This window comes from Ctenopharyngodon idella, chromosome 3, assembly GCF_019924925.1.
Source record: "Ctenopharyngodon idella isolate HZGC_01 chromosome 3, HZGC01, whole genome shotgun sequence".
Classification (NCBI taxonomy): Eukaryota; Metazoa; Chordata; class Actinopteri; order Cypriniformes; family Xenocyprididae; genus Ctenopharyngodon; species Ctenopharyngodon idella.
The window spans coordinates 23,227,941-23,516,298 of NC_067222.1; the positions used below are offsets into that span (position 1 = coordinate 23,227,941).

General features: G+C 36.7%; 1 protein-coding gene across 1 annotated transcript; it reads right to left on the reverse strand.

The window, feature by feature from the left end:
* Nucleotides 1–73,015: 73,015 nt before the first annotated feature.
* Nucleotides 73,016–204,309, reverse strand: crhr1 (corticotropin releasing hormone receptor 1). The gene is made up of 14 exons (XM_051888462.1): nucleotides 203,406–204,309; nucleotides 166,309–166,396; nucleotides 153,506–153,556; nucleotides 151,697–151,816; nucleotides 136,288–136,373; nucleotides 120,610–120,716; nucleotides 99,574–99,694; nucleotides 95,578–95,731; nucleotides 94,524–94,584; nucleotides 92,107–92,179; nucleotides 91,792–91,877; nucleotides 88,050–88,185; nucleotides 86,079–86,120; nucleotides 73,016–81,321 (listed from the first exon to the last, which is right to left on the reverse strand). The coding sequence occupies exons 1-14, from the start codon at nucleotides 203,427–203,429 to the stop codon at nucleotides 81,181–81,183; spliced, it is 1,290 nt and encodes a 429-aa protein (XP_051744422.1). The 5' UTR covers nucleotides 203,430–204,309; the 3' UTR covers nucleotides 73,016–81,180.
* Between the last annotated feature and the right edge of the window lie 84,049 nt (nucleotides 204,310–288,358).

The window sequence follows — 288,358 nt, forward strand, 5'->3', positions numbered from 1 at the left end:
ACATGTGGTTTAATGACCTAGGCATGAAAAAAGAAAGAGTTCATAAAAAAGAAACATTATAAATAGAATGAAAGTCTATTCTAAAGCTGATCATGGCAATAGAGAGTTGGACTTAGAGATTCGACCAGATCACCACAATCAATGTGACAAAGTTGTCAACTTTGTCAAGAACAATAAGATCCCCCTAATTAGAAAATCTTCACATGTACACTATATTGCCAAAAGTTTTGGGACGTCTGCCTTTACATGCACATGAACTTTAATGACATCCCATTCTTAATCTGTAGGGTTTAATATGGAGTTGGCCCGCCCTTTGCAGCTATAACAGCCTCATAAAGCCTCTTCTGGGAAACCTTTCCACAAGGTTTAGGAGTGTGTTTATGGGAATTTTTTATCATTCTTCTAGAAGCACATTTGTGAGGTCAGGCACTGATGTTGGCGAGAAGGCCTGGCTCGCAGTCTCTGCTCTAATTCATCCCAAAGGTGTTTTATCGGGTTGAGGTCAGGACTCTGTGCAGGCCAGTCAAGTTCCTCCACACCAAACTTACTCATCCATGTCTTTATGGGCCTTGCTTTGTGCACTGGTGCACAGTCATGTTGGAACAGGAAGGGGCCATCCCCAAACTGTTCTCACAAAGTTGGGAGCATGAAAATGTCCAAAATGTCTTGGTATGCTGAAGCATTAAGAGTTCCTTTCACTGGAACTTAGGGGCCAAGCCCAACCCCTGAAAAACAACCCCACACCATAATCCCCCCTCCACCAAACTTTACACTTGGCACAATGCAGTCAGGCAAGTACCATTCTCCTGGAAACCGCCAAACCCGGACTCGTCCATCGGATTGCCAGACAGAGAAGCGTGATTCGTCACTCCAGAGAACACGTCTCCACTGCTCCAGAGTCCAGTGGCGGCGTGCTTTACACCACTGCATCCGACGCTTTGCATTGCACTTGGTGATGTAAGGCTTGGATGCAGCTGCTCGGCCATGGAAACCCATTCCATGAAGCTCTCTACACACTGTTCTTGAGCTAATCTGAAGGCCACACGAAGTTTGGAGGTCTGTTTGGAGGTCTGTAGCATGCACTGACCCCGCTCTGTGATTTTACGTGGAGTTGATGTTGTTCCCAATTGCTTCCACTTTGTTATGATACCACTAACAGTTGACCATGGAATATTTAGTAGTGAGGAAATTTTACAACTGGACTTATTGCACAGGTGGCAACCTATCACGGTACCACGTATGAATTCACAGAGCTCCTGAGAGCGACCAATTTTTTCACAAATGTTTGTAGAAGCAGTTTGTATGCCTAGGTGCTTGATTCTATACACCTGTGACTATGGAAGTGACTGGAACACCATTCAATGATTTGGAGGGGTGTCCCAATACTGTTGGCAATATAGGCTGCGTTCCACTCCACTTTTAGACACGCTCTCACAAACGTCCCTAAGCACTTCCCCTCGGGGGAATCCCTGCCGCCATTTTGAAGTGCGTTCCACTTTGTGAAGTGGACGAGGGAAGTTTGTATGGACAGACCCTCGCTCCCTCGATTCTGACAGAGTGAGCGAGTCTACTTCATAGACTTCAGGCAGCTCCATATCCCACAATTCAACACGATTGTGATGTCACTGCATATCATGTTTAATTTACCCCACCAAAAACAACTCTATGATATATAATTTTTTTTGAATATTTAAAACGACCCAAACACACCTATATGCATATAGAATGCTGCATTAAACAATTTCTTAAGGGAAAAAAAAAAAAATCAACTCTATAGTGGATTCCAAGTGATCAAGGGCTTAGGATGTTCCAATTCAGCCCATTGCAAAGGTTCCGCCAGTAGTGGGCACTCGTGCATCGTAAGCAATGACATACATCCAAATCAACAAGACTGAGGGAAGTTAGCGAGGGAAGGGATTAAAAAAAAGAACTGGAACGCAGCCCTAGTGTATGCGAAACAGGTGTCTTCTCAGTTGTCTTTTCCCCAAGGGGACATTTAGTGAATATGTTATTGGCCAGAATCTGCATTTTCCACCAGTCATGTATGACATATCATCTTACCATGCAATGAGGAGGGTTTTGAAAGCAAATGCATTTATTTCACATAGTCTCTTAGTGACATATAGTGTTCATATAGTGACAGTAGAAATTTAATGAAGTTTTTTTTCTTTTTTCTTTTTGACCTAACCTAGTTGTTTATGTGCATACAGTAAATGCACTGTACATATAATGATTTATAATATTGGACTTTAAGGAAGTATTATAACTTGCCTGATCCCCTCTAGATTAAACAATGACTATATACAGCATTGATTTTAACTCATTCTAATTTGACAATTAACTGTGGTTTGATATCAATGCTTGGTGAATTAATGGAAAAAAATAATGTTGAATTTGCAATCTAACCAACTAAATATTATGCTGTATTATATATTATATGAACAGTTAGATGGCTAGTTCACTTAGCCCCAACAAACACCAAATTACAACGATTGTGGCAGAGTAAAAATTACAGTTGTTCCCCAACATACAATCCAACAGATAAATATTAAACGGATGGATGCAGATCTGCTCCATTAGATGGCACTAGTGTTATTCATAATGCATCTCCTTTTCTGCACAGTACTGAAATGTATGTGTTTGTAAAGCTAATTCTATGCAATATCACTTTTGCTGAAAATATTGACTTGTACAACATGACAACTACAGACATTTTGTATTTTGCACTTGTGCATGTGAGTATAGTGTTTTATTTTATTTATTTATGCAGTGTATGTTTTTATTTTTATTTATTTATTTTTTGGCCAGACATCACACAATGATTTTGCACAAAATACACTTACATTTAGATTTTTGCATTTGCCGATGTATTGGAATACAGTGGCCCCAAAAAGAGTTTGGTATAACTGTTAAAATGTCATGCATTTGATTACAAATTATCATGACAAGCATGTTCCACAAAAGACTGACAAACTGAAAATGTCCAAAAACATTTGTCTTAATTTGAATATATTGATTTATAATATAAAATCCAACAAATACACAGTAAAACAAGTAGTAATTAGTAAAATACCTGACACATGGTTTGTTATTTAATGCAGTGAAATTCATACATTGACATTATATAATGCAAAGACATTTACAAGTACCTTAAGTGTCCAAATATTTTGGGTGCACTATATACTGGCAAATCTCCTCAAAATGTTGCTTAATGCATTCCGCTACTCCAGGATTTTTTAAGAGCTGGACATGTCCTCTAGGGTCTAATAAAAGCTTAATGAAAGTTCCTTGTAGGTTGAATGAGTATCTCAGATTCTGAGCTCTAAATTTACTATCCTCAGATAAAGTGACACACTTAATTGATTGGGAGTTGGGATGAACTCCAGCATGCAATTGAGGATCCTGGGATACGAACATGGGGCACACCAGCACTGATGATGTGACATGCTCAGCTGGGATGATGTGACACTGGGTCGATAAGTAATTTAGCTGTGGTATGTTCAGCTGGGTGCTGCATTTACAACATTTAGATAGCACAAGACTACTAGATCTGCTCTGTTAATTCACACTGTGAACATGAGGCAGAACCGATGCAATTCTGTGCCGTGTCTGAGTCAGAATCAAGTTGGCCTTCAAAGTGTATTGCAGTTTACTGCATTTTTCGTGAATATGGTAAAAGGTTTTTTTTTTATAGTGACATAATTCCCACATTTTTTCTTGAGAACTATTAAACATACTATAAAAACATAAAATTAACTTAGAATAAATAACTAGCTTCACACACATCAAATATCTGTATCACTTATCCCCCTAAACTTTTAAACCCTTGACTTTCTTGACTGTATCAATTGCAAAAGTTGTAAATAATGTATTAAAAATATATATATACACTGTCCACTTTATTAGGTACATGTTTATCTGCACGTTAATGCAAAACCCTAATCAGCAAATCACATGGCAGCAAATCAATGCATTTAGGAATGTAAACATGGTCAAGACAATCTGCTGAAGTTCAAACTGAGCATCAGAATGAGGAAGAAAGGTGATTTAAGCGACGTGCTGAGCTACTGGGATTTTCACGCACAACCATCTTTAATGTTTACAGAGAATGGTCCGAAAAAGAGAAAATATCCAGTTCAATATCAGCAGTTCTGTGGGTGAAAATGCCTTGTTGATGCCAGAGGTCAGAGGAGAATGGCCAGACTAGTTCAAGCTGATAGAAATGCAACAGTAACTCAAATAACCACTCATTACAGCTGAGGTACAGAAGAGCATCTTTGAACTCAAAACATGTCGAATCTTGAAGCAGATGGGCTACAGCAGCAGAAGACCACACCAGGTGCCACTCCTGTCAGAAACTGAGGCTATATTTGCACAGGCTCACCAGACAGAAGACCGGAAAAACTTTGCCTGGTCTGATGTGTCTCGATTTCTGCTGCAACATTCAGGGTCAGAATTTGGCATAAACAAAATTAAACAAAATGGCGTAAACGGTTCAGATGATATTTTCTTGGTACACTTTGGGCCCCTTAGTACCAACTGAGCATCTTTAAATGCCACAGCCTACCTGAGTATTGTTGCTGACCATGTCCATCCCTTTATGACCACAGTGTACCCATCTTCTGATGGCTACTTCTAGCAGGATAACGCTCAATGTCACAAAGCTCAAATCATCTCAAACTGTTTTTTTTTTAACATGACAATGAGTTCACTGTACTCAAATGTCCAATAGAGCACCTTTGGGATGTGATGGAACAAGAGATTCACAGAGATTCAAGAGATTCAGCAACTGTGTGATGCCTCATGTCAATATGGACCAAAATCTCTGAGGAATTAAGGCAGTTCTGAAGGCAAAAGCGGGTCCAACCTGGTACTTGCAAGGTGCTTACCTTATATATACAGTATTTAATAATAAAATAAAATGGCAGTTATTAATCTGATGATCCAGAATTTGTTTCCTCTCTCCAGTCTTAGGTATAGTGGCAGTTCTTGAGGATCTATTTACGTGCTACTCTACATTTCACTTGGTGGCACTGCAGAACCATGTTCTGCTCAGTCTGATGAGTCATTGATTCTGAAATTCGACTTGTAAGTGTAATGGAACATGTTAGTGATTACAGCTTTATGTCTTAAATATAGTTCTTGAGAATAGCCTTGAGGGCATGTGGACTTTTGGGAGAGAGGGAGAATGGCTCACTGATTTTCATTAAGGTTTGGGATAAGTTCATCGGAGCACTTTGTTTTTGATTTGAATCTGCTTTCTCTTAAAACTAATGACATTTTCTTAACTGAATTTGTAATGATATGGTGGTTGACAGTGGTTCAATGAGGGTATATAAGATTCCTAACCAACAAGTCCATTTCACAAAATCAACAGGGCACTGATTCACAGTCTCATTTTTTTTTTTGTAGAAAGCAAAATTGTAGTTGCTGACACAAAGCCATTTAACCTGCCGATTTTTTGTGGGCTTATGTAAGCTATATAAGTGCAGGCTTTATATCCCTCTGATCTTTATTGTTCATTTATTAGATATTTTGGCTAATTTGATAACACTTTCAGATGCCAAAATGTGTGCAGTACTTTTAGCTCCATTAAACCCATTTTACCAGGTTTAAATCCATTCTGCAGAGCTCCAAAATGAGTGTACAAAAAACTCTGCAGATTCTGTTTGGGTCTGCGTATGGGCTGAGAGAATCATATAAAAACATTGTTATTGTTCAAAGATGTTTGATGTTGCATTACCATCGACTTATGCTTCCCATGAGAAGCTTTTTTTTTATCAGATGTTGCAGATGATATTTTCATTTTTAGATGTAGAGAATAATGGCCTAAATTTGGTCCCACTGGCATTTGTTTATGCTCCAAGACATCAAACAAAAGAAAATCAATTAACGAACAAAACCAGCAGTAAGAAAAGACACATTTGGCATCAGATATAATCATACTGAGATACTGCAGACCTCAATTACTGTCACAAAACACCCCACCGAATGTACAAGGCGTTGTTATGTGGTAAATTCTGTAAATGTGGTTTTACTTTTTTTTTGCTTTCTTTGGTTTTCTTTGAGCTTGTCATCCATTCATGGGAAAGAGATACTAATCTCAAATCCATATGCTGTGAGTGTGGGCTATTTCAGAGCATAATAAAACCAGCAGGTCCATTTCTTCCCACGCCAGGCTAGCTCGTTCAGCTGCCCTGTATGATCGAGGCCCAAGCTGTCAGGTTTGCTCCATGCTGCCCCCTGTGACATATATCTGCAATAGCTTCTGTTGACAAAGTGAGTGGATTTCAATATTGCTCATGAGCTAATCATATGCAGTATACATCATTTTAATAAACTGATAATGCAGAATGCATAGCTAATGTTTGGCGAATAGTGGGTCAAAATATAATTAGATGCATAACACAAGTTGTTTTAATGATCATTTAGATTGTGTATGTAATAATGTTTGTCTTTGGTTTACTTATACAATTCTCCTCATAAGTTTTCATATCTCTTGCAGAGTATGCTTTAAGAGCCAGTGAATGTAAACCTTGTGAATTGGTTGATCGGGTTAAATTGTACTTATTTTGTCTTTGGGAAAACATGTAAATATCTATAGCTCCTAAAGGGCAGTGCAAAAAAATAAAAATAAAGAAAGAAAAAAAATAAAGAAAAAGGATAAAATTTACAACCTGGGTTTAGGATTTGGTTTTGAGTAAGTCCGTAGTACAATTTATTATATAAAACATAAGTAGGATTATAATCAAAGGATTAAAGCATCTATAACATCTTTTTTTTTTTCTTTTCTTTTTTTTTTTTTAACTAAAAATAGCATTGAGCAAGGACATTATATTATTCTTTTTTCTTTTAGAATGGTTGAAAAATTTGAAAAACTTTTAACAACTTAAGGCTTAATTAATATGGACTATTCATTATGTAAGGGAACTTAGCAGTGTTATTTAGCCAGCCAACCATGACCTGTGGAGGTGGGACCACGAGTGGCTCTTATTCAGTGGCACTTTGGAATCGTATCAACCTAAGAGAACTTGTTCCATTTTACAATTCATGATTACAACTGGGAAATCATTGCCAAATTCTAATACAGAGAATAAAATAATCTGTTCTAGTACATCTGCTTGCTCTGAATCCATTAGTTAGCACATCTCTGTTTGAAAACAGTCAGCAGATGCAATTGATCTAATAGACATCTTATCATTTATTGTAATTTATTAAGTTGCCAGGCAAGTTACTAGCAGTGAAGATGCTCAAATAATACTTAGAAACCTTTGGGTGTCAAAACAATTCATTTCTTTATCTATCAATACTATTTGTGTTTTATTCATTTAGCAAGTCCTCTGATTCCAACTATTCAGAGTAGTTGATTAAGCTGTCAGAGGACCATTAAAATTCTGTCCTTAAACTGAGGATAATTCATATATTTTTGATTCTTTTTTTCCTTCTGTTTATTTAAATATTTAAAAAGAGTGTATTGTTTGAACCCAGGCGTTAAAGGGTTAGTTCACCCAAAAATAAAATTTCTGTCATTTATTACTCACCCTCATGTCGTTTCACACCCGTAAGACCTTCGTTCATCTTCAGAACACAAATTAAGATATTTTTGATGAAATCCAATGGCTCAGTGAGGCCTCCATTGCCAGCAAGTTAATTTAAACTTTCAGTGCCCAGAAGGCTACTAAAAACATATTTAAAACAGTTCATGTGACTACAGTGGTTCGACCTTAATGTTATGAAGTGACGAGAATACTCTTTGTGCGCCAAAAAACAAAACAAAAAACAACAACACTTTTTTAACAATATTTAGCGATGGCCGATTTCAAAACACTGCTTTGAATCTTTTGATTCGAATCAGCGGTTCGGATCGTGTGTCAAACTTCCAAACTTCTGAAACCACGTGACTTTGGTGCTCCGAATCACTTAATCGAAACAAAAGATTTAAAGCAGTGTTTTGAAATTGCCCATCACTAGATATTGTTGAAAAGTCATTATTTTGTTTTTTTGGCGCACAAAAGTATTCTCGTCGCTTCATAATATTAAGGTTGAACCACTGTAGTCACATGAACTGTTTTAAATATATTTTTAGTAGCTTTCTGGGCATTTGAAAGTGTAAATTAACTTGCTGGTAATGCAGGCCTCACTGAGCCATCGGATTTCATCAAAAATATCTTCATTTGTGTTCTGAAGATGAATGAAGGTCTTACGGGTGTGGAACGACATGAGGGTGAGTAATTAATGACATTGTTTTCATTTTTGGGTGAACTAACCCTTTAAGGCCGATTAGCACTGGTAGAGTTTTTTTCCTTCTTTTCTTTCTTTCTTTTTTTTATTATATATATATATATATATAAAAAAATGAGCAATTTGTTTGTGAATCGAGCTGCAGAGGTCACGCTGTGTTTTTGATCCACTTAAAAGAACCAGTTTATAATAGTCATTGGGTCAAGTTTCTGGTCACACTATATGCTTTTGATTCTCTAAAAAGAATTGTCTCATAACAGTAATTTGTTTGTGAATCAGACCACACTGGTCGCACTGCATGTCTTTGATTCACTGAAAACAACAGGCTGATAAAAGTTATTTATTTGTGAATCGGACATGAGCACGGGAGCATCGTTGATGAAAAGTGGTGTGGGAAAATACCCTATTATAGTAGATGTTTGGCCTAATTTCTTTTTTTTAAAAGGGTTTGATGATGTGTTTTCTGGCGCGAGACGGGACAACCTGTCACTGACATCAAAGCAATAGCAAACCACAACCATCCAAGAATCCAGTAAATTATTAATGGACAAAAACAAGTCGCCCTACGTGTTTTCTTTTAATATCATGTTTAACTCTACCGAATTACAAAAGTGGTTAACAAACATTTGCTTCCACTGTGTTGATCTTTGACCTTATGATTATGTTTTTAAAAAGTGATGTGATGTTTACTCATTAGCACCATGTTCTATCTGAAATTGCTTGTCATGACATTGAAGCTCCAGGGTCAATTTTCAGGCTGTTTCTTTGTTTGAAGGGGCTGGCTTTGTTGAACTCATGGTGGGAGCTCAACAAATCCAGAGAAAAACACTGAGAAGCATATAAGCTGTTTTGACACCTTGTTGTTCATTAAGGCAATGTGCTATTGGCATGAGACGTCCCTTTAAATAGAACGCAAGCCATCTTGTTTTCTCTCTGTTTTATCTCACTTAAACATCCTGTCTTTGTTTTTCCCCTCCTTGCATAGCATTAAGAAAGAAATCATCTTCTTTTTTGTTTTACAGATGCAAAATAATAAATGAGGGAACAGTCACTGTAATCCACCTGTTCACACACACACAAGTATGTACTGTACCTCCACATGTGGTTATTGGATATACTCAATTAATTCTGATATTTCAGTTCCTGCAGTTCAGTTTATCTTTTTTTTTTTTTTTTTTTGATACTTGAAGGATTCTTATAGAATTTATATCTAAAATTAGGATTGAAATTATTATATAAAATTAGGATCATATCCACAGGGAAATCACATGGAAACAGGGAGCATTTTAAAACAATGTGTCAAATACTCTGGTTAAAATGTATGATAATTACATTAATTGGAAGATTTCATTGCCCTAGTGAGATAAGATTGGTGCAAATTTGTAGAGCCTGTTTAGTTGTAGTTGCTTGAGGGCGCATTCATGATTTAATATCTTTTCTGAGTGAAGCTTGAAATACTTAAGAGGAAGAGACTGAGGATGCATTTAGTTGGACAGTTTAGTTTTCTTGCTCTAAAAGGTCTTTGAGGCTTTTCCCCATGAATGCATGCAAATGCACACTTATTCTCAAAGGTCAAACAATGTCTGTGTCCACATGATGGGATTGGGGTCACAACCTTTTACTCCGGAAACACAATTGCCTGGGAGACAGCAGGTCAAAAACTCATGGGCACTATTTGCACAGACTGGATGAATTCGATCCCAGAGGTCGAAACAGAGAGAATGTGATCACTCTGCCTATTTATTTGTCCCCTGGGGGCATATAAGAGGCAACATCATACTGTATCTGAACTTTAATTTCACAAGGAAACCAAAAATATAATTAAAATAAAAGGTTCAATTTGCCCAGTTCAACGAAACATGAGTATAGTCACAGTAAATTGACTTAAGCCCCAATCCACCAGATCTGAGAGCATGTATCTGCATCTAATTGTGTCAATCAGTATCTGTTTGTGTCATCCAGTGATGTGTGTGTATTTGTTCTAATGCTGTTTGCTTAGATGTGGTTATATAGATGTATGCTCATGGACTGGAATTGATTTTATCCTGACCAATATCATTGTCATTTGTTTGCATGTTGACAGATAGTGATGTACAACATGATATGCCATGTCACTTCAGATATGTTTTATTGAAGTATAAAATTCAAAAGAAAATTGTGTTTTTTAGCTTTTTAATTAAGTTATATTTTTTTATAATAATAATTTGAATATCTTTAAGTAATTTTGTGCCCCCTTTTGGAAATATTCTGAGGACCCTTGAGTGGGTCCACTTAGTGACAATTGTTGACATACAGTAAGAGTATAGAACTATTAAATGGATGTGAATAGCCAGCCTGGTCTCATTGTTAATACGTAGGTATTAATACGTAACTTTCAAAGACACAAAACGTACATTTTTGTACGTTTAGAAAGGTGCTAAAACGTACAATATTGACGTAATTATGACACTAAAACGTAAAAATACTTACGTTTTTTACAGCGAAAAAACGTAAAATATTTACGAATCTTATCATGTCTTAAAGATATATGTATAATTTCCCTTTAATCGTTTTGTAGATAAATGTAAGATCCCTAAACCCCATCCCGAACCTAAACCTACCCATTTTATACAGAATGTTTAAATAAAACATAATGGGTAGAAATGTATAGGAAAATGACAATTTTAGTAAAAATATAACATTAAAACGATATTTTGAGCCACTAATCCTACACCTACCCCTAAACCTACCCATAACCATTTCTTTAAACTACCTACTAATAGAAATAAAAGAATGACAGACAAACAAGCGTAATCACAATCTTTTTTTTTTTTTTTTTTTTTGCGAAAATGTCAAAAGTGGTACCGAAAGTTGTTCAAATGATGATGAGTTCCAGTCACAGTCCTCTCTGGTGGTAAGTTTTTTATAGGGTACAGAGCAGAATTTAACTTATTAATCCATGAAAATATGATAAATCCGGCTTCTCTCCGTGAAGGCGCGCACTCATTTCAAATGTCAATCCACTGAAACACGGCATGTCGCAATCTGTGACGAAGGTGAGAACCAATGAGCGTTTGATATCAGTGCCGTAAACCATGTCGTAACGCTTCTCGAGGGTGGCGCTACTTTCAAATTTGAATCATAACGAGCGCGAGCTTTGACTATGACTGTCGATGTTGCTGAGAATCAAAATGAAGATCGATGGATAAAGGGCTGAATTTGGATCTGTTCCTTACAAACATATGGATTCTAAAGATTGGGAGTACAGCGAACAAATAAAATTGATGTGATTTGTGAATTTATGTTGTGTTTTGGTGTATCTTATGGTTGTATTGTCAGTCGCTGCATTGGAGAAAATGCCTTCTGTGTCGCACAGCAAACAAACTAAATATTACAAAATGATTAAACAATTACAGAAAATTTATTCATAAGGTTTTAAATTGTAGTCTTGTTTAGCATTATGCAATCCTCCGAAACGAGCAGCACAAGTCACGAACAGAAATGTTATTTCATATTAAGTAGATGAGTAAACTGCTTTCAATAAATTCGACTAAAAACAACATTAAATCATTAAAGCCACGATTTTAATATTAATACATGGGAATTCATATACATTCACACTTTACGTTACATGATTTACGTTTTTATTGCTGTTAATACGTAAGTATTTTTACGTTTTAGTCCTTTAAATACGTCAGTGTTGTACGTTTTTGTGTGTATGAAAACGTAAGTAAATGTACGTGTGGTAGAACCACAATTTACGTAAAAATACACACGTTTTCTCATGAGATCACGTTGGAATAGCATAGCTCAGATAAGATGATTTTGGAAGAATTTAATGAGAAATATTTGAGTTCTATTTCCGAGTATTGAAAAAGCAAAAGACTTAAGCAGAAGCCTCCATTTGATCTCCATTTAATCTCAGGACTGTCTAGGAAAAACTACTGAGTTATAAGAAATCTAATTTGTGATTTTCTTCCCAGGAACCTGCTTTAAAATGACAGACAGGAAGTGACTAAAACATTTCACATTTACATATTGATTTGAAATTATGATTTCTGCAGTAGATGAAAGATATATGTTTATGATGTATTTGATGTTGACTTCTGTTTTTCCTCTTTCCCTCTGTTTTCAAGTTTTCAAATATCACGTAGGCTATTATTCAGTTCAAAACGGCCGAAAATGCAAACTGTCTTTCTTATGCATCAAAAAAATTATTCACATCACATTTAAGTAAACAAACATACAAGAAGATAAAAAAACGCAATCACATACACAAAATCTTACACATAATGCACAATTTTTTTCATTTTTTTCATTTCCCAAAAATCACCCTCAAGCCATCCTAATTGTATGACTTTCTTTTTTCATCCAAACACAATCGGAGTTATATTCAAAAATATTCTGGCTCTTCCAAGCTTTATAATGGGAGTGAATGGTACCTGAGATTATAATCACTAGCTTCCAGGCCATCCGCGTGCTCACGAGAGAGTCGAGTTCCGATGGAAGGGTGACCTCTGACCCAACGTATGACATATGACATAACTCCTCTTCTCTTATATCAAAATCCTCTGACATTTTTCTTTAAAACTTCTTGTTTTGTAACTGGCATTTTGTTTTGCTCTATCTTCTGTGCTTCTGTGTTCATCAACTCTCACCTGAACTTACACTATGCCTTTGTCATACTTCGGGTCAGAGGTCACCCTTCCGCTGGAGGTCAACCCTCTTGTGAATGCGTGGACTGCCATTCCCGGAAGCCAGTGATTACAATTTATAAAATTATAAATATGGATATTTTTCTTACAAAAATTCATCGCTTTTCTTCAGAAGGCCTTTATTAACCCCCTGGAGCTGTATGGATTACTTTTATGATGGATGGATGCGCTTAGGACATAGTTAGGCCTCCTCTCGCTTTATAGAGTCATTATGAGCTCAGAGCTGAGCTGGGCAGTATCTCTGTTGAAAAAAACAGCATATGCTGGTTAGGTATGTTTTGAAGCATGAGCTGTTTCATGGTCATGAGCTGTTTCAAGCTGGTCCTTAGTTGGTCTTCAGTTGGTCATGAGCTTGTTTAAGCTGGTCAAGTGCTGGTCCTAAGCAACTAGCTCCAGCTCAGGACCAGCTTAAACCAGCCCATGACCAACTAAGAACCAGCATAGACCAGCTGCCATGCTTCAAAACATACCTAACCAACATATGCTGTTTTTTTCAACAGGGATGTCAGGTTGCTAGGCTCTTGGTGAGCCTCCTTGGCTGCTGCCTTTACAGTATTGGAGCGTTGTTAGGCCTCCTCTTGTTATAAAGAGTCATTCTTCTGAGGCCTCTTCTCCCTAGAGCTCCACCTGAATAGTGGGTCTGAGTTGTTAGGCTTTAGAAGCCTCCATGGTAAGCTGTTCTGAACATAGGACGTAGTGCTGAGGCTTCTGTCTCATGAGCTCAGCCATAGGCTAAGTGGTTAGGCTCTCTGAGAGCTTTCTTGGCTACCGTGAGAGTTGCTAGTTCCCTCTCCCTAGAGAGTTATCTTGCTGAGGCCTCCACTCCCCAGAACTCCGCCAGGATAGCAATTCCCAGTTGTAGGCTCTCTGTGAGCCTCCTTGGAAGCTGTCCTGAGCGTGGAACGTAGTTAAGTCTCCTCTCAATTTAAAGAGTTGACATGCTGAGGCCTCTGCTCCTAGAGCTCGGCTAGGCAGTAGGACAAACCTTATCTAGATTCAGTGACTTGCCCATTGATCTATATTTATATTAATATAGATCAGTGGAGTCGCCAGTATGACGTCATCTAGCGACATTTAGCGACCAGTTTTAGCTACTTTCAACTGGAAGCAATTGGCAACACTGGCTGGTGTGCACTTTAGGATGGGGACTCCTATGAGTCTTTGACTTATGTCAGCCGGCGGCATGAGTATTTCATTCCTTTCAAAAGGGAACGTCTCAGGTTACTCATATAACCATGGTTCCCTGAGAAGGGGAATGAGACACTGCGTCCCTTGGCTTGAGGGTGAGTAAATTATGGGATAATTTTCATTTTTGTGTGAACTAACCCTTTAAGAAATAAACTTCTGTGCAATGCACTGTCATACTGCTAACATTACTGCAGCTCACGATGCTTATTTCCTCATAGCTATAGCTCATCAGCTCACCTGTAGGGTGAGCACCTAATCATTTGCATCTCTGCAGGAGAGGGTGAAGTGACTCAAGCTCTTGGGGTGGCCCATGCATTTTCAACCCTAATGAAATGAAAATTCATTTTCTAAATGCATTTATAGATCTTATTGTGAACAATCCATCGATGCACATGTTTCACCTTTTTTTGACCTCATAAGGTTTAATCAAAATGTCATAACTGGACCTTCTGTTATTGCATTTTTCCAATTCTATACTTTACTTTTCTTATCTCCTCCCACCATTCCTGTTGTTGTGTCTATGCACTCTAAAGAAAAATGGTCCTAAACAGTACCAAATTAGTGTTCTTCAGTTAGTAACAATTGCAGAACCCTTGTGGTGCTAAATGGATATATATATATATATATATATATATATGGTGCTAAATATATATATATATATATATATATATAAAAATGACAGTACTAAAACTGACAGCACTGTAATTGACATTGAATATGAATAAAGACAAAGAAATAAAACACACGCGCACACACACACACACACACACACACACACACACACACACACACACACACACACACACACACACACACACACAATCTTCAATCATGTCTTTATATCATTATTTTGAAGTTTGTCTATGCAGGTGATGAGGTTTTGGGGTGTTGCAGCGTCTGTCTGGGTAGAAATAAACAAATGAATTTAGAGTTGTAGTGCGTCTCTTACGTTTGTTTAATTACATTTTCTTTTCTTTCTTTTTTTTTAGTTTATGGAAGCCAAAAGTAGTCATTGTGAATGGACAGTATGTGAGCCCTTCACAATGTTAAAAGGAAAAAGTGATTAAAAAGTCATGGGGTGGCTTTAATGTTTTTGTGACTGAGCATGATTATGCATAAACCCAAGTAATAATTTAAAACTCAATATGGATCATAAATTCAATACTTGTTGAGTGGAGAAGAGGAGAGAAGTATCCTCAACTGAACAAACTTGATCACACTTGCATGTTCTAAAAAAAAAAAAAACATGATTGAGCAAACCAGTTATATTTTACATTTTCACATTTAAGAAGGATATCAAGTACCTGTTGAGAGTTGACAGTCTTAGTATGGCTCCAGAAAACCAATAATGAGTTATCTTTGAAAGGATTTTTTTGACAGTAACAGATTAAAAAAAAAAAAAAAAAAAAAAAATACAACTCTTACTATGTGTAAAAAGCCTTTTATAAGAATGTACTTTCTGAGTATTCAGACCTGAAAAGAGCTGATCTATGTTAGCCTTTGGTGCTCTACATCTAATAATATGGAAGCAATTTGCTCTGTCCCTGTGGGGATGTTGCAGGACTATATATGTGTGTGAGCATGAGTGTGTATTTGATTGGATGTGATATTTCTGTCATCATTTACTCACAAATTCCATATGACCTGTGCACTACATTTCAATTTTGAATATGTAAATGAACAAATAACATGAATCTGTTCTCATCTATTGTACAGCTTCAGAGTACTCGTAATGTTGCACTCAAGTCATGTGCACCACCACGATTCATGCTAAACTTTGTTTATCAGATCAGTAGATTATCAGATCATCAGCCATTGGTAAACACACTGCAACTCTCTATATTTATACATACAAAACTGCATCTTTTATTCACAATTGGTTTTACAGCAATCTGAAACTATTTATGTCAGCTGTGATGTGTTTCTCTATTTTTTTTTATTTTTTTTTTTGCTTCAAAATGGATTTGTATTGATTTGAACTTTGCCATTCTTATCGACATTTGTTTGTTTGTCTGCATGCATGTGCTGAGAGGTAGTGATATACACACCTCTTAAGAATAACATTTAACCGCTGCATGGCCACTGGCCTTGCAATTCATATAAAGGTACGACGAGTCAGCAAGGGGGTTGTGATGTTAACGACCTAGTTCTGAATAAAAGGAGCTTCTGTTCAAGGAATTGGTATTCCATCACAATTGTCTTTGAGAAAATCAATTTCCTACTCCTTGTTCAAGCACTAAATATAAAAATCTACAGGAATAAGGGGGTTGTGGTTACCTGCTAGTATATTCTCAATAGGTCACTGCAAGAACAAAATCTGTAGAAAACAACAAAAACAAACAAACAAACAAACAAACAAACAAACAAACAAACAAACAGATAATGTCCTGGCAGAAAATGACCAGTCCCTTTTCCATCAAGTTTATACAGACATTTGCTTCAAGCTTAAGACACATCACAAATAAATGAGTAATTCAAAATATGCATAAAATACCAGTGAAAAATCAATGCAGAAAATTCCTTCAAATTAAAGGGTTAGTTCACCCAAAAATAAAATTTCTGTCATTAAGTACTCACCCTCATGTCCCAAACCCGTAAGACCTTCGTTTGGGTATCTGATCCACACATAGGCAGCAACGTCATTACACCTTTTGACGTCCAGAAAGGTACTAAAGACATTGTTAAAACCCTCGATGTGACTACAGTGGTTCAACCTTAATATTATGAAGCGAGGAGAATACTTTTTGTGCGCAAAAACAAAACAAAAATAACGACTTTATTCAACAACTTTGTCTGTCCCGTCATACTGCTACGCTATTTTCGTTGCAGAGCTTTAGTGTTTACATCCAAGCAGCGGCTCAGTATTGGCCAGCTCTGGTCACGTAATAAGTCGGTGTTCAGACATAAACACTGAAGCTCTGCAACAAAAATAGCGCAGCAGTATGATGGGACAGACAAAGTTGTTGAATAAAGTAGTTATTTTTGTTTTGTTTTTGCGCACAAAAAGTATTCTCATCGCTTCATAATATTAAGGTTGAACCACTGTAGTCACGTTGACTATTTTAACGACTGCCTTAGTACCTTTCTGGCCCGCAAAATGTGCAATGTCGTTGCTGCCTACATGTGGATCAGATACCCTCGGATTTCATAAAAAATATCTTAATTTGTGTTCCGAAGACAAACGAAGGTCTTATGGGTTTGGGACGACATGAGGCTGAGTAATTAATGACAGAAATTTCATTTTTGGGTGAATTAACCCTTTAACACAGTACATTGCACCATACTGACTTTCATGTGAAACCAGACTTTTGCAGAAAGCTTGCATTCAGATAACACAGAATTTTCATACAGGTTAACTTTGTAAATGAAAATGAAAAACTAAACTTTAATTTATAATGTCACCATTTATTGTGTTCCCATAAAAAAACTTTAGCATTTCCTTTGTTATGTTCATTTTCCTGTTCACTTTAATATCTGCAGTTTTGCCTTGATTGTAGTGAAAATGAAAATAAATAACATATATAAATAATATTAAAAAAATATAGTAACATATATTACAAATATATTCATAGTATAAACTATTTGTAAAGATTATGAAGTTTCTAAGGCTGTATACATACATGGATACTTTTAAGTTTTTATGCTGTCAATACATCCTTAGTGTAGGCCAATGTTTTAGTATATAAACAAACAGCCATGTTGATTCAGACAACGAGCAGCACGATTGTGAGTGGGATACTGCTTTTACACAATAAACAAGAAGTTAATATTGAGTAGTGTTTTAGATACAATATTGCCAGTTACTTTATATGTTTTACCTCGCCATCGAAAATATTTCAAAACAAAGGCAAAGCAGAAATAATTGTTCTGCGTCTGTAATTGGTTGAGTGAACGATTCAGTTGTTACTGAATGAATCGATGTGTATGAACGAATCAGGTGTAAAACATTAAGTGACATTTGTTGCCACCTACTGGCATAATGTTATCTGTAGGGTTTAATGCCACTAACCAGGAAAAGTGTTGGTTATTAGGAGATCTATATAGGCTAAATTGTGCCTACAATAACTGAATTATTAACATGTAGAATTAGAAACATTGAACATAAATTAGAAACATTTGACCATGTTGCAATGATGCAGTAACAGCTGAGGGAGTTGTGGTGGCCTAATGGTTAAATACCTGAGTTGCCACTCCAAAACAGGTAGCAGGTTTATTTTTGGACATGGGCAAAAATATGGCCCGCGTCAACATTTTCGCAGCTTTTAGCTGTTCAACGCATCTTGCTGACAGCTTTTCCATTCACACCTCACAGATGGGCTCATAACCGTACATCCTGAGAAATGGATAGAAAATTTTAACGAGAAGACTAACTGTGGTGAAACAAAAGAGAAATTGACCAGAACCAATGTGTTGACATTTTAAGCACATAAGCAGGCAGGATAAATGAAGTGAGAAATAATGTATTGAGAGCCAGAGCTGGACCAAGTTAGCCTCTCTGGCACTACTCCAGATCATCATTAGACATGGAGAGCTGAGTTTCTGTCGCACAGTAAACTGTGGTATTCACTCAAGGTTTAAGGGTATTTGCAAGTTATACTTTCATTTACTCTTCAGGGAAGGTTCTTTTTCATACTACAGTTCTTTGTGCAGTTATTTGGATTATGGCATCACTATATACACCAGTGCTCTAAATCAACTAGAAATAGTGTTAATAGTTTATCTTTTAATCCAGCTCACCTAAATTTTTCTCTTTCTGTATTTTTGTATGGTCTTTAATATTATCCTAGCCCAGATGAAAAAAGTACACTTCCATAATGTACTTAAAGTGCTCTGTTTTCACACACTAATTTTGTACTTAATATACTAAAAATTATTCTTTAGTACTTCTTAAGATAATCTTAAGAACATCTAAGTGTCCTCAACTGTGCTATTTTGAGACACCAGGAATATGAACTAAAATGTGTTTTTAACATATTAAAAATGTATTTAGTTACCACTTGTAGTACACTTGAACCCATCTTTCATACACTTTCTTTTCATACACAGGTTCAAGAGTACTACAAGTGATAACTAAATAGCCTACTTTTCTTTAATTTTTTTTTTTTAAGCAAATTTTAGTTCATATTCATGGTGTCTCAAAATAGCACAGTTGAGCACACTTATATATTCTTAAGATTATCTTAAGAAGTACTAAAGAGGAATTTTTTAGTATATTAAGTACAAAATTAGTGCACGAAAATAGAACACTTTAAGTACATTACCTACATTTTTTTCACTTGGGAGGGATTGTTATACTGCAGTAACAGTAATAAGCCATGCTGGATATATTAGACTACATGTAGTCTAATATATCCAGCATGGCTTATTACTACTCCTGGGTACACATTTCAGAGGTTAGATTTTCGAGCTTTTGATTCGATTATGATTTGTTGATGTTTATTCAGTAACTGCTCTGGGGTGCGTTTCCCAAAAGCATTGTTAGCCAACTGACATTGCAGTTTCCGTCATTAGTTACTAACATAGTTCAACGATTTGGTGTTTCCTGAAACCATATTTCAAACAAACATTCGCAAACTGCATTGCAAACTTGTGTGGTTGGAACATAATAAAGTTGGAACGACAGCCCTCGAGCTGTTTCTTGTTTTTAGGACAAGCCCTCAAGTTTCTTGTTTTTAGGACATGTGGATCCTTATCTTGATCTTGAGCAAAATAAGCAAGTTGACGTTAAATACAATTTATATATTTTATTTCGAATATATACAAATGTAATTTACATATTTCAGTTTGTCCAGAGATTTTAAGCACCGTTTTTGAAGTATGCTTGTGCGTACGTGCTCTGATAGCCTATGTAAGAACGAGCCTATGATTGATTCTGGAAATAAAGCAAAATAACTGAGAAAAATGAAGTCCTCGGATGTTATGTCCGTAATTAAGTCCTCAGATGCCATGTCCGTAATTTATAGCAAAAAATCTAGCATTAATTCGATCTCAAACTGATTAATTTAAAGAAGTTATTGCTCCACCTGCGTGATCATTTACCATCGTGGTTGAACGACAGGTTTGCGACAATACGGTTTCGGGAAACAGTCGTGACTAGTTGATTTGTTCAACGATGCATCGTACTATGGTAGTGAAGCAGCGAGTTATATGGGAAACGCACCCCAGGTAGGCTAGGTTTGAGATTAGTTTGAGCAAACTCTGTGGCCTGTTGCATGAAGCTAGTTGAACAAACTCTGAGTTTCAGAGTAGGTTTGGAGTTGACAAGTCCAGTTAATCCAACCTGGTTTAGATCAGGATCAACTGTTGCACAACACTCGGTATAAACTTTCTCTGTCAACTCAGGTTTAATCCAGAGTTTGCAAAGCGCGTGCACCTGAAAGTGTGACACGTGAGGCAAACAGCCAATCACAGGGAACATGGAGAGCGTCCGTTTAATTCACTTCTCGCGAGAGAGCCGTGCAATTCATGTCTCTTCCGAAGATTAAGAGATCGTTATGAAAAATATGAAATTAAACGCATTTACAAAGCAGGAATAAACACTGCTGCAGTGAAAGTTTGAGAAGGCAGATGAAAGAAAATACCTGACTATATCAATGCATGTGAATCAAACAAATAGACCAAATAATTAATATAGTTTCACAAAGAGCTCAAAAGAATACATGTAAGCTTAATCTGTTTAAAAGCTTTATATTATGCATGTATTATATTTATTTTAATTTAAAAGCAAAGTTTAATACTGTCAATTAATATAATAGGCCTAATTATGTGAATATTTTATATATGAATAAAATCTTGAACTTACCTGGGTAGAAACTGAAACCGGCTTTGTGCAACAGGCCACTGGTTTTTCGGGCTCAAGGAGGTGGATTGGTTTTGAACGGTGTTCATCGCCATGGTCACTTATGCTACATGGCAAACCTGAGATGTGTTTTCCAAAGCAAACTATGGTCGCAAGTTCCGTCATTACCAGTAGAGTTCAATGGGACTTGAACTGTGAGTAAAGTGACATCTGATGCAATAAAGCCACTCCCCCTGTATCTCTCTCTCTCCAAATTACAGCAGTTTAGAGCGAAAGAAATTTAAAGGTGGGGTATCCATTTTTTCAACTATGCTGTTGGACATTGTTGATATTTGAAATCAACCCAAACAAACCCACCCCTCTCTTCATTGCTCCGCCTCCAAAACTCACCCTCCAATCCTAACCACCCGGCTCCGAGTCGGTCTCAAACCCCGGCCTGATTGCCGCTGGAATGTGAGGCGAATTCGCTACCAATGGCGCTAAACACCTCATTCTCTAATGGGCGTCAGTGTGCAGTGCTTCACCTGCACAACTCTCACTATCTGGCCACTGTTACACACGCAATGCAAAAGCGAATGTCTGTTTATCACAGCTGACGCGCAACAAAACGCTTCACGAAAAATAAAGCGCATTTGATGAACGAACGACAAGGAAGCACAAAAAATTAATGTACAGTACACAAGAGTCTAAATACAAACAAGAGTTTGTTGTTAGTCGCCAACAGCACAGCAGCTCCAGACAATCATGACACTCAAACCCAGTTTTATTCACATGAAAAGCGGGTTCAAAGCAGCCTCAGGGTCTGTTTTCAGGTTCTCTCCAGCACTGGAAAGCTTTTCTAATATTAACACGGGTCCTAAAGCACTTGCCCAGTCATAATCCTTTATTCCAGTGATATTCTTTTGAGCTGTTTTGTATTGTGTCTCATCATTTCTCTTTCTGCGTTTTTTTTTTCCAAATCTCTGTCTTGCTCGTTCTGTCTCCACGACCGTCATTCGCCCCCTAATGCTAATACGCTGATTACACGTTTGTTGTTGGTATCGGCCCGACTAACTTCCAAAAAGTGTTGAAAAAATGTGTACCCCACCTTTAATGATAAAATTGCTCATCTTTTGCTGCTAATTCTTTATTAGGCTATATTTATATTATTTTAATTACAATTGTGTATAATTCATATAACATATTCATATACATAATTGTATTAATTGACAATTAATATTACACTTTGCTTTTAAATAAAAATAATACATGCATTAATATATAAAGCTTTTAAAAAAATTAAACTTATGTGTGTATTCATTTGAGCTCTTTGTGAACCAAATAAATTAATTTCACAGTACACAATGTTTTTTTATCTTCTCACTTTCAATTCCAGTGTAAAACTGTGCTGTGGGGAAAAACAGCTATAAAAAGCGGTGCAGGAGCTGATTTGTTTATGACAACGCTTCTGTGCCTGACATTCCTTACTCATTAACTTATTCACTATTCCCTATGGAAGGAATTATATAAAGAGGAAGCAATTATGGACAAAGCAAGTACTGTATCATCGGACTGGTTCAGTGCAGCACACCTCAACAAAACTATCATAATCAATATAACACAACATCACAGTAAAATTATTATAGTTATTTACAAAATAATGATTGAAGACACTCGAAAAGCTTATGGAACATTTATTCATAAGTCTTGTCCTTCCATCAAGGGCAAGGCAAACTTTCAAAAGGGGTACAGGTTAGTCAGGAATCTGCTCCTTAAAACTTTTCCAATTTGGCATCCAAGCAGCTGCCGTTAAAAATCTGATCTTATAAGCAACCTGGGGTGCCTGTAATGTAATACTGGTCCCCTGCCAGCATTGTGTTTATACTGTAACAGTTAAAGTAAATCCCAAATTGCCACTCTAGAAGCTCTTAAGCTGGTCTTGGGCAAACCACTTAGCAGTTGCCATGGGGACTAAAAGTAATAGGATTGTTCTGTTAAAAACATGGATACCACATAATTATGGTAATTATGTTGAGCATGAGATAGCAGAGCGCTTCTTTACTAAATCACCGGGAACAACGAACAAACATCTAAAGAGCAAATACTGCACACTTGGATGGTTTAGTACAATGACGTGTCCCAGTTCTGAATGCAGAATTGCCGGTTTATTAATTCACCACTCATCCAGCATTGTGTTAACATGCACAATATAATACCTTGCACATCAATACACTCCTCCCTGACAATAAAAGCTGATAACAATAATGAACACAAAGTCTAATTTATATGTCAAACTTTGTATCTGTGCAGGGAACTGTGCAGCTTATAAATACCAAGTATATTATGCTCTTTAATGTTCCATATCCGCAACCGACCACTTTAAAAGAATGTGTCTTTTCAAGTGCTTTGTTTTTACAACATATCTATCTATCTATCTATCTATCTATCTATCTATCTATCTATCTATCTGTCTGTCTGTCTGTCTGTCTGTCTGTCTGTCTGTCATATTTTTTGTGGATTTATATGTAAATTTATATAGAATAAATTAAAAATTAAAGTGATTTCATTAGTATTCATCAGTATATGTATAGGAATTACTCTTAATTTTTCTGTAATTTAATTACAGTTACTTCTAATGTAATTGAAATACTATATAGACTATATCGATTTCTGTATAAAAAAATTGTGGATTTAACATCAAAATTTAATGTCTAATGTTAAAATGTATGTTTTTAATGTAACCTTTTCCCTTTAAATACTTTAGTCAGTTCAAGAATAATTTATGCAATTTTATATTATTTATTTTAAGGAATTAAAAGGGAAGTTTTATGTCTATCCTTTCCAACTGGTCGAGGTTTATATGGGATTAAGAAAGTAATTAGTATAAGTAATGCAATACTTTGTAGAGAGAATAATGAGCACAGTAATCTAATTACACTGTTGAAGGTTTAATAAGTAGCTAATTAGTTACTTTTTTAGAGTATCCCAACACTGATATATAATTCATACAATTTATTGGCTAGTTTTATTAAATTTCAGATTAATGAGATTCATTACATTGGTTTAATGCCATTAGAGTATTTTTTTTATAGAGATTTGTAAATAATAAAAAAAATAATTTGTTTTAATTTCTATCCAAATGTACATGTGGGTCAAAGACATCTAGATGTCCGCATCAATAGAAATTTACGAAAGTGATTTTATATACATAGAAAGCACATTAAATGCAAGTAAAACTTCTACTTTTAAGGTTTCAAAAAAGTTTTGGGAGAATAAAATGTCAAAATGTGGGTGAAATAATATTCCATTGTCATTGAGTGCAACACTTATATTTATGTAAAAATTGAAACAACATACTTATTCATTACCTTGTTATCTGCACTAAAGTTCCTGCTTTTCTGTTGCTTTTGGTTCGGTCTTGTTTCAGTTATGTGTGTATCCTTACCTGTTTGGATTGTATTATTAAACTTAGTATTGGAACGTTACTCGTCTTCGTCTTCATCTGCCTGCCCACACACCATACATTACAGATAGTATATATATATATATATATATATATATATATATATATATATATATATATATATATATATAAATTAAATTGATTTTACAATCTGCAAGTGTTTTGTACAGCACTAAGCATTAAACAATTGCTGGGACTGAGTGTTACAACAGTCCGTTCTCTAACTTGAGCATCATCTACCTACACACCCACGACGCACTTATGTCACTTCAATTTGGACGTCAAGCCAGCAGAATGAACATAAAGTGCATGAATCACATTTAAACATCTGAGTTCACATTTAAAGATCATAAAGAAAGCTCTTGAACCACACAGGGAGAAAAAATAGCATGCAGATTTCAGCTGTCAAAAATCTTGCTGATCTGTGTGAACACACCACCGTAACCACATGGAAAAACAGTGTCAGTATATGAAAATAGCACTGCATCCTGCTGTCAATTATTTGTCATTTTCTGTAGAAATCTTTTTCACATGTGACATTGTCTCAAGAGCAGACATCATTCTGAAAATTCAGAGTGCAGCGCTCTGTTTTCTATTTTCCTTATAAACTGGGACTGCGACCAAAAATCCATATAATATTTAACATCTCTGACACTTGTGGGCAAAATCTCTAAGGAGGGAAATATCCATTTTAGTGGTTCCAGAAACTGGTGGTAAACCACGACTAAAGAAACCCCTGCTTGTGATATGATAAATTGAATGTACCGCCTTCTGTGGGTCCTTTTGTTCTCCTGTGGTTCAGCCCTCATACAGTAAAACTGCTGGACAGGATGCTTTCTGTAGTGCAATAACGTAAACACATCTCAATATCTGGAGGCCTTTAAGTAAATTTCTGATTGGTCAATCACCGACATCTAGCAGTCTGATATTTGTGAATATTTGCCATCGTCCAATAACAGTTCACTCATCTGATTAATATACTTGTAAAATGTATACATTTGCAAATGGTATATTTGAAGTGCCTCTATTATGCTATTTTAAAGGTTCCTAATGTTGTTTTGCAGGTCTCCTACAATAAGTTTACATGCATCCAAGATCAAAAACACAATCTCTCTAAACCTTTCTCTCTAATAACTCCTTTTGTCATACACTTTGACTTTGCAGACCTTTTACATTCACAAGCAGCTAAAAACACACTACATAAAAGGTAATATCTGAAAAAGCATAATAGGGGACTTATTTCCATTTAACATGTACAAAGCACTTGATACAAAAATCAATTCTACAGTGTGCAGTCATTATATAAACCCTTGGCTGATACAAGTTTGTGTGTGAAATGTTTACGTTTGGTAATTTAATCCCTCGTTTATCACATAAATGAAGCGTGAATCTCGAACCTTGAGAGAGCGATTACTAAAGCTCAAATGAATATCGACAAACTTTACTATATCACAAGTGGCATCTTCCTTTTAGGTTAAAATCAAATTGCATCAGTGCATGTTAGCACTGGTGCACACATGAAAGCCAGTAAATGAGTCTCTGTGGTGGCAGATGCTAATCTTGGCCTTCTTTACCACAGAAATTTAGTAAAACTGGCAGCATTGAGCATACAAAACTTCCATTAAAAATAAGTGAAGATTGGAAATGCTTGGTCTGGTTGTAATCTACTGCAAAAGCTGATAACAATAATGTTATCAGCTTCTTTATCTATGGTTAAATGGGATCATTTAACCATAGATAAAGAATGAATTGCTCATTGATTTATATAATGCATATTTTTTCCACTGTAGTGGTATAAAATGACTCATGGTCCAGTTCTGGAAACTATATACACAGACTAAACAACTGCGGCACTATTGCATACAGTTTTTTTGATCATTTTTGTTTAAAGGGGTCATATAATGCCACTTTTACAAGATGTAAAATATGTCTCTGATGTCCCCAGAGTGTGTATGTGAAGTTTTAGCTCAAAAATACCCCACAGATCATTTTTTATAGCATGTTAAATTTGTCACTTTTTGAGGGTGAGCAAAAACGCTCCGTTTGTGTGTGTGTCCCTTTAAATGCAAATGAGCTGCTGCTTCCAAGAAGAGGGCGGAGTTTCAAGAGCTCGTGTTAGCACTAGCAGTACTGATTACCTCACGCAGACTCACTGAAAATGTCAGAAAATGTTCAGCCTTTTATGTTCAACAATGGCGAACAATGATGGAGAGACTGAAGAAGACGTGACAACATGTAGAATGCAACAGGACATTTCTGAACGGTTAGTTGCTTAATTTATGTTGCTGATGTGAAGTTAACTATCTTAAAGTCATTGATTAGCATAATCTGTCATGATAATCTTTAAATCGTTCGTGTGGGAACTGTTGTAAGATCCTACAGAGCCAGAGAATATATGCTGCATGAAGACAAAACAGGTATAGTTTAGTTTAATTATGGTTATAACTCATGTTGTCATCTTGCTTTTATGACATGCTATTGCATTTATGTCACGTACTGTATTGCAATAACATGGCCTCAGCCCTTTGTTGCGTGTTCTCGGGGGCAGAGTTTATGTAAATTTTAGGGTTAGTGATGTCACCAACCCGGAAAGAAGCTCGTTGTAGTCCCTACCAGCCGTTTATTGTAGTCCTTAAACAGAGAATTCTTTAAAAGAAAAGATCTCCCTTTGCTTTGAACTTTGAGCATCGTAACTTTGCAGATGTTGTTTGTGCTTTAACAGCAACATTACACACTAACTAAAGTTAAAAAATTGAAATCATAATCAACCACCCCTTTAAACAGTGCTGCATATTTAAATTAAATCATTGTCATTCTTTTCATCATAAAATCATCCTCTTTTCCATGCAAATTAGACTCATTATAAAATGCACTTTATTCAAAATATTCAGTGTTACACATATTTTGTGGCCACATTTGTGTCTTTACATGTTTTACACAATTCTCTTATTGAATCTGGGGCTAAAACAATCTAAACAGTGAATTTCCCCCATGTTATTTCATTATTGTGCTGAAGTTACTATGACAGTTTTTAGAAAAGTAAAAGTGTCTCTTCTTTTTTGTTCTCCTTCATGAATAAGTAGGACACGAGAGAATCTCTTACTTGTTTCAGATCAGCTTTGACATTTTTGTGGTATGATAAAGGTTAAAATGTGGATACAAGACAATGAATCCTCATGGGATCCTCAGTTTGCTGAAAAAAGTACCATAAAAAGTTAATGATAAAGAATGCAGTGACATATACACCCTCTTTTCTGTCAAACAGCACCCAATTTCACATATTATGTTGGTAAAATTATGACAAAGAAGGTCAGGTCTACTTATAGGCTGATTTTTAATACAAGGAAACAGGGAGTTTCAGTGAAAGACTAATCATGTACATTATACTGTTTTTGGTTAAAGTCATGTATAGAGAACCTATAGGTGACCCAGTTAGAGGAAAAAATAGGTCAAAGAGTGTGCAGGAATCATTCGATTTTATATTCAAGTTAGAGGTGAAAGTGGTGAAACCTCAAACACGTGGTTATCTGTTGCCCTTCAGGCCTGAACTGAAAATGTGTTTAGCTTTTAAAATAGGTTATCAGTTCAAGGGTGTTGAGGTGGGTATAATAAATACTGGACATGAGACAGAAGTAGGTTAGGTAGGTAGGTGAATAGCAGGAGCAGCAGTGCTAGCTCAATGTTTTTACCATGTTTTTCAGTTCAGTTAAGTCAGGAGATTTTCTGAGAAGATAATTGCTTTTTAGCCTCATCTTAGAGTTCACATTATAATGCATCATTAAATTAATTGAATTCATCATTCCAATTGGGTGCACTTAAATGGAATTTCAACACCGCACTGATCCTCAGAGAAAGAGTGATCCTTCTTCAATTTGATTAATTCACTCAAAAAGGATTTTTTTTCATTATTTTACCCTTGTGTCATTCCAAACTGAAGTCATTTTCTTTACTATGTGAAACACATGTTAGGAAGAATTTTTGAGCTGCTTTCTTTCATATAATGTAAGTGGATAGAGACCAGCGGTTGTCAAGCTCCAAAAAAAGAGCAAAAATCACCATAAAACATCATAAACGTACACTTAAAAAATACGCTGAAAAGAATCGGTCCCACATGAATCAATTAAGTTACACAAATATAATTTGTTCATGTAACTTCAACATGATGATATTAAGTCATTTTCAAGTGACCCAATAAAGTAGTCTCAAAGTGAATTTTTGTGAGGTTCCCTGACATGATTCATTCATCCAAATCATTCATTCATCCATCAATCCCATATGTACATTTATTCAAATCAACTTTATATATGTGTTATGTGACTGAATCATTGGACTGTACTAGGTAGTCAACAGCCTATTAACTAACAATAGCGCACACACTAGCATGTTAAATGCTAACTTTCAGTGCAAAGCAGCAATTAAAGGGGTTGTATAATGCCACTTTTACAAGATGTAAATAAGTCTCTGATGTCCACAGAGTGTGTATGTGAAGTTGTCACTTTTTGAGGGTGAACAAAAATGCTCCGTTGTGTGTCCCTTTAAATGCAAATGAGCTGCTGCTCTCAAAAGGGGGCGGAGTTTCAGGAGCTCATGTTAGCACTTAGCAGAGCCTCACATTACCTCACACAGACTTACTGAAAATGTCAGAAACTGTTCAGCCTTTTATGTTCAAAACAGAGTCAGAAAATGATGGAGAGACTCAAGAAGAAGTGACAACATTTTGAATGCAACAGGACGCTTCTGAACGGTTAGTTGATTAATTTATGTAGCTGATGTGGAGTTAACTATCTTAAAGTCATTGATTAGCATATTCTGTCATGATAATCTATAAATCGCTCCTGTGGGAACTGTTGTAAGATGCTTACAGAGCCAGAGAATATATGCTGCATGAAGATAGAAAAGGTATAGTTAAGTTTAATTATGGTTATAACTTGTCATTTTGTCATCTTGCTTTTATGACATGCTATTGGATTTATGTCACGTACTGTATTGCAATAACATGGCCTCAGCCCTTTGTTGCGTGTTCTCAGGGGCAGAGTTTATGTAAATTTTAGGGTTAGTGATGTCACCAACCCAGGAAGAAGATCGTTGTAGTCCCTACCAGCCGTTTGTTGTAGTCCTTAAACAGAGAATTCTTTAAAAGAAAAGATCTCCCTTTGCTTTTAACTTTTTTTTAAAAACAAACAAACAAACAAAAAACATCTTCTCTCTTGATCCAGCCATATGCAATGCATGCTGGGAACTAACAAGCACCACCCAGTTTCAGTTAATGCAACAAAATTCATTCATGTAATACCAACACAAACAGATTAAGTACACTTCAATATTAGATATATTTAAGTGGATTGAACACAATGAAATTAAGTTAGGACAAGGAATTGTGTTGCTTTAGCTCATTTTAATTAAGTAATTTGAACAAGCAGCAAAAATATTTTTTTTTTCAGTGTACATGGATGCAATAAATTGATCAAAAATGACAGTTTATAAAGTTAAAGACATTTATAAAGTTACAAAAGATTTCTATTCCACAGGAGCATTTAATTCATAAAAGGATCCTAATTTATGAATTTTGGAAGAAGTCTCTTATACCGAGGCTGCATGTTTCTGTATTTTTAATATTATAAAATATTATTACAATTTAAAATAATTGTTTTATAATAACTAAATTTTCAGCACCATTACTCGTCTTCAGTGTCACATGATCCTTCAGAAATCATTCTAATATGATGATTTGCTGCTCAAGAAACATTTCTTATTATTAACAATGTTGAAAACAGTCGTGCTGCTTAATATTTTTGTGGAAATATTAGGATTCTTTGATGAATAGAACAGCATATATTTGAAATAGAAATCTGTTGTAACCTTAATAATGTCTTTACTGTCACTTTTGATCAATTTATTGTGCCCTAGCTGAATAGAAATATTAGTATTTTACTGAAAAAAAAATTGAGTCTAACCCCAAACTTTTTAACAGTAGTGTATGAAGTGGCAGTTTTTACCTGTTCACTGTTGTTAATCTAAGCAATCTTCTCTGGATATGATCCCAATCGGACTTATGATAGCTGCCTGAATCATAATAAATCACTGTTTGCTGTTGGCCAGAGGAGAACTGGACCCCCGACTGAGCCTGTTTTCTCTCAAGGTTTTTTCTCCATTTTAACACCTGTTTGCCACCTGATGTCACCTGTTGGAGTTTGATAACTATTAACTGTTAACTACTAAATTAATTAACTATTAACTACTAAATTAATAACTATTGATTCTTACATCGGAATGAATAAATACTGAATTTACTTAAGATGGACAATGACACCATTTTCTTTAAGAGCTGCTGTGCAGCCAAAATTATATACCAATAATTATCACTGTAAAGCTGCTTTGACACAATCTGCATTGTAAAAAGCGCTATATAAATAAAGGTGACTTCACTTGACTTGACTATTTGTATTTATTGAAAGACAAAAAATAAAGAAAATAGCATTTGTTTTCTTCCAAAATGTTACTGTTGCTTGTGTCAGAGCCATTTGTCATTTAAGGGGCTTTTGCGGAGCCAATTTTTCCTGCACAGAATCATCTTTCCTTCAGTGGAGAGGTGTGGAACGGCGCCAGATTGAACACCAGTTACTCAGTGGAAAATGGGTAAGAGTGCCTCTTTATCTCTGCTGGTTATGTCCCCACATCCAGCTTATGCTGTTCTCCATTTGAAAGCTTCTGGCACTTTCACAAGAGCCTTGAATCGACTTTATTCAGTAGTGTCCCTTGGTTGACACACCATGCTGGCCTTGTACATTTGTCATTCAGGGAGTAGACCTGCATGTGAGCGTTTGGAGGCAGTAAGCTTTTAGATGTCCGGCAAAATGAAGCAGAAAGCCAAGAAAATATGACTAAAACTCTGTCTGAAAAGACATTTGAGCAGATTGCATATTGGCAGTTAGAAACACTAGGCACTGAAATGAGCCTCAGTTCCATTTGTAATACGTTTCTTTGCAGGAGCCTGAAGATTAGACAAATAGAGAGCACTGTGCTATGCACATGCTGTGACAAATGTCATTTCCACAGAAACTGTCCTGAATGTGCAGTTACAGTTAGTGAAATGCATTTGCTGCACTGTTGTAGACTACACAAAAGACACAAACACACATATAAAAATACAAAACACCCACATGTCGAGGCCAAGTCAGGCAAACTGTACAGAGCACAATGTATTTTTGGTTATATACAGTTTTTTAGCTAGGTTGTAGAGCACAACAGTGAAAGCATATAGTTTTTCATTGGCCTTGATTTTAGAGGTATGCTTTTCATTCATTTTCTCCATAGAGATTTCAAAAACTTCTTCAATAGAGAGTTCTAAGCCATGAATCCAACCAGCTCTAAGGTGAATTACGCCTTTTAAAAAAATACAATAATGGCGACTTGCAGTCTATAGTATTGCAATATATTTCAAGAGAGTGTGGGCCATTTGGCTTTGCAATCTCCACAGACTATTTTTATGAAAAAACATTTTAATATACAACATCTGCTGCTTGCAATATGCTTGCCAACAAGAATATTCTTTCAAAAAGTCATTATGAGAATATAAGTTAACATATGTAAAGGTATATTTTTTTGCTTTATATATTTTATTCTATTTCGCAATTGTTATGGGTTGTTTGTTGTTTTAGTTACTTTTCCTTTTAATGTTTCCCATGTTTTCAAATGTAATTCATAATGTTCACTATGAACGAAGTGTGGAAATAGTATTTTTTTTTTTTTTTGGTGATGTTAAACATCTTCATCCTTATTTTTTGTTACAATATAAATTATTTTTATCTTAATAGATTTTTTAATAGAAATACTAATGATCACTTTGTGTAAAATAATGGGGATCCGAAAACAGTTCTGAAGAAACTTATGTTTAACTTAAGTTTACTGCAAAGTGTTAAATTACAACAGTCGGACCAATCTTATGCTCTGCTATTGGCATAAAAGAAAAAAAGATCATATAAGAATAATTCATAAGAAAAAAAAAAACACTGGAGAGAAAAAAAAAACCCAAAACAAAACAATTATGTAACCAGATCAACTGACCATTCATCCATTCAGGGTGTTGCCCTGCCTGAAATGCTGGCATTGGCTCCAGCATCCTTGCAAACCTACAGTACATAAGACAGACAGTTTGGAGAATGGATGGATTCATGGAAACATGACGCTTCAAATGTTCACAATATAACGCTGTTAACTTAACCGCATGGCTGTGCTATATCTCAGCGGTTTGGCAAATTTAACTGTGATTGACAGTTTAAATTGTGACTGGTAATGTAATGACAGCAGAAAATCCTCCCTTGTTGATTTAACACATACTGAGTTGACAAGATGTGGCTGGACTCAGTTATGCTCACATCTTGCTTAACTCCCTTTACACAGTTTTCGTGGAACTCGACACATCTTTACATCTTTAAAAAGTACTTTAGCAGTGGCTACATTAGCTATTCTGGGCAAGTACTAGGAAACTTGAAGGAGTTCTAAGCATGAGTAATGTATCTCAGTGCAGCTTTTCTACTACAATATACTCTGATTTTTTTAATTTGAACCAACAATAGCAATAGGTTCAATTAAATATGCTTTTTTTCAATAGTTTAAATATACCTATACTGAAAAAACAAAATAGTGGTTCACTCCCAATCACCCTCTTCCCAGCATGCACTAATAATACTTGACATGGTTAGTGTTTGCTGGTTTGTATTTTATTAGATTTCTGTTAATTATTTTGTTGCCATGTTTAGTAAATTGTTGTCTTCTGATGACAGAATGACTTTTCTCCTCTAATCAAAATGATCAGTTATTTTTCCCTTGTTTCTTTTCATGTGTTTTGAGGTCAAGTCAAATTTATTTGTATAGCACTTTTCACAATTCAAAGCAGCTTTACATAAAATTATGATTTTAATGTTTATAATATCTTTGTTACATCGGGTGAATAAAGATGACAGGAGAGGCGAGGATCCAAATGCAAATCCATTTAATGAACAAACAAAATGAAAGGACGGAGAACAGAGAACAATAAGAAACCAGAGAGCTGAGAACCACAAGGGAAATCCAAACCATACAGCAACAGGCCAAAACAATGACTGACTAAAGGACAGGGGAAACACAAGGGCTAAATACACGTGAGGTTAACAAGGGGAACATGAAACACCTGTGGAACTAGTCAAGGAGCAAATCAAGGTGAAAAACTACACTTATGGCACACGAGGAAGTAAAACAGAGATCAAGACAGTCTTCATGCCTTAAGTCGAATTTAGAAAATTGGAGCTGGATGACAGTATAGTTTACATTTGTGACAATATAAAGTAGTTGAGATACGCCGTATGATATAGTAAATGTCGCCCTATGCAAGTATACTGTATGTATGCTAATAATGTTGGACATACTTAGATATCTAACTTTAAATAAAGAGCTGGCTGGGCAATAATATAGTTACATTTTGCGATGAAATAATAATTATAAAAAAAGGCAGTTCTGATTTTCTATATAGTATCACTTTATGTGAATGTAATATTTATGTAGATAAGATTAGATACAAGGGCTGTGTGTGATGTTTAATGTATGAGCATTTATCTCACTAGTGTTAATGTTATGAGATGCCAGAAATCACTTTCCATACTGTACATTTCTCAGAAAACATGATGCCATCAAACCATTTACAACCATGTAAATGAAGGCAGCACTTTGCATCGAACTTTGTTGATAAAAGACTTAAGATAAAACTTATAAACTCAAAATTGCTAGAAAAAGTCAGAATTACCTTTTTAATTGCAAGTTTATATCTCACAATTCTGACTTTTTTTTTCTTGCAATTTTGAGTTTATATCTCACAATTTTGACTTTTTCTTGCAATTATGAGTTTATATCTCACAATTCACACTCCATAACTCACAATTCTGAGAAAAGAAGTCAGAATTGCGAGGTAAAATGTCAATTACAGTAAACTGAAAGTTTATCTTACAATTTGAAATTTCGAGTTTATATCACAATTCTGAGGCCCTGTTTACACTAGTGCGTTTTAAAACGAAAACACATGAGTTTTGCTACGATTATGCCTGTCGTTTACACTACGCCGGCATTTTCGAACTTCGAAAACAGAGACTTTAGAAAACGCTGCAAAATGTGAGTTTATATCTTACAATTTTGACTTTTTCTCGCAATTGTGAGTTTATATCTCACAATTCAGACTTTATAACTCACAATTCAGAATTGTGAGATATAAGCTCACATTTGTAAGAAAATGTCAGAATAATGAGATATAAATTTTAAATTGCGAGAAAAAATTCAGAATTGTGAGATAAAAAGTTGCAATTACCTTTTTAATTTTTTATTCCATGGCAGAAACAAGCTTCCATACCAAACATTTTTTAAAGTAATTGGATAAATGAATTCCAAAACAACAAACAAACAAACAAACAAACAAGCAAACTGTTTAAGTTACCTACAAATACTTCATTTTGTCATCATCAGTTGTGTTAATAATACTACACTGCTACACTTCAATATGCCCTTGACGTGTGACCTGTGAGTTGCAGTACAAAAAGTTCACTAAGAAGCAACTCAGAAACTGTCACAGAGAAGCAAATTAGAGACACAAATGTGAACAACAAGTTGATTTCATGGTTGGTCTGTCGATTGAAAGCCTGGTCACAGTAACATAGCCCCCATCAGTTGTTGGTACGGACACTAATTAAATCTGAGAAGTCTATCCAGGATCTCTACATTGGACCTCAGCTCCCGTCACATTCTGTCGTGAAAGCCCCTTTTTCAACATATTTGGCATCTTTCTTCCACCCTCCACATCTCACAGCTGTCTCCCTGGGTCTTATTTTCTCCAGAAGTCTCTCACCCCTGTCGACAGCAGCTCCGCTTAATTGGAACGGACAGCATCTCTCCCAGCACCCAATAATCGCCCTTGACGGCCTCAGAGCCTGGCATCCCAAACTGCCCCTCCTCCTCTAGATTTCACAGAACTCACATTTAACATATGCCAGCCATAATTACCCATAATTTAGCCTGTATTTGCATTTCAACCCTTATTATCGGTGGAAATGGGGAATGAGATAGTGTTTTACAGGGGTGAGTGTAACAAATTGTATATATATTGCAGTGTGTGTGTGTATAAAAAAAACATTTTAATCCAAAGGTTTGACATAAATTCTCAAAATCAGTTTCTTTTCTATTTCTAAATCAAAACAAAATGTCAGCAACATTTTGGCTAATAGAATGTCTAAAGGTGAAATCTACACAAAAGGTTAGTGAAGAAGCTAATGATTAAATATCCATTTGTGTTTTATAATATTTTATTGACTTTACTATTATTATACATTTTCATAATACTATTACTACTAATAATTATTATAATAATGATGATGACAATAAGTAGGCAAACGGAATGATTTTATATCCTCCTCCAGCTCCGAATACATTGTGTTGTCTTGTTGAGCATCAGTGAATGTTTGAAGCTTTTGTAGTTGTTGGTTCCTCAATTGTCCTCAGTGTGAAAAGATGGATTACAAAATCATATGGTCACTGCTGGAAAGGCTTCAAATATGCTAACAATACTGGAAAAGCAAAGAATGTGCAGGACCTGGAGGATTTTCCAGAAGAGCAGTGCTCAGATCAAACAAGTGAACAACCATCACAAAACATAAAAACAGTTGTAGATCATCCAGGTATCAACACACTTATTAAGAATCAAGCGGATGTAAAATTTAGAATGGGGTAATTTTTATAAATTCAGGTATCATTTTGTTATGTGAAATAGCTTATTCAGGGCAGTACTTAATAAAAATAAGCAATTTTTATGATCCATTTTATTTTGTAAAAATGATTAACACTGCAGATTCTGCAACTGTAATCTCTGCTGCTGCACCGGGAACAAATAATTGCACGGGCAGAGATAAAATAATAAAATAAAAGTCTCTGAAATGCATTGAACCTTTTTCTAAACGTCACCCACCCAAACTGGACTCACAAACAGTGGGAGTTAGTCCTTGTCACTTAGCAGATGCTTTTCATTTTAAGTGACTTATGGTACGTTAATTGCAGGGACAGTCTTCCCCTTGAGCCGCCTGGTGTTAAGCGCCTTACTCAAGGGCAAAAGACAGAACTGCACAAAGTGATGTAATGTTTATTTCAGTCAAGAAGGAAGATTGTGACCCTATTCACTAAATCAATAGATATCTACAGCAACAAATATTTTTCTGTCAATGGTTGGCATAATGTGTAATCTCTGGGCCTGTGCCAAATGGCACACTTCATGTGCACTTGTGGTCTTGAGGACTTACAATGCCCACCGTGTGCGTGTGTCCGTTAAGTCCACAAGACCATATAAGGTGTCCCATTTGTCATTTTAGGTTTCAGAAGGGTGCTCGCGAGTGCCCCCTTTGCAGCCTTTATGCGGCCTTGATGCACACTTTTGCTGAGCCTGTGAGCTCTGCAGCAGACTTCTACCCAACAGTCAAAGGCCCTGTCCCAAATGGCATACCTCATGTGCACTTTCGGTCTTGTGGACTTACAATGGCCGCTGCGTGCATGTGTCCGTTAAGTCCACAAGACCGTAGGGTGTCCCATTCGTCATTTAAGCTTAAAGAAGGGTGCTCGTGAGCCCTTCAGCTGAGCCCGCAAGACTGCGAGCTACGCAGAGGACTTTACCCGGCAGTCAAAGCGGCATTACGTCGTGAAAGTGCGGACTCAGAGGAAGACTGTGAGAGTTTAGTGTGCCATTTGGGACAGGGTCGAAGTAGTATTACGTCATGAAAGTGTGGACTCAGATAGATCGCGAGGGCTTAGGGTTCCATTTGGGACAGGGCCTAACAAGACAAATAATTGAGCTGAGGGGGTTTTATTTATTTATTTATTGCCAGTTATTTTTTTTACGCCAATTAAAACAGTTGAATTACACAACAGAACTAACTATTGCGCGTCTCCGAGTAGCACACAGTAGGAGCTTTTTGAATGAATCAGTGTTTTGAATGAACTGAATTCAGTGACTCACTCAAGTGTAAATAGACTTGTTTTACTCAAATGAATAAATGAATCAGTGTTTGAACAAATAGTTTGAGTGAATTATTCAATGACTCACCCAAAAATATAGTAGTGATAGTAATTGTTTTGTTCCTTAAAAAATATTTTTTTGAACGAATCGATTGAGTAAATGACTGAAGCAACTCACTCATAAAACGAACCTCTCGTCGCCACCTACTGGTGTAACGATATAACCTACAGAAAAGAGTGAAAACCACCTCCACTGATGCACAGACTGTCAGCCTGTCTGGAACGAAATGCTATAATATATTTGTCATTCTTTGTGAAATACTCAAGCTGAGTTGGAGAGATGCCACGGAGTGACGTTAACCAGAACTCTGGGAAAAAATGTCCCAGATAGTTCAAACAATGACTTTGTAGTGTTTGATGTTTGACATATTTCATAACATTTCATAATATTCTTTTCTAGGCCTATCCTGTGGGTTTAATATTGGTGTAGTGCAGACACTGTAGTGACCTTTAGCTGTCAGATATCTGTATTCAATGTCTTAGAGGCAAGTGTTGTTGAATGTGTAGCTAAACCCTGAAGCAGTGATAACATAAATACAAACTGTGACAGTAGCTGTATAATCTAACATGGACCAGTTATAGGCCAATTATTCAAAATGTATTCTAGCTATGCATGTCACGATCTTGAATTTAGAGCTGACAATTAATTGTCATACAAATAATTGCAATTAATGATTGAATTCTGTTATGTTCATATTACTTAGTGTGTAATGGTATTTTTAAAAAAATATAAAATGATATAATATAATATAATATAATGCAGTCTGATTACACCCACAAACCTTCATTTCGTATGAGGGAAGATCTTTAAAGGATTAGTTCACTTTCATATTAAAATTTCCTGATAATTTACTCACCCCCATGTCATCCAAGATGTCCATGTCCTTCTTTCTTCAGTCAAAAAGAAATTAAGGTTTTTGATGAAAACATTCCAGGATTATTCTCCTTATAGTGAACTTCAATTGGCCCCAAACAGTTGAAGGTCAAAATTAAAGTTTCAGTGCAGCTTCAAAGGGCTTTAAATGATACCAGACGAGGAATAAGGGTCTTAAAAAGGGTATTCTGGCAGTGTAGACACTGCTAAGTGTATTACTGCCCTCCACAGGTCAAAGTTTGAACTAATTGTTATATACTTGCACTAGCATATTGTATATGACAATTTAGTTCAAACTTTGACCTGTGGAGGGCAGTAATACACTTAGCAGCGTCTACACTGCCAGATTTCTAATAGAGAAGAAGAAGAAGAGAGCTAGTTCAAGACGAGCATCTATGGTTAAAACGTATATAATTTTTTATTTTTTTTTAGAAAATGACCTATCGTTTTGCACGTCTGGTATCGTTTAAAGCCCTTTGAAGCTGCACTGAAACTGTGATTTTGACCTTCAACCGTTTGGGGCCAATTGAAGTCCACTATAAGGAGGATAATCCTGGAATGTTTTCATCAAAAACCTACATTTCTTTTCGACTGAAGAAAGAGGGACATGGACATCTTGGATGACATGGGGATGAGTAAATTATCAGGAAATTTTTATTTGAAAGTGAACTTGATCCTTTAACTACCTTTGTGTACTTTATAAGTGTTTTACTGAACTGAATCAAATGGTTCAGTTAATTCAACTGAATCAGTGCTAAGAATTTGAAGAATTATGGCTGTTAATTCTAAAATCAACATCAAATACAGAAGTATATATGGCACAAGACATAATAACTCAATAAACACTGCCTGTAATTATGTCTGTCATGATTATTGATTAATAGTCTAATCATGGTTATTTAATCTAATCACAATTATTTGAGGCAAATTGTGATAAGCGTCAATTTCAGAAGGCAAAATAGATTTTTGATCTTAGATGCTAGGTTTAATTTTTTTTCCCCCCCAGATGCAAGAACATATTCAGCTTATATATTTTTGGGTACTGCTAAAATAATAGCTTCAACAAATGAGCAATAATGGTGAATTTCGACAAAGTGGCAATGACATGTCTATACTTCACTAATAAAAACCGTTCAAAACAGCTGCCAAGCAAAATCTGGGGTCCAAATAAGAAACTGAATTCCACATGTAATGCTTGCCGGAGCTAAGCTTTCCAACTTGATCCTGCAGCAATAGGTTAATTATAGTTTCATACAGCTAAGCTATCAGCCTCCTGACACAAGAAAATTGTTTTTTTGGGGGGGACAATAGAGCTGGAATTGAAGTTACATTTTCTGTTATATTCATGTCATTGTAACTTTATGAGTTTTAACCAGTGTTGAAGATTTTTTTTGATTAACATCTTCAAGTAAAGCTGTTGAACTCACTTAAGGAACAATGTAGCATGAAACAACTGCTGCTGTGAATACCTGCAGTATCCTTGACCTGTATGACATACAGGAGTGAGTCAGTCATTAAAAATACATTTTCTCCCCTCTGTGAATAGACCCAGGTGGAAACAAGAAAAAAGGACACAGCTGCATGCTTTAATCGCTTAAAGGAGGCGACAGTGTAAATTGTCTTGTTTTGTCACAAGCCTGTAATACAAATTTCTCCTTTTTAGAGATGAGTGAAAGGGTTTATGCTATCAGAGCCCTCTGTTGAGTGCAGGTCAACTTACAAGGAAAAAGAGACTGACTTAAACAAAAACATCTACACTCTAAGAAAAGTAAAAATAGGGCCCGATGTACTGTTAATATGAAGGATTCCCTTTCAAAGTAGAACTTTAACGCTGCGTCGACAATGATGCTATGGGAAATGCCCTCAGCATGACCAGTGTCTTGAGTACGTGTTACAAACATGACAAATTTATTGGCTGATGGCAGTCCATGACATCACAAGCGGAGCTCCCGTGAGTATAAGAGGGCACCTGCAAGACACATCATCAGTTTTTTTGTCTACAGGAGCCACTTTGTTTGTATGCATGTGTAAGACGAAAATCTGTTGGAGTGCGTTCGACTCTCAAGGGAGCTGAATGCGCTCATTGTGATGCATTCACGGTAAGAGCTTTTGTTCTTGCTTGATTCTTTCTCGAGGGATAGAATTTTTTTTTTAAGTCAATAGCTACTGTCAACTGTCTGGTTACCAACATTCTTCAAAATATCTTTTTAGTTCAACAGAAGAAAAAAACTCATACAGGTTTGGAACAACTTGAGGGTGAGTAAATGGTGACAGAATTTTCATTTTTGGGTGAACTATCCCTTTAAACACCCTCTGTTTCATTTACCCCCAATCACAACTATTGTTGGGTCTTGAATCAGGGATATCGCTTCGCTTTGGATGGATACTCGTCTATGGCCATGGTTCGACAGTACTAATAAGTAGAGGAAGTTTGCCTGTGGGCATCCCCATCTTGTTATCTGTCATGTAATATCATATGAAGCGCTAGCTTTAATGGGTCTTAATCAAAGCAGGGTTCAGCTGTTCTCCCCCAGTTGTATTGAGGTCTTGAAGTAGAACCTAAGCTCCCCTGTGGTTCCTTGGGGTTGAGAGTCTGGATGATAAGACTGGTAGGCACCCTGCTCTCATTCTCCCCCCTTTCCTGAGTAGGAGCAAGAATTTAGGCTCCCCCTTGGATGGGCAGCAATAGTTAAGGTAAGAATTGGCAAGAATTGGCATTTACCCTTTGCCACTCTCGTATTTGCATCCCTTCTGATAAGCTGAAGGGTTTATTCTCCCCCTTGGAAGTAGTGGTAGATGGAAGGTTGTAGTTAAAATGCTCACTTTGGTAAGCTTCTCCCTAAGGGTTTTGTCCAATGTATGGACATAGCTAGCACTTTTATCAGAGCTTTTGCTCTTGAGGCCTTTAAGGTTCTTGCCTGCCCTGCGAGGGCAGGAGGGCATAGAAGCCTGGTTACCTTCTCTTGCTATTAGAGATATATCGGGCTTATGGAGTGGCTCCACTAAGCAGTCTATGAGTCGTATTTGAGCTCTAGGGGTTGACATGCTCTGACTCTGGCTAAATAATCTGTAGAGTCAATTTATGCTATACCAGGGGTGTCCAATCCTTCTCCTGGAGGGCCACTGTCCTGCAGAGTTTAGATCCAACCCCAATTAAACACACCTGAACCAGCTAATCAAGGTCTACTAGGCATACTAGGCAGGTGTGTTGAAGCAAGTTGGAGCTAAACTCTGCAGGACAGTGCAGAGTTTAGGACACCCCTGTGCTATACCCACTATGTTTGTGCATACTCACAGATTAGCGAGGCAGGCATCCCCTCAGCATGGCATAGCATGTATTTGTTTCCCATAAAGTCATTGTCGATGCGTTGTTGAAGTACCACTTCAAAAGGGGATGTCTCAGGCTACATATGTAACCCTGGATTCCTGAGAAGGGGAACAAGATGCTGTGTTTTGTTGCCATGCATTGGGTTTGCCTGCACACCTCCTTCAGACAAAACGAGTTGATGTTGTGTCTTGCAGGCACCCTCTTATACTCATGGGCACTCCGCTACGTCATGGACAGTTACATAGTATTTTTTTCCATACTATGGAAGTGGGGCCCATCTACTGTTTGTTTACTGACATTTTTTTTTTTTATTGAAGAAGAAAGAAATTCATACAGGTTTGGAACATCTTGAGTGTGAGTAAACGATGACATAATTTTCATTTTTGGGTGAACTATCCCTTTAAGTCTTTTAAATTTAATACTAAATTTTAATCTTGCACAAAGCTTTCATGTGGCTTCAAAGCATTTTACATATAACACATGAGTCATATGTGTCATGTATTGCTCCGAGACACGAAAGCTGAGGATCTAAATAATATTTATTGAAAGGGTAATCCACAATCAAAGTCCAAAAACAGGCAAAGGTCATACACAAATTAACCACCCAAACAATAGAATTCAGTGCTGAGGCAAACAAAGAATCCAAACAAACATGCAGAAAAACACACAAAAAAAAAAAAAAAAAAAAAAACCAGGATACAAATGCTCAGAACTGCAGTAAAGACACAAACAAGACTTAGCAATGAGTGATTGAGTAACCAGGCTTTATATAGGCAGAGGTAATGAGGTAAATGAGACTCAGCTGAAAACCATCATGGAAGATGAACTCAGGCAATGGACTATGAGAGATGAAGTCTGTAACAGAATTACACCCCCTGGTGGCTCTCAAGGGCAACTGGTGATCGTGACAATATGGGCTACTTTTATACAGTTTTTTTCAACTGCTTACCCACAAAATCCTTACTTGTCACACGATTTCTGAAACCTGACACTCAAACAGTTTGGTTTCAATCTTGCTTTCGTGTGTACCGTGAATTTTTCAACATCTCTCTGCCAATTACTTTCAATCTTGTACAGAAATGTACATCGGAGCTCATGACAGAAGAGCTTTAGGTTTTGAATAACTGTGTATATGATATATCCAAAAATAGAATATAATGGAAAAGGTGTTTGCAACGTATGTGTTTGTGATATTTTGAATGCAGTGCTTCGTTTTGCAAGAGATGTGAGGCATTTTGCATTTTGTGTGTGCAATTCTTGGATTTGTGTGTAAAGTTTTGGGGGAAAAAAAGAGGCAAAGTTTTGAAAATGTAAGCAGTTGAAAGAAACTGTATAATATGATGGAGCAAAGAAAATGTTAATATGGCATCAGAATGACAATAGGGTGGTGAATGAGTAAATGATAACTATACCTTTAAAACATTTCACACATTGAAAGCACTTTTTACACCAAGAGAGCACATTTCGAATGGTGCAGAAATCCCAGAAAATTCAAAAGGACTGACTTTTCAATAAGGAACATCTGAGAAAAGAAGGAGCAGAAGCAATTACACAGTAGGTACTGAGATGGACATGTAATATAAACACAAAACAATATGTTCAGTCACGTAGAAGATATGCTGTTGTGTCCATTGAGTCGATCTTCGGTGGTCTTCCTTCACGTCCCAGGGCACAGTTCAGAGGGAACATGTGAGTATAGGCTTTGCAGGGGGCATGTCTCTGATAGATAAAGGCTAAAAGGGCCAGATGGAACAGAACATGGTCTTCATTCATGTAGACGTAGTAGGCACACATGAATACACAGACAGAATGGAGGGAACAGAACACTATTACAGTGATGTTTTGTGTTTTGAGAAGAAATGTGTGTTTGTGTTGGAATAAGGCGTGTTTGAAGGGAATTTAGGTTTCATGCTCCAAGAGTTTAATCCATGCTGATGACCAGTCTCTCTTCGCAGAATGTGAAATTTAGAGGTGGCAATTATCCAGAAAGCACAGATGTGGAAAATTTTTAAATTATACGTTTGATCTGTGAATGTCAGGTTTGGGCAAAATTCATAATGTAAGAAATGGCTTCTTTTCAATTCATCAGTTTAAACTGAATTGGTCACACAGGATTTTAAATTGGAAACTGAATGAAAAGACATAAAGGATTCAATGAATTGCAAATGAAATAAATTCAAAACCGTCACACAACAGAGTAATTGTACTAGTCTCAATAAAAATGGGCTAAAATAGATAATTTTAAGTGTTCTGTTTACATTTCCAAATAGTAAGACCGCTTCATGTTGTATATATCCATTTTAGTTAAATAAGAGCATTCTGGGAAATGTGTTCTTCCAAAAAAAAAAAAATTAAATGATTTTGATCAATAAAGGGTTTATATATATATATATATATATATATATATATATATATATATATAAACCCTTAAGATATGGTCTTTGTTTCTGAAAAATTTTTTTTGCAGTGCACAGAAGATATAAAGCCATACATATAGTGGAACAAGGTTAGTAAATGATGACAAAAGGTTCATGATATTTTTTCAGAATTGAAATGAAATTTAAGAGGAATTTCTTTTCTTTTTTTTAAATCCTGAATGGTGCATGACCCTTGTGGAAATCCATGATTACAGTACAGTCTGTAATGAAAATATGTAGCACAACTCTAGCTATTGATTTTGTTTCAGGTTAATATTCAAACATTTTACATTGAATAAGAAGTTCAACACAACATGTTCACCTTCACAGATGTCTGTGTAATCTAGCCTGGGGTTTGGAAACCCTCCTTTGCTTTCTCCTCTGACATATGAATTAATCTCCTCCTGCACATATTTAAAAGGTCATCTGTGTTGGCTCATTGCTGGATAATGATGACTGCTTCACTTCCCTTTGCTGTTGTACTGTGCGTATCTCTCTAAAGCATCCATAAAACCACTGCTTTTGTGGAAGAAACAGAACAAGCTCAGCCTAGAAGCTTATGGGTTACTGAACATTTATACTATTTTATAGTGACCACTTCCGTTCGGTAATGAAGTAAATCTATTAGATTTGATCTCTTTTGCTTTAGTGTGCCAGTAGTGTAGCAGAATAGATGGTTTTGTACACTTGAACTTGGCACAGTAAAAATGGTAATCAAATTTTTATTGAATTGGCCAATACTGACATAATGGCCAATATATTATGCATCTCCAATATTTAGATACATATAAAAAATTTTTTTTGTCTCCCTTAGTCTCACTGAATTTGGTGTGAACAGGCATTTAAAGTCTTCATCAAGGTCATTCAAGGATATAGATGTTTTTTGTTTTAGGCCAACAGTCTTGGAGACGGAGGAGAAGAAGACAGTGAACTTGAATCATCCTTTTCATCACTTGCTATATCCTCCTCTAATTTTCATTAGGTGGTTTATTCAGAGCTCCAAGCTCAGTTTGTTCAGCCAACTGTGTTTTCCCAAGATGAGACCAAGTGAAAAAATAAGAGACAGGAGAGAGTGTCAATAAAGAATGCTGATCAAACGGTGTGAGAGCAGATGGAGTCCCATATTGCTTGCAAAGGTGCAATCAATTTTACAAATAGCCTTTTAGAAATGTAGTGAGGGTGAGCTAAACAGAGCTCAATTCTCATATGTCTTTTTTTTTTTGGTCTCTGTAAAGGGATAGTTCAATCAAAAATGAAAATTCTGTCATCATTTACTCACCCCCAATGTTGTTCCAAACCTGTATGAATTTCTTTATTCTGCTGAACACAAAAGAAGATTTTAAAGAATGTTGGCAACCAAATATTTCCAGTTCTGACTTCCAATTTTTCCCATACAATGGAAGTTAATGGGAACCAAAGCAGTTTGGTTTCTAGAAACGTAATTTAGCATTTTTCTTAGTAATGCTTAACACACACAACTACAATTTCAGAATGAATTTGCTCAAATCACTCAGGCTGGGGTGGTTCATTTGTGACATTCATAAAACTATATATATATACTATATATTTATATATTAGGGCTGCACGATTTATCGCACAATATGAAAAATAACATTGACCTTAAACGCGATTCTTAGTGCGATTATACGGAGCCCCGCACATTACATGCAAGAAAAAAAATTTAATTGTGCGCACGATTTACTAATTTGTTCCCTCGATTTACTATTTCGTTCCCTCGATTTATAAGTCATGCGCATGATTTATAAATCGAGGGAACGAAATAGTAAATCGTGCGCACGATTTAGCCTACAATTTTTTTCCTGCATGTCATGTCCGGGGCTCTGTACGATTATGAAATTGCAAAGGCTGCGATTATTTTTTTTATGCGCAGCTTGTCAATAAAGTATGGCTCCAAATGCTAATCCATCTGAAAGCATTGTTAGTTTGAATCGCTTATAATGTACATTTGAAAAAGCAACATGCGTCAAACATCTTTCCAGACATGAGAAGCATTTATTAACATCTTGTCCATCAAAAGACAACATTTAATAACATGTTTTTACTCCAAACCAAATCACGTGCGGTTTAATCGCGATAAATCGTGCAGCCCTAAGGAACAATTTGACCCATTGTCCTCGTCTTTAATCAACCAAAAGGGCCTCAACATGTTGTGTTGCACAGCTCTGAACAGTTTAAAATTGTTAAATTATTCATTTGTAAAGCATCAGATTACCTAAATGTTTCGAGGTCTATCAACAAGCAGAAAAATGAATGTTGATTTGTTGATTTCAACAAATGAATAACCTCTAAAGTGTACTTAAAGGAATACTTTTTGCTGACCTCAAAAATGGTATTGTAATATATTCATAGAACAGATTGCTTTTCACACCTATGACCATGTAAATAACCTTTTAGATAAGTGCAGATCTAGAGGTCATGAACAATTATGTAATTCTACCAAGCATGTCTTTGTTTTCATCTGATTTTAAGCATTGGATATACCTGTCTCTTAGCAAAATATTTCATCCAGAGCAGCTTACTTAAGTAAAACTTTTAAGTTTGCCAGCATTTGTCTGCCTCTTTCAGTTTGTCATAGCTTGTACAGATTCACCTGTGGTTTTTCATGTTAAAAGCAAAATTACAGGGTTTAATCTTAAAGCCAGACTGAATAAAAGCATCAAATATATATTTCGGCATACATACAGGCTTTGATGAAGGCCTGTCTGCTTGCTGCCTCCATCTGTCAGATGTGTGTAACACAAAGTTCATAGCTATTTTTTTTTTAAATGTTATTGTACTAACAGAATATTTTTCTCGTTTGGCCATTGATGTAAATGAAAGGGTGGAGGGGGAGTAAATCACCTTTACTCTCTCAAATGCTGGCTTTCAAATGCAAATTATGTTGGTGGTTGTTTTCACTAAATGCATTTCATTCTACAGTTTTTTTTTTATCCTCAGAGAGATTGCTGTCTATGAAAAGTCTTAAAAAGCTATACGATGAAGGGACTGACCTTTCTTTTAAAAAGAAGAAATAGTCTAAACAACAATTTCCTCACTTTTTCCATTTTGTATTTTTTTTTAAATCATTGTTGGTGGTCTGGGACCTTACAAAGCCATCAGTAGCAGCGTGTGAGCGTGTGAGTACACACGTGTGGGCATGTGAGAAATGATCAGATTCGACATGCAGGAAGCTGTCATTCAGGTACAATAGGTGGCTGCATTGAGTGTCAAGAGGGTGTCAGCCAGCTGAGGATTATGCTTTGAAGTGTTGATCTCTTGGAGATAAAATATCTCCAGGCAACAGCTGCAAAGGTGATTGTAGAATGCTGTGGAGAGTCAGGCAGAAAAATGACAATTATTATACAACAGCAAGAATGAAAGAAATCATAAAAGCATAGTCATGCTTTTGAAAGTCCTTTTAAGAAATTTTCAGAGCTTTAACATTTATGTTCTGTTTGGGATGCCAGACCACAAGGCCATTTTAAAAGCTTGAAAAGTATCATTATATAACGTTTAATGAGATTTTTGATCCTCTTCATTTTAGAACTGATTATATTTAAATATAAAACTTGCTTTCAAAATGGTCTACATGCTACTTTTTTTTATGGAAGCTTGTTTCTGCCATGGAATAAAAAGGGAAACTTTTTATTTCAAAATTCTGACTTTGTTCTCACAGTTGCGAGTTTAGGGGTCTCATTCATAAAATGTTGTGTATAAACAGTCCTACATTTGATCTAAAGCCGGTTGCACACTTGGCCATAATTTGCCCGTCTGAGTCAAATTTTGTCAATCCTAAAAGATTCCTCTCATCCTAGGCCAAAATCTGAAGACTTTGATTGACGTTCGCTGACAGCCAATTAATGACCATTGCGATCAAATTTGACCTCTGATGAAATTCTGCCAGTCTCAGAAGTTTCGAATCCTGTAGTTTGGCTTCTCCTACGACAATCATCAAATCAAAAACCAATAGGAGCGCAGAACCTGATGCAATTAGTGTGACAACAACAAACCACCACTTGCTCCACACACACGTCTTTCAAGAAAAGCTATGGTCAAAAGTAATGCTATAGATTGTTTTTGTTTGCTAGCCTCTATTTCTATCCCGTATGTAATGTAGCTCACAGTCACTGAATGTGTCATGGATTGATGATGTAAATCTCTGGATGACTCTTCTTGTGTGTGTCTGTTTTTAACACGTCTTGCCGTACAGTCTGGCACTTTTTATAAATAAGAACATTTGCGTGGATTTTAGTGAACTGTAAACCCAAACAGAATAACTAACTTATAATGGAAAGTACCTTTTACTCAAAATCTGCCAAAAAGTTTAGCTAACTATTATTTTTGAGTTCATTCAATATCTATCAGAGATTTAAGTTAACACTAAATATTTTTTTGAGTTTTTACAAGTTTAGAGTTCAGGGAACTTGAAAAAAATAGATTCAACCATAATCTTTTTTTTTACCAAAATGTGACGTCATCGCTGAATGTGCACTCGGACGCTTTCCCTCCACACAGATACTCAGATGTTCGCAGGGCAGTTGGATTCGACAGCAGGTCAATTCATGTCCAAATACATTTTTATTTCGATAGCTACAAAAATATGCAAGTATTCAGCTGTTTATAATAATGTTGCAGACTGGTCTAACTGGTGTCGGCTACACTCACATCACTCGCCCACAGGTTAGGTTGTATACTCTAAGATCAAATCTGTGTATATGCACGTTTACGCTGATAAAAATGATTCTGAGGTGAAGTAAATACTACAGAAATAAACAAAAACTTTCTACATTCTAAAAAAAAAAATCTACATTAAATAAGTTAAAAAAATAAAAAAGTAAATTCTATATTAGTACTCAATTCAAGCTTGTAAATTAAAGGTTGAAATTATAAGTATATTTTACTAAGAATTGTATATGTTTACAAAGATTCATTGAGTAAGTATCAAAGTTATAAAATGAAGTAAAGCCTACTAAACTTTCTGATACTGGTGTTCCCATCATGCACTGGGGCACAAATAATTAATAAGGTTTTTCACTGTTTTCTAGTTGTATTTACAATGTTTTATTGTTGCTTTTTTTGTTAGGTTTAGTAACTTGCTGTTTTGCGGCATCTGGAGTTTTTCTACTCAAAAACTATCCAATGATTACTGTTATTTTGTTTTGTGTACCAGGTATTAACCTGTTAGCGTTCCACTGTACCACCTGCGGTACACATACCTTTCAAAAGAGACCAAAACCATGCATATACTCTGACTGGTTCAAGAACAGCATGCAGTTTACTTTTGGTATGCCTTTTTCAGGTGTTGTAGCCAAATTTTACAGGAATGCTAAGGGGTTAAGGTCTCTGTGTTCGTTTGGGTACCTATACCTATATTGCAGACATGTTGTCTTACAAAGTGTAACAAGAAATCTGTTGGGTTGTTTACTTGAAAGTTTTCTAATTAAAAACCATAGCTTAATTCAGTACACTGTTTGAGTAAAATTTACACACAAAGAGTAAGCAGAATGTATTTAAAAAAAAAAAAAAATGTAAGTAGAAATTACTCAACAAACTCTAACTGGCCAAGTTAACACGGACAAGACAGGATTCAGTAAAACTAATATTTTCTTCAGTGAAGTCCAGTCCTCATGGGACTGAACAAGTACATAAGGTCAGAACAAAAAAGCTTTGTAGTCTTATTTGACCTTGTCAACATAAATATGAGATTCTACAGTGTGGAACACAAATTTCAAGTCCTCTAAACTGAATTCTTGAAACTCACTGTAAACCCGAATAAGTTGGCAAAACACACACAAAAAATTTAGGCAGTCAGTTGCCTCAAAATTTTTAAGTTAAGAAATTCTAAGTAAGCAGTTTAAGTAAGCAGAACTGGCAGATTTTTATTTTGTACTACTCATACATTTTAATTGTTCTAAACTTGAAATGTTTGAGTCATGCATTTACTTAAAATTATTATGTAACCCCGATGTAAACATTTTTATTAATGTAAAATTAGCTAGCTATAACAAGCTAATTAAAAAAATGCTAACTTGCTAATTTGTTAACATGAGAATGGTATAGTACATGGTACAATGGTACAGTAATCACTACTAAATCTCCCACTTAACATTAATCTTGCACAAAAAACATTATATAACACTTAATTTTAGCATTTACTCTCCCTTTCGAGTGCCATGGGCAAAGCATGCTGGGAAATAGAAATCCCAGCCCAGTTTCAGTTAAACTTAAGTTGTTCAAAATTAAAAGAAATAAGTTCATAAAACTCAAAACAATGAAACAGTTCAGTTTAATTAAAATATATCAGTTCTGTGAACTTGAAAGTAAAAGAAAGTTCTAAATACTCATAAAATTTAATTTGACTGAACTAATTTGTTTAATTTAAGTTTGTCCTACTCAAACCAATTAATTATTTTGAGCGTTAGGGTTTACAGTGCTTTCAAAATTACAGCAATCTGGTCAGTTTAGGGCTAATTGTAATTACATTTACCCTTATGTTCAAACTACTCACTCTCTCACCAAAGTGCACAATAATGTGCACATATCACGATATTGGCAATTACCAAGAAAGTCGGCTGAGCTGAATGAGTCACATAGAGACATTAATATTTGTTTATGCATGCAGGCTCAGAATGTAGGTTTAAGTACAATACAATAGTGTATGACTAAAGGTGGTGGGTATATTTCTGTACATGAACATTGTTATTAGAATTATTTATTCTTGTTTTAAAAAAGTTTTTCTTTTTTAAGCACTACTGGCCTTTTTTTCTTCCGGCAATCCAGTTGACTTCTGGAAGACAGTAAATTCGATTTGAGGTAAGGTGATATTAATCTACTAGTAATAATTTTGTCAGTTATATGTCAGTTATAATGTAGCCACACATCTGTGCAGAATGTTAAGTGGCTTGGGGTATCAAACCTGCCTGCAGGTGCTAAAACAGTCACATCTCTGACTCGTTACAGTATTGATCTGTGCAATGTGAAACATGATTACAGTGTCTGAAAGCTGTCTTCATGGACCTTTTAAGATACAGTTAAGAGCTGAATCAGACAGTTTTGTCCATAAAATCATCAGGTTGAGGAATGGACAGAAAGACCCTTGTGATTATCACCGCAGTGGTTTTGTGGATCCATATGCCAATTTCTACGGGCTTCAAATGCTGCCTTTCCAAGAAAACGTGAAGCAAGTCAAAGCTCAGATAGCCTATAGCTCTCTGTGATTGACAAGCATAATGCTAGGAACCACAAAATGACCTTGGCAGCCTATGCAGGCCTCACAGATCAAAGGACAGTTTGCCATTACATGCTAAAAAAAACCTATAGGTTTAGTGTCTCTGTTGAGAAGGAAATTAATGCTTTTATCTTTCTTTTTCATAATGGCTGAGGGTCACTGAGATACTGAAATCGTTTATTTATTTATTTTTTTTCTCTGTTCCATTCCCTCTACATAGTTCTTTGTTTCACATGAGCTCCTCTTCTTTGTACTAAGGGGAGTAGTTACAAATATAAATAGTTTTGGCAAGAAGATCGAGGCCTGGACAAATTGGCCCAGAATTACCCCATAGGGCCTTTAAATTCTGCACAAAAATAATGGGATCGTGAATGAATAAGGAGGCTGGCAAAAATTCAGAAGAGCAGTCATCCATGTCCTTTATTCCTTGGTTAACACTCTGGAAAGCATGTGAGGCTCTGAGATCAGAACATTTCTTTGTGATCTTTATTTGGATAGGTAAAAGCTTAAGCTGACAATGATGTAAATACACAGTTCTCATTATATCATGAATCAGTTGAGTGAATGTTTCAATGACTCACTCATGACGACATTCACCTGTTTTGTTTCTGAATGAATCCGTGTTTTTGAAGAAATTGTTTAAATTGATGAATTCAAGAGACTCACTCATGAAGTCGCCACTTACTGGCCAAAACTATGACATCACAATAATTATCTTTCATAAAAAAAATTGTAATTTAAACTATAAAAAATAAAAAGAAACAGTACTATTTTAATTTCATTAATACTATGCTACAGTATTTTGATGTCAGTAAATGAATCTGATTCCACAAGTTTATGAGAGATGACATTGTTGAATTGAATGTAAATTAGGTACATTCATTTGGATTTGTAGTAATAGAGGCCTTGATCTGACTTTGTACTGACACAAAGTCAAGTCCAATAATCTCATTGAAACACAGACACAGTGCATATATAAACATTCAAACGTCTAGCACAATGAGGTTTGTAAATTAGTGAATGCACTTCAATGACTTTGATCTCCTCTGAGTCACTTTTAATCTTCTTCAACAGTTCACACATTGACAATTTAAAACCTAAACTCTGATAAATATACAAACCGCATGGTCTCAGGAACCATGTGTTTACCTTGCGCCATTCTTTGTTATACAAGAAAAGCATGAACAATATTCCATCTCTTTTAAAACTTTCTTAACACCTTTCTCCTATTTCCTCTATTGATACATAGAGCCTTGACTATGTAAGGTTTTAAAACACAGCATATGTCTAATGGTTTATGGTTATTTAACATATGAATATAGTCGCTTATAAAGTGATTATTGACCAAATTCTCTTTTAAGCATGAAATCACAATGCATTTTTAATAGTTATATTTCGGAGCAGCATTATTATCTCTATCAGCCACCAATGCATGCCGTTTAGATTTCTCTCCCCTTCAAATTCCTGCATCAGTGTGTGAGTGGCCAATTGCACAGACACAAACAGAAAGGACCCCTCAGCTTTCACGCCACACAGCATCATCCAGATGGCTTTTAGTCACAGTCACTTCCTTTCATCCAAGAAAACTGCCTGATTCTGCTCTTCTGTGAAGCTGCCGTCCATGCATAAACATTCTTTGACTCTGGAAAAGACATCATAACTTGGTGACAACGGGGTCTTTGATGGAAAATATGGATTTAAGCCTCAAACAGCTTTGTGGCTAAACTAGCACTGACAGATTTGGGAACTCAGCTTTCAGTCTCTGACAGACTCTTTAAAGCCAAGCTGTTAGATTTCTTTAAATGCTAAATTAATAATGATAGCTTTGACTCTACTAAATGACAGGCCTAATTTTCATGCCGACTATCTATTTCAGGGCATATTGTGCTTGGATCAGAAAAATGAACACATGCATTTAGTATAACAACTCAAATAAGTGAAGGAGTATTGATTTATTTGTAAATGACAAGTGAATACAATTAAAGGGTTAGTTCACCCAAAAATGAAAATAATATCATTTATTACTCACCCTCATGCCGTTCCACACCTGTAAGACCTTCGCTAATCTTCAGAACGCAAATTAAGATATTTTTGTTGAAGTCCGATGGCTCAGTGAGGCCGGCACAGCCAGCAAAGACATTTCCTCTCTCAAGATCCATTAATGTACTAAAAACATATTTAAATCAGTTCATGTGAGTTCAGTGGTTCAATATTAATATTATAAAGTGACGAGAATATTTTTGGTGCGCCAAAAAAACCAAAATAACGACTTATATATAGTGATGGCCGATTTCAAAACACTGCTTCATGAAGCTTTGGAGTGTTATGAATCAGCGTGTCGAATCAGTGATTCGGATTGCGTGTCAAACCGCCAAACTGCTGAAATCACGTGACTTTGGTGCTCCGAACCGCTGATTCGACACGCTGATTCGACACGCTCCGAAGCTTCATGAAGCAGTGTTTTGAAATCGCCCATCACTATATAAGTCGTTATTTTGTTTTTTTGGCGCACCAAAAATATTCTCGTTGCTTTATAATATTAATATTGAACCACTGTACTCACATGAACTGATTTAAATATGTTTTTAGTACATTAATGGATCTTGAGAGGAAATGTCATTGCTGGCTATGTAGGCCTCACTGAGCCATCGGATTTCCACAAAAATATCTTAATTTGCGTTCCGAAGATTAACGAAGGTCTTATGGCTGTGGAACGGCATGAGGGTGAGTAATAAATGACATTATTTTCATTTTTGGGTGACCTAACCCTTTAAGTACATTTTGCAGCATTTCTGGTAGAAATATTCTGTTAATCTCCCTTGAGCCTCTGCATTTACTATACTATACTATACTATACTATACTATACTATACTATACTATACCGATCAGGCATAACATTATGACCACCTTCCTAATAATGCGAAGGTGTGCTATGGTATCTGGCACCAAGATGTTAGCAGCAGATCCTTTAAGTCCTGTAAGTTGCGAGATGGGACCTCCATTGATCGGACTTCTTTGTTCAGCACATCCCACAGATGCTTGATTGGATTGAGATCTGGGGAATTCAGAGGCCAAGTCAACACCTCAAACTCGTTGTTGTGCTCCTCACACCATTTCTGAACTCTTTGTTTTCTTTGTGCCAGTGCAAATTATCCTGCTAAAAGAGGCCACAGCCACCAGGGAATATGTTTCTATGAAAGGGTGTACATGGTCTGCAACAATGCTTAGGTTGGAGGTACATTTCAAAGTAACATCCACATGGATAGCAGGACCCAAGATTTCCCAGCAGAACATTGTCCAAAGCATCACACTGCCTCCGCCGGCTTGCCTTCTTCCCATAGTGCATCCTGGTGCCATGTGTTCCCCAGGTAAGCGACGCACAGGCACCCGGCCATCCCTTGAGTATATCACACTCTCCCCCACAAAATAAGATGTCGTCCAGACATCGGTGCACTCAAAGTCATAAACCAGCCCACCCATATAGTTTCACTTCACACTCATAAAAGTAACACGTCACATGATAATTTTGCAATGCATAAACCTTCTGAAACAAGCACATATTTTCAATGATCACACTTAGCATCTTAGCATTTCTGTTATACAGACTGTCCCTGTTGGTTGATTAACAGCATTCCTTGGCTCACGTACAATGAGCTAGTGCCACAAATAAGAGTCCCACGTTTATAGACACTAAGTCCATGAGCAAACAGTCCATTTAGGAAATTGTCCATTTAGGAAACAGTCCATTCCATTGCAAAAATATTCTTAAATCATGGCTGATGTCTCAAAAGTGCTCCAAGGAATGTTTCATAGTGTTCAGTTCATTTAGTTTGTCTAGGCCTTTTAACAGCCCACATTCTCTTGGCCTAACAACAGTTCAACAGTTGATTCTGTGTGAGTGTAGCAGTTCCTTGTTTGACAGCAGTTAATTGCAGTTAATTAAGGCAATAAGTGTAGGTATGATGGCAGTTTGTGTCATTACAGTCCTGCAATGCCATCTGAGACCTGGTCAAGTGAAAGTTCATTGGGTTTCTTTAACTGGCTGGATAACAGATAAATGAGGGCTGAGGGTAGTTATCAGTCATTAGTACCCCATAATTTATATTTGGTGTCTATATGTATATAGGGTGTGGGCTAACTCATAACTCATTTCTTGTAATTTCTGTAGCATGCAGTTCTAAAGTTATCATATGTGAACCTCTTTGGTGGTTGTTATTGTTAAGTTCCAGATGGTTCCTCTACAGGATTTCTCTGCACAGGGAACTGTTGATCAGGTAAGTCTTGTTCTTTAGCAGGAAAGTGAGGTTATGCCGTTGACTGAAGCATTCATTTCGAGTCTCTGACTGATCTGACGATTTCTCACAAGTAGGTAAGAGTTGTGGCGTGGTTTCCACTTCTATCTCTTTATGACTATTTTGTTGTGTCCTAAACTGGTAGGGCTCTACTTGGACAAAGTACTTGTCATCACTTTCACTGTCATTCTCATGTTTCTCCTATCTCTCAGCAGGTGAAGCTATGTGTTTTTGTTGGTGTTTTCGCTTTGGTGTGGCGTTTTGAGTCAGTGTGGTAACCAGAGGTAAGTGATCACAGGGGAGAAGATGATTACGATCCAACACTCTTGCTCTGCCTTTGCCCTGCCCTGGTTTCACATCATAGATTGGAGTATCCTCAGCAGCCTGGCGGATGACAAGGTGGACTTCATCCTCCCAGTAATTTCGACGTTTCCCTGGACCCCCTCTTGGAGTCAAATTTCTCACAAGAACTCTGCCAGGAGTTCTGCCATGTTAGTACACCTTACTTTTTGGTCATAAAGTCTTTTGTTTCTCTCAGTACTCTTTTTCGCATGCTCTATGGCAATCTCATAGGCCTCACACATACCCTCTGTCTACCTCTCCACTTTTGCCAATGGAACTGTTGAGTTTATTCACTGCATTTCTCCAAGCTCAGTTTTTAGAGTTAGTAGGGTTTCCAGGGGTTTAAGACCTCCTGGACACTGTGGGTTTACATGTGGTTCGAACAGGAGAACTCTGTCCTGCTTCACATATGACACTTTAACTTGACACTGTATCTGCATAATTGTGCATTTTGGTATGTTAAGGGTCTTTCGTCGTTTTTACCAAGTATTCATTCTGATTCTCAGCAATCACAAGATTAATGAAGGTTTAATCTTGTGCAAACCCAGATAGCAACTTTGTGCCGGCCCAAATCCGACCCACATCTGCCATGCGTGGTATGATGATCTGGGCCACATGTAGTGTTGAATGATAGCACAACTGCTCCTGTTTGCCAGATCTGAGCCACAAGCAGGCCATAGCAGTGCCACATGTCAACCAAGAACAAAGAAATAAACCAGAACTGAGCCACAAAATCTTTATATATTATTTATACAGTCATCTTAGCATTAACAAGACTGTTAACAAGCAGAATCACGAAAGGAAAGAAGAGAACAGAAAGAAAAGAGACAAACAGAAACACAAGAGCTACAACTGACTTCAGCCACAGCCTCAGATGAAATCAACTGAAGATAAAAAAAAGAGACATTAAATCTCTCCAGATCTCAGCAGAGAAGGATTAAACAACTCCAGAATCAACATTACAGCTTCACATATTACTTACCAGATTTACTTTATTTCTGTCATTCATCTACAGAAGTTTAACGCTCATGTTTGTTTCATTTGAAGTCACCATAATGGTGATTGGTGTTTTCATTAGTTGGGCTCTTAACTCTTATAATATGTTTGTCTTCTCTGGCTGCTGTGACAGTGTGTTTGTCAAACACCTTTGCAGTAGCAAAAAAAGCTGAAACAAGATCAGATGATAATCTTTTTTTAGCTATTGATAGTTTTAAAGTCATTGTGAAATAGCCTGGATCACTGATGTCATTTGAATGGAATAATTGTGTTGTGCCATTAACACATTTAAATTACAAATCCTGTTTTACTACAACATAAGATCACACTGTATAGCAGGAACCAGTTAAGCCTGTCTGAGATCAAGAACACGTATGAAAAAGCTTTGTGGTGTTTCTTGAGCATGCTGGGTCTCAGGAGTGAGCTGTTTGTATTGTTCTGTGTAGTGTTGTCAAAAGTACCATCTTCGGTACCAAGTTGGTACGGAAATTTAAAAAATGTGATGATACCTGCATTTCCCCCTTGCATTTTGAGCGCTGTTGAGTGGATTCTTAAACACCTCTGATTGGCCATTGTGTTCACGCGCTCAACAGATATGTCTGTGACTGGCTACAATGTTTAACAAAAACATGTTGTAAATAGACATCTGTGACGCTCTTCACTGAGATGCAACGTGAATGTGTCCTTATTTCAGCCATTTAACCAAAGTCCCATTTAAAAACCCCATTGACTTCGGGACCCATTGACTTGGAACTGGAAGTGCTAAAATGCTAACTTGTTTCCGTGTTTGGCCTACAAATTGATGTCATACCTGTACCACTCTATTTTGCTTAATCAAAAAGTGTTTCCAAACCGTATTTTAAGGTTCCTTTACAGATGTTTTTACATTATTGAAATGGTGAGGTCACCAAAGTTATAAAAACACTTCTGACAGATGCCATATAAAGAAGCGAGATAATATGACAGGCATTAGTGAGGTTCTGTGTGAGACATTCAGACATTCTGCACTTACCTAATCATGACCAATGGACATGATTTAATTAAATGTGTTGTAAAGCTTTAGTGCCTTAACTGTGTTTTAGTTGAAAGCTAAAATTACTCACAGCCTTTATTTTTAATTAGGAAAATACAGAAATGGTGGATGAACTCTGTTTTACTCTCTCTGTCAGTGTTACTGCCTGGAATAAGAAATGTACTGCTTTAAAAAAAAAAAAACAAAAAAAACAACTACTACTACTTTTTAAATAATAAATATAAATTTAAAAAAATAACAATTGCAGCATAATTAGTGGCATTTAATATGAAGCATAAAAGATTCAGTTTATTTATTTATTTTTATGGATATAATTTGTATTCCTTTTATTTGCGACTTGACTTACAATACAGGTGAAACCTAAAATCAGTCAACCGATCTCACGCAGTGCCTCCAGTCAAATGTTTCCACCCTGTCTGAATCCATTTTGATATTATGTTGTCATCAGACATGTCCGCTGATCTCATAATGCCTGAAACTAAGGCGAGTAAAGTAACTGCCTTTGTCAATTCTACTTGTGCTCATGTCTGGGTTTTTTTTTTACCCTGAGGACGAGCATTGGTGGAAGTTTCTCATGTGCACGAGAGCTCAACAGATGGCCTTGTGTTTGTCATTGAGACTGTTGGCTCTACTCCCACCCTGGACACAATCCAGAGACACAGTCCTGGAGTCCCTTCTAACCTTCATCCAGCCATCACTAACAGATTCACCAGAGAAACTCTGGAACGACATTCATACCCATCAGAGAGCTCTGCTTCATGAAACATTAGGAAATGATTCTCTCATTTGAAGACACTTTCAGTTAAAATTGTAAACATCTTTTGTTTTCATACTTTTACTGGAGAGAATGAAAAGATGCTCAGACAGAGAAACAAAAATCACTTTCTAAATCAGTATTTTATATCTGATATTAGTATGTTGAATTGGTATTAAACAAATCTTAATATTGTAGCATCCCAGCATAACTCTGTAAATAGTTCTGATTGGCTGATCATGTTGCAAAGCATCATGGGCATGTGCTGTTTTGCAATTGATCGAGTGCTGTTGTGAAACGTGTTGAGTTTAAACTTAATGGATGTCTCAGTATAAGAGTGCTGTTTTCTGTGTAAGGCCTCGATATACTTCAAGCAAAATCGAAGAATAAAACTGTTTAATATCAGATTGATCACAACATCAGGCCAAAATGAAGTTCTTTTTACGTTCGTTTCGGGAGTTCGAAACCGCTTGCCAAAGCGAACTTTCCAGAAAAGTTCACTCTTGCTGGTAAACACCGTTGAACTACCATTGGTCTGTGTCGATGATGTAGTAGGTAGGTGTGGCTCTGAGGCTCCGCCTTCTTTGTTGTGGAAATCTTCTCCGGTTCATTTCTTTTGTTCAGTCCCTCAAAGTCGGACGTCCACGAGTAAAAACATTAACACACCAAAGAGCCGCTTTACAGTAGAAAATTAAGTTGTAATTCTAATTTAAAGAGACACTGACACTGTTTTTTCATGTTTAATACTGTAAAGCTGCTTGCTTTTAAACAATCTGTTGTATAAAAGTGCTATATACAGTGCCTTCCACAATTATTGGCACCCTTAGTAATTATGAACAAAGACGGCTGTGAAAATAAATCTGCATTGTTTATCCTTTTGATCTTTCATTTAAAAAATTCACAAAATTATAACCTTTCATTGAAGGAAAAGAATTGAAAGTGGAGGGAAACTCACATTATGAAATAAATGTTTTTCTCCAAAACACGTTGGCCACAATTATTGGCACCCTTTTATTCAATACTTTTTGCAACCTCCTTTTGCCAAGATAACAGCTCTGAGTCTTCACCTATAATGCCTGATGAGTTTGGAGAACACTTGACAAGAGATCAGAGATCAATCATTCATGCAGAATCTCTCCAGATCATTCAGATTCCCAGCTCCATGTTGGTGCATCTTCTCTTCAGTTCACTCCACTCATTTTCTTTAGGGTTCAGGTCAGGGGACTGGGATGGCCATGGCAGAAGCTTCATTTTGTGCTCAGTGACACATTTTTGTGTTTTGATGTTTGTTTTGGATCATTGTCCTGATGGAAGATCCAACCACGGCCCATTATTGGATTTCTAGCAGAAGCCGTCAGGTTTTGATTTTTTATCTGTTGGTATTTGCTAGAATCCATGATACCATGTATCTGAACAAGATGTCCAGGACCTCCAGCAAAAAAATAGGCCCACAACATTAAAGATCTAGCAGTATATTTAACCGTGGGCATGGGGTACTTCTTATCCATGTGTGCACCAAACCCATCTGGTGGGTTTGCTGCCAAAAAGCTCTTTTTTTAGTTTTATCTGAACCATAGAAGCCGGTCCCGTTTGAAGTTCCAGTCGTGTCTGACAACTGAATATGCTGGAGGTTGTTTCTGGATGAGAGCAGAGGATTTTTCTTGAAACCCTCCCAAACAACTTGTGGGGATATAGGTGCTGTTTGATAATTTTTTTTAGGCTTTCTGAGACTTAAGACTCGAATAATCTCTGCAATTCTCCAGCGGTGATCCTTGGAGAGTCTTTGGCCACTCAAACTTTCCTCCTCACTTCACATTAAGACGATTTAGACACACGTCCTCTTCCAGGCAGATTTGTAACATCTTTAGTTGATTGGAACTTCTTAATTATTGCCCTGATGGTGGAAATGGGGATTTTCAATGCTTTCTATTTTGTGAAGTTCAACAATCTTTTGCTGCACATCAGAACTATATTCTTTGGTTTTACTCATTGTGATGAATGATTAAGGGAATCTGGCCTTTGTGTTTCCTCATGTTTGTACTCCTGTAGAACAGGAAGTCGTGGCTGGACAATTTCATGCTCCTAGTCACCCTGGTGTGCTAAAAAATGTAAATATGAATGGGAATATACTTCAGAGATATTTTAATCATAAGAATTTCTAGGGGTGCCAATAATTGTGGCCAACATGTTTTGGAGAAAAACATTTATTTCATAATGTGAGTTTCCCCCCACTTTCAATTGTTTTACTTCAATGAAAGGTTATAATTTTGTGAATTTTTTGAATGAAAGATCAAAAGGATAAACAGTGCAGATTTATTTTCACAGCCACCTTTGCTCATATTTACTAAGGGTGCCAATAGTTGTGGAGGACACTGTAAATAAACATGATGTGACTTTACTGGAGTGCCGAATTGCAGAGCTTGTGCAAACATCCACATCGCTATGAACAGATGCTTTCTTAACTACTGTTTTCTTACCGCTGTCATTTTTGTTGTGTTTATTTTGTTATTGAAAAGAAAGTGTGCAGCATATATTAATATTTTCATCTAAGTGACACTCTCAGCAGCATGGGCAGTGTCAGGGTGTTTGCTAACAGTATACCACTGGTCTTGTATTTCTTTTTAACCCAAACTTCTTTTTACCCCAAACAGAAGAATGAAAAAGAACTTTGATGGATATCAGGGCCTTAAGTTTTTCTTTGGTCATAATATATCTTACACAGCTTTGCTTCTCAAGTAAATTGAGCTTTTTTATGAAACTGCTGAAGAGGCCAAAAAAAGTGAAGCAAAAACATTACGAATTAAAAATCAGATCTGATGTGCCCTTTAAGAAAGCACTTAACCTTTAGACAATCTTTACAGTCTTAACCCCTTTTAATCTCAGTGATTTTATTAAATCACAGAAAACAAAGCCCTAAAACCTGACTAGAGTGATGAAATTTTAATCATTTCAAGGTGGAGGGGAAATTAAGCTTCTATTCTGAGTCAGTTGTTTTTTCACTTTACAGCTCTTAACTACCAATTTTTATCCTGCTGGATTGAATGTATGCCATGTCACTAATGATGCTACAGCTGATGACACCATAGGAACACACGCAGTCCCAAACTCTTCGTTGGTGACTATTCTGAGCTGTTAGATCAGGGAAAATTAAAAATATGTCCATTTCACACATTTAAGAACCCTCCAAATTCCAAATGTTTGCACTATTGATGAATGAATAATTATAATGCATGTACAGTATATTTTCGAATGGTCACACGACAGGTAGTCTCTTGGTATTGCAAGATTGGTAGAACTCTGTTCATGGGAGGAAATTACATATATGTACATTCACATTGGACAACACACACATATATACATATAAACACACAAAATCAAGTCCCATCCTACATTTTCAGCCGTTTTACTCGTTTAAACATCACAGTAGGGAAAAAAAGACTATCGCAACTTCCGTTTCATACTAACTTGAATATGTAGAATCACCTGTGAATAACAATATAAACATCATCAAAATTAGCACGAGTACAATTAAATATTAGCAGACAGTTGGATATTTCCCTACAACATTTCATCATCGTTTCGAGATATCACATTCACTTTTGTCTATTTGTTTGGGGGATGTAACAATTCCTACACATTTACTCCCAATGAGTCAAGGCATTTTAGGGAACGATAATAAAATTAAACTATAAAACTATTTACTGTATTCTGGAAGTCAGTGAGTACTACTCACAATAACAACACAGGCTCATTGGAAAAATGTACCTGTGTCAACATTTTTGCAAAACGCAAAATACGTACTATGTATATATCGCTGCAGTTTCTAACAGAAATGAACACTAGAGGCAGTAAAACAGCAAGCACTTTTAATCGTTTTCACACACACACACAATTATGATTACAGGGGCAGATTATGGATTAATAAAGACTTGTTTTCACGCGGCTCCTTGCACAAAACACTTTTTACTATAGTGCATGATTTTATAAACAAATATATTTCGGAGTTTGCATCACTTACCCAACTCCGTATGTTCAGTTTTACTAACGTGATAAACTTGCTCGGTAGCTCAACAGGATTTTACTTGCGATGTAAAGAGCACGGTACGAATCCCGTGGCGTGAAAGACAAGTCACGGTAAAGAGCTCAGAAACAAGCTAAAATGCCAAGGTTACGATTGCATTTTTATGTCACATTTGCTTTTGTTAACACTATCGGGTAGGTTTAGGATTTAGCGTAGTTATTAAACATGATTAAACACCGGACATTTCAATTTAGAACTGCGGTGATACGTACAAACTCCAACATAAAAAAACTTCGCCATATTCACGTTCATCTTTTCCAGAAAAAATAAAAAGAAAGAAGCTTTTAGCGCCACTCACTGCACATTACTTTTTTGCAACTGTCTTGAAATGTGCACGACGCAACATATTTTGACACGTACTTTTTTAATAATTTTTTTTTTTTTTTTGTGACAGACTTCTATTTAACTTGATTTCATTTAGTGTAACATACTTAATGACTTGAGGCAATGAGTTTATCGGTGTCTCTACAAACAAACAAACAAACAAACAAAAAACTTTATTTACAAATACCAACACGTGGTTTGAGATCATGTTGGATGTAAAGATACAGTTTTGTGTTTGAAAGAAATGTAAGAGAAGAGAAAGCCTTAGGGTGATGGACAATAATGCAGGAAGACACTTGAAACATTTTAATTCTGTAAAGCTTTGACACGTGTGCCCAACCCCATTAAAAAAGCTTTTACTTACTTTGCCATCCAGGGCCTGGAGCGTTATTACAAAACAAAAAAAGTTTTGTTTAAGTTTAAAAGGTTTTATGGAAATGTGTTCTGTGGGTGTAATTGCACTAACTGCATTGCACTTTAGGTGTTATTGTCTAATTCTCAGAGGGTTGATCCAGAATTGCCCTTGTATTGATTAATTTAAAACTAGTCAGTTCCGGTCCTCAAATTTCAATGGCCAGGCACCTTTCCAAGAGTGCTGATATACAGTCTAACAGCATTAGGACTTTCACTGTTTTCACACTGCGCATGTCCATGCTTGCTGAATTCCAGAGTATGTGAGTGACAACACAGATTGGAAGCGCAGCAGAAGGTTTGTCTAAGGCCTCGTTTACACTAGTGCGTTTTTGTTTTAAAGCGGTGTTTTAAAATGACAACGATCCTCTTCTACACTGGCGTTTCAGAAACGATCTCCGTCTACACTACACGGCCATTAGGACATTTAAGTAGCTTTTATAAACGTTCACTAGAAAAAAAAGAAAAAAAAAAACATTACTAGTGTGCATCCTGAGACAAAACAATGGCACTGACATATTTTAAGTTATGTTATTGCAAGTTGGTTTCAGTTAGGACAGCTCAAATATGCATTTTAGTCTGGGACTTGGCTTAAACCTTGTCTGTGAAAATGGGCAATAAACTCACAATTGCTAGTTATAAAGTTAGAATCTCAATTTCTAGAATTTCTCAATTCTGAGAAAAAATCATCTCACAATTCTAAAAAAAACAAAAAAACAAAGTCAAAGTCAGAATTCTGAGAAAAAAGTCTTCCATAGATTTTAGTGCTTGTAGCATGTGAGCAATATATATTTAAAGGAAGTACCATTAGAATCATAATCACTAAATAATTTTGTTCTTCAAAGGAAGATATCTTACCCATCTCTAGCTGTCAGTCAGTGTTCAGCTCAGTCATGACTGATATGTGTCAGTATTTGTCTTGACATATCAAGTAGAGCTAAGACAGAGCAGGTTAGGCAATGAAATTTGATAACTTATTTGGCATTTGAATGAGATTAGAATCCCGCTGTGTGTTTAGTATTTAATGTGTGCCGTCCCTAAAATGCACAGCAATGTTTCTTTTGCAGACAGTTTCATTAATATAACTTGGCATGCTCCGTTCTAACATCTGACCCATTAGGCTTTGCATTTGGGTAAATAAATCCAAATCGGTTGCAACACCGCCTGACCTGTCCAAACAGTTCCAGTGCAGTCATGTTTCATATTCAACTGTGGCTATTATCTTAATTTACTGTGAAATCTCCTTTTATTTTCTCTCCAAGTCTTTGGGGCTTCGTATCAAATAGTCATGCAGACCTGTTCTTTCACAAAGGCCCGTAGAGAAAGGCAGCTGTGTTACGAAATACACCCTTTTTGGGTATTTCAAACGCCAGCATCCTTTTAAATGACTCATGTTGTGTAATGATTTTCAGGAGTCCATAATCTTTCTAAAGGATGTGAAATGCTTAAATACTGACAGCAAAAACAGTTTATTGATAATGAGGCTATTAAGATAGCTTAAGTAGAATCTCCATAATAATTATATGAAATATTTAGTCCTCTTGATGTTAAGCAACTTTAAAAAAAAAAGAGAACATAATAGAATGAATTTTAATGTATTTATTTTTTTAAGTGAAGCTGTATCAAGTGTTTTTCCAGCACTGTAACAATCTATTGTAGGCGGATTTTTCACTCTGAAAGCTTTGATGGGTCACTTATGGAAATTTATGAATGCGTGTGATAGAGTGTGACACCGTAAAAATGATTAGATACTTGAGGCACCATTTTGGGTGAAGCAATAAGTTCCTACAAGAACTAAAAAGATTAGTGGTTCCTCCAGTAACTCAATCATAATTGATCTTTTGGAGCGGATTTGATTTGATGTTTTTTTTTTCTTTTCTTTTAAGATTTAATTATTATTATTATTATTATTATTATTTACAATTTTCTCTCTCTAATATATCAAAAGAAAATATCAATTGTCATTTTATTAGATTTTTTATTTACTTGTTTCTTGTTCTTTAAATTTTAGTTGAACACTGCGAGCCTTTTAAGACTATAAAATGGAATCTTAATCAAACAGTGACTCTGATCAGGCAAAATGGGCCTATTTCCTTTGTTCCTTTAAAGAAAATTGGCCTTGTTGATAATTTAATTAGCTGGGTGAAGGTCCTATATTACAGTCCCCAGGCAGTCATTTCAACTAATGGACCAGACTGTTTTCAGATGCTTTGGGGTATAAGGCGAGGTTGCCCCTTGTCCGCCCTCTTGGTTACCACCACAACTGAACCCTTGACCCTCTGTGCATGGCATGCAAGTTTGATGGCATAGCTCGAAAGATAAGCCTGTTATCTAGATAAAGATTAACTCTATTCTTTGTGTACTGCTGTCTGCTACGGTTGACTACAGACAATATTAGCATTAACAAGGCCCAGGATGAAATTAATGCTCAGGTATATTGCTATTAGTAATTCTCTTTCTTGTGTGATGTATTACCTAATGGGTCAAATGCAATAATTACTTCTCACTTTGCCACAAAGTAGATGTATAGGGCATGACTCAATCTGAAGAATAATGCAATAAGTGCACAAAGTCTAACCGCCAGTGCACAACTATATTCACATAACAAATGACCTCTAATATTTCAGATGCATCTGCGGGTTGTAAATAAAATAACTACAGTAAAAATCTTTCTGTGGTTTGTCAACAGTGTCTATTTATTGTCATTTGATTGCAGTGTTTTAAATAGTCTGTACTCTGACAGTTATTCATGCTGCTGTCCGAGGTAAAACAGTGCTTTGTTGGTCATTTAGACTCTGATATCGAGGGATCCTGTGCTTCCAGACACAATTAAGTGGATGCATGAGGAATGTAATTCCGAGTGACATTCTTCCAGATTTGTACATTTAATTTTTCATACAGAGGAATCCATGAGGTTCAGAAATAGCTCCAACACGTTTAATGCATTCCACTGATGTTAGAAATATTACCATCTCAGCCTGGATCTTGTCTATTTTTCCTCTTTAAAAACGTTCCCTCGTGAGGTATCTGGTGATGGAATGTCAGTGTAAGTCTGTGTGGTAGTAAAAGCTGTCTGTCAAAGCATAGCAACACACATGTTAAGATTTTTCAATCATGAATAAGCTCTGAAAGCATTGGTTTGTAGTGTTGAAGTATTTAATTACACATTAAAATATAAGAACATATTTACAAATTATTTCATATATATTATTTTATAATAATTTGTTTATTTTGAGCATTTTACTATATAATTTTATATAATATTTTTATTTTATACAAAATTATAATATATTATAATATAATATAAGCAATAAGCTTATACCTACCATGGTAAAATCACTGTAATGTATGGCTTTACATGGCAATATGATAAAGGAATATGTTATAATATGTTATAATAAATATATTTATTAATTAATTATAAGAATCACAATAAACTGTAGGTCGTTGCAATTGCCAAGCTACAGATAGAATTTATTAGATTCCTAACAAAGGTGTATCACTACTTTTTCAGTGCTGTTACCTTTTTTTCTTGACCAGACCTGACTTCCCGTGAGATTCCAGCTCCTCTCTCAACAGCTCACAGCATTATCTGACATTCTCCATCTGTAGCTATCAGCCAACCACAGCAATTTAATCTATGAAGCAGTGTGCCTCCTAAAACACAACCACGGTGTTTGGGGTGGTCAGGCAGATAAGAGGTGGTTTCAGAGCAAGGCCTGCACCATGAGCACTTAACCTTATCTTCACCCGAGCTCTGCGCAGTTTTGGAGCTGATGCGCATGTGTGTGGCATCGCTATGAACCTAAAAGTTGAGCTGCATTGGATGATGCATGAAAAACTGCAATAAAACATCTTTAAATGTTTCGATGCTATGCTAACATTTGTATACTTACAGCATAACACAATTAACACAGAACACATCAGTAGCAGCCAGATGTTCACAATGGGCAGATTTATCGGCCAATATGAAATCCAATATGAATCCCAGAATGCACCTGGAATTTAATATAAAAATAGTTGCGGGGCTTTTAATAAACTTTTAGTTCGTAGCATCCGTAAGGTCACAAACTGGTTTCAAAATTAATGTACCTTCTCAGGTCCTCTTCTGGGCTAAAGTTTAAATATAGGTGTGGAGGAGCAGTAGCAGAGCTGGCTATTTTTAAATATAGCAGAGGAGAAGTCTGAAATAGCTCAGCTAAAGGTGGCCCTACTGAGCAAAAAAATATAGTTTAAGTTGTTCAGTGAGGAAATTGTAAGCTTTATGTCATCCTGTACCACACCACAACATTACAGTAGATGCAATATATGCCCATTGTTAAAAAACAACATTGTGTGCATTCATTAAGCAAATATGCACCAATCAGGCATAACATTATGACCACCTTACTAATATTGCGTTGGTCCCCCTTTTGCTGCCAAAACAGCCCTGACCCGTCGAGGCATGGACTCCACTAGACCCCTGAAGGTGTGCTGTGGTATCTGGCACCAAGATGTTAGCAGCAGATCCTTTAAGTCCTGTAAGTTGCGAGGTGGAGCCTCCATGAATCGGACTTGTTTGTTCAGCACATCCCACAGATGCTCGATTGGATTGAGATCTGGGGAATCTGGAGGCCAAGTCAACACCTCAAACTCGTTGTTGTGCTCCTCAAACCATTCCTGAACCATTTTTGCTTTGTGGCAGGGTCATCATCCTGCTGAAAGAGGCCAGAGCCACCAGGAAATACCGTTTCCATGAAAGGGTGTACATGGTCTGCATCAATGCTTAGGTAGGTGGTACGTGTCAAAAGTAACATCCACATGGATGGCAGGACCCAAGGTTTCCCAGCAGAACATTGTCCAAAGCATCACACTGCCTCCGCCGGCTTGCCTTCTTCCCATAGTGCATCCTGGTGCCATGTGTTCCCCAGGTAAGCGACGCACACGCACCCGGCCATCCATGTGATGTAAAAGAAAACGTGATTCATCAGACCAGGCCTCCTTCTTCCATTGCTCTGTGGTCCAGTTCAGCATGGGCACCCTGACTGGTCTGTGGCTATGCAGCCCCATACGCAACAAACTCCGATGCACCTTTCTATCAGAACCGGCATTAACTTCTTGAGCAATTTGAGCTACAGTAGCTCTCCTGTTGGATCGGACCACATGGGCCAGCCTTCGCTCCCCACGTGCTTCAATGAGCCTTGGCCGCCCATGACCCTGTCGCCGGTTCACCACTGCTCCTTCCTTGGACCACTTTTGATAGATACTGACCACTGCAGACCGGGAACACCCCACAAGAGCTGCAGTTTTGGAGATGCTCTGACCCAGTCGTCTAGCCATCACAATTTGGCGCTTGTCAAACTCACTCAAATCCTTACGCTTGCTCATATTTCCTGCTTCTAACACACCAACTTTAAGGACAAAATGTTCACTTGCTGCCTAATATATCCCACCAACAGGTGCCGTGATGAAGAGATAATCAGTGTTATTCACTTCATCGGTCAGTGCTCATAATATTATGCCTGATCGGTGTGTATATATATATATAATCACACTAGTAGCCTGTGGCCTTGTGCACAGCTGTGCTGATATAGAGCCATATCTCATGGCCATGAGTGTGTTATTGTGTTTGTATCACCAGTTTAATGGCACACGTGTTTAAATAAATAAGAAACAACAACAGGGTCTTTAAACTCCTCTTTTGTAAGGAACTACTTTCTTCCGCCACAGTTGACAGTTTATTTCAAAAACGTCACTTTAGAACTAGTAACGAAGGAACATTGAGTCGCTTCATTGAAGCTTGTTGTATTATGTAGAGTAGATTATTATGAGAGAGAGAGAGAGAGAGATCGACTAAGTGAATGTATTAATTGCATCTAGCTCATATTCTTCAGGTCAATCTTATATTCATAATCACAAAATCAGTTTGAATGTCTGCTGAGAAAAGCAATATTGTCTTTGTCCTTTTAACAATTAAGGGGATTTCCCATGACAGCACTAGTCAATGCATGTCAGTTGCTGAAAGCGTCTAAACAAGTTTTCAAATAGGCGCTATGTTTATAAATCACAAATTTTAGGTCTAAACAACTACATTCTCACCTAAAAACTCTTAAAACTACATTCGGTGAAACAATAATAGTAGTATCTGTAAATATATATTGAGCTTGCTTGTCCTCCATGACACTTGTTGTGAGGCTGCTGAAAGCGGAGTGATTCAAAAGGTGAAACAGTTCCCATGGTGATACTAGAAGAATATCGCATGGCTGGAAAAACCTCTCAGCTAATCAGATTCATGAACCAGAACAAACTGTTGTATAAATATATATACACACCTAAAAACATTTAACTCACATTCCTTCTAGATGCATGTGTTCATAGACAAAAAGAGCCAGAATAAAATAATTGCCCTTAAAATGGCATTAAAATAAAGAAAATGAGATGTTTTTAAACACCTTTATTTGAAATGAAGTCATTTGTTGAAAAATGGAGATCAGAGCATTGCTTTAAATTATAATTGAGGTATTTACATCTGGATAACATGAATGTTTGTTTATTGGCTTCTGACCCTCTAATTTCTGCCAGCTTTTTTTACAACAATCTGATAAAGATGAATAACGATGAAGTAAACAGGAAGTGAGCATCTTCATATCTGGCAGTCTTAGAGGGCAATTTGCCCTTGGGCAAAGTCATGACGCTGTTTCTAACTTCAAGCAGGGACCGAGGGACTGTTAAAAGCATTGCTGCCGCATTAGAGCACATAAATGTGTCACAAATGCGAGCTGTGATCTCCCAAAGCTGCCATCATCTTGTGCTATTAAGTGAATTTATGTGAAAAATGCCACATCTTTTAATTGTTTGTGCATACTTAATAGGTGACAGTAAACTGCAAATATGCAATTTTCCTCAGCATTAAGTTGACGGATATATGTGGTCTTGTAACGTGGGTCAAATCGCATTACTGTAACTCAATGTCAAGTTCACTCCATCTGTCATAAATATCCAGCTCATTGACTCAATCACAAATGACATTTGAAGTGAAACAAAGAAAGCTTTTATGGCTCCAATTTAGTTTGATGACTACAATTTGCACAATAAACTCATATTGAGTTTGATGTACAGTTTGAGGTTACTTAATTTAGGTTAAGAGATAACATCAATTACTGTTTTGATGTGATTTTCAAAATACATTACTCTCCCTTTTTATTTGCTGAAAAATCAATTTAAAGTTAAAATAGAAATGCGCACTGAAATAAAAGCACTTGTAATAGATAACAAAAGTGACCTTGCTGTCAGTTTTCATAAAGTACATTCATGAAGTACTTATATGTCCTTATATGCACTTTTAAAGGGTTAGTTCACCCAAAAATTAAAGTTCTATCATTAATTACTCACCCTCACGTCGTTCCACACCCATAAGACCTTCGTTCATCTTCGGAACACAAATTAAGATATTTTTGATAAAATTCGATGGCTCAGTGAGCCTCCGTTGACAGCAAGATGATTTACACTTTCAGATGACCAAAAAGCTACTATAGACATATTTAAAACAGTTCATGTGACTACAGTGGTTCAACCTTAATGTTATGAAGCGACGAGAATACTTTTAGTGCACCCAAAAAAAAAAAAAAAAACTTTATTAAACAAAATCTAGTGATGTGTGATTTCAAAACACTGCTTCATGAAGCTTCGAAGCTTTATGAATCTTTTGTTTCGAACCAGTGGTTTGGAGCGAGTATCAAACTGCCAAAGTCACGTGATTTCAGTAAACGAGGCTTCATTACATCATAAGTGTTTCGAAACGTTTCGAAATTTCAATGGTTCACGTGACTTTGGCAGTTTGATACGCGCTCCGAACCACTGATTCGAAACAAAAGATTCGTAAAGCTTCGAAGCTTCATGAAACAGTGTTTCAAAAAGTATTCTCGTCGCTTCATAACATTATGGTTGAACCACTATAGTCACATGAACTGTTTTAAATATGTCTTTAGTTGCTTTCTGGGCATTTGAAAGTGTTAATTATGTTGCTGTCAATGGAGGCCATTGACAGAAATTTCATTTTTGGGTGAACTAACCCTTTAATGTCCTCTTGTGTCTATGGACATTATTCTGAAGATTTCTGCAGGATTTCAGTGGTCTTGAGCTGGGCAAGCTCTACATGTTCAAAACCAATTTCTTCTGCGATCTTTCAAGACTTATTGAGGTCATTGTAATGTGACCTTCTGTTTTGACCTCTTTTTTTTTTTTTGGCCTATGTGGGAATCTGAAGTTATTTAAAGGAATAGTTCACCTAAGTTTTACCCTTATTTACTCACCCTCATGTCATTCCATGCGGTATAAGCTGCTTTCATTCTGTGTATTTGGTGTTTTTTTCCCGTTGGGAGCTTGACAGCTGTGAACACTATGAACTGTCATTATATGCCAAGAGCCATGTGCTTTCATGCACAGAAAAAATAACAGCTTATGGGTTTGGATTGACACGAGGGCAAGTAAATGGTGTGCAGATATCAGTAAAAAGCAATATAGGCAGAAAATCCTGCTGAATATTTTTGCATCCATTTGTTATTTTTTTTTCATTTATTATGTTGATGACGTTCCAACAATTTCCAAGACCATTATGGTTATTGCTATGAAGCAGATTGTTTTCAAAAGCATCACTGTAGCTGTAATCATGCAAAATACATCCACCCAAACATCCATCTCACATTAGGTTAATCAAACAAATAAAACTGTCCATATCTATTTATGCATTTTATACTAATGCATCCTGATCCCGTAGGCATTTATCTTGTTTAAAATGGAAACCAACCTTACATGATACATTATTTATTATTATTCTCTTTGATTTATGCAATGCTGATGTTTGCAGGTTTCTTTTTGTCTTTAAACTATATGCACACGCACACAGTGTATCAGTCAATTAATTTCATTGTAATGAACACGGTCATTTTCACTGTACGTCATTGCAAAAGCATTAAAGAAATGGAAGGTGAAAGTCTACAGGATGATTCTATGAAAGGGGTGTCAAGGTAATCGAATGCTTTTCATTGTAATGAGAAACAACAAGGGAACTTGAGCAGGAAACACCACATTTTGAAGAAATGCTATTTTGAGCTTTTCAAGCCAAATGAACCAGATAAAAATAGCCTTTTTCTATGAAACACGAAAACAACTATTTCTCTTGTAAGACGGATCGACTTTCTCCAAAACTCACATTGTTCTGGCTCAGATTGCATGTTATTTCAGAGCTTTAGAGCATATCCTGTAGAAAATATATCAGCATTTGATTACAGATAGCTCATATGTCATGTTAACCTAAAGAAGGCTTTCAAACATTTCTGTAGAATTACAAAAACATGATGTAATGACACCTTAAGAGGATTAAAGTCATTGACATGCCCTTTCAACGAACTCAATATCTTTAAAGTGACGCGATGTTATGTTCAGCATGATTTGAATGAAGTATGGCAACTTTTAATACTGACCCGTGAACGTAAACACACCACAAAAGAAACGGATTTAGAAAAGAAAAACAATTTAATGCACATCTTGATCAGCACAGTACTATATGCCTTCAACATATGACTTTACTCTTTGTGTAGTTGATTTAATATAAATTTCTGTACAGTTCCTAGATTCTCTCAAACATGAAATCAGTCATAAAACAAACAGAGGAACAAATGAGCAAAAGTAATAAATAGAATGTTCTTGAAGCACTGCAGGAAATGACAGAAATGATGGCAAAGATTGTCTCACAGAATCACAAAAGCAAGACATACAAGATTACATTGTCTTCACACATTCTGGACAATAATGTTATGAATATATTGATATGAGTCACATGTGGGCTCGTGTTTTCTGACCTATTTAAATAGTGAGATAAATATATAGATATATATATATATGTTTTTTTCTTTTTTCTGTGCCATACATGTATAAATAAATATTTTTTTCTTTGTACACTTTCACATCAGTGACTAAACACAACAGAAATACCCGAAAAAAGATCACATATTGACATCTTTGTCACAAATACAGCTACACAGCTTGTACTTGTTCGGACCTTCTGTACATTTCACAACTTTGGAAGAACTTCTTCACAACCTCTAAATAAAAAATAAAAAAAGGGGGGGGAAAAAAACTTTGCAAAAATATTTTTCTTAATCAGTATTTTTGTGTTGTTTTCCAGTTAAGAACTTAAACACCTTTAAAACAAGATACATTTACCTACCAAAAACCTAAGAACATTTTGTTACATTTATGCTTAAAACAAACAAACAAACAAACAAAAGATTACATATGATAACTTTCAAGTAAATTTATGCTTTAAATGTATTCAATCTTAACTGGAAAACAAGACAAAAATAGTGATAAATGTGAGTAAAAGAAACAAAAGAACACAGTCTTTTTCTTCTCCAGATATAGAAAATCAAGCTCACCAACACAAAAAAGACAACACTAATAGAAATGATTGAACTAATACTGAAAACGTACAATTCCGGCTGGAGGATGGCGGCCAACAAATCTGATACAGACACTGACCTTACCAAGAATGGTGAGTCTAAACATTTTTATCTTTGAGCAGTAGAAGGTAATTGAGTTATGTAGAGATGAAATGATAAGTCATAAGCAGAGACTGTGTTTTAGGCCTTCTTTGAGGCACGTTGGAGGAGCACACCATGTGTGCCTTACTTTGGAATATCACATATGTTCAAGGGTATGGAGAATGGTGGTTTGCTTTGGAATGGTGACTGTCACATGACTTACAAACAAAAGCCAAAGAGAAAGAGAGATACAAATTAGAACTGAACAGGTGGTACTACTACACACAGGCCACACAATCTCACAAATCACAATTGGTTTAAAGCTGAAGTGTGTCATTTATGTGTCTCTAGTGCTTGCTAAGGTATTCAGAATGAGTTAAGCACTGGGTGGTTGCTTGGCCAAAGCCGAGAGAGATATGGCTTGGGTGCCTCCTATAAAGGATTCTCCACTCGTTTTATGACCTGCCAAGAGAAAATCAAGAATCTGATCATCTAGAAAACTAACAGCACACCAGGCAGTCTCACCTGAAATTCAATGGCTGAATCAAATCGGCTTAAGCAAACAGAACAATGTTCACAGCGCCAATTTTTCAAACTATGATCGGCTTACATATAGTTGTCTGCATAATAAAATGGCATACATTTACACACTTCACCTTTAAAGAAAAGATTGATGTTCTGAGAAAAGAGCATATTAGTGAAACCATCAATTCGCATCAAGAAGAATGGTGGCACTACGTCCAAAAGTCATTGATTAATGATTTGTAAACAATATACATGACACTGGATTATGTTTTATGAAGGGTTTAGACGTTGCAGGTACTACTGGGCACAAGAATATGGCTCCAACTAACACCTAATTCACTAGACTTGTCGCTAATTTAGCTCTTTAAGAGGATAAAATGCTATAATATTATTTTATGTTGTATAGATTGTATGTGTCTCTAAAGGGCCTTTCTACAAGTAGCCCCTTAGGTTTGATACTAAGTGAACATTTGAGCTGTTTACTGTCAAACTGCTATAAATAGTCAGGCAAAGGCTGATGGAGTGTGTCTGAGCAATGCTGTGATAGTCTTCATTCTTACGATGCTAAATCAGATCCCTCAGGTGACACGATTCCACATGCACCAGCAAACAGATCTGTTAGACATAAATAGTAACCTAAGCTTCTCTCATTTCTGTCCACATCATATCCATCACTGTCTGTGGAATTTTGCTATTCAGCACCCAGCTATTCTTGGTTTCTTGCTTTCTCTGTTTTCGTTACATGGTTTTTTTTTTGGAATACTTGATTCTGACTGGTCAGTTGCAGTCAGATATTTTTGACCACTTAACTGCACAATTGTCTCGCAAAACTAATTTCTTATGCTGTGCTAGTTTAATAGCACTCCACAGACTCTTTCTCCTGACATAATCAAATAATTTCAACTTAAATCAATATTTTATGTCCATTTATGTATTTAAATGAAAAGCATACATCTAATAAGTGGGATAATGTACAGTCATGATCTCAAAATAAACCTCTAATGACTGTCTGGCCATATCTCCTGATATTTTTGTCCAGCATATATTGTGCTGTAAGAGAGTCCTGTCTGAATATTTACTGGCAAGCCAGCAAATCGATGGGACGATTCATTTAGTTTTTGATTAATTTGATCTTCCTTTGTTTTTGCAATTTGAAATAAACTAAGGCCATTTTACACCAGAATTTAAAAAATAAGTAACCACAGACGGAAGGACAATATCCATATGTGGTGTCATTTTAAATCTGCATTTCAGTCTAAATGGTCAAAGTTTTTTTTTTTTTTTTTTTTTTTTTTTTTTTATAAATCATCTTTCGGGGGCGACATCACACACACAACAGTTCAAAAGTTTGGTGTCTGCAAGATGTTTTTGAAAGAATCCTTGTATTCTCACCAAGGCTAAATTAATTTGATCAAATATACAGTAAAAACAGTAATATTGTGAAATATTATTACATTTCCAATAATATATTTGAATATATTTTAAAAATGTAATATATTCCTGTGATGGCAAAGCAGAATTTTCTTGTCATTATTAATGTTAAAAACATTGCTTAATATTTTTGTGGAAACCAAATGGATTCTTCCATGAATAAAAAGTTTAATAGAATTTATTTATTTTTTGTAATAATGTAAAAGCATTTATTGCAATTTATATCAATTTAAAGGGTTAGTTCACACAAAAATGAAAATTCTGTCATTAATTACTCACCCTCATGTCGTTCCACACCCGTAAGACCTTCGTTCATCTTCGGGACACAAATGAAGACATTTTTGATAAAATCCGATGGCTCAGTAAGGCCTGCATCGCCAGCAATAACACTCCCTTTTTCAATGTCCAGAAAGGCACTAAAGACATATTTAAAACAGTTCATGTGACTACAGTGGTTCAACCTTAATGTTATGAAGCGACGAGAATACTTTTTGGGCGTCAAAAATAACAAAATAGCGACTTTATTCAACAATATCTAGTGATGGGCGATTTCAAAACACTGCTTCATGAAGCTTCGAAGCTTTACGAATCTTTTGTTTCGAATCAGTGGAGCGTGAATCAAACTGCCAAAGTCACGTGAACTATTGAAATTTCAAAACACGAAGTCTCGTTTACTGAAATCATGTGATTTTGGTGCTCTGAACCACTGATTCGAAACAAATGATTCGTAAAGCTTCATGAAGCAGTATTTTGAAATTGCCCATCACTAGATATTGTTGAATAAAGTCGCTATTTTGTTATTTTGGTGCACAAAAAGTATTCTCGTCGCTTCATAACATTAAGGTTGAACCACTGTAGTCACATGAGCTGTTTTAAATATGTCTTTAGTAGCTTTATGGTCATCTGAAAGTGTTAATTATCTTGCTGTCAATAGAGGCCTCACTGAGCCATCGAATTTCATCAAAAATATCTTAATTTATGTTCTGAAGATGAACGAAGGTCTTACGGGTGTGGAACGACATGAGAGTGAGTAATTAATGACAGAATTTTCATATTGGGGTGAACTAACCCTTTAATGCATCCTTGCCAAATAAAAGTATTAATTTAAAAAAGAAAAAAGAAAAAGAAATCTTGCTGACCCAAAACCTTTGTATAATATCATCCAAAATTCTCAATATTGTCTCTGCAAAATGACAGTGTGCACCATCTAAAAACAAAACAGATTTAACCGAACAAGCCTTAGTCCTAAATGTAGTAGCAACACTAAAATGAAACTTGTGTTTCTGTTTACTAGCCGAGCAGTGACATGAGATTGGTCCTCAGTTTGTCAGGTATACACACTGCTATATGGTAATAAGCAAACTCCACAATGCTAGTCATCCTATATATATATATATATATATATATATATATATATATATACACAACTAGATGTCTAATGGACATGTACACAACAAGCATGGCTGAATGTGGAATCTGCTGAAGCCTTTACAAATGATTCTTGCACAAGAGCTTCAGGAAGGCCTGAATAGCACAGAGGCATAGATGGAGGTCCTGAGTCAGTTTTTTTTGAACAACCTTGCTCTCCCTATCAGATGTGATTGATTGGATGTATAGCACAAAAGCTAAATCTGCTTTACTGTGCTGAGTCAGCAGTGAGCGGTCACAGGACTCGGTCATTGGCGGCTCAGCTTAGCGAGGGTTTTAACACATGGATAGACGTTAAATGGCCCTATGAGAGGCATGCAGATCTCTCTTGACTCTCTAATGATAAAGATTTTGCTGAGGTGATTCTTTTGCCTGATTCTGTTGGGATTTGAATTGGAGAAGCTGGTCCTAGATCAACACAAAAGCACACTACTCATCTATATTTCAAATGTAGAGATTTCCTTGCACACAAAACAGCTGTCCAGAGAAGCTAGAAAAAATATGGTCCACCAATAGCAATGTAATTGTTGAAATGCACCTTGTTTCATATAAACCACTAACATTTTTAAAGGAAAAGTTTACCCAAAAATGAAAGCTGTCATCATTTAGTCAGACTCATGTTGTTCTGAACCCATTTGACTTTCCATCTTGAAGCACAAATCCCTTGTGAACAGATCATTTTTGAGTCAAATCTTTTTGAATCATGAAATGTAATTATTCCAGGTTCGCAAAACCAGTCTGAAAGATTCATTCACAAATTAAACTGATTGAGTTTAACTCACTAGCCGCGTTTCCATTACCATTTTAATTGCGCAAATTGAAATTGCGAATTGAAAATACGCCCAATGGAAACACATCAATTTTGCAAAAACTCCCATACTGTATATCGCCAAAAAGTCTTTAGGCTCACATGAGGTGGTTTTTCAGGCAATCCGAAAAAGGAATATTTCGCAAAACGGCAATGGATTTACAGATCACCTGCCGTATGTAAAAGTCAGTCATTCTTTAAAGAGGGCACGGTATGTTTGGACAGAAGACGAGAGTTCTTCATTAAACACACAAAAGACAAAAGTATTACTGGAATACTGGATTCTAAACAACAAAGAAATGCCACAATTTGAATCAAGATCTTGAAGCAGATAGGAGGGAGAAACACCCAGAAACACCTCATACGTGGCCGATCCCAAGTATAAAGGGCTTTCCTTGCCATAAATGCTTGGATAACCGATGCTTGGATGCCTATGTCTCCTTTTATTAAAAATAACCTAGTGCAGTGGCTGGGATATACGTACACCTACCAACATCCGTTGCCATGATTTTTGGAATGACTTTAGTCACATAACATCGGTTAATGGAAATGCCGTCATTTCGCAATAGTTTTTTATCAATATTTAGAAAATATCACAAAAGTTTTGCGCAAATCTGTAATAGAAACGCGGCTACTGACACTGATTTGTTGAAGTGAATAACATATCGGAGTGGAAGATTTTTAAATTAAAATAAGTGCTTTCTAATTTCTTAAAAAAAAATCTTATTGACCCCAAACTTTTAAATGGTAATGTACATTCTTCAAAATTTCTCATTTTGTGTTTGTTGGAAGAAAGTCATACAGTTTTGGAACAACATGAGGGTGAGTAAAATGTTAATTTATCCCTATAAGGCTCTTGTGCAATAACAATAACAACCTTCAGTCATGTGTGATTAGAATTAGTCTTTTTTGAAAGAGTCAACTTCCCAAGTGTTTAGTACTATGATCATCTCGTAAACCTGCTTGATAACTGGGAATTTATAAGAAACTGTGCATGGAAAGGAGAGCTGGAGTGATTAATTGAAATACATTCAATCGCCCGCTTGGCTGAGGCTCCAAATGCAGGATAAAATCAAAATCCTTTCTTTGTTTGAGATAAACCCCTTATTTAAAAGATTGTGTTAAGTGTTTAGCACTGGAGCGTGCAGTCTTCTACTTTAGCTGGCATCAGAGTCTTTCACGATGTTGTTCCCTTTCCTGTGAGCTTCCTTCCTCTTTCTCCCCGGGGTTTAGATATATCCTTGAGTCCCAGGATGCAAACTGGCTTAGAGAGCATTAACATGTACCTTTCGTCTTTGTAAGAACTGTTTACAATTTTTGCACTTGTGACTGCACATTATAAGCAGCAATAGATGTACTCATCGTTTCAAATCAAAAAGCATCCAATTTGAATGAGATAGCTCACAGAAATTTATGAGAATCAGAGGAAACTATTACTTGCTGCAGTAACGTGTAGAGCAGCGAGTGAAAAGTAAGAAAAAGAATAGGGGTCACAATCTGAACAACTTGGAGAAAACACCATACATTTATCCCCAAAGTAAAAGATTCAATAACGATAATCAAAGCTCACACTGAGATCTGTCAAAGATATTCAGTTTGTTTTCCAATTGGAAAACTGCTGATTTTTTCCTCTGATTACATTGTTTTCTTTTAAAACTCCTAAAACCTAAAACTAATACACTTTATGGCCAAAAGTTTGTGGACACCTGAACATCGAACTCAAACTCTTAGAAGAAAAGCTTCTATAGAACCTTAAAGGGTTCTGTCAGGTGCTTCATATATAGAACCTAGGGGTTCCCATCATGGGATCATTTTACGGATTTAGCTATAATTAGTTTTGTTTTAATCTTAATAAAACTATGCTTGTAAACATACTTTATCACTAGACAAAAAAAAATGAAATAACCCATCAAACATGAAAGCATTATGGAATCGTTTAAGACATTTCTCCTTATATAGAACCATTTTGGCATAAAGGGTTCTTTAAATTTGAGTCAAGAACCCTAGGGTTCTATATAGAACCCTGTTTAACCTTTTTTAATAAGAGTGCATATGTGCTTGCTTGCTTTAAAGGTGCAGTAAGCGATTTCTGAGAAACGCTGTTGATATTTGAAATCACCAAAACAAACACGCCCCTGCCTTGATCACAAGATAGGGATCACACCCCTATATTGATAGCTCTGCCCCCAAATTCATGAATATGCTATGCAACACAGGCACCTCATGAGGCACCTCACCCCCCTCATGAGTGTACATGACCCTTACTGCTGATTGGCTACAAGTGTGTCATGGCGCTCGGTCCGATCCACTTTCAACAGCGTTTCTCAGAAATCGCTTACTGCACCTTTAATTCCAAAACTATTGGCATTAATAAGTTTATCCTCCCTAACAGCTTTGACTCTTCTGGAAGGTTTTCCAATAGATGTTGGACTATGGATGGAGGGATTTGCTCCCATTCAAATACATGTCTGGCTCACAATCACACTACTTTTGGCCATGTAGAGTACATTCAAGATTATCCTACTCTGATAGTTCTGGAAACAAGTTAAGAATAAACTGAGGTCTCCAATCAGAGAAGACTCAAGATAGGAAAACAGATCAGGAGGAGATAATGCGACTTATAACTTTATCTATTGAATAAATACACTCTGTCTGTATTTATTGACCTTTTTTGTGTGCGTCAGATTCCTCCCACAGTCTCCCATCATTGTCTGAGACCACCGATGCTCTAATCTGTTTCTGAAACAGATTCTTCTTCACTGTGTTCGGCAGGTGGACCTCATTGTTTGTGTATTTTCCACCCTTCATCTATGTTTCAGCTGAGGATCATACCCTGTTTGGCCCATAGCTGTTATCCCTGGGTTTTGCAGAGGACATGGATGATTTGCTGAGGACAGAAAGAGCAGAAGCAGAAGAAACGGGGACGGGCGCTTCGCTTCTATTAAGGTCAGACGGCCGACGACTGCTTGATGCTGTGGAAACTGACCCGCGTTGGAGAGGTGGGTATAGACATGGCCCGCGCCACCCGTGCCCGAATGGAGTGCTTATCCTGCCAGCGATGCCATCGTTTACGAACGGCTGAGCGAACCTGTGGACAAAAAAAGGCACTTTACTAAAAATATTAATGTAGCTCAACTAGAGATAAAAAAAAAAAAAAAGTTTCACTGCAAGTTAGTTCCAAAATGTAGCTAACATATGAGGGAAATAACATATAATTAAATTAAATTAATAACACACAAAATTAGGGCAAGTTATTTATTTATTTATTTATTTTTTTAAAGAAAGTCAATACCAAGTCAAATTAAATGACAAATGACATAAAAATTTACAGACAAGTTATAAATATGTGATGTAACAAAACAATGAAGTGACTTTAAAGTCATTCGGCCACATTTATTTATTACACTTATATATAGTTCTGTCATTCATTTGTCAAACATGCAACAAAAAGCAGCATGTATTTTCTGTCAAACCTGTCACTTTTCATGCTACTGCTTCTCATAACAGAGCTAGAATTTTCATTACATTAACCTTGTCAGACATCCTACTATGCTGTAAAATAACAGGAGAGAGAAGTGACAATTGTTTTTTTTTGGTTTTTTTGTACATAGACAGATCTGTGTTCTTATATAATCATATTTAAATATAATAAATACACCCATTCCGAAGAGTAATATTAACAAGACTAATAATTACTTATATTCTGCCTTTCCCACGTTTGAGTGAGAAAGAACGAGAACAGGTGTGTGTGTGCTTACGTGGGCGGGTGGATGTGTGTGTGTGTGTGACAGGGAAATAAATGTGTGAACCTGCGTATCTGTGTGGGTACATGTGTGAGCGACTGTGTGTGTGTGAGAAGCATATACGTCAGAGAAAAGAGGTTTCATTTACAGATAGAGAGAAAAATATGGAGTGGGTGAATGAGAAAAATAATTAATAATTAATAATTGTCATTCTTGAAAGCTGTTTACGTTCGGTGCTTCAAGGTTCTACGTCAGAAGGCTGACTCATTATTGGTCGGCTCCTGCGTTGTGCTGCTCATGTGAACAGTGTCGGCCAATACTGATCCGCCGTTCAGATGCAGAACCTGGAAGCGCTGAACATTGTATCTAATTTATATCCTAATTTATGTTCTGAAGATGAACAAAGGTCTTATGGGTGTGGAACGACATGAGGGTGAGTAATTAATGGCAGAATTGTCATTTTTTGGGTGAACTAACCCTTTAAGTAAGGAAACACATGGGGTTGTGAACCAGGTAATGAGAATCTGGACTGACTCCAGTTTTTGTTGCTCCGTTACTATCTCTAGTATGTGGTTCTCAATATTTCCAGGCTGTGACCATAAGGGTGGTAGTCTTAAGCCCTAATGAGGCAGGCATTCTCTCAGCATAGCGGAGTGGGTATTTGCTCCCCATAGTGTCAATCCAAAACTTTGAAAAGGTACGTCTCAGGTTATGACTGTAACCATGGTTCCCTAAGAAGAGGAATGAGACACTGCGTTGCACTGCCATGCTTCGGGCCTGCCTGCACGTCTCCTTAGGACAAAAAAGTTGATGATATACATTGCAGGCACCCTCTCTTATACTCACCGGTGCTTCAGTAATAAATTCATGGACTGTCACCGGCCAATAAAATTGTTGTGTTTAGACACATGCTTCAGACACCGGTCACACTGATGATGTTCCCCGTAGCGTCAATCCAAGACGCAGTGTCTCATTCCCCTTCTCAGGGAACTATGGTTATAGTCATAACCTGAGATGATTTTCAGTTTGGCCTATGCTGCATATACTATGTGAAAGTGGGTTTATATTCTATATATATAAAGAGAAAACAGATTTCATGGAGCTCATATATATTTTACACTGATCTTAGATTAGTTTAGCTGTTCTGTAATGGACTGGTAAAAAGGTTAGCAGTAAAGCTTTGGTTCCAGCCAAAAAAACCCTCTGAACTTCAAATAATTAACATTTAAATCACACCAGTGTGATATATGCCACCAATGAAACCCTGCATCGTTTTCATACTCAGCGTTGTATCATAGCAACCAGAAGCCCTCTCCCTAGCAACCAAACCTATGACATTTCCTTCAGCTGTGCTGTCAGAAAAGGTTGAAATTGTTACAATCCTTTGACAACTAAAATGCCAAATACAGTTTCAATACAGGGGAAGTAACCAGAAGCAGGGGGGCGAAAAATCAGAACACTTTAGACAGTAATTTGGAGGGGGGCATTTTATTGAATCAATATGTTGGCTTTCAGAAAGACAAGTCTGAGCACCGTAAAAGGCCTCACTCTTCACAAATCAATGAGATGGATGTCAGAGTAAACATTTAAACCTCCTCTCTGTCTCCATCTCATTCAATACACTTCGTAGGGGGCCTGTCTTCAAAACGGTCGATGGTCAAATATCTGTTGGCGCCCCAATGCGCTATAGATAGTGTACAGCTTCCACGCCTGTTGCTCTCTCAATAGATTGAGTTTTTGATTCGTAGTCACAAAAGCCTGTGTCAACAATGCTGCCTGCACTGGAATTTAGACCAGTAAACACTCCACCACAAGCCGCTGAAGAAGAAAAACATGTAAAACTTCCAAGTACGTTTATAATTCAAGTCACTGTGATTCATGCTCAGGACCTGAAGGATTTTAGATTGAGTAGACTTGTGTACACACACACACACACACACACACACACACACTCCATTAAGGTTTATACAAAATGTTTTATTAAGCTGTATTTTTTTTTACTCATTTAGAATTCTTAATTCATAATATGAATATGTGATAATTATTTATTTAAATTTGATTATTAATTTTACTATACAATTGAAATTCATAAACCAAAAAAAAAAAAGGCTTTAAGGCTTAAGGCTTTAAAGGCTTTTTTTGAGTGTACCTACAATAATTATGCAACTTAATTATCAAAGATAAAAAGATTTATTATTCATTCAAGTTGCATTCAAAATATATTTGGCTCAAAAATTCGAGGGCATTTTAAATGGGCATGAAATAGTTGCAGGCAGCCCGTGGCACAGCATGAACAGTTGCCCATGCCCGTGATGGTTAAAGGTCAGTCTCCACAGTAGATCAGAAGTGAACAGTAAAGCTCTGGTGCTGTATGTAATTAACCTCTGTGGTGGGTGTCAAGTGGGGGGTTCAGAAGATCAAGGAGGTCAAACTCATGCCAAGCGATCAAAAATCCATGTAGAGAAGAAACTTCTGACTTTGCTCTAAGAGCTTGACTCTCTCTTTCTCAGTATTTCTGTAAAAAAGCGTAAACCCCTTGGGTCAGTGACTGCTGACACTTAAAGCAAGGTCTGAAGTACAGCTTTTAAAGCGTTTGCTGAAAATAATCCCTGACATAATTTTTTTCTTTCAGCTCACACAAGCACTAGGCTAACTTTGCTTTCCCAAGTACATAATTCTATCTGAGGTAGTATATGTTGATTATTTTATAGCTGTTTACCTATATATTAAGTCATAAACAATTTTCATATTTAACATCATAGTATCAAGGTCTAAACCTGCTCCTGGAGGGCCACTGTTTAGTTCAAACCGAGTTTAGTTCAAACCTCAATACACCTGTCTGGAAATTTCTAATATGACTGGTAAGATATTGATTAGCTGGTTCAGGTGTGTTTAATTGGGGTTGGAGCTGAACTCTGCAGGACAGTGGCCCTCCAGGAGCAGGACTGGACACCCCTGATCTATACTCTTTTCAACCATTCCTTCTAAATTAGCATTAGCTGTAGAACCGGTCAAAGCCAAGCTCAGTAAACTCAAACTTCACTGATTCTCATGTGTATTTGTATACTTTATGTTCTTATTGCATGCGTTCTTATTGCATCGATAAGAAGAACAATAAATTTTTGGATTAAACATTTTTGGTTAAACTATCATTTTAAATAGTTTCAACCTTAATAAACTATGATGCACCACATTGAGAGAAAGTGAACAAATTATCATGTGACTGAAAGAAAGTGCTTTGTTGCACTTCCAAGCCAGATCATTTCTCTGTTGTCTTTTGACTTTCAGAAACTTATGGCAAGTGTTTGTTATAGCTGTAATTTAGTACCACAGGCCTTTTAGTTCTGAACATGTTTTCATAGCCACAATGGAGCCAAAGGCACCTTCTGAAGGTTCATAACGCCAATGAAGGTATTTTTTTTGGAGGTCTTGCATCTGACATTGCGGTGTCCCTTTCATATGTACCGGGAACAGATCAATGTTATCGCTTTGACTTTAAGCAACACTGTACGCTCTGCTTTGCTCGTGTATTCTGATATCTATCTGTGATTCAGGGTGACCTCAGATCAAGCCCCACACTTTTCTGCTTCCTCTGAACTTGTTCACTGGCTAAAATGACAAACAAAACAGCCCAGACGGATCCGATCCTGGATCCCTTTACACCACCTGTAAGCGTGTTCACTTAGGGGGTCAACATGATGCGTAAGATGTGCTTACATTTGCGATCTGGGCACAACGCTAAAGAGGAACATTTTGGCTGGAAATTCCCAAAGGTTTACTGTCCTTTTCAAAGGGCATGTAATACAAGCCAGATTTAGACCTCGCAGGAATGAATATTTTATGAGCAGAGTAGGTTTTTATAGTTATTGACTGCCAAAAGGGTGGTTTTGGGTTAATGGAGAGGGTCTCGATTTGATTCTTTCTTGGCCAGATATCATTGGGCAGCCATGGCTGAGGAAATCTGAATTACCCAAATTACTCAGACTGTTTGCATTGCACTTCAAAGAGACCCATCGCTGTTGTAGAACTACGAGTCAAAAACAGAGGGCATATTTGTGCAAAAAAGGGTGGAAACAGAAGACCAGGAAAAGAGCTTTCTTACCTCACTGTTCAAAAAGCAGTAGAACACTGACACAAAGAATCCCTGTAAAGAGAACAAGAGACAATTTATAAGAAAAAAATAAGAAATATAAACATTTATACACTCAAATTTCACTTAAAAACTACTTTAAAGTCACCATTTACAACCCATTTTATCTCACACGTTATCTCAAGTGAAATAGGTTATTCAATGTGAAAAATGGAACAAATAAGAATGATTTCAACCTTGCCTAAATTATTAGCTGTCAATCCTAAGTCAATCAATTCAATTCTAAATCAATTCTAAAATCATTTTAATGCTGCAGGTGTCTGGGTTACATTAACAAAAGATGAGTTTGTGAAACTGCTGATGTTGAAAACAACAAAAAAAAATTCATGCGAAATTGCAAATGTCAAGATGGAAATTGAAAATCTCTGTCAAATACATCAATGCAGAAAATGTTCCACAACTCCCCAGCTCATCACTCACACAGCTCAAAAAAAAAAAAAAAAAAAAAAAAAAAATTCATATGGATATGACTTTGTAAAGAAGGGAACCAACTGTCAACCTCTCCCTTCTAAATCTCTTTCATCATGATGGAAAATGCATAGACTTATCTGAGATGGATAATCTTAACCCCCTATGGGACGATTCTTAATAAAAGTCTTTGAATAAACCAATAAAGAGTTTTATTGTCAATATAGTCACATTACATCCTGGTGGTCATTTGAAACTTTTCTGGCATGGTACATTTTGTGGAGGACACTGGAAATGCTATAATAATGCACCCAGTAAGCATTTTTTCACCTATAGAAAAATATCTAATTAAAAAATTTATATAAATAGTTAGTTTCCTTTAAAAAAAAAAAAAAAAAAAGACATTTACAGCTAAATTAATTATTTGTATGTTATGAGGAACTGTTAAATTTGTTTGTTGCCTAAAATTGTGCGACAGTGGAATGGATACGGATAGAGACACTATGGACAATATTGCAGTTGTCATATGTTTATATTCAGATTTATTTGTATTGTCCATTATTAAATTATTTGCCTTTTTAGTATTTTATGAACATTTGCTGTTTTAAACATTTAGTATGCTTTGAGTCACTTTCAGACTTCACAAAATGTAGTAATATAAACATCTGTTTTTGATTAATTTCTTTCCATTGTCAAAGTGTTGCCAAGCAAATACCTAAAAAGGACCTCCTCAAATCATATTTTTCTAAATATTTTTAATTTTATTAATAAGATAACTTTTTTCTGGATTCAGCCTTTAAACCGTTCAGCATGTTTGTCTAACGTTAATACCCTAAGATTCAATTTTCCCCACAGATGAATTGTCATTCCCATGAGGAGTTGGACAGATGTGGGGACAGATGAATCTGTGGAAAACATGGCTTCAACATTCACGAGAGACCCCCGGGTCACACCAGGAAGCAAATGGTGCAAAACAGGGGATAAAGTTGACCTTGTGTGCTTCGGGTGACATGGTCAACTTGGGATTGATGTGAGAAATGCACCACGAGGAAATGGAATGAGGATTTCCGAACATGTGGGTGAGACTTCATAGAAAACAAAACATTAAAAAAACATATTGTGCAACTGGTTTAAACTGATGCGTTTAGTGATTAGAAGCAACTATACACTAAAGAGCTGCACTACTTTAGTATGTGATGTTTCAACACAAAACCAGCATCTTATACATTAAGCACCTGCAATCCAGTTTAACCAAGAGCTAAATGCACTTAAATAGCACTGAGCCATATTCCGATTCAGTCACTGGCATTATGTTCAATGCAAATTAGGCTTATTATACAGCGTGACTTATTCACAAAACTCAGCACTTTTTTTTGTAAAAGACAGCATGTGCAAATAAACAGCTCTATTAGCAGGTGCAATTAATTCTTAGAGAATTTCCACCTCTGAGTTTTAAATATCAGATTCAGATCTGTTTTATCACAATTAATAAGGGTCAAAACTGTGCTTGTTTACCTGAAAGGACTCTAGGAAAGAGTTGAAGTATATGAAGACAATCTGTGAGATCTCATCCTCGCCAGGGTTGACGAAGAACAGCATGTATGTGATGCCTAGCAGGGGCAGAAGAACCAGTGTGGCCTTTACTGCTTTCCTGTGAGATTCAGAGAAGTAGAGATTATAATACAGAAACCAGACTCATAAATAAAAAAAGTCATGTCTTGTTTTCTGTTTTTTGTTTTGATGTTTTCTGTTTTTTGACCGCAGTAAAGATTTGCAGTTTAATATTCAGATTTCTTTTGGCTGTAAATCCCCTGTGTGCTAATCATAGACATGCAAATAATATTGCATGTCATTATTCATGATTTGTGAATTCAGGTGATGTGTTCCTCCGGTCCGAAATCTTTGTTTTTTCACAGCGACTCTTAATTTTATAATCTCTATAATGCCAAAAATTCAAAGACTGAAACCAGTGACATCTTGACCTGATTGAGTTGTGAATTTTTTTCACAGCAAAGCACTTGTCTATCAACCCCTTAGTAAGTCTGCTAGTCATGAATGTGAAAAATAGGCATTCTTCATGTTTAACACCCATTCCCAAAAAACATGCTGACCATGATATTACAAAATCATTTGATTTATGAAAACTTTCACAATCGCATTTCAGTGTTTCTTACTGCTCAGTCCTCTTTTTTGTGTAATTATGACAAACAGTAACTTCACTATTCTGATTTGTGAAAACTTTCACTGTACAGTTTTAGCCAGTTAACCCTTCCCAGAGTGCTTAACTTCACTATTTTGATTTGTGAAATCTTTCAAAGTACAATTTTGATCAGTTAATCCTCCCTCAAGTCATTAACTTCACTCTTATGATTTGTGAAAGGTTTCAAAGTATAGTTTTAGCCAGTTAACCTTTCCCAGAGTGCTTAACTTCACTATTTTGATTTGTGAAATCTCACACAGTACAATTTTGGTCAGTTAATCCTTCCCTGAGTTCTTAAAGTCAGAATTTTGATTTGATTGACAAATATTATTAAATTTAACACAAATTTAGCATTACATTCTAAGTCAAGTATTATTAATATAATATTTTTTAGCCAAGAAGTGTCTGAATAATGATACACAGATTAACGCCACAGTTGCTAATATACAAAGAGTTCAACGAGATGACATTGAGATGAATTTGGTTTAAGCAGTATGTATTGCATTTGTTATGGGCCACTGACTATGACCATCAAAGACATTAGTCATAGCTGGAGGGAATATGAGCAACACACACACACACACACACACACACACACACACACACACACACACACACACACACACACACACACACGAGAGAGAGAGAGAGAAACACATACTCTCTTCCCTCCTATAACTCTCAGCCCTCAACACATCAAACATCCAAACATTTGTCCATCAATCCCTACCTCTCTTTTTCACACCACAGTTTTGACACAGCAACTAACAGCTTATTATAAATTTCCAGAACTCAGAACAGACATAAAACATGACTAAATTCAACATCTCCGTCTGCTCATTCTCCTCCATCTTCATGGTATCCCACAGGAAAAGCAAATCACAGATGAGATAAAGGTGAAGTGTGTAATGTTTTGGATAAAAAAAGATCACTTTTTAATATGCAGAGGCAACAACAAGAAAGCAATTTATAGGATGGTTTGCCCATGTAGTGTAAACACTCTGTCCCTATTAAAACTGCTCTGTGAGTCTGAGCCTCCGAGCAGCCCAACACTGCAACATTTGCTTACACAATAGCGTAATGCTTTCCAGATTAATATTCTAGCTCTAAATTCTTACTGTATGTCAGCAGTTGTCTACTATCTTATCCTTTTGTATTTGTGATTATTTCTCATAAGGAATTTCAGGATTAGCATCTGAGATAAAGTAGCAATTTCTACAGTCATTTTGAGGGAATCCAGAATTCTGGCTTTAAACTTCGTGAAATACAATACCATGTGTGGTGTTGTATTGTCTCATAAATTAAAACCTATGTGGGACATTTTATTTTTCTACATGAAGTCTCCTAGGTCAACAACAGTGATGGGAATAACAGCGTTATAAGTAAACGGCGTTACTTTTTTCAGTAACGAGTAATCAAACGAATTACTTTACCCCCGTTACAATGCCGTTACCATTACTGACATTAAAATGCGGCGTTACTATAATTGAGCTCACTGAATTGGTTTTCATCCGAGGAGGCTCTCTCAGCCATAGGACCTGCAAAGTTTTTTCTCTGGTGTGTGTGTTGGGGTGGGACACATGCAAACTGATGATGATTGGTGTGTGACTAGAGATGACAGACCTGCAAAGCGTTTTGTTGTAAAGAAATAGTACAGGTTAGTCATACACAAATACAATTTTAAACTGATAATAATGTACGATGCTCTGTGTGTGTGTGTGTGTGTGTGTGTGTGTGTGTGTGTGTGTGTGTGTGTGTCAGAGCATGCGAGTGGAGCGCGAGCTCAAACCAGAATACCATTTGTGACATGCTGGATCAAAAATATGTGAAATAAGATTTTTCTAGTCGACTAGTAGTTGTTCATTTAAACCATTAGTTGACTAATCACATTTAATTTCTTAAATAGGCCTACTGGAGAGAATAAACCATAATAATGAGCATTTACGTAATAGCTATCACTCAAACGCACGCATAAAGCTTGCCATAAAGAACCGGCAAAAGTAATGATTATGAATGTGACAAAAAACAGCAAGGAGACATTTTAATTGTTTATTTATAAACTAATGTTTCTGAATCAGTGTCAGCTGCAAAGATGAAGTTGACATAACTAACACTCATCATCTCCGCATGTGGACGCGCTTAAAGAGAGAATGCACAATTAATTCGCATTACATAATCAGAGAGTAGCCTATTTCTTTTCATTTTGAATTATTTCATTTAAAAGTAGACATTTCAAGCTTTCTGTAGATATATTTATCATGTCTGCGAGGCAAGCAGACTATACGCTGAGTTTCTGTTCATTTAGCCTATAAGACGCGCTCCAGTTCACATGCAAGTGATCGCGCCGGTGCCTCCATGTCATGATTATATTGACTGCTATATTTGCTTCTTATTTATTTATTAATCCAGGCAATTGGTTGATTAAACAATGATTAAAATTAAGATACAATTTGTAAAAAATGAAGTTCACTTAAAAGAAAGGCTTTCTACAAATCAAAACTTCTTTAATGGCTACCATGTATAGTGCAGTACAGAGAAATTTCATGTCGTGAGCAAGAGCGGATCATGTCACGAGTCGGATCAAGCATCATTTATTTTTAGACTTATTTGTTGGCCAGTTATGGTCTGTGCAATAAATATTAAAAGTTCTAAACCATCTATTGTGTTTTGTTGTTCCATGTATAGTAATGATAATATTGCAATAATATATTGAATTTGATAGGTGTCTCTCACATTGTCCCACATTGTTTTATAATATTTTTTTCTATTTAGGGTCCATTTCACTCATTTAACATATTTAATATTGGGGGCATCCAAGTTATTTGACATATTTGGAAAAAAAAAAAAAATGTAACGCAATAGTTACTTTCCCTGGTAATTAGTTACTTTTATAATGATGTAACTCAGTTACTAACTCAGTTACTATTTGTGAGAAGTAACTAGTAACTATAACTAATTACTTTTTTAAAGTAACGTGCCCGAAACTGGTCAACAGTGAGCAACATCTGAGCAAAAACTTTCTTTTGAGATCTGTCTGTGCTGAATAGTCTGCCTCACCTGTACTGAATGGTCTCTGAGGTAGTGGAGGCCCTCAGTTTAGTCATCAGGATCCTCACAATGTTGAAGAGAAAAATGAAGTTAATCTAAAGATGGAGAGAGAGATAGCGAGAAAAGGACTCGATTTTGCACACTATAATGCCAAATATGAATTATCATCAATATGAAATTACACACATAAATCATGGAAGACATAATAAGACTCATGCGAAAGAGGAAGTGCCAAACAAATAAAAAATGCTAAATTACTCGTACACACCAAATCTCATGAAACATTTGTGTAATCTGATATGAATCAAAACTGTGCTGACTCACCAGTAGGACCAGGATCATGGGACCTTGGTAAATATAATCAGTGTAAATGCCGGCCCGCTTCCCAAACCAGCACCTGCGCACAAAGAGTAAGATTCCTTACTTAATGATGAAGCACCTAAAATTATTATAAAGTATAGACCAAATTTTTTCAGACACGGCGTAACTGTTCATCCGTGTAACAATATAAAGGGATTTGGAAATAATTATTTATTATTCTAGCACAATGATTAAACAAGCCAAGTAAAATGATTAAAGAAGATCCACTGGAAAAATATCTAAAAATAAGCTTTTCTATAAAAAAATAAACAAAGCAAGGAAGAGAAGGAAAGTGTGTCCCTTGGGCAGATATGCACCAGATTTGTTAATCTTACAGTTTCAGTCGGGTACACGGCATAATCAAGACTGTCTCGGCTGAGTGTGTCAGTTTTACAGGAAGGGAGAAACATCTGGCTTTTGGGGATACGTCTGAATGGCAAACTGCTGTCATTTGTGGAGCTCAACCAAAGAGACGTACAAATTCATCCAGGTAAAACAAGCCTCATGTTTTTTTAAATGTGCATGCTTTAAAAATGCTTTTCCAGGGTCATCTACAACAGTACTTAAATGGTTACTGCATATTTAATGTGGTTTGGGATCTATTTGCTTTGACCTTGTATATATTTTTTTAATGTTTAATGCAACTCGTCCATCTTCATTTGTCATATGGTAGGCTAATCCGGCTAGAAATGAAATTTCAAAGCAGAACACCAGAACATACAAAGTTGGATTTGCTGTAGAGCCTTTGATTTTAACAACATAATCTGTGTACACTTATATGGTTAGCTGCATTTTATTATTAGCATCTAGCATTTGTTTTTTCCTTTCTGTGCAGAGCTGTGACCTATTTTTTTGGTCACAACGCACCAGTGGAGAAGCACTGCTCCACAGTGTACAGCAGTGAGAAGTGAGAAGGAGAATTAAAGAGGTGTTAAGGACTGTTAAGAGAGACACTTTAATTATGCTTGTGAAGGAAATGAGTTTGTTTAGTTTGGTAGCACTCCAGAGTCTCTGTTTAACAACAATTCACACTTAAGAGTAAAGTTTAAATTGGGCAATGTTTCTTCTTTTCTATACACAGTCTAAACAGAACAAAAAATCCCTTTCCATCCATCCATCCATCCATCCATCCATCCATCCATCCATCCATCCATCCATCCATCCATCCGCACCCACCCATCCATCCATCCATCCATCAACACAACCACCCACCCACCAAACCATCCATTCATCTGTCCATCCATCCGCACACCCACCCAACCATCTATTCATCTGTCCATCCATCCACACACCCACCCATCCATCCATCCTTCCATCCATCCATCCATCCATCCATCCGCACACCCACCCACCCATCCATCCATCCATCCATCCAACCAACCATCCATCCATCCATCCATCCATCCATCCAACCAACCAACCACCCATCCATCCATCCTTCCATCCACCCATCCATCCATCCATCCATCTGCACACCCATCCATTTGTTCGCCCATCCATCCATCCGCACAACCACCCACCCACCCCACCATCCATCCATTCATCCATCCATCCATCCATCCATCCATCCATCCATCCATCCACAAATTACACACTCCCTACTTACTTGTGACATAATGACAAAATAAATGTAAATAAAAAAGATCAATTAAGCTATTAAACATGCATTATTACATATTATTTTATTAATATTATACATGGTAAAACTATTAGTTGAACATTTCACATGCAGAACACACACTAAATGTGCTGTTCTTGTTTTATCTTTTATCTGCAACAATGGTGAAAACATGATCATATATTACAATAATGCCATATTTTATGCACCTAACCCCAAATGTAAAGCATGGACAATAGATATGATATACCCCTCTACCCCTGTTTAATATGAATAAATTAACATTTTTCATGAAAAGAAATTTTTTATTTGTAAAGTGTCCCATCTTGAGACTAAAGAAGTTAATGTGGGCTTTAGCAGAATATCCGCCCTAATCCATTCTTTTAAGTTTTTATTATTATTATTATTATTATTATTATTAAGAGTTTTATTTTTTATTTATTTATTTAGGAGATCTTTTAACTGTATATATCACGTCTTGACTATTGAACTCTGGGATGTTTACATCAGTGTCACTCATCAATTTCCTGAGTAGCAGGCGTTAATTAGCATTACTCAGAGAACATTTCTCTAGCTTTATTGTGAATCGATTGTTTAATGACCAGAGTGAGGGTAGATGATGAAGATAATTGGGGTTAATCTGACCTTTAATTGCCTTTATTGTAAACGACGTGAGAGAGTTTGTGTGTGTATAGAGTAAAGTGCAGGTATTATACAGAGATAAAAAAAGGAAGAAATAGAAAGAAAGCCTCAGCAAACTCACTTTTCATTGTCATAGTACAGCTTGCCAATGGCCCACGCGACGATAATGGGGAATGGAATACCTTTGGAAAAAGAGCAGAGCAAATTTCCATTCACCCTCATTACTTTGACAATCAAAGACATTGTACAAACAGTATAATTGATACTATTAAGGGACTGTGTGATAAATCCTCAGCAATGACTCATTTGCAATGCATTTTTAATGAGGAAAATCCAAGGCTTGTTTATTCGCATAATAATTCGCCCATGGTTCAGAAGAGAACCTGATCAAATTGCAGTCCTCATTAGTGTAATTATCTACTACCGTAACTGAGTGTCTTTTTCAAGTTATTAATCGACAGTAATTTAATCACTGATGTACTTTAAAGGCAACATAAATTCAGAACTGACCTTATTTGCTTTCTTAGTTCATTTAATTCACAATTCTGATCTTTCTGTGTTTGTCTCATTAATCTTTAATCGAAACTACTTTACTCTTTCACTGATGTCTTAAATCCAACCATACATATGTGACAGCAATACTTTAGTTTGTTGAAGTAATATGGGTTGTGTACTGTGTGTCACTATGAAACAGGTGCCTTTCCCAGTTGATTTCTTATATTATTATTAATTAATTAATTAATTAATTTATTGGCATATTTTAAACATTAAATCAGGTATATAATATGTTTAAGTGTTAATAAATTTTATTCCACCAATCTCAAGCTAAATTAACATTTTAATATGTTGGGATTTAATAGCTGTATTTCTATGTACTTTGTTTCCATTAAAAACGGCAGCAAAATAATAAAATAAAAAATAAAAATAAAAGTAAAATGTGTTGTTAATATGTTTAGAAAAATATTAACATATATTAAACATTACCATAAGCCTTTCATGGCTTTTTCTACATGTATATGAGGGACAAAAAAGGCACCCGATGTGGAATAACCCTACATCAGTATTACAAGTGACATGTTAATTTCTAAATATATGTGACTACACATGCCATAAGTAATTTATTTAAATATGTATTATTCAAAAACTGGATCATTTGTGCATCATGGGATACTTACACCAGCCTATACAGATGAACATCCATTTCCTCAGTTTGTCTGTGGAGTATGTCAGTACTATGGCTGTGTGCAGATAGCAGCCCTCTCCAAACATCCAGAAGAAGTTGGTCACATGGAAATAATTATACGCTGCTGTGACCAGCCTGCACCAGATCTGAAAGCGATGAGAGAAAGAGAAATCAAGTTAGATGTTTAGAAACTGTCCTAAATTGTGCCCTAGGAGATCACCATGCCACTTCTTGTAAGCATTCTCTGTTTTAAAATGCTTTTATTTTAATAGCTTAAGGGAAATGAAAGCTTGTGCGTGCATACGTGTGTGTGGAATGTCTACGCTTTATGACTGAAACTGAGTTCAAACACCAAGCAGGGGATAAAACCTTTCTACTCCAGAAGAAGGGACAATACAGATGAGTAGAATGGAATGAGGGGTCTGAAACGAGGCCTCGGGATGGAACAGATTTAGATGAAAGTATGATAAAAGCCAGTGGGTTATCGCTTCTCATGACAGGGCTATCAGAAGTACAATACCTCTAAAGATGTATTACAGATGGTCAATATCAAAATTAAAGTCCTATCTGAATATGAAATCTTTGAGGTTTTTGGCAGATCAAAAGTAGTTTCAAAACATTTCAAAAGCATTTTTTTTAAGTTGGGATTTTTTTTAAGCAAAAAGAAAAAAAGAGTGCAAACACTGAACAATGCAACAGTTTAATTTATCAACATTTGATTTTGCAATGTGTCTTATTGTTTTGAATTGTACCTCTAGCATTAATTTACATAGAAAAACAATTAAATCAATGCAGAAGGTTTACTGCTTCCAACATCATAAGGTTTCATATATAAAAAAGGGTTTTAGGTGATTTTTTTGTTATTAAATATTATGGGTATATTAATTAAATAGTTTATATGAATACATAATTTATGAAATATATAATACTGAAGTAATAATACACATATTTTCACACACACACTACAGTTCAAAAAGCTTGGGTACAAAGAAATAATACTTTTATTCAGCATTAAATTGTTCAAAACTTCACTTAAATTGTTCAAAAGTGACAGTAAATACATTTATAATGTTACAAAATATTTCAATTTCAAATAAATGTCATTTTCTTTTAATCAAGGAAACCTGAAAAAAAGGTATCACAGTTTTCACAAAAATATTAAGTACAAACAACAATGAGAAAATGTCTCAAAGCAACAAATCAGCATATCAGAATGATTTCTGAAGGATCATGTGACATTGAAGACTGGAGTAATGATGCTAAAAATTCAGCTTTAAAGGTGCACTATTCACTTTTTTTTTTTTGTTCAAAAGTACTAAAATTTAAATAATGAGTCAATACACCATCAATTCTTCTTCCAAAAAATGTTTTTGTCTTACCCAAATGCACTATGGTAAGGCCATTATAAGTGTTTATATTTTAGACCCGAGTGGGATGCTTTTCATGTGAAATTGTGTACTCATGTCACTCGCCCGTGCGTGTCTCGTCATATCCGTAAATAGAGAAAAGTTGCTGTGCCTACTCTGACGCATGTGGGAGTGGCTTAGGTTTGAAATGCTGTAAAAGCTATGTGGAGATTGTGTTTTTATTACTCAAAGGGAGAGTAAGGTATTAATTGTAGCGCTGTGCTGGAATTTTGTTTTTAAGAAAGTACCGTATCTATTAATGGGTAAAGCTACAGTAACTTCTTCAGGTAGTCAGCTTGAAATCCTTTCCATCTAAACTGGTTATATCTCTTAAGCCTAGTAGTGAATGTTTTATGAGCAGTAGGATAATCATATTCATTCGCACAGTCACACAGAGCGAAGCACAACCAAAACAATCCGCAAAATTCATGCAGTTTTGTATATTAACTGCTAGAGGACCAAACGTTACATAGTGTACCTTTAACACTGATCAAATAAACACAGCCTTGTTGAGCAAGAGAGACTTTTAAAAAAAAATCCCACCACCCCGAAACTTCAGTAGGGTATATACTTTGTATGTACACATACATGTATAAATATAAACAAAGTTGATTAAGAAACCAACTGACTGAGAAAAAATTCAAAAACATGTGAATGACAGACAACATGACAGTATTGCAGCTGGATGAAAAAGCTGAGATGCTCCTGACATTTGCAAGAGACATACTGGCACAACAGAGGGGCTTCTGTGTGTGTGTCAAGCCCCTGTTTAATCCTGTTTAATCCTAGCCGCCGCTCCTTTGTTTTGGCTATATTTCATCACTGAGCTCTGTCAAGTTGTTGTCTCGCGAGAAGACAAAAAATCTGTCACTCTCGGCTCAAGATTGAAGATTACAGCTGTGAGTTATGACTAAAGTGGGAATTCAAGTGTCACTGAAAGATTATAAACTTTCAGACCTGCGGTTTCTCTGTAAAAGTGGTGACTTTTCTTACAATCTGCAGAAGAAAGCGAAATCTCAGGCTAACACTTATATCAGCCTTATGGGCTTGAGAAACTATTGTAGACTCATTTATTCCAGGCATTAATCAGCGAGCTAATAGTCCATAGACTATTACATGTATTCTGTGGGAACGATTTTACTTCAACATGTGAAATAGTGGGAAAAAAATGAAAAGCTCCTTCAGTCATAAAGCCTTTTGGCTCTCAGAAGTACTTCTGAAGAATTTTACAACCCTCTTTCATAATAGGCCCCCTGGTGTGACAGGAATTTAGGACCTTGTAGAGATTATAAGCTTCTGTAGGATCTTTATTGCTAATTTTGCAGTTATTTACTGAACAATGTCTTTCATTAACTGGCATTGCATAAATTCTCTACAAACTGACACATTTCACAATAAATGTGTCATTTTGTGCTATAAAACTCAATGAAAAAGCAGTTGGCTCTGACTTATGAGCCTTTTCTAAACGGATGCATCTTGTACATACAGCAAAAAAGACAATGCAAAGCTCAACCTCTTTAAGCGAAGCGGATCGAATGAGTCAAGATGTTCTTTGTATAAACCACAAGGCAACTGGGATCACTTGCTTAAACCGTAATTGAAATGATTCAAAACAAGTGCATCAATGGCATTGCGTATTTACACAATTTTATTCACAGTTAAACAGCCACCAGCTCTCCATTCTCTCCAAGAAGGCTATTTTTTTTCATCTAGTCAGGTCAATGGTTAGCAATTGTCCACAAATCATTTCTTATCACTTTTAAACATCTCAAAGGAGCTTTACTTGAACGGAAACTAGGAGAATTAGGCCACTGCTGTCTGTATACAGACCTGGAGGAATGTGTAATAACCACTTAAGTCTGAAAACACCTTGCAAGTTTTTGCCTTCTTTTTTAAGTTTCTCTCTAGGGGGGTTCAGAGGTAGAACTAATGCACTGCCGTGCAAAATCTTAGCATGAAGAGGCAATTAAGTCAGCCCTTGCATAATAAATAGGTACAAATTATGCTTTGGCAACAGCAAAAGATAAGTATCAAGGACAAACATGGTGGAATCGAACTCTGATACCTTCTGAAAAGCCATGTGCACCATAGCGTATGAGGCTGAATTTGAATGTAAGATGGAAGAGCCCTTTGGGACTGATATTGGCATGGCGGTAGATGAATTAATTGCTCGACTCAGATGAGTTGATTAAGGAAGCAAAGTAATTAATTCTCGGCGAAGCATAGTGGACCATGAGCTGTTTGCATTCTCACCCAAAACACCCACCGATACACCTCTAGTGCCAATCTAGTTAGATTTCAACGCCTGTTATGAGTGCAGAAACGAAGACCCAGGTGTCAGGGACAGTTTTTGAATGCAGTTAATAAACTTGTGTTTCTCGGCATGTGTGCCAAGAGAATGAGGGGATAACAGTGGGTTGAAGTGAGACAAATAGTGAGAACGAACAATGGATTGAACAGAAGAGCGGGTGTGCACGTATTGTGAGAAAGAACAACGGATTGTGTGTGCACTGATTGTGTATTTTGAAAGGAAAAGTAATAGGAGAAGGAGAGAATATTTGTCTTCGTATGTGTTTACTCACCACATTGCTCTCATGCACCTCTGGATTCATGGTGAGCTGCACCACAAACCAGGTGGCATTTCGCAGGATAAATGCCGTAATCAGGTTCCAGTGGATGATATTTCTCAGACACCGGATACTCCTGAGAATGGAGGAGAAGGAAAGATGGAGGAGGCAAAAAGATAGAAAGAAAGAGTTAAGATGTTAGATGAAAAACATTCTTCTTATCAGGGTTTTTAGTTGTCTTTTTCACAGGGTGTGAATATATTCGCAGCATGACTTCATGTTATTGTATTGATAGATCCATTGTGTTGTTGAGTTTTCTCAGCATGTAGTCCCATCAGAGCACATTATGTTTATCTTTAAATGGCACACCGACTGTGTAAAGCGATTGCATCTTCAAGTATGCATAGTTCATATTCAGAACCCGTATGATATATACAAAAGGTGTCAACTGATTAAAAACTGACTGACTTAAAGGGTTAGTTCACCCAAAAATTTAAATTCTGTCATTAATTACTCACGCTCATGTCGTTTCACACCCATAAGACCTTCGTTCATCTTCAGAACACAAATTAAGATATTTTTGATAAAATCCGATGGCTCAGTGAGGCCTCCATCTCCAGCAATAACACTCCCTTTTTCAATGCCCAGAAAGCTACTAAAGACATATTTAAAACAGTTCATGTGACTACAGTGGTTCGACCATAATATTATAAAGCGACGAGAATACTTTTTGTGCGCCAAAAATAACAAAATAGTGACTTTATTCAACAATATCTAGTGATGGGCGATTTCAAAACACTGCTTCATGAAGCTTCGAAGCTTTACGAATCTTTTGTTTCGAATCAGTGGTTCAGAGCGTGTATCAAACTGCCAAAGTCATGTGAACTATTGAAGTTTCAAAACACTTATGATGTAACGAAGCCTCGTTTACTGAAATTGTGATTTTGGCGCTCTGAACCACTGATTCGAAACAAAAGATTCGTAAAGCTTCAAATCTTCATGAAGCAGTGTTTTAAAATCGCCCATCACTAGATATTGTTGAATAAAGTCGTTATTTTGCTATTTTTGCCGCACAAAAAGTATTCTCGTCGCTATATAATATTAAGGTTGAACCACTGTAGTCACATGAACTGTTTTAAATATGTCTTTAGTAGCTTTATGGGCATTGAAAAAGGGAGTGTTATTGCTGGCGATGCAGGCCTCACTGAGCCATCAGATTTTATCAAAAATATCTTAATTTGTGTTCTGAAGATGAACGAAGGTCTTACGGGTTTGGAACGACATGAGGGTGAGTAATTAATGACAGAATTTTCATTTTTGGGTAAACTAAGCCTTTAATGACTGACTCTGTGTAGCACAAAAGACATATTTTGAAGACTGTTGCTAACCAAACAGTTTTGGTGCCCATTGACTTCCATTGTATGGACAAAAAAACACATTACATTTCTCAAAATACCTTCTTTTATGTTTCACAGAATACAAATCATACAGATTTGGTAAATAATGACTGAACTTTCATTTTTTGGAAGGGTAAACTATCCCTTTAACAATCACCTCTTCACAGTGAAAATGTGCTGTTTTTTCCATCGTCATTCTTTTTGTTTGATCCATATCCATTAGAATTTTGGTGTCAAGGTGGTAAAAGCAACGAAAAATGGTTTGGTACTGAAAACGAAATTAAACATGGTGCCTAACAGTGCTTCTTTGTGTTTTATACTGCAGAAAATGTCACCAGCGCCTCAAGAGAAACATTTGGATCAGGCTGCTGCTTTGAAAAGCTACACTCCAACATTTCAGCATTTTACAACAGGTTTCCTGGTTCTGGAAGGCTTCAGGACACAGAAGAAGCTGCTCTAATAAGCAACACACTAAACTGCCAGTCAGGATAGTGTCAATTTGGAGCAGGTCAAGAAGTTGAGGGCAAACTTGATGCACTTTGTGTGAACTTGGCTTTCAGACTGACTGCCCGGATTTGTGTCATCAAGCGTTGAAAGGTTTTGGCCTAATGGAAATCACAGCATAAAAACAGTCAGAAAGGCTAAAGAATATTTTCTGCACCATATTCCTCGTTTAATGTTGTATATTCTCATGTGTGCTGGTATGGAACGCATCAAGATGCATTTCTCTGCAAGCTTCTATTTTTACCAACACATCTGCTTAAAAATTTTATCAGCTGTTTTGTTTTACTTTTGCCTTGCAATAGAACATCTGAAAGAGAATTTGTTATTGAATGACCTTTATTTGGCTTCAGGACTGTTTATGTGATATGCGACATCTATTGGGGTGTCATGCTGCTATTTTTTATGAAGGAATTTCAGTGCCAGTTCTGGTTCAACTTTGTGCCATGGCAAGATAAATCATGATAAAACAAAGAAGAAAAAAATCAACAACAACTTTTTAATAGTTAAGAGTCAGAGGTGTTAGTCGAGTTTCGATTAGAATGCAAGTAGACTAGGGTTCAAAACCCGACCAAACATTTTCTGAAATAAATCAAAATCATGAATCTGAAGTGATCCTCATGCATTTTCATCCTTTCACATTGTGTGTTGTAAATGACCCTCTTTTTCTGCTTCTTTCTCTTATTCTTTTTAAGTTATTACATAAATAACAGAAGTGCGATTCAAAGGTCAACTTGCCTGTAATATCAGCTTCAGGCTGGAGCCGGTATTTACGACTGACCAAAGACCAACAGTGACCTCCAAATCAAAGCCATCATCATTTTTAGATAAGCAGCAAAACTTCCCAGATCAGAAGAATAAAAGAATAACTTACAGAAGCATGAGAATTTAATAAGTAAACTCTTAGGGCAGTTTCTCACTGCCACAAGCAAACCCCAAGAGGAAAAAAAATCAATAGAAAAACATCAAGAACTGTTTTAATCATCTAAGAATCACGTAACAGCCAAAAATGAGAAAGCGCCATTAAAGAACCTTTTTTTTTTTTTTTTTAATTTTAAAGTGTAACTCTCACTGCAAAGGACAGACGGGTTGGCGCAGTCATCTTCATAATGATCCCATGAGACATATTACCAATTCACATGGAAAATGGGCTGATGTTCTCCATGCATGTTGAAAGAGTTAGGCCAGATGAAATGTACCCTGAAACATGGAGGTTTATTTCTCATCCTCTTCCCTGGAAATGTTAACCTGTTAGGGGGTATTCAGCGATGATAACATCACTCATTTAGCCCAGTTCATCATATTTTATTGATTACTTTAAGTTCCATTGGCTGCTGGACAGGAACATGATGTTGTCATGAATGTTTATGCCCATAAAAGCTGATTAACATCAATCTTTCACTTTCTCTATGATCCTCTGACCTCTTTTCCAATTAACTCTGACAGCTCAAAGGAAACAAATGTAAAACAGAGAGAGAGAGAGAGAGAGAGAGAGAGAGAGAGAGAGAGAGAGAGAAAGAAAGTTGTTGTCTCCAACCAGTAACATTTCCTGCCAATCGACAAAGAAATGAGAGTTTCAATCACCATGTGATACACTGTGAGATTTCTATAAATGAAATAATAATAAAAATCTAACATTCTGGAATGCACGTTTATTGCATTTCACATTCACTACAGATCCATAAACACATTTGCACTTGCACACTCAAACAAACAAATCCCATAAACACAGTTAGCAGTTGCCTCAGTTGTGCATTTGTGCCTCATCTCAGCAGGAAGATGCTAGTCATGGGGAAATTCATTTATTGCAAGGGATGCAAGGAAACAAATGATGACATTGCTCAACACCAAAGCCTTTGTCTCTCTGCCTGTGCATCTCATTAGCAGATCAAACTTAAAAAGAAAACAACATCAGCATGAGAGGCTCATGAGAGGCAAAACCTTTTTAAAATGTTTCCTAACAAAAAAAAAAAAAAAGAACATAAGTTTTTAATTAAATATGCTATAGTCTGCAATTCTAAGCTTGAATTATAGGTGGGCCCAGATGGCGGGCAGTTTTTCACCTTTTCCAATAGGGCAAAATCTAAAGAATGCATTTAAAGCATCTTAGCTTAAAGGGTTAGTTCACCCAAAAATTAAAATTCTGTCATTAATTACTCACCCTCATGTCGTCCCAAACCCGTAAGACCTTCGTTTGTTTTCGGAACACAATTTAAGATATTTTTGATGAAATCCGAGGGTTTCTGATCCACACGTAGGCATACTGTCATACTGCTACGCTATTTTCGTTGCAGAGCTTTAGTGTTTACGTCCGAATGGTGGCTTAGTATTTGCCGGCTCCTGCGTCAGCATCACATTCATGCGTCATGCTGCTCATGCGACCAATACTGAGCCGCCGTTCGGACGTAAACACTCAAGCTCTGCAACGGAAATAGCGTAGCAGTATGACGGGACAGATGAATTTGTTTTTTTTTTGCACAAAAAGTATTCTCATCGCTTCATAATATTAAGGTTGAACCACTGTAGTCACGTTGATGGTTTTAATGATGTCTTTAGTACCTTTCTGGACCTCAAAAGGTGCAATGACGTTGCTGCCTATGTGCGGATCAGATACCCTTGGATATCTTAACTTGTGTTCCGAAGTTGAACAAAGGTCTTACAGGTTTGGAACGACATGATTAATGACAGAAATTAAATTTTTGGGTGAACTAACCCTTTAAAGCACCAAGAAATAGACAGACAGACAATTTTTTAAAATATTTTTTACAATATTACTGTTTCTACTGTTTTATTTTTTCAAATAAATGCAGCCTTGGTGAGCATAAGAGACTCCTTTCAAAAACATTTAAAAAAAAATGTTACAAACCTCAAACTTTTAAACGGAAGTGCACACCAGAATTGTTTAAAATATTTTTCTTTTAATATTTTATATATAGCCCAACTATTTCCCAACCGTCACTGACGAATATAATGGATGGACATCTTTCTTCAGGTATTACAGCCCTTCTTGAGACATAAACACCCATTCAGCTGTAATGGTAACATATCAAAGAAATGCGACGTCTTGAAAATGACACCGGAGAGTGGCTCCATTAGAGGTCTTCAATATAGATAAAAAAGTGTCTGTGAATGTTCCTTGTAAAAGCCTCTCACACACAGACACGGAGTCACTATTCTTTAAGCAGATCCTTTACCCAAACATATGAGACGAAACAACATTTCCCAGCTGGAATCTCTACCTCAGCTAATTATTTTGACTGTTTGTCAGATTGTACAGCAAGATCAAGGTACTGAAACGACATTTTGTTTGAGAAGGGATATAAATAAACTCCCGTCTATCAAGACTATCTGTGATAAACACGGTGGGGAGAAAGCCATCTGACATCTGGAGGATGGATGGATGGATTGTGAAAATGATGATGCAATTTTCCTTGTGACAGATGGGAAGGCGCGCTGTCTTCTGAATGGTAATCGCCAGCTTCAGAGATTTATGAAGAAGAGATGAGATGAGACTTGACGTCTAAACTCAAGTCATCACTGACGTTTTTGAATAGTGCCTCTGGTTTATAATTGCTTATTAAAGGTTATCTGACTGAGCGCCAAATGTGCTGTCAAGCTTTCTCATTTCATATCTTTTTCATCCAATTTGATTATTAATATTGCAATTAGAGCTGTCAATTTAACACATTCATTTAGTACAATTAATTATAAAAAAACAAAAGAAGATACAAAGACAAATCCATTGTACCACCCTTCCCCTTGCATGCCATTCAAAAACAGCCGTAGCTACTGAATACGCTGCATTTCATAGGTTTTCGCCACAAGTTTTTATTTGATTTCATTTTCTCCTCGGTTAATTGATGAAAGCTTGGCTGAGCTGCAATTGCTGGTGTGATGGATGAATGTAGACAAACAATGGTGGAGGGTGATGATGACTTTTATCTTGAGGAAGGACGGCTGTGAGGCCAATGTTGTCCTTGTGGAAACACAAGCTCTGGGCATTTAGCAGCAGAGTATCTGCTGCTTATGCAGTTCCCTGACCTCGTTCACACAACACTCTGAGCAGCTGCCTCTGACATTACTTTCTCATTAGTTACGGATGGTACACCCACAAATGTGCGCACACAAACTGTACACACACACACACACACACACACACACACACACACACACACACACACACACACACACACACACACACACACACACACACACACAATCAAACTGTCAGTGTAAACACACTATGCTGGCAAGTGTTTGTGGATAATTGTGGCTACTTGCAGATGTGGCTCTACTTTTCTGTTAATTAAGTTCTGTTAACGTGGTATATTGTTAGAGATGTTTCTTGTAGGATGTGTTTTCCCACACAACGCTAACTAGCAGATCTGACTCTTACTGCATAACTCTAATTAATTTTACCCCCTGCAGTTTTCAGTTGTTTTATGCCACTTCAAAAGGAGAAATGATTAATGTTTTTCGCGTTTACAACATAAATATCTGTGTAAAAATATTGTTAATAAAAGAAAATTATGTGTATATCATTAAAATGTGTTGTTACTTTGTATTTGTTAAAAAACCTGTAGGTATTTTGGTAACACTTTAGTATAGGGAACACATATTCACTATTAACTACGACTTTTCCCTCAATAAACTCCTAATTTATCGCTTATTAATAATTAGTAAGCTAGTTGTTAAGTTTAGGTATTAGGTAGGATTAATAATGTAGAATCAGGTCATGCAGAATAAGGCATTAATATGTGCTTAATAAGTACTAATAAACAGCCAATATTCTAGTAATATGCATGCTAATAAGTAACTAGTTAAAAGACCCTAAAATAAAGTGTTAGGTATTTTTAACAAATCCATATGCTGTTGCTTTTCTGTGAAACAGAAAACGTACATACAGTATATATACATATATGTTTGTATGTATGTATGTATATATAGGTATGTGTTCTTTGCTTCACAAAAAAACAAAAAAAAAAAAAAACAGCGTGTGGATCTGTTAAAACACCTACACAGGTACTTTACCTATATTCTTATATATATTTAAAACTGCTTTTTTCCCCCATACAATGACAGTTCATGCTCACATCTGTCAAAAAAAAAATCTATATCGCAACCCAGGTTCATTGGAAAACCAGGTTTCACTTCACTAATGTGTAGTGACTAGTGAGTGGCGAGAAATAGTTGAAAGGGAATCTGGCAATGTTTTATTACATTGGTTGTTGCACATATTGTGGCAGTTCGGGAATAATATGTCCGATGAGTGGCGCTAAAAGGTTATATGCTGTCATGTTTAATGTACCACTTACACTAAACCCTACCCTAAACATAACCGATAGTGTTAAAAGCAAATGTGAGATAAAAACACACAGAGCACATTTACTACCTTAGAAAAGCTGGTTACGTGATTCAAACGTCAAAATGTACAAATCATGCACTATGATAAAAGTGTTTTAAGGTCACAACATAGTACTGTGCAAGGAACTGTGTGAAAATAAGTTCAATTATCTGCTCCATTAGATGGAAACTGCATAAATTATAGGTAAGTATATGTAAGTAAGTTATATCTTTTAACTATTTGCTTATTAGCATGCATATTACTAGAATATTGGCTGTTTATTAGTACTTATTAAGCACATATTAATGCCTTATTCTGCATGACCTGATTCTATTAATAAACAGTAAATTAGGAGTTTATTGAGGGAAAAGTCTTAGTTAATAGTTTATATGCGTTCCCTATACTAAAGTGTTACCAAATATATTTATACAATTATAAAATATAGGTAGATGCATGTTTTTCCAGTGAGCCCAGGTTGTTATGGCTAGTGAGCAATCATTTTCTGAAGCCATACAATAGATTTGTTTGATTAAATCCTAATTATGATTTACAAAAAAAAAAAAAACAACAACAAAAAAAAACAAAAAAACAATTCTTCCCTGAAATTGATATTTATCCCTGAAATCGTATTTGCATTCAATTACAGATGCCGTATCAATGCATCGCACCATTTTTGACGATACTGGCAACAAAACGGCTTTGGTTCATGCATGTGTCAGAATCGAATGTGGCGTGCCAGTTTGAATATGTGAATTGGAGAATGAAAAGACTATCATGTTGTATGTCAAAGAGTTGTGTGTAAAGACTCACCATTTGCAATACATGTAAAAGAAAAAATAACAGCACAAAGGTCTTAATCAACATTGTGGTGCGTAAACGATGACAGAATTGTCCTTTTTGTGTGAACTATTTATTACCAGACCAACTCCCTGAAGCTCAGTGACGTCTTCTGCAAGTGACTCTTACCTCCCAATGACCTCCTCCAGTAGACGTGCACATGGATGTCCACTGTGGCTCTACTGGAGTGTGACTGACCCTTGTTCCCATCCCCCTGTGCCACAAACAAGCCTCTAAATTCTTGTGAGCCACGCAGGAAAAGGCCACAGACGCAATACCAATCCAGCCAACATCATCTGGACACAAACCTCTATGTGATCGTGTTTTTGTGTGCGCGACACATTTAGCTTAGTGTGGGAGGTTGTGTGAAAGACCTAAATTATTCATCATTAAAAATCAAGCACCGGAAAATCCATTCCTGATCTACGAGGAAAAAACAGTGTTATAATAGATAAAGGACGCAGTTCCTTCTGGATCAATGAGCACAAACAAGAAAAGATGATGAGGTTTGGGATGTAAGATTAGGAAAAAGAAACTATGTTTTTCATAAACACTTTTTGTTATAATGTTTGAAACTCTCTTCGCATCCTGATAGCAATCAATTATAGAGGTTGTCTAAATAAATAAATATAATGTACATATATCTTCTGTGGAAGCCTCAGAACCAAAAATTGCCAACCCATACATTTAATTTTGTTATGTGACTGGATGGTCAAGAAAAATTATCAAGCAAGATAATTAATAAGATAATTAGTATTCATGAGCTCATTATTCACCACGTCACTATTCTTTGTTATTCTTAGTAAATCCACCTAACACCGTGTCCTAACCAGACGCGATAAGATTCCAGCGACGAGCAATTTGACTGTCCACACTAGACGCGACGCGAAAATGAGAAGCGATAAAATCAATCAAAGACCACAGCCAATCAGAAGAGAGTGTGGGCGGGCTCTCTCGACAAGAGCACAGCGGACACAATGAAATGGGCAAGTACTTAGTAAAATTAATAAATATTACACAATTTAAACATTGTTTAAAGTACATATGGAGTGACTGAACCAATCTTTGTCATAGAATACACTTGTTTGTTCGCATTGAGTTGACAGTTTGAACGTTCTTGTGCCCATTTATTTATTTTCAAGATCTGAGGTGAATTAGCCCGTGTTGTTTTCATAACAGCTAAAAACCTGGGAACACAGAACGATATTCAAACACACATTAGACGCTTTTAACATTAAATAAAGCACATAAACAGTACCTGATTTTATCATTGCCATACTTTGTGTTGCTGTTCCAGCCGCGACGTCGCGGAGAAATAGAAACCGTTTCTAAAATAGAATATTCACGTGTCGTCGTCGCGGCTGGTTAGGACAAAAACTCCGATTAACATGGAAAATATACCCTTTATCGCGTTGCATCTGGTTAGAACACGGTGTAAGTTTAAAATTGTACTTTCTATTGATACGAAGAAGCTACTGTACAATGACAATGGTCAGAAATAACATGGCTTACTGGGTGTATGATAGGTGTATGACTATTCTTTATATAAATAAACAGCCAGTGGTGTAAACACCAAGAGTTCCATATGTGAGGACATGGATCAGGGGCCAGGAACACAAGCCTTCTCCACTTACCACCCAAGCAGTTAATCAGAGCACTATTTTTGCCATGACAGCTTAAAGATTTCACCTTGACAAAGTGCAGACTAATTACACATTTTTCCCCCTAGAGTGTCTTAATAACATGTGTCAAGGCCTTCTCATTGTTAGTACTATTCCTATTATTGGTTGTCAAAAGTAAAGTTTAACTGACTGTGCAAAAGAGAATAAGGAAATTGTGATGGATTCATATATCAAACAGGAATGTAGAATTCTTTTAATCAGTTAATGATTAGAGCAAGTGCCTTAATCTTTTCTTATTCTAATTGGCTGGTATTTCACTTATTAGAGCAAAAATCCACTTAAGCGGTCCATTATGACACACACACACACACACACACACACACACACACACACACACACACACACACACACACACACACACACACACACACACACAGGTTTGTTTTGCTATGTTAGTGGGGACATTCCATAGACGTAATGGTTTTTATACAGTACAAACTGTACATTCTATCGCCCTACACTACCCCTACCTCTAAACCTACCCATCACAGAAAACTATCTGCATTTTTACATTTTTAATAAAAATGTTTTTAAAGCTATTTTAAATATGAGGACTCATGAAATTTACGTCGTAATACCAGTGTATGTCAATATACAAATTTGTGTCCTCATAAATCACAAAAACGCACGCACACACACACAAATGAAGCAGATTTTAATCTTGGTATATTAAAGGAATGTTCACATCGTATGAACGAAACATTTTCACAGGCTAACCTGATCAGATTTGAGGAAAAAATGTAATAATTAGCATTAGCTCCTTTCATACCAGCACAACCCCTAAGGAATAAAATTGTGTCATTTATAATTGCCTGCAATACCTCAAAGCGGGAGGTCAGCAAATCCAACTGCTCAATCCACACTCAGATCACATACAGGGCACGAGTGCTCATGTTGCCAACCATCACCATGGCAGCTGAGGGTGGGGGTCAGGGGGGCACTCGTGGTGGTGACAAGCTGGCAGCGCTGGTGACAAGTGGCCATAAGTTCTCCCCAGTGGAAACCTGGGAGTGTGCCTGCTGCAACACTCATGAAACAAACTATTACCACAGAACAAATCCTATTCATGCCACATACTAATGACTGAAACTGAATTTCTACCTCAAAGGCTGTAGATATCTGAACTTCAATATGACGTTTCCTGCAGTTTAATAATGTTAATATTCAATATACAAAGAATATATATATATATATATATATATATATATATATACACATATATACACATACATATTATATACAGTTTCATATATAATATGCAAATTCATGAATTGAAACGGCATGAATTCATGAATTGAAACGGCACATTCCATGATCGATTATTAGCCAATAGTGATAAACTGATCACCACTTCACTACCGAACGTGTAAAGAGTACCTGAAAGCCATATTTAAGTAAAAGTAGAGTTCGAGGCTTTTGATTTTACATTGCAAAAGAGGCTATGCGATGTAAAATCAAACAGGCTGTAAAGAATGAAAACATTTCAGCTTTGCTGGATTTCCAAGGAGCTTGGCAACTGTCTCGCTGCAATGGGAATGCTGGTGACGGGACAGGAACAAGTCGGTGCCCACAGGCCTGTGTTTCAGATGTCAGAGCAGCCAGATCCAGGTTGGCAGGATTGTCTGCTCTGAAAACTACACCACCCAAGGTGTCTGTCATGGTCTGGTTGCAGCAGAGATGAAACTGGATTCAAGTGCAGCAGTCTTTATTGCAAACAAAATCAAACTAACAGAAATACTCAGGTTTCTCAGGAAGACGAAAACAGGAACAGAACAATCAGTCCAAATTAATGCGTACACAGTAATGGGTACACATAGACGACGACGGACACCGAACAGGACTAAACACAGGGGCTTAAATACACAGTCATAGACTGTAAAAAAAATATGAACGATGCACCTTCACTCTCTTCCATTGTAGATAAGTGAAGCCGCCAATGTCCAAATATGGCACTGACAGCTGTCAATCAAACAGTGACTCGTGCCATAACTCCAGTTTTATTCAACGAATCTCTTAGTTACACCAAGTTTGTACTGTTAGTTATGATGAACTCATTCGTTAGTGTGCAGAAATTGAGTTGCAATGATGAAATCACTGCTTTCATGTGCTCAACATCATGTCTGTGATCGCTGTTCATCGCTGCAACCTTTCATGCCACGATCTAAATATAATGCCATAGATTTAAGTGAAATGCTATAATCAACACTTTTCACGATTAGTTAACCTTGAGAGCTGTAATAGTAAAAACATGCTAAAAGTTTTCAAAAGTACTTAGCTATTTCATATTGCAAAGATGTTAGCCAATCACAGCAGTGGGCGTTTACACTGAAGTCTCACAGCAGACACGCCCCTAAAACAGAGCGTTCAAATAAGAGGGCTAAAATCAGGGTAGGAAAACTGCCTTTTATTTCTAAATTATGACAATTTTTGATGTAAAAAGCATACTAACATTATAAGTACACCCCAGGAAACATAAAACAATAGGTAACACTTTACAATAAGGTTCAGTAGTTAACATTAGTTAACTACATTAGTTAACATGAACTAATAATGAACTGCACTTATACAGCATTTATTAATCTTTGTTAATGTTAATTTTAACATTAGTTAATGCACTGTGAACTAACACGAACAAACAATGAACAACTGTATTTTCATTAACAAACGTTAACGAAGATTAGTAAATACAGTAACAAATGTATTGTTCATGGTTAGTTCATGTTAGTTAATACATTAACTAATGTTTAACTAATGAACCTTATTGCAAAGTGTTACCAAACAATAAAACAACACAGTTCATGACCTCTTTAACACAGAGACAGCAAAACACATGAACATGTGACAGTGTCTTTCAAAGCTTTCAAACATGGCTTTGTCTAGTTACAAAATACCGTTCTATACATTTCTGCATCTTGTTTGCTACCTCGATTCAAATTGAGTAATTGAATTTACATTCTAAATTCAATTTTGAATGGTGCACTACAACTGAGCTTCACTTAAGATGGCATTATGAGAGGTCCTTGTTTTCATAAATTAAATTTCCAAAGCTTTTCATTGCAGTATTGTGAATTTGTTAATTGCATCCTCAAATCAACGCCTAAGTCTGGTCAAGTTAAGTCAAGTCACCTTTACTTATATAGCACTGCCGCTTCATACAATACAGATTGTTTTAAAGGAACTTTACAGTAATAAACATGAAAATAACAGAATCAATGATGCAAACTTTGTCAAATTTGAGACACATTTAAATTCTGCTGTAAAGCAGTTCTTCAAAGACAATGGTGTCATTATTCAGCTGAAGTTCAATGTTGATTCATTTCAATTCATTTCAGTTTGCCTAAGTGCAATCCTTTAAACATCTGAGTCCCCACTCATACAATCTCCTTGCTTTTTGAGCATCTCTTCCTTTCACATGCCTCTTATTTCTGAGTCTCTGCATGAGTCTCGCAGGCTTCCGGCGCCTGCTCACAACTGCATGTGTTTTGGTTATTAGCATTCCCACTGGCTGCACTAATAGGAGTGCGTTATCACAGCTGTCTATTCAAGTCATCCCCCTCATCACTCGCTTCCCATTGATCCACTGCACCAGGCCTTTTCCGGTTAAGATGTGTCCTTTCAAGAATAATCGCCCGCTCAGAGTGTTTGCTATGAGTCGGGCTCCACAATCAGATCCTCTGCGGCTAATATTGAGATGGGTTACAGGCAAAAGCACTGAGTTGTGCAATTTTAGGCCGTAAACAAAAATCATAAACTTCAGGGAGCTAAAGCGGTACGTTTCAGGCCACTCTCTCTCTGCAGGGGGTCGGCGCTAACAAGCCGTGGCTGCTTTGCGCAGGGCCTGCGGCACAAGAGGAATGAGCCTCCTAGAGCGTCCTTGAGCCCAAATGGTGTGCAGATGTACTGGTAATATCCCGTGCTGGGGCCCAGTAAGAGCGACCTGTCTGTCCACTCGCACAGTACAGTGGGGGTGCTGGCAAAGCGCCATCGCCTCATACAGTGGCCATGTGCTCTGAGGTCTGCTGACTCTATCACCCCGCTGACCCTCATTGCGTAAGCACAGACAGAAATAGAAGAGCAGAGGTCCTCCTCATCTAGTGCTGCTTAAAGAAAGAATAAGTTTTCTTCTGAAAGTTTTTAGGAGTGACTAAGTATAGAAAAATCACATTAAAGAGGTTAATGGGAGGTTATCACATCGCTAAAGCACTATTCAGATGGGAGTAGAATATGTGTTCAAAAGTTTGAGGTCGGTAACATTTTATAATGTTTTTGTAATAAGTCTCCAAGACTGCATTTGCTTATTCAAAAATACAGTAAACACTGATATATTGTGAAATATTATTACAATTTAAAATAACCGTTTTCTATTTTATTATATTTTAAAATGTAATTTATACCTAAAATGTAATTTATGCATCCTTGCTTACAGATGTGTGTGTGTGTGTGTGTGTGTTAAAGTTCAGATTATGCAATTATGTACTGTATGTAATATTCAGATGGGAAGACAAAAGTACTACCAAGTATTATTTAACCCCGAAAGTTGGCAAAAAGGTCCATATTGAAGAAGCACCAGGCAGTATAACAACAAATTCAACTCACGGTATTCAACAAAGGTCAAAGCAAATGAGGAAAAGCTTTGTGAAATAATAATATACCCCAATCACATACATTCCTATCCAGACAGGATTACAGTTCTCAGAGGACCATAATTATTCCATGATTTTAACCGAGGATGTTTGAAGCAAAACACCATCACGTTCAATTCTGACAGAATTAAAACCACAAAATGCATTTATGAAACACAAATTTACATGACCACCTTAGGGAAAACTAGTCCTGTCCAAACAGAATTCATCTACATGAACATTTACAACAGAAAACTGTTAAAAGGCTTATACTATTAATGGGGCAGTTTTAACAAAGTGCTATGTCTTAATTTTTTATTATTAATACATTTGTTTTTGCCAGAGGACATCTAATGGACAATTCTTTAGCAAATTAAACAGGACACATGCTATTCTAGTTAGAGTCATGCAAAAAGCACAATTGCTCTTTTCATGGATTTGTTTTGTTTTTGTTTTAAATGAAAGCTTTGATTGTTTGAAATAATGAAGCATTATTCAATTTAGTTAGACGCACATAATCAAAGCCACTATGGAGTATTCAAAGAAAAACCATATGCACTTCTTTCCCAAAAAAAGTACTTTTTATATGTAACACTTTCCCTTGTGGGGTAAAGGTTATGAGAGCAGCCTCGATTTTCAACTTGCATTTATTTTGGTTTATTTTAAGGGCATTATATGCAGAGAAATGCTATGGTGTGTTTACTGTCAAACTGCTTCTCTGAATGCCTTCCCGTCTCTGCCCTCAGGGCACATGTAAGAAGGTTTTTGTGTCATACAGGACAGGAAGGCACTCCCAGTCTAGCCTTTTGTCAAGAAACAGAATGAGGACAGCTAGCTGCCAACAGTGGCTTGTCACTGTGCCACAGCAGCTTTGCTCTCCTTTCATACTTTGATGCCCCCTGCTTTTTACCCAGCACCACTCATTCTTGTGAATGACGGAGGAGCCGGGTTAAAGTTGGCTGACAGGTGAGCACTGGTGTGGAATACACAGGCCATTCCTGATATTACCTTTGGAGGTTACTGTTTTTGTCATCTTAGTGACAGTGTAGTCAATTCATTCTTGCTACTAAGTATTGGCCTGTTAACATTTAGACACAATGACTTTATCTAATATGCAGCTTATGAGTATTTTCAATGCATCAATGTACCAAACATTACAACTATTTACCTAATACAGTAAGTTCTTTATATATAGTTCTTAAATACCCCCTTTGCTGAAAATCATGTTTTTAATGTTGTTTATATGTCTATGTGGTGTTTTTAATATGTGTTAAGACAAACCATGTGCAAATTCATAAATCAACATAATTGCTGAGTATTTTCCCCTTAAAAAACTGCAGTGAAAAAAAAGATCTCACAAACACGTTTTGAAATCACAAAGTGGACCGAGTGGATCTCTAAGCTGGTGTGAATGAGTGGAGGTGGGGCTCATTTGCCTATTCATAGATCTGGGTAGCCTAAATTAAGCAATGGTGTAGAGCAGGGGTACTCAAGTTCGGGGGGCCAAGAGGGCCACATTTAAACCACATAAACTAAAAAGGGCCACAAATTACAACTTGGATCATAAGACTTTTATTTAGGCTTACTTAAGACAATATTTGTAGTATTTATAAGTGCAGTTTATTATCTAGGTAAGTCTTATTAGTCCTTTAATGGTTATCCTATTTAAAGTGTAGGGCTGTGTATTGCCAAGAATCTGGCGATACAATACGTATCACAATACAGGGGTTACAATACGATATATTGTGATATATTGCAATACTGTAAGAAAAGGCGATATATTGCGATATTTCTTGTATTTTTTATAACGAGGATAATTTTTTTTTTTTTTACAATTTTATTTAATACTGTAAAGCTGCTTGCTTTAAAGCAGTCTATTGTATAAAGTGCTATTTAAATAAATGTGCCTTCACTGAAGTGCTGAACTGCAGAGCTGGTGCAAACATATCCACATTGCTATGAGCAGATGCTTTTCTTGCTGCTGCCACCACTGTCATTTTTGTTGTGTATTTATTTTGTTATTGAGAGGAAAGCGTGCAGTACATATTACATATTCTTTCGAAACGCCTCTCTCAGCAGTGTGGATGGTGTCGGGATGTTAAGCGAGCTCTCAGATTCAATGCGTTTCCCGAGTACTGGATTTTAACATGGCCTATTTTGCAAACAACATGACTCTTGTCGATCTCCTTAGTGGTTTCTTTATAGTTGAAGCCAAAATGACTCCACACTTCAGCTCTGTACACTGCGACGGGAGCGTATTGTGAGCTGGGTTTGCTAATGCTAACGCTAGCAATGCACGCACCTGACATCTAGCGGTTGGGTTTTATACAGTATGTGGTTTAAACTGAACACAAAGCCACGAATCTTGGATGTAAATAAATAAATAAATATTGATACAGTGTTTTTGAGAATCGCTACAGTATCGCCAAACATAATATCGCGATATTCACGTGTATCGATATTTTCTTACACCCCTATTAAAGTGTCACTGAACATGAAAAAATGGCATTAAAAAAAGGATTAATAGTTTTTCTTGCTGTATTCTTAATGCAAAAATACATTAAAGCATAAAATGCATAAAGAAAAACATTATTGAGCAAATACACTTAACAAGAACTTATGAAAAGAAGTCCTTATTCCTAGTGAAAAGTCTGCATTGTTTGCACAAATAATTCCAGGTATGAATGATGCTCAACTTTTTATACTCCATTGCACCTTTTTAATACTAAGTGCCTATTTATACTCAGGCTCACTTTACAAAGGTTTCATTATTATTATTATTATTATTATTAGCATATTAATTATTACCTCTACCTTTTAATTTGCTCAGAATCCAAAATCTTATTATTATTATTATTTTTTTTTTTTTTGTTCAGTCACAGTCTCGCGAATCCTCTAATTATAACCAACATTGTAAACACGATAAATAAGATATTCTCCGTGAGCTCAATTAAGTGACAACAGCTCTGTAATGGAAGCGCTCTCTGCTCGCTTTCTGTTTAAAACACACTGACATTAAAAATAAAAGTTTTGTTTTTCAAGCTGCTAAGAGGACCATCGGCAACTTACACACTGCAAAGTTTCAGGAGTGTCAACTGCATTTAATGATGCAGAAATGTAGTTATTTCATTTTTAACGTACGCGTCTTACGTATTCGATAGTGTGCGTGAACACAGGTGCTCGACACATGCGCACTAGAAAGATTAATTCGTGTCCAGTCTCTGTGCTTTTTTGCTCCAAAAGTTACAATAAAAATGTCTTTGTACTCATTTAAAATAGAGTTTCTGGTATCTTTATCTCGTCAACACGGGTGGCTATTGTGTTTGTTGTTGTTGTTCCGTCTTCTCCGTTTCTTTTCAGACTGTGAAACAACGGCCCGTTTCAGTGTTGACACCTTGTGGATAAACTAAATTTGCAAAAACTATTCAAAGCGCATGTGCAAAGTGCCGTACATTGTTCGTTGTGGTTAGAAAAACCCTGCAGTGCGCGTACACTGTGCGCGTTCTGTGCTAATGACTAAATGTGCAGCATGCGCAGTGTAAGCCTACCCTAGTGTACACGTAAGAAGTGAAGTAATATTCACTGTAATTTTGAATGCAAATTATAATAAAAATACATTCATATTTAGCATGACGTGGGCCACAAATTGAATGCTGATGGGCCAGCTATGAATAATTTATTTATTTAGTTATTTTCACAGGAAAAAATGTTTAAATATGTCATTTTGGAGATCAAAGATGAGTATTAAGGAATACATGATTTGGTTAAATTTTGATTATTTTACTAATATTGCAATCACAGTATGATATACATTTAACATCTCATATTGCTGTTGCTGTATAGATATTAATGCTACAAGAATAAGATAATCATATAACACAGTTAATCTTTCAGGGTCTCCACATTTGAGACCTCTTTAAATAAATCAAACGCAAAGCTCATGAGTCAAGTTGAGCCAAAAGTGAACTGAATGAAAAATAACCCAGATCGCTTTTCATTGACATTGTATCTGGGCTTGAAATTGGTTGAATTAAACTGACATTTTGACTTTTTGTAACCCAGCCCACTTGAATATTATTTCAAGTTGAATAACCATTATTATATGTATGTGGGTCAATGACGTGACGGGTCATTTTTTTGTCCAAAGGCCTTAATAATAATAAAACACCAAGATATGGTAGTACAACTAAATCTCTTTTATTGAATCCAAAAGGTTTTAATTATATTTTACTACATGTAAAGGTATTTTAAAGATTTTGAAGTGTCAAAAAGTCATTCGGTTTAACCGTCCAAAGGCCAATACAGCCATTTCATCTGTGATTAAAATATCTTAAAATGTATTAAATGGATACGTTTTTTATTCTGCCATGATTTTATAACATCATGTATATCAACATAGTGCAAAATGGTATTAAACTTATGTGTAGAAGTTGTTGCTTTGTTATGAGAAAGAATGCCCGGAAAAATGAATTTCATTGATGTCATGCGGAGTAACCAATATAAAGGGACCATTTTGGATCAAGTCATGCGGTCAATATCATGTGACATCATTCAGACACCTGCAAAGGACCACATGGTTGTGAAGCAAACTAACTCTCTTTAAACAATTTGAAAAATTCATGTTTTCACTTGCTCATACGCATGTCCCTAAACATCAGGTCATTCAGTATAACTGCTATAAAACATGGAAATGTTGTAATATTTTAAAAACTTGCACGAAATATAAAATGTTTGATTGTCCTTTTGTTAGCTAGCTAGCTATCAGCCTGTTAGCATTGTATGAAAATATCATCATTCGGTATAACCGAAATTTTGGTTAAATTGAATTACTTTTTTGGTGACAAATTTTGTCCATCTTGTAAAAAATTATAAAAGCAGTGTCAATTGATTATAAAAACCACATAATCTCATTTTTAACACTTAATAAAACTTCAAAATGAATTACATCTCCATTATGTTTATGTTTCAATGATTTTTTACACATTTTTATAAAAAAAAAAAAAAAAAATCATTATATGAACATTTAGTAATATGTATTATTCATGGAGGGTGTCCTAGAAACACTTCCAAATCCTGGGACCCTTACTGTGCAAATGCTGTCTGCTAAAACATTAATAAGCCAATTTAATACTCCTGTCCTTCTGTCCTTGTGGGCAGACACAAAATGGCTGGAGGGTCTGAGCACAAGAACACTTGGTGTTTACCCTGAACATCTGTTCGCTCTGTATTTCATTACACAGTTTCCCCTGCTAGAGGACCCAGTTCAGCCTAACTGCGACTTCACAACCTCTGTATACTCGCACCCAGCCTCAATCCACTCATGACACACTGACATTAGCTAGACAGACAGAGGATAATCAGTAGGGCACATTGTTGTGAAAAGCAGCATCCAGTAAAACTACGTATAAGCTGACTCCTAGTGCGATTTTGATTAGAAATCCAGGGAAAGATGCCAGAATATCTTCCCCGGATTAATCAAGGCAGATTAGGTCAGAGATAATCTAGTCTAAATAATCCTAAACAGCATGGATATTTCATCTGCCCACTCAGCCCAATCTGTGCCACTAACACCAAAGAGTGTGTGGGAATGCTGAAATATGTAACGACCCTCCTCCTCACATCCAGTTTGCCACATTGATCCAGGCTAATTAAGCCTTGGACATGATCCCACAGAAAACAAGTCTCTCATTTTGACTGAGCATAATATAATGAGAGCCAGCTCGATGAAGACCTTCAGTTATCATCCCTAAACCATGATACTTCTGGACTGGAATAACCAAAGATGAAGAGGAGTGTGAGTGCCCTTGATGTGCCGATAAGGTGTCTTCATTTCTGCACCATCAGTCTGAAATCTCATTGCCGTGGAGCACTCCGCTGACCCATGGCATATCGATTTCTCAGGTGCCTTGACAAGTGAGAGATAACCTATACAGGTTGTCCTTGGACCTTAGAAACCTGAGCCCAAGAAGGGCTTGTTGCCTGTGATCTCACCAAGCATATATAATTCTCCATTCCCTGCCATTCAGTTGGCCACCTGATGTATAGTTTCTGTCAGCAGCTGGAAAATCAATTGATGTACTGATGAGATGTGACAAGAAGACAGCCTATATTTGTGTTTGGGGCTGGGCCCATGTCCCTCTCAGTTAAACTGATTTCAAGTTGATCCAAGCAAAGGACACTGGACATGTTAGTAGAGCTGTCCAGAAAAGGGATCATTCGTAGGGATATTGGGATTATTTTTTGCACAGGCAAAAGCGATTTACAGAATCTAAGATTTAAATCTGAAGCTTCCATTGAAGGAGAATGCTGTGATTTACTGTATATATGATTATCCAACCAATAGCAGATGGGGAAGCCATCGTTATTTCTACAATTCCATTTAGAAAGTGGCACAGAAATTACACAGTTCATTTTTTAACATAACCAAGGACTCTATTAAGACTCCTGAGCAATGAAGGATCCACCTCTGTGCAATGAAATTCCCCCCTGAGGTAAGAAACTAAATTCTTTACCATCCTGGGAATCCTTTGTCCACTCACTTTACAATGCAGTAGCGGCAGCTTGTAATGATTTTATCTCATGCAAGTCCACCGGAGTGACTAAACACAGAAGTTCAATTCCACTCACTCGGCTCTTGAAAACCCCTCACAGAAGAGGCACTCACCCACCTGAGTCTCATAAAGAGGATGAAGGCGACCAGCAGGGCTCCCAGAGAGATACAGTGTCCCAGGTAGTTTATGATGACTGCAATGTGGTAATGCAGCTTGCTTTTCTTCTGAAAGATCACAAAGGGAGAGACACACACAGAAACACATTAGGAAGATGAGAGACTGATGTCCTGCAGATATCTGACATCTAAATCCCAACATGGAATTACTCCTAAAAGCTTTTTAGGGCATTACAGGGACAGGAAATAAAAAAAAAAACTTTGCGGAATCAAAAATATTAAAAATATAAAACTCGTAGAAACTCTGACAGTGTCAAGACCATTGAGAAATAACATTTTATAATTCAATTGAAAGGTAGTGAAAATGATCCTTCGTCAATAATTAAAGCAGCATTAGTTTTCTTGTTTGAACTATTCACATAAAATGGATTAATATGTAGTCATATTTTGAATAAAAAAATAATACATTTGTTATATTAAGAAAGTACACTCCCATCAGTCCCTTATCATATTGGATTGGCTACCTTTAAAATCCTTTAACCTTTCAATTTTCTGGATTATTATGCTTATCTGGTGCTGCCATATTAGATTTGTGTTCCTCAGTGGCATTTATGATAAAATAAGCATTAAATAAATAGCTTAACATCACATAGACTGACCCCTAACCTAATCGCATACTAAAAAAGAAAAAAGTCTCAACCGCAATCATTAGCCTTGCACATGAGGATCACATTACACCGCTCTGCCTGACACTAATGCTAACAGCATCCAACCAGCAACTGTTTCCAACTCTTATGAATATTTTGCTCTGTGATGAGTGAGGCAGATGTTCATGGTTTCCACTATCATGACGATTGCCAACCTGACATAATTAAGCGATTAGCTTTGGCTCAGTCAAATGGATGCTTGCTTATAGCTCAACTGCTCGTGAAGTTTATGTGTGTTTATATGCCTATGTTTGACCTAACATGTTATGTTTTTGGAAAAAAATCATATTAATAGCCTGGGCAAATGATTTCAGGAAGCATATGTTGATCACGTAACACTCAGGTTAGTGTGTGTGAGCATACTGTATAGGCATTATGTGCTTTTCCATCATGGGCCCAGCACTTTTCATTTCTCTTGCCCCTGACTGCGTCCTCCTGGTGCAAAAATCTGTTGCTGAATTCCTGTGGTCGTCACAGGACAGGCCTGTGATGCAAACCCCCACTGGTCACTGCAGACCCGGCGGACCACTGAGACCAGAGGACCAGACTGTCCAAGCAGGGGGAGGAAAGGCAATTCTGGAATCCAGTGACTATGAAATCTATAAGACTCATGAACTAGCCAGCTAGCACAATTTAACCTAGAAGAAATTGCTCAGACGGCAAATCAATCAGAAACAGCTAGGCCGGATGTGCTTATTGCTTTAGGGATGAGGTAATGCTTTAGGAGAGAATTTGGAGAAAAATGAATATATTTTTTGCTCAACATAACATAGCAGTCCCCCTAAGAGGCATTACAAAAAGAGGTTGACTTTTAAAGATTGATCTCTGCTTTTCATGCATAAATACGTTGTGAAGATGTCTGCCAAAGCGTGCATCAATTTTAAATGGCTTGTGTGTGTAAAAAACATGTGATAACAACTTAAAGGGTTAGCTCACCCCAAAATGAAAATTCTGTCATCATTCACTCACCCTCATGTTGTTCCAAACCTATAAGACTTTTGTTCATCTTTGGAACACAAATGAAGATATTTTTAATAAAATCTGAGCGATTTCTGTCCCTCCATAGACAGCTACACAACTACCACTTTGACGCTTCAAAATGTTCATAAAGAGATTGTAAAACTAATCAATATGAATTGAGTGGATAGGCCAAATTTTCTGAAAAGACTTGATTTCTTGATGAACAGATTGAATTTAGGCTTTTATTCACATATAAACTTTGATCAGCGAACATAAACAGCAGCTCAAATGTGCTGCGTAACACAAAAATTAACCTCATTGGTTCTCACATGTCAAGCAAGCATGCTGATTAATGTTTATATGTGATTAAAAGACTAAATTCAATCTGTTCAGCGTACGAAGCGATCGAGTCTCTTCAGAAAATTTGGACTAAACCGCTCGATTCATATAGATTAGTTTTATGATTTCTTTGTGAACTTTTTGAAGCGTCAAAGTGGTAGTTGCATAAACTGTCAATGGAGGAACAGAAATCACTCAGATTTCATTAAAAATATCTTAATTTGTGTTCCGAGGATGAAAGAAAGTCTTACGGGTGTGGAACGACTTGAGGGTGAGTATTTAATGACAGAATTTTCACTTTTGGGTGAACTAACCCTTTAAAAGGATAGTTTACACAAAAAATGAAAATTCATTCTCATTTTCAATTTACTTATCCTCATGTTCCAACACCTTCATATGAAAACAAAATGTAAGTCAACAACAGTGGACACCCATCCCACCCCCACCACAAAATAAATAAAGAAATAAATACATTCAAAATGTACTCTTTTCTGTTCTAAAACTGTATTCTTTTCTGTTCTAAAAAGAGGACAGGTTTGGAATGTCATAAGGTTGAGTAAATGATGACAACATTTTCATTTTGGTGTGGACTAACAGTTTAAAAATAGGGGATTCACATTTCTACCAATACCATTCAAAAGTTTGGGGTTGGGTTTTTTAAAACATTTCTGATATATTTAAGAAATAATTTTAATATGTTGATTAGGCACTCAAAAAAATATTTCTTATTATCAATATTTAAAATGTGCGTTATATATGGTTTTAAAGTCACGGTTTGGTACAGGCTCGGTACAGCAGAGGGAAAAAACTAAACATAAAAATGTGCCTCTGTGTTTAAATTAATTAAATTATAATTAACAACAGAGCTCAAATTATTAAATTCAGTTGCTATTTATTTTTAGATATAATAATCAACACTCAAAAAAACAACAACAACAAAAAACATGTAAATTGCACATAAAGCATGTTTTGTATTAACTTCTAAATCTAATTATAATATTAATTTTCTACTCCAATTATTTTTTGAAATATAATCATTTACTTTACCTGTTAGTAATGTATTGATTATTTAACATATGTTTAAATGAATTTGTCATGAAAACAAGTTATGACAGAAACTGTGTAAATGATTATATTTCAAAAATGAATTGGAGTAGAAAATTAACTTTATAATTAGATTTAGAAGTTAATACAAAGCCTGCCTTATGTGCAATTTACATGTTTTTTTTTTTTGTTTTTTTTTTGAGTGTTGATTATTATATCTAAAAATAAATAGCAACTGAATTTAATAATTTGATCTTGCACCTCCACCTTTAAAGACATTTGTTTCGTTGTGCACTGATAACATAAGACAGACAAGAGCCTCGTTAAGAGGTGACTGTGAAGCGCATTTTAGAAAAACAGATTTTGGTCGATCAGCTTTTTCTGTTAAAGTTGTTAACAATTGGAATAATTTACCAACTGATATTAGACAGTGTACTACCTTTGTGCAGTTTAAATCGCCTTTGAAAAGATGGTTAAAGGCAAGCCAGGTTTGTGATCATTGATTATACAATGCAATGATTTTTGAATATGTTATACATTTTGTATTCTACTGTGTTTATATTGTATGGTATTTTTATTGATAATTTGGTTTACTCCTGCCCAGGGTAAGCAGATGAAATTTAGCTCTGTAGCTAATTCTGGGGTAGTACTCTTTTATTGTCCATTGTCCCTGTCAAATAAAGAATTAAATAAATAAATAATTTGGGCTTAAATACAAAATTAATAGTAGTTATTAAGATTGATGTGGTTTGGAATTGGTAAAATGTGCTTGAAAAAAAAATATGATTAGAAAATCAACTTGCCTAATAATTCTGCAGATGACATGTAAACATACCGATCGATCATCTCTTCTTCTTCTTCTGTGCTTTTTACTGGTAGCAAACAGTGTTGCATTACCACGCGTGCCCATTCTAGATTGGAGTGTGGATTGCATGTGACCGACTTTATTCGTCGTGGCACCAATGGCATTACCTTCGGCCCATTCGGGCTGTTTAAATAAAACCATTACAATTCTGTTCGGTGCTGTTCTGAAATTACACACCTTTCAACTGACAGACTAAAGGACTGTAAGAACCCTCCACATTTTCAATGATTTTGGCATTAGTAGGGGTTCACACTCTCCCCCTCTGATGCCACTTCTTTTAACTAAATCCTGAGAGAAGGGCTCTTCAAAGCAGCCTCTCCTGATCCCTGCATTGTATCACGCTTGCCCTATTTTAAGAGGAGGCTCGGCTCACCAACACATCCGCGGCATGCTCACCAATACAGAGCAAAATGTTCCCCCTCGGGATGCTGCTGTCTCCTGGCTAGACTACGAGTCGTCTATAGCCAGATGGATTCGCAGCCTATGAGCCTGTGGGAGCGCTTGCATTCGCATTCCAAATTTTACTGTCATTTTGTGTTTTTACAATGCAAAGTCTCTTGTGGGCTTTTGGAAATTTCTACTTCACTAAATACAGAAATGCTACCTAAAAGTGGGCCATTCTCTGTGGATGCTAGCTGTGGAAGGGGCAGACTACATTCTTGCATTAGCACCCTATCTCTTACGGACCCCGCAGGGAGCTTGTAGGCAATGGAAGACGCATTGTCGATGCCCTCTTGTTGCACTTTCCTCTGTAGAGTGCTTTCTTGTGTTGAGAGACCATGAGGGTTCAGCATTCTTAGCACCTATGTAGCCTGCAAAATACTTTAGGCAGTTGAAAAGAGGAAACAGTCTTTTAGAGATGTCTTAGCTTTTGAACTTCTGTCCATAAATGACTACAAAGCAGACGGAAACTTCATAAGTAATATTTTACAACAGTGTAAAATTTCATGAGGTAATTTTGCTTTTGAAAAGATTTCCGGTACAAAGTCCACAGGAAATTCTACTACTAACAGGATAAATCAACATTTCCTCTTGGAAAAAGCAAATACGATGAGACTAAAAAGGATTTTAGGACACTTAGGCATGAATGAAGCTTCTTTGTTAGCATTTATGGTTCCATGAAGAACTTTTAACATCCATGGAACCTTTCCACTGCAGAAAAGGTTCATTATAGTGGAAAAAAGATTATTAAAGGGTTAGTTCTAAGACCTTCGTTCATCTTCAGAACACAAATTAAGATATTTTTCATAAAATCCGATGGCTCAGTGAGACCTACATCTCCAGCAAGACAATTAACACTTACATAGCCCAGAAAGGCACTAAAGACATATTTAAAACAGTTCATGTGACTACAGTGGTTCAACCTTAATGTTATGAAGTGACGAGAATACTTTTTGTGCACCAAAAAAACAAAATAACGACTTTTCAACAATATCTAGTGATGGGCGATTTCAAAACACTGCTTCATGAAGCTTTGAAGCTTTACAAATCTTTTGTTTCGAATCAGTGGTTCAGAGCGGTAAAGTCACGTGATTTCAGTAAACGAGGCTTTGTTATGTCATAAGTGTTTCGAAATTTCAATGGTTCATTGAATTTTCAGTTTGACATTGGCAGTTTGATTCACACTCCGAACCACTGATTCAAAACAAAAGATTCGTAAAGCTTCGAAGCTTCATGAAGCAGTGTTTTGAGATCGCCCATCACTAGATATTGTTGAATAAAGTCGTTATTTTGTTTTTTTGGCGCACAAAAAGTATTCTCGTCGCTTTATAATATTAAGGTTGAACCACCGTAGTCACATGAACTGTTTTAAATACGTCTTTAGCTTTCTGGGCTATGTAAGTGTTAATTATCTTGCTGTCAATAAAGCCCTCACTGAGCCATCAGATTTTATGAAAAATATCTTAATTTGTGTTCCAAAGATGAACGAAGGTGAACGACATGAGGATGAATAATAAATGACATTATTTTCTTTTTTGGGTGAACTAACCCTTTAAAATGCCCCTATTATGCTATTTTAAAGGTTCCTAATTTTGTTTGGATTTTGGAGGTCTCCTACATGCAAGGTCAAAAAACAGCACCTTCTCAATGTGTCGAACCAAACTTTTCCAGGCCTCAACTACAACTACATTATTTGAGGGTGGGTCAAAGCAGACATTATTTGTGGGCAGCCAATGAAAACCATGAGTTGGCATAATGCATATTTGATACAAACCTACGCAGTTTTGTGCAGGAAGTGAGACTGGAATTACTGATGACTCGAGGCAGTTCAGAATATGTTCTTTCTTTTGTGAGACAATATCTCCATTTATTATGCACTTTGATCTTTGAAATTTTCCAAATCTTTTACATTCACAAACAGCTAAAAAACAGTACATGAAAGGTACACTCTAAAAAATGCTGGGTTGTTTCAGCCCATGTTTGGGTCAAGTATGGTCAAACCCAACCGTTGGTTTAAATTTTTAAATTAAAAACATTTTGTCCATATTTGACCCAAACATGGGTTGAAACAACCCCATTTTTTAGAGTGTAATGTATCCGAAAAAGCATAACAGGGTCACTTTAAAATTATTAAAATGTACTTCACACTAAGAAAAAAAAATGCTTCTTTTAACAACTGTTCGCTAAAACATTTTTTGGGGAAAGCAAAATGATCCTTTTATGGGAATATATTTTTTTCAATAATATCTTATTGGAATATCTATTTTTAAGAGTGTAACTTCTCAAAGCAGCAGGTATAACTTACAGAGTCCACAGGAAACAAATCTGCTAATGCTCCACTTCACTGATCTTCTGCATGTTTCTCTCATAACCAGGTGGTTTGAGGGCAATTGCTCATTGAGGTTAAGCACCATCAAATCTAATGTCGTCCCCTATGATCTCCTTTCCTGCTACAAGGAACACTTTCATTCAGAACACACAACATTTGTTCTGTTTTTTTATCAATAAAGAGGCTGGGAGAGGTGGGGGAATGGAAATTTGATTTTAATATGGAAAATATGACAATTTCTTCAGTAATACTGGCAAATGCTAAACTTTAGAAAAAGAAAAAAATGGTTATATGAAAGACCTCAAAATTTTGTGGCTCATTAAACATCTGAAGGTAATGATTAAATTGTGCAATTGGATTAAGAGCGTCTTTAGACATGAGTGCCTCAGAGGGCCTGAACCGGTCACTGGCCTTCATTAACTTGTTGCACTCTGCCTGTGGTGATTCCTTTAATGTTTCAAATTGAAATCGTATTATTTCTGAGACACTGGACTGCTGTATGCTACTTCTGTGATTCAGTTTGTATGTTTTTGGCTCATAGGTAAGTGGCTTTTTACTGCTTAAATCAATCCCCAGACTACCTCTGGCTCTTCCAAACTTAGTTTTCAAAAATATGTTTTGAGTCTTTTGGAGGTGAACACACAAGCGTTTGCATTCAGAGAGTCTCAGAAAGGTTACACAAGAAAGTTCAAAGTTATGTATTTCCCAAGAGAGAGAAAAGGAGAGAGAAAAAGATCTTGGCCATCTTCAGTGTTTTGATACTTGAAAAACAGTTGAGCAATAAACTATTCTGGTAATAAATTCCTTAACATTTTAAATGGTTGTCAATAGTAGCAGAAGGGTTGGTTCCCTAAATATTAAAATCAAAATGTTCCATATTATAAAAGACTGACAGTTACTGGATGTTTCTTCAACTATGGGCACTTTAGTCCAATGGAAAAAAAAAAACACTAACATTTATATTAACATTTCAAACCCACTTATTTATATAATCAGCTTACATATTCTGTCATTTTTTTCCACCTGAACAATCATGAACAAATGCCATTTCTACCATTCATTTTGTGGTGGAAATTATTTTTTAAATATTTTTGGAATGAAATGTCTTGGTCCTTTGTTTTGAAAATTGTTCAGTGTGGTGAAAACTTAGGTAAAGGAATATGTAATTCATTTTTATAAAATAAATATTGAAAATCTGTATTTAAAATGTAAAAAAGAACATTTTATGATGGATTTTTGTATTTTAAGATTAAGGGCCCTATCATACATTCGGCGCAATGCGGCGCCAGGCGCGACGCAGGTGTTTTTTGCTAGTTTCAGCCCAACTCAGTCATCATTTCATGTCCTGCGCCATGTTGTTTAAATAGCAAATGCATTTGCGCCCATTTGTGCGAACCTGAGCGTGCTGGTCTGAAAACGAGGTGTGTTCAGGCGCATTGTTGGTGCGTTACTATTTTGAGGCAACTGACTGTGCCATTGATCAACTGAAACCTGGTCTAAAGTCAATGGCGCAATATTTGATTTGTTATTTAAAGAGCGTTATTTAGTAAAATGCGCCTATAGGCAGGTGCACAACGCACGTACACTCTGCTTATTACACATGCAGCAGCACGCAAACATGCCAAATATTAAAAATAAAAGGATTACAATGTAAAAGATTATTATTGTGTGCATAAAGATAAAAAAATGCTTTGCTGGAATCCGGCTTTTCCCGTAGATGGTCGACTAGTGCTTTAACTTCGCGCACGAGCAGATTCGTTTCCTCACTAGAGAAGCGTTCAGTTTTTCCACTTGCAAATTCCACCATGTAAATAGCGAATCCGTCATGACGCGAGCGCAGCTGGCTTTTAAAAGGAATGGGAGATGAGACTCTGATTGGTTTATTGCACGTTACGCCCAAAACACACCCATTACCAGTTAAGAGATTAGGGACAACCTTTTCAGACCATGCGTAGGGCACATTTTTCCCATCCTTAAACTAGCAAAAGTGGATTCGGACACGGCCTAAGTGCACTTTAGACCATGTGCTTTGATCGTTAAAATTGGGCCCTAAAAGTATGGGTCTAGAGGGCATATGAAAAGAGAAAATAAATGATGAAAAGTTTCCAAGAACTTAATGTAGCTTGCTTATTAAAAAACAACAACAACAACAACAACAACAAAAAAACAGTGTCTAATAGTGTCTATTTACACTTAGTGTAAATAGCCTGTCTTGTTGGGTTAAGGCTATTTACACTAACTCCGCCTACCAATGTCTAGTTGGGTCACACAAGATTAAAAAAGACGCATGCCAATTAACGTCTGCAGTGACACAGGCCGTAGGGACTATAGTGCATGGAAGTAGCTTTGGACGCGATCGACACGAGTTTGAATCTGCCTTTTGCCCAACTCGCTTTTCTCCCTTTTCCCATCACAAATCAAATCAGAAAGGCATTTATTTTTATATTAAAATATTTGAAAAGTGGACATAAAGTGCCTAATGAGTGTTTAATAATAAAGTATTTATCGGGTAGGTAGGGTTAGTTTCACTTAGTGTAAGTAGCAGATGCCTTAAACAAAATAGTTAAAATCTGTTAAATAAAAATCAACCCCTTGTACACAAAAGTGCCTGTAGCTGCAGAAACATTCATCTACTGTCAAAAGTAAAGATTAAGGACATCATTATATATAAAAAAAATGTTTATGAAAGCCAGTCCATTCTGCTTGAATTCCATGACAGCTGCCACACTGCAGTGTCTCTCAGTCTTTTTTTTTTTTTCAGCCTTGAGTGCAGCGATTGTAAATTTATTCAACCTGCCCGGCCGAGTACATCCCCCAGGACGAAACCCACGCAAGTGCAGCCTCCCCTGCTGGCTCCATTTCCACATTTGCCTAAGCTGTGAGCACCACGGAGTCACCACATGTTCTCCTATGTGAGCGAACTTATTAATTATTAAATCAACAATCCCGCAGGAAACAGATGGCACAGATAGCGGGCAGCTAACGCACGTCTGCCTGGCATTTTGTGTGTGTGTGATATTGTAGGTAAGTGGGTGGTTTTAGACTACCTAGGATCTGTCACATGTCCCAGCGGCACCTTGTGCCAGTTGGCATGCATGCAGAATTGTGTGTATCACATAAATATCACTATAGAGGATAATTGCAACTGCTTTTTATTTGTTTTAATTGTTTTCAAATCCAAACAAAATTGATTTTTTTTTGTTGTTGTTTCTCTCAAAAGCTGAAGTGCTAAAAAGCAATCATCACCTCGGGTTTAGCTAACGTTTGTTATCGCTAAATACTACTGTGACATGAATGAATACATCATGCTGTGATTTGCTTCTAAAGCACACAGCTCACGGATCGACACTAAATTATAATGAATGGCATTGCTAAGAGCATACTTTAACACAAACAAGCCCCATTCAGTAAAACTCTACATCACAGAGAATCTGTCAAGCCAGATTCTTTCAGAATGTTTCTGAAAATATGTTACAGCTGTTTTTAAAGGGTTAGTTTACCCAAAAATGAAAATTCTGTCATTAATTACTCACCCTCATGTCATTCCACAGCTGTAAGACCTTCGTTCATCTTTGGAACACAAATCAAGATATTTTTGATAAAATCCGATGGCTCAGTGAGGCCTGCATTGAAAACAAGTTAATTTACACTTTCACATGCCCAGAAAAGTACTAAAGTTCTATTTAAAACAGTTCATGTGACTACAGTTGTTCAACCTTAATGTTATGAAGCAATGAGAATACTTTTTGTGCACCAAAAAAACAAAATAACGACTTTATTCAACAATATCTAGTGATGGGTGATTTCAAAACACTGCTTCATGAAGCTTCGAAGCTTTACAAATCTTTTGTTTCGAATCAGTGGTTCGGAGCTTGAATCAAATGATCTCAAACTGCCAAAGTCACATGATTTCAGTAAACAAGGCTTCATTACGTCATAAGTGTTTCGAAATTTCAATATAGTTCACGTGACTTTGGCAGTTTGATACACGCTCCAAACCACTGATTTGAAACAAAAGATTCGTAAAGCTTTGAAGCTTAATGAAGCAGTGTTTTGAAATCGCCCATCATTAGATATTGTTGAATAAAGTCGTTATTTTGTTTTTTGGCACACAAACAGTACTCTCGTCACTTCATAACATTAAGGTTGAACCACTGTAGTCACATGAACTGTTTTAAATATAACTTTAGTACCTTTCTCGGCATTTGAAAGTGTAAATTAACTTGCTTTCAATACAGGTCCCACTGAGCCATCAGATTTCATCAAAAATATCTTAATTTGTGTTCTGAAGATGAATAAAGGTCTTACAGGTGTAGAACGACAAGAGGGTGAGTAATTAATGACAGAATTTTCATTTTTGGGTAAACTAACCCTTTAATATGTCAATTGATTAAAAGATTTAATTATATAATATGCTGATTAACTACATTAATTGCAATTAATCACATATATCAATATTTGCTGAAAAAACCCTGCAAAGTATGCATTATTTTGGCAGAAAAGTAACTCACAGTACAGAAATTTCAAAAAGTAGCTTTAGAAGTTTTTAATAATTGTTTGTATTAAATTAATAGCATAATTCGACACTCCTGGTACACAGTTTCACTGTATTTCACAAAGTAATTTTAACGTCACACTTTGCACCCACAATGCATGGTAATGTACTTGGCTTTATGGTGCAGCTAATGTTGAACAACTGACTTAATACATTTTCTCATGGTAAAGAGAGATTTGTTAATTGTCAAGGAGATGCGGTCTGGGAAATTCGTTTTCCAAATCATATGTTGATTTTGTGAACAAATCTGGCTTGATAAACTCTGCTGCTTGGCTGAGAGCAGACGGTCTCTCTCTATGAGCTTCATTGCCTTCTGTTTCTGATTCTAATTTAATTTGAATTTGAATGGCATCGTCATCAGTGTTCATTCTGTATTGAATCGTTTTTTCATCCTGCTAAAACATGGTTCTCAACTGGTTGTCAAGTGATGCCAAAGACTTTACAACAACAGTTTGCTGAGGGTGACCAGGCAACAGCATGTGTCTTCAAAGCAGGGACGTGAACAGGGGAGTGGCTACGGGCCACTGCCCCCTTGGCCTCATGGGCTGAAATGCCCCTCTAGCAGGCAGAGTACTGTATATGAGCAGGGTGGATTTCAATCCGCACTAAATGCATTCTGTAATAACTCAGCTGCTGTAGATCCACTCCGGGGGTTCCATTTCTCGCTCGCACCCCAGCCGCGCTCTGAGTTCCCTTCGCTGGTCCATTGTGTCGACATTCATTTTACAACGACACAATCTGCAGAAACTCCTTGACAAAGTTCATTTTTGTTGGTAGTGTTTTGCTCCTTGGTTATTGAACTTGTCTGTGTAAGTGGACAAGAGGAGAACAGTGCTTCATTATTAATATATTAACGCGATCATGACTTCTGCATTTCATGGTTAAATAAAAGTCAGTGGTATTGGTGTGCTAGCAAGCAAAAACATATTGATTAATCTATTAGCGCTCATTTTAGTTTTGGGCTGTGAATGACAGATCGACACAAGCTTTTTAAAGTCTTGTTAACTCGGCTTATCCTCACTATGCCGAGGGTGATTTTTGCCGCGTGGCTCACACTGAACGGAACTCAGCAAACAACACATTGCGACACAAAAATGAATTATAAACACGCAGAAACAAGCATAAAATTTATTGAATGAATAAATCTTTAAAAACGGTAGGCCATATTATGTTTCAGTAGTCTTTTAATTTAGTAGTGTATTCCTAAGCGAAAAGATAATTAAAACGCAGGTCAGAAATTAACAGGAGCATGGGGCAAAAATGACACCAAAATTATTAAAAATGACTCAAAACATGCCCATTTGCCCTTTTACTTGGTTTGGGCCACTGCCCCTCAAAATGTCTGTGCACATCCCTGTCTTTAAGTACTCTTCACAGACCACAATAGTCAGACTATAGTCAATTATAGAAGAGCAGGGGGAGCAATAATCCAAATGACAGTTGAAGTACAAGCATTTATTTAGCTCTTCTGATTTAAAATATTCTTCAGCAAGGACTTATCAAATGCCAGGCGGGCCACTGGGGACTCTTAGTGCAGGGTCTTAGTGCAGAAAGGCTTAAAGACTGCCGTTCCTCTGAGTACCACTGTTGTGCTTTTAAGCTAAGACACCAAAGCCCTGGTAACCCCGTTTTACTTGATTCTGACATTTTTTGCACTCTTTTCCTCTTACAGTCAATGTGCAAAAAGTTATGACTTAAAGGGTTAGTTCACCCAAAAATGAAAAATCTGTCATTAATTACTAGTGTTAATTTCAGTTAGAAACTGCAGTGATATGTACGTATTGGTATGTATTTTGTTTTGCAAAAATGTTGACACGGGAACGTTTTTCCAATGACCACCTTCCTAATATAGTGTTGGTCCCACTTTTGCTGCCAAAACAGCCCTGACCGGTTGAGGCATGGACTCCACTAGACCCCTGAAGGTGTGCTGTGGTATCTGGCACCAAGATGTTAGCAGCAGATCCTTTAAGTCCTGTAAATTGTGGGTATGTTCCATGGATCGGACTTGTTTGTTCAGCACATCCCACAGATGCTCGATTGGATTGAGATCTGGGGAATTTAGAGGCCAAGTCAACACCTCAAACTCGTTGTTGTGCTCCTCAAACCATTCCTGAACCATTTTTGCTTTGTGGCAGGGCGCATTATCCTGCTGAAAGAGGCCACAGTCACCAGAGAATACAGTTTCCATGAAAGGGTGTACATGGTATGCAACAATGCTTAGGTAGGTCGTGTCAAAGTAACATCCACATGGATGACAGGACCCAAGGTTTCCCAGCAGAACATTGTCCAAAGCATCACACTGCCTCCACCGGCTTGCCTTTGTCCCATAGTGCATCTTGGTGCCACCCGGCCATCCATGTGATGTAGAGGAAAACGTGATTCATCAGACCAGGCCACCTTCTTCCATTGCTCCGTGGTCCAGTTCTGATGCTCACGTGCCCACTGTTGGTGCTTTCACCGGTGGACAGGGGTCAGCATGGTCACCCTGACTGGTCTGCGGCTGTACAGCCCCATACACAACAAACTGTGATGCACTGTGTATTCTGACACCTATCTATCAGAACCAGCATTAACTTCTTGAGCAATTTGAGCTACAGTAGCTCGTCTGTTGGATCGGACCACATGGGCCAGCCTTCCCACATGCTTCAAAGGGCCTTGGCCGCCCATGACCCTGTCGCCGGTTCACCTCTGTTCCTTCCTTGGACAACTTTTGATAGATACTGACCACTGCAGACCGGGAACACCCCACAAGAGCTGCATTTTTGGAGATGCTCTGACCCAGTCGTCTAGCCATCACAATTTGGCCTTTGTCAAACTCGCACAAATCCTTATGCTTGCCCATTTTTCCTGCTTTGAGGAGCAAATGTTCACTTATCCCACCCACTAACAGATGAAGAGAGAATCAGTGTTATTCACTTCACCTGTCAGTGGTCATAATGTTATGCCTAATCGGTGTAAATTGCTTGACTATGTGTGACAAATAGCCTCAGTCTCTTCTATTTTGTAAGAAAATATATTATACGTACATTTATATTTTTATAAAATATAATATATACATATATTATAAAAAAAAAAAAAAAAAAAACACCAGACAGAATTGAACCTACTCTGCATCTCCTGCATGACCACCACAATACCCAACTTGCCTGGATCAAGCTACTAACTACGGTACTAAACAATGCCTTCAGCAGATCACATGTTAACAGCATGACATGATTAAGGGGCTCTTTTCTAGTTTAAAATACAATACATATGAATTCCAGCAGTGCTTTCAGTAGTGAGGCTAAAAATCTCTAGCTAAAAAACAGCATCTAGTGGTAATCACATGCTCCAGTAAGCCACTAGCTGTGGTGGAAGCCCTCCCTGCTGTCTAAATATAAATCTGAGCATTATCCTTGCTAGCCCACTCCTCCGTCCGACTTGGGACGATTGGATGAGCGATTTCCTTTTGCGCCAACCCTGTGTGAACAAAGGCTTAGCATGCCTGGTTAAATTGCTTCCTTTGAGGGAAGATAAAAGTCCATACATTATTAATCCTCCCATGTTACTTCTGTTACACCACAGGACAGCTAATGAATCTTGTAGACGTGCAGCATTAATGTCTCTGTCTAACAGTGATGCCTGTGTTTCAGAGAGAGATTCACTTGCAAAGACATTCAAGTAAACTACAATTGGTTTGGATGCTGTATACTAAAAGTCAAAATAATACAATTAATCAAGATTTAAGAGGATGGCATATATATACATGGCAATGTTTTTTTTTTTTTTTTTTTTTTACTGAATTATGTTTCATTTTTAATAAAATGTATGTAAATTCTTAAAAATGCACTTTTAAAGCATTAAAGACTTTTTAAAAAAGGAATCAATTTAATGTAGTACATATAGTATACACACTACATTAAAAAAAGATGATATAACAAAATAGCCCGTTATGAGTGCATTTGCTATTTATATCCAAGAATCTAACTAACTTTGCCAACCAGCATCCAGCTGGAACATTTGAAACACATAAAACAGCATAAAGATAAGCTGCAAATAAAAAGCAAACCATGTCTGTCTATGAAAGTCGAATGACAGTCTTGCTAAAGATTTCAAGTGACAACTCTCAACAAGAACGCATGGACTGTGTATGTATGGAGTCTAAATGTCTAAGGCCACAAGTGAAAATGCTTCTATTTAGCATTATTTCATTATTGAATCTTATTTAATACAATAATTTTTATTATAATTATATTATGAACAGTATGTGCTTTTTGTTCAGTGGGGTCAATGGGGTTTTACCGAGATTGTGAATGTGGTCTTAGACTTTTTTGACCCCACTGTATAAATGAATGTTATTCAAATTGAACAATGATTATTAGAAAAAAAAGATTCATGTATCATTGTGAAATAATGGTATGAATGTATTTTTATTAATTTAATAAAGTGCAACCACATACCTCCTCGTTGAGGATTTCCTGACATTGGGAGTAGTTTCCCTTCTTTGCCCAGGTGCCATTAGCAAGACATTCTCTGTACACATTATCTGGGGGGAAAAATACATATATCACATTAGTTATTGACTGATCCCCACCATATTTAATTTCTAAGGCAAATACTGTAACTAGTTTATATAATGTTTAATCTGAACATCTGCGGACAGATCTGTCACTTCTGTCCTTCTTCATGCATGGTATGTAATTCATTACATAATTCAAGTTATGCAATATGATCCAAAACACTAAGAATATCAATAGGGCATCAATCAATATCTGATCTCATAGTGCACGTAGGTTTGACCTTAGCATGGATATCTGTTTAACCTTAACTTTGTGGTAAAATCTAGTCTCACATAAAACTGATTTACAAACCCCCCTCAACCCCCCATACTGTGCAGTGACATGAAGTATAACATAACATTGAAAAACATCAAACATCTTTCGCTCAATTTTGGTTTACCAACATCTTCTGAAACATAAAACGTCTTTGGTAAAAAATCAGTCATGGGTGCAGGTATGTATGAATGAAAAAGTGATTTTAGGTTTCATTTCCCATTTCCATTTCAGTGGTTTCCCATTTCACTGTGGTACATTTCCTCTACAAGGCTTATATTGTGCTTTGAACAGCTTTTGTTAGATCTGGTGAAAGTTTTCAAAATCCCATAAAATAGTTTGAAATCCAACAACATGAGAATCTGGGGCACAGCTATTTTCACTGAGCACTCCAGAACTCTGCTGACAGAAATGTTGAAATACAGAAGAGCCATGAGCATTTTATCCAAAGACACTTATATTACACTCCTGCAGAAACAATCCAAGCGTCTCACACCACAGTAGGTTGGAAATGGGGTTAGTATTGCATTATGCTTCTAGGATCTCTCCACTTCAAGGCTAACAGATACTTAAACCAGATTTACTTTCTCAATAACTTGAAAACCACACATTAATAACAGTTTGTTACGTCTTAAGCCAACTCAGTATTGGCCGAAGCTGAACAAGTGAGTGGCACGACCGGGTGTGCCTCATACGTCCTGAAAAGTGAAGCTGCGGGTTCTTTGATTGCCCTCTGGAGCTGGATGCAGTACAGGTCATAAACCCCGCCCTCTCCATGTAAAGGAAAGGCACTTGAGTCAAAAAAAAAAAAAAAAAACTACAATAACATTTCGCGAAAGATGGTTTTGGTCATTTAAGGTAGTTGTTATCACGCTGATATATATTCAATTGTTCTTTTTTGTGATAAGTTTGTTTTTAGCTAGCAATTTTATGCTATAGAAACGGTGTGTGTCGTTATGATTGACAGTTGTGATTGACAGCTGTGATTGACAGCTTCTCTGAGGACTGTCGGAGCTTCGAGGGGAGATTGAAGATATATAACTAACTATTAATTTTCGATTTCTATGTTATTTCACACCAACAAAATGAGTTGTTCAGCAGTAAACTGTACTAACCGACCTACAGGATCTGAAGGATCACTGAACTTTTTCGATAATGTTAAATGTGGGCTTTAGAAGCTAATTAATAAATGTTATCTAAGATAACACGCCTAACGTTAGCCATGTCGGGAAAAAGCAGGTGATCGTTATCTGGCAGTTACTAATTATTTTTATGGGTATAAAATAATAATTATCAGGACAAAACTAATGATAGCCTACTCTAATTAATTGTAGAGCACTGTCTACAGCAATCAATCTCCTGTAATGTTAGTTCAACTTTACTTAAAATGGCAGGACCATTTCTGACATTTTAGAGTTGTTTCTTGTGGCATATTATATTGAGTTTATCTACTGAATTTGCTGTTTCAAAAATATTATTGCTCTAGAAACAGAATAGCCTATTATTTTAAAGGTAGAATTTTAAATTGTGTATAATTTATAAAGCCTATTTAAAATACATCAATGATGACGCAGATGATGCAGACGTCTGGGCGGAAGTTTGATACCGAGACTCCGCCTCTGGGCTCCACTGACGATTCCTTCTGCGCATGCCCAGGCTCCAAACGCCCATGTCAACGCCTATCGTCATACGTTTTACATTCAGTTCATTACAATGGTAGGAAGCGGTGTCGCGTCGTCCATCTTTTTTTACAGTCTATGGGCACTACGCTTGCATGTGATGCTGACACAGCAATTGTTGAATAAAGTCGTTATTTTTGTTTTGTTTTTGTGCACAAAAAGTATTCTCATCGCTTCATAACATTGAGGTTGAACCACTGTAGTCATGTTGACTATATTAACCATGTTTTTAACTACCTTTCTGGGCTGGATTTCCCGATAATGCTGTCTCTTAGCTTGCTACGAAGACAAAGGTATACCTTAACTGAAGATATACCTTTCCCCGAACTATACCTTAGAATCAACCTTTCTTAAGTGTGACGATACCTGGTGCTGTCCATGGCGGTGGTGCTGAATTGGTTGATATCGATGGATCGATAATTCACTCTATGCAGGGCTGCTTCACTGTGTTATGTAAGAAAGCGGTGGTCTTTATAAAAGAATCACTTCAGAAGTAGAAATTGCATTTATCAGGACTCATGGGATCTTATAAAAATAATCCAAATTGCAAACTAAATCTATATTGTAATTTATCTATATTCTGGGGGCTCTATATTCTAGCTGAGCCCCCAGCGTGAGTTTAAGGCAACCATTATTTTAGAACGTATTAATTCTTTGGAGATGCGTCATGAAGCGGACAGATATGTAGGTATATCACGTATTATTTTTCCTTATTTATTCAAAATATTCACAAACTTGTTAACTATATCATGAATTTTGTAAAATATGTGGAAGTGAATGTGTTTTGTCATGCAATGAGTTGGCACCACAATTCAGAGCTGTCGGATTTATGAAATTTTCCCCAAAATACATAGAAGTATGTGGCCGGTGAACTGGGAGAAGAATAGAGTAAACTTTGCTTCATACACAATGTGTATCTGATATGAATAAAACACTTCGTCAAATTATATATTTGAAAGGGTTATTATTGCAGTTTTCGTAGACATCGGTGTATGGAATTTGATTTTTAACAAACTATAAATGTCTTTTTTATATAGCCTAGTACTTCATTCGAATGTGTATTTAAATGTCTGAAACCTAAAATAAACCTGATGTGGTTGAAAACACTGAATAGCTGTGATATATGACGAGCACTGAGCGCGTCTGTCTCTGGTTCAGCGCCAAAGCACATTTGAATTTAACAGAGTGTATCACAACTTCAGAATTATATTCGTATAGACAGTCAATAGTGATAAGGAATAGCTAAGAGTGGTCCAGACCAACCTTACGAACGAATGACTTACATAAGGTATACTTAACTAAGAACGTGTCGGGAAACACATATTAACGTTAAGGTACAGCTTAAGGTATAATTTAAGAACAACATAGAGTTAAGAAGGTTTCGGGAAATCCAGCCCTGGACGTTAAAAGGTGCAATGGCGTTGCTGCCTATGTGTGGATCAGATACCCTCAGACTTCATCAAAAATATCTTAATTTGTGTTCTGAAGATGAACGAAGGTCTTGCAGGTGTAGAACGACATGAGGGTGAGTAATTAATGGCAGATTTTTTATTTTTGGGTGAACTAACCCTTTAATACTAATGCATTAAATTGATCAAATCAATCAAAATTAATCAAAGTTTTCTATTTCAAATAAATTCTGTCATTTTGAACTTTATATTCTGAATGACTTTTCACAAAAACATTAAGCAGCAAAAACATATGTTTTTACATCAAATCAGCATAATAGAATGATTTCTGAGGGATCATGTGCGCATAAAAAAGACTTGCCGACCCAAACATTCAAATGGTAGTGTTTAACAAACTTTTGCTTCTCAAGTAAATTTAAAGGATGCATACATATTTTTACTGAATAACCGGACACAAATACTGATTTAGAAAATGATTTTTGCAGTGCACAGACATATTTTTGAACATTCAGACCTTGTAGCTTCCCTTGGAATACTTTAACGATGCATCTAAATATTCCTTTCTTTTGAACTATATCTGAGAGTGCACAAAGGTTTTAGCTATTACGAGAGTCATCCACCATTTTGAAAAAGAAAAAACCTTTGTCACAGAATCTTCTGTCTCATACTTTATTTTAGTTTCCATGGGAACTGCTGCAACTGTTGCAACTTTGGCAATTTGTGCGGGTATGTAGAGCAAAGATTCAAGTTGAGGTGATGCTACAAGATGATTAGAGCCCTGATTGCCCTATATGGGCCCGGCATCAGCTCCCATCATAACAAGATGCAATTATGGGAGTGATATCAGCAAGAGCTTACCGTCCATCATGGAGCTGTGACAGTAGAGGGCAATGGAAATTAAAGGACATGGCTATTTTCTCTTAAACCAGGCCTGAGACACACTTTGCATTGAGGGAATTCTCTGGTCAGCCGCAAACTATTTAGTCAACATCTGTCAAACATCATCCTAAACCAGTCAGACATCTTTGTCTCTTGAGTTGACTGGCAATGAAATTGACCACATGTGCAGAGTCACTATAGCATCTGTGATCAAATTATATCCTGCTTCTCAAGTGTCTGATATAAAAAGTGCTCTATCGCTCACAGACATGGAGCTGATTCAGCTTGATTGTGTCCCTTGTCAAATTAACAACAATTTCGCTTATCCCTGATGTTCACGGTTTATAAATTACATCTTTTGTTACCTTCACACCAGGATATCACCACCAGATACTAGACTATTCCTGTTAGCACATTTTTTTGGAGTTCGTTCTGTAACTGTTTTGTCTCCTGGGAAAGACTTTAATACTAAAATAGACAAGTAGTAAATAAACCAAGAATGAACGGTAATTAGGAAGCTCCTTATGAAACTTCCGATACAACTCAAAACTTTAACTTGTCTGGTAAAAATAGCTGAAGAGCACAGAGAGAGCCTTGAAATAGTGACTCAAACTCACAAGCTAAAAAAAAAAAAAAAAACGTGAACTCAGCCCACTGACTGCAGGGAAGGAAACGCTCTTTCCATTACTCTCTCACTAACTTCCTCTCGTCTTTGCCTTTTGCTCATGGCAATATTGATTGAGCATCTGAAGGTGAATGGCAGCTCCATAGATCACACAAGCCAACAAGGCACAGAGGAACTGTTACATGGTGAGTCATCTGCCTCCTGTAAACCTCCACATCCAGCCTGTCTGATCAACCACACAATTGCCTGAAGCAGATCTGATGGTGTGACGAGACAAATAGACGGTTGTCAATGCTTTCTCAGCCGGCAGAGCCATTTTTGTCATGATGAGTACAGTGAATGTCACTGGAAAACAATTCTGTATTGTGACATTCTTTAAAGTGTGCCAAAATATTTGTTAAACAGTTGCTGTACGATTGGAGGAAGAGTATGATGAAGAGCAAAGAGGAGTGAAAATTCTCTTGTACTGCTTTTGAACGTGGCATGGCATCTTTTCTGACATGCAGCACTCTAAAAAGGTAATGTTTTTATTAGCATGGTAAATTATATTAAACATGAATTCATCAAAGGTGCATCAAACTGACCTAAAGTGACAGTAAAAACATGTTACAAAAGATTTTAATTTCTTTTGCTGTTAATATATACAGTTATTTTGAACTTTCTATTCTTCAAAGAATGAAACAAAATGTGTCATGGTTTCTACAAAAATATTAAGCAGCACAACTGTTTTATTAACACTGATAATAATAATAAATGTTTCTTGAGCATCAAATCATCATATTAGAATGATTTCTGAAGGATCATGTGACACCTAACCCTTTCAAGCGTGAGTTTAAAATATTATAACTGACACCCCCAGAGTGAGTTTTTTTTTTTTAAGGCAACCGTTATTTTACAACGTTTGCCCTTACTGTGCGTTCAAACCGCCACCGGCGGGAGGGTCAAAGTAAATGACAAGTTGTGGCAACCAGTCGGAGTTCTCTCAAGCAAGGACCTCTACATTCCGATTGGTTGCCGCTGAACCGCGTCATAGCTCATTACCATAAAGTTGACGTGACTTCAACTCTCCTTGACGCTCTCACCGGCCAAGACGCGCCGTGCCGCTCTCGGCGGAGCTCGCTGTCGGCTCACATTGAAAATGAATGACTTCCTGTCACTTTGACGCTCTCGCCGGCGGCGGTGTGAACGCACGGTTATTGTTTCCATGGCGACGCGTCATGCGTGTCACGTAACACACCGCAGCCACAATAACACTGTATGACAGATGTATCGCTATTATTTTGTTTTTCCTTTTTTATTTAAAATATTCACAAACTTGCTTACCATGTCATCAACTATCTGATATTGCGATTCTCAAATATGTGTAAGTTAGTGTGTTTTGTCATTTTAAAACCTGTATAAATTTTTATCTTGATCTATAACGCGATATGGGCGCCGCCATCTTAGTTTGCGCCGCAGTTCACAGAGTCCTGTCAGTCGGATTTACAGGCAGCACGTGAATTCATCAGTGTCTCCCGAAATTAGGGCTGCACGATTAATCGGACGATTAGAAAAAAACATTGAAATCACGCTTAAACGATTTGGCTTAGTGCGATTATGAAATCGCAAAGCTGCAATTATTTTTTATGCGCGGCTTGTCAATGAAGTATGGCTCCAAATGCTAATCCATCTGAAAGCACTGCGAGTTTGAATCATTTATAATGTACATTCGAAAAAGCAACACGCGTCAAACATCTTTCCAGACATGAGAAGCATTTATTAACATCTTGTTCAACAAAAGACAACATTTAATAACATGTTTTTACTCCAAACTCACTTCATAATGACAGTTGAGCATCCTTCTGTGAGATGATGTGGCTTCTTACACAGAATAAGGCGGTTGTGTGTTTATTAGTCATGTTTAATCAATAAAAGCATTTCAATCTTGTTTCAGCTACATCGAAAGTATGGGATTTCCTGGAATGACGCGTGTTCTACTTCGGCAGCAGGGAATATTAGCAGTTTCTGCAAAGAGCGCCCTCTGGCGTTCAGATGGAGAAGCATTTACTACTGATCACAGAGCCGTACAGCTCTGACAAGCTGCGCATAAAATAATCGCAGCCTTAAAATTGCGATAAGTCATGCAGCCCTACCCGAAATACATGTAAGTAAGTGGCTGGTGAACTGGAAGAATAATAGAGTAAACTTTATAGTTACTTAGGCCCACTATGTGTGTCTGATATGAATAAACGTCGGCAAATTATATTTGAATGGATTGTTATTGTTGCTTCCACTGATGTCTGAAATCACTCTAAATGTGTTGTTTTACTGGTGCTTGTGTGTCTTTAAATGAACCTTAAAAAAAAAAAAAAACATTATGTGGCTGAAAACACTGCATAGTTGTGATATATGACAAGGGCTGAGCGCGTCCGTCTCGCAGCCAAAGCGCGAAAGCACAGTTTGAATCTGGCAGGCATGTGACGTCGGTGAACCTTCTAAATCCCATATGTGGGACCGTACTCTCAGGGGCACAGAAATAAAAATCCCATATGTGGGACCGTACCACTCAAAAAGACTAGAGTAATGATGCTGAAAATTCAGCTTTGTCATCAAAAAATAAATTACATATATTCAAATAGTCATAATATTTCACAATATTATTGTTTTGTGTATTTACGATCAAATAAATGCAGCCTTGGTGATCATGTAATGGTCTGGGGGTATGTTCCTTTAAGATTCATGTTTGGGGTTTCCCCCGGGAACCCTGCTTTTCACACAGAGTTGGATATAGGCTAATATATGCTGCGCCGTTCTGCATTCTTTTATGCGTTTCCCTCTAAATATATTTGTTCAAGGTAACCTGTGTCGAGTGTTTCCTTACAACATAAAGTAGGTTACAAGCAGAAGAGACTTCTTTCAAAAACATATAAATCTTATCAACCCCAAACTTTTGAAACGTATAGTGTATACAGTATTTAATAATATTCAAATGAAAATATGAAGATACTCATACTTGAAAACCAAAAAAAAAAAAAAAAAGTTAAATCAAACCAAACTGAGTGAATTTTATGTTTGGACCATGGAGTCAGTAATCTCCACGGTTCCAAAAGCTGGTAATGCTTTAGGAAACCTCAAAAGCTTACAATGACTTCAGTCATAGGGAGTTATCATGCTTTTCACTTTAAATACTGATCCAAATAATTAGTAATTGCCTGGGTTTGGATAATACGTGAGTCATTACTCGTAAGGATTACTCATAAGGATTTGGTAATACTTGAGTCATTACTAAGTATTACCATGATAATCACTTTAGAATTAATTATACATTATGCATTATTCTCATTAATTATGAACCTGAATATAGTAGTTCTTAGTAGTCCTCTGAGAGGTATGAAAAAATAGTAATTATTGATTAGCTAATAGTGAATTACCCATTTTTCAACTAAACACTATTACTTACTAATTCGTTAATCAAAATTTCTTGTTAGTTAATAGAGTGTTAATAATGCGTTACTCATTTGTTCTTGTGCTGTTATTCATTAATGACAGAACAGTATTCTAATCTAAAGTGTAACCCAAAAGTTTACTGTGAAATAACATTTGCGTTTACTTGCGCCCTCATAATACGATTATAATGGGATTTTGACAATTAAAATGGGCCACATAGTACGCCACATAGTTTAATGCGAGTATGTTTACTATGATTATGAGCTCAATCGTATTAGTTTGATCCAAGTATTGCGTTTACATGAGGTAAAATTCAATCGCAATATTGCCAAAATCCCATTATAATAGCATTATGAGGGTGCGTGTAAACACACTCAAAGTAGGAACGATGACAGAAAATGTGCACCGCTATGTACAGAATGTTGTCACGGCTCTGTTTCCCTCGCATGCTCCGCTGGTGACCCATGGAGAGCAAATGTCACTTAGCATAATGAAAAAAGACCCTGCTCAGCTGCCACTGAACTGGCTTTCTCTACCTGTCATAAGAGCTCGCTGAAACGGCGCTGAATTGCAACCTTTGCAAAAAAAAAAAGCCCAGGCAATAAAAGAGTCTGTCAAGGTCAGAGAGAGACTGACAATGCTTGAAGGAAAACAGGAAAAGTGAGACAGGTAGAGGCAGAGAGATAGACAGGAAGAGAGAGAGAGAGAGAGAGAGAGAGAGAGAGAGAGAGAGAGGAGGGATGAGGAGTTATGTCATGTCATGTAAAACCCTCCTCCCACAGTGGGAGTATAATTAACTTTCACACACTTGCCCTGAGGTGGCAACTCAAAAGTTGAAGCTTTTCCCTTCACGTTTCTCCCAAGGGCCGCTGTGTGCTAAAACAAGCCTTTTATCCAATAATCTATTTTTAAACTATAGTTTAAACATGAGTGCACTACATAGGGAAGTAGCAAATGAAAATTATTGTTTGAATTCCATATTCGATCTAAATACTGTACACAAAAGAAAGCTTAATTGAAGCTAAAGACTTTTGTTCTGTTCAAATTCACTCACATGTTCACTTATGCAATAGTGCACATTCAGACTTTTATATCAATACTATGTGCTATAAATACATATTGTGTCTCGTTTATTTTTTTGGATAATGATCATAATTTATAGGAGAATTAAAAACAAGAATCAACATCATACAAAATTTTGGGCTATTTTTATCCCCAATCAAACATTTCCGCATCCAAAGAACAGAGACTCCATGATCAGATCCACTTATACTAGGGAGCAATTTTGGGCTGAGAGCTTGATTAAACAGTTCAGGTGCATTCGATTAGAGTTCATTTTAAAGGAAGATGGATCTCCAGGAGCATAATTTAGCAACGCTGATCAAAAATGACTAGAAAATGCACTCTACTATTCTGATTTCGTGTGGAAGGTCACGCCTCAAACAAGTATTCCATTGTCTATAATAAAATGCAATCAGTGCCTACTTCATGTATTCAAATAAATAAATAAAATCAGAAATAAATGTGTTGAGTGGCAAAAACTAATAGTAAACAGTAATTGTGTGTGTTGATTTGAAATGAATAAATCAAAAACATAAAAGGAATACACACACTTAGTCAAACTGCAAATTCAAAGAAATGTGAGGCTGAGATTAGAAGTCTTTTACCAAGGATTTGAACAATACAATCTATTGGTTTTAATCAATGTTTTCCAATACACAAATATACAGTGCATGCTTGTTTCTAGACCATATTCATTTGAATAACTAAAGATAGTATATCTTGTAGAAGTTTTTGTTTATCACGTTCATTAGGGTTACAATCGAGATTGTCTCTAGTTAATTTATAGCAGTATACTTGCTACAGGTTTGAAACTGATATTGATTCATGTTTTTATCAGCAGATGTGTAGCATCAAGCAGGCTGTGTAGTTTCTGACTCATTAATTGAACTCTACGTACTACACAAGACAACATCTGTCGCTAGATATAAATAATTAGAATTAAAAGTTAAAAACATCCAACGTACATGTGTGTAATTGCTAAAATGCTGGAATTTTTCTCCCTTCGAATACAAAATGGCATTTTACTGTCTGCCATCTGACAAAGTCATTTCAACAATATAAAAGTTTATATAAAAAAATCTGACTAACCATTTCCACAGCCTGTTTTTTTTTTTTTTCACTTTACTGAGACTTTGTGTATTTTCCCCCACAAATGTTCTCCAACAAACCACTGCTAGAGTGCTGTACCTTAAATGTAGTCAAGTGCAGTTGCTGTGCTCAAAATTCTTTTGAGTTTGGTAATTCAATGTGAAAGTCAATTGTAATGAATGCACATTCCTGTGAGATTGTTAAACAAAGCTGTGTCCCGCTGCATGATCTTTAGAAAAGAAGACTCATATAATTATGTTCCATTAAACAAAACGCTTCAATGTCATTTCATTCTATCCAATAAGCTACACCGAAAACACCTCTGCGTTGTTAAAATTAATTAGTAGCACACTTTTCAAATCTCTCAGTACAAAATGTCTCACTTTTCACACTTGTAACACAACTAGGCATTCATTCAAAAACTACTTTTGTCACGATAGTTTCAAAACACAAGACAAGAATACAGTGACATGTAATGAGAACATTTGCTGTTATCTTTCAAATGACTTTACTGGCTTTATATATATTTTTTATTTTAATATTTTCAATTTGTACAATACTTAAACCAATACACTTTCATAATGTAGTTAACATTAAACTTTTCATTTGCATCCGTCCTTATTTATTTTAATGTTTACAAGTATCATTTTTCCAACTGATCTTCATGGTTTGTCAACAAATCCATTGGTATACCTATAGATAAACATATATTCTCTTTTGAGGGAACTCAACGCTGTGTCACTTGCTGATATTATGAGGATGCGTCCTCATAGAACCCGATGTCTCGTGTAAAATCACGCTAATCATTGGTGGACGCAGTGCGATGCTGTCACAAGGTGCGCCCCAGCGTATAAGAAGGCGTCATCGGATTTGTATTGCCTGAAGGAAGAGGGCAGGCATTGGTGAACACTTCCAGGTTCAACACCAACTCATTATTGGCCGGCTCCTGCGTCAGCATCACACACATGCGTCATGCTGCTCACGTGAACAGTGTCGCCCGATACTGAGTCGGCGTTCTGACGTAGAACCAGGAAGCGCTGAATGTAAACATGCATTTTACATGCATTTGTATATGAGAATGACAGAAGAGAAGATATTGTTGAATAAAGTCATTATTTTTGTTTTGTTTTTGAGCATAAAAAAAAGTATTCTCGTCGCTTCATAAAATTAAGGTTGAACCACTGTAGTCACGTCTGACTATTTTAACAATGTCTTTAGAACCTTTCTGGATCTTGAAAATGGTGCTTAAATTGCTGTCTATGGAGGAGTCATATACCTCTCAGATTTCATCAAAAATATCTTAATTTGTGTTTCGAAGGTGAACGAAGGTCTTACGGGTGTGGAACGACATGAGGATGAGTAATTAATGACAGAATTTTCATTTTTGCATGAACTAACCCTTTAAAGTAGGGATGCACTGATAGGATTTTTTGGGGTCGATACTGATACCAATTTTAACAAATAATTATTGGCCGATACCGATATTCATCATTTCCTGTGTTTTGAAATTTTGTCATCAAAATAGGTAGAATTTTGATCATGTTTTAAATCAGCAAAGTTCAAAAACACCTGCATTAAATTATACTAGCTAGTTTATTGCTTCATATTCAAATAATTTCTAATGAACATGGATTGGATCCATTTAACATTTAGCAGGCCTACATAAATACAACAGAACAAAGATACATATGAAATAAACAGTGCCTTTTAGATAGGTTTAACAGTTTTCAGGTACAGAAATAAAGTAAACAATTATAAAATAGCACTGCATATTCTTCTATCTGTATAAATTACATATATAATCCTTTATTGTAACAGACTTTATTATGATTAATCTTTTAATGTGTTTTTGTATACATTTTAATATTTTTTGTAAGTTTAAATATGTATGAGATCTGCACTATCTCCTTTAATAAGGCGGGACTCTTATTTTGACGGGTGTTCTAGTCTACGGACTGACAAGGAGAGCACACAGTTCTTCAGAGATATTTTGCAGATTTAAAGTTTGTCAGTTTATTAAGCACCCCCCGAAAAGGCATAAGATCTGTATGTATTTGTTAACTGTTAGTTGTAATAAGTGTTTTGAGTAATTCGCTGTATGGTGATGATAATGCAATGGAGAGAGATTTTAATGTGCACTTCTTGTTTAGCTCTTATGGTGATGTTATTGGAGTGAAAACAGCCGCAAAAAAACTTAATAAAAGATCAGTAAAGTTTTGGTCATTATTCGGATGGGGTCCGCTACAGTTACAGAAGTTGCTTAGTCAAGAATAGTGTGCGATCTTTTGTTATTTGATTAACATTAAAGCGCAGACAGCAGCGCTAGGATTATCAACAGTCATTATACAGCTCAGTGCCTTCACGCAGTTAATTTATAAACCATCGGTTTGTTATATCGGCCTTTTTCCTGCTACAGCCGATATGCCGATGGTTGTAAATTGAGCAAAAATCGGCCGATACATCGGTGCATCCCTACTTTAAAGAGCATAATAGTAAGAACTAATGAATGACTTTGTGGGCAAGAAGCCCATTAGAGAGGTCAGAAAGATGGGCAAGTACATGTTTGACAATTCTAACAGTATAATTTACAGTACTGACAGTATACTATAATCTACTGGCAGAATGGACACAAAACCTCATAATGGTGCCATTAGATATTACAAACATTATGGATTTTATGTCAGTTTGTTTGGGTAATGCAAGAGGATTTTGTAATGTGATGACATTGATTTGAAATATGTATCTTGCATTATTTGCTATTGATTTAACTAGTGTCCACCTCTTTAACCTCTCTGCCAGGCCTCATTTCCACAAGCTAATTGACTGGTTCATCTGCCATGCAGTCTGTCCTGTTCTGTGTTGACAAAATGCAAATGTTGAAAAGAGTAACACACTCTGTACATGGTGATCAGTGGTGGCAATTCAAATAAATTGGCATCACTGTAATGAAAATTCATGTGCTTGATACTTTACAAACAGACATAGTTAAAAAAAAAAAAATCTAAAGGTTCATTGATTAACCAATAAGATTACCTGGATCTATATGAATGAGAACAAGAACAAATATCACACTTTATTTATATTATACTGTGATAGTCTAATTTTTAATGAAAAGTTTTTCTATATACAACACCATTTAAGTGTTGAAACATCTTAGTAATTTTGTTTATGAAGTCAACTGAAAATCATTAAACATTTAATTTAAAAAAACTTAACTTTTGATGACCTTTTAGAATTTAGTGAATACATTAATTTAATAATATTCATTTATTTATTCATGTATTCACTAAATTCACTAACCTCCTTTTTTTTTTTTTTTTTTTTTAATGTTTAATGATTTATGAATCATGAATATAAATAAATAAATTCCAACAAAAAGCAATCTTCTTCCCATCTTTTTTCTTTCTCTCATTTAAGTACACACAGATTTCGTTCTACTGGGGAATAAAAACCAGAGAAAAGCCAATATATGAGCAGACTTTGTGCAGAGACCTGCGGATATTGTATATGTTCCTGATTTGTGCTGCACACTGCCTGAAGCTCTACAATATGCTGCTGCCACAGGACTAAAAAAAAAAAACAAAAAAAACAAAACAACAACAACAAAAAAAACACATACAAACAAGAAAAATCAATTGTGCTATCAGCTCCAGTGAATCTTAATACACTAATCAACTAAACCAGCATGTATGGGCGTAAGGCCATTTGTTAATGTGTATGAGAGAGTTTATCAACCACAAAAATAAATGATAAATATGCAATCCAGTGGCAGCAAAAATGTTCCAAGCTTTTCTAAGCTTTGTTCCAGGTGCAGGAGAAAAAGGAATTATTATTAAGGATAAAACAGTCCAAATATATCATTCATCACTGAGTACACTCTGTCCCTTGGCCCCACATCCATATTCTCATATATTTCATAATTAATATTTCATTTTTATCAAGAAGCCCTGCAATTAACATTGCTAAAGTAAACAAAAATCATTATGATAATTGTTAGATGTGAAGGAGAATGATGTAAAAGGTAGGAACAAATTTGGAAGGTAGGAAAGCGGAAAGACAGACAAAAAGGAAAGCAGGCTGACAGGAAAGAAAGAAAACGGAAAGAAGGTTAATATAATGAAAATGAAAAGAAAGAAAGAAAGAAAGAAAGAAAGAAAGAAGAAAGAAAGAAAGAAAAACTACACCTCCGTCTACAGGGAGCATTTAGAACTTGGTATTTGTCTCTGAGTAATACTGTAACACTTTTGTCTCTCTCATTACAGCTAGCACAAACAAACAAACACACACACACACACACACACACACACACACACACACACACACACACACTCCTTCACGAAAGAAGATATGGTCGGTACACTAACATTGGCAGAACAATTAGTGAGCTTGTTAGCAATGGTGAAACATAACTTGGTAGCCTGCAAGAGTTCAAAAACTGACCAACATGCAGCACAACACACAGGCCAATTTGGCAGACGCCCACACACTCCCTCCCTCTTTCCCACACACATGAAGACATGAATTTAAAAGCTTGTTATGTACTGTAGCTCTCAGCTGTCGGCTCGGTTATGATGCTCAGACTGCTGCTGTTCCTATCAAGTAGTGCCAGATGTATGCATTCATCCAAAACATTATTTCCACATGTCACAGGCCCGGAAATATCCTGAAAAGTCCAACAACATCGGCTTGACAAGAGATACAAGAATATATGAGTCGAACAACTAGTTCTTCTATACAACAGATATATATATATATATATATATATATATATACAAAACAGCTTGTGCTGTCGTAAACAAGAGCAGACAGAACCGTCCAGACGGGACAAGCATGAAAGAGTAATTCAGTGTGAGATGCTTGACACTTACTGGTGGTGTTGTATCGGACCCCGAGGAAAGTTTCCGGACAGGGGCGGGACACCACTTCTCCAGCACTGCTCCTGGGCCAGCATGTCCCAATGCCATCAATCGAAGTATTACAAAACAAACCTGAAAGACATGAGGAGGAAAAGAAAGAAGGAAGGCTTTGAGATTGAAACATTAGGTGTTATATTAAGCAACATATAAACATACATATTTGAGCTTGTTTTTTAGTCAGGGTAGGGCCTTAACCACCACAGACATTGAGGAGGACAACTCCATTACACAGCATTCTGTATGTTGTTAGGATGACATAAAGGTTTAAAAGTTCCATTTTTAGTCTGGTCTGCCTTAGCAGTCAATGCTTTAAGTGGTCTGCCAGTGCTCGTCAATGTCAAAATGATTGAGATGACCAATCAAATCAAAGTTGCTGGGGTTTACTGTTTCACAGAAACAGAGTTTGAATTCTAGCATGAAGCGTCAATTTAACGCTTCAACACAAAATACAACTGTTTTACGATAGAAACATTAAAACGACCGACAGTAACATCCAATGATGCAAACTATACTTTTTTCTCAAATATGGCCATTTTGAATTTAAAATGTACTTGATTCATGTAACTTAGTGTGACGATAAGACAAAAAAAAAAAAAAAAATACGTGAAAGTATAACTAAATGTAGTCTCAGCCTCAGACGTCATGTCCACAGACTGTTGGCTGGACGTCTGATGCATATGGCACACTTAACTGGAAACACTTCAGGATATGCAATATTGAAATATAATCTTAAATATTTTAAACGCAGCTGAGAGTATCTCATTGGTAGCATAAAGCATAAAAATATTTTTTGAACAAACATGGAAGATAATGTGTAGCACTTTGTGAATGACTGGTGTTACAATATTTGCTGAAATAGCTTTCCGCTATGCACACACACACACAGTCAATACCTACCATTTTAAATGGAGTCAATCAGCTCCAAATATTTCCTATTACATGCGCAGGAGATCATTTAACACTGGTTATTTTCAATGTGGTATCTTGGCAACGATCGAATCTCACAATTGCTAAAGAAACATTATTCTTTAGAAACTGGAGAGTAAACATAGGGCTCTGGCATAAGCACTTAAGTCTATTAGCAGTGATGGCTGCATGGGAGACACGTGGGATTCTTGAGGATGGTTTAAATTGAATATCTTTTTATCCATCTTTATCTCTGTGGCTTTTTTCTATGTGTTTGTGTTAGCTGCAGGGCACACTTGTATCATCAAAAGTCTTTCTTTTTTACTTTCAGGCCTCTTTTCCAGAATTTACAGTTTTTCTACACATTGTTCTTTTAATCAAAACGGATCTCTGGGACCCAGCGGAGATTAAAAAGTGTTTTTTAAGAGTCCTTAATCCTCCCTGAAGACTTTCGCATATATGTCTTAATCCACTGCATTCGGGATAATTTTTTTGCAGACAGAAAATACATTTGGCCAATAGAGGATCTAAAAATCATCTGTTTGACCAACCAATGGCAGACATACATAAGTTGTGTTTGGGAAACCTGTTTTAAAGCAGGCTAATTTATTTTTCCAGTTCTATCTGGTTCACCTTTCAAATTCTGAATTCACTATTTGTTATTTATTATTAAAAACAGAATCCCTATAGTGCATGATATCATGGCCAAATTTATTGCAGCATCTGAAGTAATTTCACATGCTCAAAGCCTACAGTAAATGTTTTTTTTGGGAATATCACAGTCACGACCACTGACTGTAACACAGTGTTTCTGTTTCCGTTCATAGATTGTAAAGACCCGAGGTGTAAACTGACCTGTAGAGTTGGTGGGACTAGACGTCTGGTTCCATAGGATGAAAGTGCGAGCTAGGGAAAGAAAAGAGAAGAAAAAAACAACAACAATTAATTTCATAGATGTATAGTATGGGGTCATGTCCTTTTCTGAAATATGACTTTTAAATGTGTATTTTAAATTCAAATTAAATGTATTTTTAAACATTCAAATAAATACAGTACATACACACATACACCTATTTTTTTTAAATAAAAATACATTTTAAAATAAAATAGAAATAGTGGCATGAAAAAGTAAAATAAATGTTAAATGTCACTTATCAATATTTCCTGTGCAGAAATACAAGTTTAGTGCAGAGCTTCTTATACACAATATCTTATAGGTTTAATGACTTGCAACACCTTATATTGCTCGATAACTGATGGATGATGATGATCCTTGCTAAAAGGATGACATTTACAAACACTCCCACATTCTCTTGTTCTTTCATCTCAACACAAACTGCCTTCATATTTAATTTACAGCATATATTTCTTGGTTTCTCACTGACAAAGGATCACAGCCTGCAGATGTAAAACAGGGTATACAAAAGTTGATCTTGCAGGTAGGGCTTTTTGTAATCTAATCTAATCTAATCTAATTATAATATAATATGGTGAGTATTATTTTTTCCGTTATTCTTTTGTGCTGGTTACATCATTAAACCAATAGGTGGCAACAAGTGAGTATTTACGAGTGAGTCATTTTCATTTACAGTCGATTCATTCTAAAACACTAATGCTGAATTCAGAACTGCATACTAGTATACTCCTCGTACTACTTTTATCATATCTGTCTATGGCAGAAATAATAAGAGTAGTATGTTAGTATGTGGTTCCAAATTCATCATAATTGTATCAGGAATGACTCTCTTTATAAGTGAGTCATTGTCTCGTTCACTCAACTGATTCATTCAAAAACACAGATTTACATATTTGGATCACTGGCACTATTTCTTGTGTGATATTGCTTATTTAATCATGCCCCATCTAAACTCAGGTAAGTTCAAGAAAATTTCTACCAGATAGGGGTGTGCGATACATCGTCTACAATAATATTGCTGTTTTAACAATGTGCAATCTGACATTATCGAGTATGTCCCTCACTTTGCAAAAACCAAACAAAGACACGCCTAGAGAAGGCATACATACACTGCGGGTTGTAGCCTTTTTGATTTAGGTTAGAGTTAGACTACTGCAAATGCGAATTTAGAGTACACGCTCTCACTGGGTGATTTACTCTATTAAAATGCTGTAAAAATTAGTATTTGTCATTCAGGCTTTATTTATATCATATGATATAGTTAAGCAATCACAAAAAGAGTGCTGTTTTTTTTTTTTTTTCAAAATACGACTGCAAATGCGATATTAATTTTATACAACAGTTACGTGTAAAACAATTAAGTGACTGACATTTTAGACACAATATTGCCTGTTTTTCTCTATTTCACGAAAATAGTTTCAAACAAAGCCACATCAGAACTGTTTTGAGTCTCTGAGCAACACACAGCGGTGCTTTGTTACTGAATGAATCAGTCCATTTGAACATTTCAGCTGAATTAATGTTTCGTTTATTGACATGCCGCCACCTACAGGCGGTTTTAGTTTCATATTTAAAACATCTTTTCAATTTTAAAATCATTCATGTTTTATTTTTAAAACATCAGAACATTATTTATGCATTTGTAACTGCAGGTTATGTCATCTCTGAGCTGCATTAAACAGTCACATGCCACTTTAGATGCAGTTTCTATGTTTCCTCTGCATTGCAAAGACGGATTCTGTTGATACTGATTTCATTTGATTGGTAACAGCCCTATAGTGTCTTCTAATTGAATTTATTGATTAAATGTAATCATAGGTATCGACAAACTCAACCAAAAATATCAAGATATTATTTTTTGTCAATATCACATACCCCTAACCACAGAGCAATTCAAGCTTGAAGTACAACATATACAGTAGGCAATGCTTTATTTGTGCATCTTGAGATGTGTTTGAATTATACTGTTCATTTGATGCTTTTGAGCCTGAACTAGAAATTCATTGATGGTCTTTTCAGCAGAGATGTGAATGAAGGCAATGAGAAACAATAAAATCCATTCATTGTTGTTTTCATCAGATCTTTTGTGCATCTCCAATCAATATGTTGTTTACAAGCTCTCATAAATTGTAAAAATTGAACAAGCATTTTTGGATGTTCAAAGTAATTACAAATACACAACGTGAACAAATAAGAAGTAAAACAAACTCAAATATAACTCAAAAGTAACTTTTAACTATACAATATTACCACTGTTTGTCAAGCATTTGAACCTTTACTGTGATATTAGCGCTCCTTAGTACTGCAGATTTTTTTGCTGCCTATAAATTCATGGTTGAATTTGTTTCTCTATTCACCCTCCTGTCTGCTGTTCAGTAAGATAAAACAAGCACACATCTATTAATCTTCTACCCCACAAAAACAATGGACAGTTCAGCTGGAGCAGAACACACACACTGGCGCTAATAACCCAAGCTAGCATGTCACCGTGTCTGCTCATCCTCTGGCCTGGAAATAACAGGTGAGCGGACAGGGATATCTATGCTGAATATTTCATAATGGATATGAGCAGATCTGCTCTCAATGTCTTTTCAAATCACAGAAGCGGATCTGCAAAACAATGTATTCTCAGTATCGTGCTGTAAACATATTGATTTGAAAATGAGGTTCCACCCTACGGAATGAAGTTTGTTTGTTTGGCAGCACAAAGAGGGACACCGCTGTTTCTGCAAATGTAATTTATCCTGACATCCATGTTTGTGTTTATGTCAGAGATTTTATGGGAACAATACGCCTCTCAGGAAATAAACGCATATGATCTCAATGTGCTTTATACAAGCTACTGCACATCTCTCAGAGAACAAATAAATCTATTCTTGGATGTAATCTACTTGGAAAAACTGCGCTGATAGTGTGAGATTTACTTTCATACATTTCTCAAAACATCTGCTGAAAAAAAACCATGATAATGGCCACACACCAAATAAATTTACAATCCTAATTACAATATATGGCTGGACGATATAGCTAAAACAATAGTATCAAATGTTTTACGCACAATTTAAAAAGAAAATGTTTTAAAAGTAAAATACAATTTAAAAAAAAAAAAAAAAAAAAATTCCATAGCGTTTTCCACTAAATGAACAAGAATTGTGAATATAATTACTGTAAAATTATTATTAAAGATTATTATTAAATAATATTACATTGTTATTTTACAACAAATTGTAATAAACAGCAATATTTACATAGATTTATTTTACTCCAAACGCAAACAAACAAGTTTTGAATCAGTTCATTTAAACACAACTCAAACTGATTCTCAGCTTTTAAAAATGCTGAAACACTTCATCAGAGCTTGAAAAGGAGTGTTACCGAATGCACTTCCTTCAGAATTTGTTTTGTACTAGAAACCCGAAAACAAGATGTTCAGCCCCCACTATGTTGTTTATGTTTGAGGTCAAACTACATGTGATATCGGTGCCAGAATGATGCTGAGGACACCCACGGCTCACAGTGTGAACAGACAGAAATGTTTGCTTGCAGATGTATTTGTCTATTTGTGTGCATATGAAAGAATGAAATATGAGTGTTCACAGAACAGGCTAAACATATTTGCGGTCAGCATTTGATTTACTTTAAAACAAGCCTACATAATTTATTATGCATAAAGCTAACTGCACTTGCTATAAGACTAAGTAATGTGTAATAAAATACATAAATGTAAAGGGTTAGTTGAGATGCATAAAATTAACTCACAAGAATTTTGCAAAACAGTGTCACCCTGATCACAAAAATCATAAAATATGTTCACAATAAAATAAACAAATAACAAACAATATTTTTTTTAACTTACTTTTAAATATTGCATTCAATGTTTTTATCTGCCTCAATAGTGTAATGTTTTAAATTACAGGACTGAACATTTAACTGCTCAAATTAAAAAAAATTAAAATGAATTGCAATTAATTTCATTAATTAATCAACATCAATGCAATATTTAATATGATTTTAAATCTATCTATCTATCTATCTATCTATTTTTTTCTGGTGAAAGAAAAACATAAATGAAGAAGAAAGCCAAAATATTAAATGTCATGGATGAATATTTATTGAGTAATCCACTATTTTGTAGAGTGGGGTCAAAATGACAATTTTCACCTGAGATTTAGAGCCAAATTACAGGAGAGTAAAAATGACTTTATAAAGCATCATTTTATTTTTACACAGAGATTGGCAGGTCTGTTAGTTAAATCCGCTGACTTTAGCAATGTTTGTTGCATGATATGCCAACAGTGACAGCACTTCTTGAATTGTTTGCTTCAAGTTTGCATGCCTGTATCCCAAGAAGTATTACAGATATCTTAATATCCTTTTAGATTCTGGTTCTTAAACTTTTCTTTTGGTATCTTTATTTTAAAGGCCCTATATCAGGGGTGCCCACACTTTTGTTTGCATGATGATCCACTCAATGAGATCTACAAAAAAAAAACACAGTTTAATTTAAAAAAAAAAATAAAAAAAAAAATTTCAAATGCTTGTTGCTACTACTGCAAGTATCTCTACATGGAATTCAGGAGAAAAATAATAAATGTTCATTGTTGATATTCAATTTTAACACTAAACTCAAAACACCTACAGCACAACAGATTACAGCAGGGCATTTAACTTATTCTAATGACTTGCACTGAATAGAATCAGACAGTTTTGCATAATCTTTGTCAACAAAACACAGCTGTCTAAACTGGTGTCAATCACAATTCACAACTGACGGAGCACCTGCGATGGTTGGCCATTCAAACGGATTCATTGCCAAGTACAAGGAGGAGGATACGTTTCCCAACTTCTTTAATTATCATTGTATTATACACCAACAAGCTCTATGTGCGAAAATGCTGAACATGAAAGAGATCATGGATACGTCCATGAAAATCGTCTGCTCAATACGTGCACGCTCACTTTCATGCGTATTTGGAGGAAGCTGACTTCACGCTCTGTTTTCCGAACTCTGAAGCTCTTGGAAGGCGCGAAGCAGACTAGTTGTCATGGCAACTGAATAAACAAAAACCTCATCAAAATTTATTAGTCAAATGCAAGTCAGATAGAAACTAAAAAGAGAAGGAAGAACATTGTTATATTTCTTTTTATTAAAATTTAACAAAAGCATTTATTAAAATTGTGTGCGATCTACCAGCAATGTCTTTGCGATCGACCTATTGGGCACCCCTGCCCTATATGGTTCATTCCCAGAGATATGAAGATCTTAATGTGGCTCCATTAATAAATTGGTAAATTGTACACAATTTTAGTGGTTGAAAACCACTTTGCATAGAGCTGATATTTTTTTCTTTTAAAGAGAAATGTCTGAAGAACAAATAATGTTGAAACTAATAACTCTCAGTTGAATGAGGTAGTTCACTATTAGCTAATCAATAACTGCTATTTTTTCATACCTCCCAGAGGACTACTAAGAATTACTATATACTGGTTCATAATTAATGTGAATAATGCATAGTGTATAATTAATTTTAAAGTGAAGGTAATGGTAACCCACTAGTAATGACTCAAGTATTACCAAATCCTTCAGAAAGAATTACTAGTTATTTGGATCAGTATTCTAAATGAAAACTCCCTAGTAATTGAAAGAGTATGAGGTTTTTATCATTTAATTTATGTATTTTCATTAAATTAATTTCAACTGTCAAAATTAAAGAATTGTGCTTTCTATCCAACAATCTTCTGGAGATCAGCAATAAATGACAAAGCTCTTGACCCATCCTGATACAAACACAAACAGCCCCTTGTAAAACAACAGGCAATGTTCAAAGGTCAGCTTGTTAAATGACTCTTAAACTTCTCTTCGTCAAGACTCTCAATTAGTATCACTAAGGTTACCACAGACACATAAAGCAGATAAATCCAGTTAGTCAGAAACACTTGATTAGCCCATTTCACCTTAAAACACAGTCCTTTTTAAACACTCTTTTTCTCAAAGTGCTGATGCTGCCAGTGAGGGACCATCAACATGGGTGTTGTTTTCTGCTAGCTACTGTGAAGTGTTTACAGCTAATTAAAGAACTAGACGGTACAAAACTCTACGTTTACAAACTTTTACTGAATAACCTCAAAGACATAGACGCAACAAGAAATCAAAGCCAATTATATGTTTTCTGGTACAGAATACAGATGACACATCCATCTCTCATCTGTCCCTAAAAAGGGCATCATTTGAAAATCAATTTTCTTTGAGAGTGAAGGTCCACGTTTTTTGGACTTTATGACACTCATTCAAGACCTAGATATTCAAGAGACATTTCTATCTTGTTCGGAAAGCAACTAGGAAGCAACATTCAACATTATCTGTCTCTTTTTGTCAATACTGAGCGTGACAGATGGGTTGAAGGTATTACTCGGCATTTCATAATCGTCCCCACAGGGACCAGCAATCCCTAGACAGCCACATCCCTGGCCTGTTTTCCTTCCTTGCAATGCAGAACATGCAATATTGAATCTAAGTGTGGCAGACATAGCACATCCATAAAAAACATTTCATTATTCAGCTCAGATAGCCAATGTGAGTTTTTTTTTTAATCCAGTAAAACTACACAACATTGACTACTTGTGAGTTCGCAATTGTTGCGCTGGCACCAACAGGCTTTGTTGCCGCAGCTGTGCTGGAGATTAGTGGTTGAATTCTTCAAGACTTGTGTAATTATATCATCACTTGGTCGAGCTAGCCAGTGTAAGGTTCTGGTTTTACAGGCGTTCAGGACAGATTAATTATGCGTTAAATGGTGAGCATTTAAAAATACGATGTTTGGATTCATCCAGGAAAATCTTAGCTGAAATTGCTCACAATTTTATTGCAGTGTTAATGATGCACAAAGAAATACGATTGTAAGATGAATAAGATATTTGACAACAACTGCAAAAAAATGTACCAGTGCACTATTGACTCACCGAATGGTTGTACGACCCTGTACACATATTTCAGTCAGTGGTGTAAATGTGATCCATTAATTAATCTGTCTGTATTGTCTGTATTTAAGAGGAAAGCACACTAACAGCAGTATGTGAGAGATTTACTCTTTGAAGTTTTAAGGATGGAGTGCTTGCCAGATTTCACACCAGATTGATTACACCTGACCTGTTATAAATATCAGAACATAGGATCAACTTTTCAGCAAAGTATCCATTACTGCAAGAAGTCAAGATCTATAATAATTCTGGTAAAGAGTGCCTAAATAGGTCTGCAAGTGACCGTTACTGCCCATAGTGAAGAGAAAAACAAAAAAACAAGAGATTTTTCTCAATTGATTCTCCAAGACAGCATCAAGAACGAACAGAGACTGTTGCTAAGGTTTCCTGCTTCTCAAGATTTTTTGTTTCTCTGAGAAAAAGACCCTAGTAATCTTACAAGCTTTAGACAAGATCACAAAAGTCACTCTTCTTTTAAGTGCTTAATCCTGTTCTATACACAGTGCGACCATTGACATAACTGACAACCATGTTCTGAAGTTGAATTCACTCTCAAAATCTACAGTGGTTTACAAGATAAACATTATATATATTTATATATATATATATATATATATATATATATATATATATACACTGTATATATTAATTCTGTTTTTAAGAATTAAACATTTCAATTGTATGACAACTTTCTATTAAGGTGAGATGAATAAAACTGATAAACATGAACTTTTCAATAAAATTCTTATTTTTAAAATAAGAAATAAAACCTTTTTTTTAATTTGGTGTCATTTGATAAATCACACAAAATTTGCTTTTGTCACGGCTGGGTTGCAAAAACTATCAAGAAGGCGCTGTCTCACACCTTAATAATAACATCAACAAAAGTCCAACAGAGGAGGACAGTAGGGGGTTTAGGAGGTTGGTGAAGGGCAAGCAACCAGGACAGGGCAGAGACAAAGACAGAAGTAGCCAAGAACCACCAGCAGGATAGTCAGGACGAAGGTCCACAGCAGAGATGATGTAGGGGGGAGCCATGGGGGAGGCTTGGCAGCAGGATCCAGGGAGACCACTGACTGAGATGGAGCTGTCAGTGGAGAACCAGGTGGAGCCGCGGGACTGTAGGAACAGGGCGATGCCAAGGGTCCTGGTCGTGGAGCCAGGGTACCGGAGGACTGAGGCGAAGGCAGAGTGACCGAGGACCAAGGCAGGGTCAGAGCGGAGCCCGACAAAGCTTAAGGGGTGAAGGGACGAAGCGCAGCTGAAAGCTCGGATATCCATGGAGCAGGCAAAGCAACGATTGACCAAGTCAGAGCCAAAGGGATGAGGAAGCCTGGTGGAACAGAAGGGACGGCAGTCCCTGGTGGAGCCGAGGGGGCAATGACAGGTCTAGGAGGAGTGACGGGCATTGAGGTCCAAGGTGGTGCTAATGCGTCGTGTGACGAGATATCGCTTGCTCCCCACTCATCATCCCTGGCAACGCTAATTATGGGGAACACCTGGCAATCCCAGGTGACGGAGATAAGACAATCACCCAGAGGGAGATATAAACACCACCAAGGAAGATGAGGGGAGAGCCGTATGGATTCTCACTGGGTGTGTTACAAACCTCTGTGTCTTTTCTTTACCTAGAGAGTGACTGACTTCCCCAAGTGAGTGTGGATAACCCAGCTAGTTGGCTAAACTACCCTCTCTTCGCTGGGCAAGGAGGAACTGCACTTCTCCCCACAGAACACTTCACCTGCACGAAACACAGAGACTGAGTTTGATTGCACCTAAAGACGCCTTCCGGGGCGACACTTCACTGCATTCTGTGTCTGTTCTCCTCTTTACCCATAGTGGAGCGCTACATTGGTGGATAATGCGGGCAGGAGACCCCAGACACGAGGATCCCAGTGAGGCAGCCTCTCTCCCTAGTGTGGGGGATGTAATCCGTCATCTTGCCGTAGTGTCGGTGTGCCAACAACAGTTATCAGAACGGCTTGTAGTGGGACAAACCCAGGTGGCTGAGGACCTGGTGTGTCTTCGTGCAGACTACACCAGGACCCTCTTGGCAGATGTCAGGCCCCTGGCGCAACCCACAGCACTTCCAAGGATGACTGAGCAGGATGACCCAGAAGCTTTTTTGCACACGTTTGAAGTTGTTGCAAGGAGAGGAGGCTGGGAAAAATCGGAGTGGGTCCAGAAGTTAGCACCCCTTCTCACTGGGGAACCACAACAAGTTTACTTCTCCCTCCCACCACCCCACCTGGATGACTATGATTTTCTGAAGAAAGAGATCCTGGCTCAGGTAGGACTCTCCCCTGTCTGTGCTGCCCAGAAGGCCAATGATTGGGTGTATGATGCGCAGGTACCCATCCGCATGCAAGCGGCCCAACTGACTCGACCCGTCAAGCTTTGGTTATTGTCAGATGATGTCACCCTGACTGAGGTTATAGAGAAGGTCCCTGTGGACAGACTGTTATGTGCTCTACCCTGCCCACACAGATGCACTGCCGGACTACAAAGTCCACAAACTCTAGCGGAGCTGGTGGAGGCAGTAGAGCTGTCCGAGGCTGCAGTGGCAAGGGAATCAGGAGAGAGAGCTGCCTCATTCCCCCGGAGGGTTACTGGGGAGCGGCGAGAGATGATCAGCACCCACAAGTTGGTGAGCGCTACAGTCGACTGTCCAAGGCTGGGCTGGCGAAGACTCAGACCGAGGTGAATCACTAGTGGGCAGAGCAGGAGCCGAAGGGCTGAGGAGAGGCAGTGCAGGCAGGACTAGAGGACTGGACAATATAGGCAGAGATGAACAGACAGGTTTCACAGGAGAACACAAGACGGGTAAAAAATCCATGAACGGCACTTTTGGCCTACAGGGAACAGGAAGGGAACTCAGTGTGCAGAAACAGGCTCGGTGCAGGAAACAGAAACGGGCTCGGTGGAAGAAATAGAAACGATTGTGGCAGACTCCGGCTCTGCATCTGCAGTGTGCACAGGCTTTGCCATTGCTGGGCTGGTGGCTGGCACTCTGCTTTCCTCCTCACTCTTGCGGATTGTAAATGGCAAAGCGTTGTGGAGGGGTACCTACTCCATGTACTCCTTAAAGCTCCCCAGAGGTTCATCTCCAGGCAGACACACCCTGGTCTTTTCATTTAGGCCCGCCTGAAAAAAAAACCAGGAAGGCTGGTGTCGTCATAGTTGACTAGATGTTGTAAATCCAGGAAAGCCTGCATGTGTGCCTCTAGGGACTGGTTCCCCTGCAAGAGCAGGATGATTCTGACTGCTGCTATATTCATAATTAGGGTCTATTAATCTGTCACGGCTGGATTGCAAAAACGAGGAGAAATGGATCTAAACACAGCAGTTTTATTTAACTGAACTGAACTGAACACAACACAGAGCTTAAATAGACCAAACTAATCAATTAACGAAATGAACAGGTGTGACAGACAATAAAGCAATGAAAAACCATGGAAACTAACAGACACACAGAAAACTGAACTAAACGTGCCAAACCCACCCATAAACAGAAACAAAACCAGAAGATCCCTAACAGCTTTAGCAATAATTGAACCAAATTTTATGAATTCTGAATTTTATACTTATAGCAAGTTAAGCATATTTAAATAAATCTACAGCAAAATGCTGCTGGTTGTTATTCAGGAGTGACACCTGAGTTCCAAGAACAGGAACAATAATTTAAGCAATTTACAACATATTTACATGCGACTGTCAATCACAAAATGTTGCAGTGTGGGCCAAAGCAATAGTTAATTTCAGTTTCCTCTTCTCTGAAACATGCATCCTCTGTGCCAAATAAAAGCAGATTTTTAAAATAACCAGTTGCTCCAATGCCAATTCAATGAAAAATTAAATTACCAAATGACACATGGTTTTTGTTACTGTCAATTACCGTTGGTATGTTCTGCAATCAAAAGTTTAAGAGAAATCAAATTATGTGGGGCATGCTATCTGCATTAGTTTTTTATCGCTCTTCACTCTGGCTCATTGTCATCTATTGTCTTATTTTTTGCCTATTTTTTTTTTTCTTTTTTCTAAAGAGTTGATCCTTAAATGAGAAAGCAGCTGTGAAAGAGCAACCGTGGAACAATTTTCTCAGTTCAAAATACAAAACACAACACATAAACTGTTTATGCAGTATATTACTGTTTAAATTTATTTGCAGAAAATCTGTTACTTCATCCCCTGAGAGTTTCACACCAATTCACACTCACAAAGCCCTGAACGCAAACAGATCTGTGGTGTATACCAGCATTCCAGCATTAGTGCTCGATTTACCCCATGCTTCAACTGCAAACCAAAATAAACTCCAGTAAGTCTTGGGCTTGAAAAGCAGCGTGAAAAACAACAAACTGAATCCAGCCACCACAACTTTCATCTCCTTATATTGCCTTTTCTGAGCAATAACAGTTATGTTTGTTGCGCATGACGTTTTGTCTGCACTGAAAAGTAAATGTCACGTATCCATGAAAGACCATAACCATCAATAAATCTTGCTTCACGCTATATGTCCCCTTTCGTTAGATGAAAAATGAGTTCAGAGTTCAGAATATAAAACCATTATAAAACCAGGGCTACTCAACTTTAGAGAGCTCAGGAGCCACAAAACTGGATCCGTTTAGCCACAAGGGCCTCACTTGTAAGATTTATATCTAGTTCAGTGATGAAAGTCTAGAGGGCGCAGGTCCTTTACATGCAGTCTGCAAGCAATCACATCATTACTGCATTGCACAAGCTGATTGGCCTGAGAATATGTGTGTGTGTGTATATATATATATATATATATATATATATCTTACTATAATTTGTATAATTTGCTCTCGTGCAGACACTAGAAATTGAGAGCAATAAAATTCTATGCTTTAAATCCACTGTAGTTGTAGGCCTATACTGTATATTAAAGGCCCACTGAAGTGTCTTGAAACGCACAGCGTTTTTTAATGTGTTGACGTACTTTTTAAAATAGCCAATAGTGTTTCGTTTATATCACAGCTCGGCCAGTGCTGTTGAGCTTGGCAAAGCCTCATTTCACAGCTTATGACAGCCACAGTCTAATACTGAAGATTCCCCTTTAGATTTAGATTAAATATGATACTGTTGCTAAAGCAAAACAGTGATGATAATCATGATGAGGATGTGTAGTTTGTGTAGATGTGTCATTTTGAAATATATGTTGATGCGTGCATGGCACCGGTGTTATCTCTTCCACTCGTCAGTGCTGTTTCTAATGTCGAGTCTGTCTAACCATTTCTCCTCATAATCTCCTGTTATAATTTATTCACCCTCATCATAAACCTGTATGACCTCCATGAAAAACAAAAAAAAAGATATTTTGTAGAATATTTCAACTGCTTATGTACATACAAAGCAACACTGTACCCCATTGATTTTCATTACATAGACAAAAATAAATAAATAAATAAACACAGAGAAATTTTTCAAAAATATATTCTTTTGTGTTCCATAGGGGGAAAAAAAGAAAGCCAGGTTTGGAACGATTCGAGTAAGGACCGAAATGTCCTGGAAATGTGTTCCCAGGGTCAACAGAATCCGTTTTCAGATGTACTGGTGATATGCAGCTTAACCACAAATCCCATCAGCTGCCATGACACTTTATCAATACCTCAAACGGAAGACCATTAACACCAGAGGCCATTAACTTGACTTGCGGAACTGATCTATGACCACGCTTTCCAAACCAAACCCTAGCCCTTACATACCACCAAGCAAAATTGGTTTCAGATCAGTTACGGAGACTTACCTGTAAGATTTGTGGAGAGTAGGAGCAGAGCGTCGCAGGTCAGGTCAGCTGTTGCCCTGGAGATTAGTGTAATCCAGATGGTCAACACCTGCAACGGTGGTACAAAAAAAAGGAAATTTGTGGGGGGAAAACAAAAGTGCGGCCTTAGCATCCATCTGGACAACTACAGTAACAATAGACAGCATGAACAATGAAATAGTAAAGCAGGTCAACATCTGTCTCGGGCACACAGTTGTGCTTCTGAAGTCATCTGGTAGATACTGTATGTGTGAGGAACAGACTGATATTAAGGACGTGAAACTTTACTTTCTTACCGCAAAATTGGTTACCCGTAAATCCTTTTTATTTTTACACATTGTATGTAGAGCTGGGCGATATGGACAAAATATTATCACAATATTTTTTTCATATCATATGATATTGATATTGATATTTATCACGAAAGTCATTTCATACAGTATCATTAAAGGGGAAGGAAATACATTTCACATGTTTGTCAGACCTCAAGTACTTGTTTACAAGTAAACTTTACAGAATTTTTAAGATTTAATACAAATGTATCAATAAAATTGCATAATTAATTCATTAAACCTTAACAATTTAATATTTAAAAAAAAAGAAAAAAAAGAAATCAAATGAAAATATAACAATTTGCATTTCTGTTTTTGTCAAATAAGTTGCTGCGCAATAGTACTGTACAAAACATGGATAAAAATATCTTGGTTGTATGTTGTTCCTCAAAAATAAATTATTATTATTATATTGATATTGATTTATTGCCCTTCCCTAACTGTATGTTTACATGCACTATAAAAGATCAAATTTCAGTCAGACTTGAACAGTAATTCATATTATAAAACTGTCATGTGAATCCTTCATTCCAACTGATTTCAGACCAGTTTTTTTTTTTTTTAAAGTCAGACTAACTGTAGCAAATATCTACTACAATGTTGAGTCTGATGTTTAATATATTTGTACACTCAGTTACTTATTTTATGTGTATTTTGTTTAAAGGCATAGTTCTCATTCTTATAAACAACGTAGCACTCATTTGCTTCATGCTTCATTTTCCTGTTATTTCATTTATCTCATACAAAATTCTTTACAACACTGATTTAAAAGATTTAAGCTCCAAGATTTAATGCGCAGGAGAACAGGGCTTTCATTTCCACATTACGTTCAGGAAATGAGAGGGAAAATCACAGATGTGACCCTTGTGCTCCAACATCACGCCGGCTAAATGATTCCCTGAAACTGAACTAAATGCGATTTATATATATATTTTTTTTTTCAAGCAGAATCCATTAGATATATTTTACTTAACCGCAGCTTTAAGACTAATGGCTCTTTGAACGGCAAGAGGGATGGAGAGTTTCTGCTCATGTTTGATTTGCTGTTATGTGACGGCATAAGCAGGCTGTCTCTAATTCATAGCCCTGGATATAGAGGTGTCCGGTAAAGCAAATACCCTTACAGCATAAAAAACTAAAACAAACACACATAGAATAGGGATGAATGAAGTGATATCACCTTCTTAAAATAGAAAGGGACAGCAGCCTATGACTGAATCCAACACACTGCGTTTCCATTCTCAGAGGGCTTGAGTCATAAAGTTTGCAAAGGCCACATGACCTCAAAAAGCTTTCAGGCCCAGCTAGATGATCCTTCCACACCCCATAATGAAACCATGAAAATTTATACCATCAGCACAAACGCATTATGTCAACGGAAAGCAGCATTGTCTTGCAGAGTGAGGTCTTTCAGCTTAGCGTTAAAATTTTTACAAGCTGTACAAAAATGACTGCAAGTTCCCAATGGCATGAGGTGAACAGCCTGCCTTCTGCTGTCTACTGGTCCCTGACCTCAGTCACACAAGGACAGGTTTACAGAGTTCAGTGTTGACAGCTCTAAAGACCGTCTGCAGCACATACTCAAGCTAGCGAAAGACAAACGGAGGGATTGAGGAGGGAAAACAGAAGAAATAGCTGGCAGACTAACACTCATCTCACTGGTCGGCTGCTGGCTCACTCGGCAGTAATCTTCTTGAAGCCTTGAACTGCCTTTTCCTCAGGTCTTTCCAGAAACATCCCAAACGCTCATGTTATTTTTTTTTCTGGCTCTCCCAATCCATTTACTGTCTCTTTCACAGACTGCTTGTTCCGCAAGGGTGCTGAAGGCTGGTTTTGTGTCGAGGGACGGTTGTGCCTTCAGACTTTCCTGTCACTTGGAACAGTTTCACTTCATCACCCTCTGCCACCACCACTGTAGGGCTATTGTATAACCCATGTGCTGGACAGGATCACCCATGAGGGCTTTAACCCATACTGTACACACACAATAGTTTGACAAACAGATAGAGAGCTTCATGCTGACATGACCAGCAGGGCAGTAACTAACTAAAAGTAGTGACACTACTAATTTAACTACATCTTTAAGTAGCTTGAAGATACTTCAGCTGTTCATAATAGTGTATCTTGTCCACTAACAATCCTTCACTTCTATGAAGCATTTAGAATGATTCATTTTAGCAATTCAGTCATTTAAGTGAATCAGTTAAATGAACTGATTCAAACAAATGCCTCACTGACTTCCTGCAAAGATGCCAGCCTAAATAAAGAAAAAAAATTATTATTTATTTTTTTTTTTTTACAAAATATATCTAGTTAAATGCTGCTGTTTATCAATGTTTTCTTTATTTATTAAAAAAAAATGTTTTTAGTCATTTGTAATAAATGTTTGTAACATATGAATAAATGAAATGGACAAATAAATAAATAGTGTGTATGACAGGGATAAAAATAAATCGAATAAATAAAAGTTTAAAATGTTATAGCGTCATATTAAAATGCATAAAATATAACAAATTTTGTGTTTTATAAAGTTTTCTGCTTCAGTTGTTGTGGTATTGAATCACATTGTTTTTAGATTAATGTACAGAGTGATCAGATGAATTTTAAATAATTGCAAAAATTGTCATTGGCCAAAAAAAAAAAAAAAAAAAAAAAAAGAACTGTATTACAAAAAAACAAATTTCACTGTTTTGGGCCTTGGCACTAAATGAACAGCTAACATAATTTCATTAGCAAATGGGAAAGTGTGAACAAGTACTAGTCAGGTCAAATCGCTATATCATTCTGACTGGATTATAAGAGCAGACTGATCGCTATAAAAGGAGGGAAGATGTGCTTCCAATCATTATGTTCTTGTGATAGCAAAGGTTCCCTCCAAAGAAAGATATGCAGCCATCATTGCTTTGCATCAATAGGCTCTGCATGTGATTAAATTGCAGCAAATGATTGCACCTGAAGGAACCATTTACCGGATCAGAGAACTTCAAGGAGAGAGGTTCAACTGCAGTAAAGAAGGAGTCTCCAGCAAGCGCTAGGACCATCTCCTAAGATAAGCTGCTGAATCGTATCACCACTAGCGCAGAGCTTGCTTAATATTGGCAGCAGGTGGGTGCGAGTGCATCTGCACACACAGTGAGGCCAACACTTTTGGACAATGGCCTGGTGTCAAGAAGGGCACCAAAGAAGCCACTTCTCTCAGAAAAACGTCAAAGACAGACTGAAATTCTGCAGGAAGCACAAGGATTGGACAACAGAAGACCGGTGCTAAATTATTTCCTCTGAAGAAGCGATTCCGACTGATCATAAAATCGATTGTCTGTAGAAGAAAAGGTGAACGCTATCATGAGTCCTGTGACATGCCAAAAGTGAAACATCCTGAGACTATCCATCTGTGGGGTTCCTTTTCATTCAAGGCAATAGGTTCTCAAAATATCCTGCCCAAAAACGCAACCCAGTCTCATTAGAAAAACGTACCCGTGGGAACATTTTCGCGAGTCGCAAAATACATACCAATACGTACACATCACATCAATGTGAAATGTCCACTGAGTGGCGCTAAAAGTGTGTTCATTTTTTTTTGCCGGAACAGATAAACATGAATATGGTATGTTTTTATGACGTTGATTTTTATACAAGTCACCGCAGTTCTGATTTGACATTTGCACTCCATTGCGTTTTAAAATAATGTACCACCAACACTACACCTAAACCTACCCAATAGTGTTAAACAAACACAAATGTGACATAAAAAGCATCTGTAATCGTGCCGTTTTAGCTTGTTTTGATCTCTCATCTTTGAGCTCTTTTACCGTGACTCGCTTTTCACAGGATTCATACCCAGGGCTTCCTTGTCTTAAGAACAACTCCGTATCAGCTGAGCTACTGAGCAAGCTTGTTATGTCTGAAAAGCGAAATATATGGAGCTAAGCGATGCAAAGTCCAAAATATATTTGTTTACAAATCATGCACTCTGGTAAAAAAAAAAAACGTTTTGAAGTCATAATATTGTGCAAGGAGACGTAAAAATGAGTCTTTATTAATCCATAATCTGACCCCGTAATCGTAACTGTGCATGAAAACGATTAAAAGCGCTTGCCGTTTTACTGCCTGTAGCATTCATTTCTGTTGGAAACTGCAGTGATATGTACGCATTGGTACATATTTTGGCGACTCACGAAAACGTTCCAACAGGTACGTCTTTCCTATGAGACCAGGTTGCAACAACAATTCCATGAATAAAGAATGGTATCAAAATGTCCTGCAAGAGCAATTTCTCTCAGTGATCCAGGAGCAATTTGGTGATGATCAGTGCTTTTTCCATCATGATAGACGACCATGTCATAAAGCAAGAGTGATAATGAAGTGGCTCAAGATCATTGCATTTAAATTTTTAGATCTGTGGCCAATTTGTGGATCTTAATCCAATAGAGAACCTGTGGTCAATCCACAAAAGGCAAGTGGACAAGCTATAGTTGACAAATTGTGATCAACTCCAAGCACCAATAAGGCAACAGTGGATCACCATCAGTCAGGATTTAGCCCAGAAGCTGATATCCAGCATGCCAGAGTAAATTGCAGAGGTTATAAAGAAGGGTCTACACTGTAAATATTGACTCTTTGCCTATACTGAATGTCTTTGCCAATAAAAGCCTTTAAAACATACAAAATCCTTATCATTGTTTCCCAGTATACCATAGAAACATGCAAAAAATATTCTACAAAATGAAGCAGCAAACTTTGTAAAGCACAAAATTGATGTCATTGCCAATACTTTGGCCACAGCTGTAAGGTATAAAGCAATAGAAACCAATACGAACTATATAATCAAAATTATCCAAAATATCAATTCTAAATATCTTAAACCCGTCTGCACTTTACTTAATATTTTCTTTAACAAATCTTGGTCAGCCAATTTCACCACACTGACCATATTGGTTTGGCTGGTGAACTGCATGAGCTAGCCAGCATAAACAAGCCATAACAAGTATACATTCATGCAGGCATAAAATTATCTTTTTAGCAAGGAGAACAGCAGTGTATTTTGATCTCGCTCTCTAAGCCAAGAGTACTTTAAACATCCTTGATCTCCTTCAAAAGTAAGAACAGTGCAAAACACACATTACTGTTCATTATCAAAACACCACAGTCTCCACAGGGAAGTTCTTAAACACCTCTCTGATGCTTTTCTTAAGAGACAAGATAGAACAGAACTAATGAAAAGGCTTGAAGCCCAGAAATGAACTAGCCTATTGTTGTTCCAGTATACCTTCTCTACATGCTGTTGTGTGTGTGACTACTAAATCCCACCTCACATTTCAAAACGAAGAACACTCTCTCACACCTTACGGCCTTTGCCTCTTTCTATCTCTCTTAAGGAACTCTTCAGACTGGCCTCGAAGGAACACCCTGCTGCAAATCATGAGCCGAGAACTCCCCTATCACACATCTACTGGGCTGGTCCCTAAAGAATGGCGGACAAGGAAAGACTACTAACTGCACGAGAAGAGCAAGAAAGCTTTAGCAGAAACCCAGGACATTTAACAAAGCAAGGATGAAAAAGCTCTGCAGCTATCTGAAATAAGCTGATAAGCTTGAGGGAAGATAGAAATTAGATGAAACTAAATGGCCATTACTTGAGGAGCCACAGGCCTCATTCTCCTGAAAAGTACTGGGTTCAGAGATTTATAATTATAAGACCACCTAAACAGATTAAATGCACGCTGCACCAAAATCCCTATGAGTAAGGTTCAAGTACCCCTTCATTGACCAGAAACATGTTCATTTTAATTCATACTGGATATCATTTAGCACTTTCATTAATATTACTCAAGTGGCCATTATGATGATGATTCACTTTTAAACCTTATGTTTGCTTATCATTGTTTCAAAAAAACAAAATAATACAATAAATGTTTAAATAATAATAATAATACAATAAAAGAAATGGACAAGTACATAATAAAATAAAATAAAATAAAATAAAATAAAATAAAATAAAATAAAATAAAATAAAATAAAATAAAATAAAATAAAATAAAATAAACACAGACTCGCCAAGTAGCTCAGATGCTCGTGCTTGTTTATCACAAGTTTGGACAGTTCTGAGAACAATAATCTTTCCCAGAAAAAGACCTAACGGCAAATCATTCATAAAAATCTAGATAACAGAGTTCAGAGTCAATTGCGAGCTTTGTGTGATGAAATTTAATTACTAGGCATGAAATATCATCCACAGGTCATATGACAAAATGACCTATTCACTTTCTTTCCTTAAACACACACACAAAATATTTAAACCTATTGATACCATATCTCATCATTTTTAGGTGTAACACAGCAAAAGTGAAACCCCTGGAACATCCTAAAATACAGCACTCTCTTGGGTATATGTTGGGAATAAGCTGTTAGATGCTTGGTTAAACCAGGAATGAGATGTGACAGAATTCCCCATGCTCTGGCACAGTATATAAACTATTTATGAGTGAATGATATATGAAAGATGGCATCTTAGTAAATTTACCTAATGGCTCTTAACCGTTGCTTTCCATCTCCCACATTGTGACTTGCAAATAGGATGTAAAGGAAATGCAATTTCAACTCCCACCCCAAGAACTGATCTGTATTCTAGCAGAACTTTATAAAGCTGGCTCTTTAGAAGCCATTGTTGAGCAGCTTAGAGAAGATCAAATTCTATCCAGCATTGCCTGCATGTTTCTCAGAGGCAGGTCTATTTTGGGCAGAGAATCAAACATCTAATCCTCCTTACAGTCTGAGAGGATAAAGAAGCCACATTTTAACTAGCTATGTCCAAACTACACTGAACGATATGCACCTTTTTCCTTCTGATTCTGTCTTGCCATCTATCCCTGCTCTTGATACTGACATTTTTCAGAGTCAGTCCGACAGACTGAAGGTGCAGTTGGAAAGGAAGAGTCCAGTACTGTTCTGTTGTGTGTATTACGACAAAGCATTTCTAGGAAATAATAACCAGACTTAGTCACAAGTCTTTTATCGCTGCCACACAGAGTTCAATAGCTCAATCCATGTTTGCAAAAGCCAGGTCAGTATGCTAGATATTTTATTTATAAAAATGGATTAAATTTACACTAAACAGTGAAACTTAGCAGAGGCTCTGAAATGCAATGAAAACATTGTTTGAAAGTTACAGTAAAAACATTTATAATGTTACAAAAGTCTTTCATCAAAGAATCCTGAAAAATTATTGTGGTTTCAACATTGATAATAAGAAAGGTTTCCAAACCAAATGATTTCTGAAGGATCACGTGACACTGAAAACTGGAGTAATGATGCTGAAAATTCAACATCGTCATCACTGGAATAAATTACATTTTAAAATATATTCAAATAATAATTTCAAAATATTACTGTTTTGCTCTATTTTAATCAAATAAATGCGGCCTTGGTGAGCAGAAGAGACTTCGTTCAAAAACATTAAAAAATCTCACCCTAAATGTATAAGTTTGCTCTGTGGCTGCAAATGATTAGAATGTTGCAAACAATAGAATTGGAATGGTGATATAAACAGTGAAATGTTCCAGTGCAGTTACATCATCACTTTAGGAACTCTTGGAACACCTCTTGTCCAATAAAATTAGTGGACTGAAACTAACCGTTGTACAAAATCTTAAGGACAAACCCTGCCACTAAGATAGTTAGTGATAGCTACTTCCGGTAGCATGCAAACACCTATGGCTTTGGGTCTTAAAATACCCTAATTATTCAAATATTCAATAAATTTCGACATAGAACATCGCAATGAATCAAGGGGCAGGGATGGAAACCAGGGTGTGACAAAAGAAAATCCCAGGTCGCCAAGATAAGATTGAAAGTGGAGAAGAAATGGGAGAAATGGAGCCGACCACTCTCTGGCATGCTATTGCTGCGGGGGAAATTAGCCTGGGGAAAATACTCGAAGAGCTGAGAGAATTCAGGAAGAAAAATAATGAAAAAATAGCAGACATTAAGCAGGATTTGAACAGTACAAACAAGAGGATTGAGGAAGCTGAGGGTCGTATCGTGGAGGCCAAGGAACAAATACAACAGTTGGGAGAGGCACTGCTAAAACTTCTGGCTCAGCTCGAGGCTAAGCTGACAGATCAAGAGGACAGGATTATATACATGTGAATATATAGAGTTCCAGAGGGCAGCGAAAATGGCTCATTGACCATCAAGTTAATTAAAAAATTACTTAAGGATGGGACTTGACTCATCGATGGACACACATATTCAGAGGGGTCATAGAGCTTTGGCACCAAAACCTACGAAAAAAGAGATTTTGGGACAGGTGTGGAGAAAAGGTGGCCAGAAATGGAACAATGGTCGTAATACATGTAATCATGACTACCCCCCTGCTAGGACCCTCCTAAAGGAATATGCGCAGGCAAAAACAGCACTGAAGGAAAAGAAGATCAGGTTCTAGACTCCATGTCCGGCAAATGTCTGGATATTCTGTGAAGGTGAAACAGTGCTCTACAATCAATTCTGTGGAGGAGGCAACAAATGATATGAAGGACAGGGGACTTCAGGTAGATGTCATCTGACCACAACAGACTCCACTAGAATGCCTTCAACGCCAAGCTTGGACAACGAAAATGGGGGTGAGGCAGTCCAGTTGAAACTAACACAACACCGGAATTTATAGAGCAACTGAAAAGTTTCAGACGAAAATAAAAGGCAACTGAACTTGCGTACTGATCGGTTGAACTGATGCATATGACAGCAGTGTAATCCCTTTTTTGAATTCCAAATTTTTGAATTTTATATCTATTTCAGACACTTCCAGTTCTCAGAAGAACAATTTAAAGATTGGGACAAATGGATTATAAGGTTTATCTAGCAAGGCAAAAAAAATTCAGAATTCATTTTAAACCACTCCAGATACTTAAAGAAATGGGTGTTATGGCCCTCCCTCTCTTAAAGGCTATTATATAGTTGCCCAATTAAGACCCATAGTTTGCTGGTGCAATCCAAGTTATACAGCTACAGTACATGGAAATAAATTGAACTTTCACTTTTCTCTGAAGTACTGATTCAAGCAGTAGTTGCTGATGATAACCTAATAATTCAAATAAGTAAAGAATACTCATAGATTACTACTACTTTAGAAATATGAGCCACAGTAATTAAAAAATTGTGAATAAAAAGGCACTCTAAAATAGTAAGGTTGTGTGCATGATACAGACTTTACCCCTAAACTTTTAAGAAAAGGATTAAGAAAGGAGTTACATCATAGTATTCAGACACAGACAACAATATTTTTGACCTTTCAAGAATTTAAGAAGTGTTTTGGGTCAGGAAATCACAACTTGTATCACCACTTCCACTCAACAGTGAACAAGAAGGGGAATTGGGTAAAAAATGACTGTGTGAAGATTTTCTTGTCTCCATATAAGGCTACTACAGTTAGCAAGGTAATTTCTAAACTTTATCACTGTCCTCAAAATCATAAATCAGAATCGACCTCCAATGTCAGAATTAAATGGAAGAAGGAAGGAAACATGATCATATCAGAAGAGGCTTGTTAAAAACATGTAAATCTGAATGGGAAACTAAAGGCTCCCACCAGTGGAGGTTATTAGCTTGAAAAAATAGAATTAGATTTTTTATTTCCCTGGCTCAAATGTGCCATAGAGAAATAGGGTCAGGGTGTTGGAGACACTGTCATTCAAAAGTAGCAAATCCTCATAAAATATTCTGAGCATGTCCAGTTATTCTCCTATTTTGGAAAGATGTACATAGGACAATAGAGGCTATATTTCATTTGCATGAAACCAATTTTACATACTGTACCTATGGAGAATATTCCTGGTTGCAGCTAAAAAGGCTGTTACTTGTATAATGGCCTCAACCTACTTCACCCACACTTTAGAAGACTGGAAAGCAATTGTCACTGAAATATACAAAATGGAAATCCTAACCTTTTCTTCAAAATTCAAAAAAGCAAAAGGGGGCTTTTTTATGGGGAAAAAATGGAAGGAATTTGTGGACTTGGAGAAATAATAATTATATAATAGACTTCAGAGATTATTGTTGTCAATTAAACATTGTAACCTTGCAAAATTGCTATTACACTGTACTGTATCTTGTTTGTTTGCTTTTTTGTAATTCATTTAGTTTCTGTAAGCATTACACATTTATAGTGAAATTTGTAGGAAGTCATTTAGAATAAGTGTATCCTTTCTACACATACTGTACATTTTTGTACATTTGGATAGACTCTGAAACATACAATAAATATCATCATATTGACAGCATCTAAACACAAAACTTTTTCAAATGAACAACTCTGGAGACAAGATTATTACATTTTTGGAATTAATGTGCTGATTTTATTGCATTTGCAAAAAAAAGAAGTTTTTTTTTTTTTTTTTTAAATTCACCATTATTTTCTGATAAATGAGAGTCCTGCTATACAATTATTAAACTCACCGGTTTCTGTAATTTCTGTCTCGGCTAGTCGTTAGGCCCGGAGCACGGTATGACGGAAGGACTAGATCAATTTCCATCCCAATGCAATATTAAAATTACTTATGATAAAGCATTTCATTTGTGAATGAAAAGATATTTCAGTGCTGAGTTTTAAGAGAACACACATATTATGCAAAACCATCTCAGTCTGACTCAGTTCATCTGAATTTCTGGCCCTGGAGATTCTGTTCTCATAACAGTAAGGACAACAACCGTAAGCAGTGTGTTGACCCTGTTTTGCCATTGTCTGAAATTAGATATTATAGTTTGCGCTGTAAGAAATGACAATAACTGCCTCGACCCAGATTCCACTCCAAGATAGGTGTTAGAACAAGCTCATTCCCCAAAATGGGGAAAGTCAATAGTTTTGTTGTTCTGCACCACTTGGGGTGATCACATTGTAAGCAAATGGTCATCAATTGTAGAATGGGAGCAGGTGAGGGACTTCATTAACATACAGACCACAGATGTTACAACAGGAGCAACTTCATTTACATTAGGGGTGGTAAACTGTCAAGGGATCAAATGTTTTGGATGCTAGGGTTCATTCAGACTCTATTGAACCCAAGGTGCTTGTGTACTTTGTCAACTTCTTCATTGAGATCTTCAACTTCCTCATCATTTTTTCTTACAGTGGTCAGTTCTCTGAGGTCGTCTGAGGAGACTGGCAGCGGTTCTCTGGCAGCAGCAGTGGTAATGTGTAATCCTGTTCTAACAATAGCCTTTAACACACAAGAACACCGTGCACACGCACATGTAGTGGTGTGTTCCACACGCTTCTCCTCTGTCCACTGGCCTAGCCTGCGCTGGGACTTGGCTTGATTGGCTGGAGCCAGCCGCTGTGTTGTCTAAAGCAGTGTGCTGTTCGAGCATAAACCCCAAATCCCTTCCATAAAAAAACTCTATAACGGGCTGCCGAGCCACAGGCGCTGGAGATCGCCGGCCAGCAAAGGAAGGATGATCTTGGGATACAAAGGCTAGAAATCGTGGGGATTGATGCCAGCCTGCTGGTTGAAAGCGTAAAGCTAGTGTGATCCCACAGCTCCATCTGACAATTTCAGTCTTTGGGGATTTAAATCTGAAAGCCAGAGGTACTATAAAGTCAGTTTATTAAATGTTCTGTGGGTTAATAGAACTGCGTGTAGCTTTTGTCACTGATCACTGATTTCACTGCACTCTTACATCTTACTTTCAAACAACAGTAAAGAATAAAATGTTGTGTGTATGAAAGGGATAAAAAAATAAAATAAAACTAACATTGAAATAATAAATGGCTGAACTTGACATATGCAGTCAACTTTATGCTGTGATAAATTATAAATTAATGAATAAATAAATATACAAACAATATAATAAATATAAACATTTATAATAAATAAACAAACAGAATGAACAATCTAAATAAATAAACTGACTGAATGAAATTAGTCCAAAGATTCCGACAAAATAAAAAATAAAAAATATTTATAAACAACCAAATCTAAATAAAACTAAACTTAAATTGAAAATAAAAATGCAAAATAAATGCAAAAAAAAAAAAAAAAATAATAATAATAACCCTTAAACCCTTATTATAAAATATTACAAAGATTTACTAAATTCACTTTTAAGTTAACTGATCGATTAATTAATTAAAGGTTAAACTTTTTACTATGGACAGAATTTGGATAAAAGAGTTGAACAGCTGCCAGATATATTAAACAGACATCACCTTTCACAACGTGCATCACAGTTGCTGTGATATACTGTTTTCTGTACAGATAAATGCAGTCACAGCCTGACAAACAAGTCTTAAAGGGCTAGTTCACCCAAAAATGAAATTTCTGTCATTACTCATCCTCATGTTGTTCCACACCCGTAAGACCTTCGTTCATCTTCTGAACACAAATTAAGATATTTTTGATTTTTTTTTTTTTTTTTATCCTCCATTGAAAGCAACGAAATTACCACATTCAGTGTCCAGAAAAGTAGTAAAGACATCATTAAAATAGTCAACGTGACTACAGAGGTCGAACCTTAATGTTATGAAGTGACAAGAATACTGTTTGTGCACAAAAACAAAACAAAAATAATGACTTTATTCAACAAATTCGTCTCTCCCCTGTCATTCTGCTATGCTATTTTCATTGCAAATTCCTTATGACTCTTCCAGGTCCGAACGGCGGCTCAGTATTGGCCTGTTCACGTGAGCAGCACAAGGCATGCATGTGATGCTGACGCAGGAGCCGGCCAATAATGAGCTGGCGTTCGGATGTAAACACGAAAACGAGGCACTGTGGCACTGTGTAACAGACTGACAGGGAAGAGGAAAAATTGTTGTTCCGAAGATGAACGAAGGTCTTACGGGTGTGGAACGACATGAGGGTGAGTAATTAATGACAGAATTTTCATTTTTTGGTGAATTAACCCTTTAAAATACAATCTAGCATTTACCAACAGTAACATTCTACAGAATAAAGTGGGTTTATGTGGCAATTTAAACTAATAGGTGAATTGTGGTCCATTTCTCTTGTATCCAATTTCAGCAATAAACCAAACTGAGAAGACTGACTCTACTCACTACAAAATAAACTCAAAAGCAATTGACTTGTATGGTTCCACTGCACAAATTACTTTTTTTTTTTTTCTGGATTTGATCAGCTTTCAGCTTCTCCTCCATCTAAACCTAAAGAGGCTGGCAGAAGAGATGTCTGTCAATGCATTGTCTCTCTGTGACTTTAGACTTCTAAATCCAACACAGTGCTATTCACCTGTTCCTGACTTAGTGCCAAGCCACAGACCACCACGACCATATGGCTTGGTATGTGATGCCAAAGCAGGAGAAAGAGAATGAAAGAAAAGAAAATAAAGGGAAAAAAAACTCAAACCAAATAATTTTAATGATATTTGTTTACATTAACGCGTTTTAAGTGTCTGCATTCATCTGCCAAGGCGGGTGGAACACTGTACTACAATATCAGTCTCAGACTCAGACTGCATGCCTACAGACAGCCCACAGTTCATTCAATGCCATACATGGTGCACAAAAAACAAAGTACTTTCTCAATCTGGCAAACTCTAATCTGCTTGGATGACTTTACACAACTTTGATAAAGTTTTAAGAATAAAATAAGAAAAAAAATTAACTAAATATCCATAAACAGAACTGTCAAAAAGAAGAAACAAGCAGCATAAAAGTATCATAAAAATATGCATTTTATTCATATAGTCATGCAATAGTGTTGTGCAACGGACAGACTAAAACTGAAGTGTTTATTCGCTGATAATCACAATTAAAGTCCTTAATCACTTGAGTCAATGAGTTGAACTTGAGAACTGAATCAATCCATGAAGTGATTTATTGAAAAAGTCTGAATCAAAAGAATGATTTGTTCACAAATCATATCCGTTCAAAAGTTTGGGGTCGGCAGAATTTTTAAAAAGATCAGTCTCTTATGCTCACCATTTATTTGATTAAAAACATTAAAACAGTAATATTGTGAAACATTATTGCAATTTAAAATAACTGTTTTCTATGTTAATGTATTTTAAAATGTAAATTATTCATGATGGCAAAGATCCTACAGAAATCATTCTAATATGATTTGGTGCTTAAGAAGCATTTGTATTATTATTAATGTTCAAAACAGTTAAGCAGCTTGCTTAATATTTGTGTAGAGAGTGTGATATGTTTTTCAGGATTCTTTGATGTATAGAATATTCAAAAGAATAGCATTTATTTGAAATAGGAATTTCAGTAATTCTTTGTGTAAAATAATGTAAAAGTCTTTTAATTTAAGGGATTCTTGCTAAAAACAAAAAGTATTAATGTCTTTTGAGCGGTAGAGTATATCACTACTTTTTTTTTTTTTTACCTTAACAAGAGCAAAGGTTGATGTCAATATAGTAAATAACTTCAAAAATGTAGTCTGTTCCTCACTCAAAGCTATCATATGACTTCATATGAGTGTACACGTCATATGAAACATTTCCATGACACTTTTATGGTGCCTTGTGTGTCATTTTGGAGCTTGACAGGAGAACGAATCGAGTATAAACACCTCTCAGAGCAGGTGTGTGTTCGCCTGCGGTGATTCACAAAGTGATTCGCCAGAGAGCATGAGTCAAAGATGGCTTAACTCACACACAGTCACATGAGACAGCTTCCTACAAACTGCTAATTCAAAAGGGATTTTTTAAAATTATTTTTAATTCCTATTACAAATATACATGACATAGAAACAACAGAAATATTAAATTCAATAAAAACTCTGGGTTACACTTTATTTTATGGTGGCATTGTATTTACTCAAATAAGTACTGAGTATTATTATTAACTACATGTACTTACTATAGAGTTAGGGTTTGGTTAAGGGTTAGTTACTTGTAATTATACATAATTTACCGTTATTTCTACAGTACGTACATGTAGTAACACGTACATACGTCACTTTAAAATAAAGTGTTACCAAACTTTGATCATTAGAATCACTGGTAGGGATTCACTAGTAACTTTAGCATCTATACCCAGATAGAAACACCTTATTAGAGCAATTCCTCTCAACCAAAAAGTTAACACAGAATGATTGTTCCTTACAGCCATACGCGCTTTTAGCCGGGATCAGTGCTGTTCCTCACGAGGACATCCTGTGACGATATTCTGCTCGCCTAGTTAAAGAAGTGCGTCATCACTACTTAGAGACATGCAATCCCCTACACTTAAAAAGCTCAACCCATCCTTCCAATCTACTGTTCTGAAACCAGCGGGTGACTCATGGGTGCTAATTTGGAAAGGGTGCAAGAAAACAGCTCTCCCCATCTATCTTGGGCTGGCTTAAATGGCCAGGAAGATGGACGGGGGAGGGTGTCACTTTTTTTTTCACACAGTGATGATGATGCATCTTTATCTGCCCACAGAAAGCACGCTCCTGTCTCTTCATCTGCTTTAATGACTGGTCTGCCTGCCGAGGATGGCTCATATGCACATGCCGTCGTGTATATGCGATTAGCTCGAATGTGTGCGAGTATGTGTTTGATTAGTTGCGTGCATAATTAGCATGCAGAAGCTTTGTCGTGGGCGATAATAAATAGTGCAAATATGCGCGTGTGTGAGCATGCAATTTAGTTTTTAACCTCGGCTGCGTGTCTATTGATTGGCTGCCTGATTGAACGTCTTCCTCTGCGACGTGATTGGTGGAAGGAGAGAGTGTTTCTCAGTTTAATTAAATTGACATTAATTAATGAGCTCTGTGACCCAAAACTATGAAGATCATAAATTACTTGCTAGGCAAAAATGAGCACTGTGAAGATGACCTCAATGACTACCAGTCAGCGCCAATAATCATTAGTGTTTTGGGATTGCTTTATTAAAATGTATTGTTTGAAACTCTCTGAGGAGCCTTAAAGTGTCCGTCTCTCTTGTCTAGTGTTCTTCCTGGTGGTTTTTAAATGCTAATAGACATTGCATGCATTGCCTTTTCAACATATATCTGTTGAAACCTTCAAGCACTTTTATTTTTTTTAATTACACGCTCATGTTGATTACAAGCGATAAGTAGAACTTTGAAATATGCTCTTTGGGGAGCATAAAAATCTGTTCAGGTTACAAGAACAATAACCACCATTAACACCAGGAACAATCATTAAAGCTGTTTATAAAATAAAAAGAGATTGTGATAATTAGCCCTGATTATATGAAGTATTAATAATCTAGCACTACATGAAAGAGTCATTTTGATTCTGTGAATGAGTGCTTGAAGCTCAGCTTGTCAGGTGGATTTACAGCTAATTCATGCCCAGCTGGTAATGGATATAGCAAATTATGAATCTTGCATCAAGGCCATCATCATGGGACCGGACTGATGGCAGATGAAAGAGAACTTCATTATACCCAGCTAACACCAGAGGAACTCTGGAACTCTGTTGGTGTTCGTATTGGAAACTATTTGTGGAATAACATGGCAGTGATCACTGTTTCCTACAGGATTTAGTCTTGGCATTATCAATGCCCTTGGGGTGTCAGTGCCCTTCCAATTGAGCCAAACAAACTAAGAAACAATACTACTTTTAATCAACAATAATTTATTTCCTCATAAAGACTGTCAGATTGTGCATTAATTAGGGCCCTGTCTGTTTTATTTTTTCCTAAAAAATACATTTTAATGTTTCTGGATTCTGTTTTAATGGTTTAATTAAATTTGAATAATCAAAAAGGATGTCTAATCAACAGAATTCATAACACTTCAACAATTTTATAATTTATTACAAATTTAACAATATTGTGGTCTATTAAATAAATGGGCCAAGCCCAAAATGGCCAGACATTAAGCTTTTAATTGTCTTAACCACAAATTATTGGTCAGAAAATTAGCTAAATTTAAGCAAATGCATTATTTAAAAGCCATTGTTGTCTCAGAAAAACATCAAAGACAGAATGAAGTTTTTGGCAGAACATGGGAAGTTGTGTGTGGAGTGATGAATCACAATGAAACACGAGTTGAATGGTGATGCTCCAGAGCGGTGTCTTTGAAAATCTGTTGACAAATATAATAATAAACGCATCTCTACCACAGTGAAGCATGGAGGAAGAGCTGTCATTGTGTGGGGAATCTTTTTAGCTGCTGGTGTTGGTGAGTTACAGTACTTCATTGTGAAAAGTCATTTAATGCTTTGGAGTAGAGGAGAATATTGCAGAATGGCTTGCTGCCCACAAATGAAAAGTTGTTATGTAAAGAGGAATGATCAGAGGTTATTTTTCAACACGGCAATGCTCCTGCCCAAATTGCAATGACAACCAAAAAGTGGCTTGACAACAAGTCCATTAGGCTCATGTTTTGGCCTGGTTATAGTCCAGATTTGAACCCTATAGTGAATATTTGGTCTCACATTAGAGAATTAAACATGCAAATTGCAATTTAATATTCACAGAATCTAGTCCATATCACAATTTGATTAAGTGATTAAGTGTAGAGACCCACTTTTGATTTATTCAGCCAAAATTCGCCAAATTCTGTGACATTCCATGTTTTACTGTAAATTCCATTTTTATGACTAGATTCTGCAATTCCATCCGCATTTTTTGAATTGTGGAAATCATAGGGCCCTGTTACATTGTTACACCAGTAGGTGGCGACAAATCATTTAAAAAAAAAAAAAACTGATTCATTCAGGAACTAAATAAGTGGACGAATGCATCCTGATATGCATACTTCCCTTCTAAACAGAAAATAAAAACAGTATGTGAAAGAGTGCTATGTCTGAATGGTACCTACTCAGAGAGTATGCAATTTTGGATGCAGCCATACAGTAGGTTTTATGAGGGAATCATTGAATCATTTAGTCTTCTGATTCATTCAAAAACGTTTATGAATTAGTCACTGAATCATTCACTCAATTCATTCAATAACACTGACTCTCTCAGAAACGCCATTTCCGTGTGTTGCTGGAGACAAAAAATTTTATGACCCGAAGGTAAATAACAAAATGACAGAATTTTCTTTTTACTGCAAAGTCCCATACAAATAATTAGTCAGAAATTACACTAATGTAGGTTTCACTTACCAAAAAATTAGCATTTTTAATATTTATTCTCAATTAAAAAAAAAAATTTCACAGCACCCTGCTCATCAGTTACAATTTATAAGCTCACGACTTATTTTGTTATGGCACGGCAGATCCGGTAGCTTCGCAAGATGAAGTAAACAGATTTGCATTGCAGAATACTTTTGGGCTATATTTGGACATCAAATGTCTGTGTAAGATTTCTCAGTTCTGCTCGCATGAGGTCTAGATGATGGTGGGCTTGATTTGAGTCATCATGCACTGTGGCATATTCTCCGCAACATCACACCCAAACTCATCCAGCTTAATGAATGATCACTGAATGATAAGAAATTAAGCAGCTGGAACATTAAGTAGATTAAAGGATCAAAGACATTGCGCTCTAGAAACATAGCTCGCTTCTACACAGACACCAATGCATGTTGGGAATCCACACGATCATAAATATGACCATAAATTTTAATAGGCTGTCAGAAGCTAAAGTAAGGCAAAAAGTACCAATTTGGCTCCAAATCCAAATGTGTTTTGTATCAGTCTCAGTGCTGAAATTCTACTTTCGGACTTCAAAGACGAGTCTATCAAGAACTGAATGGGAATATATTGATGCTTATGAAAGCAGGATAAAAATAGCCATTCATCCCCTGTGTGTCTGGGTGTCTACTCACTGGCATCAATAAAGGATAAGAAGGATAAATGTGTGCACATGTGTTTGTGTGAGCTAGTGCACATGCATTCAAGCACAAATACTAAAACATCCATTATTACTAGTATTAATTACTTCCCAATAGGGATGTGCTTGAAGCCAAATACCATGTTCGGAAAGGAAATGACACATAATATGGAGCCCATAAAAGGAACATGGTGATGGAAAAAAAGATAGGAGGAATCACCTGTACTCTGTGTATAGGTAGCAGTGGTACAGACCACACATTAAGATATTTGTCAGTGATGCTCAGGATCTGTTGTGCACAAAATCCTCCGCCATCATCCTGTCAGTCATCTCTCCTTACTCTCTTCACATGATAAGTGAAATGTACTGTAATGTAACCGACTACCACAACAAGCCTAGGCATGTCCCTTTAGGGGCTCCGTAGAGTGCGTTATTTCTTTTCCATGCCTTTCCGAATTCAGAATTAGGCTTCAGACACATAAATATATAACACAAATCAGTGTTGGTTAATAAAGTGATGTAGCCTTTGTCTCATATTGTCTCTTCGTCTTTTTCAATTGGAATAATTCATACTCTTAATAAATAATAATCAAAACTCTTATATATTAATAATAACAACAATAATGTTGGCACATCCTGTAAACATCAAGCTAAGATTACATAAAATTGGGAAATGTACATGCAAAAACAAACTTTTACATTCTTTTGAATGTGTTAACCATAGACAACAAGAAAACCCCAGTCTTAAGTCTGTAGAAAAGCCAATTTCTTCTTCATCTACTTTCTTCTCTTCAGATGAGGTCCATTACACTTGAAAACTAAGGCTGCCAAAAATCCACTCTATTCTAAATTAAAATGGTTTAAAGGTAAGATCTGGAATTTGGAACAACTCTATTTGCACCTGAGGTAGTTTTGCATTATGTTTGGACATGTTACTGAAGCTGCCATTGAATATGGAGACACATAACATTAGAGTTAAGCCTGCTGTAGGCCATATTTTTTTGGACTGCCACACATAAAGGCCGGAACACACCAAGCCGACGCTGACGAACTAGTGGCGATGAAAGCAGGCTGCGGGGTTGGCTCACGTCGGCAGCGTCTGGGTTCAAAGTTGCCCTGACACACCAACCCGACGCTCGACACCCGACGGCCAAGTAGCATGTCCGTTCTGCGCCTGCGTAAGAAGAAATGCCTTTCCGTACCAGCAGGTGGCAGTAGCTGAAAAGCCAATCAGAATCATCAGATGGCCCGACTGACCGACGCCGATTCAACATGTCGAATCAGCTGAAAAAAAGCCTGACAGATATTACTGAAATCTGTGTTCTCAGACATCACACAACTCTGTGACAGCCCTGGGCTCTGTAAACAGCAAATAAATGAATTAATAAAAAAAAAAAGGTCTGGGGAGTGGCCAACATTGTTTTAGCCTATCAGAAAATGAATAATTTTGCCTTGTTTCAGGGTGGTTGACATTGGATTGGACGACATGTCTTTGGAGAAAGAGTGTGATGTTGAAGTAATAAATAAATAATTCACAGCACCTTTAAAGAAAAATGCTCTCATTTGTCACCCTCAATCAATTCTCTCTGAATGGTGACCATGAGCTGTAAAACTGCAAGAAAGACAAATAAATCATCATTAAAATATCTCATGCTTTATATTCTGAGTCCTCTGAACCCACCTAATAGCTCTGATATTAATGATGCAAACATCTGCTTCTTGTGTTTCGCAATCGATGCACAGCCAGGTTAAATATGTGCATATTCAAATCATTGTAATGTAATTCGAGAGCTACAGCACAGGGAAAGCTTTTCAGTAAATAATGACTGTGGAATATTATTCTGTTCCTCAAGGAAGAGTGGATTAGTCACTTTAATTTTTGCTTTTATGCTTTTTTAAATTTTATTTATTTATTCTTTGATAGCACGTGATTTGCAATTCATCGTCAGTCCTACCTACAATTTTCTTTAGTGGTCGAAATAAAGAAAGTAGAGGTTTGGAACGCTATGAGAGTGAGCAAATGGTGACAATTTTCATTGTGTGGTGAACCTTCCCTTTAATATAAGAATGATTGCTTTTATAGTGTCATAGCCTAGCAGAAGCAATAATTTCAGGATAAGAGCTCTCTGTTCATCCTCTGGCTCGCAATTTCTCTTTTCTCTGTGTATTATGTTGGTCCATTACACTGAGAATATGGCAACAACAAGAGAATGCTTTCAATTGTCACATGTCTTTCTGGCAGGGGTGGACAGCTTCAGGCACAGTCTCTGAGGGCTATTTATCTGTGAATGCAGGAGGACAACTGAAGGATGCTTGGAGACTGTGAGCCACTAACCTCTCCTAAAATCAGTTCAGTAAGGTCCCACGGTATTCCTGCCTGGATTCAGATGGTTTGTTTCATGTAATTCCACTTGTTAAAACATCTGGCTTTGAACAAAGATGATAAACAAGACATCTGAGCAAGAGATTTCTATTATTATGTACTTACAGAACATTTCAATAAATGATAATCCCTGTTGTCTGGACCGTCTTACTCAGAATTTCTTTCATTCAGATAATACGTTCTTGTAATAAGAAGTCAAAAGTACCGGTAAATTGGTTTATACTAAAAAAAATACAGGCCTTTATTCATTTATATGATTTATATGATTGTTGCTTGTCAGACTGTATATATCCCAGCTAAGCCATGTCACACTGTCGGATCTCAGTTGTCATTAATGTGAGACTGTAAGACAGTCAAGACTCATTGAAAATGGATGTACACAAGAAGGACTCATCCGAGTTTTACATCATCCATCCGTGACCTTTCGGTGACTGTGAAATGCATTACATGCGGGATTGAAATGGTGGCTAACAAACAAAAACCATCTCTAGTGTTCATTTTGATCATGGCTTGTCTTGAAAAGAAAAAGGTGGGAAAAAAACAGAAGATGATGTGTGTGGAGCAAGTGGTGATTGTTGTCGCACTAATTGCATCAGGTTCTGAGCTCCTATTGGTTTTTATTTGACGGTTGTCGTAGAAGTCACACTCCAGTGCCCGGTTGCATGAAGCACCTTAAGTGTAATTTTCCCTTAAGATCGCCCTTATGTTTCCCTTAAGGGTGTTGCAGAAAATAACCGTTAAGTGTTACTTAAGGGTTTCTTTAGGTGAAACGTCATACACCCTAAGAATTTCCCTAAAATATATACATTTTTTACTTAAGTAATCCCTTAAAAAACGGTAAGTGTTGTATAAAGCCCCTTAACTGTCATTTCCCTAAGAATAACATAAGGTTCAGAAAACTTCACCTTAAGTGTTACACAGAGTGAGCAGGTTCAATCCGAGTCTTCTAACGAGACACGATCGACCGCTTTATATTATAAACAAATTGTAATTCAGGCGTTTATTCACATAAACATTGATGAAATTACATATGTAGCACATGTCTTATATAGTCAACGGAAGCGCAAATGTGCGAGCATCACGCGCAAGAACAAACCTCATTGGTTCTTGTGCTTGCGCGCACGTTTGAACTTCCGAAACAGCCTTATTCATATGGATGTCTTTCAATGAATGGACATAAATGATAAGAGAATATTAAAAATATCTTTATATGTTATCCAAAGATGAATGAAAGTCTAATGGGTTTGGAACGACATGAAGGTGAGTGAATGACGGCTATCAATTTGAGTTTCTCGTCTGGCCTTTTTCTTTCATATTTGGTTTTCTTTTTTGTTTTCCTTATCCATCTTATGTTGTTTTCTGTGAAAATTTACCGCGATCTGTATTAACAAATAACGTGTCCATGGCAACAGTAGAATTTTATAACGGCAAAACCTGGGTTGCTGTCGTGAAACACTTAACGGTTTCCCTTACCTAAGAGAACAGTTTAAGGAATTATATGCAACACCCTTAAGTCATTCCCTTAGTTAAGGGGAAATCACGCCTTAAGTGTCATACTTAAGGGAAAAACTTAAGGTGCTTTATGCAACCAGGCACAGGACTGTGCGTCAAATCTTCTGACACTGGCAGAATTTTATCGGAGGTAAAATTTGATTGCAATAATCATTAATCGGTTGTCAGCGAACTGTCAAACTAGCAATCAAAGAGTACAGATTTTAGCCTAGGATCAGAGGAATTTTTTAGGAATCGCAAAATTATGAATATTTTAGGAATCGCAAATCATGGCCAAAATCCAAGAGTGCACCTGGCTTAATATGCTGATTTGCTGCTCAAGTAACATTTTTTTTTTTTTTTTTACTATTATCAATGCGGAAAATCCATCCATCCATCCATCCATCAAAAAGTTTACTTAATTGAAAAGTATTTGCAGGCAAAACACCATTGTTTGAATTTATTTTAACAATATTAGTATTAGTACTTAACTTTTTAAATAAAGGAGTGCTTTCAAAAACATTCATTATTTTAATTACCAGTGTTGGCATTTCATCAGCACAGCGGAAAAAAAAATAAAAATGAGTATGGGAAAAAAAACTAAACTCTACAGCCAGCTGTGTAAACAGTTTTGAACATATCTTAGCAGAAATAATTTAATGGCCTAAAAGAGGTGAAGGAATTAGCGATTAAAATTTACAGCTTAACTCCATCTTGGGTTATAATTCTGAGAAGGCCAACAAGGAGACAAAATTATAACTGCTATTAAATTGTCACAGTGGAGGTCAAAGAGGGTGTTGAAAGTGTTAAACACATCTGTGGTTTAAGCACCATTCTTATGAAAACCAAACTACTAACCTCAGGGGTTAAAACACATGCCACTCTGCCAGAAAGCAACTTCATGCTTGCAAACCACAAGAAGTTTAGGGGGAGCTCAAAAGTCTGACATTCCTCTGAGAGTCTTTGCCATGAAACAAAGTTTTAAAAAATAAAACAGTTCTCATAATTCAAGAACAAACTAAAATGATGAGGATATGGCTGCTGTGGCCATAAAGTTCAGGACAGCTCAGTGAACTGTGATTAAAATTGACTCTGAGAGTCCAAGGTCTGTGGAGTGAGGGATGAGATTCTATATTAGTTTTGCCTTTTCTTCTCCTGGCATGACACAAACAATATATTAAGAGCTGAAGAGAAAGACCAAACTAGTTTAGCAGAGAAAGAAACAGAAATGCACGAGTATAGGTATTTGTGATGACATTGATGAATTGCTGAGGTAGTACCTTCACAACAACACATAAGTTCTGGGGCCTTCAAACACTTCAAACGCCTGCGCCCTCCCGAAAGCTCAGAGGTACAAGGGAGGGAACTGCAAAGAACAGTGAGCGACTCCGAGAGTTTCAGAGAGCGTGCTGTGAATCCATCTGGTTCGTGTGAGCGCTCCTGCTGATTGCTTTTGCAGGCGGAATGCAATAGGAACCGAATCTTTCAATATGTAGGTCAGCTTGTTGCAAAGCCCTAAAACTGATCCATGGAATCACCACCGCCTCTTACTTGTGGGAGAACCTGATAGTGAGCGATGAAAATTGAATCCTACCCCTTTTTTTGCACTCAACACAGGTCCATGGGGGTTCAGCGGAGAGGAAGAAGCGATCCTCACAGGTGGTCAGGGTTAGATTAGCTCTTCTCCGATCACACGGCTCAGTCACTCTCTGAGAAAATGATCCTCCCCCTTAAATCTGCAGTTAAGACACACTCCACCAGTGATGCTGTTGAACAGTTGCCCAGTCACTAGGCATCATGGATGCCATGGAAACTGAGATGACAGGGGGAGGGGTTTGGCTCGGACGCTCAATGAAACTACAGCCATTAATTAAACAGAGAAAAATGGCAAGCGTGGGGAAGAATCGCGTTCAATTTTTTTTTTCTTTTTTTTTTTTCCTTTCCATGGATCAGTTATAGGGCTTTGCAACAAGCTTCCTATACAATGTTCTGTCTGCTACTGTATGTTTTTTTTTTTTTATCTCTCCTTTCTTTTATGTCATGTTTTTATGTCTTATGATGTACTGTAAAGCACATTAGTTAGCTGCTTCTGAATAAATGGTGTTATAAATAAACTTTGACTTTTCACAAAGAGGGTGCAAAATTGGGTTTGAAACCTTTTTTTTTTTTTGTCCAACAAATGGTCGCTGCTTAACATTCATAAAATGTTAACTGACAAATTAACAAGATCAAACTAAATATTACATGAACTGTTTTAGTTCCTATTAATTTATTATGAGGCCATTTTTGCAACCCTGTTAACAAGATTTCGGACATATACTTGGTTTTAAAGGCACAATATATAAGATTTTTGGATTAAAATATCCAAGAACCACTGAAACAATGTTATATATTATGTTGACTTGTGCACTTTATCCCAAATGTTTCCAATAATGTTTAAATTCAGGGAAATAAGCAATTTTAACCACCGTCATTGTGTTACCTGTCAGTGACGTCATATCCGTGTTACCCTCAATTTGCAGTTTTACTTCTAAAGAAACCATGGAAACACCAAAGACGCTCTAATATATTATGTGTTTTATTAGACAGGCGAGCAACTGTTTGGATAACTTTATTGGCTTAGTATTATTGTTTGAATTGTGTTTTCTTCATTTATCATGCGTAACATGTTTGTACCATTCCTCAGCGACAACACTATTTTGTCAAGTAGCTAACATGGCATAATCAGAAAGAGCTTTATTTGTAGTAACAGTAATACAGCATTTTCTCCACCATACAATATATTTTAAAATTAACTGCATTCCATTTAGCAACACAAGGTATCCAGCTTTTATTAAAGGTGCCCCAGAATTGACATTTTACAAGATGTATTATAAGTCTAAGGTGTCCCCAGAATGTGTCTGTGAAGTTTCAGCTCAAAATACCCCATAGATTTTTTATTATTTTAACTGCCTATCTTGGGGTGGAATTAAAAATGCTCTGATTTGGGGTGTGTACACCTTTAAATGCTCATGCTCCCCGCCCCCAAGCTCGCGACTCCATTAAACATTGCATAAACAATACTGAAGTTCACAATATAAAATTCTGTATTCTCGTCGCTTTATAACATTAAGGTTGAACCACTGCAGTCACATTGACTATTTTAACAATATTTTTAGTACTTTTCTGGACATTGAATGTGGTAATTTCATTGCTTTCAATGGAGGATAGAAAAACCTCCCAGATTTCATCAAAATATCTTAATTTGTGTTTCAAAGATAAACGAAGGTATTACAGCTGTGGAACGGCATGAGGGTAAATAATAAACGACAGAAATTTCATTTTTGGGTGAACTAACCCTTTAACGACACTTAACATAAATTTGTTCTAAATACAGTTTACATTTTCTTATATTTTTATATTAAAAATATTGTTTTTATTTATTTGTATTTATTTATTATTTTTAATAAATAAAATTGCAAATTTAGCCTAAATAAAGCTGCCACATAGTAGGTTTGAACTAATTGGACCAAATGTTGGTTTATAATTACTTGATAAACTTATATTTCAAATAAATAAGTAAAAAAAAAATTCTCTGAAAATAACTGAAAATAAATGGCAGAGCTTGAAAAATGCAGTCAATAATATGCTATGATAAACTTCCTTTAATGCCTTAGGAGGGAAAAGTAAAAAAAAAAGTGAATAAATAAAAATTCTACAAATAAATAAACAAATGAACAAACACATAACTAAACAAATAAATTAAGTCATGGGCAACCCCATATTCATTGAAAGTGTGTTCTATTCCTGCATTTGCTTGTGTCCAGTTTGTTTGTTTAAAATGTGTCTGCTGTTCTCTGTCTGTATGAAGGAGCCTGTTTATGACTATAATAGTATTTACACAGGCTGCCCTCTATTACCCTATTGCTTATTTACCCCCATAATAATCTGAGTCCTGTGTGTGTGCGTATGTTTACTCAGGAGGCAGCCCTTTCAGAGGACATGGGTGCTATGCAAGTTCATGTGTATGCGTGTGTGTGTGTGTGCTGTGAATCTATGCTAGAGTACATGGACAAAAGTGACGTAACTATCTGTGTGTGTGTGTGTGTGTGTGTGTGTGTGTGTGTGTGTGTGTGTGTGTCTGTGTGTCTGCTGGCAGACTTAGGATGCTTCGCGCTCATGTGGGACGCAGATGAATGACTAACCATGTGTGGCATTTGGACTGAGTGTACGGAGTGTGTTATAGTTCATATTTGTGTATGTGTGTATGCATGGATGTCTACAGATACAAGTTGGAGACTAATCGTGACAGAAGCGTAAAATCATTTGTGGACTGCTCTAACATGACAGCTGGTCTGAGCATGACAAGCAACTAATAGTACAAAAATGCCTTTCACATCAACTTAGCAAGCTTCCATTGGGCAAATCTTGCTTGTTTTTGACCAAAACTAGTCTCAAATTACAGACTTCTAACTTCAGTCCTGAATGCAACACAATGACTCTGTATGAAAACACTCAAGATCTATATTATACATATATATTTCTCCTTCACTAAATTTAGAACAACTAGAACAAGGTTTTTTATGGCTGGAATGTGTGTATTCTAGATCCTAACCTCATCCTAACCTGACCTCGACCCTGTTCCAAAAATAAACCCAACCAAATCCTAAACTTACCCCCAGTCTAACCCAGTGCCTCAAAGTTCAACTTAGTTAGCAAAGGCTTCAGCTCAGCTTTGAAGCTGTCGCTTTATGCAGCCAGCTATATTTTCTTAGCGTTGTGGAAAAGCAAAAATCTTAAATATCCCGTTAAATCAAAATTCAGTTAATTTCTATGAGCTTTAAAGCCATCTATTTGCTAATATACTGCTTAAAGCTTACAAAATTATATACATTAGATATACATAATTTCAAATGTTCATGCTTTCTCTTCTCTAAAAACACTAGATTGTGTTTTGGACCGCAGGAGACAAAGTTATAGTACTTGATATTTTGATCCTTTTTAAAAATAAATCTGCCCATTGATAATATAAATATGTGATACCAGAAATGAAATAAAATTAAATCAAATTTTATGCTCGAGGTCCTTTCCTGGTCCAATTCCTGGTCTTTCCTCCTACTGTCCTATTTAAATAAAGGAAAAAAGCCCAAAAATATAACTTTAATAATAATAATAATAATAATAACTTACACTAAAAATAAAATAAAATAAAATAAAATAAAATAAAAAATCTAAAGCTTGTTTGCATGCTCCTACACAGAGATAATGTTATATACTGTACCCCTGACCTTGAGGCTGCACTGCTTGGCTGTACTTGCTGTGGGGCTGTTAATTGTGATAAATGGAGATGACACAGGCTGCAGTGTTAGCGCAAGGAGTCAATATCTTTTATGCCAGTGTTCCACACAAGCATAGCAGGGTAATTAATGAAAGATGCTTGGATGCAGTGCCCCTCCACCTGCCTGCACACTTCATTCAATAATACCGTGATAGTGAGAGAGAGATGGTATATACAGTAAGTGGGTTACATTTGTCAATTTGTGCAGGCATAAATATGGGTGTTTTCTATTTCCCCAACACAATGCGCAAAGTCTATGTGAATGCATGTGAATACGACCGTTACTAACACGCAAGCGTTTTTAAACACAGGAAACATGCTCACACAAATAAACACACTGCTCAAGTATGCTTGGAAGAGAGGATGTTGTCATAGACTGTATTCCATTGGGACACACAGTGGAGCCCAAAAGACCACATTGAAAATTTTGGGATTCAAAATCCATTTTAAACCAGCAAACAAACACAAGGTTTAAGGATCTTGAGAAGTTTAAAACAAAGAAAAGCTATGGCATAAACTGAAGACTTGATAAAGATTCCACACTTCCTAGTTACTGGTGTTTTTTTGGACCACAAACCACTGTTATATATATATTTTTTCTGCTTAATTCTGAAGGGTCTGAAACATCATGTTCATTTTTATGATAACAGATGTTATCATGATTTTGAAGGTCGCCTATGAATTCCATAAACACTGGTCCATATTTGTAAAGTACATTTCTGTTTGTGTCAGTGTCAACCATGCATAGGGGATGTGGTGCATCATCAGCATAAACGTTTTTTAAAAGGCTGTGTAAAAACTTATATGAAAATGCACTACCTTGCTTGTTCAAAATGCACAAAGACACAAATGGAGAAAGTTGATACCTAAAATACCCGTCTATTAGACAAACACAAGGAGCATTAGATACTCGGCACACTTAGTCTTCGCCTGCTTCGATGCATTATTGCTTACTTTACTTTTAATTAAGGCTGTCAATTTAACATGTTAATTTAGTGCAATTAATATAACAAAAAATAACATGCTAAAATGAACTAATTAATCATAGCAACAACAAAAAAAAAAAAAACTCAAAGGAAAGAAATCAAAACACGAAGCACAAGATGCTAAAACAACATGACAAAACTACTTTTAAATAAAGCAATAAGCCCCAAGAAGCTGTGGTTTACAGTGAATTTATAACAGCTAAGGGGCGTTGTTTAAAACCCCCTTAGCTGTTATAAATTCACTGTAAACCACGGCTTCACGGAGCTTATTGCTTTTATAAAACGGTTACCACACAATACAAATATTAAAGCCAAAAAATATGTATCACTGCAACTTTCTTGAAGTAAAAGCATTAAAAGCCTTCCTTCCGATGGAAAAATAGTCCCTGACCGTGAACAACAACAGAAGTTACATTTATTATGCCACTAGATGGCGGCATGGAGTCACTCAGTCGCAAAGACTTTTATATTGAAACTTGTTGTGAACACGGAACAACAAATGCTTTGACTAGCGCTGTCAGTGTCAGCAGGTCACGGGAAACCCATTAAATGAGGACAAGATCGCAGCGGACATTCAAACGGATTTTTTATTATGAACATAGGACTGACCTGAAGGAAAATGCTAAATCTGAATGCAGGTAATACACTCAGTCACTCGATATCTCTCTCACAATACTCTTCCACATAATGCAGTAAGCTTAAACAAAGACTCTTTGGCTTCAATGAACAAAATCAATTGAGAACAAACATGTTTACGTCGCTAAGAGCAGTTGCTAAGACAGACGCAGCAACATACACACTCAGTGGCGCATTGATGCTTATGTAATGCGGTATGCGGTAAGCTGTATGTTTTCGGGAATTTTACAATGGCTTCGAACACGGCTCAACCAATCAGAATCAAGGGCCGGAACTATCCATTTTATAAGAATCTTTTTGTAACTCTATTAAGTGTTTAACGCACCTGACACAATAATTTGCTTTTCTCAGCAAATACTGATATATGCGATAAATAGTGATTCAGCCAATTAATCCGTATATCATATAATTCATTTGAATTTTATAATTTATATTTTTTTCTATAAATTAATAAATAATTATATAACTTAGTTATAATAATATTAATTCAATATTTAAAATTGATTGACAGCATGACTGTTAATCATTCTTATTTTATTATTTCAACATTATTTCATGTTATTTTTCACTGTTCTTTGTTGCGCATTGCTAAACCGATGTGCGTTACGTGTCATTAGCTTCATTCTTACCAATAAAACTGAAAATTGAAAACGGAATGAGAGGAAATAGATGCAGCAATAAACACAGGGGAAGAGGGGGAAAGTTTTGATGAAAGGCTTTGCTAATATTGTACTTTTTCATGATCAAATCTTGGATTTGACACAGTTAAACAGATCATATTTATATCTCTTCAAACAGAAATTATATTCACAGAATAGGAAGAACAAAAGAATGCAAAAGCCAAATATGCTTTCAACAGAGATCTAATTTAGTCTTCTCAAAACAACGGCTTTTGCTAATTTGCATGTCTAATCTGCTGTGAGAATACATTTCCCACCAAAAAAGCAAAAAATAGAAGCAAACAAGAACATCAGTCCCTTTCCTAATGGTACAGCATTGCGATCAACCAAGGAAGAAATGCCTTTTGGGAACCCGTTGCAAGCCCCTCTGATGTAAATGTGTTCCGTTTTAAGTGGGACGCAAGTTGTGAAAAATGCTGGATGGAAAAGGAAAATCAATTGGAAAGGGATGAATGAGGTTTTGTCTCTACTTTTGCAACAGCTGTCAGGTACCAGCTGCATGTAAAGAGCCACTGACAGACTAATTGAGCTAATTCACTCATTTAATTTAAAAAGGATGAGGATCTAGGACAAAGCAGGCATATAGTAATCACTGACTCAGCGAACGGAATATCTTTCTTACTCAAGCTGTGAGAGAATCCCACCATACTCTGTTCCACAAAACAACATGTGTTGCATGACCACACAGAACGGCAAGCCCATCAAAAATGAGGAGGCATGTGTGGCAGAAAACGGCCATTCTAATTTAAGGCTGCGGTCTGAAAGTATTGCCTCTTTGTCGCCATCTCTGTTTGAAACCTGCAATTTCAGTTATTTGCGGAATTATCATCTTTACGTGGGTTGTGCATCAGCACGACTTCTCAGCGCGGATGAATCTAATGCTTTAAGGAGAATGTGTGGCTGTCAGTCACCGCACTGGTGAATACTGTACAGGTACGTCTTGGAAGTATGACCAAAATAAGAATTTTCACCAGAGAATGTCATCTGAACAAGTAAGTAACATATCTGCCACTTTTGTTCTGACGAAACCGAGAAAAAAAAAGCATTACAATAAATCGTGCTACCAATGGTGATTAAATCTAACGATCGCTTAGCTCATATAACGTCAAACCATGCAAATTATTATTATTGTTATACTTTGTTCTCAAATTGTTAATGTTAACAACATCAGCATTGCGTGACTATGTGTATTTAGTGTGTATTAGCGTTACCTGTAGATCTCTGTACAGTCTAATCTCTAATTGTCCATTTGTCATATCATACAATCCGCCATCCAAATGATAAGTGTAATTATTGCAGCTGCTGTGAGAAAAGGCTATAAATTATCCGCCCCCTGCAGCATCCTCCACATGCCATTTGCCTACTAGCTGGGACTCGTTCTTTATGTAAACAGACTTGACGCAATGACGCAAAGACGAACGGCTGCATGCTCGAATTTCCCGCAGAAACCTACCAGTACCACCCGAATTAGAAAACATTATTACAAGCTTACCGTTGTGAATCGGGCTAAGGTAAGGAGATAGTTTTGAACACTGGCTGGTTATGTACTTGATAAAAAATTGATTTTGGATCATTTTTAACCAAAAAAAGATACGGACAGCAGCTTTAAACATGTCACTGAAACCAAGTCCCAATGAAAATGCATGTCAAGTTCAGATGCAATTTTAATGGTTAATATTATAAACAGTCATTTTTCACTTCATACCAATGTTTCATTTTTTTGCTTTGAATGGCTAAAACTAATTAAATTAAGTGTTTCATAATTACTAATGGGAAATCAAGGATGAAACAATGCATTCAAGTCATGAAATCCTCCAGACTTGGCAATAATACCTTGCACCTTATCATATTTCTGAACGATCACCTTCATACATCAGCTAATATTTAATTTTAAATTGTCCAACATTTCTCCAAAATGTTTCTGCATTCCAGACTATGTCACTCAAGAAGGTTTGGACTTGGATCTCTTTTTTAGTCACAATGCGACAGGTGAAAAATCTCTTACAAAATCTGAATAACTTAATGATTATATACATAATGAAATATGCTCGAATTCTTCTTTTTTTGTCATTTTGCACAGTACTGCATTTGGTTAAGAACATGGTAAGGAAAGAATGCTACATTTAGTGTATTTGAGATCTGATGTATTTCTGTCAGTTTCTGGTCAATTGTTTTTAAGGACTCCCAGGTGGCCGGCTCCATCTTAAAATTAAACATACTCCTTATTTGCTTTAAACAGAAACATTTTAAGTGATTTATCCAAAATCTATACTGCACCTTCAGCCCTTGCCATTCAGCCTTTAACAAAAGTGTTCCCTCATCAAAAGCCCATCTCTGTAATCACGCACCGACCCCTCCATTGTAGAAGTATGTTCACAATCGCGTATTTCTGCATTTGCACAAGCCTTGGCACTCTTTAGACATACTTTCATTCTCACTTTTTCCTTTGCCAGCTATCTCTACTTCAAACAGACCAACTGTTCTCCATGCCTAGACTAATTAAGGGAGTTTAAAGAACAAATGCATTTTGTGCAAGCCGTCCAGCTTTTAAAATGTCCAGAAGCTTCCAAAGCTTTCCTAATTACCTTATTAGTTAAAGCACAATATTAATATAAGTGATTTATGATAACCGTCAATATGCTTTTAAAATTGACTACGACAGTCTAGGGGTGATAAAACCAAGTCTTTAAGTGAGGTTTAATATGCCAGGGCTCAACGATTTCGGTGGAAAAAAAAATTAAAAATACAATGAAGTCATTGCTCTCCCAATGTTAAACTGTTTAAACCATTTGGTAACACTTTAGTATCTGGAACACATTTTCACTATTAACCATGACTTTTGCATCAATAAACTCCCAATTTACTGCTTATTAATAGTAAGGTATAGATGTTGTAGCATTTAAGTTTATGTATTGGGTAGGAATAATGTATGTAGAATATCCAGAATAAAGCTTTAATATGTGCTTTATAAGTACTAATAAACAGCCAATTTTATAGTAATATGCAAGCTTCTTCAAAAATATGCAATTTCTTCAAAAGTGATTAAAAGTAAGTTTCATCCTGACTTATTCCATTTTTCTTCTGTTTTATAGATTCAAAAGCAGCAGAATCAAAATCTTTCCAAGTACCCCCTGGAAACTGTTTAAATACACCATGGGATTGGGAATTTCTGACTTAAACTGTGGCCTGTTCTGGTAATGAGAAAATGACAAAATACAATTAATGCAGTTTGCACTGATGAAAGCTATGTGAACAATTGCTTCTAATCTCTGTTTTCATAACATTAATTTCATCCTTTCTCCAAATCTCTCCCAAGACACCCAGAGCAGAGAACCAAGAAAAATTTAAACAGCCAATTCAAGACCAATATGATCTGAAGCGGTTCAATTCTAAATGACAGAGGAGCATAAGGTCACATATAAAAACTATCCCTTTAATGGCAACGATCTGGAAGGCTTGAGATCCTGCAATTCTCGGCAGTAAGCTCATTTTCAGAGTCTGAGAATTGCACAGGGGATTTGAAAGGACACGTTCAAAAAAGGAACTCCCAAACAGCTTAACGTCATTATTATGAGCTACATTTCCAGGAGATGCGGCAGAGGAGCAATCACTAAAAAGAGCTCGCAAAAGAGACACAGCACTGCTACAAAATACCTAGCAGCAGGGTTTCAGCACTAAATAAGCTACCATTTACATTGCACTACTAAAAAACAACAACAACAACAACAAAGCATCGACTGGACTGGTTAATAGAAAGTGAGACTGTCGTCAAAAAGAACAACGCAAAGTTCACTTCTGGGTCTCACTAAGAAGAAAATATGCTTTGGGAATCATCATCTGTGTTTATACTCAGTACATGTTAGATTAGTCACACAAATACACTGTGGTGCATGGAGCATGTAAATCATACGATATTGACCTCTGGGATATTGAAACTAAAAAATAATGGGCACTACCTGCCGTTGCTAAGACACAGTGAGTGTTGAATGCATTTGCAAGAGCTTGAAACCCCTAAACCTCGACTCTTCCCTCAAAACGGCTGTCTATGTTTCTCAAAAGACAACAATCACGTATGATAAAGTCTTTCTTCTTCAAAACAGAACACTGTTCTGATTGTAATAAAATATGTACACTATTCAAATCCACTGTGTAGAGAAGCCACCACATCTACAACAAATCAAGACGACAAATAGCTCAAAAAAGATTGTGGATCTTCTGCTTCTTCTGACATTTAAATTCTTGAGGAGAAACTGATAAGCCCCCTGCATGCTAAAACCTTTAGCTCGAAGCTGTTGGGTCTGTGGAGAGCGAGAAGCCTTTCTGCTGCTTACATCTGATGAGTTAATTAGACCTGTGTGCTTATTGAACTGCACTGGGTTGACTGTAATTTGACAAAAGCTTCCTGTGCGTAACCTGGCCGAAGGAGTCGTGTGTACAGGTGAAATTATTCTTCCTGTGGAGCGATATAAAAACACAAACAAACACGTCTCGCGGGGCAAATGACCTTAAAGACTCTTGTTTTCTTTTAGGAAGTCTGATCTAAACTCACAGAAGAGTCGAAAAGGATGCCTTCTGAGCTCCTGTCAGGTGTAACAAGGTGTAAAAGAAGCGCAAACAAATGACTTTTAAACAACCAGCAGCATTGTGATGGAAATATGCTATCAAAAAAAGCTACGTAGAGGAAGAAAAACTTAGTGATAACAATTTCATTAGTATCTGAAGAGGGCAAGATTACACATTCATAAGCTTTTCTTCCACACAGATGGCTCTGTTTTCTTCTGGCCTCAATTTTATCATAATCGTCAGCACAAGTAGACAATCACCTCAGATCTGACTTTCCAACCTCTCTAGCTGCATGCAAAAAGTTAGTCGGTCTTTAAATGCTATAGGAATGAATGTGCATGGGTATTGGATTATTTGAATACCCTGCAAGATCACAGCAATGACACTGATTTGCTGAGGCAATGAAAAGAGTCAAATAAGTCGATTAGCAGTTGTACTGAATTGCTTTTTTTGCACCTTTGCTAGCCACATGGGACATTTCATAACATTGGCAAAAGCTGCACAGCGAAAATCACAGTACCATGTCTTCGCTCAGTAAGTATTTCACAACACACATACGATCAGTCATCGCTCACATCATTTTCAGAGCAAAATACTCTCCGCAGATCTAGCTGTCCACAGCACTGGAAGTGATACAACGCATATTAATGGTAGCTGAAAGCCTGTATGTTTTGACTGTCAGAGTTTCAGCCCATTACTTCGTAATAGTGCCAAACTGGGCCGCGGTCCAGAGCGGAGACTGATAAACTTGCTGCATCCTTTTTAAGGCTAAAAATAAAGTCTCTTTTCTTCTTTACCTTTCAGTGATGTCTTTTTATATCATTTAGAATCTATGATATGCTTGTGAGGCAGTGCCAAGCGTCTATTATAAGCTAGAATTGACATTCTTTTCAAATGTCTTGCGGCTCAGCTGAGGACTGGCAGGGGATTGTGTCCTGTCCCTGCTTGTATTTACTGTCTACAGAATTCAATAGCACACCCACACACTGCTGAGTCACATTGGCAATGATCCCCTCCATCGAAGGATAGTCATTAATTACCTCCACGGTTTCCCTTAAAATCTCAGTGTCAAATGATAGTTTAATGACACTCTTTAAGTGTTATTCTATGTAGACATTTAAAACTAAACAAAACAGAACAAAAAATAGAACAAAAAAAAAATGTCTTTTTAAATCCTGTAACAAGCAACATCAATTTAAGAAAGCAATTACAATAAGCTTCTGGTGATACAAACCAATGCAACTAGTTTTGAAATGGCTAAAATGTGCAATATAAAATATATTTTGTTACGGGGTACTGGCAGCTCTGGTATCCGGAAGTTTACAGTAAAAATGTGATGGCATTTTCTATAACTATATATGTAAATTATGTAAGTATTATGTAAATATACTGATCTACTTGAGCCATGACAATCTATTTTTTTACTCTACAAGGTACTGACACTAATACAAGTGATACAATGGAAAGCAACCTGTATAGTAACTGTTACCATTTCCAACAAACTGACACAATCAGGTTAATACACACACTACTAAAATAATGCTACTAATATGAACGAAGCAACATAAAGTGCAAAATAAAATAATCTAATCTAATATAATGCACATTACTATTAACACAAATAAGAAGCATTTAATTTTCTAAATGACATCTAAACAAACGTGATTGTTTGTGAGGGGGTTCTGGGAATCCCCAATAAAGATTATTTTAACAATATTTTACCATACACATACGTATTGCCATTTTTTTTTTTTTTTTTAGCAAATTAGGAGGTAATATATACGCTGTCCTTATAAAAACCTTTTTCTTTTTTGCATTTACAATACGATTGCATGTGTACTATTTTCTTCTACATTTTATTCAACGTATAAGAAGGTAACTTACATTTAACCATTTAAAAGGTATTTACTGCATTGTAGCATTTTTACATTCTTTTCTCTGTTAAATTGACTAACATTTAGCTACTATACGCTTTCATGGGGTAATAGTCGTACCTGTGTGTGGAGGATGCGACTCATTGCTCCAGTGTTTGTCTGCAGAAACCTTCAAACAGCACAGCGCTCCTTTGCTCCAGATGCAGCTGTCCGGATGCTCCGCTCCGGGGTGACAGACCTCTGTTTGAAAAACAATGGATATTCACCCCTAGATTGGTCGGTGTTGCACTTACAACTGGAAATAAACTGGTGAATTTTGCACGCGTTTGAATCGCTGCCTCATTTTCACCCAGTTGCAGATTAGTTATTATTATAGGCAATATATCCGTATAATTTGGGGGTTCCGATGGACACTTAATCCTCAGTAAATAATCTTCTGTCGAGTTTGAGATTTTAAGGTCCTCGGAGTCAGGTGTAAATGGTTTATTCAGACGCGATACCAGTCACGCGCAACACTCAGTCAGTGTTCCCTGTTAGATATGATAAGCGTTTCGACCTGCTCCCCTGCGGCTGGAACTGAACTTTTTCAAGAGTACTGCCACAATTCGCTCTCTTTTCCAAAATTATTCGATCCTTGTAAACACGGTGGACACTCTGCACGTTGCCTCCTCACATCGAGTGACCCTCTGTTTGTGTCCCATCGGTCAACAGTAATGCGTTCACATGAAGCCCTACATGACAGCAAGGAGGCGTCACTGCGCGCGGATAAAAGGAATGGACGTTTAGATTTTGCGCGCGTGCGGCTAAATGTTGTCCAGCGAGCAATATGTGACGACAATTGTAAGAAGTCTTGTTGTGCGCGAGCGGAGTTGGCTGTTGCAAACTAATCCGTGCAGTTCCCACGCGGGCTATGCGTCTTCATCCTAACCGGTCTCTCGCGTGCGCTCAGCAGCAGACTTAGCGCTGAACAGCCTTCATAATGAGTGAATTCCATCCGAAAGTGAGCATCACTATACCATGTTCACTCCGAAGGGGGAGAGCGCTTGAAGTGAGTACTCTGAAGGGAACAGAGGGCATTTACTGTCTAATTTGGAACACCCTACACGCAAATATACATACGTCAGTATAGCACTTGGTTTTCCATCAGAAAGTTATGCTGAATTGACACGTTGAAAATAGCATCGCGATACCGCCGATTGATTAAAAAAATATTTGCGTCGAATACAGATAGCTATTTGTCCTTCTTTTAAATATAGCTATTTCAAATCGTGTAGGCTACTGTCATGTGCCCCTAAAAACATTAAAAACAAACAAGTGATTATAAATAGCCTAGCCTATATGTAGGCTTCAGCAATATAATGGATGTTTCTCATGATAATCCCAATCCCGCTTTATATTCTCAAATAATTTATTTTGTCTTAAAAAGGAATCGCAGGGACCCGCCAACAACGATAACATGAAACGGCAAAATTACGTAAAAACGAAAAATATTTATCTTTATTCGCTTTTCACACTGCTCATACTATAACCGGGATTAACAGTTATTGGGTATTCATAACCTACCGTTTCACACTGCACATTCCTCAGTATCACTGATTGGACAAATGCAGCACGTGACCTGTTTATATAAAGGCTCTAGCATTGCGCATCCTCATATTACACATTGCTGACTGTAATATCTAGTTTTTGTTGTTGTTTTGTTTTGTTTTTCGAACTATAAAGGTAAGAATGACGGTCTCTTCTTCACTCCAATTGTCGCGTTTTCCATCACAGTTTGACATTTTTTCCTATCATACACAGAAACGACTGTTTATACATCGCACAGTGATTCCGTAACTGCCCAAAGCAGATGCTTAGCAACCGACAACCGACCGCGTGCCTTATATTCACACGATTGGTTGTCGGTTGCTAAGCATCTATTTGTAACATTCTAACACTGCATCGTTTCACACTCTACAAGTTTGGCGCCGTATTGAGGAGTTAACACCGCAAAGGCGGTGCTAACCCTGCTCCAGAGCAGGGTTTCATAACCCCGGGTAAAAAGCAGTGCTAACCCCGCATCTAAATTACAAGTGTGAAACGCTCCTTTTTAAAAGCGGTGTTTAGGATGACGATAACCCGGGGTTAAGCGCAGTGTGAAAAGCCCTAATTAGATTTAGTGTTTTGTTTAATATATTTTGAGTTTGTCTTATTGTGCTGATCAGGCCAAGGAACAATTTGGGTTGTGTGAGACGCAGATTAAGACCTGAAAAAAAGTCTTTATAAAAATGCCTTTATGCCACACAAAGTCAGTTTACATAATTAGAGGAGTTACATAATACCTCATTCTGTGCACCTTGATCGAATGAATAGTGTTTTGATGAAAATTAATAGCAAATCTTTGATATGCAGTCTCAAAAGTTTTTTTTTTCTTCTAAATTGGAATGAAGTTCTCTATACAGGAATGTCCTGATTTGATATGCAGCCTTATCTTACCTTATCTTATCTGAATAAGCAAAACTAAAAATCAATGAATGAATCCATTTATAATCTATATACAATCAATTTATAATGTCAAACAGTACAATTTATAATGAATGCATCCATAAAATCATAAATAAAATGTTTTAAAGTTCTATTTAAATTTATTATTAGTTCAGCATTCTAAAATTTTAATTTCTTAAACTCTCCTAGTACCTCAGTTATCCAAGATCTTGCACAATTTATAACTTGTACTTTAAAGCAGAGAAAATCAGCAAATGAATACTAATATATGTCATTTTGTTGTTTGTTGTTTATTTATATAGCACAATTTAATACAGCGTTGGTTGTCCAAAGTGCTTCACAATCCCCCCAAAAAAACTAAAGAAAAAATAAATAAATAAAACAATATAAACAAACATATAACCTTAAAGAAAACATACACACAATAAAAATCAAACTCCAACATTAAAACTTACAGTCAGAGTTGAGCAAATGTGATTTTAACATGGCTTTGAACACAGATAAAGATTAGGCAGATCTAATCCAAATTTTCAGCTTTTGAGTTCAGTGTTGTTTGTGATACTGACCACTCTTGTTTAAAGGTGACAGCACAGCAAAATCCTTCTCACGTATTTCCAGACACTGTCCTCTTTCTACATTTAAATGTGTTCTCAGGGTCAGGAGTCACAGGAGCACCCAAGTCCTACACAGAGGTGTCGAAAAGAACAACCTGCTATATTCAGTCATTCTTCATATTGCATTAATGCAGTTGCACACTCCAGTTGCTTTTTATAAAAAGAAATTGGAAATGTTTCATTAGGCTCAGTAGGGTCCTTTGCTATGTTTCACCCATTTAACTTGAAACAGGCCTCACAACAGAAGGAGCCTATGCTTGCACTCGAAAAATGACCCACGCCATCACGCCGCGTACACACCAGGGTCAGAAATGATTGGGGCTTGGGGCAAAAATGTCACCAAAATTAATAAAAAGGCTCCCAAAATTCAAGATATAGGTCAAAAAATGTCCCTGTAAGTTCGGGCTTTTAATCTTTATAATAGCCTATATTTAGGCCTATATGTTTATAACTCAGGATATAGAGTGCTGTTTATACAGCAGAACTACAGTGCAGAACTAAAAACATATGGCATCTGAAAGTTGTGTGTAAATGCAACTTTTTGACCAACTTTTTTCAACTTTTGATGTTATTTCTAACAAGAAATTACTAAACAGTCCTCTGAATTGCAGTTGCCAGCCTGGCTTGACCATCCAGAAGCTTATCTAAGGACATCTGTTGATATCTGATGATTAAACTCGTTTTGCATTATTAAAAGTGTTGACAGGAATGTCTACTGTTCATATAAAAAGCTGTATTACAAGTTCGCTTTTTAAAACTTAAATCGAGAGTTCACAAAAATGAAAAATCTGTTACCATTTACACACCCTCATGTAGTTTCCAAACCTATGACTTTCTTTCCTTTGCGGAACATGAAAGCAGATATTTTGAAGAATGTTTTAACTGTTTTTGTCCATACAATGAAAGTCAATAAGACCTAAACAACATTGGACCCTATCTTCATTTGTGTTCCACAAATGCATTGTACCCATACTGTAGGTGTAATTTACGGGTAATTTACGACATGTCCCCACCACTTTTTGTCAACGTCAATATTGTCCCCACCACTTTTTGAAACATCTCGCAGCACGGATGTGTACCTAATACAAAAGAAACATCTCCATTTTATTAGAAATGTGTTGGTTTGTGTTAAATAAGAGGTGTTCGGGCACTGGAATGTGTTGTTTTTGAAATCATGCTGAGTGCTTCTTGTCGCTGTTATCAGTGGCGAAAGGCAACAGTTTTCTCAAGGCGCTCTCGCACAGTCTCCACACAATCTAACGCTTAAGGCTGTTGCGGAGACTCTCTATTCATTCCGGTGAAATCACAAAACAAAAATGCACACAAACATGTCCCTGCTCTTGATATACAATCACTGATGAACATCTTTAGTTTTAATGATCTACGTATTTATTCACTAATGTAAATACTCTCAAGACTAACATAGAAGATGTACAACATGAGGGTGAGTTTTTGGGTGAGCTATCCCTTTAAACTCAGCTACAACAGAATTTAGTGCCTTAAAATAGACAGATTATACATAAGAAATTATACCAAAGAAATGACCGGCAAAAATAATTGAATATAATAATATATTATAACTGCCACACATACATACATCTCGTCATGATGTGAGAATTTTTTTTTCTTTTTCTCTTCCACAATTTCCAAGATAACCATTCATGACGAAGCCATTCATTATCACAACACCTGCTGTGACATACGTCTCATTTTACTTTATGGTATGCTGTCAGCTCGCCAGTGACATATTGACATCCGTTTTGATGGCACACGGTGCACTTTTCTACATGCCGTACATGACTCATTCATACTGTATTCTCATTAATCGTCACTGGGGCATTTTTTTTTTTTTTTTTTCAAATGGTAAGGGTGATCTTGTTTACCCAAAAGGAATTGCATTTTTAGGTGGACTGAATTTAAGAGCAAGCTCTAAAAGCATGCGGGACATTAATAAAGTATGCACTTCTGCACCTGACAAGATCAGATTTTGTTTTCCTTATATGCTCGGGAATGGAAATGCGAGCTCTTCTCATTTTTAATAGACTAGGGAGTGATTCTCTTTATATGTATTCCAGTTGCCATTTATTTAGGAAATGATTCGACCCACGCACAGGTAATTGGTTGAGTACAGTGTAGATATGTCATGTTAAAAGCAAACCTCCCCTTGTTTAAATGGAATAGGGCACCTCAATGGTTCATTTCAGTCTAAAGCAAGGCATTTTTATGGTTACAGGGGCTGTTCCGTTTAATTTGTTTTGGTCTTCACTGCTAATTTAAGTGAAAGAGGATGACATCATGAACGGTCTTCCTAAAAGTCATAGGTCAAGTGCATGAAAGTGCATAATACTCTGATGTCCTCAGACTTCCGGCAAAAAGTTTGAGTCATTCTGGCTACGCACACACTTTTTCACAAAACATTTTTAATTACTCACTGTTCCCTTCTGCTTAGTACTACCTAAAGGGATAAATTGTCATTTCAAACTTGTATCTTGTGAAATTTACATCATTAATTAATTTTAAATTAGTTTTACTGTGTTTAAGAAACAGTAACAGTAATGGTGTCCACTGCAATGGACTGATGCATTTTCACTTATGGAAAGTAAACTACAAAAAATACATTAAAATATCTGAAATTAAAAGGTAGACATACTTGTTGCTTTAGCACTTTCACCAGTCTTGTTGAATTTATGTCATCATAAATGAAAAACACAATGACAAAAAAAAGGGCAGCCATAAAAATTATTTGATAGGGTCAAAGATCCATGGTGGTTTGAATGTAACATCACGCTCCAAATATTTAAAATGGCTTTTAAATGTTAAACATGCATCAAATATGAAGATAACAGTCTTGCATACTCTTATCCAGGCAGAGCGCCAAACCTTGCTTGCCACCTTAAAATAAATCCAGGCATAGCGTAATGCAATGTGAAATATACGTATAGATATCCGGCAATGAATGTGATTGTGACAAGTGGCACGTCCGTTGAAAAAAAGAAAAAACAAGGTCAACTTATCTGCTAACCCTTCTGAGGCCAAACCACATTTTTATGCCTCCTAGAGAAAATAATGATTGCACTGCAAGACAAAGATCAGATAATTTTAGTTTGCAGAAACAAACCAGCAAAGCATAGATTGTGAGATCACAAGTCTCTAATCTTTATCTGAGATGAGAATATAGTTCAAATTATGACTTTTGCCATCTTCAGAAACCTGTTCTACAAAGTTTCAGAAATGGAAATAATGCACTGCCTGTGACTCATATGTCATGCGGATATGCTATGTCCCAGTTTTTCAGACTGAGAATGATATCTGTAGTTCCCCAAGTTGAGCTATAATGACGCCTCTCCAGAGGAGTTAATGACCAGAATGTTGTCTAACTTGCTTCCCTCGTTCTACATAGGCCTTTGACAGCAGCTCAGACCACAGCCTGTTCTCTCTAAACTATAAACAAAGCTAGTAAAGGCTTGTTTTGTGACCAATTTCAGCAGTATAAAAATTGAAATGAAATGAAAAAATCAGAACCTATCCTGGACTCTGTTGAAGTCAACTATTGGATTAAGAAGATTTACAAACAAGGCATGGTCAACTCTGACAGCACAATAAATACTAAGTCTGACAAAATACAGCTTAAGGGTGAGTTTCTCAGATTCAGAACATGCTAGACCTGAACTATACGTGCTGCTTTTTATAATTCTCTGTTTTCTCGCTATCCTTTCCTTGAGATTTCACCCATTGGGAATTTATTGGATTTTGACAGTGGCTGTTGCGTACCAAAATGGAGCAAGATGGTTTGAGGAAATTAGCATTTTGTGACACCCAGAAATGTTAATAGTTACAAAGGCATCACAAAGACAATTAATATTGCACAATAAGACTAGGAATGTAAATAGTGTCACCTTTCATGTTGATACTTTTGATATCTGCAGTAGGGCATTAATGAAAAAGTGTGAAAGATGATTAAACAGTTCTTTTCAAATGGTTAATCCACTGAATTGTGCTTTATTGTACTATTTTTCATGCACTGACATTAAGCGTGTCTTCAGGATATCATGCATCAAATGCATCAAATCATAATGTTCATTTCAGACTGAAAGAGGAAACAGAGAATGTTTACACAATAAACTCTGCTATGAATAATTGCCTCACACACACAGTTTAGTCTCCCGTTTCTGCTGATTTATTCAGTGTTGTGTGATTCGATTACTATGGTTTTATCCACCGTAGCGTAACCTGAGAGGTCTACAGAAATGCTCTCACACAACAAACCCTTGACCCAGATCCCAGCCCCCAGAGATTATTGACAATCAGAGTGACCTGTCCTGACCGTCATACAGCAAGCCTGGAAAATAAAGTGACCGTGTTTGGTTTGGAGCCAGAAATAAAAGCATAAACAGCAGTCATTTTTAGCCATCAACAATAGAATGAAATGCTGTCCTCTGTGATCAAGTGAAACTGGTTTTCCTCAAAGCTTTATACTTAATGCAGGCATCCAAAAGCTAATACTAAAAAGGTTTTGGACAGTTTTGTGCAGGTTTTAATAGTAAAGACAGCAACAAACCCAATGCAAATGCATCACACCTGACATGAAGTGCTGAGCTCTACAACACACGAGTCAAGGTTACAGCTGATGCAGATGGAGACCAGATGCACCATTACTGTTATACCAACCTGATCTCAAGGCAGTTTGTACGTATTTTACGAGGTGGCTAATTCGTGCAAATTCATACGACCTCACTTGTAGGAATTCATATGCTTTTTGGTAAATCTTACGTATTTTACGAGTTGACAAATTCATATGAATTCATACAAATGACCTACCCCAAACCCCTCCAATAGGGTCCCTTCTCAACCCTGCCCCTAAACCTACCCGTCACTGGAGTTTAGACAAATCATACAAATTCGTACGAGTGAGGTCGTACGAATTCATACAAATTAGCCACCTCGTAAAATACATACGAAAAAATTCACAAAATTCTAACCTTTCATCACATTATGAAAATAGGGTCCAAAACACGTTGGCCACAATTATTGGCACCCCTAGAAATTCTTATGAGTAAAATATCTCTGAAGTATATTCCCATTCATATTTACATTTATTTAGCACACCAGGGTGATCATGAACATGAAATTGTCCAGCCACGACTTCCTGTTCCACAGGAGTATAAACATGAGGAAACACAAAGGCCAAATTCCCTTAATCATTCATCACAATGGGTAAAATCAAAGAATATAGTTCTGATGTGCAGCAAAAGATTGTTGAGCTTCACAAAATAGAAAATGGCTATAAGAAAAAAGCTAACACATTGGAAATCCCCATTTCCACCATCAGGGCAATAATTAAGAATTTCCAATTAACTAAAGATGTCACGAATCTGGACGTGTGTCTAAATCGTACTAATGCGCGGTGGGGAGGAAAGTTTGAGTGGCCAAAGACTCTCCAAGGATCACAGCTGGAGAATTGCAGAGATTATTTGAGTCTTAAGTCTCAGAAAGCCTAAAAAAAATTATCAAACAGCACCTACATCCCCACAAGTTGTTTGGGAGGGTTTCAAGAAAAATCCTCTGCTCTCATCCAGAAACAACCTCCAGCATATTCAGTTGTCAGACACAACTGGAAAATAAACATCAAAACCAACACAAAAATGTGTCACTGAGCACAAAATGAACCTTCTGCCATGGTCGTCCCAGTCCCCTGACCTGAACCCTAAAGAAAATGAGTGGAGTGAACTGAAGAAAAGATGCACCAACATGGAGCTGAAATCTGAAGGATCTGTAGAGATTCTGCCTAAAGGAATGATCTCTGATCTCTTGTCAAGTGTTCTCCAAACTCATCAGGCATTATAGAAGAAGACTCAGAGCTGTTATCTTGGCAAACGGACGTTGCAATAATTGGGTGCCAATAATTGTGGCCAAGGTGAACTAGAGAAAAACATTTATTTCATAATGAGCTGAAATGAAAGGTTAGAATTTTGTGAATTTTTTTATTGAAAGATCAAAAGGATAAACAATGCAGATTTATTTTCACAGCCATCTTTGCTCATATTTACCAAGGGTGCCAATATTTGTGGAGGGCACTGTATGCCCTAATATCTTGGATTAAAAACTCACAATTTAAATATAAAAATGATTTTAGTTAGTTTTCTTTTATTACAACAATAACAATTAAGTCAATATAAGAGTGTATTTTAAATAATTGTACTTTAGTTTAAAGGGTTAGTTCACCCAAAAATGAAATTTCTGTCATCAATTCACCCTCATGTCATCCCAAATGACATGAAGTGCTGAACGACATCTTCGGAACACAAATGAAGATCTTTTTGATGAAATCTGAGAGCTTTCTGTCCCTCCATAGACAATAAACTTTTTGAAGCATCAAAGTGTCAGTTGTGTAGCTGTCTACGGAGGGACAGAAAGCTCTCAGATTTCATCAAAAAGATCTTCATTTGTGTTCTGAAGATGAACGAAGGTCTTACGGGTGTGGAACGACATGAGGGTGAGTAATAAATGACAGAATTTTCATTTTTGGGTGAACTAACCCTTTAAACTCCAACGAGCATTCACTAGAGCACCATGACGGATGGGTGTTGTGTTGACATGAGAGCAGGTGAACGCATGTTGGAGTATAATATTTTGTAAATATAAAAAATGATGTTTGTTTGCACAAGCAAAGCATTTGCGTCGCTTTATAAAATTGAGGTTAAACAACTGGAGTCACACGGATTACTTTAATAATGCCTTTACTAACTTTCTTGACCTTGAAAGTGGTAGTCATGTAGGCTGTCTATGGAGGGACAGAAATCTCTCAGATTTCATTAAAAAGATCTTCATTTGTGTTCTGAAGATGAACGAATGTCTTACAGGTTTAGCACGACATGAGGGTGAGTAAATAAGACAGAACTGTCTATGTTGCTGTTTTGTCACGTTTCTGAGTGCTGCCCATGTTTTAGGAAAATTCCAGATTTGCATTCATTTAATCCTTTCTCTAATCAAAATATATCAAACAAAATGATTGTATTCCTGTGTCCTCAATATCATTTTCCACCTCTTTAACTAACAAAAGCCAGTTCCTTAATGATATTATCCTCCAGAAAGTGGCATTATTTTGGTGGGAAAACAGCACAAACATCAGTCATCAGTAAGTTTTACAGTATTGGATTAATTACGCAGTATAAAAATTACAGAAAATTGTTGAAATTTATAAAGACAAACCGACTGATACCACAAAACATCACAGAACGCATCTGTATACATATAAATTTTTTTTTTTTTTAAGTTTTCAGAAAAAATAAAAACCAATCCCTCACTTAGCAATAGCTAAATTTCTCTCTTAATTTCCATCCTGCTAATTGTCTTGCAATTATGTAAGTAATCATACGTAATAAAATGTACATGCCTGACCAGAGCATATTTCTAAAACTCCGGTATAGCTTTTTATAGAATTACTTACAAATTAGGCATATTTATTTTTCAAATGTTACAAAGCTCAAATAGTATTTCATAACCAGAATAAACCAGCTCATTCCAGCAGAGATGCATTTGAAATGGATTCAGCTGTACTGTAATGACTAGTTTTGTGAACGATCTAACAATGTGTCTTCTTGCTGTCTTCCTTTATGTCCTGGGAATATGAAAATCTTATAGCCGCTAGTATTTCCTGTCTATTAATTATTCACCGTCACCTGAGGACCAGCCACAACAGAGCGCTCAAGTCAGTTATGTTATCTCTCAAATTCTGAATGCCACGGTACAATGCAACCTTTTCAGACAGACCAGAAAGGAATCCACTATTTTTAGGTCCTTGTCACTGGATACCTCTGAGTGCTTGGTAATGAGGTGATCTGCGTGTATTCTTCATGCAGTCGTCTCCGCTGTCCCCAATGGTTGGCCTGCAGTAACTCAATTGCACTCCCTGATGGTTATGCTGCGGCCCATCGTCATGTTCTATATTATTTAATATGATGTATTTAGTTTGTACCAATTGTTCTTCCAGTGTTGTGCTTGAGATTGATCGTTGTGTTTTGCTTTGGTGCATGCATGTTCTTATTGTGCCCAATGATTTTACTGTCAGCCAAACAAATCAGCTCTTGCTAAAATCCTGAAGCCTGCAAGCCGGGTGGACACAGACTGGAGGTGATGCGACTCACATGCTCTCATTTCACACTGAAATGAGCCTGTTATCCGCACAACAAAACATACTCTGGTATGGCTTCAGTTGATTTCAATTGCTCAAGGTCAGCACTAATTGAGCATAGCGCCTCTCAGACAAGAAAGATCTGACCTGGTTACAGTGACATAAATATGCAAACATCAATGGTGGCTTCTGAAATGACGAGGCAAAGTCTCCTCTCCAAGTTTTTTTTTTAGTTCAATCTAATATAATTTCCAGTTTAAATGCTTATGAAATATCATTTACTTTACCTTAGACTTACAACCAGTGTTATTTTAGTATCATTGAGATATTAATATAGCTTTCATTAATATTTTGAGTTAGATTTTATGTTTATACTTTCCATTTTCATTTCAGTTAAAGTTTCAGTTATTTTGTTGTTTTTGTCATTTTATAAAGTAAAATTCTCATCAAGTTTATGGCTTTTTAAAAAACATTTTTAACATTGCTTCAAATATAATCATATCATATAAAATAATCTTTTGTTTCAAATCAGTGTTTCGGAGCACGTATCAAAGTTACGTGAACTATTGAAATTTCGAAACACTTATGACGTAACGAAGCCTCGTTTACTGAAATCACGTGACTTTGGCAGTTTGATACGCGCTCCGAACCACTGATTCAAAACAAAAGATTCGTAAAACTTCGAAGCTTCATGAAGCAGTGTTTTGAAATCGCCCATAACTAGATATTGTTGAATAAAGTCGTTATTTTGTTTTTTTGGCGCACAAAAAGTATTCTCGTCACTTCATAACATTAAGATTGAACCACTGTAGTCACATGAACTGTTTTAAATATGTTTTTAGCACCTTTCTGGGCATTGAAAAAGGAAATGATTTTGCAAAAATATCTTAATTTGTGTTCCAAAGATGAACGAAGGTCTTACAGGTGTGGAACGACATGAGGGTGCAATAAAAGACATCATTAGTCAATAATTTCTTGTTTCAACACACACCAAAAAAAAAAAAAAAAAAAAAAACTCTGGCTCACCTATTTGTGGTAAAGGTACACACCTTTGTCCTTGTTCCTGGTTATACCACAACTGTTCGCCAAATCGATATGTCAAGGCTTGATTTTGCAGTTCATCTATCAAGGCTTATCACAGTCTATTCAAAGAAGCTATCAATTTTAAATCATGGATGAAGCCACTGAGAATGGAAGGGTCACAAAACATGAACAAATAGTTGTTGTGTAAAAATATGATAGTTTAAGAGTTGCGATATATAGGTCATAATACATTGTCCACAGAGCAGTACAAGAACTGAAAAGTACATAAATATTTAAAACTCTGAGAAGGAGCGAGTGCATTCTATGTCACATAAGGTTAATTTATTAGCACAGATATGAATTTTAAATCTGCCCCGTGGAAACCCTTTAGGGCTTTGCTCCTGGAAACACTGACACTATATATTCCCTTTTCAAATCTGAGCATAATAAGTTATGACACTTTTGATATTCCAACTAGAATGCACCTTCTGTTATTTGATGGCTAGTGGGAATTCTTGTGCTTTCATTCAAAGTACAATGTCTAAACCTGAGCTTGAGTTTTTATTTGACATGAACTAGTATTAGGGAAGCTACTTGTCAGACTGCAAGTTACTCATAATGTATAGTTCAACTACGGCCAAGCTACACTTTTAAATAAAGTAGCTAGTTTCACTACACTAACAAAAAGTAGTTACATATAAGGAAACAATTTTAGGAAAATAACTTTGATATTAATTAGGGTGACAGCATCAAACCTAATGCACACTAAACACAACAATGCAGGCTCATTGGGAACAAGAAGCATTAATTGCAGAATTATTTGAATAATTCAATTGAAATAAAAAACATTTTTTAAGTTAAACTAAAACCATTCATTCAAGTTAAATGAACACCATTGATTCTAGTTAGTTGTGCATGGTTGATTTTATTGGGTTTTATTTGTTTCAATCATGTGGAACTACTGTCCATGATTGAATCATGTTCATAAAGAGCTATTTGGTTTTCAGATTAAGTTTTGCTTTCTTTTTTTTTTTCTTCTTCTTCTTTCTTTCTTACATTAATGGCCCAGATTATGGTTACAGAATGTAGGTTGGAAATTTTGATGCTAGTGGCAGAGACATGCTTTTACCTCGAGAGAAATCTGTTTGTTCAATCAACCTCCCTGTCAGTCCTTATCAGCTAGATGCCCTCAATACATGGTCACATGACTGTCTGGCATTTGAGGACTCTTATAAGGACTGACTACACTAGGGATGACATAGGCCTATTTTTTGAGGGGGCACCAGTGGCAGTTCAGGATCACTTGCTGCCCCCGACATGACCGAATTAAAAAAATAATAAAATAAAATCGTAGCACTTTTTTGGCCTCCTTTACTTAATGCCTAACTCAAAAATGTAACATGTCATTCTGATATATTTTTTTAGATAAATAAAAGCTTCTCTTAGGGGTTAACACTATGCTAACTTGTAGGCAAAGTTGTTAGCTTGCTATCCAATGACTAACTGAAAACAGTTTTCTGTCTTTTATGCTCACCAGACTGAATTTCATTAAAAATACAGCAAAAACAGTAGTATTGTTATTATAATAATATTATAATAGTATTATTATACATATTATACATTATATATTATATTTTATTATATATATTATATTTCAAAAATATTTCAAAATAACTGTTATCTATACTTAAAAGGAATAAAATGTAATTTACTCCTGTGATGGTAAAGTTGAATTTCAGCATCATTACTCCAGTCTTCAGTGTCCCATGATCCTTCAGAAAGTATTCTGAAATGATGATTTGCTCCTCGAGAAACATTGAGAAATCTTTTGTAAGATTATAAATGTCTTTGTTGCCACTATTGAAAAATTTAACGGATCCTTGCTGAGAAAAAAAAGCAACATTTTCGTGATAACGAATATACCGTAAAGTGATTTTTGTAGAATTTCTAATCAGGCACAGAATAGGGTATCTACTTACCCATCATCCCTTGCTTTATGTCCCACCATGGAAGCATGAGTTCTTTTGCATTACATGTCAGTCACACAGTCATGACATAGAGATTAAGGGTCAGCATTGACCGTGAGTTGTGGGACGGCAGGACTTAACAAGGTCACGGTGGAGTTGGTGGTAAACTTCTGGCAAACATTGTCTATTTTCCTGTTTGATCTTTTTATGGCAACCAGACACCCGGTATATGCCATTCTCCTTCGAACCTACTTTCCTGGAATGACAGCTGTGGGTCATAAAGCAGATGAGGGCTGAGGCACTGTAAACGCCTTTCATTTACTGGGCATTCTTGTTGCCAAATTCTTGGCTTGTCTAAATAGAGAATGGAGGGACAGCAGGGCTAAACTTCCATGCCAACTGTTTCCATGATGATAAGAAAGAACAGCACAGTTTGGGCTTATTAAGAAAACATAATCACTACATGTGGTTAAGTGCAGTTTTTGTTAATTAGAAAACATTCACTACTAGGCTTAAAGGAATAGTTCACTTTCAAATAAAAATTTCCTGAGAATTTACTCACCCCCATGTCATCCAAGATGTCCATGTCCTTCTTTCTTCAGTCGAAAAGAAATTAAGGTTTTTGATGAAAACATTCCAGAATTATTCTCCTTATAGTGGACTTCAATGGTCTCCAAATGGTTGAAGGTCAAAATTACAGTTTCAGTGCAGCTTCAAAGGGCTTTAAACGATACCAGACGAGGAATAAGGATCTTATCTAGTGAAACGATTGGTCATTTTCTAAAAAAAAAAAAAAACTGTATATGCTTTATAGGCACAAATGATCGCACCACAAGTGCTTCCACCAGAATGCGATTCCGTATTCTTCAAAAAGCTTACGCTAAATGTCCCACGCCTTCCCTATTCAACTTACGGAAAACGGAACTGGCGCCACGTTCGTTCCATAAGTTGAATAGGGAAGGCGAAGGCCATTCAGCGTAAGCTTTTTGAAGAATACGGAATCGCGTTCTGGTGGAAGCACTTGTGATGCGATCATTTGTGCCTATAAAGCATATACATTGAACGATCGTATCGCTAGATAAGACCCTTATTCCTCGTCTGGTATCGTTTAAAGCCCTTTGAAGCTGCACTGAAACTGTCATTTTGACCTTCAACCGTTTGAAGTCCACTATAAGGAGAAAAATCCTGGAATGTTTTCGTCAAAAACCTTAATTTCTTTTCGACTGAAGAAAGAAGGACATGGACATCTTGTATGACATGGGGGTGAGTAAATTATCAGAAAATTTTTATTTGAAAGTGGACTAATCCTTTAAGAGATATAACAAGTTTAGATGGAAAGGATCTCAAGCTGACTAGCTGAAAACGTTACTGTGTAGCTTTACCCATTAATAGACATGGTAATTCCTTGAAAATAAATTCCAACACAATGCTACAACAACCATAATGAAATGACCCTTCACAATAGATAATGCTTTACATTGAACTCTGTTAGAGAGCTACAAATGGAAATTTATCTATTCTATAAACTACCTTACTAAACATTTATATTGGATCTATCATATTGAATCATGGTAAGACAAAATCATGCTATGGAAGAAGGACTGATGATGTATTATTTAAATTTTGTTCATTTTATACAGACTAAAGTTACATGGTGTACCTTTAATGATTTTGTTCAAGGCAATTAAATCAGCAGTTCCCTTTCTGTCATTCACTATGACATGTGTCGTAACGGCAGTATTAGGGATCGTCCTTGAGAAACCCAATTATCAGAAAAGCTGCTCATCTCATATGAGAAACAAGTGAAGAAGCAGTGTTTGTGGGTGGATCATGCTCTCACTGCGAGAGCATGTCCATTGGAAAGTTGTGGTCGCGGCTCTCATATCTCGTCTCGAAGAAGAGACTGAGAGCATCCTCAGGAGCTCACGAAGACGTAGAAGGCGCCGCTCTCAGCCCGGACACGCCTCGCTGGCTCCTTCTTCCTCACTACCCTCGATGGTGGGGGGCGTGGGGTTTCGTGGACATTCCTTAGGTGGAGCGAGCTGTTGCGGTACACACTGAAAGTTTGCATCAAGACCTCGGTGGACGCGGCTCTTTCGCCTCCCCACGCCCTGATGCCCTGGGCCCACACTCTGGTAAGTGTCTTACACAACTCTTCTGCCATTCTGGGCCCCCGGACCAAGGTCAGTGCTCAAGTGCACCATACGTCACAGGTTTTTTTTTGGGACGCAGAGCCTCCCAACGTGACAGACCTTGCTCCGCCTTGCCACGGGCTGCCCCCCACAGATACCCCGGATATCGTTCCTTTAGTACCACTCCACTCGTGCAGTGCTTGGGTGCGTGGCTACCACTCCCCAACCTTTCGCACTGGTTGGTCAGGACAATCTGGCTTGGTTATGCGATTCAGTTCACCAGGTGTCCGCTCGGGTTCAGGGGTGTTGTCCTTACCTCAGTTTGAGGGGAGAACAATATCCAGGGTACCTGTGGTACTGCGGCAGGAGATTGTGAATCTTCTGTTGAAGGATGCAGTAGAGCCTGTTACCCCAGCCAAGATGACAGCACAGCTCTCTCAAGACCGTGCACAGTCAATTCTGAATTGCTTGAATTTTTTGACAGCACAGTCATGCCGTTCAGATTGTTACATATGAGACTGCTACAGCATTGGCTTCAGACTCGAGTCCCGAAATGGGCATGGCGCTGCAGCACACATTGCGTGGCTGTCACTCTGATCTGTTGCCGCCTTTTCAGCCCTTTGTCGTACCTTGCATTTCTACGGTCAGGGGTTCCCCTAGGGCAAGTGTCCAGGTATGTTGATGGCTGTGCTTTTGGCCCTGAGGAGGCTTCGGCCATTGATTCAGGGCAAGCATGTTTTGGTCCGGTTGGACAACACAGTGACCGTAGCATACATCAACCGTCAAGGTGGTCTATGCTCCCATCGTGTGTTCCGTCTCCCGTCTTTGGAGTCAGCAGTGGCTGAAGTCGTTGTGTGCCATTCTTATCCCAGGCGACATCAATCGTGCAGCCGACGCACTTTCACGACAGGTAACTCTCCGGGGAGAATGGAGACTCCATCCCCAGATGGTCCAGCTGATTTGGAGCCGATTCGGGGAAGCACAGGTGGACCTGTTTGCCTCTCACGTATCCGCCCATTGTGCTCTGTGGTATTCTCTGACCGAGGGTCCCCTCAGCACAGATGCACTAGCACACAGCTGGCCCAGGGGCCTACGCAAATATGCGTTTCTCCCAGTGAGCCTCATCACACAGACCTTGTGCAAGGTCAGGAAGGATAAAGAACAAGTCCTAATGGTTGCCCTGTACTGGCCCAACCAGACTTGGTTCACAGAGCTCACACTCATGGCATCAGCCCCTCCCTGGCGAATTCCCCTGAGGAAGGACCTTCTTTCTCAGAGGCAGGGCACAATCTGGCACTCGCGCCCAGACCTCTGAAACCTCCACCTGGCTGACTTTACCATTTGGTGACATGACATGGTTGGATTTTAATATCATTTATTAAATTAAGTGTACACCTTAGAGATAACCACCATATTTTTAATGAAACAATCATATTTAAAAAATATAAAGTTGAATATTTCATTATAAAGTTTTTTTCACTAAACTGACCAATTTGTTTGGAGGGCTCTTAAAATGTGAAATGGCATTACATTTTTACCAGTCTGCTGCCTTTAATGTCACAAGTCAGTTAAACAACATTTGTCTGTGTGTCATTAACCAACATTTTCATGACATTTTCCAGCAGTTAAAGATCATTGGTAACATGGTATTTACAGCTCAGCTTATTAGAGCAAAACATTTCAGATCTTGTAATTCCAGGGAATCCTGTGCTACCTGAACAACTGCCATTGAGTTTATAGACCTGGTATAGACCTCTTTTCAAAATGACAAATTCACACCACTCTGAACACTACAGCACAATGTTCTTAAGAACAACTGCTAGTCCACAATCAACATATTCTGAAGAGGAATACAATGAACTACATAAAGCCCATGGTCAAATGCTGAAGAACATGTATTTTTCATCATACCTCGTTAATGGAGGCAACCTTGCTGTGGTGTGTTTTTCTCTTTGTTTTTAATGATCACTTAACCTTCTGCTGCATGGGAGGACTACATCTATATTTGTTCAGAGATGTACATTTGACAGTGTTGTCAGTGGCACTAGAAAATGAGACATGGACATGTAGCTGCAGTAGCCTGCAATTAAGTTGATAATAGGAAATACACAAATCCCCCCTATAGATGCCATTCAATACCTTTCATTCAATTGTTCCTCATGCACAGTAGCTCAGAAAACAAGAAGGGAATTTTGACAAGGCCTGAAACATGACTCACATGCCCTTTAAAAGATGCTTAATGTGCCTGCCACTGCAACGTGTTTAAATGCTCGTTTCTGCGTAACATTATAATCAGCTTAGGAAATTCAACAAATTACCCTATATTGTGTGTGTATGGACCAACTAACACATGTTAGATACCCCTTCTTGTTGGCCTTATAATTCTCAGTTGCTATCTATAATTAGACGTTAAACACTATTCCCAAGACACTGAATCTTAAAGGGATAGTTCATCAAAAGTTAAAATTCGGGGTAACACTTCATTTTAGGGTCTTTTAACTAGTTGCTTATTAGCATGCATATTATTAGAATATTGGCTGTTCATTAGTACATATTAAGCGCATATTAATGCCTTATTCTGCATGACCTTATTCTACATTCTTAATCCTACCCAATACTAAACTTAACAACTATCTTACTAATTATTAATAAGAAGTAAATTAGGAGTTTATTGAGGGAAAAGTCATAGTTAAGAATATGTGTTTCCTATACTAAAGTGTTACCAAATTCGGTCATCATTTACTTAACTTTTTTTTTTTTCTCCATAAAATAAGAGTCGATGCGGTTGTTTTGGGCTAACATATTTCATTATTTGGACACAAATAATTGAACAACTAGAAAGAAAAAAAAAAAAAACATCCTTTGTGTTCTGTAGAGTCACGCAGGTTCGGAATGAATGAAGGTGGGTAAATAATGAATTTTTATTTTACGTGAATTATCCCTTTACAGTAAATCTCTCCAAACACATAAAAGGTTTTTGCAGGAAGACAGACAAGGAAAATTGCATATCTACACAGGACATTATAGCCTGTTATGTCAAAGTAAAAGTTAAACTTAAACTGGACACCTTTCTAGATGGATGAGATGTAAGAAGTGATGCTGGACATGTTCTAATTATTTATGAGATAAAATCTCATACTTCCACTTTATGTTAAAGGGGGGAAAATGTGCACTTAATATGTGCTTTTGTGTGATAAAGATGTGATAAGGATGAAGGACTGTTCCTGATGTTTGGATGTGATATTGATGCTCTGACAGACAGAATAAAAACACTGTCAACATGTTTTCTCAGCTAACTCGTATCATCCTGTTTCTTCTGAGGACAAGGAGGCTCTCTAAAGAACCCTTCTCAAAATATACACTACCATTCAAAAAGTTTAACTTTTTTTTTTTTTTTTTTGGTAAAGAAATGAATACTTTTATACAGCAAGGACACATCAAATTGGTAAATTTTCACAGTAAAATATTTATAATGTTAAAAAAAACATTGCAATTTTAAATAAATGTTTTGTTTTTTTTTACTTTTTATTTTGAAAATTCCTAAAAAAAAACATCACAATTTACGCAAAAATATTAAGCAGTACAACTATTTTCAACATTGATAATACTAAGAAATGTTTCTGAGCAGGAAAAAGGCTTATTTGAATCATATATCTATGTAATTTGAAAATGAGTAGGGAGTCACAGTGGACAAGACTGAAAGGAATAAAAAAAAAAAAAAAAAAATCAAATAAAAATCAAACCGAACATGCTATTTACTTTTAGAAGTAAAAGTAAACAGAGCGCAAGCTGAATAAGAATAAGCCTTAGGTTCAGTGAACCAAGTCCTGCCACACGAACACTCAACATTCAATCAGTCTGACAAGTCATAGGGTGTATAGCTCAATAATAATGAAAAGGGCTCTCCGAAATGGTGTTGAATTCCAACAGAGAGTCACCTTCAGCTCGAAATCTGCCTCATTTCTCCCACAGAAAGCTTTTCCTTAATCTGACATGTGAGAAATCGGGGTGAGAGATATGACCACTCCACTCCATTCAATTGGGTGGCCATGATTCTCTTTTCATCCATCATCCATCGCTGTATGTTATTCAGTCTATATCTAGTTAAGGCCAAAGGCATTACATGGATGCTCATAAATGTCAACAATGTCATTTGGTACATTGTGAGTGGGTGTACAGATAGTTCTGATTTACTTGCTTTCTAAGAAAAAGCAACTGCGAAAGATCTGACATTTACCCAGAAGGTGTATTTGTGTATTTAAAAGTAAGTAAGAGATCTTTCTGAAGCCTGACTTATAGATTTATAAGCTTCCTAACATTGTTTTCTTTGACATTTTGTCACTACGAGGTCCACAAAGGCTAAATGCTCTAAAAACACACATTTTCCGGCCTTCCCATGGCCATTTACCTTTAACAGACTCATGTAATCCTCTGGGTGTTTTAAAGCCATTTCCTGTAATAGTCATTTCATATGCCAGATCCAAATGTGTGTACTGTTAGAGAAAACAGGGACTTAAAGCAACAGCTTCAGCTAGGACAGTCAAAAAATGAAATAATCACTAAGCATTAAGCAACAATACAGAGGACAGCAAAACGGACCAGCCATCTAAAAATGTAATTTAAAACTACAAGAGAAAATAATATACACTAGTGTTCAAAAGTTTAGAGTAGGTAAGATTATTGTTAAAATGTTTTTGAAAGAAGTCTTCGAGTCTGCATTTATTTGATCAAAAATACAGTCATTTTGTAAATTATTATAATTTAAAATAAACATTTCTTTTTTTAATATGTTTTAATTTATTCCTGAGATGGTAAAGTTGAATTTTCAGCATTATTATTCCAGTCTTCGGTGTCACATGATCCTTCAGAAACCATTCCAATATGCTGATTTTCTGCTCAAGAAACATTTTTTATTATTAACAATGTTGAAAACAGTTTTGCTGCTCAATATTAATAAACAATAAATCAATAAACTTTTTTTAATGCATCCTTGCTGTACTTGCGCAACTGTTACCTCTAACTGTGCTAAGTGAACTGACTTCCCTTTAAGGGATTTTGGTATCATTTCAAAGATGTTCTTTTCCCTACATCATTTTGTGCTTTCAATGAAAACAAATTGAATGCTCAAAGGAATTATTTTTATTTATTAAATGTCAAAACATGTTGTTTAGTTGAAGAGGTACTGATAAGTGCTGCCTTTTGCACCATGGTGAGACTTCCCAGAATCAACTTTAGTGAACATCAAAAGTCTCAGTATTGCCAACATAAAATTCAGGGAATATAGCTTTTTATGTATGGAATGCAAATGTTGAAATTCTTGGTGAAGAGAGACTGACTGTCAAATATAAGGCAGATGTCTGAGCAGGAGTATCCGTTAAAGAATTCTATATTAAATCTCATTCCATGGAGACTTTAACTGGAAAGAAAATGAATAGATAGTAACCATCAAATTATCAGGAGAAAGATGTTGAGTCAAGTTGGTGGTGGAAATGCTACATTCACATTGTGACTATATTGCTCTGATTGAGGAGTTTGATGGGCTAAACTACGTTAGCTTTTTTTTTTTTTTTTTTTTTTTAACTACTGCACAAAAAAATTGAGGAAAAACTAAATCCATACCATTGTGAGGAAATATTTGCATTTTGATTGCATTCTTTTATCATCTCTGAATGAAGCAGTGCATTTGCATAATTTTTACTCTATGCAACACGTTTTGGCCAGGGGAAATAATTTTTCTAATTAGATTTAATTTCTAATAAGACCTGAAGAGAGCAGAATCTCATCTCTCGGTGTTGTAGGCATGAACACAAAGATGAGATGGCATTCATTTCCCTTAGAGTGAGAACTGAGATCCTTGCACAATATTAAACATCAAAATCACGCTCAGACACCTGTTGCTTTTATGTGGAAAAAGATTGGCTTATGGATGACTTTAGAAAGGTGACTTTTAAACAGACTTTTAAAATAATTGGATTTTTACTGTAAAATACTCCAGCAGTATTACTACACCTTCTTCTCAGGGATGTTGCTAAAAGTCACAGGACATGCAACAAGATTTTTGAGTGGACAAAATTATGTAATTTCTTCTAACAATTACATTGTCATGTATGCAGGTAGCACTCACGAAGATGATTCAAATAACAAGCTTTATATCCAAACACACAACAGACCACACATTAACAAGAACCGACAGAGAACTGAACAGAACCAGGGGTATAAATACACAGGAGGTAACGAGAACTCAATTAGATATAGGTGGCGATAATCAGTAACTAAGGAACCTAAGTAAACGCAGGCAAACAAGAACAGACCAGGGTGAAAAACAAAGCCAAAACAGAACAGGCACGTTACATTCATTTAAACTTTACAAGTATAAAATTATTCATTATGTTCTAATATACTACTGTTCAAAATTTTTGGGTCAGTAACAGTTTTTTTTTTTTTTTTTAATTAATACATTTAATCAGCAAGGATGCATTAGACTGATCAAAATCTCACAATATTAATATCTCACAATATTATTGTCTTTACAGTATTTTTGATCAAATGGAGAGCATAAAAGACTGCTTTCAAAAACATCTTACCTATATATATATATGTATATATATATATATATATATATATATATATATATATGGGTAATTTTTTTGTCCAAAGGCCTTAATAATAATAAAAACAAAGATATGGCATCCAAAGTATGTAAGGTAGTACAACTAGATCTCTTTTATTGAATCCAAAAGGCTTTAATTATATTTTGCTACATATAAAGGTATTTTAAAGATTTTGAAGTGTCAAAAAGTCATTCGGTTTAACCATCTAAAGGCCAATACAGCCATTTCATTTATGATTAAAATATCTAAAAATGTAATAGATGTACATATTTTTTATTCTGGCAAAATTTTTACATCATATATCAACATAGTGCAAAATGGTATTAAAATTATGTGTAGAAGTCGTTGCTTTGTTATGAGAAAGAATGTCCGGAAAAATGAATTTCATTGATGTCATTCGGAGTAACCAATATAAAGGCACCATTTTGGATCAAGTTATGCGGTCAATATCATGTGACAGGATGTGGCATCATTCAGACACCTGCAAAGGACCACATGGTCATGAAGCAAAGTAACTAACTCTCTTTTAACTGTCTGAAAAATTCATGTTTTCAGTTGATCATATGCATGTCCCAAAACATCAGGTCATTCGGTACAACCGCTATAAAACATAGAAAATTTTGTAAAATTTTAAAAGCTTGTACTAAATATAAAATGTTTGATTGTCCTTTTGCTAAGATATCAGCTTGTTAGCATCATTTGAAAATATCGTCATTCGGTATAACCAAAAGTGTCATTCTGTATAACCGTAATTTTGGTTAAACTGAATGACTTTTTTGGTGACAAATTTTGTCCATCTTGTAAAAAATGACAAACACAGTTTTAATTGGTTATAAAAACCACATAATCTCATTGTTAACACTTAATAAAACAAAATTAATTATATCTCCATTATGTTTATATATATATATATACATACATATATATATACATACATATATATATATATATATATATATATATATATATATATATATTAGTGCTGTCAATCGATTACAAAAATTAACTAATTAATCACACATTTTTTTAATCTTGATTAATCGCACCAAACATTAAAGTATTTTGTTTTTCATATATTTTTATATTGTAATTTACATTAAATCTCCAAAATAATGTATAAACAACAAAGTATATTTTAAATATTTGTTTCTTATGGCATCTTTTTACTAAGCACTGCGAGTGAAGGCCTGTATCGCTGATACCACAACTATGTAATTCGTCCTTGTGAAAAGAAATCACATCAGTCACCACAACATCATCTTTGGCCTAAAGCAGAATGTTTATATTGTTACCTTCACTAAAACTGAACAGTCTATAAACAGCTATATTGAAACGTCAAGCAACCATAAAACCAGCTGCTTTTAGTTTAAAGCCTTAAAGCCCTGTACTTTACCTCTGATTTCTAAGGCATGTAAAGCACAGAAGATTTTGGTCAATTATGAAAGAGCTTGTGTTTTCATAAACTCTTGGGGGAAATAGAAGGAAACACAAGTCCTTTACATAACAAAGATGAATGCACATATTTGTATGTGCTAATGTCAGGCAGATTAGGCAGGTGTTGTTCAGGCCTCTTGTGAGTCGGATTACTCTGCTGCAGTGAGCTGAGAGGGAGCTGTAGTAATATTGATGATCTCCTCTCTGCATGCATGTTATGGATTATACATATTAGGGATTAATGCGTACACAGTAGTAGCAATGGGTTATTATTATTATTACTATCATCATCATCATCATCATCATACATATACTGTAGAAAAATAAATACTATTTGTTTGTGTGTGTGCATTTTAAAATCTAAACAAAACTAAAAATCAAATTTTTAAGGGTCAGATCAGGTAGTTTTTAAGGTAATATTAGGCTATATAAAGCTTTTTAAGGTTTCCACTTTTTCAGCGTGCATATGATGCAAGAAAAATATTAAACATACGTCAGTAGAGCAACAATATGTTATCCGACTGTATAATGCATGTATGGACACTGACAGTACTCCACCAGATAACCCTTCTGCTGCATGCGACTTTCCCTGGTTCCCCTGGTTACTGGAAATGTCTGGGTTAACCACCTCAGCATATGAAGCTGAACGATTGCATAACAGAGGAGCAGTTTGTTCTTACAGGGGAAGATCTGGGGTTCATGTCATAAAGGTCTTAGCTAGAGACAGGTTATATCTTCATCAAACAGCCATTATATTGCTTCTGCTCTCTTAAATACAAGTCAACAAATCCTGTTTGCTGTCTCACTGTACATTATTTCTCACAAACAAATGTTTTCATTTTCTGCATGTGTTACTGAAGTATCCATGATAAATTAATGCAAATGGGATTGACAATCATATATGATTATGCAGATATGATACTTTGTTTTGTTTTTGTTGTTTTTTTTTTATAACAAACACAGCAAAATAATGGCACTTTGAAATGAGTTTCTGTGATTTTCTGTCGGAGCTGTTGCACAAAGAGTAGTGCATTGTTCTCATATAAAGAGCTGTTGTGCTGATGGGAACATGGATTTGAGTTCTGCCAGGGTTATATGCCCGTCCTGTTCTCCGTCACTCTCCCTGAACTTTCCAAAATAATAATAATATATAAATGTTTTTTTTAAAAATAGTTATCAATGAGCATAGCTGTTTTATGCCTGTGAAATAATCAGCATTGTTTGCTTTTGAATAGGGTTGTGCAAAATTGAGAATTGAAAAAAAAAAAAAAAAAAAAAAAAATGGCTCCCTTTCAATTCATGAGATGGAATTTGAATTAGCCACATCCCACAGGAAGTTGAAATTTTAAATGGAATGACAGGAAGGAAATTTTCTGAATTGTAAATCAAAGAAATTCAACACAGCATGCCTTCTATCAATCATGTATTTCCTCTATTTATCAATCATAGATAAAAGGCTTTTTCAAGACAGTATTTAAAGTCTGTCTTGAAAAACCACACTTTTGTAGTAAATGTCTTAGGTTGCATATGTAACCTGGTTCCCTGAGAAGGGGAACAAGACGCTGCGTCTTGGTGTTGAGGTTATGGGGAATGCCCTCGAAGTGACAGGTGTCTGAGCACTAAACACATGCCGATCTATTGGCAGATGACAGTCCACTGCATCAAACACAGTGCCCATGCATATAAAAGGGCACCTAAGGCCTGAGAAAGACTAGACAATTTTCAGACCTCAACCGATTTTAAAACTGTGGGAGAGCACAGACATAAAGACAGTTTCAACCGATTTTTAACATTATAGTTCTCCGTACACACACTAGACGATTCGGCCATACCGCGAGACCACACACCTGCCGATTGTAGTAACAACAAAACCGCTTAAAGGTAAGCCTGCAAGGCTAGTAAAAAACGTAAACAAAAACATAAAAATGTTAAAAAAAAAAAAAAAAAAAAAGTAATACTCCGGTACGCAAGTATTAATGGATGTCAATGGAGGAGAAGCTTCAGTACACTTGATAAACTGCTTTTGTGGGAAAACAGCTTATCATTTAATTAATCGACAGCCTATCGGCTAATCTTCAACATGTTTCCGATTAACTCGTTCCCCACCATTGACATAATTTTCCATCATTTATTCGACAACGCTTCCCACCATTGACGGAATTTCCAGGCTTTCCATGTTTTCAATGTTATACAGTAGGGGCCGCTATTACTTATCTTCCGAAAAAGTAGAGAATCTCGGGATTAAAACGCAGACAAAAAAGGAGCAAACTTACCCACATTCAATTGTTGATACAAATAAATAAATAAATAAATAATAATAATACATGAAGCTAGAATAAAATATATATCATTCATTTCTATGGTATCAGCAAACAGTGATCGACATGATCCAAGTTGTTGTTTCACTTTCTCCAATGGTAGAGCCATTGACCCTGTTATCCCAATAATAAGACTCTGTTAACGATTTTATAGTGGCAATTCCACAGACACAAGATCTCACAGAAACTCATGTGATCAAATGTGACTTTAGAAGAAAAACAAATATGGAGGACGATCAACGTTGTCCACTGGCTGTCCTGCCGTGCGTTTTGCTGAGAAAAACAAAAAAGGATAAAAAGATTATGGGTGAAATCTTGGCTGAGAAGACTCTATAGAGTATAGATAATGTTCTTTCTCAATACTTCACTTTTATTTTTTTATTTTTATTTATTTATTTTTTTTTTTTTTGTAGCTGCCATGTTTCAGCTATAAAAGCACGAAACATCCTGTTGGTAAAGCTTGCTCGCTCTCATTGGCTATTGCAGGTATCTCACTGGAGGCAGTCTGATCAAGAGTGCTGGAATTGAGTCAGAGCTTCCCCGATCCCAAAGTGTAAATATCAAACATGTTTGATATGAGATCGGGGAGGCTCCGACTCAATCGGAAGCAGTAAAATAATCATATTGACACACAACTAAGGATTTTTTGGACAAAAAGTTGGTAGCAACAAGCCTCGAATTGGGTGATGAAAAAGCATTTGTCCAACACAACCCCCATTCACTTTTCAGGAGGTGACTCGAACCTTAAAGGGATGTACTTCCTGAAGGCAGCTGACTGTGCTCTCGCCTCCCTGAATCTCCCCACCACTGCCTCAACAGAGGTCCCAAAGTGTCCAGAGGCTGAGATTGGGGCATCAAGGAGAAAAGTTCTCTCCTTCTCCTTGATTCTCGTCATGTTAAGCCACAGGTGGCTCTCCGTGACCACCATCACCACCACTGAATGCCCAATGGCAGCAACCATCTGCTTTGTAGCCTGGAGAGCAAGTCTGTGGTCTGGTGCAGGTCAACAACCACCTCTGGTGACAATCCCTGCCCCTGGTCCAAGTCCCTAAGCAGGTCGGCTTGGTATGCCTGCAACACCGCCATAGTGTGCAGAGCACCGCCAGCCTGACCCACCACCACATATGCATTACCCTACAAGTCGCAAGATGGTCTGACACGATGGTAAGACCGGAGCTCTCAATGAGGATACCTCATTCTGTGAGAGATAGCTAGTCAGCGTCTCTTCCAAAGGGGGCATCATCACATACCCCTCACATAATCTGAATAATGTGAATGTTGGAAGGGAAAAATGCACACCTATATGGTTTCTTCCAAGAATTCTCCACCTCAGTGTGAAGGTCCAGAAGGAACGGAAGGCTCATGGGGGAGAAGCGACCGTGGTCCACCAGGAAGCGCTCGTCCAATCAGCCGCAAGTGACTTCCCGCTTCTCAGAAGCCCAAGTCTAAGCCTCAGCAGCAGTAGGACCCAAATCACAGGGTGCAGATGCTTGTTCCTCTTCCCTCAAGAAAAGGGACAAGCATGGGAAGAGCTTTTTGCAGTGAGCGAATTCAGCTCCCTCAACTCACAAGCTCAGCTCCAAGGCAGATAACACAGAGTTGTACGTGTCCTCTGGTGTCATAAAGCAAAGACACAGAGGAACACACTTCCTGAAACTCTTGTTCTCCATTGCCAGACGCTACAAACAAATGCCTCATGAAGACAAAGCTGATGACGTGTAAATTAAGCACCCTTTTATGTGCACTAGTGCTCTGCATGTGACGTCTGGCAATAGATTGCCATGTGTTTACATGTGCTTAGACACCGGTCACTCTGAGGGCGAATTCAAATTGCAATTCTGTTACCTGTTTCATACTATATATACATTTAAATTTAACCCTGCTTTTGGACAGAAAGAAAATCTGATACCAAAGTTTATCCACTTTTTTTTTTGTAAGCATTTATGGATTAGGACCCCTAAAACAAAACCAACCATCATTTGTTACTTTCCATGTCAGTCAAACAGTCTCTTCCTGTCTAAGTGAACAGTTCTTGGTCAGAATAAGCGGCAATGTGAACTAGACTTTATATCCTCAATCAAAGACTAGTTAAGCAGATTAATTGACCACTACATTTACTAACACAGCAGGAGAACTCATTCCAGATGCATTGAGCTAGACCGCATATAACATTTCAGCAGGAAGAGCAATCAAGCAATGGGGGAGTGAATATAATAATAGCATGTATATCACTAGCAAGATTTAATGTGCACATAAGGTCAGCACTTCTCATATTGGGGTTCATGATTCACTCTCATGCGCTCATTCAAAACCACTCAGACCTCTGGCTGGGCGAATGTAAATATGATACTTTCATTTGGATTATGCAGAGGTAATTTACCCCGGTGTGATCAAATTGTAATGAAAACTAAATGAACTGCAACAGGTCTGCTAGAAGTATTTGTTCCCTGCTTCATTATGTGAGTAAACAGCATTACAAGTTATATTTTCAAGCCTAAACACAATTATAAGGTACAACAAGCTTTTTTTTTTTTTTTTTTCTTTGGTTCCTTGTCCACAAAGCTTAACATTAGTTTCTGATCATGCCTATGATATTGTATTTGCTCCTACCTTTATTGTTTGTGGTTAGAAGCACTTAAAATGCAAATTAATTTCTTGTGTTCTAAAACTGAGCGGAGGAGAGGTAATTTCCATCTCATTTTTTTATGTGCGGGGCTCCATCCCCTTTAAATGTCTTTTTATCGCCATCTCAAATGGCATGCATTGATCTCATACAAAAACAATTTGGATTTGATTAGCATTTTAAAGATGCTTTGCTTACGCAGTGCTCTAGAACTGTGCTTTTGTTTGATGGTACTACAAGTTCAGCCCTCTGGCCATGGGTGGTTCAACTCAATCTCAGCATTCACAATCTAATAGGATTATGAATGATGGTTTTGTCATTTTCTGATCCATGCTACTTCACATCCCAGTTCACAACATGCCTAGTTAGTACACAGTGTAAATGCTGTTGGTCAGTTAAAATAGTAAAATCACATCTAATTAACCCTGCCATTCACCTAACCACATTTCCAAGAGTCAATGATATGCTTTAGGATGTTTCATTGTGTAGGACACAAAGACTACACTTTTAAACCCATGTGCATACTCATAATTAAATTTCCACACAGTTCAAACAGAGTAAGACATAACTCACGCTAGGAGGACGGTGTGATTACGTTTCTGCTGTCAGCCTCATAGTATTTATAACAAAACCACCTCTCTCAGGGTCAACACCAGCTGTAAATAAACCGAGTTTGGTGGGCAAGTGAACAGTTGTGTGTTCTTTTGTCCAAATTACCTGGGGCTTTGAGGGGGATCTGACCCTTTAATCCCACTAAAGCATGTCAAAACAAATTGTTGGGCATCTTACAAAGTACAAAAGAAAGAAAGGAAAACAGTTTAATTCTACGTACATAGAGCATAAGGAATGTTGTTCAAACAACTTTTCAGTCATCCAAAATCACATTCTCACCTGCCGCCAAATAGATTTTTGCAAGCCGAAATCACGTTCACCCGAGAAGGTAACCATAGCAACACATACAGCACGCCACTCAAACAATTTCTGTTAAGATCAGATTCAAACGGTACATCAGCAAAACATAAGTACTCATTTTTAAGACATCAAGGTACCCAGTCACATCCTCTTTATAGCACGGTGAGTCATTCTTTACTAAAATTTTCCCCATCCAAAGAAGCTGAATGTCAAAACATTGATTTCAAATATGGCTCCAATTTGGTGTACATTATGCAGCAAACACCTGCTCTGCTCGAGAAATCAATACAAATTCAATTCAAATCAATACTAAATATAAAACGACCATTTTCTTAATATCATATAAAATTGTTCTCTTTCTTATTCATTATGCTTCAAAGTGATGAATAAAAGCTAACTGCAAAATACTGTTTATATTATGCAATCCTTAAATACAACACAAACTATACCAAAACTAAGCATTCCAATGTGAACTCATATTTTGAACCCAGAAAACTTTATCAATATCGTTGCATATCAGCAAGGCAGATGCTACAAGTGAAGCTGGCAACACAACAGCATCAGCTTTCTTTCTTTAGCAAGCGCTCTTTGTGACCGTCAGCCTTATTTCGTGTTGTCTTTCCCTTCTATCTATCTATCTATCTATCTATCTATACAGTGTGTGTGTGTGTATATATATATATATATATATATATATATATATATATATGGTGAGCTCTAAGCAGTTCAGACTGTGCGTGCATCCCTGCCCTCATTACTTCACGGGTGGGAACACATACAATCTGTGTGTTATCTGCTTGGGAGTGGAGCATGCACGGTCAGCTCTTGAGGGGGCTGGCTGCGCACATTGTGAGGAACTTCCTCTGAGAACGCTCGACTCCTACATGGCCATGTTTGAAGAGAGCGGCCAGGTTCGTGCTCCCTGTGGATTGGGTCCCGCAACTTCTGAGGAGCGCGGTGGCTTCATTTGTGGGCTTCGCAAATAGAACTAGTGGAGAAGTTTGAAATGGCTTCGGCCCTTTCTCAGCTCTCATCTGCTAGTTCCACTGCTCAAACCCGCTCTGCGGCTTCTTCCACCCAGAGTGAGAGTTTGATGTTGGTATTGTCTAGCTCTGAGGAGTTAGACATCCTTAGCATTGAAGTGTTCAATATTGGTGACTCGCCAGCCATATCCCTGCAGTACAAGGAGCTTATGGAGGTTGTGCCTCAATCTGTTTCTAAATTAAACATTGATTGGCTGGCCAAGAAGCGGGAAGCGCAGAGGAAAAGTAAGCTGGGCGAGCACTTTCTGCAGTCACAGCCACAGCTTCCACATCGGGGCTTACCACTCTTCTTAGATCTCCACACTAAGGTCTCAAGATTGTGGAAAAAGCCATTCTCCTCACGTCTAACAAGTCCCATGGTCCATCATTATTCATCAATCGTGGGGCTCAAGGAGAATGGCTATGGGACCATGCCCAGGGTGGAAGAGACATTGGCTGCATATCTCTCCCCTGACGCTCATCCCTCAAAGCCCCGACGCTGCCCACACAGCCATGTTATACAACATCTTCGCTGGTGGGTGAGGCATATATGGCGACAGGTCAGGAGAATAGCTTGTTTACACACTATGTCCATCTTACAAGCATACCAGGTCGACCTGCTTAGAAACTTGGATGCTTGGATGCTATTAAAGAGCTGTGTCGGGCCACTGATCTATATGCTATTCCATGGCAGCTATGGTGGCCATGGAGAGACACCTATGGCTGAACCTCTCAGGCCGTCACCTCGTGGCCTTTTCGGCAACACTTGAAGCACTGTCGACGAGAGGTTTCAGGAGGCAAAGAAACAAAAGGGAGCATTTCAGAAGTTCATCCCTCGCCATCATCAGTCCCGTGGGGCTGCTGCTAAGGGGTAGCCCCAGACATCTGCGCCTAGCTCCTCGTATAGGCAGCAACAAAAAGAAAGTGTTGCAGAGCACATTCCACACAGAGTATTGCATCCTCCAGAGCGTTATTGTCGGAGGCATCCCTCCAAGAAGTTTGTAATGCTTTGTAAAGGTTTTGTAGTCTGGACCTTCCGGTCAAATCGGGGTCACAAATTCTTTTGTCCTGAGATGTGCCGAGACAGCTTCACACCAGGACAGGCATTTGTCAGCATTGCAAAGTGGCTATTTCGTTCCCCAAAGTGTCATCATTGGATGCAGCATGAGTTCCCTTGAAAGGGAATGTCTCGGGTTAAACATGTAACCATGGTTCCCTCAGAGGGGAATGAGATGCTGGATCCCCTTGCCATACTTCAGCCTATCAGAAGCTGATGCTGTTGTGTTGCTGACTTTCCTTTGTAGCTTCCGCCTTACGCCATCACACATCACGAGGTGGCACTAGTTACACATATGCTTCAGACACAGTCATGCTGGAGGCGTTCCCCAAAGCGTCATCATTGGATGCAGCGTCTCAGCATTACAAGTGTAACCTGAGATGTTTTCATTGTCAACTAACTCTCATTAGAGTATTAGTAGACTGTCTGCTTAATATCTTGTAACGTTTTACTGTGATGGCCAATAGACATTCTACTGACTATAAGTAACTTTGCAAGTACATGTCAACTTATTCTAAACCTAATCCTACCAGTCTACTAATACTCTACCAATACTCTAATGCAAAGTTATGTATAGTCAACAGAATGTGGTAAAGGGACCATCAAAATAAAGTGAAACCTAAATTAATATATTAAAAAAGCGTATACTAAATTGCAATAGCAATATTAAAGAAATGTAAACAAATAAAAAAAAATCTGTCATCATTTACTCACCCTCATGTCATGTCAAACCCTTATGATATTTTTTCATCTGCTGAACATGGATGAGCGATCCATTATTTATGATATGCATTGTGTTAAAGCACTTCTAGAAGTCAATCTAAGCACTACAAAAGCACAGCTGAGCACTCTCTGAAAGCACCCTTTGAGAAGAGGTACTGCATGTCCAAGGCTGCAGCAAGAAATACAATATTATTAGTCAAATCTTACAGAGCATTTCTCCTGTCGCCTGCAACCATGTTCTTTCAATCAGATTTAAAATCCCTATGCCTATGAACTCATACGTTTTGAAAACGAATCCTTCCACAGGGGATCATTCTTATCTAAAACCCACGATTCCCCAAAACGTAATCCTAAACATTTAACCTTAAACGTAGACTATGACTCACTTCATGTCTAATACGACCATTAATAATAACACAGCCATTCTCTAAATGGACATAAAAACTATGGCATGAAGGTTAACATCTCTCCTGTGTCTCCTCACAACAGCTATTTAATACTCAGTACATTCTCAATGTTAATATCATAATGCTTATGATGTATACCGTTAATGTGACTTTAATTCAGTGTACATGCCATTAAATGACCCCTTCAAAGTGCACAGTACAGTAATTGAAGGGTCAATCCCCTGTGACATCCTGGGATAAAGTGCGTTGCTCAAGGGTACATGTGACATGGCTCTCTGTAACCTTGTATGACCTTGAGAGTTGCTTTCTTAGTATGTGAGGATGAAGTATAGTACAGACTAAAAGGTGATGTACTTCATTTTTTTCATTGCTAAAATACTCCCTCACAACTCTACTGTGCCGACACAACTATAACAAACCTGTAAATGTTAATGCTAATACAGGTCTATAATACTTATGCAGTTGCTCAGCTAGCACAAGACAAAGTGTAATATAATGAATTTCTATACTATTTATTTAATATAATGTTAAATGTCTATAATAACTCATTTTATTCTCAAATTGAAATAAAGCAACTTAATAGAGCTTTCAATTTTAGGCACAATATATAAGATTTTAATCCAAAAATGTAACTCTTAATTTGTGTCACATCAATGATTTTAACGTCTATAGCACCTTGACCTTGAAATCTTGAAAGTGTTGGTTATATTGATGTCTATGGACAATACATATACCTCTAGGAGGTGGACATTAAACATAAATTTAATCATAAAAAGCAACAAACTGAAAGGAGCAGCAGCGGCCGACTGTGGCATATAAGCATATTAAACACAGCAATGTAAAATGTCCCAGGCTCTCTGCCCCGCCCTGCTTCATACCACAGTAACATTAATAAAACTTTAATACATTAGCTCATCCATGAACATGATTTTTGTCTGAGTCCCGTCGGATTACTTTCCATCAGCTGTGGAGGTGACAACTCCCATGATTCAATGCTCATTCACATTGTCTTCAAGCTACGCCTTTGTTATTGTTTTAAACAAGTGACCTCTAGTGGCGAAATTTACATACTGTGCCTTTAACGATACAGGCCCTGGTAAAAAAAATAAAAAATAAATGAAAATAAAAAAAGTATTATGGTTTCCACAAAAATCCACAACTGTTTTCAACATAGTCAGTAGTTGATTACTTCATTCTCAGGTTTTATCTAATGCATCATACAGAGCATGATTGCTATCTTAGATGGATTAGCTTATCATAATGCATTATGGGATTTTCTCTGTGAAGGATGGGATGCTGCCTTAGTATTCGGCTAAAAGAAAGCATCTTATAAGGCAGCATAATCACAACACCTCACTCGGATGAGTGATTCTTATTTCACAACTCAAAAGTTTTGGATCCATCAAAAAGGCATATGGGGAAAAAAAAATAAAGGCATATGGCCAAGAGCTATTTTCATGAAACAGCCTTTGATTAGCTGCCATATTTCTGCAGCGATCAGTAAAGTGGAACTGATCCTGACTGGGACCTGACTGACATTTGCTGACCACACAGTGGTCCTGAACCTTTTCTAACTCATCTCTCTGGTGATGAGAAGCTCATGTCCTCGGGGTGGCCACTATTTAGCAGGCGAGTAATCACAGAGCGCTATCGATTGGGCTTCACAATTGCTCTCGTCTCTTCAGGGTTGACTGCTTCATGCTTCACAAGACTCGTTCTCCCCTCTCCTTCCTCTTGCCATATTGGCTTAAACCCTCATTTCTTCACATGGCCACAGCGTGTATCATTAACGGAATTTGTCATCAGCTAATTCAGACTGTGGCCTCTTGCCAAGTGGCCGTGAAGGCCATTAACTCTCGAGTAAGACATCTGGCCTCTTTGCTAACTTCTTAAGAAGAACGTGTGTGTGCATGATGTTTCGGTAATGAAAAGACCATCGCACCAAATACAAAATACTTCACTCAAAAAGGAGAAATTCTGTCATAATGCATAATGCACTGTCATGTCATTCCAAACCCCATATGACTTACTTTCTTCCATGGTGCAAAAAAGACAACAGCACTTTTCCAAGCAATTATAATAAATGTGGACTGAAGCTTTCAAACTTTCAAAAAGCACCATAAAAGTATTACAAAAAGTACATTATAGCAGTCCATATGACTCTTGCTCTATATTCCAGCCATATGATAGCTATAACATAGCAGTTTTTATTTAATCAAAATGTGAAAAAATACAAAATAAACAAAGACCTGGCTTGAAAAACTAAATTTGAACATGAACATTAAACATAAAACTCACTAACAGAGGTTACAGGGAACAAAGCTAGACAAGAGACAATGGAAACATGAGGGCTATATTTACACAAAGACTAATAACTTAACAAGACACACCTGAGCAATGAACAAAATGAAGCAATAGGCTTGTTCGACTTCATGCGGCACCGCAAAGATCGGCTGCCGCCTGACAAAAGCAATGCATTCTGGTTAGAAAATTTGTCCGACTTTGATTGGTGCTGCAGCCGCCTTACGATCACATGTGCCATCAAAGTACCGCGAGAGCAAAACGAGACCAGCTGCCTTCCTCAGGCGCTGCAGTTGCTCAAAATCAGCTGCGAAAGCTTTGATGACCACACACTTTATTCTCATTGGTCAGATTCTGTGATGACTAGAACGACGTGTGTTACGTGTTTTTTCTTAGACAATTTCCTGTATTTAACCAATCTTGGTATTGAATATCTGATATTCAAAATATGGGAATTTCAATCGCATCCACTTCGGCTACAATCACCGCAAAAATCGAGTGGTCTGTCATGAATGACGCTGGTTCAAGCACGAAGTGTCTGACCTGATGGCCGTTTCTGTACCCCTCCCCCACCTGCAACCATCAGATCTCGCCAGCCGGTGGCAGGCTGATGTAGTTCATCTTGAACAAGCCTATTAAAAACGCTACACATGAAACAAGGGAACCAATCAGAACACGACACATTAGACAAGGGAAGCAGGTTTGGTGGTATGGGTGGGTTAAGGTGTAAGGGAAGAGTCAACAGTGTAATTATGAATGTAATTACAGAAATTAATCACAGATGTAATTACATGCAGGTTTTTTTAAAAATATAAGTACAATGTAAAAACATGTATGTACATAATGAGTGCATTCCATCAAATGATTAATTTAAATGTAAGTACATAGTAGTTAAGGCCACCTAATATCAAGTGGGACCAAATCAGATGTGTGAATGGATCGTTCAGACCAGTTTTGTGATTCATTACAAATATAAATTCATGAATCTAATGAAATCTCATTCATTGTCAAAGAGAGCCAAGGTAGATGTCAAAATTTTATGTGAATAATGACTTTAAATAATGACTTGATGGTTTGTTTTTCCACACAAAGCAATTGTATGTCTTCAAAAGACATCAGATATATAGGACAAGTTGTATGGACCACATTTTTTCTGTCCGTTTTGAAGCTTTAACCTTTTCGTTGTAACTGCATGGAAAACATTCAAAATCTCTCTCTCTCTCTCTCTGTGGGTGTGTGTGTGTGTGTGTGTGTGTGTGTGTGTGTGTGTTCCCTGGAAGAAAGAAAACCATACAAATTGGGAAAGACATGAGGGTATAAATGCTGACAGACTTTTCATTTTTTCAGACTTTCAATACCTAACCAATCCCAGGATCACATCTAAATGTTAAATCTGAGTTTACTATTACTATTTTTCTTTATAACAGATACCCAAACTCATTTGCCCATAGATATATAGATTCTAGGTCATAATGACTTGCCTTGGCACATCACAGTAAGACAGTGAAAAAAAACACAGATAACACAGTAGAAAAAAAAAAAAAAAAAAAAAAACCTACCACACACCTACCTGTAGAGTCCTGTTATTTTCTGTTCAATAGCTAAGCAGAGTTTGAGACAATACCTGTCCTTGAAGTACATTTCTCCACACATTGCTGTACTGCCTGAGCATATGATGATTTCTAAGCAAACAAAACTGAAATAAAACCGCATGAAGTACTTAAAGATAGCAGTTCAATAGCACTCCTCTCATGTTGCTAAGCCAACAACATTAACTCTGATAAGCATACAAATACATACCACACACACATATTTGGTCAAAAGTTCAATCTTAGACTGAACTAGATTAATAGTTTGAGCTTAGTTTTGCTTTACTTTGTTCCCTACATAAGATGCAGTAAAACTATGCAGGTCAACATCACTCCATCAAAGATCTTCATTGGTTTTGCCTTGAGGGCACAGATATCCCATTTCTTTTGTTTCGTATCGATTTTATGATCCTCTTAGCCAGGAACCATTGAGGTTATGAAAGGTCAATGATCAGTCTTAATAATACATGACCACTCTACATCTGATGCACTGACAGCATTCATTCACCATGTCAAAGATCTCCAAATTCAATTGGCTGATTTTTTTTTTTTTTTTTCATTTTAAAGGTGAAGTGTGTAATTTTTCAGTGTTTAAATACTCATATCTAAGATTAATATACAGAGACAACTATAAGCCATTAAGCTGTAGACGTGTTGTTTATTGTTAATTCATGTTAATTTCAATATTCACAAATACATATTTAAAATCAAAGTTTTATCTGTTAATATTAGTTAAAACACTGTGAACTAACATGAATGAACAATTAACAGTTGCATTTTTATTAACATTGACATGCTATTGTTAGTTTATGTTAGCTTAAGCATTAACTAATGTTAACCACTAAGATATTATTGTAAAATTTGTTACTGTTTAAATTATAAATTATTTTTACCAAATCAAATGACTTATGGCAAAATCTGCACTAAAGCACACTAGAACAGTTATCACAAAACATGGTTATTACTGATGTGTGACAACTAATAATGATGTCTTGTTGGTTTAGAAGTTAGTAGTAGAGTTAAACAGCACACCAGCATCCAAGACACAACATATTCTGGTTGTTCAGCTGAGTCACGTAATTTATTATAGCCTACTACCAACTGCCGCACCTCATTCTAAAGAAAATTCTTCTCTTTTTTCCCTTTTTTTTTTCCTAATTTGAAGAAATTGTTTTCTGTTTGGTCATCATAAATAAAAATTACAGATGAATCTCTTATAAAAATGTCTAGCGGCTTGTAGCTCTAAAATTATCCCCCCTTGCGGCGTTCATTGAGAGGCAGGCTGGGTTAATTTACAACCTGCAGAATCGATTGCACATGCAGGAGAATCAGGCAGTAGGGCAATTTGCTTCTGTTAAGAAACTCCTCAGAACTTATGAAGGAGCATGAGTAAATTACAAATATATAACAATCCATCCACAGAACGACTCCCGTGACAAAAGATTGGCTCTCCGCCATTCTTACACTTTCTCCTTTGCTCCTTACCTCTCTCTCTCTCTGCATTCCTGATGTGGGCTAAATATAGCAGGCACTTTCTCCCTGTTCAGCAGTCTTTGAGACTGGGAAGCTGGCCCTAGATTTAGGGACGGTAGCTTTTATACTGAGCTGACAGATCAGAAAAATATAGTTTTGCAGGCCTGGATTCAATCAACAACTGCACGCTATAAATATACCTGCGACTTTCACGTTAATTAATATACAGCTCTGGTTCTCATTCAATACATATGATGTAATTTTTTTTAATCATTTCAATTATTGTAAAATTAGCATTTTAAACATTAATTTTTTTTTTCTGTCTGTAAGTTGTCTTTGTGCTCTGGTTCAAATTGACAAGCTACACACATACAGAACATTGTGGCTAAATCTGCAGTGTTCATGAATAAAATTGCCACTGATCAAATTTTAAATCGACCCCAAATTGTCACTTTTGTCACATGAAAATTAACAGTGGTGGCTCTAAATAGCAAAAACTGAATTATGTAAATTTGAGTTTTCTTATAGCAAGCCAGGGTATTAGTACAGAGAGAGCTTTGCTGTCTTTTTCCTCTTTTCATCTGGTCTTTAGGGGTTTCACATTTTCAAAATGTCTATTTCCACACTCCAATAATATTGACTAATCAATGGCACCTGCTGAGGTCCCTTTGGTTTGTGCTTTGATTTTGATGTTCCCTTCAATGAGTCTATTGCTCTCTACAATCCAGTGTACAGCTTTGAATCAATACATTTTGTTGTATTCAGGAGATTGTTTGATGTTCGATGGTTGTCTCTCAAAGAAACATTGATGTCACTGAGATGACATTTTCCCAAGGATCTGCAATCTTTATTTGAGGTTTATGTTCTGTTTGTTTGTGTTTTAGTTTTGGTTTTCCCTGTCTGTCTGCCTGTTTTCATGCACCTGTTTCAGTTTTTGTTGATTAGCTACCCTTTTATAGTCCTCATTTCTCACAGTTCATTGTTCTGTGTTGTTTTTATTGTGGTTGTGTTATATTTCCTGAGATTCTCGTGTTTCCTTTTGGATTTGTTCATTAAAGACTGTTTTGTTATTTATCTCCATCGTCGTGTGATTTATGCAACCACCTGTGACACTTCAGATATAATCAACTATTTAAATTATTCAAAATTCTAACACAATATGTTTGTTATAAAATAAACTAAAATATATAAATATAATGGTTACACTGATTTGAGCTCAAGCTCAAAATATTACATATAAAATATATATTATATTTTAATACTGCTCAAAAGGTTGGGGTCAGTAAGATTTTTTTAAAGAAATGAATAGTTTCATTATCAAGGAGGCATTACATAGAGTAAAAGTGAAGACTTTTACATTTGTAAAGAAATGTAAAGAAAAAAATCAAAGAATCCTAAAAAAAAAAAAAAAAAAAATCACGGTTTTACACTTTCCACAAAAATATTAAGCAGCACAACTGTTTTCAACATTGATAATAATAAAAAATGTTTCTTGAGCACCAAATCAGCATATTAAAATGATTTTTGGAGGATCATAGAAAATAGAAATTAGTTACTATATTCTTGATCAAATAAATGTCTCTTAAAAAAAGTATTATATAAAAGTCTATTAGATAAAAGTCACTATATTGAATTTTCCTCAGGAGAATGTGCAGAACTGAATCCCATATATTGTGTGATATTATATTTGTGTGCGGTGTTAAATATATTGACAAGGGTGGCCCATTTCTAAGCTTGAGTGATTTGGCTAGCATGCAACAAATCTATCCTAAAAATTAACATGGCATCTTTCATATAACGCTGCATTTAGTCCTTGGCCAGAGGAAAAATGCTCAGCAGTACCTTTTACATTAAGGCAGTCATTTCTAATAAGATTAAAATCATGTTCCAGCCTCTTTTTCCCATTACAGACTGACAGCAGTGGAAGAACACATAACAGGAGACAATAAAATGAAAGATATTGTCCCCCGAAGCCCTTTTAGCACATAGTGACAAAGTACTACTTTTTAAAATATGTGGAAAAAACAAAGTGTTCGCCTGCCAGTTGATCGTGGTCTTTAAATGGACTGAGGCGAGCTCTTCAGTAACCGCTGTCAAGAGCTGACGATAGTCATTAGCCAATTTTTCTTTCCATTAAGGAACAGGAAAAAGGACTGAGTATTAAAAAATGGAGTGTTTCCACTGCTTTTCTTTCTTTCTCTCTCTTTCTCTCTTTCTTTCTGTCTTTCTTTCTTTCTTTCTTTTTTGTTTCTTTCTTGCTAACTTTCTTTCTCAGACGTAATGAAAAAACAGTGTCCCACAGTGGAGATCCTGAGCTCCATTGTGATGTAATTTGACTGAGGCTTCAATAAGCCGAGGGCTTCAAAAACAGCACCACACAAAGGCTCCCATCTGCCCCGACACTAATAAAGGAGAGATTGTACGTGTGTTTAAGTTTACATTCAGTGTGATGAAATCTGATCATTACTTCATGGAAGAAGAGATTGCATATAATCAATCCCTCTCATGGTTAAACGTGTAACCTGGATTACAAGTGCAATCTTTCTAGAGTTCCTAGAGGGGAAAAGGAGGAGGATGATTATGGATATCTTTAGCATCTGAAGGAGAAATGCCTTCATCTGCAGTGATCTTAGAAAACTCATTTACATACTCTAAATGATGTGTAATTGTGGATTGGTGATTTTCAATTCTATTTTTTTTCATTCTGATCTTAGAGGTTTTTTTAACAATTGGCATTTTCTCAATACATTTATGTAACAAGTGTAGAATGCAAAATATGGACATTTTCAATACAATTTCTCATTTCTGATTTTAATTTAATAAGAGTTTAATGCATAGCATAGCATGTATGATAACCTTTTTCAAGCTGCATGCTGGTGCCACGGCACTGATCAGACATTAGTTTATTCTGTTATAAGATGGCATAACTGAATGTCATAAACTGAGGTGATAAATAAATAAATAAAAAATAATTGGTAGGTAGAACTCCAAGAACAGGATTGGGCACCCCTGATGTAGATGCTCGACTTCACGAAGACAAGCTGTTTCAGAAACTTTGGGTTCAGCATGGCATTGATTGACAACATAAACAGAGTGATCTAGCAGTTCCGTTCACTTCTAGAAATGCAGAAGATTTGTTATAGACTACACTGACCCAAAAAAAATAAATAAATAAATAAATAAATATACCGTGGGTACGGAAAGTATTCAGACCCCCTTAAATTTTTCACTCTTTGTTATATTGCAGCCATTTGCTAAAATCATTTAAGTTCATTTTTTTTTCCTCATTAATGTACACACAGCACCCCATATTGACAGAAAAACACAGAATTGTTGACATTTTTGCAGATTTATTAAAAAAGAAAAACTGAAATATCACATTGTCCTAAGTATTCAGACCCTTTGCTGTGACACTCATATATTTAACTCAGGTGCTGTCCATTTCTTCTGGTCATCCTTGAGATGGTTCTACACCTTCATTTGAGTCCAGCTGTGTTTGATTATACTGATTGAACTTGATTAGGAAAGCCACACACCTGTCTATATAAGACCTTACAGCTCGCAGTGCATGTCAGAGCAAATGAGAATCATGAGGTCAAAGGAACTGCCTGAAGAGCTCAGAGACAGAATTGTGGCAAGGCACAGATCTGGCCAAGGTTACAAAAAAAATTTCTGCTGCACTTAAGGTTCCTAAGAGCACAGTGGCCTCCATAATCCTTACATGGAAGACGTTTGGGACGACCAGAACCCTTCCTAGAGCTGGCCGTCCGGCCAAACTGAGCTATCGGGGGAGAAGAGCCTTGGTGAGAGAGGTAAAGAAGAACCCAAAGATCACTGTGGCTGAGCTCCAGAGATGCAGTCGGGAGATGGGAGAAAGTTGTAGAAAGTCAACCATCACTGCAGCCCTCAACCAGTCGGGGCTTTATGGCAGAGTGGCCCGACGGAAGCCTCTCCTCAGTGCAAGACACATGAAAGCCCGCATGGAGGACTCCAAGATGGTGAGAAATAAGATTCTCTGGTCTGATGAGACCAAGATAGAACATTTTGGCCTTAATTCTAAGCGGTATGTGTGGAGAAAACCAGGCACTGCTCATCACCTGTCCAATACAGTCCCAACAGTGAAGCATGGTGGTGGCAGCATCATGCTGTGGGGGTGTTTTTCAGCTGCAGGGACAGGACGACTGGTTGCAATCGAGGGAAAGATGAATGCGGCCAAGTACAGGGATTGCCCGAATGAAAACCTTCTCCAGAGTGCTCCAGAGTGCTCAGAAGGGCCGAAGGTTTACCTTCCAACAAGACAATGACCCTAAGCACACAGCTAAAATAACGAAGGAGTGGCTTCACAACTCCGTGACTGTTCTTGAATGGCCCAGCCAGAGCCCTGACTTAAACCCAATTGAGCATCTCTGGAGAGACCTAAAAATGGCTGTCCACCAACGTTTACCATCCAACCTGACAGAACTGGAGAAGATCTGCAAGGAGGAATGGCAGAGGATCCCCAAATCCAGGTGTGAAAAACTTGTTGCATCTTTCCCAAAAAGACTCATGGCTGTATTAGATCAAAAGGGTGCTTCTACTAAATACTGAGCAAAGGGTCTGAATACTTAGGACCATGTGATATTTCAGTTTTTCTTTTTTAATAAATCCGCAAAAATGTCAACAATTCTGTGTTTTTCTGTCAATATGGGGTGCTGTGTGTACATTAATGAGGAAAAAAAAATGAACTTAAATGATTTTAGCAAATGGCTGCAATATAACAAAGAGTGTGTGTGTGTGTGTGTGTGTATATATATATATATATATATATATATATATATATAAAAAGAATAATTAAAAAGAATCAGAATTGGGACCCAAATTGTTATGGTCCATATGATTCCATTTTTAGTAAAGGGCCAGTCAAAGGACTGATAAGAATCTTGCGGAACCATGATTTATCTGACATACAAAAATATTGATATGAATCAATATGTCACTGATACGTCCTTAATCTTGATTTCAAAATCTACTAAATTAGAGCAACATTGTTGTGATTAGGTGGTACGAGAATGTTCCGATTTTCTCAGATGTGTTACTTGGCTTGAGACCTTCGAGAGCCATTGATCTAAGTAGAGTTGCTACATAAATATAAATATTACACACCCACCAAAGAGAGAATCTGAATGGCCTGCAACAATCAAGTAAACGTTGCTCTTTTTGCTATCAAGGACATTGTTTGTTGCCAGGGTGCTTTAATTGTCACCCTAGTGTAAATCAATGGTTGTTTTATTCAAATGTTGTTGCGGACAACAACAACTTTGAAATAAAGGCATATGTATGATGGCAAAAAAACTGCTTTCATAAATCCACACAAGCAGTCGCACATAGATATAATATAATATAATATAATATAATATAATATCTAAACTAGATTTTTTTTAAAACATCCAGAAAGAAAAGTTGCCCTAATTGAAGAATCTCGACTAATGAGATCATGCTGAGCAAAAACGCGCCCACTAGAGATAGTCATGGAACAGAGAGAAAGGAATGCTATAAAAATACAAACAAGCACACACACACACACACACACACACACACAGTCTGACTATGAGACACACTGATGGAGAGGCAATCCAGTGACATTATAATCTCTATATGCACCCACACAAACACTAAATCTGGGACGCTAGTCATTCGTCTTGTATAGTCTCACAACACTTTCCCAAGCTTTTTTCACAGTAGCAAATTTTTAGAATTATATGCAATAAAATTAGTTATTTTAAGACACTGTGACAACAGGGTAAACAAACAAATCCCTTGACACCATAGCCGCAAATGGTTATTTTTCAATGCACATCTTGGCCTGTGTTGGAACATTGGTTTGTGTGGTCCCACTGGACTTCCTCAATCTTCTTCAACAGCTCCTGATGCTAAACAGACGTCCCAATAGAACACAAAACAGAACAAGAACAAGCCTAAACCTCCAAAAATACACATCATGAATGCTCAATTCGAATTTCATTTTTTTCAATCATACGTCTGAAATGTCAGGATGCTCAAACAGCAGCAGGTGGTCTGCGTGATTGTACAGAAAATCTTGTACATGACATCCTACTGATGGGGAAAAAAGTAACAGCAGGATATTACAATGTGCAGTTCCTGTTGTTTTTCACTACTTAAAGGTTACTTCACACAAAAATGAAATTTTCTATGCAACACAAAAGGAGAAAGTTTGGGTAATTGGCAAACAATTCTTATCCAAAAAGTATAACAAAAAATAATGTCAGAATTTTCATTTTTGAATGAATTACTTCTTTACAATTACAACATCCTGTCTTTGTCTTACTGCTTGTCTTAATCAGCAGGATGTCATTACATCTTTCTACATGCAGACCACCTATAGTCGTTGCCATTATGCTGATATTTCAAGAAAATGACTGAGAAAATAGGAAAAAAATAATGAAAAACTAAAGAAAAGTCACTGAAGCTTAAATGGTGAGAATTTAGTGCACAAAAAATGTTCCTGGAGTTCATATGGTGAGCAATTGACATTTATTGAAAACTGGTTGTAATTGTTCTTGTCTATCTATAACAGATGTTTAAGCATCTGGACCATGTGGCTTTATTTCAGATGTTAAATCTGTTTAACTGATTTGACAATCTTCTTTGGGTAAAAGAAAAAAAAGAGATAAATTAAGAAAATCATTATTATACACTTAAAATTACATATTTAAAGATAAGATTTTTCCATTGGCCAAATTTAAGCTTTTATTTAGCTAGGTAACCACATTAGCCCCTGCTGGTAGATAATTCTGGTCGTAATTATACCATTCTACTACCAAAAAGCATCTTTCTCTATTGATGGCCATTTAAACGTAAATGTGTATTCTGAAGAAATAAATTTTATTTCAATCAATATTTAAATCACACATTATTTCATTATAGTAAAGTATTGTAGATGTTTTGCAGCTCTAACGACTAAAGCCCACAGGAAAAAAAAATGGTACACTCTTAAAAATAAAGGTGCCAGGAAGGACCATTTGTAACTCCCCAAAGTTTTATTTTTCAGTGAAAAGTTTTGAAAGAACCATGTTTCGTAGCGTGAAGAACCATGTAGACCTTTTAAGCAATAGAAAATTCCGTGGATGTTAAAGTCAGAACGGAAGTTGCAATAGTATTTTCTTCCTCATTGTGATGTATATCCGAGTGAAACCTACGGAGCCCCGCATGATTTATTATTTTGTTCCCTCAATTTGTTAAATCATGCGGTTGATTTACTATTTCGTTCCCGTGATTTGCTAAAACCCAAAATCCAGAAATGTTAGGACGTTTTTTAAATTTGAATAAAATGAAAACTAAAAGACTTTCAAATCACATGAGCCAATATTTTATTCACAATAGAATATAAATAACATAAATGTTTAAACGGAGAAATTTTACAATTTTATGCACAAAATGAGCTCATTTCAAATTTGATGCCTGCTACTGGTCTCAAAATAGTTGGGCGGGGGCATGTTTACCATGGTGTCGCATCTCCTCTTCTTTTCAAAACAGTGTGAAGACATCTGGGCATCGAGGTTATGGGTTTCTGGAGTTTTGGTGTCGAAATTTGGTCCCATTCTTGCCTGATATAGGTTTGCAGCTGCTGAAGAGTTTGTGGTCGTCTTTGACGCATTGTTCTCTATAGGCGAAAGATCTGGACTGCAGGCAGGCTAATTCAGCACCCGGACTCTTCTACGACGAAGCCATGCTGTTGTAATAGCTGCAGTATGTGGTTTTGCATTGTCCTGCTGAAATACACAAGGCCTTCCCTGAAATAGACGTTGTCTGGAGGGGAGCATATGTTGCTCTAAAACCTTTATACACCTTTCAGCATTCATAGTGCCTTCCAAAACATGCAAGCCGCCCATAACGTATGCACTTATGCACCCCCATACCATCAGAGATGCTGGCTTTTGAACGCTGATAACACGCTGGAAGGTCTCTCTCCTCTTTAGCCCAGAGGACAAGGCGTCCGTGATTTCCAACAAGAATGTCAAATTTGGACTCGTCTGACCATTGAACACTTTTCCACTTTGAAACAGTCCGTTTTAAATGAGCCTTGGCCCACAGGACACGATGGCACTTCTGGACCATGTTCACACATGGCTTCCTTTTTGCATGATATCGCTTTAGTTGGCATCTGCAGATGGCACGGCGGATTGTGTTTACCGACAGCGGTTTCTGGAAGTATTCCTGGGCCCATTTAGTAATGTCATTGACACAATCATGCCGATGAGTGATGCAGTGTCGTCTGAGGCCCCCGAAGACCACGGGCATCCAATAAAGGTCTTCGCCTTGTCCCTTACACACAGAGATTTCTCCAGTTTCTCTGAAACTTTTGATGATGTTATGCACTGTAGATGATGAGATTTGCAAAGCCTTTGCAATTTGACGTTGAGGAACAGTGTTTTTAAAGTATTCCACAATCTTTTTACGCACTCTTTCACAGCTCTGCCCATCTTTACTTCTGAGAGACTCTACCTCTCTAAGACATCCCTTTTATAGCTAATCATGTTACAGCCCTGATATCAATTAACTTAATTAGTTGCTGAATCTTTTAAAAATGTCTTGCTTTTTCAGCCATTTGTTGCCCCTGTACCAACTTTTTTGAGACCTGTAGCAGGCATCAAATTTGAAATGAGCTCATTTATAAAAGTGTAAAATTTCTCCGTTTAAACATTTGTTATGTTATCTATGTTCTATTGTGAATAAAATATTGGCTCATGTGATTTGAAAGTCTTTTAGTTTTCATTTTATTCAAATTTAAAAAACGCCCCAACATTTTTTCGGAATTCCGGTTGTAAATCATGCACACAATTTACTAATTCGTTCCCTCGATTTATAAATCATGCGCACGATTTAGCCTACTATTTGTTTTCTGCATGTCATGTGCGAGACTCCATAGAAACGGAAAAGAGAAAAATGTACAGGACAGGACTTGATTTTGTCCACTGGGAATTGATTGGATGGTTGGATCATTAGAGATTGCTATTAGTGTGATGTTATGTGAGAGACAGGTTGTCCCGCCCTCACGCAACACATCATCAGAGAAGAGATGTTGCTGCAAGTGGGAGAAGTTGTTTTCATTAAAGAGTACAAGGGCACATGAATTTAAAAAAAATGTGTGTACAGATAAATAATTTATAATAAAAACTGCAATATTTATTATAAATATTACCATTGACATGAATGAGAACATGCAGCTTTTCCACATATAGAAGACATGAACGAAACAACTAATGATTTATTTAGCGTACTATGTACTACTGTACACCCAAAGCGCTTTACAATCACATCAGGCATCTCTCTTCAACCACCAGCATTTGGCCCATTTGGATGAGGCGACGGCAGCCACAGAAGATATAGGTAGAGAGGAGAGAGTGTGATAGAGCCAGTTCAAAGGATGGGGATTATTAGAAGGCCATTATTGATAAATTCCAATGGAGGGAATTTGGCCAGGACACCAAGGTTTCACCCCTACTCTTTTACAAGAAGTGCCATGGCATTTTTAATGACCAACATTTTTAATGTTACAGTATAGTGTCCCCGTCACTACAGGGGCATTAGGACCCACACAGCCCTGCTGGCCTCTCTAACACCTCTTCCAGCAGCAACCTGGATTTCCCAGGATATCTCCCATCCAGGTACTGACCAGGCTCAACCCTGTTTAACCTCATTGGGCAACCAGTCTTGTGCTACAGGGTGATATGGCTGTAGCTCTCCCTCATCTCTGCCTTCAGTGTTTCTCCTTCAATCTTACTCCAGATAAACCCACCGGAAGAGTTACTCTGTATAAGTGGTTGCAGAGGGTATTGTGTGCAGGCTCATTCATTCCCTCACCATATTTGCCGTAATCTATTTATCGCCCAGTGCAGAGTCACGACGCGCTCTCTAGTGAGTCTACATTAGGAGTGAAAGTTGAGCATGAAGAGATTTACATGTTAAATGTCACTTCCTCAGTAAACGTTTTTTTATGGGAATGTGTATGCAGCACGCTGTGTGTCATTAGTTCCCTGCCATGACTGATGGTATTTTCTCTAGTTTTTATTTTGTTTGCCCTCTAACTGCAGAGTGAATACACAACAAGGCCAATAATATGTGGACAACCTACTTCAGCTACATCCATTACTAGCAGGCACATAAAATCAAGCATATAGTAATGTAAACGTTCAGTTGCATAAACTTAGGAACTAGTTTGACCAACTAGCAGTTAGACAAGAGGTAATCTGTCTTATTTTTCCAATTCAAATTAGATCTACATATTTATGTAAAAGTCAGAACCGGTCTTGAAGAAAATAAGTCTTGAAGAAAAAAAATAGACGACTAAACGTTTAAGACTAGTCTAAGCAATTTATGCAACCGGCCACAGTTTTGAATTTCAGCCATTCACTGAATGCATTCTGAAAATAATGCACTTTCTGACTCCACCTACATGCTCATTAGATGCCCATTTCTCACTTTTAAGCAAATTTTTGGCTTGTAAACATGCTTATTTTTCCAGTAATTACTGATTACCCCAGTAAAGAGTTTTTATGACTTCACTGTTTTGGCCATAACAATTGTTTAGTCCTCTAAGGAACCATCATGCAGTTACTATGGTTCTTGGCTAAGCTTTACGATCGAAGGTAATAGCTTTTTAAAAGCAAACCTCAAACTTGAATATTCATGATATGCATATGCAAAGCAAATACCACTTCAAAGACAAGGCCAAGTTTTTAGTGCGCTCGCAGGTGTAAAAAAGTCGAGTAATTCAGCAGAGACAGAGGAAGCAGAATCTCACATGGAGCACAGAATCACAACAAGGTTTCTGAGTGGCAGATTTGAAATGGAAATGAGTGTGGATCAATGTTTAACTTGAACGCCTCTATCTGACAGTACTGACTTTTAAACAGCTGTAATATCAGTGTCTTATAAAACTGCAGAGGACGTGTCAGCAAGTGTGAATAATACATCACACACACAAAGAGACAGACTTAAATTATATTGGATCATTTTTGATCCCAATCTGCCATGTGCCACTCAAGATAGGCACAATGCTCCCTGTGAAACCTCTAAGGTCATTCAGAATTTATCACATTTGTCGATTTGGCATTGGAATATGCATTCATTCACTCATTAAAGGGGTAATGAACTGAGAAATCAAATTTATCTTTAGCTTTAGATATATAAGAGGTCGTCATACTATAAGAATATCCTGTAAGTTTCAGAACTGAAAACTCCCTTGTTAGTTCAAAAACAGCTTTTATTGTTTGTCTATGTGCCAGTAAATAAAACCAGTGATGACTTTCACGATCCAATTCACAATAATCTGTTATTTAAACTGTGATTAAATTATAAATAGAAAGCGATCAAAGAAACGCTCCCTTTGCAATCGCTGGAGCTGTCAATCAAACAGCATGAGTTTATCAGTGACTGAGTTCTGGCAAAAACTCACGTAATAATCAATGAATCTCTTATTTACAGTGCGTTTGCACTGTTAGTTATGAAGGCGTTCGTTAGTGTGCAGAAATTGAGTTGCAATTACGAGATCGCTGCATTTGTGTGCTCAACATGTCTGTAATCGGCTACATGTTCATCACTGCAACCATTCTTGCCACGATCTAAATATAATGCCATAGATCTAATTATAATCAACACATTTCAAGAATAGTTAACCTTGAGAGCTGTAATAGTAAAAATGTGCTAAAAGTTTTCGAGAGAGTAATACTTAGCTATTCCATATTGCAAAGATGTCGGCCAATCACAGCAGTGGGCGTTTACACTGAAGTTTCACAGCAGACACGCCCCTTAAAACAGAGCGTTCAAATAAGAGGGCTAAAATCAGGATAGGAAAAATGCCTTTTATTTCTTACAATTTTTTATGTAAAAATCATACCATCAGTATAAATGAACCACAGAAAACATTCTAAAACAAAACAATGCAGTTCATGACCCCTTTAAGGTAAAACGAATGTCAAAGATAAGATGTACAGTTCGCTTATAATCCTCAAATATACAGGAATGTCAAATATCCCCCTAAAACTTCACAACTTACAATACAAATAAAATAGTGAATTAATATTGTATTAGTAAAAAAAAAAAAAAAAAAAGTGTGTCCTGTGAGAACAGACCTCTATGTCAATAGGTCAGTGAAATTTTAAAGATGATCAGTGAAAATCAAACCATTTATTGACTTCAGAATCCTGCAGGTCTGAAATTAAAATATAATATTACTACTAATAATTCTTCTACTACTACTATACAACAAATAAAAATAATAAAAAATTGTTAATAAAAATTAATTCTTCTTCTACTACTACTAAATAAAAATAATTAAAAGTGTTAATAAATATTAATATTAACAAATATGTTTTTATTACTTATATAGTTGAAAAAGTGCAAAACAGACTGATTATTGAAAAGACCTCCGCTGTCTTTTCTATTGCAAAAGAGGTGACTAGCCACCTTTTTTCCAAAAGTCTGTATCACAGTCCTATTTCATAACTAACAAACTCTTGATGTCCAATAATTTCCAAAAGTACAAAAAGTCCCTGCCAAAGCCAGAGAGCAGATCTGGGACAGTCAAGTTGGAAATAACATTTATATCACGCATAAATATATATATAAGATATAAAGGTCCTTTGTTGCTGCAAATGATTATTAAGGCATATGCCATACATACTGCTTATGTAATTATAGGAATAAACAAATCTTGTTTACACTAAACATTATGATGGGTTGGATGGTTGAAAGCCTTTTCATGTCTGTTGAGTAAATAAAAGTACATTGCATGCTAAACTTCAAGATACCTTTATAGATGTTTACTGTAATATTGCTTAGTCCTCAAGCAGCACATGTTTAATGTAAATTGACATAATGCCAACCACTCTGTCTTTCTAACAGACAACAGAACCAAAATATGAACCAACGAAAATAAAAAAATAATTTAAAAAATAGCAAAACTAAAAAATATTGAAATTGTGCAAAACAGCATCCTGCTCTGTATTACTACAGACATTTGTCTGACATTTAGAGTCTCAGGGAGTGTGAGAATTCAGCTCAGTAATTAAAAATTAATTGTTCTGGAACTGTCTAAGAAGCATCAATTGGAACAGACCACTCCTCCGCTACTTTTATTCAGCAAGGACAGAGTAAATTGATCAAAAGTGACAAATAAATGATGTCCTTTTGAACTTTCTATTTATCAAATAATCCTGAAAAAAAGTGTATCACTGTTTCCACAAAATATTAAGCAGCACAACCGTTTTCAACACTGATGATAACAAGAAATGCCCCAAATCAGCATAATAAAATGCTTTCTGAAGGATCAATCTGAAGACAGGAGTAATGATGCTGAAAATTCAGCTTTGACATTACAGAAATAAATTACATTTTAAAATATATTCCAAAAAAACCCTTATTTTCAATACAATGCTGGCATTTATCATTGGAAAGCCAGATAACGGGTATTGACTGTTACGTGCAACTCAGGCTGGTTTGGAGAAGGTAATGCTCAGTTCAGGTAAGGTATTCAATCTCATTTTATTGGACCGAGGAGGAGGTCAGCCAATTATTTTTGTTAATAAATGCTTTTGTTAACGTAATCTACATGGATAATAGAAGAAGTCTTTCACAGGTACTTGGGTCTTGAGTGTCAGGGCTTATCAGGAACACTGTTTAGACTAAATTAGCAAATAATATTAGAGGAAATGTAGAGAGGAATTAAAGCACTCCTGTTGATATAAACAAAAGTTTCCTTGGCATGACATTGTCTCTCACATAAATATAACAGTCAGGAGAGCAGGATTGCGTAAAAAGGCTTTCAAAATTCAAGAACTCAGAATTGAGATCTCAACCTCTCCACAAAACAGCTGCATGGAAGAGTGGATGCTATATGCATAAATGAAGAGCCGTTACTGATACGCTTTTTATGGAAATGCTTGTGAAGAGAGGTTAAAATTTACATTTGATTGCATAAGTTGATAGGAGAGATTCTATCAGCACTATAGTACACTAGCAAGAAGGCTTGACCTTTAAAGAGTATTTGTCTGTTGGGAAAACAGTGCTTGGGTGTTTAACAGATGGTGTGCTTTTCTAGTTTTCCATTAGATTGAACCAAGGAAGAAAATGCATGCTGATGTAGCTCCATATAAGATCAGTCAGAACAGCAGTGTCTGTGGTTTGTAGACCTGCTTCTTGAAGCTGGAATCAAAGCATGTTTAATTGTTTTCAAACATTCAAAGGACACCTAATTTCAACATTTTTGATTTGATATTTCTAGATTGCTGACATTGTACTGGGCAAAGCAATAGCTGAGAACACAACTGTAATCCACAATGCAACATAAATAAAAACTAAGCGTCTGAAAATGCTAAAATTCATATATTTACAGGGCTGTACACTGCGACATATGTTGCACGTTACTAAAAAAATCGGTCTGTGCAATGAATAAATTTACCACCGTAGCAAGCGTGCAATACAGTTTTGCATGTGTGCGAGTCAATGCCACTTGTTTGTGTGAAGCGAGAGTTTGTTGTGTCTTATGCAGCATTACTTCAAATGAATGTATATTGTTACAAAGATGTTTAGATATTTTTACTGGAAAATAAATGAAAAACTCATTAAGAAGTCATTTTTTTGCAGTGTGTGTGCATGTACGCTCTCTGAACTAAGGCAGGACCAGTATTTTAAAGGGTTAGTTCACCCAAAAATGAAAATTCTGTCTTTAATTATTCACCCTCATGTCGTTCCACACCCATAAGACCTTCGTTCATCTTCGGAACACAAATTAAGATATTTTTGATAAAATCCGATGGCTCAGTAAGGCCTCCATTGACAGCAAGATAATTAACACTTTTAAATGCCCAGAAAGCTACTAAAGACATATTTAAAACAGTTCATGTGACTACAGTGGTTCAACCTTAATGTTATGAAGCGACAAGAATACTTTTTGTGTTTCAAAAAAAAAAAAAAAAAAAAAAAATAGTGACTTTATTCAACAATATCTAGTGATGGCTGATTTCAAAACACTGCTTTATGAAGCTTTGCGAATCTTTTGTTTCAAATCAGTGGTTCGGAGTGCCAAAGTCATGTGATTTCAGTAAACGAGGCTTCGTTACATCATAAGTATTTCGAAATTTCAATAGCTCATGTGACATTGGCAGTTTGATATGCTCGCCGAAATACTGATTCGAAACAAAAGATTCGTAAAGCTTCGACGCTTCATGAAGCAGTGTTTTGAAATCACCCATCACTAGATATTGTTGAATAAAGTCGCTTTTTTTTTTTTTTTTTGGCACACAAAAAGTATTCTGGTCGCTTTATAATATTAAGGTTGAACCACTGTAGTCACATGAACTGTTTTAAATATGTCTTAACTAGCTTTCTGGACATTGAAAAAGGGAGTGTTATTGCTGGCGATGCAGGCCTTACTGAGCCATCGGATTTTATCAAAAATGTCTTCATTTGTGTCCCAAAGATGAACGAAGGTCTTACGGGTGTGGAACGACATGAGGGTAAATAATTAATGACTGAATTTTCATTTTTGGGTGAAATAACCCTTTAAGCATTGCAAGGCCTCTATCAAAAAGGCAACTGGCTCTTTTAACATAAGGTGTGACTATGAGCGTCATATTGAGAGCTGCAATTGCTGCAATTACTCATATATGAGTGGATTGTCCTTGCCATTTAAAGTCTGATTAAACAGACCACTTGATTTCATAGAAAACATCCTTCTGTCAGGCAAATAGACCATAACATCATTCAAAGATCATGCAGTGGAGGCCTCAGCAAAATAATTGTTCACACAGGACACTTCAGTCAAACAAATGAGTCCTTGGTTAGTGGCAGGCATGTACACACGTAGGTCATGCTCGGTGCTCAGATCACTCCTTTTTTTCCGATGGCTGCCCACATGTATTTTCATAAATCATGAGCTGCTCTAGATGCACTGCTATTCACGTCAGTGTTTAATCAGGCAAGTAATGCTGTTCCACTTGAGTTTGGAATTTGACAGCCCCCAAGGGCAACTTTGACACCTGTCAACATTTACAATGAAACATTATTGCATCACAATTAGCATTCAATATTCAAGTATCATTTGTGACAACTAGATTCCAAACTTATGCATCACGGTGTTGCAATTAATAGTATTAGACAATCAAACAACTTCTTTATGCAGTATAGTAATGACTAGAGACACAAAATGGCAGGCCTTAGAAAATCTGTCCACCACCATGATTACTGCGTTTTGATGGAGACAGCACAGTGACAAAATCCATCAAGATGTAAGACCAAGGGAAAAATGACAGTGAAAGTAATTAGCCTTCATGAAGAGCACACCCAGCAACATAATATAACTACCTATTTGGGACAAAGAGGCAGCCTGGAGAGCCAGGGTGCTGTTGTTGTGCTTTCCTGATTGTGGTCTCAAAGCCTCATATGATGAGTGAAACCAATTTAGACCTAAGGATAATTGGTAATGCTTTCTTCTCTGTCTACTTTATCAGTCTGGAAGATTGAATGGGGGAAGAAAGTGTCCAGTTTGCTTATTTGCCTGAAATTGAATTTAAAGAATTCCTGGAATTGTCAAAAACAGTAGTACTCAATTAAGTTAATCACTCTTATTATTTTAATATAATTTAAATCTTGTCTTATAATAATCATTTAATTAAAATGTAAAGTTATATACAATTACAAGTATAATTCTGATTTCCACAGATATTTATTTCTATTTGCCTATTCTTGTCTAAAAATATATATATATATATATTTGGGTTATAGTGAGACTTTAAAGTTCAAAAACAAGCAGCTTTGCCATAACTACAGCAGAAATACCGGAGGAAATACTTTAGCCTGTATATGGGAGTCCATTGAATATTGTGTTGGGCAATGGGACGGCCTTAAAGTCAAAGGTTGAGAAACACTGGTCTAAAGGGATACACATTTCAAGTACAAGTACTGAAACAGCTTGAGAATTTGTGGTCCAATTTATGAGTTGCACAATTATACCTTTATATACTTTTATATTATATATTTTTTTACTTAACATAAAATCCATACTAGGCACATTACCAGCCTAACTGGATTATATTCAGAGCTGAACACATATACTGTACATGGTGTGTTTGCTATTGTAAAAGGATCTGGTTGTCATAGCTTCAACAGTTGTTAAAGGTGGGGTATGTATTTTTTCAACAACGCTGTTGGACATTGATGATATTTGAAATCAACCCAAACAAACACACCCCTCTCTTCATTGCTCCGCCTCCAAAACTCACCCTCCAATCCTAACCACCCTGCTCCGAGTCGGTCTCGAACCCCGGCCCGATCACTGCTGGCAGGCAAGGCGAGTGCACTGACAATGACGCCAAACACTGCATTCTGCACAGTGGTTTACCTGCTCAGCTCTCACTGTCTGGCCACTGTTACACACACAATGCGAAAGTGGATGTCTGTTAATCACAGCTGATGCGCCACAAAATGCTTCATAAAAAATAAAGAGCAGAAGATGAATGACCGACAAGGAAGCACAAAAAATGAACGTACAGTACACAAGAGTAAATACAAACACGTGTTTGTTGTTAGTCACCAACAGCACAGCAGCTCCAGACAATCATGACACACAAACACAGTTTTACTCACATGTGAAGCGGAATCAAAGCAGCCTCCGGGACTGTTTTCAGGCCTTCCCTCTTAGCTATCTCCAGCGCTGGAAAGCTTTTCAAATATTAACGCTGGTCCTAAAGTGCTTGCCCAGTCATAAACATTCATTCCAGTGATATTCTTTTGAGCTGTTTTGTATTGTGTCTCATCATCTCTCTTTCTGCATTTTCTTTTTTTTTTTTTTCAAATCTCCCTCTTGCTCGTTCTGTCTCCTCGACAGTCATACGTCCCCTAATGCTGATTGGTTAGACGTTTGTTGTTGGTGTCGGTCCGACTAACTTCCAAACAGTGTTATTGTAAAAATACATACCCCACCTTTAATCCTGCAAGACCACAGTTAAAGTGCCCCTATTATGGATTTTTGAAAATTACCTTTTATGTAGTGTGTAACATAGCTCTAAGTGAATGAAAACATCCTGCAAAGTTTTAAATCTGAAATTGCACCGTATTGCTTATTGCGTGCGCAGACGCCAGGGAAACGACTGCTTCTCAAACCTCGGGGAGTTCAACCAGTCTTTGGTTCAACGCAGGATTCACAAAACGCTTGGTCCTAAAATATGGATCAATGCTCAGTTTATTTGGACCAGCTTGCTCCTCTGAATCTCAACCTGTAAGTATGATTAATAACTGATGTTTATATTTTCTAGCGATCGTTCAAAATTCGTAGTTTTGTATGTTATGTTGTGTAACGTACACACTAGTCTGTATGTCTCCTGCTAACCGGCTAACTCACGTTTCTGTAGTTCTGCTATTCAGAAGTGTGTCCAATATTGCATAAAAATTTGTCGATTAATGCAGCTTGTCTGTCTTATTACTTGGAGTAATAGTCAAGGATAGAGCATGACATTTGTTTACAAAGTGTAATGCATTATCAGCTATTTACGTTTGTGCTCGGCTAACGTGGAAGTTTACAACATAGCTGTGGGCTTGGTTTGCTTACATAACTGTAAAACAAACTGTTATGTTTCTTTTCTGTCCATACATTGTATACAATGTCTTGCGAATTGATAGCTGTCATTCAGTTATGGCAATGGGCGTTTTGTTTCCGCGACGTGGTGCGCGCAGTAGACCAATCACAAAGGATTGGGCCATCTGACTAATCAGAGCAGTATAGGCTCACGGAAAGGAGGGGTTTAGAGAGACTGATTCTTCAAACTGCTTCTAACGAATCGTTTACGAATCATTGAGAACTGAGGTGAAATTAAATGTATATTATGAGAAATCGAAAGTGTGTTTTGACCTTGCATGCATGTAAACCTGTTGTAGGAGACTCCCAAAACAATATTAGGAATCTTAAAAAAGGCATAATAGGGGCACTTTAATTGACAGATGTGATGTTACACATTCATATTTTTGCCTCTGAGGGTGATTTCTCTAAACTAGGACACTCAAAGTTATTCAAAATTCCATTTCCATCTAATATTCACTTCCATTGATAAATATGCCATATACTAGAATCAAAACTTTTCCATTTGTTTGTACAACTAATACACAGTTTTTATCCTTGCAGATAAGCTAGGCATGTCCATCTTTCATCACTAAAACACCATAACTGAAGAATCTATTAATATTTGACTGTACTATCTCACTTTTTCTCAGTAAACCTGCATTGTCTCGTAACACCCAAGTGTGACTTGAAAGCATACATTCACATCTTTTTTTTAATATCCCTTACTTTGTACCATCTAAAAGGATCAAGCAACTTTGCTCACTTGGTGTCTCCTTGAGAACTGATAGCGACAGCACTTTCAAAACATCTCTGTCTTTCCCAATGAAAAGATCAGCAAAGATTTCTCACCTGGTGTCTCCTTGATAGTCATTGTAAATGACTCATTCCAGCAACACTTTCAAAACAGATGGTAAATAACTGAAGGATTTTAAGAGAGAGGAGAGTGGCGTTTTGCAATCTCACACCTGCATATATCATCTCTGGTTGTACACAATCACAGGATAGTTGCCATTTGATTCCCAGAGAAACACCCTAATTGTGATCTCTCTGCACAACACTAATCAAGATGCTTCTTCCCCAGAGCTGAGACTCTTTGAACTGTTTTAAACTGTTCGGCCTGATCTTCTAAACTGCTGTCATTTGCAACCAGCATTGTTATTATAAACTAACAGATGCAATGGCATCAAATCTTTTATCTTTTCAAGAGTCTATTTTTCTTTCTGGCACAAGGGTACATTTGAGCATTTAAGGGAAGTATAAAGGCAGACAATAGAGACAGAACACATTAAAGTTCAAAGAGTACTTCATTCGACATACTCACACTCAGGAGGCCAGAACAAGATCCAATGCAGCACGATTTGTTTCACAGAACACAAAGCAGACACTTAGGCTGCATTTATATTACATGGTTCAAGTGACCCAATTACGGTTTTTTCCTCCCATGTGGCACAGTTCGACCTATGAACATGTAAGCAGGAAAAAAGCACGTGGCTTCAGATATTTTCAGATCGGTTTCAGGCCTCGTTCTTATGTGGAAATAAATCTGATATGAATCGGACACCTGTATTTGCATCCGCCACTTAAGCGGACAGAACGGATATTCCCCTGTCAATGCGAGTCGTATGTCATTGAAAACGCGACAATGATGAATGACGTCAACTCAGGTTGACACCAACCACGATTACATGACTCTTTTCTCTCCGCTTTTTCTCTTGCTGTTTTTTTTTTTTTTTCTATATTTTTGATCAAATAAATGCAGGCTTGATAAGCATGAGACTTCTTTCAAAAACATTAAAAATAGTAATGTGTCCAATCTTTTGACCGGCACTGTAATTTAAAATATAATAGGCCTATACAAAATTTTCTTTACATGATGTGCAATAATGCGTGCATGTATGAGATCACAAAAATCATGTTTTCTCTTAAGAGTGGACATTATATTACCGTTAATACAATAGCTGATATGATCCTGTTATCAGCATGCTCACAGAGTTTTTTTATTTTTTCCTTTATCTTACAGATTTGAGAATCATAATTATTAGATATTGGCCCACGTTGGACTGCATGCATAATATGATACTGAGATCACTGACTGGAAGCAGGAAAGTGTTTTTTTTTTTTTTCTCCAGGGCATAGTGCACGCCAAACACCAAACACCAGATATGTGATGTTCACATATATCTTTGAACAGGATTTATTTCCAGGTAAAACTGTGTACTCAAAATGTGTCTTTGACTCTCATTTATATTGTTAACTACATTCTAAATAAACTACAAACAAAAAATTATATATTTCTTTTGTCATTGCATTCTTTCTTAGTTCACTTAGTCACATAGCTTCCTGACTGAAGGGCTCATTATGCGGCTCATTAGGGGCAGGGTCTTAATCTCCTCAGGTGTGAATCACAGCATTATTCATGACGATTCACGCCTCCTCGCATATGGCCTTTCTAAACAAAAAGTGTCTTAGAAATTTAAAATCATTACATTGTTTTATGTGACTAAGTGGGCAGGATGATTTTCACATCATTTTGAAGCAAAGACTCTAAACTAAAATTTTTGTGAAAACATTTTTAGTATGTTTTTTGAGGCCTTATTTTAGTGACTTTTTTTTTTTTCAAAAACCTAATTCTCTCAAAAATACAAACATGTACATACTTGTTGCTCACATATTATTGTAGCCTAGTTTGTGTAATACAGCACTGTAAAAAGAAAACTGTAAAATGTACAGTAACTTGCTGGCAGCAATTAGCAAGTAAGTTGCCGTGTTCTATTCCACAGTATGCTTTCTGTAAATGTAATCACAGTAACTATTTTGTTACTGTTTATTATTATACAGTATAAATTTACTGTAATAATAAACACAGTAACAAAATAGTAACTGTAAATCGAATTACAGTAACTATTTTTACTGTGTTTATTATTACAGTAAAATTATACTGTATAATAATAGACAGTAACAAAATAGTTACTGTGATTACATTTACAGAAAGCATACTGTGGAATAGAACACGGCAACTTACTTGCTAATTGCTGCCAGCAAGTTACCGTACATTTCACAGTGTTTTATTATTACTGCTGTATTTTTTTATCACAGCAAATATAAGAAAGTAAATTGCTTTAATTGTGTACTGTAAAATGAAGACATGGTTTTTGTCACAAAATTACATTTATTTAAAACATTTTAAATGTGAAAATACATAGGCATACAATATTTTACATTATATACATTTATAGCCTATACATTTTTATTATTTGGTATACAACACTCCTAAACATACAAATCCATCATCTTTGTTGAAGTTCAATAAAATGTCCAGATACAATTGGAAATGAATAAAACAGAAAGTAAATATAATTCAAAAACTGTAGAATTTTAAGCTTCAAAATCCTTAATACCGACTTTATTCCTGAATGGGAAAGTTCCTACTGGGCTGGAGTCTTTTCCTGCAGCGGAAGAAATTAGCCATTAATGTAGACGACTAAGAAGGCAAGACTGATGGCTTGATGACAATGTATACAAGTTGGTCTGGCTAAATTAAACAATCCAGTCAACATTAATATTACTATGTTGACTATATTAACTAGTGTGGACATTATAATGAGTGGGCCTCAATCAGCTCCCTAGTTCAGTAGTCAGCACTGATCAGGGAGTCAGCCATTTTAAGGGCTGTCTCAGTCACAGAATCCTTCCAGTGCACTAAAATATTCGCTCCCAAAAAGTCCCACAATGCACCATGAAAATCAGGGAGCATCAATGCTCACTATGCTCCCTTAACAGAAGTTCTGAAGCGTGAAACTTTGATCACATGAGCCAACTCACTACACATAACGACACAAGATAGATGTTTGTTTGTTTGTTTTTTAAATACAAACCATTATGTTATTATATTTCTGCATAAACATAAATCACTAGACAGGTAATTAACATAATCTAACTAACATTTTTATCCCTGAATTGTTGCACGTATATGTAACAAGCAAAGTATCACAAAGTACTTTAAATAATATTAAATATAATGTCAGAAAGATATTAGTTCTGCTGCTGTTCATGAATACCAGTAGTGGAGTTATAAAATGATGACATTGTCGCCAGAAATAGAGTCATCGGTGTCCCAATGTGTGAGCCAGTGCCTTTTACTGTTCTTACAAGTGCCTGGATTCATATACACCATATACTGATTCACAAGCTCAGGAGTTAGGGAGCTGAGCTGATGATTCCAAAATTTTATAGCCATGTCCTGTGTTAAGGAAACATCATCTTAATGCGTAAACAAACCTGTATGACTGTAGCAACATGGGATAGTCATAAAGGGAGAATATTAATAAATTTACTATAAATTTAAAAATAAACTTTTTATTTTCAATTATGGCATAATGGCTACATTATATTATACTATATTATATTAACGTGTATACTATCTTCATTGTTTTTGGTTCTTCCCTGTTGGACCTAGTTTCTCAGTCTGTTTGATTAATCATTCTGTTCACCTGTTGTCTCATTATCTTATTAGGTCCCTTTGTTTGTTCATGCTTATAAGCCCTCAGTTTTCCCTTGGTCTTCATCAGTTCTTGTGACAGATAGCGTTTCTTTTTATTCCTGTTTTCTAAGCATTTGTCATTAAAGTCTGTCCTTGAATGTTTCCTTGTCTTTGTGACTTTCCTAACCATGTATTGTAAAAATTATATTATATTATATTATTGTCACACAATGGGTGTGTGTGCCGGCAGACAGAAGAAGACTATTGCAGCATTGAACATAAATCCAATACAACGTTTAATAAATCCTCCAAAGGCAAGACATTCCACTTAACAGGCAGAGTGACACACCTTAACGTAATTGTAACACCAAACAGAGAATGGAGACAAGGCACAACTTAAGTAGTTAATGCAAATGAGACTAATTAATCAAACACAGCTGAAACCAAATGAACTAATGACAGTTATTATAGAAACAAATGAAAAGTATGTTGCTATATGGTCAATGGTCATGTAAATTTTTTTACACTAAACTTGTGGCCTTGAGAACATATGATCTCGAGGTCATGACAACACATCGATTGGCCACAACACAAATGTACGTAGTTCGTCATATCGATTTTGTATCAATGAAGTTCCATATCGATCAAGTTCCACAACAAAACTTGTTGAACCAGTCACCATATATTATAATGCTCATTTCTCTTCCTTTGAAAAATGTTGTGCTGTTTAAAATCCTTACCTGTTGCTGCGTTTTACTTCAGCCCGCTTCGGTATTTGATTCATCATGCCATAGCTAGAAACAGCTAGCGCACTTTGCTAACACACATGCATGTGCATGGATACAGTTCCAGTTTACTTTTATCCAACAATGTTACTCCACTAAACTGATGACATTATCAAATATTGACAGATAAATTTTTTTTTTTTTAAAAATCTATCAAATTTATATGAGCAAACAGTTATGTTTGTATTTATATGGCTTACTAGTGCCGCTCTCTGCATCTCTCTCCTGGCGCACTCCTAAACACAGGTAACGCCTTGGTAAATTAACCTAACATTGCAAAATATGAGCAAAGTTACCTTGTTGAAGTCAAATCCTAAAGAAATTGTGGAATCTCCTCAGTTTCTTCTGCTGAAAAAAGTCCTGCTCAAAATTTCTTTATTGTGATTCACAGTAAAAAATATATTTACTGTAGAATTTACCCACCATTAAAATTTAACAATGATGCTTTGCAGATTTACAGCAACATGCTGTATACAGGTTCTACAGTAAGGATTTATTCATTTTATTCCAAGCCTGTACAAATTTCTTTCTTCTGCTGAACACAAAAGAAGATATTTTGAAGAATGTCAGTAACCAAACAGTTGATGGGCCCCATTGACTTCCATAGTATTTTTTACCATACTAATTTTTGGAGGGCTGAAATCATTGTCAGAAACAGTGATGCTTAATTAGCTCTTCTCTGATGGTGCATTTTGACTGTGTCAGTGTCTATTCTGAGCACACAATGTGGATAAGCAACAACATAAACATGTCTGCAGAGTGGAAGCACTTCACTGTGACCAAAATGCTAGAGTAGCAATATATAAAAAGTACGCATGGTTTCATTTATCACCTGAAAACACGACACACCAAAAGACACCAAATTTATCTTTTATTATTTTGGCTTCTGGCTAAATTAAAATACTGATTTCGGTTTAGGTGTATTGGTAATAAATATTTTCATGTTTCAACCAATAACTGATAAATGGCTGATATTAAAATTCTGTTTTGTCTAAATAAAAATATGTTTATTTTGTTTAATAAAAAATATTTAAGAAACCATTTTAAATGCTACAAGTGAGTTTAATATCACAATATAATGCAGCCATATCACCCTGTAGCCCAAGACTGGTTGCCCACTGAAGCTAAGCAGGGCTGAGCCTGGTTAGTACCTGGATGGGAGACCTCCTGGGAAAACTAGGTTGCTGCTGGAAGAGGTGTTTGTGAGGCCAGCAGGGGGTGCTCACCCTGTGGTCTGTGTGGGTCCTAACACCCCAGTATAGTGATGGGGACACTATACTGTCAAAAAAAGTACCGTCTTTCGGATGAGACGTTAAACCGAGGTCCTGACTCTCTGTGGTCGTTAAAAATCCCAGGATGTCCTTCGAAAAGAGTAGGGGTGTTACCCCGACATCCTGGCCACATTTGCCCATTGGCCTCTGTCCATCATGGCCTCCTAATCATCCCCATATACTGATTGGCTTCATCACTCTGTCTCCTCTCCACCAATAAGCTGGTGTGTGGTGGGCGTTCTGGCGCAATATGGCTGCCGTTGCATCATCCAGGTGGATGCTGCACATTGGTGGTGGTTGAGGAGATCCCCCCTTCCATATGTAAAGCGCTTTGAGTACCCAGAAAAGCGCTATATAAAATGTAAGGAATTATTATTATTATAATGTGCAGTATAAAAAAATATATTTATTTTAAGATTTGCTATAGATCACATTTGACAGTATTATTGATATAATTTGTAAGGTTCTTAAAGATTAACTTTACTGAGTTAAATGACAGCAAAGGTAATCTGTAAAAACAGAGGAAATGAGCAATGATGAGATGATGAGAAATTATGTAATGTAAGTAGCGACAGATGTTTTCCATTTTATGCCAACTTTAACAATTGTTTATGAAAAACATGCAGGTCACACAGGTATATTTCATATAAAATGCAAAAACAAATAAACAATAAACAATAAAATGTGATTCAAGGGGTCTGTGTACATCCATTAAGGTATTCCGGGGGTCCACAGACCACGTTTTCTTCACATTTCTGACTAATTGTATGAACATCAATCAGTATTCTGATATGCATTTTGTAATCTAAAAAAAGTCATTGATTACAATAAAGATTAAATTTTACAAGAAAAGATTAAAGATTACAAGAAAATTTATATCAGCCAATAACAATATGGTACTACTTTCATGCATCCTTACAACAGCTCTCCCATCAAATACCACATATCCGTGTCCTATCCGATCTGTAGCACTCCCACACTTGACAGAAATATATGGGATGTAATCTTCCAATAAAACCCAGGTCCCCTCCAGCCTAGCAGCACCCCAGCCCTACATAGCCACCAGCAGGTAATTGTCAGAGTGCAGGTGAATTCATCTTGTCAGAAGATGATGGACAGATGGGGGTGACCAGGCTGGCACCATTGATTTTGCAATTTGTAACGTCGCACCAGTGTTCCTGAGCGCTGTCATGCTGCACCAGCACGCTGGCTGGTTAATTTACACAGGCCAGACCAGAACGAGAGGAGAGGGTGGGGGAAAAAAAGAGAGAGAAAGACGCAAAGACAGAGACACGCTCATTCATCTCATACACGCATGCTGGAAGGGCAAATTAAACCCTTAGAGCAAAACAGGACCTGACATGTCCAGGTCATCTCTGTGAGACGCCCAGTCACGGTGATGTACTGCGACTGGGGACAGAGTCATCAGCAACCTTTTTCATCCACTCACTTCATCATGACTTTCTGGCACTCGCTTCTGTTTAGCATGCTATGCTACGGAATAGCTTCGTAGATTTATTAGGTGATGGAAGGAGAGTGGATCTTTGGACAGTTTTACGACAAGACCTGCCAGCACACTCGACCTGATGGATCCGCTAGCCTTGAGCGACTCGGCTACGTTTTTGTGGGCCTGGACGTAACATTTTGAGCGCTCAGGCTAGTCAGTATGTTTACTCAGAACTAATAATAATTACCTGGTAATAATCTCACTAATAATAATCCCACTAGAATTTACACAGAACACATGAAGGTATTATAAATGCAGACTGCACTTGTTACAGCTCAAAGGTTAACTAAATTTAATCTCATTTGCTTTATTTACCTCATAAATCTGTTTTTATGAAGCCAATCAAGTAATATCAAGTTTGATAGCTAAATCAAAGACTTAATTCAATCTGCCAGTAAACATATACTGCCCTTACTACGTTAAGAAGCACATCTTGATATTTATAGCTAAGCATCATTTTTAAAAGTATATAGCCAGCAAAAATATATTCTGGTTAGCATGCTATGCTACAGAACAGCGAAGCTGCACGCTACATGCCTCTTCATAGATTTGTTAGATGATGGAAGGAGAGTGGATCTTTGGACAGTTTTACGACAAGACCTGCCAGCACACTCGACCTGATGGATCCGCTAGCCTTGAGCGACTCTGCTATGTTTTTGTGGGCCTGAATGAAACATTTTGAATGCGCAGATAATAATAATAATTCCTGGCAAAAGCGCAGATATTTAGATACGCCGGTCTGGAAATGTTCTTGAGGGGTCTCCGTTAGCTAACGCTGCCATGCTAATTCACTCAATAATCAATCAAGGGCTTTGGCACTGGAATTTCACTGATTCATTGCCATCTCCTTCGCTACCCCTTGTATTCTCCTGCCCCTGAAATATTTTTCTTAAACCCACCCCCCCACCCCCCGTTTCCTCCTTGCCAGACTGATCTCTGTGGTATTATGTGAGCAGATGTGTGGAATGTTTTTGGCTGACAGATAGACAGCAGCTCTGGCTTTCACATCTATCATTCTCCCACAGTCTCCCATGCATGGGTTAGGACCGCCACCACAACAGGATTAATTCACACACTGCACTTAAACCCTGACAAAGAAGCTATCATTCACTATTTTCCCTCCTTGCTTCACTCTGTCTATTTCTTTCACAGTCCATTCCGGATTTTCCTTGTTTATCAGTAGAAGCTTGAGTTGATCACATTTAACATGACAGCGGTGCTTTGATTTTGTTTACACAAGCTGATGATTGCATGTGATGGAAAAGACTGGAAGCTTAGCTGGAGAGATTTTAACCAAAAACAAATACTGTGGGAGTACCGAGGTACAGAGATGGTATTGTTATACTGTACTATGGTACAAAAATTCAATGGTGCTCCATGGCACACAAATCACAGACAATGAAATCATAATTCAATAAAAGTACAGTTTGTAGTAGATTTATGACAAATTGTATGAGTTATTAACTTGAGACTTGATCACTGAATCGATCAACTACAACACGAATTCCGGAAATGTTGGGACATTTTTTAAATTTGAATAAAATGAAAACTAAAAGACTTTCAAATCACATGAGCCAAGTGTTCTATTGTGAATAAAATATTGGTTCATGTGATTTGAAAGTCTTTTAGTTTTCATTTTATTCAAATTTAAAAAACGTCCCAACATTTCCAGAATTCGGGCTGTAGTTCTTAGAATCCGTTCAATTCACGAGTAAATCATTTTTTGCGATTTTGTGAACCAGTTTAACTCATTCATTGAAAAGAATCGGTTGTAGATAAAGATAAGCAAGTTTTCCAAAACGACAATAGACTTTTTTCAAAGCAGCACCATGATAGATATGAAAGCAAGGCTGTGAAGGATAGACTTAAATTTAAGAATTTCTAAAGAATAAATGTATAACACAGGGTTGGTTAAAAATTTAATTTTCTCAATTTTAATCTGTTCTCATTTTTACGAACCAATATCAATTCTTAAATCCCAAGAATCGATCTTTTAGTCAATGCTGTTTTCAGTTGATGAATAAACAAAACTTTGTAGCGCCTCCCATCCAATAAATCAAAATAAGCTTTGAGCTTTGTTACTTTTGATATGAAACAAAGTCTCAGCTTTCAAATTCTGCCCATTTTATTATGAAATTCAAACAACAGATACCATTTTGGCACTCTTTAATGTGGCGTGACAGATCACTATAGCACTGGAGCACACGTGAACTGATCATCTCTTCCACTTTACTACTAGTTACAGCATGAAATAAACATGAATGAACATCATAAGGAATGCTAAAAGATAAAGTACAACTTACTGAAATCCGTATCATGTCTCATGTAATCACTCAGTGTTTCAACTGCGGAAAGACATCAATAAAACAGCTTGTCAACCAGGGGTGCCCAATTTTGTTCCTGGAGATCTACCTTCCTGCAAAGTTCAGCTCCAACCCTGATCAAACACAACTGAACCAGCTAATTAAGATCTTCAGGAGCACTTGATAATTACAGACAGGTGTGTTGGATCAGGGTTGGAATGAGGTTGTTGTTGTTGTTTAAAGAGAGAAAAATGAATACTTTTATTCAGCAAGGAAGCAATATATTGATCAAAAGTGATAGTAATAACTTGTTACAAAAAATCTATTTTAAATAAATGTTCTGTTGTTCTTTCTATTCATCAAAAATCCTGAAAAAATATAGTTTTTTCCAAAAAAAAAAAGCAGAATATCTGTTCTCAGCATTGATAATACCAAGAAATGTTTCTTAAGCAGCAAATCAACATGATTTCTGAAGGATCATGTGACACTGAAAACGAGTAATGATGGTGAAAATTTAGTTTTGCCATCACAGGAATAAATTCCATTTTAAAATATATTAAAATAGTTTTAAATTGTAATAATATTTCACAATATTACTGTTTTTACTGTATTTTTTGGTCAAATAAATGCAGCCTTGGTGAGCATAAGAGACTTCTTTTAAAAACATTACCAACCCCAAACTTTTAAATGGTAGTGTACCTACCATAATATTACTCTTAAATAGATAAAGCTTGATTGTGGAGATTGTGTTAAAATATCCTTGAATTTACACAGAACACATAATTAACACAAAATACATAATGGTATTATAAATACAGATAGGACTTGTTAAATAAAGCTCAAAGATTAACTAAATGAAATCTCATTTGCTTTATTTACCTTATAAAAATGTATTTAAGATAAGTAATACTATGTTTGACAGCTCAAATACTTATTCATTTTGCCAGTAATCATCTATCACCCTTGCTACTTTAAGAATCTTGATATTTATATACTTGATTACTGTAATTACTGTATTGTATAATTTTTTTAATTAAGCATCACTTTCAAGATATATTTAACCAGCGAGAAGCGATGTGATCCACAGCCAGTGGTGACAGTTTTTGCGCTTTGTCCTGCTCTGGGACTTCATTACTCCATCTTTCAACATCCTGACACTTGAAATATTGGGAGGAGTTTTCTGGTGAATATTGCATGACAGAGACAGACCACAGAAGTCTAGGTAAATATGAGGACAACTCAAAACACAACACTGTATTCAGAGGGAGGGATAAATACATCTTGTGAGAGAGAAGAAGAAAGGGGCTAACACATCTTGTGAAAGTGATAACAAATAGAGGGCAAAAATGTTCTTTTGACTGATTTTAATTATATTTTTTTATGATACAAGTTTTTTTTTTAATCTAAAAATATATATTATATATAGATTGTTATTGGTACACAAGTATTAATAATTGCTGCTTAATATTTTTATGGAAACTGAGATATATTTTTTCAGGATTCTTTGATGAACACAAAGTTCAAAAGAACAGCATTTATTTGAAAATAAATCTTTTGTAACATTATAAATGTCTCAACTGTCTGTTTCCAGCATTGATAATAATAAGAAATATTTCTTGAGCAGCAAATCAGCATATTAGAATGATTTATGAAGGATCATTGAAGATTGGAGTAATATCAGCTGAAAATTCAGCTTTGCCATCACAGGAATAAATTACATTTTATATATAATAAAATATATATAACTGTATTGCAACTGTAATAATATTTCACACTATAGCCGTTTTAGTGTATTTTTCATCAAATAAATGCAGCCTTGGTGAGCATGAGTGACTTTTAAAAAACTTTTGACCGTTATAAAACCACAATAATATGTATAAGGATTTTAGTCTCAGGGGGTACTGGTCCCATCTAAGCATGAGCTGATGTTGCTTAGAGCAGTGGTTCTCAAACTTTTTTGGTAACACCCCCCTTTTAACCTATAAAAAAATCCTTAGGGCTGTACAGTATACCTGTGTACTTGTGAATTCCATGTAAACTAATAATCAAGTTGAACAATATTGATTAGAAATACTGTGGAACGGCTTGTTTCATCTCTATTCTTTTTGATTTACTTTGAAATCAGGTTTTCTTTAGCTATAATGTCTGACTTGACTGCATGTCCACCTACGCCAGCTCTTGATCAGAATGCCTTATCTCTAAATGCTTGCTTCCTACACAAAGCTGGTAGCAAGTAAATTGCTCTTAGGCTGAAAAATAAAAGGAATCGAGTGAAACATTTCATATCAGTCCGCTAATGGTCCCAAGTGACATGATCAATGAGGATGGTCTGTAACATCCTTTAGCCAGAGGCAAGTTACAAAGAGAAACTTACTGGGATATCAGAACTAACATTAAAAAAAAAGAACAGAAAACCTTAAAAAAAAAAAAAAAACCTTATTTCTGTCATTAATTACTCACCCTCATGTCATTCCACACCCTTAAGGCCTTTGTTCATCTTCGGAACACAAATTAAGATATTTTTAATGAAATCCGAGAGTTTTTTTTTTTTTTTTTATATCCCACAGAAAGCAAAGAAATGACCACATTCAAAGTAAAGACATTGTTAAAATAGTCAATGTGACTACAGTGGTTCAAGTGACGAGAATACTTTTTGTGCACAAAAACAAAACAAAAATAACATACTTAATGACAGAAATTTCATTTTTGGGTGAACTAACCCAAACTAGATGAATTGTTTTCCTTGAGACAATTGCAATTCATTTTCTCTATTAGCTGATCATTTTACACCAATCGAAACAGCTCAATTTGATTGTATTAACAACTATCAATTACATATGACAATTTTGCTAAAAGAATTATTTCAAATGATCAGTTTGTAAAAATAAAATGAAATATTTTGCGATGTTTTGCATGTTCTGGACAGACTTAGTGGAGGGAATTTTTCAGTAACTCTTTTTAACAAGTTGCATCATTACGCCTGGTGGTTACAATCTTTGTGAAGTACAAGCCAATGAATCCTTCAGTGAACAGATTCATTCCCACTGATTTATTTACAGAATAAAACAAGTACTTTCTAGCACTCACAAAGTAAGTACTTACTCTAAAGATCAGTACCTACTAGGACTGGGTATAAATTCAGATGTCCCAATTCGATTCGATTTCTATTCTCAAGGTCTCAATTCGATTAGATTTCGATTCTCAAATCGATTTTCGATTCGATTTTCAATTTCGATTCTCGATTCAATTTTCAGATTCAATTCTCGATTTTTGATTCGGTGAATTCAATAAATTTTCACTGGCCCCACCACAAAAAAAAATAATAATAAATGAATACAATAGTTATTGTTTTTGTTGTTTTTGACCCATGTATATCTATATTGTAATAAATAAGGTTATGACACCCAATATTCTTGACCACAGCTAAAACTACTAATATAAATTTCAAAGATTATTAAAGACAAGTAAACAGTCATTAATAAAAAAGAGCAAATAATTAAACTACAAGCAATAGCACAAATAAATAAATACAATAGAACAAAAATACAAATGAAATAATCAGTGCTTTTAAGGTTTTTCAGGTAGGTCTAACAGTAGTTTTCAGGTACAGAAATTGAATAATCAAATGTAAAATAACACTGCATAATCTTCACTGTACAAAATAAATAAAGATTAATCCTTAAAGTTACAAAAACGTTATTCAGTGAAGAACAGGGAGTGATTTTCTCTTTAGTTTGATTAACATTAAAACACAGACAGCTGCAGGAATATTCGTTTGCTGTCACTTTAAAACTAATGCACATACAATAATGATACACATGCGTTCTATCTCTACTGCTTACCGCAAAGGTTAAATGAGATAAATTTGTCCATTTAGGCACAAGGAGAGGTGAAAAAGAATTAATTTTATTATTTGCACGCTGTCTGAGGCACGCAGCTCTGAGCGCTTCGGGTGTGTGCGCTGCGCACACAAAACTTCTCACACAGCGCGCGCGAGTTCTCTTTCACTTGAATGCTTCAATTGGCAAGGCTTGAAAATGCGTGCAAGTGATAAACTTTAGTTACTATGCAGCACTGGTCCGATCGGGACACTGACAGTTCCTTCAACTGTCCGAAACGTCTTTCACACTGAAAGGCGCGCCTGCATCCGCCATGTTCAGCACTGAATGAATAACACGGCCCCGCTGTAACATCACGCAAGGGAAATAAGAGGATGACATCTAGTGGAGAAGACTAGTAATAAGATTAACGTCAATCAGATATTATGTTCAATGTTTGCAGAAATAAATATGGTAAAAAAATCGATATCGAATCGAGCATATTTTAAAAAACGATTAATCGAAAAATTGATTTTTTTGCCCAGCCCTATTACCTACTCAAGTGAGTATGCGATTTCAGACGCAGCCTCTGGCTTGATGCGTGAGTCATTGAATTGTTTACTCAACCAATATGTTCAAAAACACTGATTCATTCAGGGACGAAATGTACTAGGTGTGTTATTCGGAAAAGCACATCATTGATTTTAATTTAGCTTGGTTTGTAACTATTTTCATTGTCAAAGCAAAAATTATAATATTGTCGCTAAGTTATTAAGGTCATGTTTGTTTAACGCTGAATAAAAGCAATATATCACAAGCGTAACTGTACTCGTGATGCGCTAAAAAATACATATCAAAGTCACAATGTTAGTGTCTTAAATAGGCCTGTTTCATTTGTTTTGCCTCAGGTTTTATCCGTATTTAAACTCAGAAATATTACTGTCACAAAAAAAAAAAAAAAAAAAAAGTATAATTCTTCAGTATTGGAATTTCTTTTTCCCCCCTCTCTTTCTCATTATTCCTGCAATCAGTCACAACCACTCAAATTTCATATATAACGCTGACTGCCAGGATTTAGCCCTGCAGTATGGAAACTACAACTGGAATATGCTTTCATGCCCATTTTGTGTCAACAACAGCGTAATTTCATCCTGCAGCATTTTTCATTGCAGTCTGGCAGGTCTACATGATAGAAAAGCGAGCATGTTTATTTATTTATGTTCCATACGGAAAGAGCAACCGCTAATCTCCTGGATCATTTGCCTAGACGTACGGCTCCCCAACGCAAATCAGAAATATTGCACTTGTGACAGAGAGACGCTGTCTGCTGGTTTAAACATTAAGGTGAAATATAATATCACAAAGCTTAAGTTCTTGCAACTATTCTGAAGCGACAAGCACTCTTCAAAGTGTTGTAGTCATTTCTTTCAACGTGAAAGTCGACATGAATCAAAACTGAGCACATATTTACTTTCTCAGTACTGGTATTATTGATTCATCACTGCATGTACTGTAATTTTTTCAAACCTGAATGGTTTGCTTTCTTCGGTAGAACACAAATTTAGAAATGTTCAATAATGTAATTCTTGTTCTTTATGTGCAATTACAATGAAAAAAAGACTCAAAACATAGGCTATTTCTTTGGAATAAAAAGTAATACAAAAATATCTTGTGTTCCACTGAAGAAGAAAAAAATCATATTGGTTTGGCACAACATGAGAGTGAGTAAATAATGACTGAAAAATCATTTTTGGCACTTTTTGTTGATTTACCTCTATTTCAGGCATTCGGTTCTAATTTATCGTATGTATCGTATGAGACAATGGGAAGAAGGGGTATATTTAATTATAGGGCAGGTTTCAGACACTTCTCAGTGCCACTGCTCTCTCTCTCTCTCTCTCTCTCTCTCTTCTCACACTTTTCTAAAAATTTTTGAAGTTTTCCCTCAACAATGAATCATACTCAGACTCTTTCAGTCACCGGAGTACTTTTGTGACTCTCCCTTCATGTTATTTGAAAAAGAAACCTTGGAATGCAATCACTTCTTTTCAGCTTACCGAAATGCGATCATTCATCTCTCACACCTTTTCTACCCTTTCCCTCGAATCTGCTTTTGGTGACAGATGGCCTGATGGTTTATTGATTATTTCTGCTTTTGAGGCTTGTATGTATTGGACATCCTTGGGGTTTTGCTCTCATCTGTAGATGCTTTCCTCTGAGTTTGAATCAGTATCATATCTAATATTAGACATGCCGTGATGAATTACAAATTAATCAAGCTATATTTTTGGCATCACATGTTGCTTTATGGGACATCTAAGTGACTGTTTTTTAAAGCTTATAGATAGAGATAGATCTATAGTACTACAACAACAAACGGTCTCTCTCGCATGTGGGCAGATATTGGTCATTTAATATTTGTTTCAATCCTTTTTCTTTTAATAATTATCAATAATTAAAATTAGGTTTTAAACACATCAAATATTTGTATTCCCCTCAAATGGTGATTTTGACCTGTCCTGCATCAAAAGTATTGACCTTCTTGACTAAGGTCTTAATTAAAATCATAAAACTGACATATTTTTGATTATTTACAAAAAAAAGACCAAAAAACAATAATATTTTGCTGTATTCTCACATATCTGATTTGTATATATATATATATATATATATATATCACATATGTGGAAATACAGCTAAATATTTGAGTGTGTGTGTGTGTGTGTGTGTGTGTGTGTGTGTGTGTGTGGGTGTGTGTGTGTGTGTGTGTGTGTGAGTGAGTGTGTGTGTGTGTGTATATATTTTTTGGCTCATATACAATAAAAGGACAAAGGCCCAATCTGACCAAAAATATGCAATTTTGTGCAGATGCTGATATTTTTTATAGGCAAAAAGATGAAAATCCGATAGCTAGTGATGTAAATAAATGAGATCGTTATAACAGTATAGCAGACTACTTAAAATGCACATAAATATCAGTTCTGTCAGGACCACTATGAAAGATGATTGACAGTTTGGATTGGCGGTTTGGTTCTGTTCTGGGCAAGAACTCCCTGCGCATACATGCACCCTAGTGTGACCGGGCGATACTATAGGCAGACTTAAGTCACCTGAGAGTCAGCTGATGCGAGCTTGACTGACGTGACCTGCCAGAACTAACGCTTTGCTTGATTTGTCACTCTATATCTCGCATTAACATGTCTTGGTATGATGATATATATATATATATATATATATATATATATATATAAATGCTTAATTTTATGATAACACTGTTCACACAAGTACAAGGCATTGCTGCTCACTTTGGCTAAACAGAAATGTGTCCCTTTGCAAAATCAAACACTAAAAAATAAGAGTGCACCACACTGTATGACGGGGTGCAAAACTGGAGTTCCTGGAGGGCCACAGCCCTGCAGTTTAGCTTCAACCCTAATTAGACGTGCCTGATCCAGCTCATCAAGTCCTTCAGGCTTATTTCAAAACTATGTATGTTGGAGCAGAGTAGGAACTAAACTCTGCAGGGCTGTGGCCCTCCAGGAACTGAGTTTTGTACCCCTGCTGTATGATTTCTAGAACTGATATAGGGAAATTCGTTCAGCAGAGTGATGTGAGCTTCTGAGAATAATACGATGTAATTTATATTATGTATGATGCAATACCAGCTTCAGATTGCATCATTCATTGCTTTGCCTAAAAAGCAAGTACTGTCTAAAAATCAGTCATAGATTTATTCATAGATCCAGTCAAAGATGTATTTTTAGTCATTTCTGGTTTAACTTGAGATCTTTATTATTCACTTATCCACCGCCATTCCTAAGTGAAGGGTCGTATATACTGACCCAATAGCATATCTTGAAAACTAGAGCCAATCAACGATTTTAAGTCTCATTTTCCTTCTCAGTGACCCAGAAATAAAGTCTGAATACATTTTTGTCAAAAGCGTTTTGGCTGTAGTGTAATTGAAAGATGTACTAATAAACATTCCTCAAAAGCCTAATGTGTCATATTTTATACTCCCATTTCAATATGATTTGTCTAAAAAATGATGCATGGATAACCAAGTAAACCTAAGTTGCGCCAGTCCAGTAGTGTTCATCTTGAAATAGTACTAACAATATACATGTATAAGTTCTTGCGTCTGCTTCATAATAATCAGTAAATATGAAGGGGATGCTTTTAGAATTATACTAAATGAACTTTTAGTTGCTAAAAAAAAGTAAAACTATCCATAAGATGGCAGAATACGTGTAGTAGATTGTGTATAACAGTTTCTTCAGCAAAGTTTTGATCATGTTGATACTTTAGAGGCCATATACAGAGGCTTTAAAGAGTTAATGCTCTTTGCTGAGCTGATAAAATTGATAAGTAGTTGTTTGACAGCGGTGTTCTGGTAAACAGAAGGAGAGTTGTTTGTTTACCAGTCACTTGCTGTGGTGAGACGGACTGTGTACGTAGGAGGTGAGCGATCAGCCTTAACCAGAAAGGGATTCACTGGCATAAAAAACCTGCTGGACAGCAATGCGCTGTGACTGCCTCCAAAAAATATGATTTAGCAGAGATATTACAACAGTTGTTACAGTTGAAACACAATACAGCTGTCGTAGAGGCACGCTATGCTTTTATCAGCTTGTATAACTGATTCATGAATTCAAAACTGGCCTTTGTTTTTTTAAATGCATGTCGCTGGTCTTATTGTGAACGATTCATCACACTTTCTTTGTAGATGTCATTTTGACAGCATGGATAGAGAAAATAATCAAACTACTACCTGCTGTGAGTTGCAACCACCACCTAAACTAACATACCAAAGGCAAAGACAACAACAAGATACAGTTTCAACTTTCTGTCCCAAAACACTGTTGCAACACACATACACACACACACACACACATGTTGGAGCACCTATCATTATGAGGAAATACCATAGGCGTAATGTACAAACTGTATATTCTAACCCCTGACCCTAACCCTACCCCACCGCATACCCATCACAGAAAACTATATATATATTAAAACATTTTTAATATATTTTTTAAGCCATTTTAATTACAAGGACTCAGGAAAATGTCCTCATAAACCACATTTATGTTGTAATACCTTTGTAATACCCATGTCATTATACAAATTTGTGTCCTCATAAATACATACTTTTCCAGTAAACTCTTTACCAAAATTTTGAAATTGATGTTCATAAATCAACTTGCATCAGATTTCACATGATTAATATGCTTATTTAAAGACTACTGGAAAAGTAATCGATCATGTAGGCTTTACTTGTTTGGCTTGAGCTCTTTCCACATTGTTTCCTTTACTCTGAGCTCACATCTGCTCCCAAAGAGGGACAAGTAACCTCTAGAAAGAATTAGTCTGAAACAATCACATAATAAACAAATCTAGCAAAACTTCCAGTCCTGACCTTGAATATTTCTCTCTGGTCTCAAAGACGAAAGTGTGATTATTAATGTAAAAGATGATATGCTGGTCTGTTACTAAACTTAATATTCTCTGTGATGCTATTAAAGCATTAAACATTAATGAAGTACGACTATCATCTTCACAAATGACATAACACCACTGTACTGTAGCTCACCCATATGTAACTTCTTAAACAGCTCATTATATAGGCTATGTATCACAGACCATTTAGGATCTTTTATGCTGGGCTTGCTCTCTAAAGAATTCCACAGTGGCACATTACATCTCATAGCACCAGACTCTTGGTATGATGCCATGGCTAAAAAGGATAGGAGCAGCGAACAAATGAGGTGAGGACTTTTGGCATGATAGAAGATGCTGTAAAACCTATCCGTTCAGCATGCAATGTGAGACAGCACAACAGAATGGATTGACCCTGAATCTGATTTATTCTCTCCATAAGATACACCTTCAGCCCTTCGGGATATGTGACAATGTAGATGTGAACTTCTTAGGGTCACAATGCACCCCTCCCCAGACAAAATATCATGACGCAGTAACAATATGCAACATACAGTTTAATTTAGGTTCAACAAATCACAAAATACTATAAAATGCATCCACTGAAACACAGAGGCTATTGGTCTCTTGGAAAGAAAGAAAGAAAGAAAGAAAGAAAGAAAGAAAGAAAGAAAGAAAGAAAGAAAGAAAGCATACATTTACATAATTATTTGTATGATGCAATATTGATTTGTATATTACATAGATTAGATATCAATTATTATTTAGATAATAATTAATATCTAATAATAATTAGATTTTTTTTTAAGAAACCAAAGTAAAATATGCTGACAGTTGTTATTTTACTTAAGTAAAATAAAATAAAACAAAATATAATATAAATATTAATATAAAATCAAAGTATTTTCATGTAATAAAAAATGAATAAGAATATATACATATGTCAAGACAAACGGAATGATAGACAGACAGACAGACATCTGTCTATCTATCTAGATGATAGATAGACAGACAGACAGACAGACAGACAGACAGACAGACAGACAGACGGACTGACGGGCGGACGATAGTTAGATAGATAGATAGATAGATAGATAGATAGACAGACAGACGGACGGACGGACGGACGATAGATAGATAGATAGACAGATAGATGATAGACAGATAGATGATAGATAGATAGATAGATAGATAGACGGACAGATGGACAGACAGACGATACATGGATGGATGGATGGATGGATGGATGGATGGATGGATGGATGGACGGACGGACGATAGATAGATAGACAGACAGATGATAGATAGGTAGATAGATAGACAGCCAAAAAGATAGATAGAAATTTTATATAGACACTACTTTTTTTTAAGAAAACAAAGTAACATTTTCTGACAAACAGTTGTTATTTTACATGGGTAAAATAAAACAAAATATAAAACTATATATATATATATATATATATATATATATAATAAAATTCATAAGAGTAGCAACTGTATGTCAGTGGAGTCCCCCACCCAAACTACTAAACACCCCCTTGAGTTATGCATTCTGGCACTAACTTTTGGATAGAGAACTTGAGGCGTGTTGAAATTGGATCACATTTAGCTTTGATAGTGAGACAGTGAGATTAGGAGCATTGATTTGTCTTTTCATTTCAAAGCAGTTCATGTTCAGAATCAACATCTAAACACCAAATGCACTTAATAAAATGTGTGATGAGAAGCCGACATAAGGGGTGCATTAATTAATTACACATTTGATATCAATATTTTGCCTTTCATAAAGACACTTACTAAAAATAGACCCCTGGGTGGTGCTGGAACTGCCACAGACGTATCAGCTAACAGTCAATGTTAGAGGAGCAGCCAACCAAAAGTTTGTGAAGAAATATGATTGCCCTTGTAAAGTGCAACACAGTTTAATGCATCTCTCTATAGAAACAAATGTTGCTTGCATAATTAGATTAAAAATTCCATGGTATAAGCCAGCAAGGTGGAGTAAGTGCCTTTAAATTAGTCTACGCTCTCAAAAAGAGATGCTTTCTTTTTACCTTACTCAGCATAATGTCCAACTTCATGAAAGAGGTCAGGGCTTTTCCAGGAAGCACACACACACTTGAGAAGTACTGAAGGAAATAAATGGACAGTATCTTCTGCAAAATGGCTTAAAAGAAACAATATAACACCTACATAAATTAATTCCAAAGCAAATCTTGGCTGAGTATATAATGACCGTTTAGCAGCTATTCACTGCACCTTGCACCTACATTAAAGAGAGTATTAATGCCAAGCGATCCATCTGATGGCAAATGCAACTCATTACATTAGTGTGCGAATATAAATGCTTCCATTAAATAGGCCAATGGTGTGAAGCATAGCAGAACACAGCACAAGATGATAATCATTAAAGCCAAATGTAATTTTTGACACTTTATTGAGCTTGATTACACTTTATATTACGACTCCATGGAGAATATATCAGGAACACGAATCCACAGAGATTTTGTTATGGTGCAAATTGAGCCAGCTAGACAAAGAATAAGATGAGATGCAGCCCAGTCAGTGCAAGAGCAGTGACCTATTTGGTGTGTGATGAATTGTGCCAAGTGAACTCAAGCCCAGTTGTCTGTTATGCAAATTGCCAACAAATGGTTAAGGACCCCTGTGGGAGCATTTACCCTGGACGTAGGTTGACCCCGCATAACCTGATCTGCAACAAAAACTCCCAAAACACATAAGCTTTCTCGCCTTTTAGAAAGGATTTGTGTAAGGTGTGCCACTTTAGCAACCTCTTTCCTCAAATACCGCATGGTTAAATTGTGAATTTGGCCCTAGAAATGACCACTGTTGAAAGAGCATTAGTCTAAAGAAGAATACTAAAACTACATAAGATTTAAATGGAAACTTTCTAGATTAAAATACAAGGAGAGGTAACATCTGTATGGTGTTTTACTGTGGATCACATCCGGATCTTACATTATGCCAGAAGAGGTCACAGGCATTATTTTTTAATTGAGCTATTCTCAGTACCTGGCCAAAATTATAATATAATATCACAGAATGTCACAGTTTCCATTAGTTCACCTCAAAGCTCCTGTTAGCCTGAGAAGCACTAGGCTACTGGTGATTGCATTAGTCATCCCAAAAACTATATATGGAGGTGGTTTGAAATGCAATTCCCAATCAGGAGTTCTGCACCGTGACTCGACAGAGTGCTTATTTGGAGAGCTAGATGATGCACCTCCAGGAAAACTGGAGCACTCTTCAGTCAGAAAGGATCTGATTTGAGAAAAATCCAATTTGTCTGCAGTCTGAACTTAGCCTAAGAAACTACTAAAAAGAAAGATGCTACTCACTGTGTTTTATCATCTCTACACTGGATACCTATTAAGTTCCGTATTGATTATAAAGTATTGCTTCTGACCTATAAGGCCCTAAATGGTTTAGCTCCTGTGTATTTAACTGATCTTCTATCGCCCTACAATCCATCACGCTCTTTAAGATCACAAAACTTTGGGCTTCTGGTTGTACCTATATATCTAAGTCCACTAAAGGAGGGAGAGCGTTTTCGACCCCTAAACTCTGGAATAGCCTTCCTGATAATGTTTAGGGCTCAGACTCACTTACCCAGTTTAAATCTAGATTAAAGACGCATCTCTTTAGCCAAGCGTTCACATAATGCATCTCATATCCTTGTACTCCAGTAATATCAGATCAAGGGCACATGACTATCTTTGCTTAATCTCATGAACAGCAGCTACGCTAATTATTCTCCATTTGCTTTTCTGTTTTATCTCGGGATGCTCGTCCCGAGGTCACTAGAGTACATCAGCTTCGGCTTGGATTCAGCCTCTTATGAAGACTTCAGATGACCAACACCTATGAAGAGACGGCGCCAACCCCTGCGAGGACTTCAGATGACGCAAACTCTAGATCAATATGCACGATTCCAAATTTTGCTATATATCCTAATCATTGTTAACATATTTTCATTACTTCCACGAGCTCATTGTTTCTACCTTAAATTAATACATTGCTTAAATTAATACATTGTTAGCTAATTGCGTGATTTGTATATGTACATTGCTGAAATTACAAAAAATGGACACAGCCATCTCTGATAACAGATTACTCTAAATTGTAATGTTGACATGCATTCCCTGTGAAGCTGCTTTGAAATGATATTTTGTATCGTGAAAAGCGCTATACAAATAAATGTGAATTGAATTGAACTGTGCAGCATGTAAAGGAATAATGAAATATCTACTATCTTAGAAGGTTGGCATATCCCTTTAAATAGAATGGATATGTTTAGTGTTTGCATAATGTAAGCCAACCCAGGATCGGTGCTCTGTATCTCTACGGATGTGTGTAACTCCTTCAAATAAGTGTTTCTGTCTGAGCATCCAGCACTCTTCAGGCAAGCTGCATCTTTGTCAGAACAGAGAATCCTGGCCACCAGCTTGCATCGATCCCCACAGCAGAAGTTTCATTACTGTACAGATGCCAGTGACTCGTCCCAGAGTCTTGACGATATATATATAAAAAAAATGAAATCCAAGAATAGCTGAAGACTTTTCATGATTTTTCTGCCAGTTTACACCAGCTCAAATACAATGATTCTTAAAAAAAAAAAAAAAAAAAGAATCCCTAAGGACAGATAAATAGCTTGAGGTGGCATTGAACTGTAAAGTTTTGAGATAATGGCCAAACTTGATTGACAAGTGGCACTGAGTCCTTGAAGAGTGTTGGGAGCCATTGTTTTCACCACTTTTATTCTCTCTCTTTCCCTCTCTCACTCGTTTTGTTCCTTTTACACAGAGAAGAAAAGACTCTTTTAGTGGGTTCTTCAAAGTGAGAGCTCAAGTGAATTTAAGCTTTATATTTAAGACCGTTTAACATCAGAAATGTAAGTTCAGCTCTGGACTGCATTCTTAAAACACTTCTGTCATCAGTTACTCACTCTCATGTCGTTCTAAACCTGTATGACTTTCTTTTATTAATGGTCTGATAATCTTCCTCTCTGCCGTATCTCTCAAAATCTCATTCATATTTGCATACATTCAAACATGGTACTTAAAGATGCATCATTGCTGTGCGAGGGCGAGTAAATGATGACAATTTTCATTTTTGAGTGTGTGAATTTGAGTGCCTTTAATCAAATAAAAGGCATCAGTAAGTCAAGGTTCCTATGTTTCATGACAATCTGCTAGCAAAAGTTTGCTGAGATGAGTGCGACAAATATGCCAAAATGATAATTTCTGATGATAATCATACACCTACGGAATAAATGCTAGCCTTGCATAACAATTTGACTTCAAACACTTGCTAATTGCCATTTTGTTTCTTTACACAATATCTTCCAAGCGTCCTCACCATCACATTTGGCTCTTGTTGAGAACATTAATTAGAAGCAGATACATGAATTAGCACTTTGATCGCACGTCCGACTCATCTGCACTCACACTTTCTGAGTCATTCAGAATACTTATTCACAAGTTCACACTCACAAATATTCAGATAGAGTAAAAGAGTGTGCATATTTGTCGTGCTCTCTGAGGGGAGGGCTCTGAGCTCAGAATGTGGCCTGAACCCAAAGTACTACCCGTGAGGAGTTGGGGTGGCAGAGGGATGCAGAAAACTGTCAAGGAACATGAGTCGGCTATGTGTACTGTAGGCCTCCTCTCGTGCTGATTAGAATGTGTTCCTCCAGAACTTTGTTAATGAAACATCATTAAAAGAAAGCTTATTAGTCATGCCACCATCAAAATTCACCCTTGAGATTCAAAAGTTTAAGTCTGACCATGAACAAGTAGCCTATTAGCATTCAGAAGCTACTGTATGCTAACATAGAAACGAAGTAGATTTTTAACTGGAACGAAATTGCAGTTTGCAGTTCCACGTTAAAAGATTTTAGACCACCCCAATGTGTCTTCTCTGTTCCCCTGAAGACCAAATGCTTTGCCAAATACATTTCCATACCTTAGAAGTGAGGCCAATATCCCACACACCTAATAAAGTTTTTTCCTGGCTGGTTTACCTAGCATATTGACCTTATCTAATTAACTGCAACAAGGTGTATGAACAAGATTTTCCACTACTAGAGATAATTTTCTGAATTATTATACTGGAATACTAAAAAATACTGGAAAGGCCCTGAGGGTTTGGCTATGTAATAGACTTGCTTTTTTCCTCATGCACCCCCAAAGCCCCATCAGTAAAGCTCAAGTACTTCTTTAATGACATTTTAACTCTTATTATACAACAGTTTGTTTTCAGTAACTCTGCTCGTTGCATCTTTGTACCAGTCCTTGGCAACAAGTAGGCTAAATGTCTTTATGAGTGAATCATTCATTCAACCAATTTTTCCAAAACACTAGCCCCTTTCACACAGTAATCCCAGTAAAAATACCGGTAAATTCTGCGATGTCAGTAGGAAATGAGGAATGCTGCGCCGTTGACTTCATTCGCCCACATGAGGAGAAGCGCTTTAGTTTCACTATCTGTTCAATTTGACAACATATTTTGATTTCTGAGTGAAAGGCGTAAGGAGATGATCACACAGAACGCTTTTTTGCTCTTAAAAACATGCATAATAGTATGCAACTGCAGAGCCACAGCGCTGATGAATGGAAAATAAGGCAGGGTCTCAACGCTGAAAAAGATGCGAGACGCGGCGTAACAGTCAAAGATATCCATCTAGAGCATATTTACATAGAAAACTTTTAAAAAACAGCAGAGCACAGCGTGACTGTCACAGTTATGTCTTGTTAGTTTTGTTATTCACAGACTTTTAGTATGTTTTCATTAGTTTCCTGTTTCCTCTGTTCAGTTTTCCCGCTTCTCATTTGTGGTTTCTCAACGGTTTCAGCGGTGTTTTATTAATTAGTCTAATTTGTGTTCCTACTTAAATTGTGCCCTCACATTCATTCTCGGTTTGGTCACGTTCACATTTGGTGTGTTTCTCTGCCCTTGTATGGATTATCTTGCCTGTGTGGATTGATTAAACTTCGTATTGGAATTTTAATCTTCTGAGTCTTCATCTGTCTGTCTGTCTGCCTGCCTGCAACGCACATCCTTATATCATGAGAGTGGAATAATCGTGTCATCTCCATAAGAACTTTATGACTGGCCCAAAGTAGACTTACTGACTTATGTCAGTGTGTCCGGACCTTGTACGTGCTCATACTGATAATCTTAATTCTTTGTTCACACATAGCATCATACTGGTAATCTGAAAGTGAAAGTGAAAAAAAAGTGAAAGTAAAAGTAATTTACTGGTAATATTACAACTTTTCATACTGGTAAATTGTCAGAACCAATTTACTGGTGTTTTTGATAAGGTCCTGTTCACACATGAACGGTAACTTAGCAGTAATTTACCGGTAATTTACCAGTAGACTGTCTGTGTGAAAGGGGCTGAACGAAACAAGTGACTAGCTCCCCGAAATTGCATATTCTTATGCTGCGTCCCAATTCACCTACTTAAAAGTATGTACTATTTTTGTGAAGAAAAAGTACAAACTTCTGAGTGTGAAGCACAACAGTAGACAAGCTTTGGGACATGTACTACATTATAACTGCGTCTCTAACGGACAACCACATTTTTCAATGATTCTCAAACGACTCAACGGATGAATCAGTCTCTCTAAATCCGTCTCTCTAAATCCCTCCTTTCCGCAAGCCTGCTCAGCTCTGATTGGCCAGATGACCCAGTCTGTTGTGATTGGTCTACTGCTTAGAGCTCCAGAGGCTTCCTAAAGCTCACCGATTGTACACACTGTAAAGACAGTAACGATGGCATTGATTTCACCATATCAATCCGAATGTGAGTCCGATGATGAAATATTGGAAGAACTAGTTATTCAACCCGAACCTCCATCGCAAGGATGACTTGAGCAGGGCGTTTCTCAGTGATACCCTACTCAGTTTGACGTTCATCATGAGATATTGCAACTGTAATTCCTCACCATCAGCATTAACAACTGTATGTCCATCAACAAACCGATGTGTACATTCCTAATTTATTGCGG

What these genes read in the sequence shown, in the direction of transcription:
- crhr1 (XM_051888462.1), bottom strand. Translation starts at nt 203,429, where the DNA reads ATGAGTCGCATCCTCCACACACAG. An exon ending in AGGAAATCCTCAACGAGGAG is followed by an intron (nt 120,717 to 136,287) that starts GTATGTGGTTGC and finishes GTGATCTTTCAG; the next exon opens with AAGAAAAGCAAGCTGCATTA. An exon ending in ATCCTCTTTATGAGACTCAG is followed by an intron (nt 99,695 to 120,609) that starts GTGGGTGAGTGC and finishes CTCCATTCTCAG; the next exon opens with GAGTATCCGGTGTCTGAGAA.